General features: G+C 35.7%; 1 protein-coding gene, 1 long non-coding RNA gene and 1 pseudogene across 7 annotated transcripts in view; all 3 read right to left on the bottom strand.

Annotated features, from left to right (window-relative positions):
• Positions 1–37,068, bottom strand: part of LOC307186261 — a 572,345-nt gene extending 535,277 nt beyond the window's left edge. Inside the window, exon 1 of one of the 3 annotated variants that reach the window (XR_013828291.1) lies at positions 36,720–37,068. This is a non-coding gene — a long non-coding RNA (uncharacterized lncRNA). Of the gene's footprint in view, positions 1–11,789; positions 11,930–26,783; positions 27,102–36,719 lie in introns of those variants that run through there. The other 2 variants (XR_013828292.1, XR_013828293.1) reach the window with 2 other exon arrangements.
• A 35,471-nt stretch (positions 37,069–72,539) lies between these two features.
• LOC307186402 (protein SET-like) lies at positions 72,540–73,958 on the bottom strand (annotated as a pseudogene). Its single transcript has one exon. The product of its transcript is annotated as a protein SET-like (transcript).
• Positions 73,959–144,093: 70,135 nt separating this feature from the next.
• Positions 144,094–284,045, bottom strand: USP25 (ubiquitin specific peptidase 25). 3 transcript variants are annotated; one of them, XM_079921351.1, is made up of 26 exons: positions 283,569–284,045; positions 264,559–264,636; positions 261,044–261,188; positions 249,732–249,855; positions 239,794–239,956; positions 231,803–231,889; positions 225,470–225,607; positions 223,162–223,238; positions 206,280–206,353; positions 202,067–202,215; positions 196,620–196,747; positions 196,177–196,272; positions 194,833–194,994; positions 193,988–194,214; positions 190,905–190,975; positions 189,617–189,845; positions 187,984–188,184; positions 178,741–178,880; positions 173,593–173,706; positions 171,297–171,392; positions 160,578–160,756; positions 158,690–158,768; positions 154,055–154,134; positions 149,917–150,040; positions 146,313–146,508; positions 144,094–146,003 (listed from the first exon to the last, which is right to left on the bottom strand). In XM_079921351.1, exons 1-26 carry the CDS (start codon positions 283,611–283,613, stop codon positions 145,831–145,833), a joined length of 3,375 nt encoding a protein of 1,124 aa, XP_079777477.1. In that variant the 5' UTR covers positions 283,614–284,045; the 3' UTR covers positions 144,094–145,830. The 3 variants fall into 3 exon arrangements, with proteins under 3 accessions (XP_079777477.1, XP_079777475.1, XP_079777476.1); XM_079921349.1 differs by lacking the exons at positions 171,297–171,392; positions 173,593–173,706; XM_079921350.1 differs by lacking the exons at positions 171,297–171,392; positions 173,593–173,706; positions 225,470–225,607; ... (4 more) ...; positions 264,559–264,636; positions 283,569–284,045 and having other exon boundaries at positions 202,067–202,213; positions 206,277–206,353; positions 223,162–223,184.
• Between the last annotated feature and the right edge of the window lie 4,313 nt (positions 284,046–288,358).

Raw genomic sequence — 288,358 nt, 5'->3', positions numbered from 1 at the left:
TAAATTTGAAAAACAAAGCAGAACTGAATGAGAGTAATGTGATTACAGTTACATCAAACACTGAGGGGAAATACATCAAACTGTGCACAGTAACGTGTTTAGGGAGTAAGCTTATAGGTTTTTAATTAGCTTATATTCCTGAATTTCATTATTCTCTACACTGAGCAAGTATAGCCTCCAGGATATTGGACACAAAGTGATCACATGATAATATCCCCTCCACTATTCTTTTAGAAGGTATTTTTAAGATGATACATGGAAAGTAACATCACACTTTTGAGTTGGGGAGGAATTTTTTTGATGTCTTCCCCAAGTAAGAAGTGACCCACATGATTCAGAACACCAAATCCATCATGAGACTGAAGGAATCAGAGAGAACACAGGTGAAGACATAGTGCTTTATGGGTAGGAAGGCAGAGAAGTTCATTAAACAAGAACCACAGCATTCATTGAACATGTAAGCAAGACCTCATTGCTATTAGCTGATGCTCCAAGTTCTACTTTGAAGAAGTACACAAGTAAAGATTAAGAAACTTTTGTCATCAGTAACTAGGGACCTGAAGCCAAAGCACTCATTCAGCTCAGCTCAGATTACATGAATTAGTAGCAGAGGAAGGATCAGAGGAACAGAAAAGTAAGCCTTTAGCTACTCCAGCTAAGAGTTATAAAGCTACATAGTGAGAATGATAATAATTCTTTATATATGCTTCATAACTTGTTGAATACGAATATATATATAAATAGTATATAGAGTCCATAATCACAGTCACATTCAATAAGTTATGAACTTCAGAGAACAAAAAGTGTTCCTACCCTAGTAGAGCTGTAACTTTGCTACCATGTGCCCATTACAGTGCATTGTTGGACTCTGAGCAAGACTTTTTCTTCCCTAAACTACATGCTCTGTACATGTTTAGGATGATGGTCTTACAAGATTCCTTGTAGCATCAAACTTCTATGATTTGATGATTCTGCGTTGAATGGTGGCTCACTAAATATTGGGTCCTATAGAGACATCTCATTTACTGTTTGGCTTACTTACATTAAGTTCTAGGATATAAAGAGGTAAGCACCTCTTCCTAGGGAATTTTGTCTCATTCTGACAGGAGTTGTCAAGTGCTTTTAGGTAGTTCTAGAAACAGGTAAACATAACATTAGGCTCTAGGCCAGAATTAATTTAATTTAATCATTACATAATGCTGCCTTTGTAGTGAGTTCTCCCTCATTGATTTCCCCTTAGGTCCCTGGACCAGAAACTGACAGCTCCTACTTTGCAACTGGACAGGTATTTTTTAACAAATGGCATTGATCTTGATGCTTTGCAATTCCAGATAACTACAGTTATTGTGACAAACTAATCCATCCTAATCTTTAACCTTTCCAACAGTGTGACATAAATAGTTAAGAACATTAGAATCATACCGGTTTGTGGTATTTTGTTATGGCAACGATAGGAAGCTAATACACATAGTAAAAGTCATAATATAGTTGTGGGTTACTGAAGTGCATATATATCCTCTATCTTTCTGCCTATATTTTCTGTTTAGGTCTTTGGAATGGACTGGGCCAAATTTTGAAATCACATAGAGTAATATTTCCTCCTGAGGCAATGTATTAGAAAGGGTTGTCTATATTTTATTACCCTGAATGTATTTTATTTATGGGAAAAAACACTTAAGGAAGAAAGACAGAAAAATAATAAAACTCTTTAGAATTCAGAGAGACACAAAACAAACTAAAAATCTTCTCAGGAAATGAAAATAGCTAAGAGCAACAAGACTTAAAATATACGTCATGATGGACAAAGGAGATATTGTAAAATGAAAAAAATAAAACAAGCAAACAAGAGAAAGGAGGACACTGTTTCCATTTCTGCTTTATGTTTTGATCATATCCAGTCTTATAATAATTCATTTTTTATCAGACTTTTAAAAATAGACATATTTTATCAAATACATGAACACCTTTAGTCGTTGAACATTTTTAAAGGTTTTTACATAGTTAACTTGATAAATTACACTATTTCTAAATGAAAATTTGGCCAATTCATTTTTATGCTACTTGAAATAAAGAAGATTGAAATATTGACCTTTTCTTACTGCAACAATGTTAGTGATTGTTTTTTTATGTTCCAAGGAGGAATTTTTTGTTTGCTATGAAATTTTTTGTTTACTTAAGAAGAAAACTAATGTAATTTTTTTTTTAAAAAAAGTGTTTAGAAGAACACCAAATCTCAAGTTTATCAATTAGGTAAAGAACAAAATCTGAATAGGAAAAAAAAATAATGTTAAATAATTTATTTGGTAAATTTTAGCAATCACGCTGTCCAAGTAGTTATACAGGACTTATATGATAGAAGAGGAAAACCATATTTTGATAATACAGTAGAAATAGAACAAAAGCATTTATAGAAGTTTAAATTAAATTTCTGATCTTTCCCACAAAATATCTAATTCAAAACCCTACATATTTTAGAACACAACTATTTTTCTCATCCAAACTCCATTTTTTCATTTTACAGATTCTTCTTGCAGGCCTTAAGTCAGTATATTAGGTTCCCAAATAGCCTCTAAAATCAGTACAAGCAGCACTAGAATGCTGGATTCTATTTAGTCTTTAAAACATATTGTGCCTTCTTTCTTTTAATAGCAACCTACAAAAATTTTGATTCTTAGTTAATATGACTACATGTAAATTAAGGTATGATCATACAATTCAAGTTAACAGTTTATACTTCTTATATATTTCATAGATCACAGCATAAATACATTTTCTTTGTCATATAATCAATTCACAACTAAAAGTATATGTTGGCATTACTATTTGTAAGCCAGAGAGTATGGTTATCTTTAGTAAAAATATTCTTAAATGTTTTATCAGAAGTCAAAAATTCAACATAGCTTATAATGGAAATTTTAATTTGCAGTCTTCATTGGAATACTGAAACACTGTTTTCTATTTAATTTCTGTACAAACCAGATTTTCTTACTTTATGTATGTTTACATCAGGCACAGATGAAGGAAAGAATATGTGAAAGAGAAGGAAAAGAACAAAGGTGAGAGGAGGGTCTGATCACTGAAAATCTTTGACACCATACAAAATGCATGGGAGTTTGATTTTGTAGGCATTGGGAAGCCATTGAAGGGTTTTAAGTAGTGGACTAGCTTGATATATTTATAGTCTAGTAAACTCACTCTAGAAGCAATAAAGATGGTAGAATAAAGAAGAATGACCCTCAAATCAGGAAAAAAGTTACGCAAGGTATGAGGAAGTTTTAAACTATGATAGTGGTAAGTAAATAATATGATTACGGATCCACTCTGGGAGTTAAGAGTAAGAAGTAGACAGTCACTCTTTCCAACGTAATGGCTAATTGGAAATGCTGACATAAGAAATACAAAAGTCAGAAGTGGTGTCAGGATGAGAGGTGGAGACAGAGTTCAATTTGGCAAGACAGGACTGCCTGTGTCTGTAAGTAGCCAGCTAGAAGTGTCCTGTAATTTGAAACTTAGCAGTGTAGAAGTTGAAGATGGAAACCTAGATTTCGTGATTACAGCTGATGAAAGAAGGATGTTGGTTAGGACAGTTGTATAATTGCGAACATATCTAAAACAATAGCCTGAATAACAGAAATCCTTGGAGAGTGGAGAAAAAAAGAAAGAGAGAATCCAACAGAAGAGTCTGTGAAGAAATAGCTAGAAAGGTTAGAAGAGAAACAGGGCAGAGTAACATTTTTGAAGCCAAGGAAAAAGGAAGGGTCTAGAGGAGAAGAGTGGCCCATACCACCAAATACAGAGAGGTCAGACATGATGAGGACTTAACAGAATTCAATGAACCAATTCTCCATGTTTTAATATCATAATGGCTTCTGATACATTAAGTATCTTGACAGTTATTCAGACAGAAATATTTTTATTTCTGTTTCAAAGAATAGTAGACAGCATTTTAATCCCAATGTTAAGTCCATTTTGACTAATCATTATGTTCTTTTTCTCCAGCTTTCTGACAATCTTTAGCAGAAACAGAGGTCCTGGACACTTTTTTAGTATGCATACACAAAATAAAAACAAATATAAACAAATACGTTTGTTTATATATAAACAAAATATTTACCTTCCACTTATTAGGCATTCACAGAATATCCAAATGTGCATTATGGCCTTGCTAATCTTTCGGTTTTGCTTCACTAATTACAGATGCTTACCAGAGTGTCAGCAATGAGTGAAAGCTACAGGACAACTGTAGTGAAGCCTTCCATGGGCTTTCTGAGACTCCTGGAGGCAAACTGACATGGAAAGTAAAGTGATCATTCTTATACTGGGAATTAAAAACAGAAACCCAGCAGTAAGGGCAGGGGCAGGAAGAGAGGACATAGAGAAACAGGTCACCAAGGCCATGCTAGTCAGAGGAGAGAGGGACAGAAATGTCAGGTAGAGAAACCATTGAGGCCCAGGGTAAGCTGGAGAAGGAGCCAGAATGCCTGATCTACTCCTGAGAAGATTCCATTTCCGGGCCTTAAAAATTCGTATAAGAGTTTCACTTTTATTTTTACGTAACTTGAATGAATCTGTTCCTTGCAACCAAACCTTAAAGATAAAAGCTATCATGAAAGTTGACAGGTAGGGAAGAGAAGTGTCAGCTCAGGAAAGAGAAAGCGAACAAGTGAACAAACAAACAATAGAGGAAAGCGTTCTGGAGAAGGTAATATTCAAACTAAGCTGGTCCACCTGACAAATTGGTTGTGCCAATATGTCTGTCTTTCAGATCAGAGTTGGAGAGTCTTGAGGTCAGGCCTATGGTCTCCAATGAACAGTATGTTGCATTCATGAGCTCGATAAATATCTCTACATTGAATAGAGAATATGGAAGCATGAGAAATTGGCACAGAAATTTCACTTCAGAACACCTCAATATAAAAATAAGTAGTTTGATTATAAAGACAATTTAAGAAACTGCTAACAAAGATGTCTCCCCATATTTCTTTAGTTCTGGGATTAAAAAAACATTTTTATATAAGTGCCCCAACATCTATCTGAATGTTGCTGTAACCAACATTTTATTCCACTGAAGACCAAAGGAATAAAAATGGCCACCAAACCTTTTTAAACATGTATTTTATTAATGTTGCATTCTTGTATCCCAGATGTTAAGATCAACCCGGTAAGTGTGAAACCTTCAGTCTCACTAAACCAAATTAATTTTTGAATTCCATGTTTCTTGTAAGCTCATATGCAACTACTAAACAGATTTCAAAAGCTAAGCAAAATAACTTCCTATACAGGAATACTTATAGTGGTAATATTTCAAGTTCCTGACTGGTAGTGGTGTCACTATTGAGAGAAATGAGAATATCTCACAAAGGATTCTAAATATATTGTGTCACATTCAATGCACAGAAGTGTCTCACTCTTCCTCATGATTCCTTAGCCAACAACCTCATCCCCAGATATCATGGCATAAGGGAGAAGTGGTGTTGGCTCAATTTAGATTTGATTTATGTGCTGCACCTTCAGGAACAGACAAACCTGAATAATAAACAGCATATGTTGGACTTAACCAAGCATGTGGATTCTGTCATATTAAAAGCAAATGTTCAAGTAACAAAATTAATATTAATGTGTTTTGCAAAATCAAAGTCAGGAGCTACTTTTGGAGGAGCTGAATAATTACAGACCCTACTGTAGGGCAAATCTCATTTATTTCACATAATAAAAAAGAACTGGTGGTCTCCAGTATTGAATCCCACAGGTCTAATACTCAAAACTAAGTTTTATATTCTTCATATAGAAAGTTTCTCTGTGAGAAAAATGTTTTATAAAAATGGCAATTATAGTCTTTGACAAGAAAAATAGAATTGTATAGAAGATAACCACCACTGTTGCAAAATTCTCCCAAGTCATATTCACAGTTCTTCTGTGTTCTAGTTGCTCCACTTCAGTTTGGAATTCTCAACTGCAAAGATCATAATAAGCAGTAATAAGCCAGGAAAGAAATTCCCTTTAAGGACAAGGGACAGGGCAATTGATTTCAATTTTGCCCAAACCTTTGCACTGGAGACGCCCTTATAATTACTTAAAACTCCTACAATTTAACACTGAATGTTTAAAAATTATTCTATAGGTATCCCAGGAGGCTAGTTTTCCTGAAATCTCATATTCTGATCCCAATTTTGATTTCTGGAATCACATTTACTCATATATTCATATACTATATACATACTTTTCCATATTTACTGCCCCTCTTCTTGGGTCTGTCTTTCTGTATCTCATTCTGTCCACTATGACAAACAACAGTTACCAAGGCTCCACTCTCCCCACAGATGGAACATGGAAGTCTGTTTTACTTTGAATTACACAACTCCTTCCTACATGGGCTTACATACAACCTGCATACAACCAAGTGTTCCATTGTCAATATTTCTCTGAAATAGTCAGAAATAAATCTGTCCATTTAATATTAATGTGCACTCTTATCTTTAAAAAATCAGAATGAAGTGCCTTGGGATTCTGTTGCTTTACCTAACTGAGAGTTTTTCAAACATATCCTGTGGCTTTCCCCATTATTAAACCACACAGACAAATCCCATCTCAGTGATTCAAAGTTCTGTATATCTGACCTCATGTAAGCACGAAGGGTTAAAAAAGAGGCAAACTGAGAAAGTACTGAAAGGCTTTTCTATGTTTAGTTGTTTGCAAAGAAACAAAAAGGAGGCCACTAGCCAAAAAGACCTTGTTGCTTTTAATCATTCCATAATACTGAACGATTTTTTTTAAAATGTGATTTGCTAAAGATTTTAAAAACCTGAAACATTGTCTGCTGCTGAGGTCCGGTATCAAAAGTCATTATTGAAAATGATGCTCCCCTCGTTTCTTAAAATAAATGATTGTTTTCTCAAATATTAAAAAAAGTGCTTTCTACAAAATAACTCATAGGAATAAAGAAAAGTATGGGGAAATAAAGATAACCTATGATCCTTTCCCCAGATATAACAGTTGTTAATTTTTTTTATTTATATACTTTTATAATATGTATGTGTGCATGCATATATATCGTCAAAAGATAGACTGAGGGCATATTAAAATTTTTATTTGAGGAAAAATTGATTCGAATTGGGCAGCATCCAATCTAGCAGATAAGAAAGGAGCTCTGAGGACCTGTAAAAAATGAAAGACAGAAGTGCACGGGAACAAGGAAGTTATACCAGGCAAAAAAGCAGGTTGGTTATTGCAAAGTTCCTTTCCTTTGCAGGATGGCAGGAGTCTATCAGGCAGATGACCTAACTAGTACTGATTAAGTGATTCCTGATCACCTGGTTTAAGATTTCATTTCTAGGAGAGCCAAAACTATAGTTAAGTCTCAGTTTGGTGATGTGGGGCTTAGCATACACAACTCCGTTTGGGGCCTGTTGTATGTCTGTTACAGAAAAAGGATCATATGGTTGCATAACCAGCCTTTTACACTTGTCAACAAATATATCATGAGACTCTTTCACCACTAATAAGTGCATTTGTACACTATTCCATTGTATGCCTGTTGCACAATTTTTAAATTGGCAATTAAGACGTTTTTAATTTTTCCCTATTGAAGACAGTGTCTTAATGACTATAATTGAAAATATATCTTGGTACAAAAATCTCAAGGTTTCCTTAGGATATATTTTTAGAAATAAAGTTGCTGAGTCAAACAGCAAGTGTCTTTTAAAATCTGAATGTTTCCAGGTGCCTTCCAAACTGCAGTAAGTAGATGGATGTGCTCCCTTGCCCTATCTCTCATTAGTTTTTCATACAGGCAACAAATATTGCATGCTTCCTATGTCCTGGGACATGTACTAGGTGCAAGACAAGGATACATGGAAGGAATAAAACATGGTTCCAGCCAAGTTTTCCCAGAGTTCATAGCTTAGTAATAGGATATACACAAAATTTAAATGCAATGTTATAAATGACAGAGTTTGAGCAATATGTATAATCCTACTTAATCAAGGAGGATAAATAATATTCATTAAACATGAGTTAGGTGCTTTCACCTACTACCTCATCTTCTACTACAAACCTTATAAAAGATGGGTCTTATTATCTTCATTCTACATAGGAAAAATCTAAGACCTAGAGAATTTAAGCAACTTTTACTGGCTTAGCTGCTCTAGTCTCAGCTCCATAACCCTCTAGGTTTGTGATCCTGGACAAGTGAGGTTTTCTAAGACTCAGTTTTCTTATCTGCAACATGAGGATAAAATGAAGTTCAGGACTGTAAAGGACTGAATTAAATGTGAATTCTTGGAATGCATGTAGCACAGTGCTTAGCACATAGCAAGCGCTCGAGAAACATTATTACCCTAATATCACCACTGCCTCTACTAATATCTCTATCGAAGAGCAGCTCTGCTCATAATCCTTTCCTTAATCAAAAGATTTCTTCAATGTTCAACCTAAATCTTCTCAATGCCCTTTAGTGACATCTGGCAACATAAACTCCTTTAAGTAATTGAAGTATCTCTAAGATTGTCTTCCTGTTTATTATTTACTGATTCTTTAGTTATTTTTATGAAAACTCTGCTATCTCTTAAGGATGTAACACAATCCTGCACTAGGTTTTGAGCATCTGAAGAAGTTATTATAAATTCAGTTTCTAAAACAATTTAAAATACATTTTTTAAAATGTTTTGGCAGCGGGAGCAATTAACTCATGGCATTATCTAAGGGCAGGAAGAACAGACTGCAGGTGATTCAAGTAAGTTACAGGTGTAGAGTTTTGAGGTAAGAAAACATCTTTTAGCTACTTCAATTTTAGAATTTCTCATTTATGTAAAATACATAAAAATTCATAAGTGATATGTTCTGAGCCTCTCAAGTAATCGATTAAACCAGATCATTTTTCCATTAATTGTTCCAGAAATTGCTTATAGTCCAAGGCATAGCTGGCATTTGTTTCTCTTATTTTCATTTTCATAGTGTTTCTACACTTTTGCTTATTTTTGTTAGAAAAATTTGGTTGAGAGAGAGAAGTTTTAATTTGTCTTTATGCTTCCAATATTCATATTAATCAGTTAACTCTATTAACTGATTTGGGGTTTGGAGCATGGGTAAAATAGCCCTCAAAGTCAAACTATTTCAAGCATTTCACCAAAAACATAGAGATGTTCCTCATTAAACATGGAAAGATGCAGATAAATTATCTGCCTAAAAATGCTCAAGCAGCAATGATGAATTTAAAAAGGTTAATATTAATATCTTGAAAATTTACTATTCTAAGCATCTGCCTGCCTTACTCTTTGTCTCTTACCTAAAATTAGCTCCACGGGATATTTCTTTAGTAGGCTCACTAATTGCTGTTATCAGTTGCTTTAATTTCAAGTTTTAGGGTGAAACGGATTTGTGGAATATTTGTCCCAAATTCCAATATAATTTTGCTTTTGTTTTCAATGACTTAAAAACTGTGGATCACTAAGCTTTAATGATTACTATAGCAAAGAAATTCATTTAAATCATCTCAACAAAGAATTACTCTTAATGCAATATTATTACATTGAGAATTTGTGGGATGCCATGAAAAGGAAAGAAGCATTCTACCATACTAGGAAATATATACAAATCACTTCCAATTAATGTAATTCATGTAATAAAAAATAATATTGCTTTCATTTGTTACAAAAATCTTTATTAGCATGAATATTGGATTTATAAAGCCATTAATAAATTCAGATTTCTAAACAGCAATACAAACTTACTCCCAAAAATGAAATACTCACTTTTCTGTTTCCTGCGTGAAGTACACTTTAGAAACCCTCTCTGACCAAAAGAGAACCATATTATCTAATTGTAGTGAACATTTTTTCCCCTAGAAATGGAACATCAACCTTGCAAATGCAGTGTCAATGAATTTACTATTGCATGAGTTTGAAGGCCAGAGAGCTTCAACTGAATGGAAAAAAAGAAAGATTTATTTTCTCTAAGTGTCAATGACTTCAAAGTCAGACTCATTTCCAGTCCTCTAAGACATAAAATGCAGTACTTATGTCAAGTGAATTTTCTAGTGGGTTATTTATTTCCATCTGTCTTATATTTGTGGGCAGGTCAAGCACAAGATCTGAGCCTACTACAGAGAGATGAAAGACTACTCTAAAGAAAGAGTTGAGTTTAAACAAGAAAATAAGAGTCAACATTAGCAAATTAAACTGAAAAGCTTGGGGAATGTCTATCATACAGGCAATTTCATGTGCAAATTTTAATTTGCAAGTATGGAAATTTGACCATCTCCACTATATACAATATAGTTAGAAATGATCATTTATGTAAACAAAAATGATGTGTGTGTATTTCCTAAGTAGCACAGTTCAATTTTATCTGTTGAAATTTTCTTTGTTCCTATAAAACTAAGTTTCAGTTTCCCAACTTCTCTTTCAGTGAACTCTATCCATTTTTAGCACTCTTATTTACCTTTCCTATGAAACTTCATTTCTCATTAAACTTTATGCCAATAATTAAGCAGAAAAATAAATATTCTCGTGGTGTGGTGTGTTGGATAGAGGTTCTTGACTCATCATCACACATTAAACCTGTGCCTAATTTATGCTGGTGTTAACTGCAGATTTAAACCTGTGCCTAATTTATGCTGGTGTTAACTGCAGATTTATGTCCTTTGAACATTTTAAATAGTGAATGCTTTATTTCTCTAATGCAAACACTGTTGTTTGTTCAGATCCTTTAAAAATATCTGAGTTACTCTGATGTCTCTAGGTAAAAATAAATTAACTTAGAAAATGAGACCAGCCTAATTAAATCAGGTGTTATGTAGCTTTCTACCTGCTCATCATTATAGATAAAAACCAATATTGTTTACTGAAAAGAAAATACATACAACTTTAATCAGTCTTTTGAGATGGTTAAAATATTAAAAATGTGATGTGTTTAAAATCAGATAATTTACCTCTCATGATTTAGGAACAATTGTTAGGGCATGAGATACAGTTTTAGGGGATCAGAATTTGCAAACAGGAGCTTTCAGCTTTCTCCTAGCTTAAGCTATATCAAACAGTCTTTATTGTGAGCAGCTTTGGTTTCTTATTTAAGTGGTCTACTCCAATGTTTACTGAAAAAATCCCAGGTGAGCTTTTCCAAACAGAAAACGTTTTATAAAATTCATCTTAAAAAAAATCATTAACTCCAAATCTCACTGGCTTAGCAGAACAGTATATGTCACTTCTTACCCTAATATATATCTGACTTGGATTAACAGAGGTTTCTCCCCTGCAAGTGTTTTGAGGGACCTGGGCTGACAGAGACTTCAGTATCTGGTGATGCTGCATCTTGTGATGCTTCGGCATTGGCCACAGCAAAGGAAGAGAGAGCTTAGAAAACCCAAAGCTGCTCATAAGAGAAGTAATTCATTTCTGTTCACAGTTCACTGGCAAGCTATGGCCCCAACATAAACTTCAAGGGATATTAGGAAATTTTCAAGCAAAGGGAAAAGAGTCAACTATGGCAAAGACTAGTAATCTCATCACTTTCTATTCTCTAAATATTCAGTTCCTTCTTCTTCCCACACATAACACATACTCAGCAACTCAAATGGAGAGAGCCTGAATCTCATTCACACACACACACACACACACACACACACACACACACACACACTCGCTCTTTCTCTCTCATTCTCAATAAACAAAGGAGTGACAGGACCAGGATAATTACAATAACACACTCACTTTTAGAAAGAAGACAATCAGACATAATCAGCAGCCCGTATAAATCCTGAAGTCCTGCTGAGACACTCATGGGAGGCTCCCTACCTGCGTGTGCCTTCAGTAGCCACCCTATGGCAGTTCCTTTTTTTTCCCATTCCCTTCTTTGACTGTATCTGGAAATAAGTCTCAGGGCTGCACAGCTTCTTCAGGCTCCTTCTTGTTCACAGAAGGTTGTGAGCACAAAGGCCATTTTCAGCTTCTACAGTCAAAGGTCCCTTCAGTCCAGGCCTGTGGTTTCTTTGGCAGTACATTTCTCTCAAATACTTAAGAGGCTTCTTCTCTATTTGTTTCCAGTCAGCTCCACATGCCAGTAACCACACCCACACTTTCAAATACCTAGTTCTCAAATCTCCAGTAGCTCTTTGTTTTCTCAACCTCCTGTCTTTTTCTCTCAATTTGATAGTGGCTAACTGAAGCTTATCTGTAATAACAGGTGAGAAGACCTGATTTTTAAAACTTTCTCTGCCTTAAGTACTATAATCAACTGAAAGGTCTTGTTGAATGTTTGTTACTTAAAGCCTCTGTAAAATTCCTTTGAGTGTAGTTTGGGTCTAGAAGCAGTTGGCTTTTCCAATACTAAGGGAATCCATATTTCTAGACCCTCATTATATCTTCATTTCTGCTTGCGAACCAGCTAATTCTTTTCTGAGTTCATCTTTATTTTTGTGATACCCTGTCAAGCATAGCCAATGGCAGTTAGCATATACTGTTATGGTTCTGTTTTCTACATCTTACCTAGGAGCTAACAGTTACCTAGGCGTATGATCTGCCTTCCAAGTTCTGACATGCAAGAGTTTCACCAAATGTTTCACTGCTACATAACATTCATTTTCTTCTTTGTCTCCTCTGGGATCATTTTTCTTACTGTCCACTGCGGGTCCACAAGTACATATCAATTGTTTTATTATAGTAGAGCCCTCTTTCCTAAAGCTAATTTCTGTGTTAGTGAGTAAAGATAAGGTAAAACTGTGTGTTAATTTGTGGTAGCAAATTAACCACAGAATCTAAGTATCTTATCATAACACAGGTTAATTTCTTATTCATGTGAAATGTACACGTTTCAAGGGAACTCCTCTATATAGTCACTCAGGGAACCAGGCTATCAGTGGTGCCACTGTTTTTTAGCTGGCCATCTCAATCCATGGCTGTCAAGGTTGCCAGGTCAAAAGGAACTTACAATCACACTTAAACGTCTCAGACTTTAAGTGACATGTGTCACTTCTTCTCACAACCATAGTCCACAGTTAGACATATGACCCTGCCCTAATGACAAGACAGACTCAGGAGTCTTTAAGTGTGCTTAGGAAGGAGAGGATAACTGAATATTGTACAGACTAGTTATGTCTATCTTCCTCTACTTTTAATGTTCAGATAAACATGGAAATATAGATAAGTCACAGTAATGTTATTTGATCACTGTAATGGAGAAACATTTGTTGAAAAAAATAATTGGATCATATAAGTGTAAATAGGAAGCAGGAATTTGATCCATTTCTTCAATTTGGAAAACACCTGTTGACTAATAAGCTATACAAGAAAGCTACATGACAATATAATTAGCTCTTAATTTTTAAAAAAATGTCCCTCAGAACTAATGGTACCACATGGAAAACAAATGTTTGAATAAAGCTAAGTCACTAGCAAGAAACAGTTAAGAAGTGGGACAGGAAATACGAAGGAAAAGAGATGAATAAAAAGGAGAAAAGTAAGAGTAAAGCCACATAAAAACATCCAGCAAAGATTTAAAATGCTGTAGAACATAAGGTATTATTTTTAAAAAAGATAATAAGTAAAGAGTCCATATAAAGCATTTACTTACAGCTTCAAAGCTTTATCATAGTTAGGACATCAAGGCTGAATAGAAATAGAAGTGTTCTAAATGATTCTCAGAAATGGATATTCCTTAACATCTAGGTCAAGAATGAGAGTTACAAACATTTTGGTGAGAAAGTGATGACCAAGATAATAAATTGGTCCATCCACCATTCATGGTAAAAAGGATGGTAATAGTCCTTCTAAGTCAAAGGACACTATATTATTCATCATTCCAGCACCCCAGGCTCAGGGTGTTTGAGAGAAAGAGGGAGTAGAGATGGAAACCATCAGGGCCTGATCAAGCAAGCAAAAGACATGAAATTAAATATTTGCAAGAAAAATTTCAAACAAAAGTAAAAATTCTTACATAAATAGCTCATTCACGTCAATTCAAAAAAATTAAAAAAAATTATCCCTCGAAAACATGACTAGGGACTCATAAACTCTTTCTGTAGAGTGTCAGAGATTACATATTTTAGCTCTTGATGGCCATACAATCCTATCATAACTACTTGTCCCTACTGTTGTAGCAAGAAAAAAAAATAGACAATATGATACAGAAATCAATGGGTCTGGTTGTGTCTCAATGAAACTTTATTTACAAAAATAACTACGGGCCTGTAGCCCATAGTTTGCCAACCTCTGCTCTAGGACAAAAGGGCAAAGAACAGTAACAAAAAATTTTAAATAGCTGGTCCCAAAAAGAGTAAATAAAACAACATTCAGGGCTTCCTTGGTGGCGCAGTGGTTGAGAATCTGCCTGCCGATGCAGGGGACGCGAGTTCGTGCCCCGGTCCAGGAGGATCCCACGTGCCGCGGAGCGGCTGGGCCCGTGAGCCATGGCCGCTGGGCCTGCGCATCCAGAGCCTGTGCTCCGCAACGGGAGAGGCCACAAAAAAAAACAAAAAAAACAAAAAAAAAACATTCAACCATATTAGTAATCAAAGAAATACAAAGGGAAACAATGAAATTCTATTTTTCCCTACAACATTATGAAATAAATACCATGATACATGGCTAGAAGGGGGAAAAGCATACTGGCATAAATTTGAGAAAATTTCTTAAGATGAAATGCATACATACAAATGTCGATAGATACATACATACATACATACATACATACATAGACACACATATTTTATATATATATATATATAGAGAGAGAGAGAGGGGGGGGGGGGAGAGAGAGAGAGAGAAAGAGGAAGAGAGAGAGAGAGATGAACCATAGAATTAGAACTAGCAAGTTTTACCAAGGATGTGTGGTGTTTGGTCTGAATTTTAAAACTCTTAGTCCAAAATCTATTTATAGATGAATCAGGAATGAAACTACTTCTGGGTAGCCATAATAATGATTTACTTAACATATATGCACTTTCCTAGCCCCATTATTTACCTGAATAATAAAAAATGGGAAAAGTCATATAAGCTCTTTATTGGTTACAGAATTTCTTAATGGCAACATGAGGTCTCCTACTCAATCTCCTTTTTATCACCTTCTTTCATCCCATGGATTGAACAACTTTCTGGAGAAATCATATTAAGCAATAGCCAGAAGCATGTACTTCTAGCCATAGGACTGTCCACCTGCTATGAGGGGTCCCAATATCCCCATCTGTCTATGGGTCCAACAATTCTTGCATAAAAATATTTCCCTAGCACCACTGAACTGTAAGTATAATAATTACAAAGTTTTGTGGGTGCAACAGAAATGAAGATTTCACTAACAAGTAAAATTTGTTTCCTGTACTCTCTCAACTATTATAAAAAATGGAAACACAGATTTATGAAGTCTTCTATCTAATAAATCCATTATTTTTCTTTTTGAAATTCTCTTTTTTTCTTCTCTGACCACAAGAGTAACCATGCCTCACTGTCAAATGTTACACAGAAAAAATTTAAAAGAAACAGCCACCCATGATGCCAGTAATGAGAGATAACTACAGTAGGTATTGTGAAGTATATTCTCCCCGATTTTTATATTCATATATATTGGTGTGTTTACCAAACCAAGATTTGCTAAACTATTTTTTTAAATTTTCTCTATTTTACTTAAGACAATATAAACAATTTAAATGCACATAAATAAAAATTAGCTCATTCACTTTTAACTACATTGCATTTTACTGGAAGTATGCACCATAATTATTTATGCAATCTTCTTCTGATGGAAATTTAGGTTGCAGAATTATTTTCCCTATCATATACTCTAATGTGAACATTTCAGTACACATATTTGAGTGCACTTGCACTATTATTTCCCTTAGGAAAATTCCTAGAAATGCAATTTTTCATGTTGAAGAGTATTTAAAATTATATTTTACATTATATTAACAAATTATGCTCTAGGGGAGATTGGATCAAGATGGCAGGGTAGAAGGACATGCACTCACTCCCTCTTGCAAGAGCATCAGAATCACAACTAACTGCTGAACAATCATTGACAGGAAGACACTGGAACTCACCAAAAAAGATATTCCACATAAAAAGACAAAGGAGAAGCCACAATGAGATGGTAAGAGGGGCGCAAGAACAATAAAATCAAATCCCATAACCAGTAGGTGGGTGACTCACAAACTGGAGAACAATTATACCACAGAAGTCCACCCACTGGACTGAAGGTTCTGAGCCCCATGTCAGGCTTCCCAACCTGAAGGTCCAGCAACAGGATGGGGAGTGCCCAGAGAGAATCATTTGAAGGCTAGTGAGATTTGATTGCAGGACTTTGACAGAACTGGGGGAAACAGAGACTCCACTCCTGGAGGGCACACACAAAGTAGTGTGCGCATCAGGACCCAAGGGAAGGAGCAGTGACCCCAAGAGATTGAACCAGACCTACCTGCTAGTATTGGAGGGTCTCCTGCAGAGACAGAGGATGGCTGTGGCTCACCGTGGGGACAAGGACACTGGCAGTAGAAGTTCTGGGAAGTACTTCTTGGCATGAGCACTTCCAGAGTCTACCATTATCCCCACCAAAGAGCATGTAGCCTCCAGTGTTGGGTCACCTTAGGCCAAACAACCAACAGGGAGGGAACTCAGCCCCACCCACCAGCAGACAAGTGGATTAAAGTTTTACTGAGCTCTGCCCACCAGAGCAACACCCAGCTCTACCAACCACCAGTACCTCCCATCAGGAAGCTTGCAGAACACTCTTAGATAGCCTCATCCATGAGAGGGTGGACAGCAGAAGCAAGAAGAATTACAATCCTGCAGCCTGTGGAATGAAAACATTCACAGAAAGACAGACAAAATGAAAAGACAGAGGACTATGTACCAGATGAAGGAACAAGATAAAACCCCAGAAAAACAACTAAATGAAGTGGAGATAAGCAACCTTCCAGAAAAGAATTCAGAATAAAGATAGTGAAGATGATGCAGGACCTCGGAGAAAGAATGGAGACAAAGACGGAGATGATGCAAGAAATGTTTAACAAAGACCTAGAAGAATTAAAGAACAAACAACTAGAAGAATTAAGGAACAAACAAACAGAGATGAACAATACAATGACTGAATTGAAAAGTACACTAGAAGGAATCAATAGCAGAATAACTGAGGCAGAAGAACGGACAAGTGACCTGGAAGGCAGAATGATGGAATACACAGCCGCAGAACAGAATAAAGGAAAAAGAATGAAAAGAAGTGAAGACAGCCTAAGAGACTTCTGGGACAACATTAAATGCACCAACATTCACATTATAGGGGTCCCAGAAGGGGAAGAGAGAGAGAAAGGACCCGAGAAAATATCTGAAGAGATTATAGTTGAAAACTTCCCTAACATGGGAAGGAAATAGCTACCCAAGTCCAAGAAGTGCAAAGAGTCCCAGGCAGGATAAATCCAAGGAGAAACACACGGAGACACATAGTCATCAAATTGATAAAAATTAAAAGCAAAGAAAAGTTATTTAAAGCAACAACAAAAAATGACAAACAACATACAACGGAACTCCCATAAGGTTAACAGCTGATTTCTCAGCCGAGACTCTACAAGCCAGAAGGGAGTGGCAAGGTATATTTAAAGTGATGAAAGGGAAGATCCTACAAGCAAGATTACTCTAACCAGCAAGGATCTCATTCAGTTTCAATGGAGAAGTCAAAAGCTTTACAGAAAAGCAAAAGCTAAGAGAACTCAGCACTACCAAATCAGCTCTGCAACAAATACTAAAGGAACTTCTCTAAGTGGGAAACACAAGAGAAGAAAAGGACCTACAAAAACAAACCCCAAACAATTGAGAACATGATAATAGGAACATACATATTGATAATTACCTTAAATGTGGATGGATTAAATGCTCCAACCAAAATACACAAGTTGGCTGACTGGATACAAAAACAAGACCCATCTATATGCTGCCTACAAGAGACCCACTTCCCAGACCTGGGGACACATACAGACTGAAAGTGAGGGAATGGAAAAAGATATTCCATGCAAATGGAAATCAAAATAAAGCTGGAGTAGCAATACTCATATCAGATAAAACAAACTTTAAAATAAAGAATGTTACAAGAGACAGGTAAGAACACTACATAATGATCAAGGGATCAATTCAACAAGAAGATATAACAATTATAAATATATATGTACCCAACATAGGAGCACTTCAATACATAAGGCAAATGCTAACAGCTATAAAAGAGGACATCGACAGTAACACAAAAATAGTGGGGGACTTTAACACCTCACTTACACCAATGGACAGATCATCTAGACAGAAAATTAATAAGGAAACACAAGCTTTAAGTGACAAAATAGACCAGATAGATTTAATTGATATTTATAGGACATTCCATCCAAAAGCAGCAGATTACACTTTCTTCTCAAGGCACACAGAATATTCTCCAAGACAGATCAAATCTTGGGTGACAAAATAAGCCTTGGAAAATTTAAGAAAACTGAAATCATATCAAGCATCTTTTCCAACCACAACACTATGAGACTAGAAATCAATTACAGGAAAAAACACGTAAAAAACACAAACACATAGAGGCTAAATAATACATTACTAAATAACCAAGAGATCACTGAAGAAATCAAAGAGGAAATCAAAAAATACCTAGAGACAAACAACAATGAAAACACAATGATCCAAAACCTATGGGATGCAACAAAAGCAGTTCAAAGAGGGAAATATACAGCAATACAATCCTACCTCAAAAAACAAGAAAACTCTCAAATAAACAATCTAACCTTACACCTAAAGTAACTAGAAAAAGAAGAACAAACAAAACACAAAGTTAGTAGAAAGAAAGAAATCATAAAGATCAGAGCAGAAATAAATGAAATAGAAACAAAGAAAACAGTAGCAAAGATCAATAAAACTAAATGTTGCTCTTTGAAAAGATAAACAAAATTGATAAACCTTTAGCCAGACTCATCAAGAAAAAGAGGGAGAGGACTCAAATCAATAAAATTAGAAATAAAAAAGGGGAAGTTACAACAGACACTGCAGAAATACAAAGCACCTTAAGAGACTACTACAAGCAACTCTATGCCAATAAAATGGACAACCTGGAAGAAACAGACAAGTCCTTAGAAAGGTATAGCCTTCCAAGACTGAAGCAGGAATAAATAGAAAATATGAACAGATCAATCACAAGTAATGAAATTGAAACTATAAATAAAAATCTTCCAACAAACAAAAGTCCAAGACCAGATGGCTTCATAGGTGAATTCTATCAAACATTTAGAGAAGAACTAACACCCATCCTTCTCAAACTCTTCCAAAAAATTGCACGGGAAGGAGCACTCCCAAACTCATTCTATGAGGTCACCATCACCCTGATACCAAAACCAGACAAAGATACTACAGAAAAAGAAAATTACAGACCAATATCACTGATGAATATAGATGCAAAAATCCTCAACAAAATACTAGCAAACAGAATCCAACAGCACATTAAAAGGATCATCACCACGATCAAGTGGAATTTATTTATCCCAGGGATGCAAGGATTCTTCAATATATGCAAATCAATCAATGTGATATACCATATTAATAAACTGAGGAATAAAAACCATATGATCATCTCAACAGATGCAGAGAAAGCTTTTGACAAAATTCAACACCCATTTATGATAAAAAAAACTCTCCAGAAACTGGGCATAGAGGGAACCTACCTCAACATAATGAAGGCCATAGGTGACAAACCCAAAGCAAACATCATTCTCAATGGTGAAAAACTGAAAGCATGTCCTCTAAGATCAGGAACAAGACAAGGATGTCCACTCTCACCACTGTTATTACTCATAAGTTTTGGAAGTCCTAGCCACAGCAATCAGAGAAGAAAAAGAAAGAAAAGGAATACAAATTGGAAAAGAAGAAATAAAACTGTCATAGTTTGCAGATGACATGATACTATACATAGATAATCCGAAAGATGCCACCAGAAAACTACTAGAGCTAATCAATGAATTTGGTAAAGTTGCAGGATACAAAATGAATGCACAGAAATCTCCTGTATTCCTATACACTAACAATGAAAGACCAGAAAGATAAATTAAGGAAACAATCCTATTCACCATTACAACAAAAAGAATAAAATACCTAGGAATAAACCTACCTAAGGAGGTGAAAGACCTGTACTCAGAAAACTATAAGATACTGATGAAAGAAATCAAAGATGACAAAAACAGATGGAGAGATATACCCTATTCTTGTATTGAAGAATCAATATTGTGAAAATGACTGTACTACCCAAAGCAATCTACAGATTCAATGCAATCCCTATCAAGTTACCAGTGGCATTTTTTACACAACTAGAATAAAAAATCTTAAAATTTGTATGGAGAGACAAAAGACCCCAAATAGCCACAACAATCTTGAGGGAAAAAAATGGAGCTGGAGGAATCAGACACCCTGATTTCAGACTATACTACAAAGCTACAGTAATCAAGACAATATGGTACTGGCACAAAAACAGAAATATAGATCAGTGGAACAGGATAGAAAGCCAAGAGTTAAACTCATGTACCTATGGTCAACTAATCTATGACAAAGAAGGCAAGGATATACAGTGGAGAAAAGACAGTCTCTTCATAAGTGGTGCTGGGAAAACTGGACAGCTACATGGAAAAGAATGAAATTGGAACACTCCCTAACACCATACACAAAAATAATCTCAAAATGGATTAAAGACCTAAATGTAAGACCAGACACTATAAAACTCTTAGAGGAAAACATAGGAAGAATACTCTTTGACATAAATCACAGCAAGATCTTTTTTGACCCACCTCCTAGAGTAATGGAAATAAAAACAAAAATAAACAAATGGGACCTAATGAAACTTAAAAGCTTGTGCACAGCAAAGGAAACTATAAACAGGATAAAAAGACAACCCTCAGAATGGGAGAAAATATTTGCAAACAAATCAACAGACAAAGGATTAATCTCCAAAATATATAAACAGCTCATGCAGCTCAATATCAAAAAAACAAACAACCCAATCAGAAAATGGTCAGAAGACCTAAATAGACATTTCTCCAAAGCAGACATACAGATGGCCAAGAAGCACATGAAAAGCTGCTCAACATCACTAACTATTAGGGAAATGTAAATCAAAACTACAAAGAGATATCACCTCACACCAGTTAGAATGGGCATCATCAGAAAATCTACAAACAACAAATGCTGGAGAGGGTGTGGAGAAAAGGGAACCCTCCTGCACTGTTGGTGGGAATGTAAATTGGTACAGCCGCTATAGAGAACAGTATGGGGGTTCCTTAAAAGACTAAAAATAGAATTACCATATGACCCAGCAATCCCAGTACTGGGCATATACCCAGAGAAAACCATAATGCAAATAGACACATGCACTCCAATGTTCATTGCAGCACTACTTACAATGGCGAGGTCATGGAAGCAACCTAAATGCCCATCGCCAGACGAATTGATAAAGAAGAAGTGGTACATATATACAATGGAATATTATTCAGCCATAAAAAGGAAGGAAACTGGGTCATTTGTAGAGACGTGGATGGACCTAGAGTCTGTCATACAGAGTGAAGTAAGTCAGAAAGAGAAAAACAAATATTGTGTACTAACGCATATATGTGGAATCTAGAAAAATGGTACAGATGAACTGGTGTGCAATGCAGAAAGAGAGACACAGATGTAAAGAACAAACATATGGACACCAAGGGGGGAAGGAGGTGGTGGTGGTGGGATGAATTTGGAGATTGGGACTGACATATATACACTTATATAAAATAGATAACTAATAAGAACCTGCTGAATAAAAAATAAGATAAATAAATAAATTACCCTCTAGAAAAGTTGTAACAATTTATTCTCTCTCCCTAAGCGTGCAATATAACCATGTTTAAATAAATTATGGTATTTCCACAGACTAAAATACTATTTTGCAAAAATTAATGACATGGAAAACTAGGCATAGGACTGTATCAAGTAAAACAAGGTATAAGATAAAGCATACCATTGATATGATATATTACTATATAAATTATATATGTGGAGAGGAATATATACACATATGTACACACATATATATGGCAGAAATTGTCAAAACTGAGGGAAAGGACTAGATTAAATTTCTAAAACTTCTTAAATGCTCTTCTATATTTGTCAAATTTCCTAGAATTTCTGCATATTTTACTTGCAATCTGATAAACAATATGCTCAGAAAATACTGTAAGTCTCAAAGCCAAAGAAACAAGTCTTCAGGTCATCTAATGTTAGATGTACACTTACAAAACAGCAAACTCCTAGTGTGCTCCAATCTGGAATGTTTAAACCTAGTGGCCTGAAATACATTTGCCCAACAAAGAACTTGCTTTAACTCATGAAAATCTTCATGCCTCATAGCAAGCAGGATAAAACCTTTCTTTTCTCCACTGATAAAACAAATAAGAGCAAACTGTGAGATCCCTGAAAACAGAGAGAAAACTATCTCTTCGAACAAGCTCTAAGTCCTTGGCTGCAGGCATTTTGGAAAGCATTTTGGATGGGAACAAACCATTAATAAAGATTCAGTACTTACACTGACCTTTGAGCAATTCCAGATGTAGACATGGAGAATTTTCCACAAATAATAAAGAAGGGTCGGCTACAAGAAGTGACAGTCCGGAACAGGCTTGTAGGAGGCTAGAATTACACGGGACCCAGAAAATAGACTCAGCAGAAATGAAACAACGCAAAAGGAATCCATATTCTTGACCAAACATAACCAGAGATTTATTCTCTCATAAGAATTTTTACCAGTTCCTTAGTGTGGAGGAAATATAGGCTATATTATATTTTCTGGATATGATTATAGTTTCATCAGTCTTTATGATGCACTTACTCTCCATGTTATTACTCTATGCTAACTTTTTATACAGAGTAACTCATTTAGTGCTCACTAACCCAACTTGGTAGACTGTTATTCATATTTTACAATTAGAAAAATGAGGCCCAGAAATTTAGATAACTTGGCCAAGATCATACTTCTTGAACAGGGGTCAGCAAACTTTTTGTTAAAGGGTCAGAGAGTTAACATTATGCTTGCCAGTCACAAGGTCTCGGTCACAACTACTCAACTCTGCTGTGTAGTACAAAAGCACGCACAGACAATATTTCAAGGAGTCAATGTGGCTATGTTACACAAATGGGTGGTGGGTCCGCTGGCTGTGGTTTGCCAACCTCTGATATAGAACGTAGTAAAGCAAGATTCAAACTCAACTCTATGCCTTTAATAACTAAACTGCCATACAATAAGAGAAAATGAAATAAATGTGGTTCTCCTCCCATAACATGGGTTCACTAATTTCCAAATATTCTTTGCCTCTCTATACAGTTTTGTTCTAAAGAATCTAACCAGTTAATAGGAATTGTCACTTATTGGGATTTGGTGAGCAGAAAGATTTGGATGCCCAGAGAGCATAAACAAGGTAGGTAGCTCACCTAACAGAATGTGGATTTAACAACATTATGTTAGGATAGATGTGCAGATCTGAAATTTGGGCAGTACTCAGCCTGCTAAAATGGAAAAGAAGAAAGAAGAAGATGACTCTGGGTTCTTTTAAAATATAGTAATACTTAGTTTAACAAGTCTCTATATTTTTTTCTTAATTTCAAAATTATTATCCGTGAATTTGTCTCATAAGTACAATAATATTGGGCAATATAGCTATATCCATTTTAAGTTGTTTAAAATTCGAAGTCATGAGGAAAGATATTTTAATCACATCTAGTTTTTCCTGTGTTTATAAATTATAAAGTAGCAATGAAAATTAATCAACAGATTGAGTCAGTTGTTTGATTTTTTAGTAGTAGATCTTCACCAGAATTTGAGAGCCACATCCATGACAGAATGAGTCAAGATGACATAACATTCCTTAAATAATGGAGATGTAACAAGCTCTCTGGGCAGGAGAATGGTCAGAAAATTTATACTTCAGTCTTAATGTTACTATGGACCAGTCATACGACCTTCAGCCAATTCTGCATCTTCTTTAGAAAAATGGTAATTATATCATCTGTTACCATACCAGGGTCATTGTGAAAGTTATATGAAAAAAATTCATAAAGTTATCTTATAAATTTAAAATGCTATATTCATTAAGGTAGACATCTAAGGTTTATAATACAATCTGTTTTTACAAAGGAAAATACTTTTATGTTTTTCCTTCTTTCACAGATCTATAATCCCTTTCACCAGAAACAGAAGAGACCCAGAGTTCAGAATTTTTGCCAGCCCCTCACTGTGAAAAAACAAAGTAAAGCCGTAATTCTACTACTGTTTTATTTTTTAGGACCTTTGAAATTTTCCTTACCATTAGTAATCACCAACATTTCTAAATATTCAGTCTATTAGATTCCTACACATTTTCTTTAGAAATCTCAGTGACTAAAAACTAAACAATAATAGTACTTATTGAACCAAGTTATTTGTAAAAGGTAGCTTGCACAAATAAATCTACTAACATTTTGGTTAAATTTCTAAGAAATATCATAAGGACACTGTAATATTAGATTGTGTTATTTTTCACAAATATTTGCAGCCCATCTCTCCGGAAGGTTTATACCCTCCTACTCCACTACTATCAGCCTCGGTTGTATGACTCTTGTAACATGAGCAGAAGTGACCCATGTCACCTGCATGCTGAAATTTTAAAAGCCACTATGTCGTTTGCCAGGTTCTGTTTTCTCCTACGCTATAAGACCAGAATATTCCAGATAAGGGCTGCTCCAACATCTGGGGTCCAAATGAAGACAACATAAAACAGCACTAAGACCAACCCGTGACACCATGTAGAGTGAGTGAAAAGTAAAATTTTGTTCCTGTTGGTCACTGATACTTTAAGTCATTTGCTACCACAGGATTACCTAGGCTATCCTAAGTGACTAATTACAAGAATGCAAAAGTCCAGTTATACTCTGTATGTTGACAATTAGAATAATTAACAGAAACGTGGCAGCAACATAAAATCTCATTTATTAAGAAAGAAACAAGCATTCCAGTGCTTCCTATATGTGAACACAGTTACAACAGGATATAAAAACCAAGTTTTGTCTCACTAAACCACAAAGATGGTGTAAGGGATTCAGACTGCAATAATTTTTCAAGTTATTTATAGGATAGAAAGACATAAAACCAGAGAATCACATCCAGAAACAATACTGGCCATCATTTAGGGATTATCTATAATCCTAGAAATTAGGGCTCTCACCATCTTATTTTACAATCACTTTTTTCTTTTTCTATTTTTTAACCAAGAAAGTTCAAAATTATTTTCAAGGAAAAAAGAAATGACTCTCAAAATGCACTAGCAAAATTCAACAGATTTCCTAAATCCAAAGACTAATAATAAATATGACATTTCCTCACCTAGAAGCTGACAATATTACACAGGTCATTTCAGGATTTCTGTTTTTAATTAAAACTTAAATTGTGTCATTAGTATTTTTAAGCATAAAATCTCTAATATGCGGCTCAATACATAAAACATAAGATTTCAGGGATAACATTAGATATGCTTTGCACTTTCAAGAAATTATCAACACAGTATCAGGGATACCCTGCCCTCTACTGTCAGTATTATAATTTTGCATGTTTAACTAAATTAGTTAAATCACTTCATTTAAAATCCAAGCTTTCTCCCTCCATCAGTTTTTTTTTGGTATTTAAACATTCTGTTTCTATTCTACTAGCTGTTTTCTTAGAAAATTTAACATGTATGTTTCACTGAAATATTAAAGTTCATCCACCCTTTTATACTGCTCCTAAATAAAGGAACTCAGAATGCTCTAACGCTAACCAGTCATTTCCCAACTTATAGTCTCTTATTGTTCTGTACTAATTTCTCTCGATTTTTACCCTTATCAATTAGAAAATCTTGTAATTATTTCACATGGTAAGTTTACTTAGAGTTACACAGATATTTTCTATTTTATTTGCTCACCATTCCTCCCTGCATCTCAGACCTTCCTTTGAAATTAGTTCATCTTTAAAGCAGGTCTGCTGGTATGAAATGCTCTCCATTTCTGTCTGCAGAAATCATTGGTTTGTCCTTCTCCTTTAAAGCTTCAGTGGTATACAATTCCAGGTTAACAATTATTTTCCGTCACTATTTGAAGATAATATTCTCCTGTCTTCTACCTTCTGCTGTTGTTGTTGATACCACTCATCTCCATACTTCATTGGCCTCTGGCTCCAATTAGTTTTCCAATAAATTGTCCCAATATTCATAAACTCACAGTCTACTCAAGCTCTCATCAATGCCAATTTGTGGAGTTTTCCACAGTTTGTTGAGAAATCTCACTTTGTCATTGGCTTTCTACTTCACCTGTATTGTAGCTTCCTCAATTCCCTTTGGTTTCCCTGTGTATTTGTCATTTCTTATGGTTTTCAGAATTTTCTTACCATGTGATCTCTCAAAGTTAGTTTAAAATATATGCAGATTTAGTATATATGGTTTACGTCATCTTCATTTATGTCAATGAAGAGAAAACATATTAATGCATTACCGTTTAGTATTTCATGTCACCTTGGTATTCTGGATATGTATTGATGGTGGTCTTGTACAGTGATAGTCAAAAATTTTTAAATCACATACTTTTGTCAAAAAAATGAAGTGCTCTGCAATGTATTATAGTTATTTGCAAGTCACATGCATGTTCTCCTATCAATATTAACATTAAATAGTGAAATATATTTTTATTTTTAAACAAACAAATTTAAACAGAACATATGGAAAAGATTTTACATACATTTTGGAATGTATGTCCCACCTGGTATCATAAAGGGTCTAAGAAGCTCTAACATTGGCAGGCTTTCTGTAGTAGAGCTAGCTCTATTCTTTGGACACTGTAGATATTTTCAGAGCCTTTTAGATAATTCAAGAAATAAGTCTGGAAAAATACAACAAAGTATCATTGTTTTCAATTACTAAATATGGTACTACTCAAATAATATTATGTCCCAACAAATATACAAATGAAATAGGTGAAATTTTACCACTACTCAGAGTATCCCTCATTAATTCAACAAAATCTGTTTTCTACCTGGAAAGTGCTTGGTGCTATATTAGGTGCAAATGATAGAGCAGTGAAAAGATGGACCTGGTCTGAGGTCATAGACTGTAAAGCCTCTTACTGGAGACTAACAATTAAAAAGCCAGTACAGTAAAGTGGGATGAATGCTATGCTTGTAGAAAAGTAGGGCACACTAAATGAGTACTTAACTTCAGAAACATTTTGAAAAGACTCAGGCTCTTGTGATTTGGCTTGAGATTATACCATAGACAGAACCTTGAAAAACATGTTTTATTTCTTTGCCCTAACAATCACATTGTAACTCCTTTGCTCTTCCTGCATTATTTGAAATCCTAGGTGGCCACTAACAACAGTTCATAAAAAATTAAAACTTATTAAAAACGTTAGTGATGATTTACAAAAAAAGTTTCGTAAAGATAGTTGCAAGTCAGTACAATTTTGAAAAGGCACCTCCTGTGATGGATGAGTTTACTCAAAGTGCAGATTATTGGAGATTTGGTGAATCATACAAATATATCTGGGTTCTCTGACATCAAAACAGAGTAAAAAGACAGCAACTAAAATTATGTAGGAGATGATATATGAACCAAACATACTTTTAAAAGTGTACTGTACCAGTTTAAAATTTAATTTGGTGTAACATGATCCTGTACAAATTAAAGGAGCATCACATGATACTATGTTATCATGATTAGAGACATGAAAATAGAGGTTCTATTTTAAGTACAACAGAATAAGCATCATCTCGCAATGAAGTGAAACGACCTATTTTCTTTTTCTTTGTGTTCTCTTACTGTCTTATTCTCCCTTAAGATAGCAAGGGATAGTACATATACATACTCTTAGAGGTTATGTAGTGACAGTCCGGGTGTTCATCAAGTCAGAGTAAAACTACAGCTCACCTGCCTGGCACATAAGATTTACCCAATTGTATATAATTGAAACATTTAGACAGATTATGTAGAATAACACATTTGTATGAAATTTTGTGAATGGATATATGACTAAATGGTTGACTTGTGTTTGTAGCATTATCTTGGGGGTACTTGATCAAAGTCTATTTTGGTATATTTCAAGACATCTGAAACAACGGTTACTAGAAGGAGCCCTCAGCCAGACACAGAAGGCCCGGTTTTGATGATCCGTCTTCTACTGAGTCCATGGCTGTGGGCAAGGTCCTGAACCTCTGGGTTTTTAATCACAGTGTCCAAATCCCTAAAATGGGATCTCTGAGGCTCTTCATACTCTCACATTCTGTGTTTCTGTGTGGTTCCTGCTGATGTTTACTGGGTCTCAAGAGCACACAAAGTCCACCTTCCCAACAAAAGTTTTTGAGTACCCCCATGTAATAACGGACCATGTTCATTCATTGCCAGAACATGTCAAGGAATGTATAAGGTTGGTAGCAATTGGGAAGTGTGGACCAGGGCCAATGAGGGATGCACATATTAAAATATCAACACTCAGATTGTCTTGTGTTATTTAGTTCTCTAATTTTATTTATGCAAAATAAACATGATTTATCCCAGACTGTAAATTTTACATTGTAGGAATTATATCATACTCTTAATTCTGCTACTCAGACAGTAAGTTGTCAGTTACTTCTTGATTAATATCTAAGCCAACTTTAAAAATAACCAAGTAATTATTTGGGACATAGAGTTTTTACCTACTTTATATCAGACAAAACTCTGAAATGAATTTCTTAAATATAAAAAAAGGAGTTAAATAATACTTCTCACTTTTATTCCCATAGCAATTACTGGAAAAGAAATGTAAAGAAAAGGAAAGAGTGAAACATTTAATTCCAAAATAAGTGTGGGCAACAATCTTGCTTTATTAATACAAAACCACACCCATCATTTTCACGTTAAACATTTAGTTTTAGTAAGTTGGTACATGAATTATTGGCAAGGAAATTCTTCATGAGGAAAAAATGGCTTTTAATATAAACCTTGTGTGTAAGAATATATGAATAATGAGTTGGAAGCCACCTCGCAGAGGAGAAAGTTGCCTGGGCTTTTAGGTATGAATATAAAAAAAATCTCTCCTCATTTCACCTCTTTTCTGAGGGCCAGATTGTTCTGTGAACTGAACCCATTCCAACCTGAATATACTTAATATAAATGAACATTATAGCAAAAGTTAATAAGGCCAAATTCTGCTACCACAAAAATTTTAAAACAAATAATCACCATAAGGAAAATAGTCATAAACCCTGGCTTATGGCCCATACTTGGTTGAGTTTTTAAAATACGCTATTCAAAATCATTCCACATAATTTTATCAAGTCCTTAACACTCATTACTCCAGTGCCTTTTAACTTTTTACTGTGACTTCCAATAAAAAATATATTTTATATCATGGACAAGTATATATCTTTCTCTCTATATATGTATATGTATGTATTCTCTATATATATGTACATATATATCTTTATATATATGTATGTACACATGTTACATATAGCTTTATATATATACATAAACTTCATATATTTTTATATATTTATATGAAATTATAAAATGGAAAAAAGTTTCATAAAATAATACCTACACTTCTACATGCTATACTGTCTGGTATTTTATATTCTTTTCTATTTCCTTTTTAAAAATGCTGTTTGAGGTCTAGTTAATTGATTATACAACTCAGTACTATATCATAAACCATTGCATAATAGAAAAAAATAGAGACAAAATATTCCCTTCAAGAAAATGGAGAAAGAGCAAAAGAAGGACAAAAAGGAAATGGGGTAGAGATAGGAGAAAGAAAAGAATGGATGAACATTAAAGAGAAAAGGAGTCATAGCACTTTGGAAATGATATGGCCAAAGAGAAGAAAAGATCATTAACTAGAAAAAAGGAAAAATTATGGAAAATTGTTAGGGTTGATCTTTAGGGTTTGAAAACTTCAAGCAATCATAAATATTTTCCTCCCAGATAAATGAAAACTAACAATGTCACAGATTAACCATGACATTCATTAGATAGATGAACTATGTCCAAACTACAGACTAGATGAAAACCAAGGTGTCCTTGCAAATTTTTAAGCTGTGGCATGTTAAATTTTGTGCAACATGGAGAATATTTTATGATTCACAAATCTTGAAATAAGAATAACTATTCATTTCATTCAATAACTCTGTCAGAGGCTTTCTTTATAAATTTCCACATCCTCGACTGATGCTTAATTCATAAGATTAGCCAACAACTGTGCAAAGAGCATAGACTTCAGAGTTGGAAGACCAAGTTTTGTGTTTGAGTCTAGGTTTTACCACTCTGTAAAAAGGGTAAATGACAAAATATGTAGAAACACTTTGTATATCAGATCCCCCAAAGCAATGTAGGTAATCCTCAACCAATTATAGTACCATTATATTTTCATAATTGCTTAGAGTTAGAAGAAACTTTTTCATAGGAGAGCTCATTTGTAATATGAATCTGTTTCTCCTTTTTTTCCAACCATTCTAAGATCTTTCCATTTAATTTTCCTGCTGCAAAATAACCCAAAAGATTTCATTTTTTACTTGCCTGGTACTTTTTTAGAAATCACCTCTTTTGATTTGCAAGGATTCAGCAAATATCATCTTAAAATCTACCATAATAAAAACAAATGTTTATTATTAGATTGTCTTTGAAATTAAATAAATCAGGACGACATGCTATGTTATAGATATTTCAGATAAGTGGTCTTGCTTTTACTTCTGTTAGCCTGAGGCTTAGTTTAAAAATTCCATGTCCTAGTGCATTTTATTATCTTCATTATTAATTATTTTCTAGTTCCTTTACTTCTGTAGTTCTCAAGGCTAGTTTTAGATTTGAATCCCCTAGGGACCTTTCCAAACTATGCGATAAATCAGAAAGCCTCGTTTCTCTGTCCTGAGTTGGGGCTTAGGCATTGATTGTTTTTATGTCCCTAAGTGATTCTACTGGGCAGAAAAGATTGAGAACTACTGCTTTAGTTTTTCCCACTAATCAAAAAGCAGCTAAGAGACTCAAAATTCAGTCAAGAGATTCTAAATTGATTCAGTCAAGAGACGTAAAAATTACATCCTTAACTTCCAGTGAAAGTAAGTTACGACCATATCAAAAATATTTTAAGAGTAATTATCCTCATTCCTGCATCAGTAAATTTTCCTTTTGAATATTCAGGACAGCATAGAGACCATTATTTATCCTTTCTTAAAATACTTAAAAATAAAAACCTCTCCTAATTCCACAACCCTTTCTCACAACCACTTCATTTTTCTGTTTTTCTTGATAGCAAAACTCCTCAAAAAAGGATTTATACTGACTATTTCCAACTTCTCTTTCTCTCTGGAACTTACTCCATTTGGACTTTCTCCACTACTACCACTTGGTTTAAACTGTTTCAAAGTCACTGATAATTTGTATGATGCTAGATCAAATGGTCATTCCTCAGGCTTCATTCTACCTGATCCTTTAGCAGGTTCTGGCTGCAGTTGGCAATAGTTTGATCACTTCTCCCTTCATTACACTCTTAGTTCACTCACTTTTCTAGGGTAAAGTTTTCCCAGTGGTTATTCCTTTTCACTTCCCTTTACTGGCTTCTCCTTTCCAACCATGCCCAACAGATAGTGTGTTCAGTGCTCAACCAGTGGACCTCTTCTCTTTTCTGTGCTCATTCCCTTTCTGGTCCTCAATCAGCCTTGGAGCTTTAAATATCATCTATATATTGAGAAGCAACAAATTTAAATCTCCAGCCCTTCTCTCCTCCTCAGTGTCCTTATACTCAACTGACTACTTGACATCTCAGTTAATACCTATTAGCCATTTCAAACTTAATGTGTATGAAAAACGATTCATTATTATCCCAGACTTGCTCTGTATAGTCTTCACCATCTCATCTTCACCATCATTCTAGCTTTCAGGCCAAAAACCTGGGAATCATCTAGCATTACTCATTCTTTTATACCCCACATTCATTCTTTTATACCCCACATTCATTCTTTTAGCAAGCCCTGTTGATGCTCCCTTTACAAATGTACCCAGAATTCAACCACATCGCACCACCTCTACTGCTTCCTCCCTGATCCAGCTTACATCATCTCTCACCAGGGTCACGAAAGCAACTTTTAAATGACCCGTTTCTTCTCTTATTGTCCACAATCACATAGAAGCCAGAGGAAGGTTTTTTTTTTTTTTTGCTGTACACGGGCCTCTCACCGCTGTGGCCTCTCCTGCCGCGGAGCAACAGGCTCGGGACGCGCAGGCCCAGCGGCCATGGCTCACGGGCCCAGCTGCTCCGCGGCACGTGGGATCTTCCCGGACCGGGGCATGAACCCGTGTCCCCTGCATCGGCAGGCGGACTCTCAACCACTGCGCCACCAGGGAAGCCCCAGAGGAAGCATTTTTAAAATACATGTCATACTTTGTCTTCCCATCACTCAAAACAATTTCATATTTCATTTTACTAAAAGTAGAATTGACAGGATTTACAATTGTTTACAAGATCCTATGTGATTTAACTCCTTATGTCCTGTCTAAATTCATTTCCTGTGCTTTCCCATCACATGTGATGCTCCAGCCACACCGGCCTCCATGCTGTTCTTGAAAGCTAAAGATATAATCTCACATCATGGTCTTTGTATTGCACTCTTCTGTTGCTAGGAATGCTTTTGCAACTGTCCCTCTAATACACCCAGATCTCTTCTCTCTCAATTCCTCCAGGTCTTGCTCAATGGTCTTAACTTGGCCAGATTATTTAAAATGATAATACCTCTCTCAGTCTCTATACTCCTTTTCTGTGCAGCTGGTCCATAACAGTTATTTACTTATCTCCATCTGATGTACCGTAGGTTTAATTGTGTGACTCTCACTCCCATTAAAATGTAAATGCCATGAGGACACAAATTTTGGGTTTTGTTTTGTTTTTTTGGCTTTTCTTAAGGTTCTAATTATTTTTTTCAGCTTCATTGAGGTATAACTGACAAATTGTAAGATATTTAAAGTGTATACATGGTGATTATATATATATATATGTATACATTTTGAAAGGACTCCCTGCATCAAGTTAACAAATTCTTTACCTCACTATTTAGCTTTTATTGGTGAAAACATTTAAATTAGAGATGAAATTAGAATCTCTTAGCAAATTTCAATTGTACAATACAGTGTTATCAACTTGCCAGCTACAAACTGGCACTTGCCATCTACCTCTACAAGGATTAAATCAGGAGCTGCTGCAGCTGCTGACCTTCAACACCCCCTGAAAGGAGATCAGGGTGGAGATCAGGAATGAGGCACTCTGTGTTCTGGGAAAAACTGGCAAAAACAGGTCTTCAGATAGTTAGATATTTTCAAGAGAAGATTTTATGAGACCAATTCTTGCATCTCCTTGTATCTAGAAAAGCACTAAAATCCTTCATGGTGACATCTGCTCCTCGTAACTAGCAGTAACCTTCACAAGACTATCAGCAACTTTCTGCAAAAAATATGTGCTTGATTGCAGGTACTCCCCCTTCACCAAAATCACATATATACTGACCTTCCCCCCTACCTCTTTAGAGCAGTTTCTCAGAGCTATCTGAAATGCTGCCTTCCAGGCTATAGTCCTCATTTTGCCCCAAATAAAGCTTAACTCACAACTCTCATGTTGTGCATTTTTTTTTCAGTCAACAAACTATAGTCACCATGTTATACATTAGAACCTCTGAACTTACTCATCCTCCCATAACTGAAAGTTTGTACCCTTTTACGCACCTCCCCCTATTTCCCTCACCCCAGCCCCTGGCAACCACTTTTCTACTCTGTGTCTATGAGTTCTACTTTTTTTAAGATTCCACATATAAGATTTGTCTATCTTATCTTTTCAAAATTCCATCTTATAGTTTCATTGATCTTTTCTATTGTCTTCTTAGTCTCTATTGTTTCCATTTTGATCTTTGTTATTTCCTTCTGTCTACTAATTTTAGGCTTAGTTTATTCTTTTTCTAGTTCCTTGAGGTGTAAATTTAGGTTGTTTATTTAAGATCTTTCTTTTTCCTTTATGAAGGCATTTATCATTATAAATTTCCCTCTTAAAACTGTTTTTGCTGCATCCCATAAGTTTGGGTGTGATTGGTGTTTCCATTTTCATTTGTCTCAAGACATTTTTTGACTTCTCTTTTGATTTCTTCTTTAACCTATTGGTTGCTCAGGAGCATGTTGCTTAACCTCCATATATTTGTGAATTTTCCAGTTTTCTTCTTGTAATTGATTTATAGTTTCATACCATTGTGGTCAAAAAACATACTTGATACGATTTAAATCTTCATAAATTTATTGAGACCTATTTCGTGTCTAACATATGATCTTTCCTGGAGGATGTGCCATGTGCCTTTGAGAAGAATGTGTATTCTGCTATTGGATGAAATGTTCTATAAATGTCTGGTAAGTCCATGTGGTCTAACGTGTAGTTTAAGTCCAATGTTTCCTTATTGATTTTTGTCTAGATGATCTCTATCCATTGTTAAAAGTGGGAGTTTGAAATCCCCTACTATTGTATCACTGTCTATTTCTCCCTTCAAGTCTGTTAATATTTGCTTTATATATTTAGGTACTCCTATGTTGGGTGCATAAATATTTACTGTTATTTCCTCTTATGAATTGACCACTCTATCATATATAATAACCTTCTTTGTCTCTTGTTACAGTCTTCGGCTTAAAGCCTGTTTTGTATGACACAAGTATAGCTAACCCTTCTTTCTTTTGGTTTTTCATGGGATATCTTTTCTCATCCCTTCACTTTCAGTCTGTGTGTATCCTTAAAGCTGAAATGTTTCTCATGGGCACCCTGTCAGGGGTGAGGTTTATGGTGAGAGTGTGTCTCAGCCTCTCCTACCCATTTTGATATAGGCATTTCCAATTCACTTGATATGTAGGAGTCACTTAGCTAGTTTCTGGATGTCTTTCTCAGGTGGTTGCTCTAGGTGTAGCTGTATATTTTGTGTGTCCCTGGGAGGAGGGGAGTTTAGGAGCCTCTAGATCACCTTAGTCCAATAAACTTGCTTTGGTTTTTGTTTTCTTGACAGTGTTAATCCCAATGCCTAGAAATATGCTGGGCACATAGTTGGTATTCAACACTTATTTGTTGAATAAATCAATGAAAAGCTTCAACTTTGTACTGGATACTTCAATATTTTATTTTAAAATTTATACCTAATTTGTAGGTTAGGTAATCTATAAATCCCCTTCCAGTTCTAAAGTTTCATGACTCTAACACAAACATGTGCTCAGCCTGCTTGATGACTCCTTTCCTGATTCACTCAAACCAAGTTAGTTCATTGCCCCCTCTGCTCTTATAGCACTCTATTCTTGCTTGTAATATTAGCATTTATCATAATATTTTCCCCAAAATTAGACCAAGAATTACTCAAGAGCAAGGTATGTTTTTATCTGTTTCTTCATATGCTTGCTGTAACATACCATGGTATCTGACACTCTTAGTGTTTGGCTTTCAATATGTAAATATTTACTGATTGAGTGAGTGTGACCTGTATAAAATAATGCTTTGGGAAAGAGAGGGAAAGAGAATGCTTATCTTTTTAAACATCTAGCTGAAGGGAAAAAACTGGAGGGGAATATTTCTCTAGTGGGTCACTGAGGAGCTTTTTCAGATTTTCTGTACCCCCCAGTTTTGAAACCCAAGCATTCAAGCAGCAATTTTTTTTCTTTCCTATGATGTTTTCTTCTGGGGGCATTCAAAAGTCATCATATCCTCTCCTGGACGGTAAGTCTCATTTAAAAGGACAGAAGCATATCTAAGTCTGCCTAGATAAGTAAGAAGCAATCCTAAAGCTTTCAGAAATAGATACTGCCTGAAATCCACATTTCTAAATTTTATTACAATTTTTAAAAAAGAAACAAATGAAGAAATATCTATCACTGAACAGCATTTTAACTGCATACTCTAAATCACGATATTTAAATAAAGAGAAAGACATAATATTGTATAAGATAAATTTTAAAGAAATTTTGTTTAATCATGTCTAATCTTAAGGAAATGGTAAGAAACTGTATGTATTTAGTTTAATTGTACATCTACAACATGAATTCATACTTCACTCATTATTGTAGTACAAAATATCATCGTCTGTTACAAGAATGAGGTTTGAATATGTTTAATTGACTTTATCATTTTTCCTTTTCTAGAACTTATTTGTTATGCATACAGAATAAACTAAACTTATTTCCGGGCTTCCCTGGTGGCGCAGTGGTTGAGAGTCCACCTGCCAATGCAGGGGACACGGGTTCGTGCCCCGGTATGGGAAGATCCCACATGCCGCGGAGCGGCTGGGCCGGTGAGCCATGGCCGCTGAGCCTGCGCGTCCGGAGCCTGTGCTCCGCAACGGGAGAGGCCACAGCTGTGAGAGGCCCGCGTACCCCCCCAAAAAAAAAAAAAAAAAAAACTAAACTTATTTGCAGTATGAATTTTCTACTCTTTGAAAATGAAAGTGCCTCTCACCTTCATTGAAGCAAGACTCAGAGTTCTCTTTGGTTTATATTTGTTTTTAACTTTCCATAACCAGAAGTACTGCCTCACTCTCATTGCTCCAGATATATTCAAACATTAAAAAAGTAATAATAATGATTATAACACTGTTACCAGCAAAGTCCATTAACAATTCCCAGGGAATAAAAATAGAATCTGGGTAATAAAATAAGGTCTAACCTGTTTTTTTTCCTTGGTGCTTAGTCTAGTCTCACTTGCTCATAGGGTGCCCGTGCAGAGGCCTCACACCGGCCCTTCAGACCAGAGTTCCTGGCGTGAAACGGCTGCGGCAACACCTCAGCTTCGGACCATGTGCAGAAGCCGCACACAGAAGCACGGCAATTAAAGATGGCGGCGGCGGCGTCGGCGTAGGCGGCGGCGGACCGTGTGCAGAGGCGCTGCACCTGGCGCTGCGATCGGGAGCCTGAGCAGCGAAGCTGCACTGGCCTCGCGAGAACTCCGCTCCCTCCCCTCCTCACTGAGGGATCCCTATAACGCAGCCCCGCCCACGGCCTGAGAGCGTGTGGTCTAGAACCAGCTCCCACCTCTGTATTCTCTGAGCAGAGAATTAAGCTTTCTTTTGCTTCTTAGCGGAACTCAGTCTCCTTCTATAGGCGTGACTGACATCGGACAGGAGGACCCTTGTTTGGGACCATCTCGGGAACGTCGGTAACGATGCTAAGAATATCTAAATGTGTTCTTAAGTTAAAGGAGAATCTTATTAGAGTTTATTTGTCATTTGCACTCAGTCAAAAGTAAGTTGAGGTGAAAGTCTTTTTGCAATAGAAATTTCTCTTCACATTCAAAATAGTCATCATTACTTATGACATAGAATTTTATGTTTTTAATCACAACTGGGGAAGGATGAAATCAAATACCTTTAAAAATGTTTTCTCTAAGCTGAACAACACTATGCTTTCATTGGAGGATTTGATTATCTGTATTACTCAAATCAATATTTTCTAAATTTTCCAAAATGATGAATTGCTATCATATAATGGCTTTCCTTTAAATATGTCAATCATTTTACTAGTAAGAGCAGAGGACTCTGAGAATCACCTTGAGTTTCTAACCCAATCCCTGTCAGACACTCAAACATCCCATAATCCTTTATCAAGCAATTTCTACAATTATGTATCAAGTACTGTGCTAGGTACACAGGTTTTAAAGATCAAAGTCCTTGTTTCCTTCATAAAGGACTAACAGACGGAAAGCAAAATTAAAATAAAGTAAATGCTTACTAGAATGTGAAGTATTCTATGCAGGATGATTCAAGTTTTGTAGGGCCCGAAATTTGAGGGAATATTTTTTATTTTATTGAGGTATAGTTGATTTACAATGTTGTGTTGAATTTCTGCTGTACAGCAAAGTGATTGTTATACACACATATATATATATATATTCTTTTTCATATTCTTTTCCATTGGTTTGTTATAGGATATTATAGTTCCCTTTGCTATACAGTAGGACCTTGTTGTTTATCCATTCTATATATAATAATTTGCATCTGCTAATCCCAAACTCCCAATTCATCCCCCTCCCATATCCCCTCACCCTTGGAAACCATAAGTGTGTTCTCTATATCTGTGAGTCCACTTCTGTTTCATAGATAAGTTCATTTTGTCATATTTTAGATTCCACATATAAGTGATAGCATATGGTATTTGTCTTTCTCTTTCTGATTTACTTCACTTAGTAAAATAATCTCTAGGTCCATCCATGTTGCTGCAAATGGCATTATTTCATTCTTTTTTATGGATGAGTAGTATTCCATTGTATATATATATACTACATCTTCATCCATTCATCTGTCAATGAACATTAAGTTTGTTTCCACATCTTGGCTATTGTAAATAGTGCTGCTATGAACATAGGGGTGCAAGTATCTTTTCAAATTAGAGTTTAATCTGGATATATGCCCAGGAGTAAGATTGCTGGATCATACAGCAACTCTATTTTTAGTTTTTTGAGGAACCTGCATACTGTTTTCCATAGTGGCTGTACCAATTTACATTCTTGAGGGAACTTCTTAATGAAAAAGAATATAAACTTACAAATGTAAAATTAGGCAAGTATGTGAATATTTAGAATGAGAAAATAAATCATGAAAAAATTGCAAAATTTAAAAAGCTGAAAATACTATAAACCTCACAAGATTGGCAAATTCAGTCTTTTCTCTAGTACAATTTAATAAAGTTATTTTAGTATTGATATTTTAGAAAATTTTATCTTCACAACTTGTTATTGGTAATGTTATAAAAATGTTTAGATTGTTATCCAATTTGAGAAAACTTATCAAGTTTCTTTCATATAAATAAGATTCCAGGCATTTAGAATATTCCTGCATATTGACTATCTCACATACTCTGAGTTGACAACATTTATTAACCAGTTTGTTGCAGATATCTTCATTACTTTGATGTCATTAGGAGTTTCATGTTATCTTCATCAAAGTCAATAATCTTGTCCAAATGGCAAAAAATTTAAGTCATTTTCCACTGTGTTCATATGACTCATTTCTTCACTAATTTGATCATCTAACAATTTATAGCTATTAATTTCCTTGCCCTGGAAAAACATCTCTCTTAGCAAGGTACTATTTTAGATATGTTTTGAACATGTTTTGTTACAATTTGCTTCTCATTGTCAAAGTAATTTTGATTAATTTTCCTTCTCACCTTTCTCTTTTGCTTTTGTTTGCATATTTCATTAATTTTTATGTAAATTTTCTCCCATTTAAAAAAAATAAATGTCCCAAAGAGGAGTCTATAATTTCTTACTTGCTATATGAAAAACTTTCCGAAAGGTATTTCCTTGTTACAGCTAACATGGCTTCACCTTAGCCTTATCCTGAAAATGCTTTAGTGACTGCAATGAGTGGAACAAGACTCAAATCATAACTAACTGCGGTTGAACTATGTTTTGCTTCACAGTAAATATGCATTTATGTTACAGAAATATGGAAAGGAAAACTAACTGTGCCTGGTAAGTTGAAGGAAGGCATCACAATATACATGAATACTGGAGTTAACTCTTGCAAAGTAAGTCAGTGTTCACAAGATAGGGAAGACTGTGGGCAAGAATTTGTGCTCAAGTTCAAAGCCCCACAACACTAACCATGAACCCAAGATTCTGACCCTGAAATCACTGTCCTTCTCTTCCAGTTGGCTATCCAGTGTCCTTGTTGCCCAATTTCCACCTTTCATGTACAGTAGCAATTGTGGCTTTTGTAACTCAAGGGCAATTAAGCCATGTGACATACAAATTTCCAGATGAAAATAGAATAAAGACAACTTAAGATTTTTGGTTTGAAAATATAAAGACCAGGAAAAGGATATATGTGAAAAATATGAAACCATGAAGGGCATGCTTCTTTTCAAGTCTAGGGTGTACCAGTAAGGGACCATGTTCATGAAACTTGAAGGAGGCATTTTTGGAAAATGAAGGCACACTTTCACTCAGTGGGCTTCATCAACCTGAAAGATGGTAAGGATTAAAATTAGGAGCTTCAAGAAAGCTTAAATGACACCATGGATAAAATATCTTTATCAAGAGGAAATTATACTTCAGAGCCTCCAGTGTCTACTCTTTGTGATACAGATCAAAAAAAGGAGCTGTCATCCTCTCCACATAAGGGGTCTTATTAAAGTCAAATGCTCTGGAGTCAGGTGAGCTTTTAGGGTGACCCCTGTGATTCTGATGTTCTTAGTTTCTCAAACATCTTTAAAGTCTTTTAGAAAATAGATATCCAATAGATAATCCCAAAGATTAGAGACAAATGCATACTATCGATATGGTTTCCTTTTTCACTAATGTGATGGTTAATTTTATGTGTCAACTTGACCAGGCCATGGGGTCCCCAGATATTTAGTCAAACATTATTCTAGATGTGTCTGTGGCAGTGTTTTGGATGAGACTAACATTTGAGTCAGTAGACTGAGTAAAGCAGATTACTCTCCCCTATGTGAGTGGGCCTCATCCAAGGGGTTGAAGAACCCTTAATAGAATAAAAAGGCTGACCCTCCTGTGAGTAAGAGGGAACTCCTCCTGCTTGATGGCTTGAGCTGGAATATTGGTTTTTTTCTGCCTTCAGACTCAGACTGAAATATTGTCTCTTCTTGAGTCTTGAGTCTATCTATCAGTTCTCAGGCCTTCAGTCTTAGACTTGAACTACACCAGAGACCCTCCCAGGTCTACAGCCTTCAGACTGCAGATCTTAGGACTTCTCAGCCTCCATTATCATTCATGGGCCACTTTCATATAATAAATATCTTCATATATATATACATGAAGATAGATAGATTCCATTGGTTCTGTTTTCTTGGAGCACCTTGACTAATACAACTGATATAAATAAGATGAAGAATTCTGTATGATAACTAAGAAGAGAATGTCTAAGTTAATATTTATACATATTTAATCCAGTCTGTACATTTGGTATTTGCCATTTGAGGTATGGCATAAGGGAACAAAGACATATTTCACCTACAAACATACAGCTATGGATGTTAAAGTTGGTCCACTTTACAGATAAGGAAAATGAAACACGGTGAGATTAAATATTTTCCCAAAGATACACAGCAAAGCAGTGGCAGAACTATCAGTAGCACACCTTTTCTGAATTCTAGTCTACTGTTCTATCCGTCACTCCAGGCTTCAATTTCACATTTGATTCTTTCCACACTTCAGTGGTTTAACATGTGAAACAATCTCTGAAGCTAACTCCCACTCCGCACTTCACTTACTGTGCACTAATTCTTTCTTTAAAATGAGCATGTTCAGCTGAATAAACCAGGTCCTTGGGTTGGGCAAGGAACATACTTATGCTTTAGAAAAGGTGTGGCAGTGAAGGGCTGGGAGAGATGAGTAGAATGCCTCTGGCTCATGAGGATCAGTCAGAGAACCCTGTGTAGTCCATCCCAAGATGGGGAGAGAGTAAATATTGAGCCAGTGCCAACATACTCAACTACAAGGAGGGTTGGGGGGGCGGAATGCCGAGGTCTACAGGGAAGCATTATCCCGGTAGCCTCCTTAGACCACCTCATCTCCAGAGAAGGCTCTGGTAACCTGAACATGCCGTAAACAAAGATGACACTAAGAAGCACAAAAATTTGCTTCAAGGAACTTTCCCTGAATATTTTTTTTCCCTGAATATTTTTGTATGAGGCATTCACTGTCCATCAACTAAGTGTCTTTGGTAAACTTCACCACTATCCTTATTCAATTTTCACACCCTTGGAAGTCTCACTCAATATTTAATGATACACTGGCTTGGCAAAATAAAAGGAACTCTAGATTATTTTTGCAAAACACATCTGCTTGCTACAGAAAAAAAAAAAGTGAGGAAAGGAAAATAAGGCATTCAGATTTCCCTGGACAGCTTTTAAAGCTAGCTGAAAAAAATCATATCAAAGAATACTTTCTAATTTCTAAGCAAGGAAATAAAAGTCACTTAGAGAATGTTTATCACAACTAGCTATGTGTTTTTAGTCAAATCTATAATGATAGTTTTTTTTTATATAACTGATGTGTTCAGTATATTTTTCCCTATTATTTCAAGAAAGATTTTGATAGTTTGCATTATTGTAGATTTTTATAGTTGTTAGATGTTTTGCTCTGATTAGTTTTATGTTGGGTCCTTGATCAGAAATATGACACCTACCACCCATTACAGTTGTTCCTATGAGAAAAATCAATCTTTTTGGCAATGAAACAAGTCATGAAAATTTTCATGAACATCCTCTAGTGAAAAGCAAGAGTAGCTTGTTATATCCCTTCCCTACATTGAAAGGACCAGAGGGGGCAATATCCTAGTGTTTGCTTTGGATAAATCATTCAGATTTTATGAGTCCTTGCATAGATCCATTCCCTATGTCGGAACCAGCCACGTGTCCCTAAAGTGGTTTCATAGACCTCCGGGTGCTGCTGAGCTGCAGTGCTGCCTGTCCTTAAACAGGAAGGTCAATATCCAGGGCTACTTATATGAAGTATTTGACATATTCTATGGTCAGTAAGCTGTGAACCCTAGGATATATTCAAGAGCTAGTTATTGGTGGCCCTAACTGTGTACTTCTGATGCCTCTCTCTTTGGGGATGGATGAGGGATAAATTTAGATGGGCTCACAAATGGAAATGAGTGCTTAATCTGGATGGTGGTGAGATATCTAAGGAGAGAAGCAGTTTTATTAGGAATAAAATATTCACATATAAAGAATAAACTATTTTACATACACAAAAGTTATTTTTTAGAAGGATCTGTGGTTTAAAAGGTGTCTGTGATATCTGGATCTTTCTTTTCTGACCCACCACTTTCATAAAGTCACATAGCATAATTAAATATATCATAAAATTATAACTTAAAAATTAGACTCTAATGAAAACTTTCCTTCTTTCCCGATGCTAACTTCTATTCCTGCCCATCATACTAACCATTTAATGAAACCAGTCTATCAGTTCTTTGTCAGGAGTCATGAAATGACAGTGGACATTGATAGCTAAGCAAAATTACACATTTTGCAAAAGATGTGGGATTCCATGAAGTCCATGAAAGTGGTTTTGGAGGACTGCTTTTACTTATATGCACGGAAACAATTGAAGAAAAGACATTGACCCCAAAACAGATGACTAAGTATCAAAAGATTAAGAGAGGCTTTGGGGAAAAGTTATGATGCTACCACTTTTTTCCCAAAGATAATTCTGTTAATAACCATAAAAGTCAAACGTGGGCTTTTTTAAAGCCCACTGGTCTTCAAAAGATGTTTGAAACCTGTTGTAATTTTGTAGGAGGTGTACATGTTGAAAGAATTAAATCTTTTGAGCATTTCCCCCTATTCCTATGTTGATCCAGTTAGCCTACAACGACCTGATTTACCAAATCCCTCTCCTCTATGCAGACTCTCTGTTTTCAGTTTCTCATCTAAAAATGGAGAGGAGTCTTATGAAAATGAAATGAGAACAGAAATTTACTTTCTACCCTGGAAAGGGGTGATTTACAGTATAGAACAAGGTTGAGGGAAGATACTGGAATATCAGGGTGAAGGGTGAGGGAAAGGGGGGCACATGGTTTGAAAAACATATTCAGTATGATATTTATTTTAAATTTTACAAAGCAAACAAAAAGTACTTTGTCATATCGTAACAGTTATTAATACAAACCATAGAAAATAAAGCTTATAAAATCTTCATAAGTGGTAATATGCTACTGTGATTTAAAGAAGCTTTATTATAATTAGAAGGAAGGGAAATTTGAGAATTTTTTCTGCAATGCATGTGTGTAGAAAAAGGGAGAGAAACACTGGTCTTTGTAAACAGGCAAAAAATAATTTAAGGGTGAGAGAAAAAAAATTCCATTTGGTCATTTGAGGCTTGACCAAATCTATTTACTCTAATCTTTTCCTCTAATAAAATAACAAATGAGCTGATTTAAAGGTGGTGAATCTATTTTGACATTCTCTCCTCTCTCACCTGGATACAGACCTCCTCAGCTCCAGAACTGACACCTTTATTTGATGAACAAGGATGGCCAGGGGAAGGCAAACACACACATACCCTCTTTGCAAGCTCAATCTATGTCTAAGACACCCTAGTGTTAAAGGCAAGTCATATATTTACATTGGTCTTAACTATATTTATAAAAGCAGGGCAGAGTTCCTCCCTTGATTCTATAACTCATTCTGAGTTCTGGGAGGTTTGTATAAATGTCAGCTGTCATAATTGCTCATTTATTTGAGAGTGTATTTTAACATTTATATTGAGATCTTGGGATTCCTGATGTAGGGATATAAAATTTCCTTTTTACTAAATCTTTAGACAGGCTAGGAAATAGTACAGGATTTAAGCAACAGATTTCAAAGCTAGGACAGAACTTACAGATCATCAGTCTCTTCATTATCATAAATATGAAAACCAAGGCCCAGGAAACCAGAGTCTAAGGCTCATGTTTAGACAGTGATGCTGCAGAGTAAAAAAGGCTGCAGGATTTGGAAGCCCAGACTTCTGAATTCAAATCACTACTCTGCCTTTTATAATTATGATATATTGGGCAAATCATTTAATCCCAGAAGAAGATATTTTGATGTGACTAAAGTTAAATAATTTAACCATGAACTTCAGTTTATCCATCTATAAAATTAGGGTAATAATACCTAGCTTTCAGGGTTATTGATAGAAATACAGATAATATATAAAAATGTTTTTAAAATGTTAACTCTTATTTTTCTTTACTAGAAGAAATTCCAGAAATCCTAAATCCCAGCTCTTTGCTCTTTCTAACTAAGAGTAGGATGTCAGCATAAGCTTTAAAAATCTGATTCATTTTTTAAAAATTCCCTTAGTAAAAACCTCCTATTTCTTAAAAAAAAAAAACACAAAAAATACCCCTCCTATTTCTTGATACTCTCCTCTAACAATATCACAATTAGACATAGATTACTGTTTGACAAAGAGTGGTTCTCAACAGTAGACTCAGAACGCTCCAGGAAAAATGAGGCACATAATTCAGGTAATGCTGTATACTATTGCTCTAGACTAAAGAGAAGCAGAGTTTATTAATAAGCAAAAGGTTTCTAAAAAATCCTACAGGAAGGAAATCTATGTATACTAACTTAACCAGGTTCTTTGGCATCCTAAACAAACATCTGTTAATACTCCCACAGACTTGTGTCACCTGGACAAACTCCATTCCCCAAAATAACTTACGAAAGTGCTGCTCAGGGCTTCCCTGGTGGCGCAGTGGTTGAGAGTCCGCCTGCCGATGCAGGGGACATGGGTTCGTGCCCCGGTCCGGGAAGATCCCACATGCCACGGAGCGGCTGGGCCGGTGAGCCATGGCCGCTGAGCCTGCACATCCGGAGCCTGTGCTCCGCAACGGGAGAGGCCACAGCAGTGAGAGGCTCGCGTACTGCGGAAAAAAAAAAAAAAAAAAGTGCTGCTCAAGGCACAAGTTAACTGAAATGATATGGATTCCAAAATAATGGCTTAAATTCCTTCCGAGTGTTAAGCAAATAAAATGTCAATTCATTTCTTTTTCGTTAAAAATTTTTATACATAGAGCTGGGGAGAGTGGGGAGAAACTGCTGAATAGGTATGGAGTTTTACCTTGGGTGATAAAAGTGTTTTGAACTAGATAGATGTGGTGGTGACACAGTACTATCAATGTACTAAATGTCATTGAATTATTTACGTCAAAATGGTTCCATTTATTAGGTGAATTTCAGCCTCAATAAATTATCTTTTAAAATTTCATACGTGTATAAAAAGTTCAATTTCAAAATATCAAAACCTGACTATTTCAAGTGTTGTATGACAAACCTACAAAAAGTTTCAGAGTTAAAACATATATTACTACAAATATCGAATCATTATGTTGTACACCTGAAACTAATATAACATTATGTCAATTATACTACGATTAAAAAAAAAACCCACATATATCACCAAAACAAAGAGCAAGTTTTTTTTAATGGCCTGTAAAATTTCTGTATGTACTTGTAAAAATAAAAATCAATATTTCTTTTAAGCTCTGAAATTGCAGAAGCTGTGTAATAAAGTCAATACTAGAAGAAAAAAAAGGTATTTTTCTACAGGTAGCTAATATCTTACAGGCAGATTACAAACCATCACAAAACACATATTGACAGAGATTGACTATGGCTGCTGTAACTTAATCTCTGCATTCGTGATCTCAAACCTCCTGAGTCTCACTTCATGGTTTATGATACAGTTACATCACAACCCCTCAATAGAATTACAGCTTTGTCACTAATCTCTCCCTATCAGTTATCCTGTAAGGAAGGAAGCTGGAAGGCACCACTAGAAAGACGCAACAGCATGAATGATTGCATTCAGTCCCTTTCCACAATAATATCTGTAAGTCTGGGAGTGATAAATGGCACCCAAGTTATAAACGAGCAACAAGGTCAGTAGCACCAAGCAGCCAAGAGTTCAAAGAAAAGTCACAATTCTGATGGGTTCAAGAAAAGGCCACATACTGCTGGCATGCATCAGTAGAGATAAATCCTCAAAGATGCCTTACTGCAATTACAAAACAGAATTAGAAAAGCCTGTTATCGAAGAGCTAAGAGTTCTGTCCAGGAAATGAACAAAGAACATTGATTAGCATAAAAGTCATTCTTTTTCCAGAAGAATGATGAATTTTTATAACATTCCATGACCAGTCAAGAATTCTGGTGGAAAATATCTTCAAAATGTTAAATAATTCTTTGATACTGAAAGATGTATCACTGAACAACACTGGTTTTCTGCTTGGTTCTCTCTTTAATCTCTTAAATACATCTATAAAGAATCCAGAAGAGACATGGAGGGAAATGGCCTAACTCTCTAGAATTATTTTAGGCTGTGTCTTCATCCCTTTATCAATTTCCTTAGGTGAATTGCATAAAATAAAAATGTGATCTTTTCTTATAAACTAAAATATACAAATCTTCTAACAATATAACAAATAAAAACCACTCAGAATGTTATCATGAAAGTGGCCTGAGAAATCCCCTTGTTTGACCCTTTATGTAATAGAAACCTGAAAATGTTGAGGGTCTTTCCCGAAGTTATATCATTGGTAATAGGCAAATTGGGATTAAAACCACCAGGCTCCTGAAACTTACTCCTATCTCCTTTCTCCTTAAAAAAAGGTCCCCTCAAATAGATAGCTACTGAAGGCCCCGTAGCATCTAGTGCTCTCGTTGAAGGGACTATAGTCCTCAAGTTTTCAGGCTCTGTAGATTTGTAATAGATTTCAGTAATCTTTGCTATTGCTCATTTATTTGTTCATGAGGGTCAAGACGAATTGTACCATACTGGAGAATTTGCTAGCCATTCTGATGCAAAGCTAGAGAATACAAAAAGGGACAATCATTGAAATCTCCACTACTCCTCGGAGAAAGAAGCCTTAAAACAAAGGACTCCTGAAGATATTGAAAGAGCTTCTTTCCACTTTCACTCCACTTTCTCATAAGGAGCCTCACATTCCTCCTGTGACAGCCATGGGAATTTTCTTCCTTATTTTAAACAGCCATGTTGGAGTATAAAAAATATTGCACCATGTCTCCCATGAGTAATTAACATTAAGGTTATGATTTTCACAATGCTTTTGCCTTAAACAACAGAATATGAAATGTTAAAAAGCTGCTCATTGCATCCAATAATGGAAATGTAAGGCACATTTTGTATATGGATGTTTTTAAGATTCAAAATGATGTTACAAAATTGTAAGGTTAGGACACTAACCATTGAGAAAAAAATATGTTTTCAACAGTGGCCTAAAACTGTAAATAGTGCTCATCAGAGGACACAGGAGTTCTTATTGTCCAAATTGGTGGACAACCCAACCATGACTTACTTGTCTTTTCAGACCATTCTTATATGTAGTTACTTTGTGCATGTATAATTTTCTGGAAATACTTCAAACTAGGTATTGAAATTTTACCATAAAGCTTTATTTTCTCCATCGTGTCCCATAAATGCCTCTACAACACTTTCTAACTTATCATGAGAACACTTGACTGGCATTGTGATCAGGCCCAAAGAATTGCTGCAACCTTGCTGACTCACACGTCTTTTGAATATGTATAATAATGGTTTTGCTTCAAAAGCATCTCTCTTCTTGCTATGCTAAACTTGAAAAGCATAAGATGACTATTTCAATCAAGTACATCATTAAGAAGTCTAGACCATGAACGTGAAATTTTTTTTAATGGATAATGAAAAGAGGAGGTGATCAATAGAAAGCCACACAGCTCCAAATACATGTGAGTTATGAAGAGTTGGGCTCTGATGGGAGAGTAAGATCAATAGAAAATATAATCACTGAAGTGTTCTGTGTACTCTAGACTCTAGAAAAATTATAGTGCAGGGCAGAGCCTTCTACAGCCACTTCAAAGTGTCTAAATTCTTTCCTTGTGCTGGAATGTTCTAATTACTATGGCTAGAAAAACCAAGTTGCAGGATAATTAACCACCTCCTCCATCAGAATCGGACTGAAATAAAACAGACCTCAAATGCCCCCGGACATCTTTTGGCACCTTTTCTTTAATTTGGGTAGGTTTACTTCATGAATATGCAAAATGCAGAATTAATCATCCTCTCTTTATTCCATGAAATAAATTGCTCATGCAGATTTATCCTGTAAGCAATGCTATGTGCACTGCTTTGCTTTCCTCTTTTGCCGTGGGCTTCCAGAGAAGCTGTTTACCTCTCTTCACAGAAAGCACTTCCTTTAGTCCTTACTGAGCTAGAAAATCTGCCTTCGTTATCACGGGGGCAGATCACAAATAGAGATATAACCTGGACAATAAGCACGTTTTAACTTAATTAAGACCAGTATTGTAATTAGACCATTAAAGCACAAATATTATTGGCAATCGGCTGGAGCTGAGAGACTTTTTTTAAACCTGTGGTGGATTTTATTGTTGCTATAATGGTTTTTACCATAATGAAATTTAATGCATTACCAGGAAAAAGCCATACCCTGTGGTAGGGCGCTGCTTATATTTCGAAACACGTTAGCGTGAAGCTACAGTGAGATCTAATAATAGAAATGAACTTACCTAAAGCTGCATTGATTTTTATATCAGGTCATGTTGAGAATTTACAAAGAACATCCAGTCCATGAAACAAAAATCCTCTTGAGAATAGCATTGATTGCAAGAAGGGTAATATTAGAAAAATGGAAATCCTCTCCTCCCGGAATAGTGTACATTCGTATAATGGATTAAGTGCACGAGGTAGTTTAGAAAAGGTCATCTTTCAGATAAATGATAAATTTGATAAATTTCAGTAGATTTAATCACCCCTGAGATTTGATCAAAACAGCAATAAAGTAACAAATAACATCCATCTCACACATATAATTTGCTTATTTATTCTAACTTCTGAAATTATAAACATTATTTCTATTAGCATGATCTATTCAATAAAATTCCTCACAAAATAAATTCTTACCATTTTAATACATACCCCAATCATTGGATGGCTTCAAAGAAGATAAGAAGATTGTCTGAAAGAGAAGAAACAGAGAATTAAGGCAGTATTAAATTATATCTTTCATAAAACCAGAGACCCCTCCTAAGGTATAAGGTACTAGAGAGGGAGGTTACTGTTAGCCCACATTATTAGACTTGAAATCATCATTCAACAGTTTACATATATATTCAAAAACACTTTACTAACAGTTTTCTTCAGAGTAGTGTATTTCTTCATTTTCATCATTCAAGTTTACGTTGTTTATCCATATTCTCTATTATGTTTTTAATGTATTTTGTTTTGAAATATTAGGTTACAGTTTTCATATCTCTGAGGGCACATCTCTTGAGAATTCTCCTAATCTGTATGGAGGTTCTTATGCTCCTTACTCTCCCTTTTCCTATTTTAAATGGATATGACGTTCAACTCACCTTTTTCTATTGCTCAATTTTAAGTAAAATGAGTGTTCGGGTCTTTTTTGAAAGGAGGAATGAGCCCTGCTATCTTTTCTAACTTCATGGCTCTAGAGCTCCCTCTTTTGTTGTTTTCTCAAAGTGATTGAAATAATATAGAGTCCTGCTTTCTGAGATGGGCTTCCTTTGCTTCCCTTTCTCATTTTCACCTAGATCAAGGGAGACAAACGACCGCCTATGGACCTCTGGCTTGTTTTTGTACTGCCTTCAAGCTTAGAATGTTTTCCACATTTTTAAAACATTTAAAAGAAAAGAAAAGAAAGGAAGGAAGGAAAGAATGAAAGAAGATGATGCACAGAGACGCAGGTGCCCCAAAATAAAGCTGGCCCTTTAAAGAAAAAGTTTGCCATCCCGAGTCCTAGGTCAATATTTTCTTTTGAACTTGTCATTGTTCTGTTCAGTTAGGATTCTACTCCCAGACTTTTCTCCTGGTTCAAGCAAGACTGACCTGAAAGAGAGCTTCTATTTTTTAGCATCAAAAGTTTTTAGGGTCCAGACCTTACAGAAGTCTCCACGCACTAACCAGTAAATTTGATCCTGAGAACCCCTCCGGCTATGCCTGCTCTTTTCAGATTGCCATCCTTTCCAGCTGGCTTTCTTTCTCTGCATTTGTGGATTCACGAAGAACTGAAATTTAGGCCACTGTCTCCATCTTCCCAAAATCGAGTTATTTTTTTTAACTGAATAATGAAGAGAACCTGGAACGATTAGGAACATTTCTGCTTTCTCTTTATGAACTGGAATGTGATTTTTTTAAGGACCAAGGATGTGTTCAGTAAATGCTTATTAAATTGATTTACTGCTTCTTTCTTCCTTATCTTTAATAAAATATTCAATTATTTTTTATATATGTTAATAAAATTGATCAAATAAATAATTAAATTTCAATTTATATACCATTATACAATAAAATTAAATTCCCCTCAGAGAAAGCAGACTCTTTCTCCTGGGTTAATTCTATATCTCCCCTGATAACAAAGCCACTCTCAGAGTTGAATCTATTTTACTCTCTTTGTTTCAGATTTCTCTTTCAAGGATGTAGCACAATATGAACCTTCATAATTAAATTTATTCTATGAGAATGATGGAGTCACTTATATTGAACCTATAACTATTCAAAATGCCAAACAAAATATAAAAAGTAACTCTGAGGAAATCCTGGAGAGCGAGCAAATGCAGAAAGAAACTGGAGGGCATCTGACTCTTTCAGGAAAGAAAGGAGCTGCACCAGGTGAAATCCTTGTTTCCAAGGCTTTTCACTGAGGACACCCACCAGGGAACACCTGGGGAGGGGGATGAAGGGGGCTGACGTTCAAGCAAAGGCTCAGACTTGCTGGCTTCAAAAGTCATAGAAGGAAGTTTGGGATGCTAAATGGCTGAAAATTGAGAGGAGAAAATCAAATTAAAAAGACCACAGTGAGGGCAGTCCTCAAAACTGCATACAGTATGCAGGTTCGCAGAGCAAGTTAGAGGGAGTGCTGACTACCCAGAGAGGGAGGGAGAAGGCAGACCCCAGCTCAGAGAAGCTGTCTGGACACCTTGGGTTTGGGAGTGGGTGTGCCCCAGCTACTGTGAACTTGGACCCCATTGCAGGAGCCTTTCTCAGGATGCTCTTCTTTTCTCCGCCCAGACTTGGAGTACATTAGCAGCAGGGAATATTTGATATTGTTTTTCAGAGCTACTGAATACCTTTTAAAAACTGAATTATTGGGATTCACTTCAAGATGATGGAGGAGTGAGACATGGAGATCACCTTCCTCCCCACAAATACATAAAAAATACATCTACATGTAGAACAACTCCTAAAGAACACCTACTGAACACTCGCAGAAGAGCTCAGACTTCCCAAGAGGAAGGGCAACCTACACTCAGAGGTGGGGCCAAAACCAAAGCTGAACCCCGGGAGTTATGCGAACAAAGAAAAAAGGAAATTTCTCCCAGCAGCCTCAGGAGTAGCGATTAAATCACCACAATCAACTTGATGTACACTGCATTGTGGAATACCTGAATAGACAAGAAATCATCCCAAAATTGAGGCAGTGGACTTTGGGAGCAACTGTAGACTTGGAGTTTGCTGTCTGCAACTGTTTTGTTTCTGATTTTTATATTTATCTTAGTATAGTTTTTAGTGCTTGTTATCACTGGTAGATTTGTTTCTTGGTTTGGTTGCTCTCTTTTTTTAAAATTCTTATTTTTTTTATTTTAATAATTTTTTTTCATTTGTTCCTTTATATTTTCTTTCTTTTTTTCTCCCTTTTCTTCTTGCTGTGTGGCTGACAGGGTCTTGGTGCTCCGCCCTGGTGTCAGCTGTGAGCCTTTGAGGTGGGAGTGCCGAGTTCAGGACATTGGACCACCAGGGACCTCCCAGCTCCATGTAATATTAATAAGTGAGAGCTCTCCCAGAGATCTTTCTCTCAACATTAAGACCCAGCTCCACCCAAAGGTCAGCAAGCTCCAGTGCTGGACAACCCATGTCAAACAACTAGCAACACAGGAACACAACACAACCCATTAGCAGAGAGGCTGCCTAAAATCATACTAAGTTCACAGACACCCCAAAACATACCACTGGATGTGGCCATGTCCACCAGAAAGACAAGATCCAGCCCCACCCACAGGAAGACAGGCACCAGTCCCCTCCAACAGGAAGCCTACACAAGGCACTGAACCAACCTCACCCACTGGGGGAAGACACCAAAAACAACGGGCACTAGGAACCTGCAGCCTGCGAAAAGGAGACCCCAAACACAGTAAGTTAAATGAAATGAGAATGCAGAGAAATATACATTAGATGATGGAACAAGGTAAAAACCCACCAGACCAAATAAATGAAGAGGAAATAGTCAGTCTACCTGAAAAAGAATTCAGAGTAATGATAGTGAAGATGATCCAAAATAATAGAAATAGAATGGAGAAAATAAAAGATACGTTTAACAAGGACCAAGAAGAACTAAAAAGCAAACAAACAATGATGAACAACACAATAAATGAAATTAAAAATTCTCTAGAAGGAGCCAATAGCAGAATAACTGAGACAGAAGAATGGATAAGTGACCTGGAAGTTAAAATACTGGAAATAACTACCATGATCAGAATAAAGAAAAAAGAATGAAAAGAATTGAGGTCAGGCTCAGAGACCTCTGGGACAACATTAAACATATCAACATTCAAATTATAGGAGTCCCAGAAGAAGAAGAGAAAAAGAAAGGGTCTGAGAAAATATTTGAAGAGATTATAGTTGAAAACTTCCCTAACAAGGGAAAGGAAATAGTCAACTCCAGGAAGCACAGAGAATCCCATACAAGATAAATTGAATGAGAAACACACCAAGACACATATTAACCAAACTATCAAAAATTAAATAAAATGAAAAAATATTAAAAGCAGCAAGGGAAAAGCAACAAATAACATACAAGGGAATCCCCACAAGGTTAACAGCTGATCTTTCATTAAAAACTCTGCAAGCCAGAAGGGAATAGCAGGACATATTTAAAGTGATGAAAGTGGAAAAACCTACAACCAAGATTACTGAGCAAGGATCTCATTCAGATTCGACAGAGAAATTAAAACCTTTACAGACAAGCAAAAGCTAAGAGAATTCAGCACCACCAAGCCAGCTTTACAACAAATGCCAAAGGAACTTCTCTAGGCAGGAAACGCAAAAGAAGGAAAAGACCCGCAAAAGCAAACAGAAAACAATTTAAAAAATTATAATAGGAATGTACATATCGATAATTACATTAAAATGTAAATGGATTAAAGGCTTCAACCAAAAGACATAGATCGGCTGAATGGATACAGAAACAAGACCTGTATATATGCTGTCTACAAGAGACCCACTTCAGACCTAGGGATACATACAGACTGAAAGTGAGGGGATGGAAAAAGATATTCCATGCAAATGGAAATCAAAAGAAAGCTGGAGTAGCAATTCTCATATCAGACAAAATAGACTTTAAAAATAAAGACTATTACAAGAGATCAAGAAGGACACTACATATGATCAAGGGATCAATCCAAGAAGAAGATATAGCAATTATAAAATTTTATGCACCCAACATAGGAGCACCTCAATACATAAGGCAAATGCTAACAGCCGTAAAAGGGGAAATCGACACTAACACAATAATAGTAGGGGACTTTAACACGCCACTTTCACCAATGGACAGATATCCAAAATGAAAATAAATAAGGAAACACAAGCTTTAAATGACACATTAAACAAGATGAACTTAATTGATATTTATAGGACATTCTATACAAAAACAACAGAGTACACTTTCTTCTCAAGTGCTCGTGGAACATTCTCCAGGATACATAATATTTGGGTCACAAATCAAGCCTTGGTAAATTTAAGAAAATTGAAATCACATCAAGTATCTTTTCCAACCACAGCGCTATGAGACTAGATATCAATTACAGGAAAAAAAAAAAACGGTATAACATACAAACTCATGGAGGCTAAACATTACACTACTAAATAATCAAGAGATCACTGAAGAAATCAAAGAGGAAATCAAAAAGTACCTAGAAAGAAATGACAATGAAAACACAATGGCCCAAAACCTATGAGATGCAGCAAAAGAAGTTCTAAGCAGGAATTTTATAGCAATATAATCCTACCTCAAAACAAGAAAAATCTCAAATAAACAACCTAACCTTACACCTAAAGCAGTTAGAGAAAGAAGAACAAAAATAACTGAAAGTTAGAATAAGGAAAGAAATCAAAAAAATCAGATCTGAAATCAATGAAAAAGAAAAGAAGGAAACAATGGCAAAGATCAATAAAACTAAGCTGGTTCTTTGTGAAGATAAACAAAATTGATAAACCATTAGCCAGACTCATCAAGAAAAAAAGGGAGAAGACTCAAATCAACAGGATTAGAAATGAAAAAGGAGAAGTAACAACTGACACTGCAGAAATACAAAAGATCATGAGAGATTACTACAAGCAACATTATGCCAATAAAATGGACAACCTGGAAGAAATGGACAAATTCTTAGAAATGTACAACCTTCTGAGACTGAACCAGGAAGAAATAGAAAATATAAACAGACCAATCACAAGCACTGAAATTGAAGCTGTGATTAAAATGTACCAACAAACAAAAGCCCAGGACCAGATTGCTTCACAGGTGAATTCTATCAAACATTTAGAGAAAGAGCTAACACCTATCCTTCCCAAACTCTTCCAAAATATAGCAGACGCAGGAGCACTCCCAAACTCATTCTACAAGGCCACCATCACCCTGACACCAAAACCAGACAAAGATGTCACAAAAAAAGAAAACTACAGGCCAATATCACTGATGAACATAGATGCAAATATCCTCAACAAAATAGTAACAAACAGCATCCAACAGCACATTAAAAGGATCATACACCAGGATCAAGTGGGGTTTATCCCAGGAATGCAAGGATTCTTCAGAATATGCAGATCAATCAATGTGATACACCATATTAACAAACTGAAGGATAAAAACCATATGATAATCTCAATAGATGCAGAAAAAGCTTTTGACAAAACTCAACACCCATTTATGATAAAAAGCTCTCCAGTAAGTAGGCATAGAGGGAACCAACCTCAACATAATTAGGGCCATATATGACAAACCGACAGCCAACATCATTCTCAATGGTGAAAAACTGACACCATTTCCACTAAGATCAGGAAGAAGACAAGGTTGCCCACTCTCACCGCTATTATTCAACATAGTATTGGAAGTTTTAGCCACAGTAATCAGAGAAGAAAAAGAAATAAAAGGAATCCAAATCAGAAAAAAAGGGTAAAACTGTCACTGTTTGCAGATGATATGATACTATACATAGAGAATCCTAAAGATGCTACCAGAAAACTACTAGAGCTAATCAATGAATGTGGTAAAGTAGCAGGATAGAAAATTAATGCACAGAAATCTCTTGCATTACTATACACTAATGACAAAAAATCTGGAAAAGAAATTAAGGAAACATTCCCATTTACCATTGCGACAAAAAGAATAAAATACCTGGGAATAAATCTATCTAAGGAGACAAAAGACCTGTATGCAGAAAACTATAAGACACTGATGAAAGAAATTTAAGATGACACAAACAGATGGAGAGATATACCATTTTCTTGGATTGGAAGAATTAACATTGTGAAAATGACTCTACTACCCAAAGCAATCTACAGATTCAATGCAATCCCTATCAATCTACCACTGGCATTTTTCACAGAACTAGAACAAAAAAAATTCACAATTTGTATGGAAACACAAACGACTCCAAATAGCCAAAGCAATCTTGAGAAAAAAAAAGTGGAGCTGGAGGAATCAGACTCCTGGACTTCAGACTATACTACAAAGCTACAGTAATCAAGACAGTATGGTACTGGCACAAAAATAGAAATGTAGATCAATAGAACAGGCTAGAAAGCCTAGAGATAAACTCACTCACCTATGGTCACCTTATTTTTGATAAAGGAGGCAAGAATATACAATGGAGAAAGGATAGGCTCTTCAATAAGTGGTGCTGGGAAAACTGGACAGCTGCATGTAAAAGAATGAATTTGGGACACTCCCTAACACCATATACAAAAATAAACTCAAAATGGATTAAAGACCTAAATGTAAGGCCAGACACTATCAAACTCTTAGAGGAAAATGTAGACAGAACACTCTATGACATAAATCACAGCAAGATCCTTTTTGACCCACCTCCTAGAGAAATGGAAATAAAAACAAAAATAAGCAAATGGGACTTAATGAAATTTCCAAGCTTTTGCACAGCAAAGGAAACCATAAAGAAGACAAAAAGACAACCCTCAGAATGGGAGAAAATATTTGCAAAGGAAGCAACTGACAAAGGATTAATCTCCAAAATTTACAAGCAGCTCATGCAGCTCAATATGAAAAAAACAACTCAATTCAAAAATGGGAAGAAGACCTAAATAGACATTTCTCCAAAGTAGATATACAGATTGCCAACAAACACATGAAAGGATGCTCAACATCACTAATCATTAAAGAAATGCAAATCAAAACTACAATGAGGTATCACCTCACACCAGTCAGAATGGCCATCATCAAAAAATCTACAAACAATAAATGCTGGAGAGGGTGTGGAGAAAAGGGAACCCTGCTGCACTGTTGGTAGGAATATAAATTGATACAGCCACTATGGAGAATAGTATGGAAGCTCCTTAAAAAACTAAAAATAGAACTACCATATGACCCAGCAATCCCACTACTGGGCATATAGCCTGAGAAAACCTTAAATTAAAAAGAGTCAAGTACCACAATGTTCACTGCAGCACTATTTACAGTAGCCAGGACATGGAAGCAACCTAAGTGTTCATCAACACATGAATGGATAAAGAAGATGTGGCACATATATACAATGGAATATTAGCCATAAAAAGAAACAAAATTGAGTTATTTGTAGTGAGGTGGATGGACCTAGAGTGAAGTAAGAAAGAGAAAACCAATACTGTATGCTAACACATATATATGGAATCTAAAAAAAAAAAAAGATTCTGGCAAACCTAGGGGCAGGAGAGGAATAAAGACGTAGATGTAGAGAATGGACTTGAGGACACGGGGAGAGGGAATGGTAAGCTGGGACAAAGTGAAAGAGTAACATTGACATGTATACACTACCAAATGTAAAATAGCTAGTGGGGAAGCATCTGCATTGCACAGGGAAATCAACTCAGCGCTTTGTGACCACCTAGAGGGGTCGGATAGGGAGCATGGGAGGGAGACGAAAGAGAGAGGGGATATGGGGATATATGTATACATATATCTGATTCACTCTGTTATACAGCAGAAACTAACACAACATTGTAAAGCAATTATACTCTGATAAAGATGTTAAAAAAAAACATGAATTATTTATATCTGCCTATTTTGAAAGGCATTAGACCTATGTAGTATGTTCCTTCAAAATATCATACTTGTTTTTCCCAGTTCGAGGTCTATGGCATAAGATTAAAATCTATGTGCTAAGAAAAATTATACACAACTTGTAAATACTGTAAAAATGAACACAACATTGTAAATCAATTATACTCCAATATAAAAAAAAATTTTTTAAAGAGGTTTTTATAGTTTGACCTTTTGACATTATTCAGGAACATTGTTTAATAGGCCCACATGATTGTTTAATTATCTAGACGTATGAACCCATTTACTATTTGATTAGAGTTTAGACCCTGAAATTGATGATTTCTTTTTATTTCAGGTACATATGGTAACTACGAAGGTTTTATTGCCCTGTAGGAAATTGATCAGTTTTTACATAACCTAGCAATCTCATTCTAATGTTCTTTTATAAATGCCTGTAAATTCCTAGTTTCTCCAAATGCTCTTTTACTGGATCAGTCATTAATGGGTTTATAAATCTTTGGCATGCATTTGTTCTATATTTGTATTATTGTGTTTTTAACTTTTTGAAAATAGTGCTTTGACATAGAGATTGTGCATATCTGGTAGGTATACACATAACATTGTGTGATAATAAATGTGCTTAGTTTTGTTGTTGCTTTACAATTAAAAAAAAACACAAAACTGTGTATAACCCCCACCAAAAATCTCAGCTGATTCCTGGATGTGCCCAGGGTGGGATATGGAGAACTTCTGGTTTGCAAGCTTGGGAGATGATCTGGTGAAATCTGAAACCAGCCCCTGGACACGGAAAGGAAGGAGAGACCCAAGAAAAAGGCTCATTGGAGCTTCATATATGGAATTTTACCTAAGGAAATCCCCCAATATCTCATCCTTTATTTACTCAGTACCTTTGGTGAAGACCTATAACATGCCCTGAGGTGGGCACCACAGGAGATACAAAGTGAATGAGACACATTTTAGCTTTACAAAGAATTTACAATCTAGGCTAGACACTAGTGGTACATATAAATATACAAATAAGCAAAATAAATATAAGTAATTCAAGCACAGAATAATCAGGGAATTGTGGTGGTTCACATAAAGAAACATTTACTTCTAGGGTGATTGTCTAGAGAAAATAGTATTGTAGGCAGCTTTTGAAAATGAAAAGCATAGTCAGAGTTTTGACAGGTGAATGTGTTTCTATACGGCATTCTAGTGGATAAGGCCATATTAATTAATGTTCACGAATCTGATAAAAGAACAGGTTGCAATTTCAGACACTATTTTATGCTATCATTATTGTGCCAAGGCTTATGCAATTTGAATTTTATGTAAGTTAAAAACAATCTACTTTTAGATTCAATACCAAACAAACCTCACTACATTATTAATAGTGTCGTCCCTCGGTATTCATGGGGGATTGGTTCCAGAACCCTATGGATACCAACATCTAACCAATGCACATCCTCCTGTATATGTTAAATCATCTATAGATTACTTATAATACCTAGCATAATGTAAATGCTATGTAAATAGTTACCATCACTCAGAAAATTCAAGTTTTGCTTTTTGGAACTTTCTGGAGTTTTTTTCCCCCCAAATGTTTTTGATCTGCTGTTGGTTGGTTGAATCCAAGGATGCAGAATCCACAAATACAAAGGGCTCACTGTATTATTAAAACCAAAGAATCAGGTTTTAATCCCAGCAAGTACAAGAAATTCCTCATGATTTACTCTTTTTAGAAATAAACAAAACAAAGAAATAAAATCATACAAAGACATGAAATTATGCATGCTAAAATTTATACACCACTTCTCAAGTGAAAAGAAACTGAACTGTTATTGACCATCTTCCATATATCAGGTGTAATGGGAAAGCAATATATGTGTATCATTATTTTGTGTATATGTTTACTCTGTGCAAAGCACTGTGCTAGATTCTATAGAAGAAAACAGGTCTTCATTCTAAGGAGTTTGCACATTAATAAGGGAAACACACATGGGCTCAGGTACCATGAGTGAGATCTATGCATTTATCTGTCTAAGTCATAAATATCCCTGGCTATTCAGAAAGAGGAAACATTTTTATCGTACCTCTGTCTGGCATACAACTGTTTCTTCAGAATCTTCATTATAGTACTGCTCTGTATTACAGCACTTAGACTGTATTTTAACTGTGTACTTGACTTGCTCTTTTTTTTTTTTTTTTCCTGTCATCACCTCACATTCAGTGTGTCTAAAATAGACTTCATTTTTCCCCCAAAGTGGCTGCCTCTCATGATTTTGTTTCTGTTCCTGGTAGTAACATTCTTTGTAATGGCAGAGCCTTAATATACAGCAAGTCCCTTTAATTCAAGTCCTTACTTTCAGCCCTGATCAGACCTTGGATCATATTGGTCCTTTCTTCATATTTTTGAATCACTGACTTGCTTTTTTGACACAATAAGATATTAAGGGCAAAGACTGAGTCATCACCTCTTTTTGCCTCAGAATCTGGGAAGTCCTGGAATATTCCATTATTCAGTAAACACTTCATTAAAGGGATTAAAGTCCTGGAATATTCCATTATTCAATTAAACACTTCATTAAAGGGATTAAAGTCCTGGAATATTCCATTATTCAATAAAACACTTCATATTTTAAAAATGACTTTAAAATAAGTCATTTTTTTATTACAAAACCTTATTTAACCAAAGACTACCCTCATAACCATAGAAAGTAAGGAGTGATAGAGTAGGATGTGACATAAAATGATCTATCAATTCTTTTATTTTCTCAGCCTGACTTCTACAGTCTTCTCCCAAAGCACTTTAAGCATCTAAATTATTTTAAATATATACGCTGCAAAGGGTAACCTATAACATATTTTGTTATTATGCCAAAGTTCAATTAAACATTTGGATTCATATTTAATCTAAATTCTACTCATAGAAAAGTTCTCATCTTTTCTCCACAATAGAAATAGAAACCTATCATGTGATGGAAACTATTTAATAAAGATTTCATGTCCTCCTTAGAATTTAAAATAATAACAAAGCTTATGAGTTTTTTCCTACTTTTCTCTGCTTTTGAAAAAAAAATAGACATATTTAGAGCAATTTACAGTAACATTGAGCAGAAGGTACAGAGATTTCCTATATACCTCCTGCCCCACATACACGCAAGCCTCCCCACTATCAGAATCCTGCACCAGATGATACGTCTATTGCAGTTGATGGACCTACAGTGACACATCATTACCACACAAAGTCCATAGTTTACCTTAGGGCTTACCCTTGGTGTGGTACTTTCTATAGGTTTTAACAAAAAGGTGATGACTCATATCCACAATTATAGGATCGTATAGAATAATTTCACTGCTCAAATAATCCTTTGTGTTCTGCCTATTCATTCTCCCTCTTCCCTAACCTTTGGCAATGACTGATTTTTTTCTCTTTAATAGACATTATTTTTTAGATCAGTTTGTTTCACAGCAAAATTGAGTGAAGGTACAAAGATATTCCCTATCTATAACCCCTGGTCCCACACATGCATGTTTTAATCATTTCCACTGCACACAGAGAGGTGAATGCAGAACCAGAAGCCAGATATCCTATTTCTAAATCCTGTGTTCTTTCCACTTCACAGCAAATACATTTCTCTAAACACAGTCCCTGCTGTAACAGACTGGGCCTACAGGCCCACTCTATACAAAGTTCATTCAGGGGCGATTATGGCCCTAATTCCTTTATTAAAATTCCTCCTAAGAGGATAAAATTTACCCTTTAAATATTAACCAAATTTTAGTGACTACAAATAATTAGCATTTGATTATTTGTGAAGTCTGACCTCTCGGAAAGAGTTTTGTGTCTTCCGTCTGTGCTTTCCTTCAAAATTGCATTTCCTGTTAATAGTTTCATTAATAAATAAGGAGTCAGTCACCTAAGTCCCTCCATATGTAATAAAGGGCTTTTGGGACTAAATGGACTTAGTTTGTTTCCAGCAATAGAATTTAGTGATGACACGATCATTCTCTTCCCTCATAAAATTAGAATCTCTCAGAAAATGTTTATTAATTTAAAAAATGTGACTATATTAATAAAATGTTTTTCTATTCCCGAAGTGACATTTTCTTATAAGATTTAACATATGGAATAAAATTATATTGAAACAATTTAGCCATGTGTTGGATAACATTAAATTATTAATAATCAAAGTTAGTATTTAGAGAACTATAGTTATATAGGTAATTATAATCATTTTTATAAAGCTGATTATTAATAATAATTATTAATATTGTTATTAAAATGAATTGATGCCAATTCAGAGAATAAATAAAAATATATCAATGAACGGCATTTATATATTTATAGAGAATGTAAAGGTGTGATTGGAATCTGCTAAGGGATAAGATGTCTGAAGGAAATGTTTATCAGTACTCCTCATCAAATAACAGTCTTCCAGGAATACAGTGGCTTGCTCAGATCTCAGCCTCTAGAGAATTATAAATCTGGGGAGGAGCTTTGAACATCTTTGAGAGTAATTTTCCCTGTAAGCTGTAGATAAGACACCTTACTAGGCATCACACCTTCCAAAACAGTACATGTGACTGAGGCACATCATCACCTACAAGAGAGACTTGTAAACTCCCTCTGTATTATGAAGAGAAGGTGCTTAAAGGCCAGAACCTCTCAGCAGCATTCTGTTGGCACCATACCCAAGGCTGACACTCCCTTTCATGTGGATTGTAGAGTCCACTTTGTTGAACTAACCCCAAACTAAATGAGAAACCAGGAGTGGCAAGGGAAGATATCTGGAATTGGGGATGAATAAACCTCTTTAAATTGTAATTTTGTGTCCAGAGGTGCCTTTCTTAAACTTTGTCCTCTGAGATTACACACTGTGAAAAAGAAAATAATAATGTAGGTTTTTATCTTTAATTAGACATACTCCTTCATATATCATTAATGATGCTGATTTTTTTCAAGATGCTTATATTTGGTAAAATTGGATTCTATCTGTAGTTTTGCTCTGTTTCCATCTGAAAAAAAGCTAACAATGATAAAGGACTTTACAGGTTAAATTATGCAATGAAAGATCACATTCAAGTTACCACTGCAAATGTGAAAATGAAGATGGAACCCTCTTAAAATGTAGATAAATATTATCTATTATTTATATGACTTTTCCAATTTTTATTCAAACTATCAAGTGAAGAAATTAGTTTCATAGAAACTAACTTTTGACTTATGAGTAAGATGATACAGTAGTTCACAGTTTTATCCGTGGAGAGTAAGATTTAGAAATCAGGCCCTCCTCTGAAATACCAGAATCACAGTGATCCCAGGAGACAAGGAAGAGACAAGGGCAGCCACTGCCTGTACTTTCAGAGGGAAACCTGACTTCTCATTTTCTTTACAGAACAACTCCTGAAAGATTACAGTATGATGATTTATACCTCCTTTAATTTGAAGCTAGTGAGGTTGATTAAGTGATTGAAGCAATTACTTTTGCTAAAAAAAGTACTATGCTTGAATGCTGGTAAATGTCAAAGGACACTGAGTGACGATCATAATTTTCTGATTCTAAAAATGCAACCTGGGCTTCCCTCGTGGTACAGTGGTTAAGAATCCGCCTGCCAATGCAGGGGACACGTGTTCTAGCCCTGGTCCAAGAAGATCCCACATGCCGAGGAGTAACTAAGCCCGTGCACCACTAATACTGAGCCTGTGTGCCACAACTACTGAAGCCCACGCACCTAGAGCCTGTGCTCCGCAACAAGGGAAGCCACTGCAATGAAAAGCCCGTGCATCACAACGAAGAGTAGCCCCCACTCACCGCAAGTAGAGAAAGCCCGCATGCAGCAACGAAGACAAAATGCAGCCAAAAATAAATAAATAAGGTTAATATAAATTATTTTTTAAAAAGACAGAACTTTAAAATAAACTAATAAATAAATAAATAAATATGCAACCTAAGTAAAGTTTGCTTCAGCCTTTGCTTCAGTTAACTATCTACACTGCTCACACATCACAGTCAGACGTTCTGTCCATTAATGATGAAAAATAGGAAGTTCAACTAAGTTCAAATGAGGAATATAAACAGAAAGGAAGTTCAGGGTATGCATGTATGACAGAGTAGAGTCAGCTAAATGACTTATATTTTCTATATCTAAAAAAGGGCAATAACATTATAAAGGTTGCATAAAACTAGTAATTAAAAGTTACATTGTTTTGTGAACATGTATATAGAGAGATTTTTAAACATTTAGGGGGAAAAGTTTATCCACCAAAGAAATCTAAATAATGCTAATATTTATAGGGTCAGCTAGGAAATAATAGAATTTTTAGAGCTGGAATGTGCCCTTACTAATCAAGTCTTCTCTTGAAATTTTAATTATTCATTATATCTCATTCCTCCACTGAATGAAGTTATTTTGAGTAAAACACAAATTCTAATGTGAATAAAAATACGAATTTGAAATTGAATAGAAATAAACTCCTTTAGCACAGTGACCTAAATTTTTTTAAAAATTAAGAACTCACGAAAGCAGAATTTTAAATCACTTGCCCCAACTTTGAACTTGTTAAAATACAGACACTATACAGACCATCCCCAAATTCTGATGGATTGGCCTGTGATTTTACGACTTTACAGCGGTTCAAAAGAGATAACACATTCAGTAGAAACTGTACTTCAAATGTTGAATTTTGGTCTTTTCCCTGGGCTAGTGGTAAAAGGTACAATACTCTCATATCCATAGCTGCAACTCCCAGTCAGTCACGCAATCACAAGGGTAATGTACTTAATGTACTTAAAACCATTTAATGTACTTAAAACCATTCTGTATCCAGACAACCTCCTTTTTTTTCACTTTCAGTACAGTAGTCAATAAAGTACATGAGATATTCAACACTTTGTTATAAAATAGGCTTTGTGTTAGATGATTTTGCCCAAGTGTAGGCTAATGTAATTGTTCTGAGCATGTTTAAGGTAGACTAGGCTACGCTATGCTGTTCAGTAGGTTAGGTGTATTAAGTGCCTTTTCAACTTAATGATATTTTCATCTTATGATAGGTTTATTGGGACATAACCCCGTCATCAGTAGAGGAAGATCTGTGCTAAAAACACCCCTTTTCTGCTGTTGCTTGTCAAATTATTGTACATGTCACCATTTACTTAACAATGTGAGGGATATCAAGCAAAACGTTTAACACTCAAATTATATTGTAGCATGCCAGGGCCACCCAAATATACTGTTTATCCCTGAGTCCTGCATCATTCAATGGAATACAACCTTCTTCAGCTATGCCTACTCCATTTTATCCTATCCTGCTGTCCCACATCCATCATGTCCTATTTCTGTCTCACCCATCATCAGAGGTGCCCTCACTTACAACTGCACTTCCTTACCCTTCACTTCTGAAATCAAGTTCTCCTACATGTTTAAGCAGTTTACATAAACTCTCTCTTCTTACCCTAATTAAAACCTGGATCTCCCCCGAGTATACGATTTTCTCTATAGAATTTCTATAATTATAAAAGCTACTGTAATCCAGGTTACCTAGGGCTGTATCCTATCCCTACATAAGGAGTCTATACACACTTGGACAGGAAACAGTAAGAGGGATTGATCTTGTGATTTCTCAAACTATAGGCATATACTCATTACCACACTCACAATGTGGGTGTTTGATGATGATGATGATGATGATGATGTTAGCTGACCAGGAAGGAAAGGAGATACTTCTCCTCTGCATGTTCTTAATACCTCCTCATCCATCTCTCCTAAAGAGAATTCACATTATATCCCAAGGACAGATTAAGCTATTCTTTATGCAAAGCTATACAGAGTCCAAGAATGGGAATTTTATTAGCAAAAACAACTTGATGCAGATACCTGGGTATCGCGTACCACACATTCTCCTGGAATGCCCAATTGCATCCTGAAACAGTGACTAAATTCCTATTCCCTTTGTGTATCTTGTAAATTTCACAGCCCCCTGTCATTCATTTTCAAAGGTTTTTCTTCTCCATTAGGTGTCTGCCAGTATGCAGTGGAGATGGAGGAGTCTTGGTCTCACTGTTTGTTGGGGATATGAGGCCTTCCACTTCAGGGTGCCGCTTTCAACAAAATCTTTCGCAAATCCACCAGTGAGTTTTCCTTTTATCTCATTTGCTGAAATTTGGTCACAGGGTCTCTTTTAGGTACAATACAGCCTAAAAACCCAGTATACTGCAAAGAGGATCAGGACTCCATGTGTGGTTTAGAGCAATGATATTTTACCACATGAGAACATTTTATCACATGAAAACATTGCCATCCTCCACAAGTGGGGGGGTTCTAGTAGCAAGGAAGAAGGTAGAAATAGATACTCCATAAACCACTATGTTTCCTAGTCAGTGACTACAAATTACTCATTGTGAAAAAACTTAATGTTAAAACTCATAGAAAAGAAGAAAAAACTAGAAAGTTATATATTGTTCTTTATGGATGAATATCAGTGTTCTCACGTTTTATTTCTTCAGTGTATTATGTAATACTTTCATGAAATTTATGAAACGTGGTAAAATTTTTCTAACAGGATGAAACCCTAAGGAACAATGATAGAGTAGAAAGTTCTTATTAAACAAATGTTCATCAATTTCATCAAAGAAATTGCCAAGCCTTTGGTGACTATCTACCAAGGCCATCTATTCCATATTTGAATATGAGCAGCATATTTCTTATACTTAACCAAGTGAAAACATGGTAATGGATATATAGCTATGCATAAAATACAATGTATATATATTTTGTTGGAAGGTAGGAGGACCTCTTAGAAACAGTGATGAGATTGAATTATAAGCACTGTAAAAAATAACTCTCATTTTTTTACTCCGAAAGAATAAGAAGGGGAGGGCTTCCCTGGTGGCGCAGTGGTTGAGAGTCCGCCTGCCGATGCCGGGGACACGGGTTCATGCCCCGGTCCGGGAAGATCCCACATGCCGCGGAGCGGCTGGGCCCGTGAGTCATAGCTGCTGAGCCTGCGCGTCCGGAGCCTGTGCTCCGCAACGGGAGAGGCCACAACAGTGAGAGGCCCGCGTACGGCAAAAAAAAAAAAAAAAAAAAAAAAGAATAAGAAGGGGGAAAAAATGTGCTATTGTAAGATTAAGGTGAGTCTCACAAATGGCAGAAAGGCACTGACATTGATTTTTGATAAGGAATCGAGAGACCACAGAAATACCACCTCTCCCACATTCTCCAGAAAATCTCAGTCTGACAGCCACCAGATGAAGCAAGTATACTAAGAAATAGGAAATAGGATGTTATGCTCTCTTCACCACATCTTCAAAAAGTCATTCCATAGGAAAAAAAAATCATTATATAAAGTTACAGGAATCACATGGAAAAACAAATTAAATGAGAAACCTCATATTTTACAATCTCATCATTATGTTTATTCATTTAAATCCCTTTAACTCTCAGTTAACTCCATGATTTGATATATTCCATTTCTTTGGGAGCTATTACAGCTAATGGAAAGATAATTTTCTAGTATTAAACAATTGTACTAGAAAACAGCAAATGAATAAGTTATTATCACTATTTATAGAGTTTTTTAATATGCTAAAAATCTTTGAAAACAATAAAGGCTTCTCTGCCTAGTATTATTATTGCTGGGAGCAATTACGTAAAGCATGGGAGGCCATATTCTCTTTTTAAAGTCTCTACACAGCTCTAAAGGTGAAAAGCATGTTCACAGAGAAACTACATGAAGTTTTTTAAGGTAAGATCTTTCATTCACTTAGAGCCTTAAGTATATGGGTGATAGTAATGTATCTCACCACTCTGAATTAATCTAATCTAATCAACATATAATGACTAAAGTTGGCCATATGTTAATTAATTAAACTAAGCAACAATTTACAAATGGATGACTGAGGAATTCACCGAACAACAATGTTCTAATCAAGAGATGAGTCCTACTACCAAATTTGAGTTGAAAATAGACAATATTATTAACATAATTTTAAAGTTATGAATAAAGGAATTTCTCAAAATAGAGAAGAAAATTTTTGAAGACTTGGGTAAGAGACATTGGGCCTGACCGAGAGTTACCCCACACTCCTTAGTAGAATCTGTCCTTCAGACACAACATTAGGGGCATATATCAGCAAGACCTTGTCTACAGGGGAGAGGAGTACTCAAAGTTCTCTTGTCCAGGATAAATCACTTATTCTGACTATATACTCACTCAGAAAAATTCCAATTTTATTATTTGCCTTGAGGTGCCAATCGGTAGAGAACATTATAGCCTACAAACATCATAGCTAGTCTATATGGAAATAACATTTATCTTTTAAAAACAAACAAAAAATGGCATTCCTGTCTATGCCTTAGACTCCTGTGAATTTGGTGTAGTTTAGATAACTGACAATATGTATGTATTCTGGTCCTACGAACCAGAACATGGTGACACTATCAGAAAACTTCCAGAGGGCTGGCTGCCTTGTGCTGGCTGTACACCTCTTCCCTGCTCTTTCAAGCCCATTATCCTACACTGTCCTCTGAATATGAAAATTGTGTCACTAATCTACTCTTAATGAAAGGTATCTAGTAATAGCTCCAGAATTTGAGGTAGATTCTGCTGAATCACTGATACATAGCTTTTACCAATAGAATATAAGTGAAACTCAATTTTGGGAGTAAAGGTAAAATCTATGATTCTTCTACAGGAGAACCAAATCTATGGTTCTTCTACAGGAGAACGAATCTCTAGCTTTCTTAGTACCTACTGCCAACTCATTGGGTTACCGTCCCAGACATTATCCAGTAAGGAAGCCTCACTTGGCTGCCAGGGAAGACCTAGATTTCTGCAAAATGCTAGCAACATATCAATGAGACAATACCCCTTCTTATTCCCCCATGTATTCTTAAAATTTAATTATTGGCTTCTTCCTGTTGTTTTTCTTCTACTTTGACTATCAGCTACACTAATCATAATCATTGTTACATCGATTCGTATATGTCTTAGCAGAAATTCCAATAATCTATAGCAAAACACACAGCATTTTATGTCTGTACGATTACCTAAAAGTTTAGTTAACACTAATTAAGGCATTTGTTTTCCCTGTGCCTGGTACAGATATACAGATTCGAATACAGGTCATTAAGTAACTTACAGAGACCGTTTAGTGAATGGATAAAGGGAAGGGTTTCTGATGTTCCTGAAACTTAACTCGCATTATGGCCTGTCCATATCACAATCAAAGCAATATTTGGGATAGTGAGCCAGCTGGAGGAGAACCAGACTTGAAATATAATAAACCCAGGAGGGGAGGCCCAGGACAGGAAGCTGGAAGCAGTATGGTGTTGGCTAATGCCACACTCAATCATCTGCTAGATTAAGTTTTGGCCAGGTTAGCTAGCTGCAGAAAAAATGTGAAGCAGAAACGTGCTCATTATAGAGGAGCAAGTTGACTAAAAACAGAGTAATACTATTTTGTAATTATCACCTTTTCCTCCAGCTGTTCCACGCCCCCAGCACACACATCTAATAATGAATGGATATGTGGTATGAAAGTCTTTGGTCACAAGACAGAGTCCAGGAAATGTGGCCCAGGAAAGAGTTCTAAAAGCAGATGCTTTGAAAATCTTCACTTTGCTTCTAAGGTGTATCGATGATGTCTTCCCCAAAGGACAAATTAAGATTCTCCTCCCAAATCCAAGAATCCTACTAGTTTACCAGAGATATTCTCTTTTTTCAGACAAAAAGAAATGTTTTAAAGTAATTACAGCTAAGAGGGGGAAAAAGTTCCAAGTTCTTCTATTCTGTCTCTGCAAATGTCTGTTTGCATTTATATTTTGTCTTCTAAAACTCTTGAAAATGCATGGTAAAATAAACAACCAGGCATAAAACATTTTAAAGTCAATACAATAAAAGCTGGTTGAGAGATGCTGCCCTCCTATACCTCTAAAACACAGTAGGATATCTACCTTGTTATATAGTCAATCAAATATGTCACTGCATTTACAAGAGGAGAAAATGTATATTTCCTAGAGACAGAAGGATTTAGACTGGACATTTGTATTCATAGGGCACCATTGAAGAAGCGTTGGGCTTTTTTGGGAAAATGACTTACTTAAAGTAAGAGTCAGAAATTGGTGCTGTCTAAGGTTGCACACAGCCAGCTCTCTGTCCCTAAATTGCTGGAATTACATCTCTGCTTCCTCTGTCTTCTCATTCTGTAATTGGCCCTATAATTTAGTTTTGACCTGTTCCCTGCCTAGTACTCCATGCCTACTCTAGTAGTCTTCCACCATCTAAGGAACAAAGCCCTGTCCTGAACCCTACCCAGGGGGACCTCTGCCTACAGACAGGTCAGTTGTGCAATGATGACCACTGTCTCCTTGGCTCACAATATTCCCTGTTTTCTGATTTACTCACTACTGATGTAACTAGAAAATGATCTTTTTCTGCATTGCAAATTAGACTGCAACATTCCTCAAAAATGGAGCCCCCCAATTTATCACCCATTTCCCATCAGCATTTATATTGAGTTACTTCCTCTGTGTCAGTTCTTCACCACAGAACAGGTTTTGTGGTACCACCTAAACCTGTGCGGGCAGGTTTTTGGCTGTGTCCTGCTCTAGAAAGACAGTCAGTACTTGGCATGAATCAACCCAGAATGTGATATTGTGGTAGGCAGGATTCTAAAGATGCACCAACCCCCCAACAAGATTCTCATTTCCTGAATATTCAATCATTTATCTAGGCACTGTCAGCAGATGTAAAAAAGCTTATTACTCAGTTGACCTTCAAGCAAGAAGATTATCCTGGTTTATCAGGGTGGACTCCATATAACCCTATGAAGGAAAAGGTTAAAGGGTAAGTTTGAAAAATACATAAGAAGAGGAAGAAGAAAGATACAGCAGAAAGAGGAAGTCAGAGAAATTCTAAGCAGGAGAAGGGTTCAACTGCACATTGTTCCTGGCCCAGATGTAGGGCCCATGTGCAAGGACTGAGAAGGGTCTCTAGGAGCTATAGGCAAACCCCAGCTGACAGCTGGCAAGATAGCGGAGACCTTGGATCTATAACCACAGGAACTGGAGTCTGCCAACAACCTAAAAGATCTTAGAAGTGGATTCTTTCCCAGAAGTTCCAGATAAGATCCCAGATCACTGACATCTTGATTTCAGTTTTGTGAGACAAGACACAGAGCAAAGAAACCAATTAAGCCATCTGTAGAACTGTGAGACCATAAATTTGTATTGTTTTAATCCATTGGCTTTATGGTAATTTGTTTTGACAGCAATAGGAAACTACTTACAGATGTTCAATTCACTCATATAATTTATTTTGTGAAAAAGAAAAACAATTCTTAGGAAAAAGACACCTCTGGTTAAGGTTAACATCAATATTCTTTTTTATACACACAGTTGTGAGCTTATATTTCTTATAGTTCTCCCACGACTTTACTTGTAGAAGCGTTTTGTCACCAAACACGTCTTCATTCATTAGACATTTATTGAGTGTCTCCTCTGTCCAAAGGTCTTTGGCAGATATAAAGAATCCCTGCCTACGGTCTCATCCTTGTATGGAAGATGGGCTGACCCCTACAGGACAAAGCCTAACCAGCTCAACACAGCATACAGTGTTCAATCGTCTACCTTCTACCTATAGTTCTCTCCTTCCCCTTATGATCCAGCCAGACATGACACCAGCCTTTTTCTAAACCTCTGATTTCTTTTCATTCCTTTGAAACTTGGAATTTACAGTTCCATTACCTCAGGGTGGCTTTTCCCTCTGTCTGGAAGACTCCTCCCCCAGATAGCCAGATGTCTCTCTCACTCACCTTCTTCAAGTCTTTGCCGCATCTTATTATTTAAAATACCCCTATCCTGACCACTCTATTGAACATTGCAAACTACCATCACCTCCACAATCTGAATTGGCCTTATCCCTGCACAATTTCTATTCCATAACACTTAGCAACCTCCAACGTACTATATTATTCATTTGTTATATTCATTGGGTGTTATCTCTCTCTTTCCCTAATAAAATATAATGTCCACAAGAAAGTGACTTTTTAGCTGTCATGTTCACTGAGTTATCCCTAGCACCCAGAACACTGCCTCACTCACAATAAACAGACCCTTTATAAATAGTGATAGATCATTGAATGAATCTTTTCTTTTTTTTTCCCAGTAGTTACATAGGAAATTTATTATCCCCAAGAAGTGGTAAAAACTGAACATACAAACAGATTTTTTTTCCTTTGTGTACGCATTTAGTTTTATCGTAACAAAGCAACCTGTACACTTCTAACGCTTAAAGTGAGCATCATGTTTCCTTTCCAGCAAAACAAAAAGAAAAAATTTTAAATAAACAGGAATAAAATTACAACAGAGAATGTCAATTGCAAATAAGATCCTACAGGTTCTGCTGCTTCTCCCATCGAATGGCAGGGCTCAAGTCATCATTAGGAGAGAATTTTATTTTAAAATTGTCATCTGAAACTGCAAGGATGTCCATTAAACATCACAATTAAATATGCCAAAGGAGAAGCCATGTTGTCAAAATGCCCACTTAACCCACCCAAACATCTCAGACCCAACTTTAATGACCTTCTATAACCCCATTTTTTAAAGTTTTTTCTTTCTTTTTCTAAACAAGAGAAAGTAGACAGATACATGCTGGTAAATGCTAACTGTCCATATTCACATAGAGACACAGTGTAATCTCTGAGCCCAAAATACAGAGAAAGGAGGAAAAAGCTAGAATTCTATGCACTACTACACAGGGGCCTAGCACCCTCCAGCTTCCAGCAGACCTAAGGGAGCAGAAGGGTCTTCTTTTTTCCCACAGAGCATGGTGGTGTTGATTCCACAAAGTTTTTGTTGAGACAGGAAGGGGTAAAAAAGAGTTTGGAACAGAAAAGGATAGAGATTCTTTTCCCACTGAATTCTGCTCAAGGTATTTCCCCCCAAAATAAGTTGTGAGCCATGGTATAAAAGAGAAAAGAGACCTCAAAAACAGGGTGACCGAGCACAAGAGGAGGAGAAAAAAAAAAAAAAAAAAAGACTGTAACTTGCTCCCGGGGACTGGAGAAAATTTTAAAAAGAAGGTCAGAATCCATCAGTGTTCCATGAGTCATCTTCTCCTTCATCTTCCTCTCCTCCCTCCCCCTCAACATCATCTTCATCTTCTTCACCTTCATCCACATCCCCTTCTTTATCGATATCTTCCAATCCTTCTTCCTCTTCATCGTCATCTTCTTCTTTCCCTTCCTCATCATCCACGTCTGGAACCAAGTAGTACTGTCATGGATTTGGCCACATAGCATCTTTGATGACCTCTCGTAACTCATCTGCACCTGTATCAGGATGATCAGTAAGCCAGGTGAAGAAGCTTTCTGGTTCCTCATGCTGTCTCTTCCTGCTGGCTTTATTCTGCGTTTTGTCAGATCCTTTCTGGATTTCCATTTGATTTCAGTGGACTTCGAAGATGGATCACCACTCTCATTCAGATGAAATTCTTTGGAGAGAACTTTATCTTCGAAGTGAGGGTTTTCATCGAAATAAAAATCTATTCTGTAACCTGATTTAATATCTTCAAACTCTGTCACTTCGACTCTTGTCAAATAATGCAGCGCCTCTTCATTCTCCTCCCCAAGCAGTGCAGACACTTGTGGATGGTTAACAAATGTTGTTACCCCAAAATCTGGGCTTTGGGCGATCAGTTCTGACCTCTTCTGAAAAAATGGTTGGCGGAGTTTGTTATATTTCTGTTCTACTTTCAAAATCTCCTCACTGGTTTGTTCGTTAAGTCTGTCTGTTTCATTTTGTACTTCATCAATATGTTCAATTGCTTCTTGCTGTTCTTTTTCTTCCTTCGGCAACTTCAGAGAAGCAGGCATTTCCTCTGGCCTGGAGGCAGGAGTCAGTCGCGGTTTCTTCAGTTTCTTTGCTTGGGGTGGAAGTGAAGACTGGTTTTGGGGGCCAAAACCAGTCTGGGAGAAAAGCCAAGAATCCACCCAAGGGAAGAGGCTTGTACCAGGAGCTCTGAGAACTAAGGCTGCCCCAGGTGACAGAGGTTTAATTATCACAAACAGATTTGAGAAGTAAAGCATTTGCATCACCAGCCTTGCTTTAATATGTCTACTATAGTCTTGAAATTTTCCTGAGAAGGCAATTCTATGATCGATCTTTCTGGTTATTTCTCATTTTAAATCCTGATAGAGAAAAGCTGATCCACCTCTGACTTCCTTGCCCTTGCACGGTTCCATCAGAACCAATGCTTTTAAAAATCGAGGTCATCTGCCAGGTTTTGAGCTGTCTCCGACTCCTTTCCCACCCTTCTAAACTCTGTGATGCTGGAGCGGAGACTCTCACCGCATCTCTGCTTTGCCACCTGGCGCCTGTACAGACTCTGCCAATAGGAGGTTCCAGAGGGGAAGGGGAATGCTGAAAACCAAGAGCACATATTTTCAATAGTTATTTGTAGGGTGCACTTTGGGAGAGCCTGGTTGATGTCCACGAAAAGTGGAGAACTGACAGGTCCACAGGTCACCTTGCTAAGATCAGGAAGTGATCAGGGACTAGGACTTCACAATAGTCAAGTGTCTGGTATGCCCAACATTCTTCTAGGACTGATCCGGAAGTAAGGGAAGCATTGTTAGATAGGTTTTGGTGAAATAAAGGTCCACCTTACATATATAGGATGCTACCAAGAATGAATATCTTTCAAATTCTTGAAAGAGAACAGGATAGTTTATGATTCTCACTCACAGATTCCTTTCCCTGACTGTCCTTTTATGTTTCAATAAAGACATAAAAATTAATCCTTAATTAAATGCAATATTTATTACTTCTCTACTGCCACTCTTATTGGCTGTCAGTCTCCTTTTCGATAAACCTTTCAATCCATGATTGACATTTTTCCCCTTGTCTTTTTTTTAAAACTGTTTTAACCTCGGTATTCATATACCAGAAATGTAAGGATGAAAATTGTAAAGATTAGAGAAAACATTTTCTCTCTCATTACAAATACAAGTTGCTCCCTTTGAGGTTATTCTTTAGCATTTTATAATTGCTGAGTCATTTTTTGAAGTTGTCCTATAAGACAAAAAGTTTGCAAACAGCTACAAGCACCTATGAAGCCACATATGTCCCCCAACACATAAACCAAAGCCACAAATTGATATTTATAAAACTTCAAAAGTTTAAGAAGGTTCTTCTGGGACATGTGACTTAAAAGTACTGACACCATGAGTGACAAGGAGCCAGTGTGCTCCCTGGTAAAGAAATTCTAGCTCATGCTGGCACTGAACACGGTGCTTGAACTCACCCACCATTTAGTAGGTTACAGCATGCCAACTTTACAGAGGAAAGGTTTACGAAGGAAAAGTTTCAGTCTCTCCTTCTTTAGCCTTCTGTATCTTGCCCAAAGCAGTTTTACCAAAGCCAAAGTCTTAAGGGCTGGGCTCAATTTCCCCATTTTAAATAGGGATCACAAATAAAACTGTCAACCAGTAAGAATAAATGTAGTGAGTAAGAATAAATGTAGTGAGCTTCTTGGCCAAAGTGGTAGACTTAGTTTGGCCAGCAATGCCAGAGCAAATACATCCATGGGGCTCATTCAAACTGGACAGATGCTGACTTGGTCCCAACAACAGCAAGTGGAAAAACTCAGTCCTCAATTCACCTCATTGTGGGTTTGCCTGTTTTAAGTTATGCCTCCTGCAACCTAAATAGCAGCTATTTCAAAAATGTTTTCGTCTCCCAAATCCTAAAATGGATCTAATCACATAGTTTCATACTTAAAAACACAACAAGCAAACATGACCAATTTTCCTTTAAAACTGGAGGCATAGCAGATAAACAAAGATAATTTGAAACCCAGCATGTTTAGGTATGAGGGATGAAGAAAACGGCAATTTATTTTTTGAAAAACAATGAAAATCATTTTTTTAAAGAACTTCCAATATGCCTGAGAAATTTCAACTTTAAAGGCAATCTCCACAGTCTAAAAAATCTATATTAGATATTTCAAAGAACACTCACAGTAGAACGATTGCTATGGCTACAAAGCATCTGACATTTGCATTTCCTAAGGTAATGGTTGGCAATACTCACTATTAGAATCACATGAAGAATTTTTTTTAAAAATTCAATGACCAGGTCTGACTTTTGACCAATTAAACTAGAATATCTGGGAGCAAGGTCTAGGTGATTTTAAAATCCAGCCAGGGCTGTAAACTGAGGAGGTCTACAAACATAAGGAAAGTAATAAGAATTGTGAGAAAAATGTTTTACACACTTGCCTGATGATCCGTGTCTCCTGGAATGCTTCTTAACACCTGTTGCATGCCAATCTCTGGGGAAAAGCTTGGGAAACGTATTTTTAAACAGGAACACAATAATCTTTATCATCAGGAGCCTGGTCTCCTGGAAGGAGAAATGCGAGTAACTATATACAGGTTTTAGCAGATATCCATGGAAGGCACTTAAGAACAAAATGTTATTTAAGCGGGCCTCCAAATCACCACTTGAGCCTTTTCCAGGTAAGGTTTAAGGTCTACATTAACTGAGGCACACTCTAGAGGAAGCTCAAGTTCCCCCTAATATTCTCATCGAACCCCCAAGGAAAAGGCCACGTGAAAAAGGTCGAGAGCAAGACGACATCCTCAGACATCTGGGCTACAGTGTTGGAGGACAGGGGGAGATTTTATAGGAAGAACTGAATTGAGGCAAATCCTTCTGTGTCACCTTCTTGTCTTCACATACAGTCACTCTCTTCACATCACACAGTGTGGTCTGTTCACAATCTTTTGTTGTGTTGAGCCAGAGCCTCGAGCACCTTGGAGCAGCAGGTGCCTCCAACTCCACAAAGCCTGATGATACATGTGATTGGTATCATGTACCATTTAATAGTACACTAAAACATAGTCGTTTTAAGTATCTGTTTGCATTTTACTCTTTTACTATTTGTTTTATTATTTTTACTATTTTATTTTTAGTAGTTTGTTTTACTATTTCCCTCTTGCAACACTGGGGTATTGCAGTATTCATTTAATATCTTCTAACAGACCATAACATAAAGAGGGCAAAGGCAGGTTTTCATGCTGCACCATTGAATTTCCGATATAATTTGCCCCGTGAGACCCCATGACATCAGTGGCAATGCCCAGTGGAACAACAGGGAAGCCTGTTGGGCACAGTAATTTCTCCAACAGGTTGGTGGGATACGACGATAGTACAAGCAGGACATGGTGATACAAGGAACCATGCGGCAAGGAATGCAGAAGATCATCTTAGGAACAAAGGGAGTCACCAATAGAATATTCAGACATAACAATTTGACTAGACTTAAGGTTCTATGAAGAAAGTGAAGGCCAAAGCCAGAAAGATTGGAGAGGTTGCCATACCCACATCTCTACCCAAAGACCAAGGAGATGCAGAGATACTTAATCAAATTTTTTAAAAAGTAGGATGTAATAACATTTACACAACAATTCCAGTTGTGTTAGAGAAGTTTGGGTGCATATTTTAAAACTTTAATGACATAGAAGACAAGGTTAACAGTGTTTATCTCTGGGTAGTAGGATTATGAGTGATTTCAGGGATTTTTTTTTTTGCTTAATTTTTTTTCTAAATATTCTACAATGAATATTTTTGTGATAAGACAAAGTATTCAAGTTATAAAATATTATGATTGTTCAAAATTTATTGTATACTATATATTTGTGGTTTAAGGAAGTCAAGTTCTCAAGCCTCATCATTTATTGGTTTAACCCATTCTCATAGCAACAAGTTGCTAAAGAAATAAATATGTATATAATAGAACTCAAATTATACCTCAGTCCTACGTGGTAGAGGAATAACTGTGTTCGTGATTAAAATGCAAAAATACTGCAGTATAATTTTTGTGGTCAAATACAAATATTCTTCAATAATTATTCATTGTATTGACTAATATTATACTTTTTCACTCTAACTTTATTCTGCTACTCTAGACTGTGTCATGAGGCATCAGTACTGTCAACATCATCAACTGTGAATAAATGCAAGACTCAGGCTGTTTAGTTCTGGGACACAAATCCCAGCACTAGTTCAACTGTCCAGCATTCTCACCAACATAAGGGAGGGGGTCTCGTGAGACTAATTGTTTTAACTAAAATCAGACTTTTTAAACAGAGTAGAAAATCCATGGTTCTATTTGGTATCCCTTTAATAAAAAACAGAATTTTATAATATACTTGAGTACAATCCATCTCCGTTTATATTAAATTTAATGTATGACTTTTGATCTTAGTTAAAAACAATGTATTCAACTATTAATAAGGGTTCAAAATATCCAACTAGGAGAAGCAGAGGGCGACTGCCCCACCCACTCGAGCATGGAGAGCCTGCTGAGCTCTCAGGCCTGTCCACTGCCCTTCAAACCCCCCTCCAGGCCAAGTGGGTCCTTGGGGGCATAGGAAGGAGGCTGGGGAGATCAGAAGAGGCAGGGAGGAGGGGCCCTCCCAGACCCCAGACCGGAGGAGCGGGAGAGGAGAGGAAGGTGTTTGCACTGCTCAGTCAAGCCCAGGAAGCCTGCTGGGCTCCCAGGTGAGGTCCCTTACCCTCTGAGACCAGGGTGGGGAGCATGCCTGGTTCCTTCTGTTCCTTGAGCCTAAGTCCCACCCCCACACCCCCCAGGGCCTATTCCAGCCCTGTGGGTCCTAAGCATTGGCCCCGCTCACCACCCAAACCTTGTCCTTGCTTAGGCCTCACCCTCCACAGCCACAGCCTTCTGCCCCTTTTTCTTTTTTCTATTTTTCTTTTCTCTCCTCCTCTTTTTCACTACTGTGGTACTGATGTACCTCCTGGTTGTTGATTCACCTATATATATTTTTTACATTCTTTCTAACATATCTGTTGGTTGCCTAGTCTAATTGTATTTTTTACTTTGTTATTGTTCTTTTCTTTTTTTTGCCACCCCATGTGGGTTGTGGGATTTTGGTTCATAAGCCCAGGGTCAGGCCGAAGTTCCTGCAATGGGAGCTCCGAGTCTGAACCACTGGACAAACAGAGAACCTCAGACCCCAGAGAATATTCATCAGAGTGGGGTCTCATGGAGTCCCTCATCTCAGCTCCAAGACCCAGCTCTACCCAATAGCCTACAAACTCCAGTGTTGGAAGCCTCGGGCCAAACAACCAGTAAGACAGAAACATAATTCCACTAAAAAAAAATAAAAAGAGAGACAGCAAAAAAATATGTCACAGATGAAGGAGCAGGGTAAAAACCTACAAAACCAAATAAAGGAAGAGGAAATAGGCAATCTACCTCAAAAAGAATTCACAGCAATAATAGTAAAGATGATCCAGAACCTCAGAAATAGAAAGGAAGAATGGATTAAGAAAACACAAGAAATGTTTAACAAAGATCTAGAAGAAGTAAAGAACAAACGAACAGAGAGGAACAACACAATAACTGAAATGAAAACTACACTAGAGAGAATCAATAACAGAATAACTGAGGCAGAAGAACGAAGAAGTGAGCTGGAAGACAATATGGTGGAAATAACAGCCAAGGAGCAGAATAAAGAAAAAAGAATGAAAAGACTTGAAGACAATATCAGAGACCTCTGGGAAAACACTAAATGCACCAACATTCGAATTATAGGGGTCTCAGAAGAAGAGAAAAAGAAAGGGTCTGAGAAAATATTTGAAGAGATTATAGTTGAAAACTTCCTTAACATGGGAAACGAAGTAGTCACCAAAGTCCAGGAAGCACAGAGGGTCCCATACAGGATAAACCCTAGGAAAAACACACCAAGACACATATTACTCAAACTAACAAAAATTAAATTCAAAGAAAAAATATTAAAAGCAGCAAGGGAAAAGCAAAAAATAACATACAAAGGAATCCCCATAAGGTTACCAGCAGATTTTTCAGTGGAAACTCTGTAGGCTAGAAGGAAGTGGCAGGATATACTTAAAGTGATGAAAGAGAAAAACATACAACCAAAATTACTCTACTCAGCAAGGATATCATTCAGATTCTATGGAGAAGTCAAAAGCTTTTCAGACAAACAAAAGCTAAGAGAATTCAGCACCACCAAAGCAGCTTTACAACAAAGGCTGAAGAAACTTCTCTAAACAGAAAACACAAGAAAAGAAAAAGACCCACAAAAACAAACCCAAAACAATTAAGAAAATGGTAATAGGAACATACATATCGATAATAACCTTGAATGTAAATGGATTAAATGCCCAACCAAAGGACACAGACTGGCTGAATGGATACAAAAACAAGACCCATATATATCATGTGTGCAAGAGACCCACTTCAGACCTAGGGACACATACAGACTGAAAGTGAAGGGATGGAAAAAGATATTCCATGCAAATGGAAATCAAAAGAAAGTCAGAGTAGCAATACTCATATCAGATAAAATAGACTTTAAAATAAAGACAGTTACAAGAGAGAAGGAGGGGCACTACGTAATGATCAAAGGATCAATCCAAGAAGAAGATATAACAATTATAAATGTTTATGCACCCAACATAAGAGCACCTCAATACATAAGGAAAATGCTAACAACCATGAAAGGAGAAATCTACAGTAACACAATAATAGTAGGAGACTTTAACACGACACTTACACCAATGTCATTCTTCACAGAATTATAACAAAAAATCTTACAATTAGTATGGAAACACAAAAGACCCTGAATAGCCAAAGCAATCTTGAGAAAGAGAAGTGGAGTTGGAGGAATCAGGCTCCCCGACTTCAAACTATACCACAAAGCTACAGTAATCAAGACAGTATGGGGCTGGCATGAAAACACAAATATAGATTAATGGTACAGGATAAAATGCCCAGAGATAAACCCATGCACATATGGGCACCTAGTTTATGACTAGGTGGTAAGAACATACAATGGAGAAAAGACAGCCTCCTCAATAAGTGGTGCAGGGGAAACTGGACAGCTACAGGTAAAAGAATGAAATTAGAACACTACCTAACACCATACACAAAAATAAACTCCAGATGGATTAAAGACCTAAATGTAAGACCAGACACTATAAAATTTTAGGGAAAACATAGGGAAAACGTATGTCAAACAATTTGACATAAAACACAGCAAGACCTTTTGTGAACCACTTCCTAGAGTAACAGAAATAAAAAGAAAAATAAACAAATGGGACTTAATTAAACTTAAAAGCCTTTGCACAGCAAAGGAAACCATAAACAAGATGAAAAGACAGCCGTCAAAATGGGAGAAAATATTCGCAAATGAAACAACAGACGAAGGATTAATCTCCAAAATATACAAACAGCTCATGCAGCTCAATATCAAATAAACAAACAATCCAGTTAAAATATGGGTGGAAGACGTAAATAGACATTTCACCAAGGAAGACATCCAGATGGACAAGAGACACACGAAAAGATGCTCAACATCACTAATTATTAGAGAAATGAAAATCAAAACTACAATGAGGTATCACCTCACTCCGGTCAGAATGGCCATTATCAAAAAAGCTAGAAAAAATAAATGCTGGAAATGGTGTGGTGAAAAGGGAACCCTCCTCTACTGTTGGTGGGAATGTAAATTTATACAACCACTATGGAAAACAGTATGGAGGTTCCTTAAAAAGCTAAAAATAGTTACCATATGACCCAGTAATCTCACTACTGGGCATATACCCTGAGAAAACCATAATTCAAAAAGACACATGTACCACAATGTTCACTGCAGCACTATTTACAATAGCCAGGACATGGAACCAACATAAATGTCCATTGACAGATGAATGGATAAAGAAGATGTGGCCCATATATACAGTGGAATATTATCAGCCATAAAAAGAAACGAAATTGCTTTATTTTAGTGAGGTGGATGGACATAGAGTCTGTCATACAGAGTGAAGTAAGTCAGGAGAGAAATAAATACTGTATGCTAACGCATATATATGAATCTTAAAAAAAAATGGTACTGATGAATCTAGTTACAGGGCAGGAATAAAGAGGTAGACAGAGAATGGACTTGATGACATGGGGTGGGAGGGCAAAGCTGGGGTGAAGTGAAAGTAGCATCGACATATATAGACTACTGAATGTAAAACAGTTGGCTGGTGGGAAACAGCAGCATAGCACAGGGAGATCGGCTCGGTGCTCTGCAATGACCTAGAGGTGTGGGATAGGGAGGGTGGGAGGGAGGCTCAAGAGGAAGGGGATATGGGGACATGTGTCTGCATATGGCTGATTTGCTTTTTTGTGCAACAGAAACCAGTACGGTATTGTGAAGCAATTATACTCCAATAAAGTTCTATTTAAAATAATAATAATAAAAAAAGAAATATCCAACTATTTGTTACATGTAAGGGTTCCATACCAAAAAATGCCATATCATAAGGATTTTCTTTTTACTTCATATTTTCTCTTTGTTGAGCAAACACTGAAGTTTTTGTAGTCACTACCAAGATACATTTTAAGAGAGATGTAACAATACAGTGGTTGGATGACAGTACAGCCAGTAGAAAAAAACACCCATAACCCTCAGACCCCAGAATGGTGCACAGCAAAATGGGGAGATAAAGTTAGCATTTACCAGCATAGTATCACTAACTAATAATGACTAAATTTACAGCTCTCCTCTCTTTCTGATGAGGTACACACTGTAATGAAATGACCTCATATCAGACCTGGTAGGATGGAATTGTCTATTGATTTAAGAAAAGTAGCTGATGAAAATTTAATTTAGCTAACTTTAGTAAATAGAGAGGTATATAAAAGCATATCCAAAATGTTGTCATCTGAAACTTTAAACTTTTAATATACAGCATGCACTTAATTATTCTGGTGATTGGTGATGTCTATTTTATAGATGTGTTTCCAGAATATTGTTTTAACCTCTATAATTCTGAAAAAGAGTTTCCAGGTTGGCATTCAAGAACAACATGTTCACAATCACCCCACAACAAAGTCATCATCATCATCAACATTATTGACATCATCCTAGCTGTAACAAATAAACTATAACCAGGAGCCACCATTTTTAATCTCACCTTTACCTTAAGTCATGGCTATGGTGTCCTCCTGCCATGTAAGGTTGGCCTCTTAAGAAATAATATCCAAAATTAGATATAACTGACAGTAAAATTCAGCTAAGACTTTAAAAAATTATGTCATAAAAGTAACTTAAACTTTAAGAATATAAGAATACAATGAAAGAAACAATTTATACATTTTTTATTTTATATTGCTTATTGAAAAGAAAAATGTTATATTGAAGCCTCTTCCTCTATGACTTATTCAGTATCCTTGAACACTATCATTGCTAGTATACTATTGTAAAATGTCTTCCATTAGAAAATAAGCTACTATGGATTTGAACATATAAAAATACTAGGTAGAATAAATTTACTTGTAGTACTGAGGAAAAAATGGAATGGTGTAACTAAAGAGGAAAAAAACATATAGAGATTCACTTACACTCAGTCATAAGCAATACATAATAGGTGGAAAATCACCGTTGCCAAAAGAACTGAATGTCCTGTGGCCATAAGAAATTTTATTGAGCTGCATTTTTAAGCAAAGCCTTCAGGCAAAATATGTACCCAGGAGGCATGTTCCAATTGTGATGGATACTTGGGTAGTGACTATAATGACAGGTGTTTGGAGAAAGACTACAGTTATAATCCAAAGCATAACAGACACCTGTGAAAATTGGTCTTATTAATCCTATATGAATATACAGATCACACTTCCCACTCAAACCATGCCCATAATTACAAAAATGAGAGGATAACAGAATATATTTATTATAAGGGGCTAGAATATAGCTGTGTTGAACATTGTTTAAACATTAATAAGAATTAATCTGTGTTAAGGGAACTGATGGGCAAGAAAGAGTCAACCAAGAATATATAGATGCAGGATCAACTGAAGCATAGCAATGACTAAAACACAGAATAATGAAAGAGTTAAAAAACAGGCACCACAAAGGAACCAGTATTCTGTTGACTCAGAGATATACATGGAAAAGTAGCATCTATTCGAGAAAACAGATAAAAAGTCAGTATCTATATACATAGAGAATCCTAAAGATGCTACCAGAAAACTACTAGGGCTAATCATTAATTAGGTAAAGTAGCAGGATACAAAATTAATGCACAGAAATCTCTTGCATTCCAATACACTAATGATGAAAAATCGGAAAGTCAAATTAAGAAAACACTCCCATTTACCATTGCAACAAAAAGAATAAAATATCTAGGAATAAACCTACCTAAGGAGACAAAAGACCTGTATGCAGAAAATTGTAAGACACTGATGAAATAAATTTAAAATGCTACAAACAGATGAAGAGATATACCATGTTCTTTGATTGGAAGAATCAACATTGTGAAAATGACTATACTACCTAAAGCAAGCTACAGATTCAATGCAATAGCTATCAAACTACCAGTGGCATTTTTCACAGAACTAGAACAAAAAAAAATTCACAATTTGTATGGAAACACAAAAAACCCCGAAAAGCCAAAGCAATCTTGAGAAAGACAAATGGAGCTGGAGGAATCAGACTCCCTGACTTCAGACTATACTACAAAGCTACAGTAATCAAGACAGTATGGTACTGGCACAGAAACAGAAATATAGATCAATGGAACAGGATAGAAAGCCCAGAGATAAACCCACGCACATATGGTCACCTTATCTTTGATGAAGGAGGCAAGAATATACAGTGGAGAAAAGACAGCCTCTTCAATAAGTGGTGCTGGGAAAACTGGACAGATACATGTAAAAGAATGAAATTAGAACACTCCCTAACACCATACACAAAAATAAACTCAAAATGGATTAAAGACCTAAATGTAAGGCCAGACACTATAAAACTCTTTGAGGAAAACATAAGCAGAACACTCTATGATGTAAATCACAGCAAGATCCTTTTTGACCCACCTCTTAGAGAAATGGAAATAAAAACAAAAATAAACAAATGGGACCTAATAAAACTTAAAAGCTTTTGCACAGCAAAGGAAACCATAAACAAGACCAAAAGACAACCCTAAGAATGGGAGAAAATATTTGCAAAGGAAGCAACTGACAAAGGATTAATCTCCAAAATTTACAAGCAGCTCATGCAGCTCAATATCCAAAAAACAAACAACCCAATCCAACAATGGGCAGAAGACCTAAATAGACATTTCTCCAAAGAAGATATATACAGATTGCCAAGAAACACATGAAAGAATGCTCAACATCATTAATCATCAGAGAAATGCAAATCAAAACTACAATGAGATATCATCTCACACCAGTCAGAATGGCCATCATCAAAAAATCTACAAACAATGAATGCTGGAGAGGGTGTGGAGAAAAGGAACCCTCTTGCACTGTTGGTGGGAATGTAAATTGATAGAGCCACTATGGAGAACAGTATGGAGGTTCCTTAAAAAAATAAAAATAGAACTACGATACAACCCAGCAATCCCACTACTGGGCCTATACCCTGAGAAAACCATAATTCAAAAAGAGTCATGTGCCACAATGTTCATTGCAGCTCTATTTACAATAGCCAGGACATGGAAGCAACTTAAGTGTCCATCGACAGATGAATGGATAAAGAAGATGTGGCACATATATACAATGGAATATTACTCAGCCATAAAAAGAAACGAAACTGAGTTATTTGTAGTGAGGTGGATGGACCTCGAGTCTGTCATACAGAGTGAAGTAAGTCAGAAAGAGAAAAACAAATACCGTATGCTAACAGATATACAAGGAACAAACAAAAAAAAAGTGGTCATGAAGAACCTAGGGGCAAGACGGGAATAAAGACGCAGACCTACTAGAGAGTGGACTTGAGGACACGGGGAGGGGGAAGGGTAAGATCGGACAAAGTGAGAGAGTGGCATGGACATATATACGCTACCAAATGTAAAATAGATAGCTAGTGGGAATCAGCCACATAGCACAGGGAGATCAGCTCTGTGCTTTGTGACCACCTAGAAGGGTGGGATAGGTAGGGCAGGAGGGAGGGAGATGCAAGAGGGAAGAGATAGAGATATGGGGATATATGTATATGTATAACTGATTCACTTTGTTATAAAGCAGAAACTAACACCACTTTAAAGCAATTATACTCCAATAAAGATGTTAAAAAGAAAAAAGTCCATGTAGTATTCCCTATGTGTAGGTCTTTTCAACTTCTTAATGGTGTCATTTAAAGGTCGATTAATTTTTTCAAGTCCAAGTTACAAATTATGCTTTTGATATAATATTTAGGAAATATTTGCTTAACGTAATGTAATGAAGATTTTCTCTTGTGTTTTATTCTAGAAGTGTCATTGTTTTCCCTATTGCATTTAGGTCTATGGTCCAGCACTACTTATTGAGAAGACCAGACTTTCCTAGTTGGATTACCTTGGCACATTTGTCAAAAATCAACTGGTGGCCTTCCCTAGTGGTGCAGTGGTTGAGAATCCACCTGCTAATGCAGGGGACATAGGTTCGATTCCTGGTACAGGAAGATTCCACATGCCACGGAACAAGTAAGCCCATGCACCACAGCTACTGAGTCTGCGCTCTAGAGCCCGTGAGCCACAACCACTGAGCCCTCATGTCACAACTACTGAAGCCCGCACGCCTAGAGCCTGCGCAACAAGACAAGCCACTGCAATGAGAAGCCCGCACACCACAACAAAGAGTAGCCCCCACTCACCGCAACCAGAGAAAGCCCGCGTGCAGTGACAAAGACCCAATGCAGCAAAACAATTAATTAATTAATTAATTAATTTTAAAAATTCAATTGGCAAAGACTTAATATTGTTAAGAAGACAATACTCCAAAAATTGATATACATATTCAACACAATCTTTATCAACGTCCCAGTTGTTTTATTCTTTTTTTTGAAATTTGACAAGCGGATCATAAAATTACATATAACTGAAAGGAATCCAGAATATCCAAAACAATTCTGAGAATGGAGAACAAAGTTGGAGGAATCACACTTCCCAATTCTAATACTTACTACAAAACTGCTGCAATCAACAGTGTGGTACTGGCTTAAGGATAGACACTTAGATCAATGGAATAGAATTGAGAGCCCAGAAATAAACCCTTACATTTATGGTCCATTGATTTTCAAAAACGGTGCCAAGACATTCAATGGAGAAAAAAGAGTCTTTACAATAAATGGTTCTGAAAAATCTGGATAGCCACATGCAAAAAAAAAAAGAGAAAAAAAGGGAATTTGGAACCCTTTCTTATGCCATAAATAAAAATTAACTCAAAATGATTATAGACCTAAATGTTAGAGCTAAACAATAAAGCTCTTTGAAAAAAAATATAGAGTAAATTTTCATGACCTTGATAATGCAAAGACTTCAGAGATATGACACCAAAGCACAAGAGATGGAAGAAATATTAGATAAATTGAGCTTCATCAAAAATAAAAACAATTTCTGCTGTGAACTATATCATTAAGAGCACAAAAAGATAATCCACAAATGGGAGAAAATAATTGGAAATAATATATCTGATAAAGGAAATGGATACAAAATATGTAAAGAACTGTTACAACTCAATAATAAAAGGACAAATAACCCAAGTTTTAAAAATGGGCAAAGGGTTTGTCATATATGGCTTTTATTATGTTGAGGTAGAATCCCTCTATGCCCACTTTCTGGAGAGTTGTTATCATAAATCGGTGTTGAATTTTGTCAAAAACTTTTTCTGCATCTATTGAGATGATCATATGGTTTTTCTGCTTCAGTTTATTAATATGTTGTATCACGTTGACTGATTTGCGTATATTGAGAATCCTTGCATTCCTAGGATAAACCCCGCTAGATCATGGTGTATGAACCTTTTAATGTGCTGTTGTATTCTGTTTGCTCGTATTTTGCTGAGGATTTTTACATCTATGTTCATCAGTGATATTGGTCTGTAGTTTTCTTTTTTTGTGACATCTTTGTCTGGTTTTGGTATCAGGGTGACGGTGGTCTCACAGAATGAGTTTGGAAGTATTCCTCCCTCTGCTATATTTTGGAAGAGTTTGAGAAGGATAGGTGTTAGCTCTTCTCTAAAAGTTTGATAGAATTCTCCTGTGAATCCATCTGGCCCTGGGCTTTTGCTTGTTGGAAGTTTTTTTTTTTTTTTTTTTTTTTTTTTTTTTGTGGTACACGGGCCTCTCACTGTTGTGGCCTCTACCATTGTGGAGCACAGGCTCCAGAAGCGCAGGCTCAGCAGCCATGGCTCATGGGCCTAGCAGCTCAGCGGCATGTGGGATCTTCCCGGACCAGGGCACAAACCCGTGTCCCCTGCATCGGCAGGCGGACTCTCAACCACTGCGCCACCAGGGAAGACCTGTTGGAAGATTTTTAATCACTGTTTCAATTTCATTGCTTGTGATTGGTTTGTTCCTATTTTCTATTTCTTCCTGGATCAGTCTTGGAAGGTTGTACTTTTCTAACAATTTGTCCATTTCCTCCAGGTAGTCCATTTTATTGGCCTATAGTTGCTTGTAGTAGTCTCTCATGATCCTTTGTATTTCCGTGGCATCAGTTGTTACTTCTCCTTTTTCATTTCTAATTCTGTTGATTTGAGTCTTCTCCCCTTTTTTTTCCTGATGAGTCTGGCTACATCATTCTCAATGGTGAAAAACTGAAAGCATTTCCTCGAAGATCAGGAAGAAGACAAGAGTGCCCAACCATAGCACTATTATTCAACATACTTTTGGAAGTTTTAGCCATGGCAATCAGAGAAGAAAAAGAAATAAAAGGTATCCAAATTGGAATAGAAGTAAAACCGTCACTGTTTGGAGATGACATGATACTATACATAGAAAATCCTAAAGATATCACCAGAAAACTACTAGAGCTAATCAATGAATTTGGTAAAGTAGCAGGACACAAAATTAATGCACAGAAATCCCTTGCATTCCTATACACTAATGATGAAAAATCTGACAGTGAAATTAAGGAAACACTCCCATTTACCACTGCAACAAAAAGAATAAAATACTTAGGAATAAACCTACCTAAGGAGGCAAAAGACCTGTATGCAGAAAACTATGACACTGATGAAAGAAATCAAAGACGATACAAACAGATGGAAAGATATACCATTTTCTTGGTTTGGAATAATCAACATTGTGAAAATGACTATACTACCCAAAGCAATCTACAGATTCAATGCAATCCCTATGAAATTACCAATGACATTTTTCACAGAAATGGAACAAAAAATTTTACAATTTGTATGAAAACACAAAAGACCCCGAATAACCAAAGCAAATTTGAGAAAGAAAAATGGAGCTGGAGGAATCAGGCTCCTGGACTTTAGATTATACTACAAAGCTACAGTAATCAAGACAGTATGGTGCTGGCACAAAAAGAGAAATATAGATCAATGGAACAGGATAGAAAGCCCAGAGATAAACCCACACACATATGGTCACCTTATCTTTGATGAAGGAGGCAAGAATATACAGTGGAGAAAAGACAGCCTCTTCAATAAGTGGTGCTGGTAAAACTGGACAGCTCCATGTAAAAGAAAGAAATTAGAGCACTTCCTAACACCATACACAATAATAAACTCCAAATGGATTAAAGACCTAAATGTAAGGCCAGACACTATAAAATTCTTAGAGGAAAACATAGGGAGAACACTCTATGACACAAATCACAGCAAGTTCCTTTTTGACCCACCTCCTAGAGAAATGGAAATAAAAACAAAAATAAACAAAGGGGACCTAATGAAACTTAAAAGCTTTTGCACAGCAAAGGAAACCATGAACAAGATGAAAAGACAACCCTCAGAATGGGAGAAAATATTTGCAAACGAAGCAACTGACAGAGGGTTAATCTCCAAAATATACAAGCAGATCATGCAGCTCAATATGAAAAAAACAAACAATCTAATCGAAAATTGGGCAGAAGGCCTAAATAGACATTTCTCCAAAGAAGACATACAGATTGCCAACAAACACATGAAAAGATGCTCAACATCATTAATCATTAGAGAAAAGCATGTCAAAACCACAATGAGGTATCACCTCACACCGGTCAGAATGGCCATCATCAAAAAGCTACAAATAATAAATGCTGGAGAGGGTGTGGAGAAAAGGGAACTCTCCTGCAGTGTTGGTAGGAATGTAAATTGATACAGCCACTATAGAGAACAGTATGGAGGTTCCTTAAAAATCTAAAAATAGAACTACCATATGACCTAGCAATCCCACTACTGGGCATATACCGTAAGATAACCATAATTCAAAAAGATAAATGTACCACAATGTTCATAGCAGCACTATTTACAATAGCCAGGACATGGAAGCAACCTAAATGTCCATTGACAGATGAATGGATAAAGAAGATGTGGCACATATATACAATGGAATATTACTCAGCCATAAAAAGGAATGAAATTGAGTTATTTGTAATGAGGTGGATGGACCTAGAGTCTGTCATACAGAGTGAAGTAAGTCAGAAAGTGAAAAACAAATACTGTATGCTAATACACCTATATGGAATCTAAAAAAACGATACTGATGAGCCTAGGGGCAGGCAGGAATAAAGACACAGATGTAAAGAATGGACTTGAGGACATGCGCAGGCGGAAGGGAAAGCTGGGACGAAGTGAGAGAGTAGCATTGACATATACACTGCCAAATGTAAAATGGATGGCTAGTGGTAAGCAGCCACATAGCACAGGGAGATCAGCTCAATGCTTTGTGATGACCTAGAGGAGTGGGATAAGGAGAGTGGGAGGGAGGCTCAAGAGGGAGAGAATATGGGGATATATGTATACATATAGTTGATTCATTTTGTTATACAGCAGAAACTAAGACACCATTGTAAAGCAAAATACTCCAATAAAAATATTAAAAAAATAATAATAAAATAAAAAATAAATTTTAAGAAATAAACCAGAACAATGAATAGAAGAAAAAGAATGGGCAAAGGATCTGAAGACATTTCTTCAAAGAAGATACACAAATGACCAGTAAGCACATGAAAAGATGCTCATTAGGAACATGCAAATAAAAACCATAATGAGATATTACTTCACATCCATTAGGATAGCTGTTATGAAAAAAGACAGATAACAGGCATTGGTAAAGATGTGGAGAAATTGGCATCCTCATACATTGCTCATCAAAATGTAAAATGGTACAGCTACTTTGGAAAACTGTTTGGCAGTTCCTCAAAATATTAAACATAGAGTTACCAAGAGACCCATTAATTCCACTCCTAAGAATATATCCAAGAGAAATGAAAAGATATGTCCACACAAACAGTTGCACACCAATGTTCATAGCAGAATCATTACTGGTAACCAAAATGCAGAAACAACTCAAGTTTCCATCAAATGATGAATAGATAAATAAATACGATATATCCATACCATGGAATATTATTCTGCCAACTGATTTTTTGCAAAGATGCAAAAACAATTCAATGGAGGAGGACTTTTCAACAAACAGTTCTAGAACAATAAGACATCCAAGGTAAAATAATTCGAACCTCAAACCTGAACTTTATGTCTTGTACCAAAATTAAGTTAGAATGGCTCACAAACTTAAATGTAAAATTATAAAAATTTTGGGAAAAGAACACAGGAGAAAATCTTTAGAATCTAAGGGTAGACAAAGAATTCTAAGACATGATACCAAAAGCATGATGCATAAATATAGAAACTGATAAATTAGACCACATCAAAATTAAACACTTTTTGTGTGTTCAAACACCTTTATGAAAAGACATGCTACAGATTGAGCCCAAATATGTGCAAAACACATATCCAGCGAAGGATTAATAGCTAGGATCTATAAAGAACTCTCAAACAACAGTAATAAAACAATCCAATTAGAATATGGACAAAAGACCTGAACAGACATTTCACTGAAGAGCATATACAGACAGCAAATAAGACATAAAGATGTTCAGCGTCATTAGCAATTAGGGAAATGCAAATTCAAACCAAAATGAGATATAACTACTTACCTATCAGAATGGCTAAAATTAAAAATATTGGCAACATCAAATGCTCATGAGGATCTGGGAAACAATCACCCAGACATTGCTGGTAGGCATATAAATAATACAGCCACTCATTAAAACAATTTGGCAGTGTTCTTATGAAACGAACCATGTAACTACCATACAACTTAGAAATTGCACCTTTGGGCATTTATCTGAATGAAGTGTAGAGCACAAAGTTCAATGTGAGGAATGATGCCGAGACAGAGGCTGCTTGTTGTCAGCCCTCCCCAATCTACATTTCTTGTTTAACTTCAGTTCAGCCTGAATATTTTTATTTGAATGAGTTGGACAAAAATATAGATATGGGGGAGTGGGCAGGAAGAAAAGTGAGTTTTACTTTGGATTGTGCAGTGAATTTAATAAATGTCTGTTTTCCACAGCACTTATATTCTAATACTTTGGTAAAATATTATATAAGAAATAAGTCCGACAGAGAAAGACAAATAGTGTATTTTTCACTTACACGTGGAATCTAAAAAATAAAACAAAGGAATAAATATAACAAAACAGAAACAGCTTCACAGATACAGAGAACAAACTAGTGGTTACCAAAGGGGAGAGGTGGGGAAGAGGCAAGACAAGGGTAGGAGATTAGGAGATACAAGCGACTAGACAAAGTAAGTGAGGTATAAGGATGTAATGTACAAAACAGGGAATATGGGTAATATTTTAAAATAACTTTATATGGAGTATAATCTATAAAAATATCAAATCCCTGTTATATATCTAAAATTACTATAATATTGTAAGTCAACTATACTTCGATAAATATTACATATGGAAAAAATTAAATTGCAAAGTACCATGAATGTGTACAGAGATGTTGTTCTTTGTAAAAGCAATACTTTTTGCTTGAATTGTATTAAACATGCCTAAGTTCAAAGTTACAGGACTTCAATTGTAAAGGATACTGCACATGAGTGTTTAGTTATTGAGATTTTCTAGCATGTTAGTAAAACATAATTTTATTAAATACTACAATGGTATGGTATATTATACTCTTATCAGCAGTGATTTTATTAGGCAAACATATTTGAATTGTATTTTTCTGGAAAAGAAATCACTTGAGACAAAATTGCTGCTTTCTATATTGCCACCCAAAAGTGAGAGACCCCCCCAGTTCTAAAATCCAATAGACAAGGTTATGGGAAGTGACTCATTTTTGGTTGAGACATTTTTTTCCCTTTGATGATTCTTAGTTTATCTTTTGTCAAAGCTTCAGTTTCAGAATAACATACATTTCTTTTACAAGTCCTTGTAGTGTTCATTCTAAATAAGTCAATTCTATCAACTCATTCTGATTTTTATTGGTTTTCTAAAACAATTCCCTAACAATACAGTTTTAGAGTTGAAAGGGATTGTGGAGGAATTTTAATACACTCTCACATTGTATTTATGGAGACACCATTTTTATCAATAGTTCAGACAGTGGAAAATGGGGTAACCACTAATCACCCGCTTATCCATTAGTTAACTCCCTCACCTATGTAGCTATTTATTAATTACGTGTGATCATTTCATGGACTGTCACCACATCCTGAGTGCCCGTAAGAGACACATTAATTCACATTCTTTTCTCTCACTACACTTTGCAAACTGCTCATATGAAGCTGATGATCCTTTTATGTTTGATAAAAATCCACAAGATTTGCCCACCTTTGAACACTTGAAATAGAAGGAGTTACTTTCAAGAAGTGTGTTTTCAAAGGCAGCAGGAAGGGAAGGGCTGAGCAGCAGCCTGGTGAGCAAACGGTAAGAGTTCCACTGTCATCTCGACCCCGGTGACCCCTTCACTTCACTTCCCTCAGCTGCAATAACACAGAGAGCCGCATTACCCTTGCTTACTTGAGGACATGAAAAGGAAACCATGCAACTAAAATGAGTGAAGGTCAGAACTGGCAGTGAAGTCTTGTGGAAAAAGCCGAGTTGAGAATCAGAAGACCTGGACAGTTTTCCACTAATCGAGACTATGTGACCACAAACAACTCAACGCTTTCATTTCTTTATCACAAAATGGCCATAATCACAACAACAAAAAAGGGAATGTGCAAACTTTTTAAAAATGGAATATTTCCAAAAATACATTAAAATCCAAATAAAGGGTGCATTCATTTGATGTATTATTATTATTGCCAAATAAATAACAGAATTAGGTCTGACCTCATAATTAATTTTCTTAGGTTTGAATAGGAACCAAATAGTTTTTTAGTCTATGGCAAATGTCCTTTAGTCAAGAGTTTCAACGTTTTACCCAATAGGAAAACAATTGCCAAAAAATAAATAAAAGAGCTTCTTAAGGGACATTAATTCTTGGACATCAACCTCTAAAAACAAGGTTGTGATAATACATTGAAGTGAATCAGAACTCAGTGGATTGCATTCCATCAAATGATTTTAGAAAAAGAGAAAGTGTTTATTCAGATGTGATTGGAATTTCAAGACAGACAAACATAGAACATATTTTATGCTGTGTTTCTGGTATTTAAAGTTTGTAGTAATACATTGAAAACTGTATTAAATAAACAAGAGAAGGCTTTTAAAAGATGCCACTAAACCATGTAGCAAATATGTTTAAACCAAAAATACCTGTTAACTAATATTAGATAATTTCCTTTGTCATTTTTCAAACTCTAGATATTAAATGACTCTAGCAAATCAGCAGCTTAAAACACTTATCTTTATATGTGCTGGCAATTCCAACACTTAAAATCAGTAGGAGTTAAGAACACTATCTGAGGAAGCTTAGAAATGCAACGCAAATACTTTCAACCCATCTGCCTCTTTTCTTAATCAAAGACTACAAAATGTCATCTACCTATTGGCTATTCCTTATGAATAGTTTTTTGAATATTAATAATAAATGAGCAGAAACATTATCTTGTTTTATTCTCCTAACTACTTAAGGAGTTTTATTCTCCTAACTACATTAGGCTTCAACATTTTCAATATAGATGGTGCTCACGTTATATGGGTATGTTGAAAAAAATTATTTTCAGGAAGAATTTAAGTGATTTGAAGTCAAAGCACAGCTGAAAAGAAAGTGCCTGTTGGTTTTGCCCACACCATCTGAAGGCTGATATTGCAGCTCTCTTCTCCTTCCTGAGCCGTTTGCTCTTTCATAGAAAATAAAATTATGTAAAATTGCATGAAAAAGTTTGTATTGTGACTTTAAAAGGCAGGAGGGGACTGAAAACTGCTATGGGAAGTAGAAATGATAACAAAGAATCGAAACATAGAAATCCAGAAAAAACAATTGCCATACTTAACTCACACATCATAATATTTCCTTTACCACAGTAATTATATCAACTGAAATCATAAGCTAATTTTTGCCTAATTACACCTTATGATATAAGACACAATAATAATTGAATTTATGCTGTAGTTAAATGATTACTATTCTGTCTTACACTACATCATCCAAACTATCTGAAGCACTTATTCCCAATCAATGTTAACTATATGAAAGGAAGAAAAACCCACAGCAGGCTATTCATGCAATCTACCTCCACTGAGTGAGTTAAATGGTACTTTGGAAAGTGTTTGATACAGTACCAAAGGGTTGAATACCAAAAACAGAGCTTATATCTGTGAGATGTTTCTATCATGCCATTAAATTAATAAAGACTTTAAAATAATATTTTTAACTGAAACTTTAAAGTGCATCCATTTATGAATCTGTAGAGACAAAATCATGATTATTTCTAATCAAAATTAGCTAAAGCATCTTTTCTATTACTCACTGGTGTCAAGGAAGGAAGGAAACTAATATTTCTGGCATCTTCTACTTACAGAAATTTTCAAATGCTTTCTCCTTTAGTCCTTACAACAATCTTATGAGCCAGGTTTATTATTTTTATTTTACAAATAAGGAAACAGAGACACACAAGCAATTTTCTAAGTAAATGATAGGGTAGTGATTCAAATTCATTTAGTTCATAGAAATTTTATGGCAAATACTGAGAAAGTGTGATAAAAAATTATAAAGTGGTATTATTTTTTTCTGTATTTTTTTCAAATTTGTGAATGATTTTCATACTACATGTCAGACCATCTAATAAGGGTGAGCAAAAGATTTACAAAGCAATTAGCATATTGCAGAATCAGATCAGTGCAAGGAAGGACTAACCATTCCATATGGATAACTACCTTTTGAAATGATGTTCTAGTGATACGAGTGTAATCTAAATCTGTTTTCAACAACAGAGGCCCTTTGAGTTCTCTAGAATATTTTTAAAATTCTTTTATTTGTTGTTTTATCATATTGATAGTAACCTAAAGAAACATTAATTAATTGCTTGAGCACAAATACTGCCTTCTGGTCTTGATGCTTGTATTTCTTTATATGTAAGCTCTAGTGATATCACCTTCCTTGTACAGAATAATGAGAAAACAGAAACCAATATAATACTTAATTTATGTGATGTTTAAACTACCTGATTTTAGGACTCACTAGAAATCCACAGTAATTAAGATAGTGTTGGTGCTGAGAGTAAAAACAGATAAATAGATCAATGTAGTAGACTAGAAAGTGTACAAATAGACCTACATATATATGATGAATTGATTTTTCAAGAAAGATAACCAAGGTATTTCAATAAGAAAAAAATAGTCTTTTCAACAGACAATGCTGAAACAACTGAGTATCATTTTATGACAAACTATCATCAATGCTCACATCATACTGTCCAGAAAAATGGACTTAAAATGAATCATAGATATAAACATAAAAAGATCTCAACAAATTTAAAAGCATTTGCTCTGGGCTTCCCTGGTGGTGCAGTGGTTAAGAATCTGCCTGCCAATGCAGGGCACACAGGTTCAAGCCCTGGTCCAGAAAGATCCCACATGTCATGGAGTAACAAAGCCCGTGCACCACAACTACTGAGCCTGCGCTCTAGAGCCCATGAGCCACAACTACTGAAGCCTGCATGCTTGGAGCCCGTGCTCTGCAACAAGAGAAGCCACTGCAATGAGAAGCCTATGCACCACAACGAATAGTAGCCCCTGCTCACCGCAGCTAGAGAAAGCCTGTGCACAGCAACAAAGACCCAATGCAGCAAAAAAAAAAAAAAAAAAAAAGCATTTGCTCTTAGAAAAACACCACTATGTTTTTTCTGTTTTTTGTGGTACACGGGCTTCTCACTGTTGTGGCCTCTGCCTTTGCGGAGCACAGGGTCCGGATGCAGGCTCAGCAGCCATGGCTCACGGGCCCAGCCACTCCGCGGCATGTGGGATCTTCCCAGACCGGGGCACAAACCCATGTCCCCTGCATCAGCAGGCGGACTCTCAACCACTGTGCCACCAGGGAGGCCCAAAAAACACCACTATGAAAAGGAAAATACAAGTCACAGCCTAGGAGGAAATATCTGCAATTTACATATATAGAAAAGCACATGTATCCTGAATATATAAAGAGCTCTTACAACTCAAAAGTAAAATAAAATATTTTAAAAGGTGAGATTTTTTCATAAATACTTCATAAATAAAGATATGAGTAGCTGAATAAACACATGAAAAGATGCTAAAAATGATTAATTATCAAAGAAGTACAAATGGAAACTCCAATATCCCTACACATCCTATAAAATACAGTAAGTCCCCTACATACGAACGTTCAAGTTGTGAACTTTCAAAGATGCAAACGTGCATCTGGTTCTAGCAAGGAACCAGAACCTGTGCCATCAATGTCAGGCATGAGTGAAGTTGCAGCTTGTCCTCTGTCTCCTATTGCTGAGGATACTTCAGCTCTACCATTTCCCACCTCCTCTCCCTCCTCTGGTCAGTAACTCTTCTTGCCTGTTCACTCGATGCCAGTCCCTGTATGCCAGCTTTTGCACTGTACTACTGTACTTTTCAAGGTACTGTACTGTAAGATTAAAAACTTTTACTTTATTTTTTGTGTTTGTTTGTTTATATGTATTATTTGTGTGAAAAGTATTATAAACCTATTACAGTACAGTACTATATAGCCTATTGTGTTAGTTGGGTACCTAGGCTAACTTTGTTGGACTTACAAACAAATTGGACCTAAGAATGCATTCTCAGAACAAAACTCGTTCATATGTAGGGGACTTACTGTAGGTGAAATTTAAAAGGCAGACAATATCAAGTGTTGTCAAGGAGGTAGAACAATGGAAGTCTCAAACATTGCTGGTAAAAGTGTAAAGTTGTACAGTTTTGAACTGTTTGGCAACTTCTCATAAAGTTAAAATTCACTTACCATGTTAGTCAATAATAAACACAAAAAAACAGATGTTCAAAAAAGACTTCTAAATGAAAGTTTATAACAGTTTTATTGAAAATAATAGCTTGGGGGGGACCTTCAAGATGGCAGAGGAGTAAGATGAGGAGATCACCTTCCTTCCCACAAATACATCAAAAATACATCTACATGTGGAACAACTCTTACAAAACACCTACTGAATGCTGGCAGAAGACCACAGACTTCCCAAATGCAAGAAAACCCCCACGTACCTGGGTAGGGCAAAAGAAGAAAACAAAAAACAGAGACAAAAGAATAGGGATGGGACCTGTCCCTCTGGGAGGGATCTGTGAAGGAGGAAAAGTTTCCTCCTTTGGTGGGCATGGGGGGAGCTTCAGAGCCATGGAGGACAGCACAGCAACAGTGGTGCAGAGGGCAAAGCGGAGAGATTCCTCACAGAGGATCGGTGCGGACCAACACTCACCAGCCTGAGAGGCTTGTCTGCTTACCTGCCAGGGCAGGTCAGGTCTGGGAGCTGAGGCTTGGGCTTCGGAGATCAGACCCCAGGGAGAGGGCTGGGGTTGGCCGCGTGAAGACAGCCTGAAGGGGGCTAGTGCACCACAACTAGCCAGGAGGAAATCAGGGGAAAAGTATGGACCTGCCTAAGGGGCAAGAGACCATTGTTTTGGGGTGCAGGAGAAGAGGGGATTCCTTCCCCATGTGCCCACAGAAGACAGAGCACCGACTAAGAAAGCTCTATAGACAGGCATGAGCCGTGACTATCAGCTAGGACCCCAGAGATGGGCATGAAATGCTAATGCTGTTGCCACTGCCACCAAAAATCCTGTGTGCAAGCTCAGGTCACTACCCACACCCCCCACAGGACCCTATGCAGCACACCAGTTGTCCAGGGACAACTTCCCCAGGAGAACACATGGCATGCCTCAGGCTGTTGCAATGTCACGCCAGCCAATGCAACCGCAGGCTCAACCCACATTCCAATTATGACTACTGTACCCCTCCTTCTCCCTGGCCTGAGAAAGAAAGACAGACCTAATCAGCCGCTGCTTTAACCCGCTCCTGTCTGGGCTGGGAACAGATTCCTGAGGGTGACCTACACACAGAGGCAGGGCCAAAACCAAATCTGAACCCCAGGAGCTGTGCGAACAAAGAAGAGAAAGGGAAATTTCTCTGTGCACCCTCAGGAGCAGCGGATTAAATCCCCACAATCAACTTGATGAACCCTGTGTCTGTGGAATACCTGAACAGACAATGAATGTTCCCAAAATTAAAGCCGTGGACTTTGGGAGCAACTGTAGACTTGGGGTTTCTGTCTGTGACTGATTTGTTTTTGTTTCTGATTTTTATATTTATCTTAGTTTAGTTTTAAGTACTTATTATCTTTGGTGGATTTGTTTATTGATTTGGTTGCTCCTTTCTTTTTTTTCTTCTTATTGTTTTTGTACTCTATTTTATTTTTTCTCTTCCTTTTCTTCTGAGCTGTGTGGCCGACAGGGTCTCGGTAGTCCGCCCTGGTATCAGGCCTGAGCCTCTGTGGTGGGAGAGCCAAGTCCAGAACACTGGACCACCAGAGACCTTCTGGCCCCATGTAATGTCAATTGGTGAGAGCTCCCCCAGAGATCTCCATCTCAACACTAAGACCCAGCTACACCCAACGGCAAACAAGTTCCAGTGGTGGACACCCCATGTCAAACAACTAGCAAGACAGGAAAACAACCACACCCATTAGCAGAGAGCCTGCCTAAAATCATACTAAGTTCACAGACAGCCCAAAACACACCACTGGACACAGCCCTGCCTACCAGAATGACAAGATCCAGCCCCACCCACCAGAACATAGGCACCAGTCCCCTCCAGCAGGAAACCTACAAGAGCCACTGAAGCAACCTCACACACTGTGGGCAGACACCAAAAACAACAGGCACTAAGAACCTGCAGCTTGTGAAAAGGAGACCCCAAATACAGTAAGTTAAGCAAAATAAGAAGACAGAGAAATACACAGCAGATGAAGGAGCAAAGTGAAAACCAACCAGATGAAACAAATGAAGAGGAAATAGGCAGTCTACCTGAAAAAGAATTCAGAGTAATGATAGGAAATATGATCCAAAATCTTGGAAATAGAATGGAGAAAATACAAGAAACATTTAACAAGGACCTAGAAGAACTAAAGAGCAAACAAACAATGGTGAACAACACAATAAATTAAATTAAAAATTCTCTAGGAGGATTCAATAGCAGAATAACTGAGGCAGAAGAACGGATAAGTGACCTGCAAGTTAAAAGAGTGGAAATAACTGCCACAGAGCAGAATAAAGAGAAAAGAATGAAAAGAATTAAGGACAGTCTCAGAGACATCTGAGACAACATTAAACACACAAACATTTAAATTATAGAGGGGGGGGGGTGGGTCCCAGAAGAAGAAGAGAAAAAGAAAGGGTCTGAGACAATATTTGAAGAGATTATAGTTGAAAACTTCCCTAACATGGGAAAAGAAATTGTCAATCAACTCCAGAAAGCACAGAGACTCCTATACAGGATAAATCCAAGGAGAAACATGCCAAGACACATATTAATCAAATTATCAACAATTAAATATAATGAAAAATATTAAAAGCAGCAAGGGAAAAGCAAGAAATAACATGCAAGGGGATCTCCATAAGGTAAACAGTTGACCTTTCAGCAGAAACTCTGCAAGCCAGAAGGGAGTGGCAGGACATATTTAAAGTGATGAAAGTGAAAAACCTACCACCAAGATTACTCTACAAAGCAAGGATCTCATTCAGATTTGACTGAGAAATTAAAACGTTTAAGACAAGCAAAAGTAAAGAGAATTCAGCACCACCAAACCAGCTTTACAACAAATGCTAAAGGAACTTCTCTAGGCAGGAACACAAAAGAAGGAAAAAAACCTACAAAAACAAACCCAAAACACTTAAGAAAATGGTAATAGGAACATACATATCGATAATTTCCTTAAATGTAAATGGATTAAATGCTCCAACCAAAAGACATAGACTGGTTGAATGGAAACAGAAAGAAGACCTGTATACATGCTGTCTACAAGAGACCCACTTCAGACCTAGGGATACATACAGACTGAAAGTGAAGGGATGGAAAAAGATATTCCATGCAAATGGAAATCAAAAGAAAGCTGGAGTAGCAATTCTCATATCAGACAAAATAGACTTTAAAATAAAGACTATTACAAGAGACAAGAAGGACACTACATAATGATCAAGAGATCGATCCAAGAAGAAGATATAACAAGTGTAAATATTTATACACACAATATAGGAGCACCTCAATACATAAGGCAAATGCTAACAGCCATAAAAAGGGATATCGACACTACCACGATCATAGTAGGGGACTTTGACACCCCACTTTCACCAATGGAAAGATCATCCAAAATGAAAATAAATAAGAAAACACAAGTTTTAAATGACACATTAAACAAGATGGACTTAATTGATATTTATACAACATTCTATCCAAAACCAACAGAATACACTTTCTTCTCAAGTGGTCATGGAACATTCTCCAGGATAGATCATATCTTGGGTCACAAATCAAGCCTTGGTACATTTAAGAAAATTGAAATCATATCAAGTATCTTTTCCGACCACAATGCTATGAGACTAAATACCAATTACAAGAAAAACTCTGTAAAAAAATACAAACACATGGAGGCTAAAGAATATGCTATTAAATAACCAAGAGATCACTGAAAAAATCAAAGAGGAAATCAAAAAATACCTAGAAACAAATGACAATGAGAACACAGTGACCAAAACCTATGGGATGCAGCAAAAGAAGTTCTAAGAGCCAAGTTAGTTCTAAGAGCCAAGCAACACAATCCTATCTTAAGAAACAAGAAAAATCTCAAATAAACAACTTAACCTTACACCAAAGCGATTACAGAAAGATGAACAAACACAACCCAAAATTAGCCGAAAGAAAGAAATCATAAAGATCAGATCAGAAATCAATGAAAAAGAAATGAAGGAAAGAATAACAAAGATCAATAAAACTAAATGCTGGTTCTTTGAGAAGATAAACAAAATTGATAAACCATTAGCCAGACTCATCAAGATAAAAAGGGAGAAGACTCAAATCAACAGAATTAGAAATGAAAAAGGAGAAGTAAAAACTGACACTGTAGAATTACAAAGGATTATGAGAGATTACTACAAGCAACTATATGCCAATAAAATGGAAAATCTGGAAGAAATGGACAAATTCTTAGAAATGCACAACATTCCAAGACTGAACCAGGAAGAAATAGAAAATATGAACAAACAAATCACAAGCACTGAAATTGAAACTGTGATTAAAAATCTTCCAACAAACAAAAGCCCAGGGCCAGATGGCTTCACAGGCAAATTCTATCAAACATTTAGAGAAGAGCTAACACCTATCCTTCTCAAACTCTTCCAAAATATAGCAGAGGCAGGAACACTCCCAAACTCATTCTATGAGGCTGCCATCACCCTCTTACCAAAACCAGAGAAACATGTCACAAAAAGGGAAAACTACAGGCCAATATCACTGATGAACATAGATGTAAAAATTCTCAACAAAATACTACCAAACAGAATCCAACAGCACATTGAAAGGGTCATACACCATTGTCAAGTGCAGTTTATCCCAGGAAAACAAGGATTCTTCAATATATGCAAAGCATTCATGTGATACACCATATTAACAAACTGAGGAATAAAAACCATATGATCATATCAATAGATGCAGAAAAAGCTTTTGACAAATTCAGCACCGATTTATGATAAACACTCTCCAGAAAGTAGGCATTGAGGGAACCTACCTCAACATAATAAAGGCCATATATGACAAACCCACAGTCAACATCATTCTCAATGGTGAAAAACTGAAACCATTTCCTCTAAGACCAGGAACAAGACAAGGTTGCCCACTCTCACCACTATTATTCAACATAGTTTTGGAAGTTTTAGTCACGGCAGTCAGAGAAGAAAAAGAAATAAAAGGAATCCAAATTGGAAAAGAAGAAGTAAAATTGTCACTGTCTGCAGATGACATGATACTATACACAGAGAATCCTAAAGATGCTACCAGAAAACTACTAGAGCTAATCAATGAATTTGCTAAAGTAGCAGGACACAAAATTAATGCACAGAAATCTCTTGCATTACTATACACTAACGACAAAAAATCTGGAAGAGAAATTAAGGAAACATTCCCATTTACCATTGCAACAAAAATAATAAAATACCTGGGAATAAACCTACCTAAGGAGGTAAAAGAACTGTATGCAGAAAACTATAAGACACTGATGAAAGAAATCCAAGACAACACAAACAGAAGGACAGATATACCATGTTCTTGGATTGGAAGAATCAACATTATGAAAATGACTATACTACCCAAAGCAATCTACAGATTCAATGTAATCTCTATCAAACTACCAAAGGCATTTTTCACAGAACTAGAACAAAAAATTTCACAATTTTATGAAAACAGAAAAGACCCCGAATTATCAAAGCAATTTTGAGAATGCAAAACGGAGCTGGAAAAATCAAGCTCACTGACTTCAGACTATACTACAAAGCTACAGTAATCAAGACAGTATGGTGCAGGCACAAAAACAGAAATATAGATCAATGGAACAGGATACAAAGCACGGAGATAAAGCCATGCACGTATGGTCATCTTATCTTTGACAAAGGAGGGAAGAATAAACAACGGAGAAAAGACAGCCTCTTCAATAAGTGGTGCTGGGAAAACTAGACAGCTACATGTAAAAGCATGAAATTAGAGCACTTCCTAACACCATACACAATAATGAACTCAAAATAGATTAAAGACCTAAATGAAGGCCAGACACTATGAAACTCTTAGAGGAAAACGTAGGTAGAACACTCTATGACACAAATCACAGCAAGATCTTTTTTGACTCATCTCCTAGAGAAATGGAAATAAAAACAAAAATAAAGGGGCCTAATGAAACTTAAAATCTTTTGCACAGCAAAGGAAACCATAAACAAGATGAAAAGACGACCCTCAGAATGGGAGAAAATATTTGCAAATGAAATAACTGGCCAAGGATTAATCTCCCAAATATACAAGCAGTATATGCAGCTCAATATCAAAAAAAAAAAAAAAAAAAAAAAAAAAAAAAAAAAACACACAAACAACACAATCAAAAATGGGCAGAAGTCTTAAATAGACATTTCTCCAGAGAGGATATACTGATTGCCAACAAACACATGAAAGGATGCTCAACATCACTAATCATTAGAGAAATGTAAATCAAAACCACAATAAGTTGTCACCTCACACCTGTCAGAATGGCCATCATTAAAAAAACCTACAAACAATAAATGCTGGAGAGGGTGTGGAGAAAAGGGAACCCTCTTGCACTGTTGGTGGGAATGTAAATTGATACAGCCACTACGGAGAACAGTATGGAGGTTCCTTAAAAATCTAAAAGTAGAATTACCATATGACCCAGCAATCCCACTACTGGGCAAATACCCTGAGAAAACCATAATTCAAAAAGAGACATGTACCACAATGTTCATTGCAGCTCTATTTACAATAGCCAGGACATGGAAGCAACCTAAATGTCCATCGACAGATGAATGGATAAAGAAGATGTGGCACATATACACAATAGAATATTACTCAGCCATAAAAAGAAATGAAATTGAGGTATTCATAGTGAGGTGGATGGACCTAGAGTCTGTCATACAGAGTGAAGTAAGTCAGAAAGAGAAAAACAAATACTGTACACTAACACATATATATGGAATCTAAAAATATTTTTTTCTAATGAACCTAGGCAGGACAGAAATAGAGACGCAGACATAGAGAATGGACTTGAGGACACAGGGAGAGGGAAGGGTAAGCTGGGACAAAGTGAGAGAGTAAAATTGACACATATATACTACCAAATGTAAAATAGATAGCTAGTGGGAAGCAGCTGCATCGCACAGGGAGATCAGCTCGGTGCTTTGTGACCACCTAGACGGGTGGGATAGGGAGGGTGGGAGGGAGACGCAAGAGGGAGGGGATATCGGGTTATATGTATACGTATAGCTGATTCATTTTGTTATAAAGCAGAAAGTAACACAACATTATAAAGCGATTATACTCCAATAAAGATGTTAAAAAATATTTAAAAACAGAAAATAATAGCTTGAAAAATTCAAATGGTCATCAATTGCTGAATGGATAAACAAATAATGGTATATGCATATAACAGAATACCACTCGGAAATGAAAAGAATCAGATTACTTATATGCACAACAAAATGGATGAATCTCAAAAATACTATGTTCTCAAAAGTATCCAGATACAAAAGTATATGTACTGTTTGATTTTATTCATATGAACAGGCAAAACTAATCTAGAGTGGCAGAGAGCAGATCTGTGATTGCCGGTGATTGGAGGTGGTCAGGAGGGAATTAACTGCAAAGGGACAGAAGGGAACTTTTTTGAATAATGAAAATGTTTTATATCTTTATTGGATTGCTGTTTGCATTGGTATATGTTTCTCAAAAGTCACAAAACCATATGCTTTATATAAGTGCATTTTATTGTATGTAGATTATTCCTCAATAAAGTCTATTTAAAAAACTGAAACAGCTTTTAAAAGAAATTCAGCTACCTGAATAAATTTCCATAGTGCCTTTCAGTCCCCTCATATAGAACGTTTCATTATAATTGTTTTATCACCAGTTTTCCAGAGCCTAAATATTTTTATACCCCACCTTCAAGGCAAATCAACAATAATGGTGAGGACCTGTTGAACTCTACATACGAGCGTTTTCTTCTGCAGCTTTGGCTTAGGAAGAACAAAAAGAGGGTTTGAGGATAAAAAGCCTGAAACTCCAAAGGAAATCCGGATTATCCCACAGTCATAGGAACATATAACTACCAGAACTGGTTTTAAATCTGTCTAAAGTATCAATGACAGATATTTGGCAATGGTAACAGCAGAAGTGATTTTAAATCTGTCTACTTGTTCAGGGACAATTCACTTCAGTGTACGTACCTCTGCAACTAAGACAAAACATCACCCTACTTCTGTTTCTATTTGCAACACAAAACATGCTTCTAAGATTGACTTCAACACACTCCTTCCTCTATAACTAGCATGACCCCAAACGAAGTCTTCCTAAAGCCATAAAAACGAAATAGTGCCATTTGCAGAGATGTGGATAGACCTAGAGACTGTCATACAGAGTGAAGTAAGTCAGAAAGAGAAAAACCAATTTCATATAATATCACTTATATGTGGAATCTAGAAAAATGGTACAGATGAACTTATTTGCAAAGCAGAAATAAAGACACAGATGTAGGGAACAAACTTATGGATACCAAGGGTGGAAGCGGGGGGTGTGGGATGAATTGGGAGATTGGGATTGACATATATAAACTACTATGTATAAATAGATAACTAATGAGAACCTACTGTATAGCCCAGGGAACTCTACTCAATGATCTGTGGTGACCTAAATGGGAAGGAAATCTAAAACAGAGGGGATATATATATATATGTATAACTGATTTACTTTTCTGTACAGCAGAAACTAACACAACATTGTAAAGCAACTATGATCCAATAATTTTTTTTTAAAAAAAGACTGTCAATATGCTTTGCTCTACAAGATTAAGCTTAGTCATCAGAGCTCTCCCTTGCTTATGCTGTAATTTTGGCATTTACATTGCAGATACTGAGTAGTGGTCTTATTTTTTGGCAGTTCCTAGATCTCATTTTACAGATGGAGAAAATGTGACATGAAAAAATTAAAGGTTTTGTTTTTAATATAACTAATGATCATATAACTAATATAATCCACTGGGAACTAAATACCAGTCTACTAATAACAGGTCTGGTACTCTTTTTCTTCCAGCATTCACATAGAAACACATACACACATGCATATACATCACTGACATAAAATTCTTCAAGATAATAAATGTCATATAAATTAGTTTCATAGTCACTCAATCTTTTTTGACTTATACTTTAGGGATTTAAAGATGACTATATTCCTCCTAATATCAAGGGGATCATGGTTTACTAAAGGAGACATTCAGGTAAGAAATAATAGTAATGCAATAAATAGAAATCAAATAAACTAGACTTGTATTTTAGATTCATTGCTTACTTGCAATATAATTCTGGATAAATTACTTACCCTCTCAGAGTTTCAGTTTTTTTGTCCATAAAATGCAAACAATAAAATATACTCTGAAAGAGTACTGGGGAGTTTGAAGATTCATGAAAACAGAGTAAAAATCACGATGATTGAAACAAAAATTGTTGTCATTTTCATTTCACCAACATCATTATTCCCAATAAAATAAGTAGTTCTATGAATAGACATGAGAGAATTGTTGTCATTTTGAGAAGAAAGTGATATTGGTATGGGTTTGCAAGAAGAGGAATAAGTTCAGGGGAAAGGAACCCTGAGGTGGGAGTGGAGGTGGGAGTGGAAGCATTCCAGGCAGTAGCTAGAGCACACATAAATCTCTAGAAGTACAAGTAAGTGTAAGTAATATTTACAGGATGCATACTCTCTACTAGGCACTGTCATTAATATACCACCTCATTCCATTCTCACAGCAATCCTAAGATTTAGATACTTCAATATTGCCATTTTACAGATGAGAAGATAGGAGCAGATGTTGTAACTTGCCCAAAGTCACAAAGCTATATATTCCATAGTAGGTCTAGGAATTGAACCTGAGTAGAACATGGTAGCCTACACTCTAACCCATTACACAATAAAGAGTGTACTTTAATGTACATCACTACTTTATATAATTTTCAGGGCTATTTATGTCAGTTAAGTTTTTCAGAAGCCAATGAAGACATCTGGAAGACTAGTGTATTCAGAGAAGGTTTATCAGATCCTTAATTTCTTTTGCAATATGATTTAAATAATTAATTATGTAGAGTAGGCACAAAATGCAGTATAAAAATTAGGTGTTCACAGAATACAATTTCATTTTTCTATTACTCAGTTTATTTTCTGTCACAAGCTTCCAAATAGATCATAAAAATTTAATATCCTTTAAATATCCGTTTGTCTTATCACTGGGTTCTAAATGCTGGGTGGGTGGGAGTTGATGGGCATCTGGCTCTTGTCTTACAATCTGTATATTCTGGCATCTCCTGAGATCAGCTGAGGAATTCATAATTCATTTCCGTCCATGAATTTCTGTCGAAACAGGTCACTGCTAAGTCATCCGAAAGGTTCCTGCGGGCATGTTCTGTCTAGGCTATGTCCCATGTTCTTTTAGAGTATGTAGGATTATTCTGCTGTTCTTAATCACACAAGTCCACAGAGATTTACAGGATGAGAGGCTGCCTATGATCTCTCATTACTTCCTTGCTCCTCTTAGTTTCAGGCGATATTTATACTTATCAGGTATCAACCTGGCATAGGAGAAAAATGTTACCATAAGTTGATTAGAGATGTTTGTCCACCTAAATCCATTTTGTCTTTTTCCTGAGCCAGTATTCCATCCTCCCTTGCTGGGAGGTGTGGCCACGTAACTGGGTTTTAACCAATAGGATATGAGCAGAAATAATATGAGTCACTTGCAGCCTGGCCCCCAAGCCTTTCACACATGCTCCTTTATGTTCATTCCTCCTCTGTTGTCATGACACAGACAAGTGAATCTCTAAAGGCTGAAAAGATACAAGCTGTACAAGCTGCAAAGGACCTTGCTTCCTGAATGATAGAGCAGAGAGTTGTAATCTGAAACACCCACCAGGACTGTTATTGATCAATAAATAAACTCCTGTTTTTGTCTGGCCATTACCAGATTGTGTTTCTTACCACAGGCTGGCTTATCCTAACTAATACACAGACCCATATGATTAGATATCTTAAACAGTGGTTTCTGTTCTGTAATATTTATGTGCCTCCATGGCTGTACTTTCAGAAGGGAAAAGAGGCACCACTTTCACTCCAATCTCCCCAATTTATCTGGAGTGTCTGAATGACCCCTAGCTCATCCAAGAGAAGGGTCATCTCCCTTTTATAAAGTATGTTCTCCATCTTACTCTCCATCTTACTCTCCTCTTTGCTTCTCCATCTTACTCTCCTCTTACCCCAGCTCTAAGAATCTATTATTTCAGTGGGAGGCAGCAAGTTTTGTGTTACTCATCAATTACCCCTTTTTTAACCATGTTGAAGAGATTAAAATATCATTAATCGAGTATTTTGCAAATAAGAAGGGAAATGAATAAGTAATGTTCCAGCTGATTAATTGAGAGACATCAAAGAGTACAAAGAAAAGCAAAGGTGGGGGAATCACTGTTAATATGCCTAAATATTATGCTACAATATTTGTAATCCTCTGTCAAATGGATCACATACCCAAGAACTGCATTCTCTCTCAGGGTCTCAGTCATTAGCTTGAGCCCTAACCAGAATCTGGGGAACTGTGACACTTGAAAATGATTAATATTTTTTGATAGTGAGGAATTTGGTCAAAGCAGAAGTGTTTATTGAGTACTTACTACATATGCTGGTTACTGTTCTGCGTACTGAAATCTCTAGAAGTACAAATCCTTGTAATGAAGGACCAAGGATTTTCTCTCAAGATACAAGTACCCAACAGAGGGACCCCCCCCCCACCTTTGCCTGCTTCAAGCATGACCCATACTGAGATGGTAGAGCGAGACAGAGGCCACATCAAGGTTTTGTAATAATCCACAAATGTTTTCATGTAGTTGCTCATGTGACCCTGGAAACATCTAGGAGTGCTGATATATGAGTAAATGAGTGTAGTTCCCTTTGCATTGCTTCTAGAAAGCAGTTAGTGCCATGAGCCCCTTGAGTCCAGTTCTTGACTTGAGATACTTTTCCTTATCTCCCTACCCTCTGCAGAAAGTACTCACAGGATTTTGTGATGTAAAACTCAGAAATCTAAGAAAATTGCCAACTGCCTCAAATTCTTCTAGGGCCAGCCTCACTCCATAATCTAGAGTAAAGGAGCACATATTCAAACTTTATCCTTGACACACGCTTGGATAAACTGCAGTTTCCTGATTAAATATGCAGAGTAAATTCCAACATGGGTCCCAGGTGATATGCTGGGTGTTAAGTTTCCTAAAATAATTTTTTTTTTACCAGTTCTCAATTGTGATTCTATCTTATTCTATCTCAGTCATGAGTCAATCCATATTGTACAAGGTCTCACCCCAGCTGGCTAAACTGAGAGCAAGAAATGAAAATCAGATATGATTCTCACGTAATAAATATGGGAATTGTGACTTCAATGATGGAACACTGGAGAACTGAAGGACAGGGGATTTTTAGGTTTCTGGAGAAATTTCTTCTTCTAAAAACGACATGCATGGGTTGGGATATTTTGAGGTTACAAACTGTGGGTTAAAATAAAGTGTCAGGGCTCACAAGTCTGGTAAAACCACAAAATTCTGTCTTGAATGGAATTTCTGGTGCCAAGCTTTGCATTGCTTTCACCTGAAACCACGATGAGAGGAGTCAAGTTTTCATATGGGTAGAGAAAAGAGAAAGCAAACAAAGGACACTCACATCACCAAGCAAACAGGCAGTCACACTGGTGCCCGATCTGCCCAGCACTTAAGCAAGAATCCTGGAGAAAGGTTCACAGAGCCACTACTATTGCTTCATCCAGTTTCTCCCCAAAGATTTGGGTATTTACATCCCATCATCCTGGGGGAGGGCATAGGGGTAAATCTGCATATTTGTGGATAGTATGACCATGGTTGGGAAATACCTTTGTGGGAACATGCTGGTTACAAACAGCTGAAGTGTTTTTCACCATATTCAGTTAAATTAATCCCTGTCTCCTCTCTCCCACTTCTTTTGGTTTTTTTAGTAACTTCCTTCCATCCCACTCCCATGTAGCTCATGCCCCCTTTTTTTTTTTTTCAGTACCTTTACTATTGATCACTCAAAAAGTCATTCTTAGTTTGGAAAGACTGACGGGAGGCACATTTGCCCATTTCTGTCACTAAGTACAGCTGGATATCCTGAACACTATATATGAAACAAAAGAAGGCTCTGAATGGTGGAGACAAGAGGACAGGCTGGCTACACAGACTGGCTAAACTGTGGACCCAAGGAATGACACCACGGTGAAATACCTGGGTTTTCTTTTTATCTCATATACCTCAGACTTAGAGCCGAAGAAACCAGCAAGCAGAAAATACTAATGGGCATAGACAATTAAGCCTCAATGAAAGTCTATTTTTCTCTACCCAGAGGACTAGGAAAGAGTCGGCCTAGAAAATAACAACTCAGTTCCAAACGAATACCACAGAGAAAACTGCTGTCTCATGACCCTGCTCCTGCCTCCACTTCTGCTGGTATGGTGTCAGAGAAGGCTGAGTGAGGGCTTGGGAAGTCCATCTCCATCAAGCTGTAATGCATCCCACCCTACCCTGGTGTCAGCAGATACCACATGGGGAATCTGGATTTGTACCCCTGCACTGTGGTAATAAAGCTCCCCTCCCTCCTCTCCCCCCATGTTTCAGCAGTATCAGATGAAAACTGGCAGAGGGTCAGAACTTCTACCACTGCCACCCTATCCCTGCCCCACATATCAGTGGAGGACACCTGTGTGCAATAAGCAGCCATTCTAGCCAGGGAGGTATCCGTGAAGGTCTAGACTGAAGCCTGAATTCTCACCCCCAACCCAGAAGTAACGAGGTACCCCTCAACAACCCCCTGCCCGCACTGTGGGGTTAACAGAGGTGGGGAAACCTAGACTTCCACCATGTCCTAGCAGTAATGAAGAGATGCTCCCAATCCTTTGCCAGCTTCAGAGGAGGCCTGCTAAAATATGATTTAGATGAAATCCAGTCTCATGACATAATATTCAAAATGTCCAGGATACAATCACACATCACTCCTCATACCAAGAACCAGGAAAATCTCAACTCGAACCAGAAAAGACAATCAACAGAGCCACCACCAAGATGACACAGATGTTGACATTATCTGACAAGGAATTTAACAGAATTCTTCTTTAGCAGATTCACTGTAGTTTCTCAATGAAGTGGTCAGCCCGATTAAAATAGATGTAATGAATTATAATTCACATTTAATGAAATGTATTTGTGCAAATGGTCACTCAGCACCAACAACCATAAAGAAGTAATGACAACTTGTTATTACTGATGTAATTAATGGTGGCTTGTTAAAAAATGAGATTGGAATATAGATTAAGAGATTAAGAATCAAGATAAAAAGTACCCACATTCTATTTAATCCATGCAGATTATAATTGAAACCATTAAAACTGAGTTACGGATTGGGGTTCATTTGTCTACAAACATTTATCTCCATGTCTCCTTCACCATCCTTCCCAATCTCTACATATACATGCCACAATCACTTAGGAGTGCCTGCATACCTGATTGCTTACAAATTAGAATTACTCAAATATAGTCAAACATAATTATAAATATTATTTGAAATAATGGAAACTAGTGAAGATGTATTAGTCAAGGTTCACCAGAGAAACAGAACCAATTATATATATATATATATATATATATATATATATATATATACATCTACCTACCTATCTATAGATGTATATATCTATCTGTGTAGATATCTATATATACATCTATAGTTAGGTAGGTAGATAGTATGTCTATACTTGTATCTACATCTATATCTACCTATATCTATATATTGAGAGAGAGAGATTGATTTATTATGAAGAATTAGCTCACACCATTACAGAGGTTGAGAAGTCCCACCATCTGCCGTCTGCAAGCTGGAGACCCAGGAAAGCTGATGATGTAGTTTAGTGGGAGTCTAAAGGCCAGAGGACCAGGGGAGTCTGTGCTCTAAGTCTCAGTCTAGGGGCAGGAGAAATGGGTGTCCCAGTTCTACAGTCAGGCAGAAAGGGCAAATTCCCTTCTCAGCCCACTTTGTTCTACCCAGCAGATTGGATGATGCTTATCAACATGGGGGGCGGGGGGCAATCCGCTTTACTGAGTCCACTGATTCGAATGATGATGTCATCCAGAACCATTCTCACAGACACACCCAGAAATAACATTTAGCCAAATATCTGGTCACCCCATATTCCAGTCAAGTGGATATATATCACAAAAGGCAAGTGGCACATCAAACTTTAAATTAAATAATTAATTTCCTATTTGCTCTGAACTACTTTCCTTCCTTAAAGAGTTCTCAGTGCCTAGTTCCTTGAAAAAACAAACCCAAAATTATTTTACTGAATCTGATAAGTCTTTAAGATATCATTTCATTGCAAATACTTTCTTCTCTCTCTTTATAGTCAAATTTTATTAAGTCTTTATTTATGAGATAATGTCATGATCCAGAATCAATACAAGGCTTTTTGTAGAACTTTTTTCCCTCTGAGATAAGACTCTAAAAGTTCTCATAAACCTCTTCACTCTTAAAAGCAAGAGTTGGCAGACTCCGCTAGGATTTCAAAACTATGAGACATCTTTAATTGCATGGTCATTTGTCTTTATATGATATCTTTCACCTGGTTTTAATGTCAAGAGAAAAAAATTGAGGAGGACTAACTTTTCCATTTAAACAAATACAAATGAAAATATAAAAAGATAAAAGATAAAAAAAGATAAATTTATCATTTTCCACTTTTACTAGTTTTATCTGGAGGTTTGTGAATCTCAGGGATGGGTCCTGTTACGGGGAAAAAAAGAGATGGTATTCAATTTGAATATAAAATAAAAGAAGGATGGAAGGAAGGGAAGGAGGGAGAGAGTCCTTCTTTTATGCAACTTCTCTAACATGTGATCATATTTGTAGGGGATTTTTCCTTATTCTAAAAATCCATTTGACTGTGCTGTGAATGAGTCCTTGAAAATTCCCCAAGACACAGAAAATGGAACTTTTCACCGAGGACTCTGTAGTATTGCAGAGTTATCTGAAGTAGAGCACACTGGCTATAATTCTTTCCAAATTTGTAAACCACAAAAATGTAGGAAGCAGAAAATTACTTCCAAGCAAAATGAAACCAGTATTTATAATAATTAAGAGATGTGGAGTTTGGGGGGAATTAATTTAAGGAGGGGGAGAATCTACACTACTTAATTAGACAAAGATGCTGTTATAGAAACTTTACAAACACAGTATGTGGTAAGCAGCCCAGCCCCACTCTCTAGTATCCGAGACACCCACCTTTCAGCTCTACAGTTCAGATGGAAATATGAGATGCAAACACTTTAGCTTTACCCATGCTGTATTTTTTTTTTTTTTTTTTTTTTTTTTTTTTTGCGGTACGCGGGCCTCTCACTGTTGTGGCCTCTCCCGTTGCGGAGCACAGGCTCCGGACGCACAGGCTCAGCGGCCATGGCTCACGGGCACAGCCGCTCCGCGGCATGCGGGAACTTCCCGGACCGGGGCACGAACCCGTGTCCCCTGCATCGGCAGGCGGACTCTCAACCACTGCGCCACCAGGGAAGCCCCCCATGCTGTATTTTACTTTTTGCTTAGATTACAATTGATTGTGCATGATTGGAGAACATGTTAATGATATTTGGAAACTCTTAAACCTTTTTTTGGGGGGGTGAAGTAGAAAGGAATAGCTTTATTGCTTTGCCAGGCAAAGGGGGGTCACAGCAGGCTAATGCCCTCAAAACTGTGTATCTCAGACTTCCCTCGTGGCGCAGTGGTTAAGAATCCATCTTCCAGTTCAGGGGACACAGGTTCAATCCCTGGTCCAGGATGATCCCACATGCTGCGGAGCAACAAAGCCCGTGCGCCACAACTACTGAGCCCACACGCTGCAACTATGGAAGCCCATGTGTTCTAGGGCCTGTGAGCCGCAACTACTGAAGCCCGCACACCTAGAGCCAGTGCTTCACAACAAGGGAAGCCACTGCAATGAGAAGCCCGCACATCACAATGAAGAGTATCCCCAGCCCGCCACAACTAGAGAAAGCCCGTGCCCAGCAACGAAGACATAATGCAGCCAAATAAATAAATACAATTATAAACAAACAACCAAACAAAAAATAACAACAACAACAAAAAAAACTGTGTGTCGCAACTTGGAGGGGTTAGTGAGGAGTTTTATAGTAATGGTTCAAAGAGGGCGTCATCAGCTCGTGGACATTCTTCTGATTGGTTGATGGTGAGTCAGCATCATCGACCTTCTGGTTCCAACCAGTCTGTGGTCCACGTGCTTGTGGGCAAATCAACTTTGAGATATGGTTAATCCTTATGTTAGTAGGTAAACTCTAGAAATCTGAGCACAAAAGTTTAGCTCAACTGTATAAAACATTCTTCCTGATTTTCAGGATTTGGTCACATTTCTGTGTCCTATCCTGGGAAATAGCAAATTCTTGCTCCAATTTAGTTCTTCTCTGCTTGGTTCTGCAGCCATCCCAAAACAAACTCTAGACAATAAGGATTTAGAACATTACAAGGATAGTATGAAATGTCAGAATTTCTGGAGAAAAGCTTAGGGGGTGGGTAGCAGTTGTCTGAAGTTCTAATAATGTTCAGACCCACTTGGGAAGGAGTTAGTTTTTCTATAGATGATATCTAGAATCTGTTATTTTATAGTAAACTCCAATAGTCACAGAGCATTACAAAGAGTAAATTGTAAATTTGGCCCACCTGTTGAGCTCTGCCTTGTCACTTCAACAGTTTTTAAGAATTTTTTCTGGGGCTTCCCTGGTGGCACAGTGGTTGAGAGTCCGCCTGCCGATGCAGGGGACTCGGGTTCGTGCCCCGGTGCGGGAAGATCCCACATGCCGCGGAGCAGCTGGGCCCGTGAGCCATGGCCGCTGAGCCTGTGCGTCCGGAGCCTGTCCTCCACAACGGGAGAGGCCACAATAGTGAGAGGCCCGCGTACCGCAAAAAAAAAAAAAGAATTTTTTCTGCAAGTATTTGGAAAAATTTTATGGGAGTTAAATGACATTAGAAAGAGCAGACTCAAAACAGAAATCCTTCTGGAACAGCTTTTACATACAACTTTATAGTTTACAATGTGTTGTACATGCAACCTCAGCCGATGGCCTATTTATTCCCATCCAATTATGTTGGATGGAATACAGTTCCATGTCTTAGATGATTCATCAGTACATAAAAATCAGCTTGGCCCTAACCATGCAAACACAATCTGAGCTCAATTTTTAAGAAACCACAGATTTTCCCCTTAGGGAATAGACTGTTTGTGGGCAGTCTGTCTCTTTATAAGAAAATTATTTTCTAACGGAGCATTTTCACAGGCTAAAACTGAGAATTCCAGTATTTTCACTGCATAAGTGTACCTAGATATTTCAAAGAAATACTCCAAAAACAAAACATGAGCTATTTTCTTGTTTTTGCAGTTTAAATACCTATATGGAACCCTATGTAAAATTCTACTCAAGGACTGATTTTCCTTATCAGATTAAACCAATGGAACACCAAGTCTTGCAAAATCCCTTGCTTTCACTTAGGAAAAAAGATCAATTTCACTTACCTTGTGTCAGTTACCAAGTGATTACCTCTCATCTCCAAATCCACTCACCATTGCCCTGCTGATGATCCTGGAGCTGGACCCTGAAAACATTTCTCTTTTCTCAGAGGACAAAATGGTAAGTATTGTCAGCAGATGGCGCTAGAGAACACTACTGGAAAAGGAGGCTTTGTTTCAGTGTTTTTCTCCACTTGCTACTGTGGTGCACAGCATCCAGCAGTGCATAGGACAACAGTGTGTTCTGCTGAATGGCACCTCCACAATGGCACGTTCCTCTGGCACTTCAGAGGGCAGCTCCCCAGCAAATTCCATGAAGCAACACTCTCCTATGGACAGCTTTCCAAGCACCCAGAAGGCAGCTTCCTGGCAATTTCAGCTGGCAATATACCTCAGAGGACACCATCCAATGGGCCATGGTCATGGCCACACCCTCTCCATTGGTGGGGAAGAGTACCTCTTCCAGATTTGGTCTTTCTCTTGGTGCTCTGACTCAGCCCTAGAGATAGTGGCTTCTCCCTAGATGTGTTCTTCAATTCAATTATTTTTTAGAGTTTTTCTGTTGCTAAGTAATTGGTTATAGTTATTAATTCTTTGAATTAAACTTTCTTTGTTAAAATTGTAATGTGACTTCCATCTCCCGATTGGATCCTGAGTGACATGTACATTCAAACAGTTTTAAATAGTAACTGACGATACGAGTACAAATTTGTTTCCAAAAAATCATGGTATAATAAGATAGGAAATCTAAAACACTATCTTAAAAACATATGATCCCACAATTTTTCTTTCAGTAGACATTATATTTAAAGTATCCACTTACTGTCAACATAAATAAACCACCTAATAGAATAAATATTATCAAACCAATCTGCTTATTATTGATGCTTGAAAGGAAATTTCCTTTAGTGGAAAAGCTGCTGAAATATTTACACAGGCATGCATCAGTAAAAATGCCAAATGAAATGAGATCAACTACGTACTTTTAAAGGGAAGTTGATTTGTATACAGATCTTGATTTCTGATGGGGTTATGTCCCAATAAACCTATCGTAAGATATTCAAAATATCTTGTCAAAAATGCATTTAATACACCTAACCTACCAAACATCCTAGCTTAGCCTAGCCTGCCTTAAATGTGCTCAGAACACTTACATTAGACTACAGGTGGGCAAACTTATTTAGCACAAAGCCGAAATTGTTGAATATCTCCTGTAAGTTTTTGAAAACTGTACTAAGAGTGAAGAACAATGGTTGTATTGGGTACAGAATGGTTGTAAGCATATTAGTTGTTCACCCTCGTGATCACGTGGCTGAATGGTAGCTGCAGCTCACTGCCACTGCCCAGCATCATGAGAAAGTATCGTATCACATATCACTAGCCTTGGAAAAGATCAAAATTAAAAAATGTGAAGTTTACTTTCTATTGAATTCTTATCGCTGTGGCACCATCATAAAGTCGAAAAATAGTAAGTCGAAGCATCTAAGTTGGGGACCGTCTGTACATGTTAGATGACATAATTTATAGTACCTCTGAACTTACCTGAATGGAAGGCTACTCCCTATCACTAATGTTAGCATTTTACAGCACATGGATCAAAGAGAGAGCACGGTGATTTGCAGTCTCACCAAAATCGCACAAACTGGGAGAGTTAATTAACTCTGTGGAAGTCAGGATGATATTAGCTAAAGTAGGGTGAAAGAATACTGGAAAGTCCAAACACTTTTTTCACTACACAGACCATTGAGATCAAGTCTCTCGTTCCTTAAACACCACAGCTAACAGGTAAGTGACAGATGAAATACAATCAAACAGTGATTGTAATAGTTGAAAATCTGGTGAATTTAGTCTCCTGTGGGCTGTCTGCGTATTAAAAGAGGAGCAAGATCACTCCAAAGAACACTGAAGAGGCAGGTCTACTTTGCATGCTCCCCAAAACATTTCTCCTGGTGAACTGCTATCAAACTTTATCCCATCAAACCAAAAATATCAGAGATGATAATGTAGTATCCACAGCTAAAATGTTCTTCTTTCTCCAAGAAGGAAAATAAAGTTCTGGTGACTACTTAACCTCCTTCCCTGTCCTTAGGACCCACTCAAAAAATGTTGTTCACATGATTACGAGGAGTCCTCATCCGAGTATATCAGTTTCCTGTGGTTACTGTAAAAATTACCATGAACTTGGCAGCTTCAAACAACAGAAATTCTCTCACAGTTCTGGAGGCCAGTACAATATTAGTTTCCCTGGGCCAAAATCGAGGTGTCAGCAAGGCTGTGCTCCCTCTGGAGTCTCTAGGGGAGAATTCACTCCTTGCTTCTTCCAGCTGTGGGTGCTTGCTGGTATTCCCTTGCTGTGACCACATCACTCCAATCTCTGCATCCATCTTTACATAGCCTTCTCCTTTTCTGTTTTCTTCTCTTCTATCTATCTCAAATTTCCTTTTGCCTCCCTCTTATAAAGACACTTGCTAGTGCATCTAAAGCTCATTCACACAATCCAGGATAATCTCCAATAGCAAGATCCTTAATTTAATCACATATGCAAAGACCTTGTTTCTTTATAAGATAGCATTTGTAGCTTGAAGGGATGCTTCCAGGATTTGTGGCTTTCTCTGGGTGGCCATTATTCAGCCTAGTACGTTGAGCACCAAAGTGCTTCGACTTTTGTCTGGATGTAATAGCCAAATGACTTTGGGCTATCTTTCTTGGAGAGAAGGTAAATGTGTTCTATGCTTGGAAAGAAAAAGGTGGATTGTGAAGCAGCTGCCCTACTAGCTTCTAGACGTAGCCATGTGAATAGTGACTGTCCAATGAAAAGTGAGTGGAAGAAATTGATGTTTGTCATTCCAGGCCAATGACATTAAGAAGCTAGTGTCCCTCCATGATAGTCTCTTTTCCCTTCTTCTGGCTGGATAAGACTATGAAAAGTAAATTATCGAGACACAGGAAGGAAAAATCGGAGTCCCTCAATGATTGTGTGGAAGAAAAGTATCTGCCAATATATCTGAAACAGGATAAATACAAAGAAACATCCACATAGAAACATCGTGGTGAAAATGCAAGCATCTGACAAATAAAGAAGATCTTAAAATAGCAGAAAGAAAAGGCAAACCACCTACAAAGGCATGATAGATTGATTGATGATAGAAAGACTTTTGATAGAATTTTCAACGGTAACAAGGGAAGCCAGAAGACAGTGGGAAGACCTTAAAGTGTTGAGAGGAAATACATATCAACCAAGAATAGTGTATCCAGCCAAACTTTATTACTAAAACAAGGGTGAAATAAAGGCATTTTAGAAACCTAAACTTTTGAATGTTTATCACCTTAACTAAAGGAACCTCAGATGGACCTCCATAAGAAGAAAACCGATTATAGGATGACAGCTGGAACATAAGAAATATTGAACAAACGAAATGATTAACGGGTCTGTAAATATAAAACAACTTGTCTGTATAAGTTATTAATGACAATATATAATTTTTAAAGTTAAAAAAAGAATAAAACTTAATTTCTGGGTAGCTAGAGCATGTGAGTCGCAAGGCTGTTGTATCTGAACCAACTGTTAAATTTGAGTGTATACTCTGACTTTAGATTCTACCTCAGGTTAAAGCAAAGACCTGGCTGAGGATGTTGATTAAGAGAAATAACCAAGAAAACTACTTATTATTACAAAATACATTTATTTTCATTCAACAACCTAATTAAGCAATCAATCAATTAAGCAAACAAGCCATAACAGATGATAGAGCAGGAAGGAATGTACTAACTTATGCCTATTACTTAGCCAAAACTCTATTTCCTTTGGCTGTTATTTATTCCCAGCTGATCCTTTGTTCATAAGTATTCTCCATCCAAGCAGCACTAAGTGGTCATAGTAACCTCATGTAACTGCTGCAAGATCAGAGTACTCCAGAGAGAGGGAGAGAGTACAGTGTTGTTCTTTTCTGTTGAGTGGCAGGCTAGTCACTTTATGCTAACTAGGGACCTGGGCATATTTGATATGTCTTACATTCTATTGGTTCAAATTAACATCAACCTTATCTGTCCCTTTAGACTCAGAGTAAATAGAGTGTATACAACCGATGTTACTTGTTTACAAGTTAAGTGTTTATTAGGTATTTATTAGTATCAACTTTTCAGAACTATGGAGATTAACCAATCAGAAAGTTTCCATAAATAGTGGAATAATGTCCTATCAGAGGACTCACCTCCTAGGAAACAACTGTAAACCTTGCACTAAGGCACTGAAGAGGAAACTAAAGCAGACTTAGATGTGGCATATACCCTCAAGGGAAGGCAGTGGAGCAGTAAGCACCTATTTCTACGACTTTTAGCCTAAAGTTAATTGGAATCTTTGAGGCCACCCAGTGTGTGTGTGTGGGGGGGGCACTTGTGAAAAATCACACTGTGTTTCTGGGTTGGGGAGCCAGAAAACTGATGCCAGAAAAATACCACTGAAGTGAAGAAAGACCTTGGAAGGGAAAGAGCCAGAGAAAAAACATAAAATCCACATCTTGAACCTCAGAACAGACTCAGAATGACCTTCTTTCAAGTATCCTGCTACATAAATTCCAGACATAGCCTCTGTGTACCCTAATCTCTGTCTTCTCAACTTAGCAAAACCACCATACTCTTCTTGGTCTACTTTCTGTGAGAGAGAAGTATTTCTTAGGTCCTTCCTGGCCTAGACACATCACAACCCTTTCAGTGTGTGCAACCGTCTAGATTCAGGAATATATCAGAGCTTTAAAAAACCCTATATGGACATTTTATTCTCCAAATATTTCTTTTATGATTTTGGGCCAGCCTCTTGTTTGCCCCAACTGATATGCTACCTCAGCTACCTGCATGTTAAAAAATTGCTGCTGGTTGTATTTCACAAATGCTCTGGGTGTAGTATCTTTCCCACTGAGCAAGTTCTGAGTCAGTTTAAATACAGCAAGCCCTTTGAAGTGGACTTTTCCATGAAGCTGCCAGACAGGTGAGGTAGTAACCACTATCTGGGGATGGAGATTTTTGGAGAGTCCAAAATCCATTCTGTCCCCTTTAGTGGTTACTAAGTTGCTGGTTTGAAAGGCTATCATGGAGCTGGGGGAGGAGATGGGAAGAAGGAAAGTTAAAATGACACAGAGCTCATTCTTCTTACCAAGATTGTCGTTTTTGGAGGAGCTTCAAGATGGCGGAAGAGTGAGACACGGAGATCACCTTCCTCCCCACAGATACATCAGAAATACATCTACATGTGGAACAACTCCTACAGAACACCTACTGAACGCTGGCAGAAGACCTCAGACCTCCCAAAAGGCAAGAAAGTCCCCACGTACCTGGGTAGGGAAAAAGAAAAAAGAATAGAGACAAAAGAATAGGGACGGGACCTGCACCAATGGGAGGGAGCTGTGAAGGAGGAAAGGTTTCCACACACTAGGAATCCCCTTTGTGGGTGGAGACTCTGGGTGGCGGAGGCAGGGAGAAGCTTCGGGGCCGCGGAGGAGAGCACAGCCACAGCGGTGCGGAGGGCAAAGCGGAGAGATTCCCGCACAGAGGATGGGTGCCGACCGGCACTCACCAGCCCGAGAGGCTTGTCTGCTCACCTGCGGGGGCGGGTGGGGCTGGGAGCTGAGGCTCCGGCTTCGGTCGGAGCGCCAGGAGAGGACTGGGGTTGGCGGCGTGAACACAGCCTGAAGCGGGCAAGTGCGCCACGGCTAGCTGGGAGGGAGTCGGGGGAAAAGTCTGGCCCTGCCGAAGAGGCAAGAGACTTTTTCTTGCCTCTGTTTCCTGGTGCACGAGGAGAGGGGATTGAGAGCGCCGCTTAAAGGAGCTCCAGAGATCGGCACGAGCCGCGGCTAAAAGCATGGACCCCAGAGACGGGCATGAGACGCTAAGGCTGCTGCTGCCGCCACCAAGAAGCCTGTGTGCGAGCACAGCTCACTATCCACACCTCCCCTTCCGGAGCCTGTGTAGCCCGCCACTGCCAGGGTCCCGTGACCCAGGGACAACTTCCCCAGGAGAACGCACGAAGCACCTCAGGCTGTTGCAACGTCACGTTGGTCTCTGCCTCTGCAGGCTCACTCCGCATCCTCACCCCACCCTCCCCCCGGCCTGAGTGAGGCAGAGCCACCCAATCAGCAGCTCCTTTAACCCCGTCCTGTCTGAGCGGAGAACAGACGCCCTCTGGCGAACTACACACAGAGGCGGGGCCAAATCCAAAGCTGAACCCTGGGAGCTGTGCCAACAAAGGAGAGAAAGGGAAATTTCTCCCAGCAGCCTCAGGAGCAGCGGATTAAATCTCCACAATCAACTTGATGTACCCTGCATCTGTGGAATACCTGAATAGACAACGAATCATCCTAAATTGAGGAGGTGGACATTGGAAGCAAAGATATATTTTTTCCCCCTTTTCCTCCTTTTGTGAGTGTGTATGTGTATGCTTCTGTGTGTGATTTTGTCTGTATAGCTTTGCTTTTACCATTTGTCCTAGGGTTCGGTCCGTCCGTCTTTTTTTTTTACTTTTTAAAAATTTTTTCTTAATAATTATTTTTTTATTTTAATAACTATTTTATTTTATCTTCTTTCTTTATATTTTTTTCTCCCTTTTACTCTGAGCGCTGTGGATGAAAGGCTCTTGGAGCTCCAGCCAGGAGTCAGTGCTGTGCCTCTGAGGTGGGAGAGCCAACTTCAGGACACTGGTCCACAAGAGACCTCCCAGCTCCAAATAATATCAAACAGCGAAAATCTCCCAGGGATCTCCATCTCAACACCAGCACCCAGCTTCACTCAACGACCAGCAAGCTACAGTGCTGGACACCCTATGCCAGACAACTAGCAAGACAGGAACACAACCCCATCCATTAGCAGAGAAGCTGCCAAAAATCATAACAAGGCCACAGACACCCCAAAACACACTACCAGACGTGAACCTGCCCACCAGAAAGACAAGATCCAGCCTCATCCACCAGAACACAGGCACTAGTCCCCTCCACCAGGAAGCCTACACAACTCACTGAACCAACCTTAGCCACTGGAGACACACACCAAAACAACGGAAACTAGGAACGTGCAGCCTGCGAAAAGGATACCCAAAACACAGTAAGCTAAGCAAAATGAGAAGACAGAAAAACACACAGCAGATAAAGGAGCAAGGTAAAAACCTACCAGATGTAACAAATGAAGACGAAATAGGCAGTCTACCTGAAAAAGAATTCAGAATAATGATAGTAAAGGTGATCCAAAATCTTGGAAATAGAATAGAGAAAATACAGTAAAAGTTTCACAAGGACGTAGAAGAACTAAAGAGCAAACAAACAATGATGAACAACACAATAAATGAAATTAAAAATTCTCTAGAAGGGATCAATAGCAGAATAACTGAGGCAGAAGAACGGATAAGTGACCTGGAAGATAAAATAGTGGAAATAACTACTGCAGAGCAGAATAAAGAAAAAAGAATGAAAAGAACTGAGGACAGTCTCAGAACCTCTGGGACAACATTAAATGCACCAACATTCGAATTATAGGGATCCCAGAAGAAGAAGAGAAAAAGAAAGGGACTGAGAAAATATTTGAAGAGATTATAGTTGAAAACTTCCCTAATATGGGAAAGGAAATAGTTAATGAAGTCCAGGAAGCACAGAGAGTCCCATACAGGATAAATCCAAGGAGAAACACGCCAAGACATAGTAATGAAACTATCAAAAATTAAATACAAAGAAAACATATTAAAAGCAGCAAGGGAAAAACAACAAATAACACACAAGGGAATCCCCATAAGGTTAACAGCTGATCTTTCAGCAGAAACTCTGCAAGCCAGAAGGGAATGGCAGGACATATTTAAAGTGATGAAGGAGAAAAACCTACAACCAGATACTCTACCCAGCAAGGATCTCATTCAGATTTGACTGAGAAATTAAAACCTTTACAGACAAGCAAAAGCTAAGAGAATTCAGCACCACCAAACCAGCTTTACAATAATGCTAAAGGAACTTCTCAGGCAGGAAACACAAGAGAAGGAAAAGACCTACAATAACACACCCAAAACAATTAAGAAAATGGGAATAGGAACATACATATTGATAATTACCTTAAATGTAAATGGATTAAATGTTCCAACCAAAAGACATAGACTGGCTGAATGGATACAAAAAAAGGACCCGTATACATGCTGTCTACAAGAGACTCACTTCAGACCTAGGGACATATACAGACTGAAAGTGAAGGGATGGAAAAAGATACTCCATGCAAATGGAAATCAAAAGAAAGCTAGAGTAGCAATTCTCATATCAGACAAAATAGACTTTAAAATAAAGACTATTGCAAGAGACAAAGAAGGACACTAAATAATGATCAAGGGATCAATCCAAGAAGAAGATATAACAATTATAAATACTTATGCACCCAACATAGGAGCACCTCAATACATAGGCAAATGCTAACAGCCATAAAAGGGGAAATCGACAGTAACACAATCATAGTAGGGGACTTTAACACCCCACTTTCACCAATGGACAGATCATCCAAAATGAAAATAAATAAGGAAACACAAGCTTTAAATGATACATTAAACAAGATGGACTTAACTGATATTTATACGACATTCCATCCAAAAACAACAGAATACACATTCTTCTCAAGTGCTCATGGAACATCCTCCAAGATAGATCCTATCTTGGGTAACAAATCAAGCCTTGGTAAATTTAAGAAAACTGAAATCATATCAAGTATCTTTTCCGACCACAATGCTATGAGACTAGATATCAATTACAGGAAAAAAAAATCTGTAAAATATACAAGCACATGGAGGCTAAACAATACACTACTTAATAACTAAGAGATCACTGAAGAAATCAAAGAGGAAATCAAAAAATACCTAGGAACAAATGACAATGAAAACACAGTGACCCAAAACCTATGGGATGCCACAAAAGTAGTTCTAAGAGGGAAGTTTATAGCAATACAATCCTACCTTAAGAAACAAGAAACATCTCAAATAAACAACCTAACCTTACAACTAAAGCAGTTAGAGAAAGAAGAACAAAAAAACCCCAAAGTTAGCAGAAGGAAAGAAATCATAAAGATCAGATCAGAAATAAATGAAAAAGAAATGAAGGAAACGATAGCAAAGATCAATAAAAGTAAAAGCTGGTTCTTTGAGAAGATAAAAAAAATTGATAAACCGTTAGCCTGACTCATCAAGAAAAAAAGGGAGAAGACTCAAATCAATAGGATTAGAAATGAAAAAGAAGAAATAACAGCTGACACTGCAGAAATACAAAGGATCATGAGAGATTACTACAAGCAACATTATGCCAATAAAATGGAAAACCTGGAAGAAATGGACAAATTCTTAGAAATGCACAACTTCCGAGAGTGAACCAGGAAGAAATAGAAAATATGAACAGACCAATCAGAAGCACTGAAATTGAAACTGTGATTAAAAATCTTCCAACAAACAAAAGCCCAGGACCAGATGGCTTCACAGGCAAATTCTATCAAACATTTAGAGAAGAGCTAACACCTATCCTTCTCAAACTCTTCCAAAATATAGCAGAGGGAGGTACACTCCCAAACTCATTCTACGAAGCCACAATCACCTTGAGACCAAAACCAGACAAAGATGTCACAAAGAAAACTACAGGCCAATATCACTGATGAACATAGATGCAAAAATCCTCAACAAAATACTACCAAACAGAATCCAGCAGCACATTAAAAGGGTCATACACCACGATAAGTGGGGTTTATCCCAGGAATGCAAGGATTCTTCAATATACACAAATCAATCAACGTGTTATACCATATTAACAAATTGAAGGAGAAAATTCATATGATCATCTCAATCGATGCAGAGAAAGATTCTGACAAAATTCAACACTGATTTATGATAAAAACCCTGCAGAAAGTAGGCATAGAGGGAACTTTCCTCAACATAATAAAAGCCATATATGACAAACCCACAGCCAACATTGCCCACAATCGTGAAAAACTGAAACCATTTCCACTAAGATCAGGAAAAAGACAAGGTTACCCACTCTCATCACTATTATTCAACATAGTTTTGGAAGTTTTAGCCACAGCAATCAGAGAAGAAAAAGAAATAAAAGGAATCCAAATCGGAAAAGAAAAAGTAAAGCTGTCACTGTTTGCAGATGACATGATACTATATATAGAGACTCCTAAAGATGCTACCAGAAAACTACTAGAACTAATCAATGAATTTGGTAAAGTAGCAAGATACAAAGTTAATGCACAGAAATCTCTTGCATACCTATACATTAATGATGAAAGATCTGAAAGTCAAATTAAGAAAACACTCCCATTTACCACTGCAACAAAAAGAATGAAATATCTAGGAATAAACCTACCTAAGGAGACAAAAGACCTGTATGCAGGAAATTATAAGACACTGATGAAAGAAATTAAAGATGATACAAATAGATGTAGAGATATACCATGTTCTTGGATTGGAAGAATCAACATTGTGAAACATTGTGAAAATGACTCTACTACTCATAGCAATCTACAGATTCAATGCAATCCCTATCAAACTACCACTGGCATTTTTCATAGAACTAGTACAAAAAATTTCACAGTTTGTATTGAAACGCAAAAGACCCCGAGTAGCCAAAGTAATCTTGAGAAAGAAAAACGCAGCCAGAGGAATCAGGCTCCCTGACTTCAGACCATACTACAAAGCTGCAGTAATCAAGACAGTATGGTACTGGCACAAAAACAGAAAGATAGATCAATGGAACAGGATAGAAAGCCCAGAGATAAACCCACGCACATATGGTCACCTTATCTTTGATAAAGGAGGCAAGAATATACAGTGGAGAAAAGACAGCCTCTTCAATAAGTGGTGCTGGGAAAACTGGACAGCTACATGTAAAAGTATGAAATTAGAACACTTCTTAACACCATACACAAAAATAAACTCAAAATGGATTAAAGACCTAAATGTAAGGCCAGAAACTATCAATCTCTTAGAGGAAAACATCTGCAGAACACTATGACATAAATCACAGCAAGATCCTTTTTGACCCACCTCCTAGAGAAATGGAAATAAAAACAAAAATAAACAAATGGGACCTAATGAAACTTCAAAGCTTTTGTGCAGCAAAGGAAACCATAAACAAGACGAAAAGACAACCCTCAGAATGGGAGAAAATATTTGCAAAGGAAGCAACTGACAAAGGATTAATCTGCAAAATTTACAAGCAGCTCATGCAACTCAATATCAAAAAACAAACAACCCAATCCAAAAATGGGCAGAAGGTCTAAATAGACATAAGGCCTAAATAGACATTTCTCCAAGGAAAATATACAGATTGCCAACAAACACATGAAAGAATGCTCAACATCATTAATCATTAGAGAAATGCAAATCAAAACTACAATGAGATATCATCTCACACCAGTCAGAATGGCCATCATCAAAAAGTCTACAAACAATAAATGCTGGAGAGGGTGTGGAGAAAAGGGACCCCTCTTGCACTGTTGGTGGGAATGTAAATTGATACAGCCACTATGGAGAACAGTATGGAGGTTCCTTAAAAATCTAAAAAGAGAACTACCATATGACCCAGCAATCCCACTACTGGGCGTATCCCCTGAGAAAACCATAATTCAAAAAGAGACATGTACCACAATGTTCATTGCAGCTCTATTTACAATAGCCAGGACATGGAAACAACCTAAATGTCCATCGACAGATGAATGGATAAAGAAGATGTGGCACATATATACAATGGAATATTACTCAGCCATAAAAAGAAACTAAATTGAGTTATTTGCACTTAGGTGATTGGACCTAGAGTCTGTCATATAGAGTGAAGTAAGTCAGAAAGAGAAAGACAAATACTGTATGCTAACACATATTTATAGAATCTAAGGAAGAAAGAAAATAAAAGGTCATGAAGAACCTAGGGGCAAGATGGGAATAAAGTCACAGGCCTACTAGAGAATGGACTTGAGGATATGAGGAGTGGGAAGGGTAAGCTGTGACAAGGTGAGAGAGTGGAATGGACATATATACACTACCAAACGTAAAATAGATAGCTAGTGGGAAGCAGCCACATAGCACAGGGAGATCAGCCCGGTGCTTTGTGACCACCTAGAGGGGTGGGATGGGAGGGTGGGAGGGAGGGAGATGCAAGAGGGAAGAGATATGAGAACATATGTATATGTATAACTGATTCAATTTGTTATAAAGCAGAAACTAACACACCATTGTAAAGCAATTATACTCCAATAAAGATGTTAAAAAAAAAAAGGTTTTTGTTTTTCATGAATAACACTCTTCAGATTGTCACAATCCTTTGAAAATTTTCCAGAGTTCTGAAATAAAGTGGCTTTGATAATTTTTCTAATGTTCTCATAGTTTTATAGAGGAATATATTTTCAGAGGTCCTTACTCCACCATTATACATTTTCCTTCTTCCATATATATACTTTTTCTTTTGCTATTCATTCTTTCTTACCTCTCTTACAGCCATTTGAAATTTTCTATTTTAAATTCCTTGAGCTCCTTTAAATTCCTTGAGTAAATTCTATTTATGACACTTATTTTAAAGTCCTTGTATGATCATTCTGTGATCTGAATCTTCCATATATTTTTTCCTAATGACTTTTTGCTTGTCATTTAAATTCAGATTCATGTCTTCTCTAGTTTTTGTTGTATATGTTTGCTTCATCTTATTTGATTTGCTTGAGTACAGATTATATATAAAGTTCAAAGGGATCATATCAGGTTCTGGATGATATATATATTTACCTACAGAGGATTTACTTTTATTTCTGTCAGGCAGCTCAGTTAAGGGTGCTAGCAGCTCCAATTGACATTAATTTTATCAGTCACTGAAATGAGCCAAATCTGGGCTTTAGTCCCTCTGAGGGCCTTTTTCTGTTTGCTTTTGTTCTTTAGTGTCTTTAGTGTGTAACCATTCTAGGCGCTGGGTTTTTCTTTTCTTTTTTTTCAATTATTTATTTATTTATTTATGACTGTGTTGGGTCTTCGTTTCTGTGCGAGGGCTTTCTCTAATTGCGGCAAATGGGGGCCACTCTTCATCGCGGTGCGCAGTCCTCTCATTATTGCGGCCTCTCTTGTTGTGGAGCACGGGCTCCAGACGCGCAGGCTCAGTAGTTGTGGCTCACGGGCCTAGTTGCTCCGCGGCATGTGGGATCTTCCCAGACCAGGGTTCGAACCCGTGTCCCCTGCATTGGCAGGCAGATTCTCAACCACTGCGCCACCAGGGAAGCCCTAGGCGCTGGGTTTTTCTTATATATGGGTCCTGAACTCCAATCCCTGCTGCCCCGTGAGTCAGCCTAAGTGCTTCTCAGCCTCCCCACCTCTGAGCTGCCTCGTTAGGAACCGGTAAATATATTGAAGAGAAAAGAAGCATCTGATGCTGGGCTTGTCTATATCTGCTCTCATTCTTTTCTGGATTCAAGTGTGCACAAATCCTCAATCTTCATTACTTAGTTAGTTCTCCAGTGCCTTCACATAGATATATGTACTTTATTTTGTGCAGCTTTTTTTTTTTTTTTTAAACAGGGAAGATTTCTCTGAAGCCATTGATTGTACCATTCTCAGAAATAAAAGCTCCGCTCAAAAGTTTAGTTCTTGACCGTAGGTTTCTGAATCTATTTGTTTTTTTTTTTTTTCCCAAGAAAGAGTCACTTACCAGGATGAATGGAATTCAAAGAGAATGTTGGCCTCCTCATGCTGCTAGAGACCACCTTAATTAGAATCAGACCTACTGACCTCTGTGTAGTGCTCAGATTTGCATTCTATGAAGTTTCTCTTTCATTTTTAAGCAAAGGAGAGATTTGAGAGGATTTGTACCAAAGGAAGAAACCAAAAGGATCATACCAACATTGGCTGGTATATTAGTTTGCTAAGGCTGCCATAACAAAATATCACAGATTGAGTGGCTTAAAAAATAGAAATTTATTTTCTCACAATTCTGGAGGCTGTAAGTTCAAGATCAGCGTGCTGACAGGATTGGCTTCCTCTGAGGCCCTTCTCCTTGGCTTGTAGATGGCTATCTTCTCCCTGTGTCTTCACATGGTCTTCTACCTTTACATGTCCATGTACAGACTTCTTATGAAGTCACCCATCGTATTGAATGAGGGTCCACCTCATTTTAACTTAATTACTTTTCTAAAGACACTATCTACAAATACAGTAACATTTTAAGGTACTAGGTTTTAAGATTTCAACATACAAAATTTAAGGGAACACAGTTCAGCCCATAACACCTGGGGTGATGGATCTTGCCTCTCAAGGAGAAATTTCATTATTTCTATACTTTAGAGGCCATTACAATTTAGATTCAGACCGAGAGAACCCTTACAGAGCCTTCAGGAAATGGCTCTTCATACCAATACACTCAGTGATAAAGTAAAGACACAACTTGCCCCGGGAACGTCAATGGATTCTTATTAAGTCCCTGAAATGGTCATACTTTCTGCTCTTTCAACATTTCCTTGAATGTAACGAGATTCTCAGTATTTTTCAAAAACTCTCTTTTTTAACTTAAAATTATCTTATTTTAATATCTTAATTTTCAGAAAACAATAGAAAGTTAAAAATGCTTTAACTTCTTTAGCAGACTCTAAAAAGTAAGTGAAATAATTATAACTTTTTCAAAAGAATTTACATTATTCCATCAAACACTAACCCCATGGAGAGCATACATCTTCAGATTCCTGACTACTGAAGCGTCACAAGTATGAAATTATCAAAGTAATAGAGCCCACAATGTAGACACCATATCTCTAGGATGTAGGAAAATTTCAAGGAGAATTGTTTATGTGTAGATAGTAGCACATTTATTTAATAAACACAAACATCTACTATACAGTTTTGCATAGTTCAAAAAGGGCATTGTGGTGGTTATGAAAATCAAAACCAAAAACAAAACGACCCATTAATCCATTGGCCTGATCCTCCAAGGGTATATAATCTGAGGAGACCCTAAAAACACGGATTGTTACATAGCTGTTGAGAGTCATCCTCACACAGAGGTCATACTACCCTCCAAGTTATAATTATCTCACTGCATATATTGCATGGCCAAAGCAAATGTAAGGATTACTGAAATGTAAGGTAGGAAGATTAAGAGTACATTGAATTCAACTAGAAATAGCTAGATTTCCACAAAGTCAATCATTTATGATATCGATAATTCAAAAGAGTATCTAAAAGTAGACAACATTTTGAGGGCAAAATAAAGCTTATAATGGTTATAATGACAGGTCCTGCATTCCTGTTTGACTTCCAGGACGAAAACAGTTTCTTTCTTCATATGTCTAAGACAAAAGAGTAAAAAAAGATCCTGGGAAACTTGGGGTAGGACATTTTAACCATCTCATTCTTTTGACTGATTATGTAATATTGTATAGCTATAGAGAATAAAAGAATAAAAAGCCATTACTTAGTACATACTTTCTTGTAAAAATGAGAATTAAAGAATCATCATAAAGAATTAAGGTGCTTATCATAGTGTCATCTTAGAGGAAAAAGTAAAGAAGCTTTTAAAATGAAAGTACATATGTTTAAGCAAGTATACTAGCATTTTCTTCTTTTTCTACTTTATTAAAAAGAAAAAAAAACTATTCTCTAAATACAGTATTATGACACCACCTACTGGGAATTTAGAAGACAACAATCAAGTTATTTCAGTGTAACCATCCTGTCATCAAGCATTTTTTAAATTATCAATTCAGCCGTGTTGTTAAATTCTTGAAGCCAATCCAACATGCTTTCTGTCTCCACCACTCCACTGAAAAGACCCTTGTCAAAATCACCTACTCTTCTGTCCTCATTTTACCCAGAAACACTTATCATAGGTGACCATTTCCTACTTTTAGAAAAGTTCTTCTGTCTTGGAGTAAGAGACACCAGATCTTCCTACTTCATTAGAGAGTCTCTATTTCCTTAGCTGGTTTTCCCTCCAACGTAACACATTTTAATGCTCCTCAGAACTCAGTCCTGAGCCCTCCTCTCTTCTCTCTACATCATCTTATCACATAACATGAATTCCCTTGACTAGCTGCATCTCAGACGTGATGATTCTCAACTTTATGTCTCTAGAGGATAATCCTCTACCAAGCTCCAGACTTAGAACTCCAATGGCAAACTTGCATAGAAACAGAAAATTAAAACTTACTAAATGCTATGAAATTGGAAGCAAGTCCAGAGGCCTCCCACGTGTCTCTTTCCAATCACACATTTATCCTCCCTCCTGGAGTAACTATTATCTGGACTTACATGGTAATCCTTTCTTGTCTTTTAATATTTTTTTCAGTTTTGCCATTCATTAATGCATTCCTATATATTTTTATTTTACCTAGGGTTTTTAATGTTAAATAAATGGAATTTTACTGTATATGCTTTTGTCTTCTTTTAGTCAGCCATATCTTTATAAGATTCGCCCATGTTGATATATGCAGCTGTCACCTTCTCCTTTTTATTGCTGTACAGTATTCCATTACATGAACATACTACAATTTGTCAGTTTATCGTTGATGGATATTTGGGTTGTTTCTAGTTTTTGCTAGTATAAACAATGCTTCCAAGAACATTTTTGTATGTGTAAACTGATATACATGTACCTATCTTTAGGAAAAATACTTAGGAATTACTGAATAATGTACTCATAACTTCAGATGTTTTAAAATAATGCTAAACACTTTTCCAAAGAGGTTGCATTAATTTACACACCAACCAGTATAATTTAGGTGTTCCTATTGCTACATACACATCCCCACCAATATTTGTTTGTTTTTTGCCAATCTTGTGGGTGTTTGGTGGTATCTCATTGTGATTTTAATTCCCATTTTCCTGATTATTTATGAGGTTGAACACTTTTCTGGTTATCAGTCATTTGGATTTTTTTTTTTTTTTTGGTAAAGCCTCTATTCAAGTTCAGGTTTTTATTGGATTCTCAGGCATTTTTGTATTATATATACATATAATTCTTTTTCTTTGTGGCTATGTTTTTCTTCTATGTCTTCATCATAGCCTGAACTATGGTAGCCTGAACTGTGTCAACAATGAAAGTTGTAAGTCCCTTTCTAGAATCTCCTTCCTGTATGGTTGCTAGTTAGCATTGGCCAAAAGAATTGCAAGACTGGGAAAGTAGAAGTGAATGAGCCTTGTTTTCTGAAGGTCATTAGTTAGATGTGGTGACTGACAAATGCAGAGGTGCCAGTAGGTCCTAGCTTGAACCTGATCTCCTCCACTCCACACCCAGCTTTCTTTGGCTGCCTACTCTGTTGACCAACAGTTGCCCCAGGCCCATCATCATTGCAGAGTTGGTAGCTATACAGAGCATACCTTCTCATAGATCTAGGAGCCTTCTCTTCAGAGTCCCACTTCAGCAGCTGGGCATGCTTGGCTCCCCAGGTTTACTGGTCAGTGATACCTCCTCTGATTTGCCAACTTCTCTCCTAGAATGTCACTTCCCAGATGCTGCCATAATTGTGTAAGTTTTAATTATTATAAGTATCTTATCTCACAACTCATAGTAGCTCTGCTTCCCTCATTTAACCTCATAAATGTAGATACTGGTATCAGAAGTGGTTCCAGGGTAACTGAATCTTGAGTACATTAATCTATCATGTTTATCTCCAATCCAATTAGATTAAAATGAATTAACGTTGCCTATCATAAAGGCGATGCTGGTAGGCCGTGAATTGCAGTGGCAAAACCGTGACTTAAATTATCACATGAAGTCACTTGTAGAAGGAAAGACTTGGAGTGACTAAGTAGCTGCTGCCATTTTTTGTGAAAATTTGTTGTATTAACAGATTGATTGGTTACATCAAAGTGCACTGAAGAATTTGAAGAAAGAAAATGATGAGCTCAGGGGGTTAAATAATTCTCATCTCAAAGTCTGAGTAAAGGACAAGAAAACTGCAACTATCTTAAATGAAACCCTTGTCTCCTATAGCCACAAGGTCTTTTCTAAAACCATACCCAAAGTTGAATTCTGTGCAAGGCTGAATTAAAAAGCAAATTGAGTTCACAGCATTATAGAGGATCTCTTATGTTAAAGTCAGGTCATTGATTGGGAAAGAGTGGGACCCTGAAAATTGGAACAGGGACACAAGGGAAGTTTCCAGTGAAGCTGAGGATCTTAAACCCCAAAGTTCTGTTGAACCTTGTCAATAAGAGCAGCCTTCTTCCCCTGTATTGAGTTTGGATTTCCCTTGCCTGAAAAACTTGTAATGGCCTCACCTGAGGTGGCTGTCTAGCAGGGACCTGCTGATCCTCTTCAATATTCACACCACCTCTCATTGTTTGTAGGCCTATATTCAGATTCAAATTCTAGCAGGCCCCAGGGTTAAACTTAAAGTGTGATCCAAGAGGAGACACTATGTACATTAAAAAAATGCAAAATTCTGCCAATTTATTTTGAGAGGAACCTGAGGACAATGTGTGAGAATGGATGTTTGATAAGAGTGAGGGAATATACATCGAATACAATGCTAAATTGATTGATATGAAAGCACTAAGCAGAGAACTTGGATTCAATTTTTGGCTTCAATGGCTAGCAGCAGCTCTAAGTTTTCTTGGTTGGGTGACTGAAATTGGACTCGAATATGGCCAAAACTGAACAAAGTTGAGATGCCAGAACTTCCTTGGTACACTGCATATGGAATTGCCCAAGTTTACAGAAACTGCAATGCTGAAGTAGATTATGTATCCCTGCTGTGTCCACTGGAGAGGCCAGAAGATACTCCCTTCATCAAATCCTTGGGAAATATACTGGTGACGTGATCACCAGCATTCTTTAAAAGAGCTCTTGTAGCTATTCTCTGTGCACTAGAAATGACAATGGGAAGTGCTGCCCTCAAACTTGTGAGAATTCAATGGGAATAATACGATCCCAGAGAGGTAAGGGGTCATGTAGCATCACTGAACTAGTAGAGACAAGGTAGATATGGTTACTTTAATGGCAGCACAGCCAAAAATAACTGGGAGTCTTGATTTTTGGCAACGTCTAATTGTCATGGTGTCCTAGGACTAAAATAGATAGGTAGACTATTAAAGAAGAAAAGCTTATAAATCTGTTGAATAGAAATTTCACTTGAATCAGCAAATGAAGAGTCGTGGCCCCTCAACCAATTCCAAGACAAGCCAGTTTGCAGCCGCAGAGCCACTTGAATGAAGAGGAGACTCAGTCTCCTCGAGAAAGTCCTCAGTTATTAAGGTGACTGTGCACTGGGGAAAAGGATATAATCAAGCATTTCAGGTATGATGGACATAATTCCTGGGGCTGCAGGAATGTCATTATGGTACACCAGCAAGAGCAGGAGTTCATGCAGGTCAGATATTAAGAGTTTTGGGTTAGGTCTATCTCAACTAGGTTCTATTCCCAGCATTTTCTCCAGGATGATGTCTGCCCTTCTGAAGCAATTTTGATTTTGAGCATTTTTTATTTCCTTGAGGATTAGACTGCCTCAGACCCCTCCGATATTTTTGTCCACATCCTTTTGTACTCAACCACAAACTGAAGCCAGTGGAGTCTTCTCCCTGTTTTGCTTATCGTTCTCAGAACTATTTGCAGAAGATTCCGATTGAGGTCTTCTCACTTTGTGGTATGTATTGGCAATTTCTGTTTTCTGAGGGTCTTAGGACATACAGAATTTCCTGGGTTTTTTTTTGTTGTTGTTGTTTGCTTGCTTTTTACTGATAACTCCTCACATCTGCTAAACCTGTCAGTCTTGCCAAAATATTGTAGTTGCGTGTAGTTTGGCTCCATCCTCTTGTATTTTGTAGCTTATAAGAATTCCTGTCACTTCATTTTGTTGAAAAATCCTATGTTTTTCTTTGACTATCCTTTTCTTAATGAAAAAAGGATCTGGGAACATTTTAGAAAGTATGTTATCATGATTATCTCACCCAAGCCGTAAGTCCATTCTTTATTTTTCTTACTGCACTGCCATCTTGCAAATTGCTAATATCCTCTCACTACATTGCCTTGTCTTTTCACTCTCTTCAGGGAATCTTTTGATGGACAGAATTCTTAATTTCATGTGGTTAAATTTATCAAAAATTTCCTTCATGTTTAATTCTTTTTCTGTGTTAAGAAATCCTTTGTTATTCCAAGATCTTAAAGACACTCCCCATATACTATCTTCTAAAAGATTTATAGACTTCTGTGATTTAGCCATCATGGAACAGTTTAAAAAATATGAAGCAACTCTTTTCAGTGTTTGGAAAATGGACACGCAAGGTTGCAATACTCGAGGGCAGTGTAGAACACCAGATAAGCTTTCTTCCTGGAGACATTTTCAAAATATGGGGTATGGGAAATGCAAACCAAGCAAAGAGCAGGTGTCTTATTCGGTGAAATTTCCAGGACTATGGAAGGCACACTGAAGTTTGAAACTGTTAGATGATTTTTATTTTTCTAAGAAATTACATGACTACTTTGAAAAATGATTCCTATCTATCTTTAAAATAATTGTCCTTGCTAGTCCAAATTTTAAGCTAATTCTATGTGTCATGTGGAAGTGTGAGAACAGCGTAATTTTCATAATTAATATAAGGGATGTAGCAGTTATAATCAGCACTTAATTTCCTTTCAAGCCTCAGGTTTGTGATTTAAGCACAACAAACTCCAAAAGAAAAAGAAGGCAGAAAATTTAACTATTTTTCACTTAAAATATATTATTTTGGTTAACATGTTATGCTGATATTTTTATCATTTTAAATATTATATTGTTTTACTCAATTTCTAAAGTGGTAAAATATCAATAGATATAACCTGCTCAAACAAAAGCTCTTTTAGGTCCTCAAAAATTTTTGTGTGAGGAGGTTCTGAGACCAAAAAGTTGGAGACCTGCTGTTCTCTACCACTAATATTCAATTAGAATTCAATTCATAAACACCACAAAAACATTAAAACACATTAAGATACTTAAAGAAAAATTAAAAAAAAAACTCTTCTGAAAGACATGAATCTAATGAAAGGATAGACAATATTGTTTTTGGATAGGAAGACTCATCATTGTAAAGGCTCAATGATTTCTCTATATGCCAATCTATGTAAGCCAATGTAAGTACAATCAAAATGCCAGTAGGATTTTTATTTGAAAGAAGATTGAATAATTCTAAGTTTATGTGTAAAAGAGTACAGAAAATTATGGAAAAAAATGAGTATTAAGTGCATCTCTGTTGGGTAGTAACAACATATTAGCTACTAGGAAAATGTGTATTAGTTATAAAACAAATATTTTAAATCAATGTTAAAACAAGTCATTAAATTAGTAATGGTAGCTGAATAGACAAAAACATTAAGTGGAACTGAAGAGAGTGTTCATAAATTTCAAATATAAAAATTTATTACCTAGTGCAGATTACATTTTAGATCAGTAAGGAAAAATAGTATTTTATAGACAACTAGATAATCTTGGAAAAATTTCGTGAATTTTTACCTCACCCTTTAATATAATTTCCAACTGCACTAAAGACTGACATAAAAAACAAAATCATAAAAATATCAGAAGAAAATATGGGTATTTTTATAATCTTGAACAGGGAAAATCCTTTCTAAACATGGTATCAAAGGTGAAAATTATAAAGCAGGTCAACAGATTTGATTACATAAAAATAAAGTCATAAGACACTAATATTATAAGCAAGCTTAAAGTAAATGACAGAAGGTAAAAATCTGCAGTGTGTGTAGTAGTAAAGAACTAATGATTCCTAATGTGAGCTATTGCAAATTTATAGACGTGAACACCCAACAGAAAAAGTGCAAAGGTCATAAGCAAGTACAAGCGGCCATTAACATATTGAAACATATTCACTCTCATTAAAAATTTTAAAAATACAATAAATTTTCGGCTGTCCCTGAAAAATATTAAAGACTGTTAATATTCTATGTTGTTGAACCTGTGAAGAAACACTCTCTCATGCACTAGTGGTGGCAGTATAAACAGGAAGTTTGGTAAAGTTTGACAATTTAGCTCAAAATTTTATATCTGTATACTCCGTAACTCAGACAGAAGTTATACATCTACAAATTTAGCAGAAAGACAAAAGAGATAAAAGTAGTACACAAAGAGACATAAGTAGCAGCCTACATTGTATATCCATGAATAAATATTGTACATCTTCCTTATAATCAAGTGCTGTAGAGCAGTGGGATATATATACACACTTCCTTGGAAATATGTCTACATCTATTATATTTCATTTAGATATAGTTGTATGTGTGCACGTATATGTGCACACGCACAGAAAGATGTCCAGGGGGATCAACGCAAAAATGCTAAGTGTCTAACTCTGGGTAGATAGATGAATTTGGGGGGATTATTACTTTTGTCTAATCACTGTTTGTTTTATAAACATACTACCTGGCAGATACTGTGGCATATGGCACACAAGCAAAACGTGTGAATGGGTATGAATTCATATTATATATACATCCTTCCACTGCTGACTTTAAAAATAAAGCATTAAATAGCATCATTAAAAAGTTTCATTTGATAAAAAAAGAGCAACAGGATTTCAATCAGAACTAGTGCATTTACTCTTGAGGTCCCAGAGATACTCCATAGATACATTTCTGAATATTTAGTGTTTTAGTGATTAACATATTTGGATAAAAATGAAATCTTGGAGCGGAAACTATTGTGTAGGTTCTATACCTATTGTCTCTCAGCTCCAGTTCCATCCACCCTTTTATCCCCTGCTCTGTGATGCTGAGGCTGGGACTCTGCAAAGTGCATTTTCCTGACCTCTTCTCTGCACTCCATTTAGGTTCTGTCAATATGAAGTACTAAAGTTGGAAAGTAGAAAGAGGAAAACAAGACTTACTTCTTTGTCTTTGCTTGCCAATCCTACCGGTGACCTAATAATTTCAATTGATTCTTCAACTGGAACTTAGAGCTTCAACTTTAGAACTTCTAGAGCTATCTTCATTGCATCCCTCAGAAGTAGCAAGAGCACTTAGGTGGTGAACCTTCTCAGAGGTTTGAGCACCAACTCCATGGGGACCCTTTTTTTGGAGCTCCAAGGTTCTGGTAACTCCAACTTTTCCTTTTGTTTCCCTACCCCTAGGAATAGTAGCTGCATCCTGCAGTTAGGCCCTCTGGGTTACTCTCTAATGCCTCTACCACATCTCCTCTGTAGAAATACCTTGTGTGGGCGCTCCTGACTGGATATATGATGGTAGAGATGCTCTCTGAAGAGCAGATGTAGTAAAGTGGTTAATGGCAGGATCAAGATAAGGAGATGTAAATGCTGATGGCCAATTTGCTCAGGTTAGCACTTTGGAGGGTGTTTGAATGTTCCAGGGGTGTTAATAGAGGAAGATGTCCATATCAGCAAGGGTCTGAGGTAGCTCTGTCCAATGAAACTTTCTGCAATAATAGAAATGTTCTAAAATGTATTGTCCGATACGGCAGCCAACAGTCACATGTGGCTACTGAGAATCTGAAATATGGCTAGGATGACTAATATTTGGTTTAAGTTTAAATAGCCACAGGTGACTAGTGGCTATCATACTAGACCACGCAGGTCTAAGGTGATTGGAGGACCAGACAACCTGCAAGACTGCACCTTTATTAAATTGCCAGATATTTTAACAGGTACTAGGGTTACAAAACCAGGAGGTACTATTTCCCTCTAAAGGAGTTCAGTCCAGCAACGGAAGACAGATATGCAAAACCTCATCGAAAGATTATTCTGCCAACAGTATATAAGATGGATTAAAGGGGCAAGGGCAAAGATAGGCCACTCAAGGCCAAATCCAATTGTCCAAATTAAAAGATGAGAAACCTCATCAACAGTAGTAAAGGGATGCATGAGCAAGGTATTAAAACTCTGACCTGTCAACACCTAGTAATCAATGGGAAATAAATGCGAAATTGAGAATAATTCCTTATTTCTGAATCATTATATCATTCACCAAAAGAATGTAAGAGAATCAGGTTTGGGAAGAAGTAGTGAATTCAGTTTTGGATATACAGAGTTTAAAGTGCCTGTGAAGCATCCAAGTCTCTATGTTGAACAGATAATTGGACATACGTACAGATCTAAAATGCACAAGGGAGGTTTGGTTAGGAACACAAACTTGTGAATCATAAGTATGTAGGCAGCAGAGGAAGACAAACTAGCAGACACGACCATCCAGGAAGGGTGAAGAGCTAGAAGAGGGTCAAGTACAGACCTTGCCAACACTGATATTTAAGGAGTAGAAAGAAAAGAAAACAAAGAATGCAGATAGGAATGAGAGTAGTCCAAAGCAGCTCGTCTCAGGAAGGCAGAGATTCTGAAAATCATGAGCAGAAGCCAATAGTGACAAACTATAAAATGGCTGATGATTACTGAACACTTACATTGTTGCAGACATTTTCTAAGAGTTTTTTTAAATACAGAAACACATTTAATCTTTTAAAAAAATGATATAAGGCAGTTTTTACTGTAATCCTATTTTATAGATGAAGAAATGTAGGCACAGAAGAGTTAAAGAGTGCACTCAAGATCAACACGACAGTGAGGAGCTGAGCCAAGATCTGGACACAGGCAGTGTGGTTCTAGAGCCTGCACTCTTACCACTCAGAAGAGAGAAAGAAGTCCAGCAAGTTAAGGACTGAAGAACATTTGAGTGCAGCTTCAGCTGGAGCGCAGATTAAAATGCGCATGCAGTATGGCTGAGGGGGGCATCAGCAAATTTATACCCCCTGCCTTTTCACGTGACATACAATAATGCAAAAAGCACATTTCTCCACCCTACTAGTCAGGCTCAATTAGTCTCTGAGGGGAGGGCCAGAGGTAATCCTTAGAAAAATTAAAGTTGGACAAGCACCTACCAAATGTTCTCAAAATAGTTCTCACTTTAAAAGGCTTTTAAGAATCCACATGATAGATAGGACCTAGACACTTTTTATAAAGAAAGCTCACCCTTTTGATGCACACCTAAGGTTAAGGATATTAATCTAGTTCCAGATTATTGAAAAAGAACCATTTGCTAAAGGACAAACTGATATTGTACAGGCTTTGGGCTAATACAAAGCAAAACAGTGAGCTACTTTTGTAGTAGAGCAAATATGTCTCCCAAATAATGAACGTATTTTTTAACTAAGTTTATAAATTCATTTTATACTGAATTTGATTTTATTTGTATCATCCTCATAACACTGGGTTATCAAAAATGTCTATCCCTTGTCACATCCTGGTTAATAATTAACTGTAAATTTACAAGTGTGGAGGTGAAAAGTTGAAGGGGTTCATATCCAAGCTCCCCAACTTTCTTGGTAAAGGTGAGATCATCCTATTTTACTGGAGCTGCACTGAATAGGAGGTTGAGAATGGTAGTGAAGGTGTGAAAGAACTTTGCATGGAGTAAGGAAGGATATTTGAAATTCTGGTGTGTATGTCTGTGTGCATTCAATTGCGTATGTAGTTCTCTCAATCATGACTCATTTACTTTTATTAGTAGTATTATAGTACTTATTATTTGATTATTGTAAGTCACCTCTATCAAATGGCTAATTAGAAAAAGAAGGAATTGGAGGCTAGAAAGTACAGGAGGGGGTAGGGGAAAGCATATGTAAAATAGATTGTTTTTTCATTTTTTAAAAGCAACGACCCTCTCCCTTTCCACCCTCCAACCCCCTGCAAAAAAAACCCACCAATGCTTATATGTACGCACCGCATAACATTATCCAAACATGGAAAAATATGTGTCCACAATGGTTAACACCAGTGCCTCCAGTACTAGCTGGGGAATAGGGATATAAAGTAGGTAAGAATAAAAACACCAGCAAAACAGAAACAGACCTATGGTATAATGTTAAGTGAAACTAATAAAATAAACATGAACAAGGGCAAGTCAACATGAATTATTTCATTCATTCAGCAAAAATTTGTTCAATGAAAACATACTGAAATGATTAGGTGGATGCACTGTGAGCAATTTCTAACTTGGTTTGCTATAACTTTGACATGGTTTTTAGAATAAAGTGAGAGTAAAAGAAAAGCAGATGAAAGAATAGAACTACAGATATTTGCACAGTGATCTTGTAACAACAATACTTTTGTGTCTGCAAAGGAGGTATATAAACTGGGCCATCACATACTGTGGACTGAATTGTTGTCTCCCACCCCCAAATTCATTTGTTGAAGCCCTTACCCCCAAATGTGACTGTATTTGGAGACAGGACCTTTAAAGAGATAATTAAGATTAAATGAGGTCATAAGGGTGGGGCCCTAATCCAGTATGACTGGTGTCCTTATAAGAAGAGGAGAGGAAGAGACATCAGAGATGCACACATGCACAGAGAAAAGGTCATGTGAGGACAAAGTGAGAAGGCTACTTTCTGCAAGCCAAAGAGAGAGGCCTCAGGAGAAACTAAACCTGCCAACATCTTGATCTTGGACTTCCAGCCTCTAGAACTGTGAGAAAATAAACTTATGTTTTTAAAGCCGTCCAGTCTGTGGTATTTATTATGGCAGTCCTAGCAGCAAAATACACATGCTTTGGATGAGGTTATCACTGGCACAACAAATAATATTTAATCTGCTTAACAATGTAAAGTAAATTTAAAAAAAATGATTACACAACTGTATCCCTACTTACTCTTCCCAAGTATGCTGTGTGATTGTACTTCAGAGGGAGGACAATAGGACTCAGAAGCCAAAGTCAACAATTCTGAATCATAAAACAAAGACACTGAACTTCTGGAGAATTAGATATAGGAGGAGAGAATCCACCTTAGTCTCAATAAATCTAAAACTAAGAAAAATAATTTTTAGTCACTTCTTTGAAATTGCCAGTGAGGGAAATAATGAAAAGTTTCCAAGAAATGGGGGTTCAAAAGTAAACAGAATTTAAACATCAATTTAAGGTGCATAAAATGCTACTGACAGTTTTATTTAGTGCTGTAGTTCTCAACCTTCAGCAGATATCAGAATCTTCTGAAGGACTTGTTGAAACTTGTTAACTCTTCAAGTTTTAACATGTGTTAGTCAGTAGTTCTGATATGGGGCTCAAGAATTTTCAGTTCTAACATGTCCCCAGATGATGCTGAAAAGCTGCTTGTCTGGAGACCACACTTTGAGAACTACTTATTTAATGTATTTAGTGTATTGTATTTTAACGAATCTGCAAAGTATTATGGGATCTCACAGGTTCACTCATGGCTACAGTCTCCTTATACAAGATGTTTGTAACAAGTTCCTAAAAATCTTCTCTATCTATTTGAATTCTACCCTAAATTATTTCAAAATGTAATTGTGGGGGAGTGGGAAGGGAGTACTATAGTAATCAAAATGAGAGTCATTAAATCAAAGTGAAATCTGCCATGGACAACAGTTCTATGAGGTTTCAATTGTTAAATTACTAGCCATAAGTTATATTTAATCCAGTAAATAATGTTAAGAAAATTTCACTAACCTAAATCTTAAGAGTAGATTAGAAGCTGATATAAAAACAAGTTGTTTCCCTAGGTCTTGAAAAAGGTCCCTTTTTTAAATAAGAACTTCAGATTCATAACTAGGAATGAATAAACTGGCTTTTAAGTACAGAGTAAATATGATAATAATACTTACCTGGATGTGCCTTGTAAAAGGAGTAATTTCCATATGGTGTTTAGCAGTTTGTGTCTCAGTGGTCAATTATACACATAAACACAAACAACTTTACCATTATGGTAGAATATCATAAAATACTGAAGATACTTTATAAATGCTTTGATGATACATATGAAGTTTCCAAACTTGCAATAGGACTTGAAAACCGATGCAGAGCACTAGTTCTGCTCAGTAGAGAACTTGAAATCTAAACCAAAACACATTCTGATGGCTATAATATGCAAAATCTAACTTTACAACAGAAATAGTACCAATTCTTTGTCATTAATACCTTAGCAGTATATTGATACCTTTAAAAGGAGTATTATATAACAGTTTAATATTTTCTTGTTCCTCTTCCACCCAGCATCTTTTATGAGAGGCACTTATGAAGAGCACTAGCTTTGGCGACGCTATAAGAAACATACACATAGTATAATGATATATTTTACTACACTAACAAAGTATCACTTATAAAGAATTTTTATAAATTCAAAAATAGGTTGTTGGTAACAATGATTACCTTTAAAGCATTGAATTTCATTCACAATATTACTTCATTAATCTTAAACAGCAGTTCCATCTACAAAATGTTCTACAGCTTTTTCCTTTTTGAAAAGGAGGTAAATAAATGCAGGTAAGATACTCATAACTTCTAGTTCAACAATATCAACTTCATTTCACAGCACTGATTAGTAGAGAACATTTTCAAATAAAGTAGTATACAATTTACAAAAATAGAATGATTATATAATGCAAACACTGTCCTCCATTATGAAGAATATGTGTGTGTATACATGTGTGTATGTATGTATATATACATATACATACTTTTTATAAGTTTCACTATTAAATAGCCCTTATTCAAGTACTTTTTTTCTGGTATCTCTTGAAATAATCACCTTGCTATATTATATGTAAATACATAAAAAAATAAAAGGTTAATCTAAGAAAAGGTTAAAAGTTTCAGTGTGGTTGACTTAAATATCAGCCGCTCACTTCAGTGAAAACCTGATTTGAATTCAAAACAGGTTTAGGTGCCATACTAAGTTTAACAACTTAGTCAAAAATACAGATATAGTTAAGTGTCAAGTACTCAGTAAATTTCTAATGTGCTAACATTAGAGCAAAATTAAAAGTGTGTATTAATCTATTTATCACCCAATCTTAAACAATCCCCAGACAAAATTCATTTATATAACTAAAAAAATACACTAATATATAATATACCTGCTTACAAACACATAGGTAGCCATAAATAAAACTTTATTCTTTAATTTCATTTACAAGCTACCAAATATTATGTATTGTACACAGTGCTGAACACTTAAATGGCTGTAGTCATGGAGGATCCAGACTGAATGGAAAGCTGTAGATAAAGAAAAGATAAAAGCAAAGTAATACTGTAAAGACAAGTGGCAAAAGCATGGTTTTGCCATAATAAAATCAACTGGATTTGTAATTATACATCAGTTCTGGTTAAAACAAAGTCTGAGCGCCATGCGATTCTCAGCTTTGTTTGCAGTCTGGCTAAAGTCTGTAGAGTCCTTTCGTCTTCTGCGGTGATTAAAATAAAAAGTTAAAAACTATAGCAGCAACAAGCAAACCCTGTAACAGGAAGGCAAGGGTTAAGAACTAAAATAAAGTTTATACAGTGTGTTTAGGGAAAGTATGTGCAGTTTATCTTCCATCAGCAGGAGTCCGACTGAGGGACAACATGATTCGGGCAAATCGCTCACAGAGTTCATGCGTGGAGTACGGAGGTAACTTCGGCGGCTCATGGAAACCTTTAATCTCCGTAGAACAATCAAGCAGTTTTGGCAGAAAATCTGTCAGCTTCTCTTGGAGGTTTGCTGCAAATATAAACAATTAGATGTAACTAAAGATCGACAGGGAGAGAAATTATCTTCAACAAGATTTATTAATTTGGAGTGGTCAGTTGATGTTTCATTTCAAAACATGTAAAATCATTACCATTTGGGGGGAAGAAGTAAAACATAAATGGCAACAGTAGTGTGCACAGCTTAGTTTGTAAATAAGAAAAAAAACTGATGCGAATATAAACATGTTACAGAATATAAAAAATGATAATAACTAACATCTAATTCTAACTGCTTTTAATCCCAACACCCCAGGTGTCCACCTGCATTGTTTAAACTTACATTCCATTTCTTGTCCAAGATAGGAACACCATCGATTTCTCATATCTTCCACAGCAAGTATATCTTTCTCTTCCATTTCATCCACCAATAACAAGGGCAAAAATGGGACAATAAACTCATTCATGATAATCAGACCATTGTTTACTTCTCGATCCTCTCCAGATTCAAACAGTTCTGCAGCCTGCTCATTTAATTTCTTAACGCAATGAAAAAAAGAACAAGTTTGTTTCCTTTTTTAATTAAATAAAAATGTAAGTGTTAATACTGAAGGCAACATAACAAGCATGTTCGCAGACAGTATTAGAACAAATGGAAGTCACAAAATGCAACCTCAACCTATTGAGCAAGAAAAGTCTCTTAGAAAAGGCTATGCATATAACAACAGAAACAAAAGCAAAAAAGAAGTGGGAGAAATAATGTTGCCATGTTTTTAAAGCTTAAGTTCAGTTTATTTTACTTTGATCATCACTATAGGGACCATTTTAAAATTTGTTCTCCAGAGGTGAATTTCCCCCAATTCTAAAATTTGACAAGCACTCAAAGTAATTTTAAAAAGGAAGAAATTTTTGAAAAACTCATCATCTTTTCCATAAATGTCAACTCAACAGAGACTGTTATACTTCTTGATACAAAAATATAAAGGTAATCCATTAGTTCATTTACTCCTTCAAAAAATTCTTACTCAGTACATGCCATGTGCCAGAAACTGTTCTAGATGCAGGGGTACCCAAGTGATTAATACAGAAAACTCTCATGGAGCTTACAATCCCTTACAATACAGGGATCAGTAAACTTTTTCTGTAAAGGACAAGATAGGAAATATCTTAGGCTTCGAGGGCTATATCGTTTTCGTTGCAATGACTGATCTCTGCCGTTGCTGTACAAAGGCAGCCATATGTAAATGAATGAGCACGCCTATGTTTCAATAAAACTTTATTTATAAAAACAAGTGGTAGGCTGGAGCACAGGCCAAGTGTGCTGACATCTAATTGAGTAGAAGAGAGAAATCCATGTGATAAGAAACAGAGACATAGGAGACAGATAAAAAGGTACAGGTATAATAAGACGTTTATGTCTGAAGTCTTACGTTTACAGAATGATAAATATGATTTTTAAATAGTTTTAAGCTGAACTTCAAATACAAAAATTTTATTATTTCTTACAGTTATGTTATGTCATTCTTGTGCAATTTATCTTGATTTTGTAGAGAGGCTTATGCTGAAAGTCCAATTCAGCCACTAAGCAAATTATTTAACCTTCAGCAAACAAGTACCTTCCTAGCTTCAGCGTCTTTATATGAAAAATGAGATACTATTACCTTCCTTACACAGTGGTTAAGACGATTAAATGAGGTAAGCCTTTAAGTATCTAGTGTAATTTTTATAATTTGCTTTCAAAGACATGTAATTATTCTGAAATTCGATGTTAAGTTCACTAAATCAAAACATATCCTAGAAACAACTCAAACATAGTATGTCCAAAGCCAACCTTATTCATTCTCTTAAGAGTCCCGAAAGCCAAAGACAGAACTAGTAAGTCAGGCAGCCTTAATGCTTCTATTTCCTTCTTCCCACTCATCTAATAGTTACCAAGTCCTTGATTTCATTTCCTTTACCATCTTATATACCCTCTCTTTCATATTCATCGTACTTCTGCCTTAGTTGAGGCTCTCGCCCTCTCTTCCCTGTCTATCTCCTCTAGCGTTCTTCATTTCAATCTTTACTCCTTTCCAGTTCATCTTCTAGTATACGACTGCCAGAATGATTTTCCAAAACCTGATCAAGCCAAACTTACACCAACTTTACAATGGTACCAATGCATTAGAATGGTGCATAAGCTTCTTCACAGTCTAACAACAAATCCTGTTGGCTTCATCACTTCCACCTAACCCTGTTCCTCATAACTTAGCCACAATGGATTTATCTTCATTTTCTGTTGTATACTTCCCATGCCTTTTCATATGATATTCCTTTGTCTGGAATGTTTTTCTCTCTTCTCTACAAGGCTTTAAACTCTTATTTATCCATCAAGATCCAGATCAGTGTTTATCTTATCTCTTAAGCTTCTCCCCAACAATTCCAGGTATATTATTTTGCATATTTCTCATAATAATACTTATTCTGAAATATAAAAATTATCTGTGTACATCACTCACCAGATTGAATTCTCTTAGGATAAATAATAGGTCTTATTTATCTTTGCATCCCTCAGAATCTGACACCCAGTAAATACTCAATGTAAAAAAAAAGAAAAACCTTAAAGGAACACTAAAATAATCCTCCTGAGGTTTTATTTAAATCCCTATGTGAAACAACAAAGTGTGGCTGGTTTACTAACCTAAAATGATAAAAGAAACACATTCTACCATTTTATAAATGTCTTAAAATAACCATCAAGTTTTTTTGGTTGTATTTATGTTTAAAACAGTTTTACCAAAATATTTCAATATCCCAACACTGTAACGTTTTTACATTAAAAATTGCTTTAACTCATTCAATGCAAAATTTTATATAATTATATAAAACTGTACTTTTTTAAACTGAAATATATATAATTCAGGTCTTCCTTCTCAGGGGTTGATTAAAAACCTTTTGAAACTGACCAAATTAAGAATACCATCCTTAATGGATACAAACCATCAACAATTAAAGTCTTAAAATACACTCAAATGCAGCAAAATCAGCTAAGAGAAAAATAACAAGATCACAAGCCTCTAATATTCACATTCAAAAATTCCGAAAACATACCGCAGACTACAATTAACATATACTATGTAGTTCTACTGAAAGAAAACATTTCACCAGTACACCTACTTAAAGTTTTTTAAAGTACACATAAACCAAGTAACCTATATAGATTCAAAAATCATACTCTTGAATACCTTTATATATTTTATAGAAAAAAACTGCAACTTAGAAGTTCACAATCTATAGTCATGTTAATAGCTAAATAAAATCTAATCAGAAAAAAGTATAATGATGGAATTTGTAATTTTATACATAACGGTTAGCTGACTCAAGAAACATTAACAAAGTACTCCAGATATCTAGAGAGTAAACTGGTGGGGGAAAAAAAAAACTTGCTAAAAAGATTTCTTAAAGTTTATAACAACAATAATATTTCAGCACATAGATAGTAAAAATATTTGAGGAAAAAAATTCCATTGACTAGGTGAAAAAAAACGATATTATACTACAATGAATCCTTTAACATTATGTACACCAAATATACTATTTATAAAAACTCAGAAAAATCTATTCTTTTTCTGGAATAATAATGATGATAATTCATCATTTAGGCCCTCTTCTGTCATCAAAAGAGGGAATGGCAGAATGAGAAGAAATCTAAATATAAAAATGTAATTATTCTGACCTCATTTTAAGAACATTTCTGGTTCATCATCTGTAAAACTTAAGATCCTTAAAGAAGAAGGGATGAAGAATTGAGTGTATTTTCCCACCTCAAGGGAATAGACCCAGATTATAGACATCATCATGACACCCCATCAGAATTAATAGTCAATCACTTATATATGAGTCTGGATAACTGCCCCAATGTAAGACAAAATGATAAAGTAAACACATACTATGTACATTCAACTTACTAGTAAACATTCTCTTCTATAATGTGATATCAATTCTTCATCATGTCCTCTGTATGGGCCTTTGGACAAGAGTTCTTTGTTATTCTGATAAGCACAGATAAGGAACAGCAAGGAATCTATATAACTTAAAAAAAAAAAAAGTACAGCATTACTATTTTATCTTTGTAAAAAAAGGTCAATTACAATTTTAAAGCATTTTAAGTATACATTTAAATTTTGATTATCCAGAACAACATTAAAATAAAAAGTATCATCTGATGATACACTGTATGCCTGAAGGCATCTTTTGAGTAACAGCCACATCTGAAACCAGCAGATAGTTGTCTTAAAAGTAAAACAAACAAAAAACAGAACTAGGAATTAAGAAAAAACTGAGAAAAAGGCCATAATTGATGAATTCAGAGTTCCTTCTGTCTTCCTTGGTATTTATTTCCATTTAGACTCAAAATTAACACTGATGTGAAAGTCAACGATCTGCTTTTTTTTTTTTTTTTTTTTTCCGCTACACGGGCCTCTCACTGTTGTTGTGGCCTCTCCCATTGCGGAGCACAGGCTCCAGACGCGCAGGCCCAGCGGCCATGGCTCACGGGCCCAGCCGCTCCGCGGCATGTGGGATCTTCCTGGACTGGGGCACGAACCCGCGTCCCCTGCATCAGCAGGCGGACTCTCAGCCACTGTGCCACCAGGGAAGTCCAACGATCTACTTTTTAAACAACATAATGTCATTTTTGTTTGAGGGAAGGATCAGATTACTTTGTTCCTTTATAACGAACAGCACTCGATTCATTCAGTGACTCTTTTTTAGTCAGGTTTTTTTCTATGTGAGGGCACAGTTCTACTCATTGAGAAAAATGTAAGAGGGGAGAATATCCAAGGGAGATGGGTGAAGTAGAAGGGAAAAAATGCTTCTAAATCTGGGAAATCTAGTGGGATACAAACAGACAAAAGAAAACACTAACATAAAAGGCAGGCAGGGTTAGGCCTTTGTTTTATAGTTAATATTAATATGTTATTTATATAAGTCTAGACCTTAAGAAGTTCAAACTAGGGGCTTCCCTGGTGGCGCAGTGGTTGAGAGTCCGCCTGCTGATGCAGGGGACACGGGTTCGTGCCCCGGTCTGGGAAGATCCCACATGCCGCAGAGCCTGCGCGTCCGGAGCCTGTGCTCCGCAACGGGAGAGGCCACAACAGTGAGAGGCCCACGTACAGCAAAAAAAAAAAAAACAAAAAGAAGTTCAAACTAGGTTTTAAAAAGGGAATATGGGAAAAATGTTTGAGCACTATATTTGTCTCTAAAACGATTATTCTTCTCCTAACATGCTGTAGGAAAAAATATATACAGCTATATATTTGTATAACTGAAATATGAAAGATATTTTAAGATATTTCCTATGTGTCAGATTTTCCAATCATAACGTATCTTCTCACAAATTCAGAAAAATGCAACATCCTAAAAAGTGAAATACTGTACAGAAACAATGTTTACTGCCAATCAGTGTTACTGTTTATTAATTTCAGGTGCTCAGAAACAAGTCTATAGTCCAAATGTTAAATGTAGAATTATGTGGAAATTAATGTACACATTCATAACAAATCAAATTACACACCTGAAACTACTTCATAAAAAATAAGTTCTTTTAAGTTATGTTTTGGAAACAGCTTTTCCCAGGAATTTGTTTTTGAGAAAACTTAGGGTATGAAATCTTATTTTGAAATAATATGGGTATAGTCTCAGCTAAAGCTTTTTTTGTTTAAAGAGTGATAATAATATTAAATGTTGTTTTACGTCACTAAGTTGAATTAGTTTGCTGGCACATCTACCTTCCCTTTTATAGCTATTAAGTTTCCTGTTGAAAGGTCTCCCCTGAATGACATCCATATCTGGCTTTCTAGACCTGAGTCATCGCTCTGAGAATAGCTCTGAAACTATGAACATGTTCCAATTTTCTAGTGAAGTACACAAAACGTTCTACATTTTATCAACGTTTAAAGTGCTTACACTTCAAGTAATCAGAATAAAATTCAGCAGTCCAGTTACCAAATTCTTATTTAAGATAAAATAAGACTATATAGCCTGATAGATTCTCTTTATCTTCCAGTTTTACTGCTGTAAAATTATGGTTCCTAAAAACATGATTTCATTTCATTACTCAGAGAAGTAATAATGACCCATCAATAAATAATTCAATTTATGGCTTTCAGGTGCTAAGTTTTCATTAAAAACAAGTTTGACAAAACCTTTTGGCAATGTTTTATACACTGCTAGTAACGGTTACCGCTATATTTAAAGTGGTAAAATTAACATTTCTTTTTACAATATTCCATAAGTATTATTTGTCACCACTACTAATTTTCTAGCTGACCTTTCACATTTGCTATGCTAAGAATATTCACTTTACCAACAAGAACATATTTAAGAATAAGCAAATTATGAAATTTAAACATAATTCCAAGTTATACTTAAAGTCCTTTAACAAATGTTAACTCAGAAAAGCTAATGTAGAAGCTATGCAGAGAGCAAGAAAATGACAGGTTCATCTTGTTAATTCTTATTGTGATAATGAATACATTTTGTCCTTTTCTGATTTCATTAAATTATACAAGAATACAGAGGTCTCTATTTCAATTTTTCTCTCCCTAGTCAGTCGTGTGACCTTGACAAAGTTATTGCAGCACTGTGGAGCCCAGTTTCTTTACCTATAAAATGGAAATACCTTTTAGATACTCTGTTCAATTGTAAGACCATATTAATATTTTTCTCAGAAAACTTAATCTCCAAAATCCTAAAGCTAATTAGAATATCCCTATTAAATAAAACTTTGACCAAAATATTAATAAAATAGAGCTACTGATCAAAACAGTTTTCTATTTCAGTAACCAAAGTAAATTATCTTAAAAGTACACAATCACTAGGACTTTAATAATTTGTATCCAAGTATTAACATTACTTTTTACTTTTGTGTGATAACTTTTAAGATTTTGATAAGTGTAAGAATGATGGCATTGTGTACTGTCCAACGAACAGAGCCGCACTGTCCAACAGAACTTCCTGCAATAATGGAAGTGGTGTATCTGTGCTGGCCAAAACAGTAGCCACTAGTCACGCGTAACTACTGAACATTCAAAATGTGGCTAGTATGATTGAGAAACCGAATTCTTAGCTTTAAAAATTTTAATTAATTTATATTTAAATTTTTGCATGTGGCTGGTGGCCACCATGTTGGACAGCATAGCTCTAGAAGTAATGTTGCATGTTGGCATTTAAAAAAAACAACATTATTACCTCAAGTGGAGGTTTCTTATACTTTACACAATAAAAAAGAAAAGGAAAAAAAAGAAAGAAATCAATATCCCTTTTACTTGGCGGCAGTATTACAGTGTATTTTAAATATAGCACATAAAAAAATCCTTAGTCAAGTAAATTAATGTTAAAGGATACGAATTGAGAAATACGTGTATAATAAGTAAATACACATTAATGAATAATCTATAATGGTCAATAAATCAATATGTATCCTTTTCTTCTCGGTAACAATGATTGCAATTTAAAAAGCAGAAATTCCTTTAAAACCATCTGTAATTTGTATGAGAAGTAATCTAAAATATTTACAGTCGCAGTATTTAGAAGACAAGTGATTAGTTTTCTACAGCTATATTTTTTATAGTACCTCGAAGTTCAGAGAAAGAGACAGATTAGAAACACTATCTCTAATTTGAAGTCAAGATTAAACTCAGAAAGAACAGGAAAAAGGCTAGTGACTGGAAGGTAGATGTTGAAGAATACAAAGAATTCCATTTGCTGGGCTACCAGCTTCTTCGGTCCCCAGCAAACTTCTAGGCTTCAGTCTAATCCTATTCCATTCTAAGTTTCAATTGCAGTGTTTGAGAGCTGATAAAAACAATGACAATAATGCCAGCTTTACAGATTTAGCTTAAAATGGAAAATATATTGTATGTGGGGTATATGGGAACTCTTTGTATTAATTTTGCAATTTCTCTGTAAATCTAAGACTGTTCTAAAATAAAACATTTATTGAAAATATACACTGTGAAAAAAACCTTTTCTATAGATGAGGTCACATCTGAATAGAATACAAAAATTAAGCTCTCCTTTTCATGTGTGTACATCTTGCCTTACCTTTCTCTTTGAAAATTTTCTAGCCCAATTATGAGATACATGGTTGTTTCCCTGAATTTTCTATAATCCTGATGCCATTCCTGTAGGTGAAAGAAAATAGTAAAAGTATATAGATATTAAAACTACAATGAAAACTGCTTATAAATACACTGTTTTGATAACTGTTTGAATTAACAGAAGCAAAGAGTTCATAATTAAAGATAAACTAGACCTAAATCAAGACTTTACTGTCTTACATACAAAACTATTTATCGGTATAATAATAAATGTAAAAATTATTAGACATTGATGAGAAATTAAACAATGACTCACTAGAAGAAAACAGAAATACAAAGGCAAGATAATCAGTCAGGTAGGTCATCTCTCTCTCTCAAAAATTCTTCATTGTAAAATTTTATTATTAAGATATCATTATAGAATATTTGGGGTGCATGTATCTTTTCAAATTAGTGTTTTCATTTTTTCCAGACATATACAGAGGAGTGAATTGCTGGATTATACTGATGGTTCTATTTTCATTTTTTTGAGGAACCTCCATACTGTTACCCATGGGGAGAGGGAAAGGAGGAGTGCGATAGGGGTACAGGATTACAAAATACAAACTACTATGTATAAAATAGATAAGCAGCAAGGATATATTGTATAGCATAGGGAATTATAGCTATTATCTTGTAATAACTTTTAATGGAGTATAATCTGTAAACATACTGAACCTATGCTGTACACCTGAAACTAATATAACGTAAAGCAAATACACTTAAATTTAAAAAGTATTATTATAGATCTACATCACATTGAAGGTAGAAGGTAAATGAAACTAACTCCTCTAACAGGAAGCAAAGCTTGAAGACTGTTATTTGAAGCACAGTTTTAAGGAACTGAAAGAAAAAAAAAATGTTACATCATAATAAAATTATTTAACCTTTTAATTTTCCCAAATTTGTGTTAAATTTTAAATGTGGTTGCTGAATACTCTTTTCAGCTGAGCTATGGTGAAAAAAGATAGATGCATTTCACATTTCAACAGCCTCTCCCTCCAAAACAACTCACAATTATTGGGCATGTAATGTGACTAAATGATTCAGAACTTACAACTTATAACTCTAGAAAATGACTTAAAAAAATAAAATCAAGATTTTTTTCCTAACTTACTTAATAAAAATTGATTCAAGGAAAATCATAACTAAAATTCAATATAGGACTAACCTAAAGGAGATAGTGATGATAGAAGTGTGAAAGCTTTTATATACATATTATTATAAGTAAATGAAAATAAGAAACATACAGGCCAGTTATTGACCAGCTACATTCTACTTGAATATGAATCATTTTAATTTTTAATTTTAAAAGGCATAATTTCCACACTATAAGTAATAACAAATAAAGGTAAAATTGTCTTGCAAGCATAAAGTTAACTTTTCTGGGGGAAGTATTCAAATTGCCACTCTATTGTCATTAGAATCACCTTAGAAGTTGTTAAGTAGGTAAACTTTTTCTTTAAAGGGTTAGACAATAAATGTTTCAGGCTTTGCAGGCCATGCAGTCTCTGTTGCAGTTACTCATCTCTGCGGTTGTAGTGTGAAAGTGCTGATACGCAATACCTAAACAAATGGCTTGTGTTCCAATAAAACTTTACTTAAAAAAGCAGGTGGTGAGCTGGATTTGGTCTGTGGGCAAGGTCTGCTGATGCGTGACTTAGAGCAAGACAAAGATATGTGGGATATACAGAATCCAAAAACATGTCATGTAAATACCTATAAGATTTAGTGGCTCTGCAGTTAGAAAAAATATGAGAAGTTTTCATAATAAAAATATGCTGAAGCCAATCTGATGAAGCATGCTTGTAGAGAGACTGTAGAATCAAATCACAAATAAAAAATCAAGTCCCGGGGCTCCCCTGGTGGCACAGTGGTTGAGGGTCTGCCTGCCGATGCAGGGGACGCGGGTTCGTGCCCCGGTCCGGGAGGATACCGCATGCCGCGGAGCGGCTGGGCCCCTGGGCCGTGGCCGCCGGGCCTGCGCGTCCGGAGCCTGTGCTCCGCGGCGGGAGGGGCCGCAGCGGTGAGAGGTCCGCATACCGCAAAGAAAAAAAAAAAAATCAAGTCCCATGTTACTTGAATCTTGGAGACAAGGGTAGAGTTAGCAACCAATTTGCCTGCCATCTCTGGCATGTATTGTGTGTCCATTTATTTGTGGCTGTGTTCCTAGATTTTCTATTCTGCTTTATTGCTCGAATTTACCTATTCTTATGCTAATATTATTATAAAGCATAAAGGTTAAGATAATTTGTATTGATTTCAAGTAAAAAAGCCTTCCTACCTCGTTCTTCTTCAAGAATGTCAGGACTAGAGTGAGATCTTTGCATTTCCATAAAAATTTTGAATCAGCTTATTAAAGCTCCATAAAACAACTTGCTAGAAGTCTTACAGAAACTGCACAGTATCACTAAACCATTTTGGGGAAAACTGACATCTTTATAATACAAAGTTTCCCAAACACGATACGATACATATATCCATTTGTTTAGGTCTTCTTTATAACGTCTCCTAAAGTCATGCACAATTTTTGCTAAATTTGCTTCTAGGTACTCCACAGTTTGGGTACTACTAAAAATGCTGTTATTCTTTAGAATTTCTATCTGATTATTTGTTACTGGTATAAAGGAATAAAACTGATATTTGACATAAGACTTGTATGTTACAGAGCTCTCTTATTATCTTTATTTATCTCCAGTAAATTTATCTGTAGATTTTGTATTTTCTAGGTATAAAATCTGCAAATAATGAAAACTTTGTTTCTTCTTTTGCAATCTCTTACTTTTTGCTTTATTTTTTGTTGCCTTACTGTCCTTGAATTACCAGTACAATGCTGAATAGAAGTGGTAATGGCATACATGCCTGTCTTTTACTTGATCACAAAAGGAAAGCTTTCAATGTTCAGATTTCTTTATATTTGTTTTTGTTTTTCAAGACACTCTTTAGTAGATTAAAGTAGCTACCTTGTTTCTCCAAAGAAGATATACAGATTGCCAAGAAACACATGAAAGGATGTTTAACATCACTAATCCTTAGAGAAATGCAAATCAAAACTACAATGAGATATCACCTCACACCAGTCAGAACGGCCATCATCAAAAAATCTACAAACAATAAATGCTGGAGAGGGTGTGGAGAAAAGGGAACCCTCTTGCACTGCTGGTGGGAATGTAAATTGATACAGTCACTATGGAGAACAGTATGGAGGTTCCTTAAAAAACTAAAAATAGTACTATCATATGACCCAGCAATCCCACTACTGGGCATATACCCTGAGAAAACCGTAATTCAAAAAGAGTCATGTACCACAATGGTCATTGCAGCTCTATTTACAATAGCCAGGACATGGAAGCAACTTAAGTATCTATCGACAGATGAATGGATAAAGAAGATGTGGCACATATATACCATGGAATATTACTCAGCCATAAAAGAAACGAAACTGTTATTCGTAGTGAGGTGGATGGACCTAGAATCTGTCATACAGAGTGAAATAAGTCAGAAAGAGAAAAACAAATACTGTATGCTAATACATCTATATGGAATCTAAAAAAAAAAAGGTTCTGAAGAACCTAGGGGCAGGACAGGAATAAAGATGCAGACGTAGAGAATGGACTTGAGGACATGGGGAGGGGGAAGGGTAAGCTGGGACGAAGTGAGAGAGTGGCATGGACATATATACACTACCAAATGTAAAACAGATAGCTAGTGGGAAGCAGCTGCATAGCACAGGGAGATCAGCTCGGTGCTTTGTGTCCACCTAGTGGGGTGGGATATGGAGGGTGGGAGGGAAACACAAGAGGAAGGAGATATGGGGATATATGTATACATATAGCTGATTCACTTTGTGAATAGCAGAAACTAACACAACATTGTAAAGCAATTATACTCTAATAAAAATATTAAAAAAATACAACACAAAACAAAAAATAAGTGGAGAAAAATAAACGACGATTATATTATAAAAATAATAACTGTTTTCTGTATCCTTCCTTGTATCTGTTAATGTAGTGAATTACACTAATTGTTTAAGGGAATATAAAGTAATTAAGTTTGTAAATGAGAGCAGTCATTAATCAAAGGCACTCATGAAAGCAAGTTAAAATTTACCAAATTTATAAGTTTTTGAAAAGACAATGTATAAAGTTAAATTTAAAAGCTTGAAAAAATACTAGGTGTTTGAATTGGTAACTTAAAAAAATATTAGTTTTAAAGCCAAACTTAACACAAAGAGAATATTTTGCACAAAAATTACCACAGGCATGATACGACTACTCATGTGTGTGCTCGAGATCTCTCACACAACACTGTCCAATAATGACAAATATATATGGCATACAATGATTAAAACGAATTTCTAACTTCCCCCCAAAATATCTGATGAAGCAAAGAAAAAATATAGCATGGCTTCACTGTAGTACAGTATTTAAGAACATAGGTTCTGTTAACAAAGTTGTGACGTGAAGCTATGAGAACTTTAGGCAAGTTACTTCAACACTCTATGTCAAATTTTCTCACGTGCTTAGCTGTACTGAAATGAAAGATTACTGAATTAAACAATTCCTCAATCTACAGTTCAACCTCTCAAAAGGCACATTACCTCATACTCCTCCAAGTTTACTTCTTCAGGTTTTATCATTTCAATTTTGGCTTGAGCAACTTTCATTATGTTGTGACACCTTCAAATAAAGAAATGTATTTCTAAATCAAAAGCAAACTCCATAAAGACTGAACAACATGTGTTATACAAAACTAGACTACCCAACACATATGAAAATGAAATCCACTATCACTGAGTAATATTTTTTTGAGGAAACAACTTTCAAATACTTAAGCGAAAAACGTGTTTTTTGGACAATACCAGATAGTTACAAAATATATAAAGAAGACAGAAGCAATAATTCTAATTCAAATTTACCATGTTATATTTATTGATACATATGGCTTTTAAATTATATTCTATTAATAAAGATGGAATATGTAAAAAAAATTAAAAATTTATAATGTATTATTAAGTAAGCTCCAGAGACATGAAATCTTATTTTCCTCCAAATGGTATTATTCATAAATAGTAAAAAGGAATCCAAAATGTGCCTATCATTTCAGGTAGGAATGGAAACATTTCAATAGATTTTATGATCAGAACCATTGCTAAAGAAATCCGCCCAAAATATATTTCGTTATCACACACATTTTACTCTGGATTTCAAGCACAAGAGAAATCAGATTTCTTAAAACAAACTATTTTTAGTTGCCAGGGCAAATAACTGCAAAAGACTGAAAAATCAACGTGAGTACTGCATAAGTATCCTCCCCAAATTCAATAGCATATACTCATTGGAACATAGTATACTGACAGTCCAGATAATGAGGGTTATAGCTTCTGAGCTCTTCACAGTTATATGTAACAAAATAAGTGATGCCAACCTTACTACTAATAAAAAATATTAATAGCCAATACTCACTGAGCATTTACTGTCTACCAGATAATGCTCAAAACCATTCACCTGTATTATTTCACTTAATCCTAAATTTCACAGCAGACACATGGTGAGGCAGAAATTAAACCTGGATGCTTTGTTTTCCCTCATACTCTTCTCTACTCACATATTTTTAATTCACTATTTTTGAGACATTCATGAAAGGATAATCATTTACTTCAGAATTTAAATGTGTTTACAATGAACTCCAAGATAGTATAAATGTTTCTGTATTCTAAAATAACTTTTCAGTACTTTGGATCTTTACCTAAGGCCTAAATTGTTTTAAATAGTATTCATTCTAATTAGATTAAATTTAAATTTTTAACATTAGTAAATAGTTTTATAGGAGTTTCTAAGAGAAAACAGTTTTTGGTAAACCAAAATTAATTTAACCATTCTAAGCCTTCTCTTTATGTCAGGAGATGTTTAATTACTTTATTTGTACATATAATTACTTTTCTCCAGTGGTTCTCACACAAGGGTGATTTTGCTCCCTCAGGGGATATCTGGCAGTATTTGGAGACCGTATGGGTTGTCACCAGTTGGAGAGTACTACTGGCATTTAGTGGGTAGAGGCCAGGAACATTACTAAATATCCTACAAATTACAGGACAGCCCCCTCAAAAACAAAAAATTATTTGGCCCCAAATATCCATAGTGGAGAGGTTGAGAAATTCAAATATTAAGTCCCCAAAGGGCAGTGATAATTATATTATACTCTTCTGTGTATCTTTACATTGCCTAGCTCAGTACCTTAGTTCACAATTAAAATGTACTAAAGCGATCTAAATTATTTTTACTTCAAACTTTTAAAGGTCATGATTATAAATCTCAAATAAATTACAAAGCAATTGTTCACATTAAGTGAAGTCAAATTTTGTACTGCATTTATTGAAATATGTCTGTGTATGTGTAAAATAAACATTCAAAAATTGCACTGGGAACTATAAAAAAGACAAGGACAATTTGAGCATACGAATAAGATATTAAACATTTTCAAATTACCTTTCATCAAAACTCAAATTTCTATCTCCAAATTGTTCTAGCAATGTTTTCTCAATGATTTTCTTTGGAGCCTGATTCTGGATAAAGTAGACTACTACATGATGTAATCGATAGTCTGTTTCTGGTGGGGTATCTTCTTGGGCCAATTTAACCAACCTTGAATATTCCAACTTAATTGCCTAGAAAATACAAGACAATGTCAATCTTGGTTAATTATAATAATTAAAATCTTTCAATATTATAACTTAATTATCCTTACAGTGAAATATGCTTTTTTCCTTTTAAAATATTACAAATAAGGAGGTAGTACATCTAAGAATATTGTCCCATGTTCCATAGTTTAAATACATCTAAGCTTACCATGTGAGTAACTTCATAAAGCTTATCAGAGCCTGGTCAAAGTCTATTCAGAGGCATAAGACAGAGATACTAGGTATATCACCTAACCTACGCTCAGTTTGATGTACCCCTCTAATGTTTCAAATTCTAGGGCTGAACTGCAGTTCCCTAGAATACCCATATCTGAAAGAAAATGGCTGGCTCTTAAATGCATAACATCACCACAATTAACTTCAATTGCAGAGCTGACAAATAAGGGATGAAAAGCAAGTTTTTTATTTACCATAAAATAAATTTTTCATTGTTTCAAAAATATTTGAATTTTATCAGTGTAATGATAATTAATGCATAATATCACTATTACTACCTTGATACGTGAGCTTACTTTTTCTTTACAAACACCTTAGAATTCATATTATAATGGGAAACAATAAATACTAATGCATGTTCCCACACATAAGCAAATGATTTGAAAAATATCTGCTCATAAAGAAATATGTGTACAGTTATATATAAAATACTACTATAAATAAGAAGCCCATATAGTTAAACATAACACTTTAAAAATATTCATTTATATTAGACACATCTAAATTCTAACTCTGCTAACCATAAAACATTTGGGGCTATATGCAAAATATATTTTACAAAAAGTCCATTCTACTGGAAAGGGTTTTTCTCTTTTCTTTTAAATGCATGCCTTTCTTAAGCAATTCTTGGCCATCCAGAAACTACCACCTATTGGGCTGTATTTTATAGAATTGAGAAAACGTAACTGAAAAACAGTAAATGAAATATTCTAGTTATATATTCTTAGGGGAGCTAATAAGTCCTTTCTATTAATATATAGCTTAGCATTATAAATAGAGTAAGATAATTACTCTATGGCTAAAATAAATTATTCCAATTTTATTTTCAATATACATGTCATTCTAAAGTGTTACTGCTGTGGTTAAAAACAGCCATGAAAATTAACTATATTTAGTCATGTAAGACTATCATGGCTCACTTTACTGCATGTTTTGCTTATAAACTCTTTAATCTTCCCAATTTGAGATTAAAAATTTTTCCAATTTGAAAAAAAGGCACATGATCATTTAATAACTGAACTATACGGAATTTGAGAATAAGTGTAAAAGAAAAACAATAAATAACTGTTCTTCCTTATTATGGCCCTTAGACAATGATTGTCATAGGCTATTAGAAGGTTTTTGGATATTTAAATATTTCAGATGTCATCCTTTTGGCCGAAATTAGTATGACCAGAATAAAATAAATTTGTCTCTTAAATAATATTATAGGTTTAGGCATAAGGAATTACAACACTAAATGATTATCCATTCCCCCCCGCCACCTTCAAAACACAGGCTGTGACTTTTTTTATAAATAGTAAATAGATTTCTATTAGAGCTAGAATATACATCGCCTTTAACTCTACGATTATGTTTATCTCTTGATTTTTCTCTATTTAAGATTCTCCCAATTTTAATGAGTAAATGCCAAAGTTATAATCTATAGGTGTTTTATTAAACCAGTAGAGGTAGAAAGGTACTTCTAAATATCTAGGAGCAATTTTTCAACCACAAAATACCACATTTTATCAGCATAAATTAATTTATCAACTATTTTTTTTTTTTTATGAACTTCCTTCACAAGAAGTTTTCTGACTTCTACAGTATACTGCAACCATACATATTCCTTCAGATTTTCAACAAGGTGTTCCACACTGGTATATTTAGGAGAGCTGTACACAATCTACCGTTAACATTTAACATGGTCCTACTAATCAGGCTCAGTGTTAACCTATTTAGCTTTATTTCCTGTTACTCTTCTACCCAGATCAGGGTCGACTCCCCACAAATGCACACGTCTTTGCTCCTTAAGTTCTCTACATGCATGATGTCCTTGATCATTCCCCATCTAGCCACACATGACTCATTCAATGAGACTAGTTAAAGTCTCTCTTTTTTGAAATCTTCTTCCAAACGATTTCTACTTAGACTTTTTTCTACTTTTCTAAATCATACGATAAAACATATTCTAAATTTATAACTTCTTACAGACTATTTTGATGTAAGTATATGTATACACTAGAAAATGTCAAAAATACAAACATACAGTAAACTCTGGAGGCAGTAAGATCTAAGGGAAAATCAGCTGGAGTAAAATTCAGAAAGCTAGGTATATCATTTTATTTTTAAAATTGTTTATTTTAAAAACTGATAGTGTACTACGAGATGAAGAAAAACTACTTCAAATTCCAGAGGGTCAGAATCATATAGGTTATATTCTTTGAGCACAATGTAATATAAATAGGAATTAAAAATAAAGATAATTCCCAAACTAAACACTTAGGAATTTTAAAATACTGTTCTAAATTATTCTTGGACCAAAGGAATCAAAATTATATTAATACTGGGAATATGAGATCTCAAAACCTAAAGGACACAGCCAGATTGGTAAAGGAAAATTCCAGCTTAAGCAATACAGAATAGCATTTACTTCAAGAAGCTAGAAAAAGAAAATAAACCAAAATAAAGTAGAAGAAATAAAATAATGTGGCAATTAGATAAAGACCACCAAAGGCTTTTTCTTTCCAAAAAGCTGAATGGAAGACCAAAAAATGGAGAAATCAACACCAGAAATAAGGAAGGTGATAATACCAAAAATACAGGAAAAAGTTTTAAAATCTATAAAATAATAATACATAACTTTATACCAATAAACTATAACATCTTCATTAAACAGATGATCATCTAGGAAACTCTAAGTTATCAGAATTACTTTAAGAGGCAGAAAAACTGAAGAGATGCAGAAAAAATATAGATAACTGAAAAGGCTGCCTAAGATCTATGCCCAATAAAGAAATTAGGCCCATTCTGTTTCAGAGCTGTGCTGTCATGTCAGATCTTCAAAGACAAGATGATTCCTGTATCTAAACTGCTCTGAACCTGAAAAAGGGGAAAGCCTCCTTAATGATTATATAAAACTAGTATAATCTGATATCAAAAATTGACAAATATTTTTTAAAAAAAGGAAGTATAGATCAATTTTGTCAGTAAACATAGATGCCAAGACCCACATCTTAGGGGAGCTTGTGTACATAAAAACTACCTTGTGTACATAAAGAATATATAGGAACAGATAGTGTTTACAATGATTAAAAAAAAAGACAGATGAATGCTAAGATCCTTACTTTGCAAGGATTAAGGAGAAATCTGTTCAGCATCTCAAATAGATGCATTAAAAAATTATCTAAATTCCAATACCAGCCAGTTTAAAAGACAACTCTTAACTGTAAATTTAAGAAAGTGCTTTTAAATTTATGAGAGGATCTGTAAAAAACCAATACTACACATTCTATTTAATAATAAAACACTAGAAACATTCACATTACACTCAGGAACTAAACAAAGGAGTTTACTACCATTATTTTGTTATTTATATTCTGAAAAGGCTGGTCAACATAATAAAACCAGAAATAAGAAATAAGTATAATGGAAATTATCCCAATAATGAGATAGTTATTGGGAGGCAGTTTACTGAAATAATCAAAAGAATCAACCAAAAAATTATTAGAAAATACAAAGGGTTCAATAAAATAATTGGATACAATATAAATACATAAAAGTAATTAGTTTTTCCACTACCTACCCTACCAATAATTTGGTATTAAAAGTGAGGATAAACTCAATTCACAGAAATAATTTTTATATATCTAAGATTAGATTAAAAAGGAAGGTATAAGACCATTATGAAGTAAAATTATAAAACCTTACTTAAGGACATAGAGAGGACCAAAAAACTGAAGATTCATATCATGTTCCTTTCTGAGAAGACTAAAAATACTGAAAAATATAATTATCCACCTCACTGTAACTTAATATAATGCAAGTACAATCAAATTCTGAAAGGATTTAAGGAGACAAGTTGCAGTTGGTTAAAAATTATCAAAAAAGAAAAAATGAAACTTGCCAAACTTTCCATTTATAAAAGAAAAAAAATTAAGAGGTGTTTCTACTACAAAATATATTACAAATAAATGGTCCATAATGTAAATAAGTGTAATGTTCAAAAACAGAAAAATGATCAATGGAACAGAGAGACCCAAAGAGATCCATTTATAAATGGGATTTAATATACAATACAGTATTTTAAGTCAGTGTGCAAAGAATGCATTAGTCAAAGTGTTATTAGTCATGATATGTTTGGACTTTTTGGATATTTCTCTATTTGGAGAAAACTGAAATCTCATATCTGGGAATCAAACAATAAAAATCATTAAAGTAACAATTAAAGATTTGCATAATTTTAGAAGTGATCATATAGTCTCAAATCCATTAAGGAAATATTGCTATATTTTATAAGATTAAAAACGTTATGTACAGTTAAGACACCAAAAACAAATTTAAAGATAAATGACAAACCACAAAATACAATTTTCAAATTATAGATGAATCAAAATTCTTAGCAGATCAGATGCTCATTTAAGTTAAAAAAAAGAAAAAAACAAAAAAAGTGTGCAAGAAATGGACAGGCAGTTAACATAAGAAATACCAACTGCCAAAAAATTTATAGAAAGATACTTAGCCTAACTAAAGATCAAAGATACATAAAATAATGGGATTACCCTTTTTATATCATTTTGTCAGCTAAGCATCAATGACAGTACATTGGAAATTCTACTACGCTATGTTCACATGAGTTTTCAAATGATATATGTACAAGAATGTTCACAAAAATACTGGAAATGACCTAAACCAGCAACAAAAATGGTAATGATGAATTTAATAAAAGTTACCATTTGTGAGTGTTCTTTATGTGACACTGACACTTTATGTGATAGACACTGTCCAATGATGTCTACATGGATTATCTCATTTAATTCTCAAGATAACTTTTCGTTTATAAATAAAAAACAATGGCCATGATAATGTCAGTAAATTGCCTAATATCACACAATTATTAAGTGATAAAGCTAGAATTTAAACCCAGGCATCTGAACATAGAGCCTTTGCTAGTAACAGCTCGCCTGGGACAGAACTTTCTAACCTAGGCCATGAATAAGCTGTAAGAATTCTGAGATACTAATCCCATCAGCCTTTATGGTGGCCAGATCCATCACTAGATCCATCCATGTTTGTCATAACAAGGAAAAAACTGGAATGCCCTGCTCTAAAAAAATGTTTAAATAAATTTTGGTAAGCTCAACAGGAAATAAAATGTACTTATGAAAAACAATAAATCTACAAATCACGACATGAATAATCATCCACCACATTACATGAAAAAAAAAACTAGAAAAAGAAAAGATAGAGCATACTTCTATTTTTATTTAAATTATAATGTATGGATGAGTACTGAATATCAGTCTCATTTATCTACCTAAGAGCATATACAAGAAATAATCAACAGAAGCTAACTGTGGAGTGAAAATTAAAAAGTGAGAGAGAAATGTTTTCATTCTATGTTTTGGTATATGTATATTTTATTAGTTTAAACATCGCTTTCTCTAAGAAGCCCTCTAGATAACAGCTCTGTTTTTCCATTATAAGGTCTCTTTCCACAAACTGCTCCTTTAACATACTAATTATGACTCTAATTAGTGTTTGCTTCCCCCTAGAAAATAAGCTTCATTAAGGCAGGAACTCAGTCCATCATTTCCCCAGCTATATTCATTGGATTTAGTACAGTACCTTGATATAAGCAGGTAATACCTTTTGAATATGCCCATCAACAGAATGGAAAAAAAATAGTGTAGTCATACAACAGAATACCATAAGAGAATGAACAAATTCTAACTATATCCAATAATATATATGAAGCTCCAAACATGTTCCTCAGTAAAAGCAGCCAGACACAAAAGTACCTATAGTAAAAGATTCTAGGTATATAAAGTTCAACAAGAAAACTTACATTGTTAGAAGTTCAGATAACATCTACTTTTGGATAGGGGGAAAGTGTAGTTCATAGAAAGAAGAAACAAAGGTAATTTCTGGAATACTATAATGTTCTGTTTCTTGGCCTGGTTGATAGTTACATGAATATGTGCACTCTGTGATAATTCACAGAGCTGTAAACTCAAGAACTGTGTTCTTTTCAGCATGTTTTACATCTTAATAAAAATATTTTTATAATTACTGAATAAACAGAGGGGTAATGATAATAGGCATTTTTAAAGTAAAAAACAAACTAATAAAGTTACGTCAACTGGGAACAATTGTTATGAAGCAATGAAATAACCAGTAAGGAAAAAAAGTTTCATAATATAGAAGTGTTACTGCTTCATTAAAATCCTAAGGGCACTTTAATAGGTACAGACAAAAAAAAAAAAAAAAAAGTACAAAAAAGAAATTTTAATGTCTTTGAAAGTAAATGAAAAAAATTATACTAATCCCATGATTATAATTATGATGTGACCCTCCCACTCCCACCCCTGTACATATACATACAGGCAACTAGTACTTTGAGAATATTATTCCTTTTTTTCCTTCTGGCTTTTATTTTTTGCTCATCACAGTAGCCTTGTACTGACTTTCCCTGGATTTTGTTTTTACATGACAGAAACTTCTGCCTTTAAGCCACTATGATTTGGGGACTTTCTGTTAACAGTGAAAACTAATCTTAATAAATAGAGTCACAACTTGGGAAAAGGACTTAGGTAAATGTCTTTTCTCATTTGTTTTTCCAGATCTGCCTGCCTATTAACTCTTTAATATTCTGTGTACAGGGGCAGACTCCCATGTGGGAGGGCCTGTGGTTGAAATAGGAACTGTGACTGACTGGGTTGGTAACCCTTCCTAATTTAAAAGTTAGTTCTTAGCAAATCCACTTACCCAGCTAGATGTAAGTTTCATTTCCCAACTTATCTTTTTATCAGTAACAAAGAGAACATTTTCATCACATGGTTTTACTACTAGCAAACATACATAACATTTTAAAAATTGTTCTGATAATAATGCATAAGGAAATCCATATACAGAAGTACTTAAACATGCAGAGTTGAAAAACTTCTCACAGCCAAAAAGCTAATATAAAATAAACCCAACGAAGTTTTTTTGGGTAATGTGACAGGATAGAAGAAAAAAAAAACAAAACTCTTTCCCTCAACTTTTAATAAACTAAGCATTAAAAAGGAAGAAAATTAAAACTATATTATATCTGATTTAGGGAACATAGGAAGACAAAAGGAATCATATGTTAGATTCTGTGCTATGTATATATTTTGTAATTTAAATACTGAACGTCGATAATGATTAGAGTCAACTGCCAAGAACATATGGAACAATCAAAAGGTCAACTGCTGTAAAAGGAACCAAAAGTCTGTCAAAAGACCTATAACCAAAAAAGGGGCTAAGCTCATATGGTTTTACGAGTGAGTTCTAGTTTACTCTTATGGAACAGTTAACTCCTATGTAAACTACACTAGAGTTAAAGAAAAACAGGAGAGCTCAAATCCATTTACTAAATGAATTTAGTAAATGAACTTAATAAGCATGACATCAAACCTGAGGAAGACAGCCCCCAAATAAAAACTTACAGCAATTTTTTTATTAATGTAGAATGCAGAAAGCCCAAATAAAATGCTACTGAGTTAAATGTAAATAGGGTATTTTTAAATTCATGAAATAAAAATTTATTAAGAAAAGTGTTTTAAGAAAATATTCCAGAAAATTTATAATACCTTAGGTTGAAGACTTTTTGTATAGCAGTGAAACTCCAGAATCCAGAAAGGAGAAGAAAGACAGTATAGATATCACAGTATTTTTAAAACTTCTTTATGGAAAAAGGTACCATAAACTAAATTCAAACAGAAATGGCAGACTGGGAAAAAATATAGGACGTACATCCACAGAGAGAGTAATATGTACATCTATACCACAGAATACTAAATGCAGGTGGTGTAGATAATGTGGTAGATATATTGTCTTAACTTTAAGAATACCCACAATATATTTCTGAGTGATATAAGTTACAAAATAATATGAAGAGTAAAAGTTAAAAAATTTCTCTATATATGCATGTTTTTAAAAACAAAGGGAAAAAACCAGAAAGGTTATACAAATGTTAGAAGTGGTTACAACAGGGCAGAAGCAGATTGTTGTTATCAGTTTTACTTAAGACACCTCTACATTACTGAATGATTGCATTTGTACACGTTATTTTTGTTATTTATATGACAAATTTCCTCAAATTTTATATTATCAGCTAGAACTTTCCAAATGCTAATCATTTACCTATACCAAAAGTATACATTAATTATAAACTGATAATGTTCACCTACGTATTCCTTAATTACAGATAGATGAAAATATACACAAATATAAACTTCAGAGATTTTGTGCTGCTTCAAAATCAGAGGGTATATTTAAAAAGACAAATATATGAGATATAGAAAATACACGAAGGATAAGATGCAAAGGGCATCCCCAAAGTGATGATGAAAGGAGATCTCAAGACATCAGTTATATACCAGGAATAAAGGAAAACCAATGCAAACTGGAGCAGGTCATAAAGCTCCAGAATAGAATTCCACAAGAAAATAAAGCTGACAAAGAACAGAGCAAAAAACTAAGCAAATAAAAAACAAAACAACCAATTCCAAGGAAAACGAAAGATGAGGGAAAAGAAGTAAAAGTAATAATATGCATGACTTACTTCAACCCTGAGTAGCACACAAGAAATAATAATACAAGCTGAGAATTCTGAATTAATCAAATGACAAGATTCTTATACACATATTGCGTGTGTGTGTGTGTATGTTGATGGAGGGATGAAAACTGTATGTGCTGGTGCGTGTATATGGGGCAGGAGAATAAAGAGGGCTCATCATTCACGTCCCATGGTAGGGAATTCAACAGGAAATGTGTAAACTAAGAATCACAAAATCACAAGCACTCTACATAAAGATATAGAATTAATGCCAAAAGGATTTGATGAAATAACTGAAAGCTGTTACCAGAGCTGGGGGTGGGAGGGATACGATGTGACTACTGTTGTTTGTAGTATGTATAATTAGTTGGCTCTTTAAAATATATGCAGGTATTAATTTAATAAAAGTTAAGTTTCCAGTTCAACTGGAAAATAGATAAAGATACCCAACTTGACAAAGATGACAATGGTACTATCAAGGACAGATAACTCTTCCATAAGAAACAAGAAAACTTTTGAACACACATATTTAGTGTTTTCTAAGAAAAGAAATGTAGACTGCCTGGGAATAAGGATTAATTTTTAAACATAAAAGTTGTTTTTCTTTTCTTTCTTTCTTTTTTTTTGATAAGAGTAGTTTTCAACCTCTCTCATGGGATCTTAACAGAGTGAACAACTCATCTTGGGACCAGCCTGCCAGAACTTCAACAGTTTAGCACCTAAGTCCTATATCCCAGGAAACCCCTCAGTCCCAGGCATACCAGGATGATTGGTCACTCTAATTCTAACCAGTTCAAAAGTGTTTATTGATATAAGGCTACTAGTCACAAGGCCTTTGTTTATACTATATACCATAAGAAACACTGAAAATAAGCAGTTTCTTAAAGACTGCAGTGAATGGTGGTATAGAACATTAAGGGAAAATTTTAGATTTTAAATGTCAAGAAAGGGAACATGTAGCTTTGTTGAAGTGAACTATACCTCAATAAAGCTGTTTTTTTTTTTTTTTAAATAACAAACACTAAAAGGGGCCTGGTGGGGGGGGTAAAGTAATGAATTGGCTTTGGTTAACCTAAAGAAAGTGACAAACAAAACACAGTGTTTTCATCTTTCAAATATATAAGAACAAATAATAATGTAATCAAAACATTAGATCTGGTATTAGAGGGAATAAAGATTTAGTCATGGAATAATGCATCAGCTTGATGGCCTCAAGTCTTGAAATGACAAGGATATTAAAATTAATTATGGAAAAAACAAGAAATATAAGATAATAAATGAATGAATCATTTCAGAAACAACTAAATGAAGAAATCAATTTAGTATGAAATGATAATAAAAGTAAAGAAAAATATTATAATTTTGACTAACAATATTACCAGAGGAGAAAATAAACTATTACCAGAAGTATTTACTCAGTTCCTATTTTTGCCCATCAATACCCTTTATTTGCTTCAAATACAATAAATTTCTGCTAACAAATCAGAGGTGTACTATTAGGATAGCTCAGGTAAATTGCTTTGTTTTTGTTTAATTATCTGACTTTAAAAAGAATAATCAGTCTTAGATTCATGCATAAAAGAAACCCCTAGAACATTATGTGGCCATGATTAGCCATGGATAGGAAGAGAGAAGGTATACAGGAAAACAAATTTAATTCAAGGAAATAAAACGTTTTAAGAAGTTTATTTTAAAAATAAATAAATAAAATGAAAACGTTCATTGTACCTTAAAGAACCCTGCTTCAGGGCCACACCTGTCATATACATTCCGGGATTTACCTATCGCCATGATAATACCTTGCATGTTCGGTGTCATCATGATCTGCCACAAGGGATTTAAAGTAAGAACTTTTGAATGGTTATCATAAAAAAAAAAAATCAAAAAACCAAAATAATTCCTTTACATGCAAGTTAAAAGTCCTTTGTTTTTACATGCATGTTAAAAGTCCTTTGTTTTTCACTATTTATAAATCAAACGTTGCACTTTTTTGTAGCAAATGTGATCTGATATGCATATAAGTATCTCGAAATCTTCCATACAGGGCCACAGTTAGCTGACATCGTGCCTTTGTGCGAAGTGCAAAAAGGCATACTGTCTGAACTGAAGAATTTTTTTAAAAGGCACCCCCTTCTTGACAGACAATTTAGAAAAATGTGCCGCTCTCTAAGAGAACCATTTAGAAAAAGCAACACTTTTTTTTATTAAAAAAGATGCCTCTTCTTTAAGGGTCGGGGAACTGAGCATTAGCTCAATTCCAACTCCACTTCTGCCGGTTGGCCCGGCACCCCTGCCTGCACAACCATACAGTCTAAATATCTAAGCAGCAGCCCTGTACCCATATGACTTCTTTTTAAAAGTTACAAGGCACATGCACTGTTAAACTACCACTCCAACGAATTAAAAAAAAAAAAAAAAAAACACAAAACACAAAAAAAACTCTGCCAAGAGCATAAGCACTTGCACAAAAGGTAGTGTTAAATGATTAATCACAATTCTACTTTTTTAAATGCCAGAAGGCTCACCCTAAAACAAGCACTAAGATGCTTGATCAACAAATTAACATTTTTACTAAAAACATGCCAGTTTCCATAATCTGCAAGCACCAACATGGTAACAGTTAAACAGAAAAACGTACTGCTATTAAGTACTAAATATTTAAATATTTCTTTGTCTTCATAATAGTTTATTATGTACTATGCCATTTGGTATAATGGACTTGGGCAACTGTGGACTTTCGTATCTGCTGGGGACAGGGAGGGTACTGGAACCAATCCACCGCGGATACCAAGGGATGACTGTATTCTTAAATGTTTGTATTTTAAAATATCTGCAAAGTGAAACAACTCAAGACACTAAGAAGCTATCATATTAGAGCAATAAAGAGACTGCATCCATTACCTCTGATTCACTGAACCTATTACTCATAGTATTTATTTTGGAGTACACACTGACAGTTGCAATATACCTAACATTAACTGCTTCAGAAAATCCTTCTGGCCAGTTCCTGACTCACAAACCTGCTTCTTATTCTCTTTACGGCCCATGCTTTCTTACAGTAGCACAGTAATAGTAATGTCTTTATGACACGTCTGATTTTGCTGATTAACTCATATAAGAGTTTAATCATAACCTTGAATTAAGTCTGAAAAAAACATTACTTGGAAAAAACTATTCAATATACATTCAATTCTCATCCATGCCAGTAAAAACTAACAAATGATAGAATCCAGGGTCTGTCTTTTCTGTTGTTACTATTCAGAAACAGCTTTACTGGCCCCCTCTCAAATACAGAAAAGATCAAAACTGAATAGTGTAAAGAAAAACGTGGTAAAGGGGAAAAAATATCGATGGGATCAGGACAACAGCAATTTTCATCTGGATTCCCAAGAACCATATCATGGGGAACAAAAATGCCTCCATACTGTTAGAAAACTAAGCACATGAGAATTAACAGTGGGGCAGTAAGAAGAGATAAGATGGAGGTGCCCAGTGTATACAACACTGGTAGGCATTCGACTATGTTGATGAATCATTCAATTCAGTCACACAGAGGGTGCAGAAGAAAAAAGAACAAAACAGTTATCTATACACTAATCTGTATCTAATCTATATCTAATCAGATTGTAGGATCTTCTGGTAGGAAATAGTGGCAAAGTATTATAATCCATAATTCAAGGAAAGTAGGAAAGGAAAATATTTTTAAGTGCTCAAAATTTCTGCTATTTAAACAAACCTTATCAAAACCTATCAACCCTAGAGTAAACAAATCCTATGTCTGCACAAAAGAATTAACTCTAGCAACATAAAATTATTCTTTTGACAAATCCATAAGCTTTCTACTTAAATGTTCATTTGAAATTCGAAGTACTGTCAGCAATTGGTAAGGTAATTTCAGACTGTGGGTGGCAAAGCTGTATGTTATGCAGCAACAGACAATGTAAGGGTGCAGGCATGCCCAAAGTGCTTGCATTAAATAGCAAAAAACAAGTGGAAACAGTGCAGAGGGCTATAATAAAGGTACCTCGTCATCATAACCCCCCTCCTTTGACTCAATCATAAATTTCCCTACATGAGGAATCGCCACCTCTACAACTTGCTGGTTAGAAGGTGGTTGGCTTGTGGTATTTTCAGGTTTCTGCAGAAGAAAATCATTAGTGTGAACATTAGAAAGGAGCACAATGGAAGCATTCAGTTTAAGTGCATAACTCTTGATCCTTTTAAAAATACCTGCATTTTTTTTAGCATGAAATGAAAACATCTAAAACTGAACACTAAAGCAAATGCATTAAGCAGGTAATAATACAAGATTTCCAGCTTTCACTTTGCATCTCAAACACTAAATTAAATTTTAATTTTTTTTTCCCACAAAGCATCTTCAAATTCTTAAAAATAGTTAATACTGAAGTTGTATTTCCTACTGCTGTCTCTACAGGTGAAAGTTTTATTTACTTTTTTATTTTTTAATATTATTTTTTTTCCTGTACGCGGGCCTCTCACTTTTGTGGCCTCTCCCGTTGTGGAGCACAGGCTCCGGACGCGCAGCTCAGCGGCCATGGCTCACGGGCCCAGCCGCTCCGCGGCATGTGGGATCTTCCCGGACCGGGACATGAACCCGTGTCCCCTGCATTGGCAGGTGGACTCTCAACCACTGCGCCACCAGGGAAGCCCTTATTTACTTTTTAAAATTCTAATAACTCCACAAAGCCTTTCTAGAGATCTCCATCAAAATAAGATATGACCTCCTCTGAATCCAGGAGAGTCTGTAAGTTTTCTTTCTTATGATTTTACCTTTCTATCCTTTCTAATAATCGATTGTATAGCTACTTAATATCCACACTCTACTGTGTTTAAACCCACTCGGTCGCAGCCTATGCGACCTAGTACAATATATTTACATCATGAGTGTCCAGTGAATTCTTGTTTTGGGGAAAGCTGCTAGAAAGTGATATCCATTTTTAAAAACTCAGATTCTTCTTCTTTTCTTTGTTAACAAATTCTAAGAATTTCACTAACCCAAACTAATGGAGTGGAAGCCAGTGTGAAATCCAGAAAGTCCACTCAAAGACACTAATATGGGGCTTCCCTGGTGGCGCAGTGGTTGAGAGTCCGCCCGCCGATGCAGGGCACACGGGTTCATGCCCTGGTCTGGGAAGATCCCACATGCCACGGAGCGGCTGGGCCTGTGAGCCATGGCCTCTGAGCCTGCGTGTCTGGAGCCTGTGCTCCTCAACGGGAGGGGCCACAACAGTGAGAGGCCTGCGTACCGCAAAAAAAAGACACTAATATGGTTCATTCAAAACACTGTTCAGATTTCACAAGGATCTTACTTTACTGAATGGATTTATAACTAGCATATTCACTATTCACCTACAAACAAATTTCAGAAGTACTTAAGGTGCCTGAAAGCAGCTTGCTTAAGTAATTTCAAATTGCACCATAAAAATTTCCCTAAGCAAAGATGAACTTTACTTTTGACATCAAATAAACAGAAAATTTTAATAAAAACAGAATGGTTTTACTGCAGTTTAAAATACAGGTAAATTTTAGTGATGTGAAGATTTTCTGAATATTCCGAAGTACATATGCAGAAGAAGTTTAACTGAACAATAAAACAAGAATAATGGCCAAGACCGGCATTGCTTCCTTTAAAAGAAATGTTATTTTTAACCATAACATTTTCAGAAAAGCTTTCCTCGTTCTGCTTGAGTCCTCAATTTTTCAAGAGGAACCAACCAACCTGCATGGTTGTCATGATCTTGAGAGCTAATATTCAGCTAACCCAAAACCTGACACATTAATTGTTGTTCTATAAATGATAGGTATTACAAATATTATACTATTATGCTTCTTGAAATTGCTTATACCGGAATAATCCTAACCCAATATTACTACTTACAGAGATAAGCTTGGTCTATGACATTTAATTAAGGATTTTTAATCCTTCCAGCATTTGAGAGAGGAAGAATTGTCCTACGTCTCCATTCACAAGAGTGAAATATAAGCAGGTAAACTAAGAAATTTGTCTTAACTTTTGGTGAAAAATTTCTCATAAGCAAACCAACCCAAAACAATACTATATTAAGAAGAAAAAATACAAATTTAAGGCAAGTAGCAACCAGAAAATGTATTCCTTAGAATACTTATCCTTAAAAAATGATATGTTTCCTTTGAAAAATAACTGCACTTAGGAAAAATAAATGTTCTATAATCCTTTCCAGTTGCCACAGAAGAGTTTCAACAGCAATAACACTAATTAATTATTTGGGTGAAAGTTGAAAAAGGGAAGAAATTTTGGGCGTATGTAGTTATTTTGTGTCCATCAAGTTTAGATATCCTAAAGTACCATAAAAATTTTTCATATAAAGAATTTTAGGGTTCACTGAAGTACATTTATCTTTTCCTTTTACTGTCAGGTCCCATATGAACACCTTAACAAAGGCTGAACTTGAAAGAGATTAAAGATAAGTTCCTCAGTTAATAAGTTGTAAAAATAATTAGAACACAAAGATTTTTATTAATTGCCTGAATCTATTAAATACATGATTTTTTAAAAAAGTGGTCCCATAAAAGGGTGATTAGAAAGCTATATATCTTCAACCCCTTTGGCTCCCTTAATATGCTCATACCATTTTAACCTACTAACTTATGGGGAATCTAGTCTAAAGAAATAACCAGAAATATGGAAAAAGTTTCATATTTAACAGCCTATTTATAATAATGTAAAAGTAGAAATCAATATATAAGGGGGAATGAGTAAGTAAGTAAGAATTTAATCACTTAATGGAATACTATTCAACCATTAAATGTTTTTTAGTTTGTAACATGGGGAAACGGTTATGTTCAGTGATTAAAAGAAGAAAAGTTAAGATATAAAATTTTATATACAGTAGTAACTCAATTACAAAAATAAATCCCAAATCTGTATATAAGAATGAAAGAAAACATACCAACTTATTAAGTGATTAACTTTGGGTAGTGGAAATATACATGATTCTTTCTTAGAGTCTACTTTTTTGAATTTTTAAATTTTCTAAAATATTTCACTTAAAATGAAAGACATTCTTCTAAAAAGCAAGCTGTCTAAACATCTGGAGAGTATCTCTCTATGGTTTCTGTGATTCTAAGCTTTCCAGGAAATTCTTCTTCTACTAAGGTTGGAACTTTATTGTGTATTTGTAAAATACACAATAGGATTTAAGTAGGATTTAAGTAACAGAAGGAAATAAAGAGAGACTTAGGGCCTACACTACATGCTAGGCACTTAAAAAAATGATCTTAATTCATCCGACAATCACCTCCATTCTATATAAAAGAAAACTAAGGTTTAGAAAAATTAAGCAACTTATTCAAGTTTGCATAGCTAGCAAGAAGTAAAATTAATATTCAAAAACCCAGGACTATTTAATCCCCAAATCTAAAGACTCTGAAATTTAGTTTCTAATGCATACCTTTAAATGAGAAAACCCAGTAGGTGGTTACCATGATCCTAAGCAACTGACCATGAGACCAGGAACCACTGGTCAGACAGTCATGATTAATATATTCTCAGATATGCTGCAGAATTTATACAGACAATGTGGCCAACTATTGGTGCTACTCCAGAAGATATGCCAGATAGAAAAATATTTATGCTAGCTATCATATTCCCTCAATGCCATCTTTTTTCAAGTAAAGGTGAAGCAGCAGATTGCTAGCATATAAGATGATATCCATATGAATAAACTAATCAATCAAAATGTAAGTGCTGATTTCTACAAATTTAAATTACACGATTAGCCGAACTAAAAAAAAAAAAAAAAATCATGATTCTACATTAAGCTAATTAATGCTTCCAGCTTTCTGATACCAGTTAAAAGAATGATACTTATTAACCATAATGTAGGCTCTAACAAATAAAAATCTTAATTAGCAAAAGCCCTGGCAAATTATTTTTTTTATATCAGGCAAAAATGTTTCTCCCTTGTTACCTACTCCTGTGTTTTTTCTCCCTCCCTAGGGTTTCTTCTACCATCCCCCAAGAAGTAGAAATCCCAGATCTATTAAAAGAAGCATTTTTCAGGAAGTGCTTTAGAGTTAGCAGTTCCTCATCTCAAGTTTTTTAGTCTCCATTTCGAATTGCAAAATTCGAAATGATCAAAAAAAAATCTATATTAATACGTTTTTTAATGGTAAGATGATATATAATCAAACTTTTTCAAAAAGGAAATTAAATTAAAAAATAATTTCTGATTACTTTGTTCATCAAAACATAATTAACAGAATACCCTATTAATTGAACATTTTGGTTAATCAAGATCTTATCATATTAAAGACATCACTGTAATTAGCAGGCTATTGTTGAGATTAAGTTCACTCAGTGGAAAATTACGTGTTGAAAAATTACATGCCCTGTTCGCTTTAGCACTCTAGGAGTGGAATCTTCAAATCCTAAAATTAGCTATCACGAAACTTGTATTAGAGTTGCTTGTGCTCACTAATAAAATAAAAAATAAATGACTATAGCAACTGAATAGTTTTGTAGTATGAAACTCTTGAAACAACATCTCTCAGAATATCATATTCATTGAAACGTAATGCAATACCAATGTGCTCAACTTACTGTTATAAAAAGACACACTTGAATACCTGAAAATTAACAATAAAGGAGGCTTATAATGACAATTTTATACAGGACACGAAATATGCATAAAGTGTTTTATAATATCATATTTATTCTACTAATAATACTCTAACCTAGACTATCTAGTATTTTGTTAAACACAGTCCATGAAACAATGAAATTTATACCTTATATTACCAACTATTCCAATGTAGTAAGACTAAAGATGGGAGGAGGGGTTGAAAGAAAAGAAAAATAATGCTAAATTTTGTACTTCTCTTTTTTAAGTTCCAAATCAAATGACTAGTTTAGTCTATGATTATAATTTTTCATAATTCTCTAACAGGAAGATAGAAACTTTTTTTTTAAAAAGAAGCATTTTAAAAATTACAGCTGAGGAAATTACAGCCTGGCAGTTAGGTGACACCTACAATCATTCATCATGTTCAAGCGAAGCCTTCCTTTGGCCTGGTCTCTCCTGACTCCCAGACAGGTCATTCTCCTTATATTGCTAGGAAACCTCGTGAACATTGATGGGTATGTTCAGAGAGCTAAAAGAAAAATTCTTACCGACTGTAAAACTGTTTCAGGACTTTTATCTTCATGCTCATGTGATGCCTTGGTAATTATTCGAATAGTTTCTTCTTTCAAGTGCTTTGAGAAATCACTTCTTGATGGCTGCTCTAGATATTCTGGTTCTCCTGCTTGTGCTTCATGAGAAAAGAATCAATTGTATATCTAATATAAATCAGTGAGTCTATACTAAGATATATCTGTAATTTGTTTCTCATTTGAAGTTATACAATAATTAATTTTACTTTACTTACTCAATTTAAAGTAATACATGCTTCAGTATACAGCACTTCCCCCAGGATTTACCAAAAGAAAGAATCAGATCTCAGAGTAGTCAAATAATTACTGAAGAAAGCACTCATTATAGTTTATGCTAAGAAATTCATAGTAAATTTCTTTGTCATGATAAGTATCAAAGTCTAACTTTGGAAAATCATGAGCATTCTACCAAAAAAAAAAAGAAAAAAAAAAGAGGTAGGGGGGGTAGTTTGTACAACAATCCTGGTCTGAGTTTCTGTAGAGAGCACAGTAGCTGTTTTTCTGGACACAGTATCCTTTTTCATACTTACCTAACAAAATCCTAACCCTGAACGAACCCAACCTTCTATCTTTTCTGAACCTGTTCCTGGTAGCTGAGTGTTGTCAGAGAAAAACAATTAAAACTTGCCAAACTGGTACCAATATAAATTCAAGACTTCAAATACTACTTCCGTGAAGAACTCCTAAAGTTATATCTATTGCCTATGTTCTGAGTTCGAAACCCACAGATGCAACAATGTACTCTGAATGTCCACTGGGTATTTAACAGACTACCCCAAAATCCTTATACGACCTACAAGGCGTTATATAAATGGGTCTCTGCCTATCTCTCCAACATCGCCAGGTGTCCTTTGCCCTTTACTCAAAAAGGAACACATACCAGACTTTTTTCAGCTTATCTAATACATCAGAGAAGAGGTTTACCTTCCAACTTTTGTATCTTTCCTCATGTTCTTCCCTTTGCCTGTGTGTTCACCAATTCTCATCCCCCCCCACCATCTAATAACTTCTATATATGCTTTTGTTTGAATATCACTTCCTTATGGAAGTATTCCTGATAACCCCATTTCTAAAGCAGGGTTGCTCCTCCTCAACACTACTGACATTTTGGTTCAGATGATTCTTTGGTGTGGAGGACTGTCCTGTGTACCCAGGCATCCACCCACTAGATGCCAGTTGTACTGTCTCCGCAGGTGTGACAACCAGAAATGTCTCCAGTATTGTCAAATGCCGTCTGAGGGACAAAATCACTCTCAGGTGAGAATAACTGCTCTAGAGTAAACGTATACTTTCTTTTTAATAGCACTTACCACACAATTATAACTTCATTATTTTTGTTAAGTATTTGTTTCAAGCCCATATCCCCTGCTAGACTGTAAGAATCCAAAGAGCAGTGATGCTATCTCCCTTTTGTATTGCTATTTCTTCAATACCTAGCATATAATAAGCACACAATAACTTAATGGAACAAATGAATTAATAAGCTAATGAATGGATAAAAAGAAATAAGAAAGTACACTAAAATATTCTACAGCGTTACTGGGATAGGATAAGTCCTTGCTCAATCAACTGGTGGGACACGACAGGATTACTGTCAACCTTTCCAATATTTTACTAATTTAAAACTTTTCTCAAAGTGAAATATTATTCAAAAAGAAATAATGTAATTTCAACATAGATGCACGAGCATTCATTTATCCAATGAATTCTAATTAAGTGTCTAACTATGTGCCTGGCTCTAGGCTAGGCACTGGGACTCTGAGTGTGAACAAAGCAGCCAGTCCCTACCCCCATGGAATTTATAGTCAACTATGGAGAAAGTTACTAACCAAAGAATCACGCATATGAATTGTGACAATATCATAATAATACATTATAGGAATAAAATGGGGCAAGGGTAATTTAGGTTATGGGATATGAGATAAACTGACTTTTTAGCTGAAGTTATATGGATTAGGTTTGAAAATGGAAGAATGAACAGCCCATGAAATGAACATAAGCTCAGTCCAAAAGGCATCTAGTGTGGCTGGACTATAGTAAAACAAGAGGGGAGAGGTGGCAAGAGATGATGCAGATAGGGACAAAACGGAGGCCTTTGAGTCACAGAAGTTTTGAAGGGCAAAGCAAGTGAATAAACATTTTAAATACAATGGCAACATGTCAAGTTTAAAGAACATTAATCTGACCACACTGCAAAGAACAGATTAGAGAGGAAAGTAAAACTGGAAGTCAATGAAAGTACTAAAAGGTATTACAGCAATACGAGCAAGAAACGACTATTCTTTTGGATAACAGAGACAGCAAGAAAGAGAGAATTGGTTAGATTCAAGATGCATTTTAGACATAAAGGTTTGGAGACTGATGTGAAGATGACTTAAATTTTGGGTATGAGTGATTAGGATAATGGGAGTGAAATACACTATGACAAGGAAAACTAAAGGAAGAAATGCTTACAATGTGTGTGATAGGTAAAGAAGTTTAAAAAAGTTAAATGTCTTCATTTCTGTATTTCCTGACTTTGGACTGCAATGTTCTTTCAGTGTCCCTGTATGATAGACAAGGTTAAGAAAATCTTAACCACTACAACTCCAGCTTAGCAAGTCTTCTGCTTCTGGAAGCTTTCGTAAGTGAATTAAGTCAGCTGCTCTAGGGATTAACAGAGAGAGACTTCTTGTTGATAAAGCTTTCATTACTTGTGTTTTCCCTCTTTGTCTCTTCTCACTGTAATAGATAAAACATCAGTAGTTGATAATAGGATGTGAGCGTAATGCAATGAGGGCCAAGAAATCCATCTGGTGTGACACTGGTCTAAGCCAGGGAAACCTGGACAATGTATGTAAATTAAGTCCTTAAGAGAAAACGTAATTTTATCTGATCGACACAGTCAAATACACCTTAGGTCCCCAGCGTCAAGGTTTCCTTCCACATAGGGATTTGAGTCCAGAAACCTTATGTGAATGATTCTGCCTAAATGTCATATAAAACTATTTCCTCTAGAATTTTCCCTGTGTAAATATCTTCCAGGGAACTTATTTGAGTGGTACTGTAATCACAGTAGGTAAACCTATAAGGATTCGGTTCTGGGAGTTTGGAAACAAAAACCCAAACTTCATTCCCAACATGTTTGTTGAGCATATGCCATTTTTAGTACCGAGCTAGGTATTAACAATGGTTTAAAAAAAAAAAAAAAAAAGACAGAAAATTTACTCACTTTAAGGAACTCTCAACAAAATCAGATAAATGTATACTCCATTACAACACGAAGTACTGAATGCAATAACAGACTTATGCACAACGTCCTACAGAAGCATTGTGGACCTAATACACACACTTGGAATGATGCTGCATGCTAAGAAAGGAGGAATGTCAACTGAGCTGAGTCTTGAAGGATTTGTAGAGAAAATTATATTGATGAGAAACAAGATGATTCCAGGCAGAAGGAATAGCATATGCAAAGGCACTGTAAGGACAGATAAAAGATTAATAAAATCCTTGCTATTAATGAGCCTTTACACTGGTAATCAAGATGAAATATAACATAAATTTGGTAGTGAGAATAGATTGGGACTAGAATAGAGGAAAAAAGGTAATAATTGCTACAGGGGTAATTAGAGGGATTCATAAAGATTTGGGGATATGAGGAAAGTCTTAAAATGGATAAAATTTCAAGAATAGTGAGGATAAGAGGACATTTTCCAAATGAAGGATACTTCATGAGCAAAGCCTTAATGACAGGAAAATAACCTACAAGCAAGAATAATGGGGAATACCCTGGCTTAGATGAAACATAGAATAGTAGTCTTGAAAGAATTACAAGGGAGTCAGATTATAATAGAGGGTCTTCATAAAAAAGGAAAGAGGTTTTAGCTTCATTTTGTCAAACCAGAAGAGTAAAAAACATGTTCACTAGAACAAATAACCAAAGGAGGAAAATAAAAGGCGCTTTCCACTACCTAGACATAAGCACTATTAATATTTTTAGTATTATATATTCCAGATTTTACCTACCCAAATTTTTTAAACAAAAAGTTATTCTGAATATACTGTTTTTAACTTAATATAGCAAACATTATTCCTGTCGATACAATTTTTACTGGTTATACCGTGTTCTTCTGTATAAAGGGCTCATACAACTAATATTTTACCATACATTTAGGCAATTTCCATTTCTTTGTTAAAAACAACATTAGGACAAAACATCTGGCTCTTTTATGCTTTTTGCATGCACAATAGTTTTTGTTCATCCTGTAACCCTATAGAAGTCTCACGCAACAGTTTTTGTTCATCCTGTATCCCTACAGAAGTCTCATCCCTGCTAGCCTATATAAATGGTAAGAGCTCAATAAACAGAGACCACGCTGTTTCCTTTATGCACTAACTGGCATTTTATGTACTAACTGGTCCCACAGTTATTAAAGTGTTATTGTTCAGGCTTCAGCTTGAAATACAGCTGGTGATTACTTATGTGACATTTGTTACTCTTAATTCCTGGGAAGTTTTCTTTAGTTACCTACCTGCAGCTACAAACTCCTAAACACACTCATTTCACCGTGAATGACCAGTTCTCTGTAGAGGTATAAAATGTCCCTGTACCCGGAGTATCTTTCTAATCATTTATTTAGTTTATGGATGCTTCACTGAGATTTTTGGATGGCTATCCTCCACATAATATATTTTCCAGCCATGTTCTATGTTGATAATAGAACTTATTCATTCACCTATTTGGCTGTTATATAAAATCCAACATTCTGAGAGTACTCAGAACTTGCTCCTTTAGTCCACCTTCATGTTGAAGTAAGGGGTTGGGAGGACCTTGGGGGTGTTCTATGCCTGTTTCCTGGTTGTGGCCTTTAGCATTTTAAGAGTCAACTTGACAAGCAATTGACTTTCTGTTAAAGCCTAAGGATCTGCTCTCTAATCAACTATTTAAAAAAAGAACAACAACTCATATCTTTCAGAAGTATTTTATACCTTAACTTACTAATGAGTCATACTTATTACATGCACATTTAGAACAATATTTAAAGAGTACTGCATCAAAGAATAGCAGTCCATTTTTCTTACAGAAATGTATTTAAAATCAATGATTCCCCAACAGCAGCCTATAAAGAGCCATGCTAAGCTGGCTGCATAGAATCATCACAGAAACAATTTTAAGACTTCAGATTCCTAGGTGGCACCACAAACAGAATTCTCAGCAATGTGGGGAGTACAGGCTTAGGAACCAAAGTTAAACCTAAAAATTATCCAGGATAGAGCTATATCTGCACAACATACTTTTAGCCTTCTTCCCTAATGTATAGTTATTTTGGCTATCCTTTTTTTTTTTTTACATATACATCTTTACTGGAGTATAACTGCTTTACAATGTTGTGTTAGTTTCTGCTGTACAACAAAGTGAATCAGCTATACGCATACATATTATCCCCATATCCCCTCCCTCTTAAGCCTCCCTCCCAATCCCACGCCTCTAGGTGGTCACAAAGCACCAAGCTGATCTCCCAGTGCTATGCAGCAGCTTCCCTCTAGCTATCTATTTTACACTCCTTTTTAAGTGTAATTTTACATTCCTTTTTAAACGGTTGCATTCCCATACACTGAGGATCACCCCTAGGAGACTCATTATTGCAATTTCCATAGGGAATGAAATCAAATCAGAAAATATTCAAGGGGCATCAACCATTTGTCATTTATTATGCTAGATTCTGGAGATTTAAATAAGAACATCACCTGGTCCCTGTTTTAAAGGAACTTGAAAATATTGAGGATATTGTTCATTCTACCAGGTCTGACTCTCAGGAACCAGCTGTACTTTCCTGGAATATCAGCTTATTTTTGTCAAAAATGAGGTCATTTTTTGGTTTCAGCTCCTTTCTTTCTGTTTTTAAAATCTGAGTATGTTATATATATTGTAAGGACTTCAAATAGTTTTTGAGTAAGATATGGGTAACACAAGCAAAACAGGCAAAGCTCTCTCTCCTTCAGAATAATTTGTTTTATACATACAGCCTAGAGCCATGCTGCTTAACCACAGGTACACCTCAGAATTATCTGAACATCTTTTTATATTCTGGACCCTTCCTCCACTGATTCTGAGCCCAGTAAATCTTAGGTGGTATGTCCTGTTTATACTCAGAAAAAGTCCCCCAGGTAATTCTGATGTATCGATATATACCGTGGTAAAGAACCGTTGGCTAAATCTCTAAACATAAGTGTTAAGGTAAGTTTTCTTTTGCACTAGGCAGGTTAGGGAGGTAGTGTGAGATGGACTAAAGAATACTTTTCTATCATTTATTATTTAGTTTCAGTAAGACAATGAATTGTGTGGGAGAAGTGATGCCTATGGATTTCTTCGTCACCTGTTAAAGAAGAGGAACAAATACTCATTTAATTAATACTATATAAATTAATATTCTTATTTGGAATATCACCCTTAAGAAATTGGATTTTAATGGTTCTTAGGTTACAGCTTTACTGAAAAGATTTGCAGGGAGAGAAAAAAAATCACTGATGGATTTTATAAACAGGATTTCCTTGTATTACTTCCACTAGTCACTCATAATCCTAGTGCACACCTGAGAGATTTAAACACAGGTTCTCTTTGATAGTCTGAAAGTATTATACCAAATTAAACAAATTACTTTGAAAACTGTGAGGAGAAACAGGAAAAAGATGGCATAGGCATTAAAGTAAAATTTCTCTACTTATGATAGGATGTTAAGTGATTCCAATGAACACTATAATAGATTCCCTTATTCAACTGTGGTATGTTAAATTCCCCTGTAACAGAAGATGGATTTCTTAATATGATATGTAAGACAATACAGTAATAGAAACCAATCTTTTAAACAATAATCTCACCCCCAAATTTATAGATTTAGAACATTCTATTTCTACTAACTCAAAATGCATATTTCTAGCAATCCTATACAGGACACAATGTTTTCTACTGAGGCAGTATTGTCACTGCTTTCTAAAAACCCAGTCTGGAAGATAACTATCATAGTAATTACATATGAATTGACCTTTCCATCTCTTTATTTTTTAGTTATTCTGGCTCCTTTCAGAAATACATCTGTACTTCTCTTCAATTTTTTTTTTTTAAAATACTAAAGAGGGACATGAACATATATGCCCAATACCTACTGCTGAATTTTTTAAAACTTACGAAACACCATATAAAGTGTACAATAGGAAGTATTGACCAGGATAAAAAGGGTGTGGAGCATACACACATGTGGCCTTTTCATAGCGAGGGAATATAAGATGACAAATGTAAATAATGGGGAAAAGTTGGCTAGTCCTGTCAGACAGGAATATTAGTGGGGAATATGTATTAGTCTGATTTAGTAAAAATAAAATGTGTCAAGTCTGTAAATTTAGATAGTCTTGTGAGAAACAGAAAAGATGGAAAAGAGACTGTATAGAATTTAATATTTTGATGTTACAAAATATAACTGAGCCAGGAATAATAGGGTTGGAGCTTAACCAATGACTGGAGCACTCACCTTCATCTGAGTGCTTAGGTGCCACTATCACGCCAATTGTGCAGCCCTGTCCTCCCACTAATAAGATAAGAAGAGCCATGTGCAACTGGAGCACTTAAAAGTTAAGCAAAGAATAACAGAGTAGCTCCATCTTGGGGCAAGTTCTAGGGAGTAATTTGGAAAGGATATGTACAGAAGACAAGGGATGAAATCACAAAGAGATGGAACTGACTCAAAAATGAAAGGAACTGTAACATAGTTACTACACTGTGATTTGAACTCAGAAACCTCTTGATATCTACTGAGCTATTTTACTTCCTACTAATATGGACAAAGTTACTATAATGAAACTGCACTGTTGTGAAACTATAGAGTTTCACCTGTTCTACACAGTGGCCCTTGATGTACAGGAAGAAAGTACAGTCCTCGTCTGGTAGAGCTCACCAGAGACTACAATGGTGGTATTCAGATATACTGTACTGCATTTCTGTAACAATATGTTGGTATCTTTGTTGGTATAATACCATTATCTTGGTCTTTTAAAAATTCTGAATCGATGTCACCTAAAATCAAGATCAAGGACTCAACTATTCAATTTATATTAGAACAAGTTCCAAGTCTGGAAAGATCTGTGCATGCCTACATCAGTCACCATACCATATTGTGGTATTACAAATCTCTCACTGAAAGAATAATTCCTTCTAAAGTTCAGATGATAATGCTGAAAACTACCTAGGTAAAGCTGCATGGGAATCTGTCTATAAAAGATGAAATTAAACAAACACCTAAAATGCTTTCTTCAAAAATAAAAACAAAACACACAGATCTTACCAAAAAAGGGTGATTCAAAATGATCCACTCAGAGTTATTTAAAAAAAAAAAAAGAGAAAGAGACAAATGGGGTTAAGGAAAATATCTGTTTAATTTATCTCTTCTCATTTCCCCAACCACTAAACAGAAAGAGGACCTTTCCTACAGTACAAAATGTCATCCTAAAATATTTTGACAACTTAGTGATGAAATTAATCTTAAAAAAAATCATTAGACATTGTATTTTCAGCTTTGCTAGAAGATACTTTTGTACAGTGTTATTCTTAATATTTTATTGATTTTATCACCTAATAATTGTAGAATGTTTAACATTTATATTTTTATATACTTATCTTCTCATTTGTTTTACAGATCTATACAGATTTTTGCTTGGAATATATTAAATATTTAGTTCCTGCTAATTTTGTTTTTAACTTTAAGAATTCTGAAAAAAAAATCAAATAAATACTCTATATGAATTAATACTATCTACCAGTAGTGTTATTTTGCTCAAATATGAAATTATTAGAGTTCATTCCTTTGATAGCTTTAGTGAATTGGCTTGGGTTACCTGCGGTTTCACAGTTTTTCTAAGCATCTTGCCAAAAAAAGTCAATCAAAGTAGGCAGAATAGGTAGAGGGAGAGTTAGCAGAATCATCTCATTTAACTTGAAAATGATATATATGTACATACAGTGTTATCTGGCAAAGGAGTAAACTAAATTGTTGCCTTTTATTATCTCAGTGATGGAATTTCAGATGATTTTTACTGGAGTCTTCATATTTTAGGATAACTAAAGTTTTATGTTGTTTTTGCTTTTTCAATGAGCATATCTTATTTTTATAATAAAATATCAATAATAAACATGATATTGATAATAAAATGCAATAAAAGCGGACTAACCTGTTGTCACAGAAGACTCTGACTCTCTCAATTTCTGAGATGCTAAAAGTTTTTCCTGCAAAGCTTTCTGGGCAAGCTGTGCATCCCATTCTTCTAGTTCTTTCTCAAATCGCTGGTTGTCTTCCTCAACAAAATCTCTTAAGTCTGGTGGTAGTGTTTCTATTCCAACAAGGGCCTGCCCAGTTTCTTTATTAAACTCCTCTGCAAATCATATTTCAAAAACTATTATAAAATTAAGGATTAAAGGAAAAATGCAAAGCTCAAAATAGAAGGTGTTTCAAATGTATTTAAAGTACAAATTATTACCACTTGGCGAATCAATATTACCTATATATTAAAAGAAAACCCAAACAAATGCTCAGAAAAACAATGATGCAAATATTTGATAATCCATTATAGGTAATGTTCTCAGCTTTTACTTTTAGGCTGAAGAGTAAAAAAATGGAACAAGACATAAGGCCAAAATTGTTTGCTACTTTTCAAACACTGACATAGTGCTACTTTTTCTATTATAAAATACCAGACGTTTGATTATTCACGAAGTAAAACCACAAAATGAGAAGAAATAACTCATAACCTCGAAAGCTCAAAATAGAACTAAAATTCTTTTTCATCTGAAGCAGTTAAGTATAGCAATATACTTATATGAAATTTGAAAACTAATCAATCAATATAGCAAGATTTCTTTCAACATCACATAAGTAGTACTTAAAAGCGTTACTCAACCTCTACCACACACACACAAAATAAATTTTAGCTTTCAGTCATAAATGAACTGCCTAACTAGTTTTGCTAAATGGTTAAATAAAAAAGGAAAGTTTATTTTTATCAGTCTCAACAAACCTTTATTAAGTGCTTTTTATATGCAAAGCCTATATTAGAATATGAGAAATAAAAAGATTAAGACACAGTATGAAATGCTCCCTGGCTTTGAGCAGACCAGAGTGAAGTGCGAAAGACAAGTCAACATACAATTCCAACACACAATAAGTGCCCAATAGAGGTATGCTATGAGAACACAAGGAGGGATACTTTGTGGCAGGTCAAGGAAAACCTGGCAGAGCAGATGACATCTGAATTGAATCCTGAGAGATGAGAAAGAATTAGGCAAAAGAAGAAAGAAATAAGATCATTACTGGCAAAAAATAAAAACAGAAAACATAAGAACATATAGATATAAATGTGTGAAATGATTTGGTGTGAGCCAAAGAAGTTCAAATATTAGTGAAGTACATAAAGTTTGAAATGGACAATGGTTATAAATGAAGCTGGAGAGACAATTAGAGGCCAGAAAATGGAGGCTTTTTATGTCAGGTTAAGGAGCTTGAATATGAGTCAATGTGTGACATAGTCATTAAAGGGATTTTAACAAGGAGAAAAAAGTCCGATTTACATTTTATAATAGTTACTAAATAGTTAACTTTGAATACAAAATATATTCCAGTTTTCAGCCCTGGTCACATTACTTTTCAATTCCAGTTTTCTCACCTACAATAACCCAGCAGCATTTCCTAATCATATTCATCACACTCTTTAGTAAACTACACTTAACTAATCACACCAGAGACCAGAGTCACATAAAAGGGTTACTTATTTAAAAATATATACCACCCTATATATTTCATATTCTTACCTTGTATTAAGAATTGTGGCTTATCATTTATGTACATTAAACAGTATGCACTGGCATTTCTATAACCACCAAAAGAGTCCCTCACTAGCTCTTCCCATGATGATTTTGTTACAGCAATATCATTGTACTTCATCCACCTGTTTTCCCGATGATCAAAAATGTATGCCCAGTAGTGCCCGGCATTAGCTTGGCCTTCATGAACTAAAACAGCATGTAAGCGATAAGGAACCTAAATATGAAAAAGAAGAGTTAAACTGTAGTTATGTAGTCTATTACACCACATCCCATGAAATCCACAAACCATCTGACTGAAGGATCCCATAGGAGCATATGTTTTTTAACAAGAGTAAATTGGCTGGAATTAAAGTTTTGAAAAAATTAAACTATGAAATAAAAGAAGGCAGGGGGCGGAGAGGATAAGCAAACTAAAGACATGTAAAACAGACAGGTATGTAAATAAGATGATTTTCAAAACTTTGTAAGTATATTTGTTGATCTATTTATTTCTTTTGAATAAAGAACTTATGATGAACATTTTTATATACAGCACATTTGTTTAAATCTTCACAGTTATAAATTGATGGATGAGTTCAGCAAAATGGCTTATATAATAAGCCATTATATGAGCCTCAGAAGTTAAAATGTAACTGAGCCCTTTACCTTCTCCCATAATCTTTTATTTAGTTAGTTGTTTGTTTATTTATTTATTTTTGGCTGCGCGGGGTCTTTGTTGCTGCACGCGGGCTTTCTCTAGTTGTGGTGAGTGGGGGACTACTCTTCATGGTGGTGCGCGGGCTTCTCTTGTTGCAGAGCACGGGTTCTAGGTGCGCGGGCTTCAGTAGTTGTGGCTCACGAACTCTAGAGCGCAGGCTCAGCAGTTGTGGCGCATGGGCTTAGTTGCTCCACAGCATGTAGGATCTTCCCGGCCCAGGGCTTGAACCCGTGTCCCCTGCATTGGCAGGTGGATTCATAACCACTGCGCCACCAGGGAAGCCCCACTCCCATAATCTTAATATCGTTAAACAACCATGTAATTTTCCCATAGAATTTTTTTTTAAATGCTAAGCCCTTTTAGAAATTTTTGATAAATTTTATTATAAAAGAATAAAAAGGTAGGCTAATAAATACAGTATGAGAATACAACTGAATGAGGAAAATATTAATATAAAAATCTTAAAGTTCAACAATTTTATAACAAAAAGTATGAGAATTATGATAAATAACATAAAGATAAATTAAAATATGTAAATAATTTTGATAATGCTTACTAGCTCAAAATTCAACTTACTTGTATCATAGATTTGTCAGAGTACATTAGTTCAATTGTTCGATGGATTCTAGATATGCTTTCCTGCAAATCTAAGGATAGAAGATGCCATTTAGTGATTAACATCAAGTATGTTTCTACTGAGACTTATAAGGTAGGGAATAAGGGTTTTCCTACCAATATGTTAGAGGAATAAGAAAAAGTTTCTAAAACTGTTCTCAAACTTACTATTCAGAATTTGTATAAAATGAAATTTAGTTCTTTATAAAAGATATAGCACAAAGGAAAAATGAAAACAAATATGGTTTATTTTAAAAATGTGCAGAGCCAATAAAGCTGAACTTTGTTCAAATTTATAAAGGAAGTTTCCAATGAAAATTAAAACTAACCCCCCCTACATATTTGTATAAAACAGGAAAAACTTTATTTTTTTCCTGTAGTTTATTCTTTTATTGCCCTAAATCAAGAATAAAGTTCTTTATCTTGATGAAGTTCCCCCTGTGTCAAAATATGTAACTTTGGAGCCAGAGGAAATTAGGGCACATAAGTTGAAAAGGGGAGCTATAACCTATACGAAAACCTTTAGAGTGAAATAAAATAACTTCACCACACATCACACACACACACATACATATATGTATATGTACAGAAGTAAATGAATAAAAATCCACTTTAATCACCAACTGAAATAAAGTTATGAGACTCCCATTACTCATTATTTCTACTTCCAGTAGAAATCTATCCTACAAAATTATTTAGAGGTAGGGATGTTTCACAGTTATATTGCCTATAATTGTTTTTTAAAAAGTGGAGACAACCTAAATATTTGTCAATAGGGAAATGGTTAAATTATAGTATAACCACACTATACTATGAAGCTGTTAAACAGAAGCTGTTAAAAGCTGTTAAATCAGGAAAAAAACACCAAAGACTACAAAAGAAAATTAGGAACTTTAGACTAGGGAAAGGCCTTTTACAGCTTGCGAGAAAATCCAGTAACCATAAATGAAAAGACTCCCTCCCCCAATTTAAGAAAATCTATTATTATAGAAAGAAAACAAAAGCTAACATAAAGAAAATCAAATGACAAACTGGAAAAATATTATCTGCAGCATACACTACAGGCAACAGGTTAACACCCATAACATTAAAGTTTCTATTAAGCAGTAAGAGAAAGACAAATAGTTCAATATAAAAAATGGGCAAAGGTCACCAATTTAGAGAAAAATAGAATTTCACTCATAATTAATGAAATGCAAATCAAGACACTGAAATACCATTTTCATTTCAACTATCAGACTACCACAAATTAAAAAGTGCCCAGAGCTAGGGAGAGTACTGGGAAACAGGTTCTCTCACACAAAATTATTGGGAATGTAAACTGCCTCATTGTTTTGGAAGGGAAATTTTTAAATAGTCAAAATGTTAAGTATATACACTTTGGATCAGAAATGGCATTTTTAATATACTCAACTCACAAAGTATGCAATATGTATGCGGAAGGCCAGCTTTATTGGTAGTTAGTAACAACATAGAAATTGAATAAATTATATCATATTCATATACTGGAATACTACGTAATAGTTTAAAAAATAATGCTAACAGCAAATATCATCAGGGATAAAAGAGAGAAAACAAATATTCCAAGGAAAATCTTTAATACCTGATGCATAGTATTATAGGTCCAAAACCTTATGACATGTCTCTCAAGTTCCTCTAACTTAAAATGGCCAGAAGTGGACTCATCATATTCCTACTTCCTCCCCCAAGGTGAGGGCCTGCTCCCCACCAGTTTGCTCATTTCCAAAGTGCATTCCATCTATGTAGTTATACATATCACTATGAACAACTAAGGGAATCATCCCTGATCCTCCCCCCCCTTCCCTCTTGTCAATGACCCACATCAAAGAATATACCAAATTCATTTCTTTCCTCCCTCAATGCTACGACCTTGGTGTCAAAAGTTCTTAGCTTTCAGCCTTCTGAATGTAATCTTATGAAAACAAACACAATCTGCCAAGTCCACTAGAAAATTATCCAACACCTAGCACAGTATTCAGGAAAAACTATGTGCTTAATTAATGTTTACTAATGATTTCAAATACAAAAAATTTCCTTATATATGAAAAATACTAAGGAAAATCTTTAGTTACTAATGCTGTTAGTTACCACCACACCCTATTTACTCCCTATTAAATACAGACTGCTCTTTATTTCCATATTGTCTATAAAGCATCTAGTTGGGCATTTAAAATCTAACAAGTGATATTGTTTAGTACAAGTCCAACCTTTTGGTATAAAAAGAGTAACTCCTAGATGTTTTTTCATAGATCAATAAAATTAGGATAAAATTAGGGAGCAATAATAGGTTATTATATTTTGACATGCAAGAAAAATTATGATAAAACTACCATAAAATATTAATATCACTTCATTTTAAGAAAAAGGAGATTTTAACAACAGTAAAGTAGGATAAAAGTAAAGGAGATAACTTCAGAATAAAGGAGAGTTCCTTCTAAGCATGGACAGATGGCAACTTAACACTAACACACACACACACACCACAGAGCACTGTCCTTATTTTTTTGATTTTACTACATCCAGTTAAAACTCGTTATAGACTGGCACTGAGCTAACAGATCATATTTGGAAACCTACTAGAGAAGACTGAATATTAAAATTCACATTTCTAATTCTTCAACCTAAAGAAAATATTGTATCATTTGAACTCACTGCACAAACATCAAGGGAGGTACATAACTGATTAAGTACAAAATCTGATGCTGTATGATGTTTCACCAATGGAGTACCTGTGAATACCAGTTTGATATAAATTTAGAGCACTAAACCAGAAAATCAGACCATCTGTTAGGTCATTAATTAGCTAAGTAATACAGGGAAAATCTTTTGGTCTCTCTAAACCTGATATTAAGATCATAAAAAAGGAAGCCAAACTAGTTTATCTTATAGAAAACACTTTGTAGGGGAAAAAAACCTTTATTAATATTTACACATGAAACCCATAATCCATAGGTGACTTCCCTTCTCAATTCTAACATTAATCATGTCCATCTGAGGTAGAGTAGCTATGAGAAACTTCTTACCTCTGGTGTCATTTTCTATTTCTGTCCTCCAGCGATGTAAACAGCTTTCTAGCACAGACAGTTCCTCTTCTGTTATGTGCCTTGGTGCTGGATGCATGGGCAAATCTGGAGGTATCCGAGACTGAGTGAATGGTTTGTGTATTACTGATCTCGACGAAATGGCAACTATTGATGCGGGTGATGTGCTTGGCAGTTCTGAAGAAGGAGCTCCCTGCTGGTCTGTTGTGCTGTATTTTTAAAGTACAGAATATTCATTATTAAACTTTTGAAGTTGAAGCTCTGGACAATGATTATGTGACAAACAAACAGCATTAAATTGGCTTATAATTTCAAAAAGAAAAAGTTTTCTTAAAAAAACCCCCAGAAATATGTGGATTAATCTAATAACCTAATGAGATTCTTAATATATGGAACTACATTACTATAAAATTGGGGCTTTATAGTAGAAATGGCTTAATCATATTTATTTATACAAAGCTTACATATACCAGAATTATAAAACCTTCCCTTGCTAATACTTAGCAGCTCACATTACAGAAAATTTTCTAATTTAACAGTAGTATTTTCATGGATGAAAGGTTGATACATATAACATACAACCTGAAGTATAATTCTGAATGGAAAAAAGTATGATGAAAATTTCAATCCACAACCATAAAATCCATTGAAACAATGAAATAAGAAAGCCCCCAGAAGCATACAACCTTCTAAGTGAATGTCATCTTTTTAGAGTTCACTAAAATAAATCACAACATGCATTTTATAAAACCGTCTTTAAAGGCATCAATTATGTTATTACGTAATACAGTAACACAGCTGTCTCTTCTATCAAGAAAACTTTTTACCTTGGTAATGTCTGTGATGGTACAGAACCACTAGATGGGGAACTAGCATCAATATCATCAACAGGAGAAGTGCAAACAGGTTTACTTGAGGCAAATTCCAACGCATACTGCAGAACATCCACCAAGGGGAATCGTTTGGGACCCGAACCATAGCTTAAATACCTGTTAACCATAAAATGTATGAATGCTTTCATTTGTGTATAAAGCACATTTGGTTTTTTTTCCAATAATTGTTATAAAACATAATAAAAACACTTCAATAAATATTCCTCAACAATGAAATTAATTTTGCTTTCAAATGAAGATGGTAAAACTAAATATACACTCAAGAAATAAATTAAATGTTCTCCAAAGGAACACAAAACCAAAGCCGATTAAGACTGAATGTGTGTATACACTGTTATAAATTTTAGATGCTGCTCTAAGATGTAACCCAACAGTAAAATGAAAACTGACATTTCCATCTCCTGAGACTTTTATTTTTAGATCTGTTATCTGGTCTCAAGATGGTGACTAACATTTTCCTCCCACCGTTTATGTCTGACTATTTTTCAATATGATTACTGATACCTTTTAAGAATTAAAACTATTGAAAAATAACATATTATTTTGTATAAAAAGTTTTAGGCTATTAACTTTCAAATTAATACTAAAACAAGGGAATACAGATTAGATCAGAAGTTGCAAACTGGGATCTTTCAGACCACATTTCAGCCTGTAGACTTTTGTCTCAACTACAGAATATTTCATACTCTAGATTCTGGCTTCTTCTGGAAACAATGCGAAGCTACAGACAATAGGAAGATGATGTTCACGCGTGGCACCGCCTACTAGTGCAGATAGCAGCCATCCTCTCTCCACAGGGATGTGCTCTCTGACTCCCTTTGCCCACCAGCTCACGCTTGACTTGTTTCCCTTCTTTATAAAGCCTCCATGAGCCTCTCGTAGGCATCTGAGTTTATATCTTCTGTGTTAAGGAGAAACACTCAGTTACCGTTAGTTTTAAGGGAAATCTCAAGAGTAATATTTAGTCTCAGACAAGAAGAAATCTCAATCATAGACTAGTTTAACTTTACATCTATTTTTAGTACCATGCGTATTACCTCTTTATGGTAGGAATATTTAATTTTAAACAATAAAATCATCTTCTAATGCCAACTATGAATTATTTTAGTCTCTAACGAAACTCAAGCCTAAACTATTCAAGAAAAATATCAATCCAGAATGATTATTTACTCCTAGAATCACAAATCATTCAAAGCAAATTTTAAATTAAAGCTCTAGACAGTCACTAAAAATATGACTTCCTATAGTTAGCTCATAATTTCACTGAAGTTTCAATACCTTTCAAGTCTCTGTTGTAATACTGTGAGGTAATCTTTTAGTCTCTTGATCTCTTCCCTCTTAATTCTTGTTATTTCTCTGTTTCTATGCATGTATCTTATAGGAAAAGGAAATACAGCAATTATCAGTATTTGCAAATACAGAAGTAGACACAATATTAAGTGTAGCCATCATCACAGAAGATCAACTCATCCAAAATTTTATAATAAAACATCATACAGACAATACAAATTAGTAGTTTTCCTTATAACATTATTCCCAGTAACTATCCTTTTCTAAATAAAAAGGGAACTCCATTTTCCTTGACAAATAGTATTAGATACGTTACGCAAAAAGTAAAAATTATTTTAAGGAAATTAAGCAAAATTTTCTCTAAGCACAATAAGTCTTCACTGGATACTGAACTGTTTCAAAACTAAGTCATGCTGTATACCAAACCATACCTGTCCAGATATAAAACTTGAGGAAATTCCAATTTGTTGTGAATTTTTTCTGGTCTTCCCAATGCCTGATTAAATTCAAATCTTGACAATTCAAACGTTAACACAGGTGGTAGTTCAGTAAACCAATGCTGAAAGAAAACAGTAACAAAACCCCTTAATATCACCTTTTTGTTTTCTCCATTGCAATTTTAGGCACAGGATGTTAGTTAGCAGTGGCATTTTTATATGCATCATAATAATGCTAACATGACAAATAACTGATTGGGTATGCAATTTAGTTAAAACTCAACTTCCTCCTAAAAGTTTTTCACACCTTTTGAAAATTCCAATGGGGTAACACACAACCAGGAAAGAGAAAAATCTTCTAATGACTCTCCTTCTTCAATGATTAATTCTTTACATTAGAGTTTCTAACCCAAAGAGAAAGACACTGAATAAAAGCATGGCTTAGTATCTCAAGTTTTCTGGCTTCTTCAATATTATGTCACAATTACTACCAGGAATGGCACATATACTTAATACAATCAACCACATGGTCAAACACCTGTGACAAAGTAACATGTAAGAGGTAGTACACTAAAGAAAAAAAATATTTTATAGCATAAATGATCACAATTCTCATGCTAAAACTAGAAACTGATACTTTCCTGTTTTAAATTTAATGTTCCCACTGGAATTTTGACAAATTTGAGAAAAAGATTTATCACTAGGAAACACAGTTTATACTGATGATAACTACATTTAATATTTTAAAAAATGACTAGTGCTTAAAGAATTGAATGCCTCACTGCTATGAGGCACTTCCTCCACACACTTTGGCAACTGTTCAGTTAAGCGTGAAATGCAACAAAACTTCAAAATTATTTCAATAAACAGATTCAAGCTTTACATAAACCTTATTTATTTAAAGAGAAAGAAAAAGGAAAAAACTTGTGAATTAACAAATACAGAAGTATAAATTAATGTAACAAGTATTTCTGAAGTGCTTATTTTAAGCCATGCAATGTACTTCTGTAAAAAGAAACTTGCATACTATATTGTGTATGGTATTTTCAAGTGCCACAAAATGTCACCACATAAATGTCAATAAGTTAAGAGTATGCTAATTTAAATTCAAACATTCAAGAAAAAGAAAAGCAGAAACTGCACATGTGGCAAACTGAATATGATCTTGAAAGTTGCTACTTTTCTGTAAATAAAATCAATAAAAATAAATGGTTATTAAAAACTATTTCTCCCTCCCAAAATGCTAATGATTACCTGAATTGAGATTTCCTGAGTTGGATTTGGTTTACCTTTTACTAAAAGTTGAAGTTTAAGGAATTTGCTTTATGGATATTACCTGAAACTGACTAGGGAAAGTTATGGAAGATCTAATATTAGAAACATCTCTTAAGTTTTAAAATTTCTTGAGCAAAGTTTGCTTATTTGCTTTGTTCTCCCATGGCACTGGAAAGAATTTTTTTTAGTTAAGCTTTAATCCACACCTAAAATTACTATTAAGAATTAAAATATACCCCACACATATCACAAGGAAAACGTCTGATGCCTTAGGATGATATTCTCTATTCCATTTTATAATACTCAAACAAGTAGATTTCAAGTACTATTACCTTCATTTTTTTGCAATGCTTTAAATGTTACTATTTAAAATTAAATCTAAGTATTAACTTTAAATAGTTAACATACTTTAATTCACGGGAACCTACAATGGCCAGCAGAAATGAAATGACCCAAATTGGTGGTATGCTTCTCTGTAAACCATAAATAGTCCAGGAAATAGGTTCCATATCATATGAAAGAATGTTCATAATATATTATGTAATATGTCTCTGTATGGATCTGTTTCCTCCAACAGCAGGGACAGTTTTTTCCTACTACAGGAGTGGAAGGATTTCACTTTTTCATTATCATGCTGATCAGGACGAGAGATAGCCACACCATTCCCTAAATTCATTTACAAAAATACTATGGGTATGTCTAGCTCTGTGATTTTTAGATCATAAGTACAGCAGTACATAAGTAGAATTTCAAATAATATAAACCAATGAGACTTTTTTCTTTCAAAATATTTTTCCATTCAGTAAAACTCTATACTTTATCCCTAATCTAACCAGTATGCCACGCTGTGAGACATAGGTCATTAAAGGTAAAAATGATGCTTATATTCTCCATATCTCAAAACACATATCATTATGATTACTATTATTATTACTACATTATAAAATGAACTGACAGGGGTAATAGATTTCTGCAGTTAATGAAAAAAGAACTTAGATAATCAGCAATGGCAACAGCAGTACTCCTGAATTTACTGTAAATATAAATCTGACCTGTTAAAATATTTTCTAGAGAGAATGTGGCCATTTTTATGAGTAAATAGCTGATTTTTCTATTAATATGTTTTAACTACCTTGCTTTTGGAAGATTACATGAATATGGGGGGTGGCGGGGGAGGAACAAGAAAAAACAGACCTATCATTGCAAATTCCCCACAGAACACCAAACAAAGCTAGGATATAAACTAAGCACGAGAAGAGAAAACTTGCAATTCCAATTCAAAAATTAGTTTCAGTCATTTAATTGCCTTCACTCCTTTGCCCTATATATTTCCTATATAATATCTCCATATATCTAATATAGTACACATAGGTATTATTTCTATAACTTAGTTTTTTAATTAAAGCTCTGTAAAATTTCTCTCAGCACTTTGATTATAACTTGGTACAACTTTGTGAAGGGAAATTTGGCAGTACTTACATTTTTAAATGAGTATGCCCTGTGACCTAAAGATTCCACTTCTAACTATCCTTCATTCCTAAGTGCTCAAGGGTATTTACAGGAAGACATTCTTTGAAATAATTCTTTGTCCAACTACTGTCTCACAGAAGAATTACAACAATTTAATTTTATAAATACGGGCTACAGTGATACTATGCAGGTTCTAAATAGAATGATGTAAAGCTATATACTGACATGGAAGGATGCTCACAATATACTGCTAAGTAAAAAAATGCAAGTTTCAGGACAGTATGAACAGACAAATACAATATTTATATGTGCATAGCAATCGTCTAAAAGGATGTACATCATACTATTAGTAGTGAATACCCACACCAGAAGTGAGGTGTTTACTCTTTGAAATTCTTTCTCTCCAACAGGCAATCAAAAAATAGCTCCAGGTTTCTTGGAGAGTATAACTCATTTACAATTGGCACACCATTTAATTAAAATTTATGATTTAGAAAAATATCTTACATATAATCATTTTTAATTTATTCAGTTGCCTCTTGGTAGTCATTACAGAAATGTAAACTCTTACAGCCCACTGGATGTTTTAACATAAGCAATTCTGGAGACTAGAGATCTTCCTATATTAGTTGGCCCCAGCTATTTCAGAAAAAAAAAAAAAAAAACAGATGTTTTCTGTATCAAAGTAAAATCAATAATTTTTATTAAATAATAGTGTAAGAGATAAAAGGTATTAACATCGGGGATTATGCCAATTTTGTTTAGAAACAAGCCTAAAATGCTACTCATTGGTCTTTATAGAGAAACAAAATAGCTTTCCTGAAGCACATAATAAGACTATAATTTAAGGGTGCTACTAAACACTTTTAACATATTCTGCTCTAGTCGGTGAGAGTCACTTAAACCAGGCTGAATTATTATTGAAACTACTGTGTTCAGCAAATCTAGGCAACTGGTACTAGGAATCACAGGTAATCAAATTTGCTATTATTGAGACTGCTTAGAAACTGAATTCAGAGATGACAACAAACCACTGTGTATCTTAGGTTAGATGGGAAAACCTAGGCAGAAATTATATATTGTGGTATAGGGCATTCAGAGTATGAAGCCAAAGACAGAGGACAAACTAGATTTTTTAAAAAATAAATAATGACAATCAGAGTCAATGTAAGAAAAACATTTTTAAAAGCTAGGAATATGTGAGAAAGATTATTTACCAATTATTAAATTATTTACCAATAAACCATAGTGTGTTTCATTTATAAGCTACTTTGACAATGTGAGGAAAATGCCATCCCTTTTTTCCCTGCCCAAACCCATCATTCTTTTGTTTAATAGGAAACAGATTGCACTTCATGGGGCTCTGCAAACCTGTTCCATTTTGGGATCCTTGGAAAGTCCCAATCTTTACAGATTTGTTTCCCAATCAATAAAATAAATATGCTTAATTTAAGTATTCTTAATTAAAGGTCTATATCAGAGTCATCTGTGGAGCTCTGGTGGCCATATACCATACCCCTACCCTAGATTCTGATTCGATAGCTTTGAAGTGAGGTGTAGATATCTGTTGAGAATCACTGAAATAGATGCTCTATGATGTAGAGAGAAAAACTTTTCAAATATTTTCTCTCTCTCAAAAAAACAGCCAAAACATAGTAAATATTATTTATTTCCTTTTTTGTTTGAGTGAGGGAAGAAAAGGAAATGAGGATGGTGATAGAATTATCTTTTTAAAAAAGCATACAACTCAAATAAAAGCAATTTATTCTGAAAAATACAAGAACCTAGTCCCTTTTTAGATAAACAGAGATGCCATCACTTAATATTTATTAAGTACCTATTCAGAATAAAGACCTTGGCAACTTTTTTAATATGACTGAGACATTTCATTCAGTCAGTCAATATGTATTATGTAATTTTATCTGCAGTCACCACACTGCCCTACGGATACAGTAGTGAATGGCACAGATGAAGACCCCCACCCTCATGCACGGAGTTTACATCTAGACAGCTATCAGCAATTGCTTAATGATGACTGATTTTGGCGCACATAATCTGTCCTTTATCTTTTACTCTATTATTCTAGAAGAATATATGGATGGAAGGATATACAGATGGAGCTAGAGAGATGAATTGAGAGATGGAGATAGGTTATTAGACAGAGACCAGTGGAGACAGATAAATAGGTTTGTAATATATTTTTTTAATTCTTTCTTTCTTGAGAAAGCAAGTTTTTTCATCTGCGCTTCAGGCAATCACACAGTAATTTTACAAGAAAAGGAGTGTGGTGTTGCCTACTTGGGTGTGGACATATTCCAACAATATTTGAGGTAAGTAACATATGTCTATATAAAATTCCACTCTAACATCAGTGTTTTTCTTCCTTACTTCCAGGACTAGCATGCTGTAATGGCCAGCACCATGACTGAAAAGTCTTAAAAGACTGAACAGTGTCCTAAAGGAGGATTTTAACATCAAATTTTGAGAAAAATTTTAAATGAAAATTTAACTTAGATTATAGAGTATATTGACTCTGCAGGTTTCCCAAATATGCATAAATTATCATAATTAAATCCAAATACATTTTCTGAGTATTCTCTCAATTATTAGTAGCTATATCCTTAGAGCTTTAAATTGCACTTCACAACATTTTAAGAAAGACCTGAAGGAAAGGGGAATAAAGATGCTAAACTCACCTCTTGGCCGGACTTTCCTGAATTTTCCGAATGTAAAGACTCAATTTCTCCTTCAATCATGGCAGCTTCTAGGCACTCATGTAGATCTTTGAATCCATTGACCTGAAGTGGGTACTGACCAAACATTTCAGTATTTTCAAATTTTTTACCTATAAGAGGGGGGAAATTAATATTCCTCAATATGGCCTTTTAGCTACTAAAAGTAAATAGATGTATATAGTAATTATCTCCTGAACCTGAAAACTATAACTGTTTATGCTCCAGACAGTAGTAGTTGGTATAATTTTCCTATTGGTTTGTACCTGTACATATGTATATTCACATCCAGCTATGCTATAGATATTACACACCCCTATGTGTGTATGTAATTATATACATGCATATGTAAGTACATATTATGTATATATGTATATAAACATACATATTTTTATATATATATATATATATATATATATATGTTTATTCTTTAAAAAAGTACCTTCTAAGGGTAAGAGAGTGTGCTAACATTGAGAATATATATAGCAGTGCACAAAAGAGATATGGTCTCTGAGCCGAGGAAACTCCTATCTTCTTCTGGAAAAAGACATTATACACATTAATTGTACATATAATTATGAACAAACAATTGTTTATAATTACAGATATTATAAAAGGGGTGGTGAGACAGAGTGCTGTGAGAGGTATAAAAACGGGGAACAAACCTAGTCTTTAGGGCTGGAGGGTGAAGCAGGGAAAACTTCCATAGCAAAATGACATTTATGCTGAGACTGTAAAGGTGAATGGGAGTTGGCCAGGCCAGAACGTCGGGGAGCCAGAGTATTCTTGGCCAAGCAACAGCACACGCAAAGACTTTCAGGCTGCAAAGAACTTGGCATGTTTTAACGAATTAAGGGAAGGAAAGTATAGCTTAAGGGAGCAAGACGGAGATGACAATGAAGAGTTAGGTGAGGGATCAAAATCAAATTCTTAACGAAGTCTAGTAGCCCTTGTTGAGAATTTTTTTCCAGTATATTCTGAATATAATGGAAAGTTACTGAATAATTAAATCTAGGAATAAGAGGCTCAGATTTATATCTCTGAAACATCCTTATGGTTTCTGTGTTAAGTGAGTGATAGACTGTCAGGAGACTATTATAGAATCTATCTAAAAATAAAGGTAGCATTGAATAGGGTGTTAGTAAAAGTGTATAAAAACAGATGAAATGACATACACACATTTATAAATATACACAAAAGGGAGCACCGATAGGACTTGACTGAATGGCTCATAGGCAGGATGGGGAACAGAAGAGAAAGCAAGGTATCAAGAATGATACTCAGATTTTTAGCATGAACAACTGAATTGATTTTTATGTACTGAAAGGGGCACCAGTGAAGGAAGAGTAGAGGATTTTTTTTTTTTTTTTACTTTTGTTTTAAGGCAGCAGGGAAAATCATTGGTTTCGAATGGCCCATAAGATTTCAAGTTGAAAAGAGGTGGACATACATAAGTCTGTAACTAAGACTGGTGTGAAGCTATAAATTGGAGAACTGCTAGCTTATTGATAGCAGGAAATCAAGGAAGTGAATGAGACTGCCCAAGGAATTATCTGACAGGAAGAGGAAGAGGACCTAAGCTGATTCCCAAGGATCTCCTACCTTTAGATACAGGAAGAACTATAAATATAACTCATAAGAAGTACCCACAGAGGCATGAGAAAGCCAAGATAATATGGTGTGATAGAAGCCAGAGAAGTGTTTTTAAGGAAAGAGTGGGGAAAAGGGGGAGAAGGAGAGAGTGGAGTCAACAGCATTAATAGTTGATAAGAATTCAATAAGAACTGAGAGGGATTCGATGGACTAACACACATGTAAGAAATCAATAACCTTAAAAAGCCCCTTTGAGAAGAGGTCTGGGGACAGAAAATGAAAGTGGGACAGGTAGAATAATTGGAGAGATAGCAGGTGAAAACAAACTCCTCACTTTAAAGGAGCTTATTTCTGAATAAGACTGACTGAAAAAGAGCATGTGAAGGGAGATTTTTTTTTTAATTTTAAAGATGTGAAACACCAGAGCATGTCTAAATATTGACGAGAAAGACACAGTGAAAGGAAGAAGCTAAAGATACAGAAAAAAAGCGAGATAATGGACAGCATAAGGCCTGAGTGAAAACATGAAAGGATGAGATTCTGAGCACATGTAATGAATAGCCATTGATATTAGACTAAATAATTCCTCTATTACCTGGAGGGACAAATAAAAGAATGTGGTAGAGGTTGGAATGGATCCAAGTTGGGAAGCCTGAAGCTCATATATATGAGGAACTCACTTTTAAGAACTATGATAAAAAAGTTATAAGTAAAAAATTAGATTCAGAGCCTTAGCGAGGACCCATAGTTAGGCTTCATTAACTTCATGGTAAATCCATGAAATCTGAGTTAAGATCTTTCTCAGAAAATGAAGACACAAAGAAATTAGATTAGAGGTAGAAAAACTGGAAATAGTTATTGCAGAAAATGGGAAAGAAGACAGTGATTAAACAAAACAAAGATGACTGCCAGGTAGGATTACAGGCTTGGGACGAGTAAAGCTTAGAGTCACTACAACTTTATGATCCATTACAGTTAGCTCATTTGCGTGACTTTCTCCTAGCAATGGTCAGCTTCTCAGTACATGCAGAGAGAAGAGGAATAATAGTTCCATGAGGGTCAGAGACTAGCCAGAGAGGTGGTGCCAGAAGGGAATGAGGGGAAGAGTTTTAGAAATGTATAAGGATGATCATAATGGACAAGGAAGGAAGTAAAGCAAAGACTGAGAAGAACAGAATGGAGGGGTCAATGGCCTAGAAATTCTAGAAGAGTTGAAGAAGTTTTGCAATAGAGTACTTTAGTAAACAAACTGAAAATCACCCCTAATTGAGAGTCACTAGTCTAAAAAAAGGCATTAAGAAGAATATATGTAAAAATAATAAAGTGTTCTAAAATAAATTGTTAACAAAGCAAACACATAGTTCACTTGGAAATGTATTAAAAGCACATTTATGCAGCACAGTAGCCTTTAAACAACTCACCAAAACCAAGTACAAAGACTTCACTGACTGAGAAATTTTAATAATCACTTTTAAGAATCCAGATAATATAGGTAGAAGTGCTCATGAGAAGTATTACAAATAGTGCCCAGTCACAACCTGATTAGAGCTCCTCTTCTGCTATATACAGTGTTCTACTTCAGATAAAAACTGGTATGATAGTGTGGACATCCCAAATTGGAATACAATGCACTATATAAAATATTCCACTATTTATATAATGAATATTTAGCATTTGAGGCAAACAAAATGTACTAACACCTCAATATAACCTTTAGGATGTCTGATTAAATCCTGAGTTAGTGTCTCCCTTTTTCCAAATCTCAAATATAAAAGTACATTCAAACAAAACTTCATGGGACTCCATCACTTAAGATCCTGAAGAAAAATTAATTTCCCAAATTTTATACTCTGGGTGATTTGGGTGAACTTTCAAAAGTTGATGTATAGGGTCATTTGGGAATAACAATTTTTCAAAAATGTATGCTTTGGGACTTAGTAATATTATTACTTGAAGTATATATTATGAGTCAGTTCCCTGCCCTTGTTAGGAAAACCAAAGAGTAACTGGTGAGGCCTGGATTTTACATAACAGGAATAGTATCACTCAACTGATTTTTCAGTAGACAGAGTACAACTCTTTCTTGAAAACTATATTCTGAAGAATTTTATAATCACCCCCAAAATGGAAACCCTGCAATACCCTGACTATGCTAAATTGCTAAGTACAGCTTTCAACATGCATAGACTTGAAACTCTCAAAAACAGTGACCATCATACATCATACCAAGCCCAGTATTAAACTCCAATATTATTTTTAAAAGATCCACCAATTGCCCCATTAATCCCTGTATCCTAACAATTCACAGTATCACAGAACCTGTCCCAGGCAAAGAACATCAGGACAACATTAACTAAGTACCAAGTAGCATATGACAATATACTCTGTACTTTCCTTTACAGGCACTCAATTCTTTGCTTTTTATATAAATGATTAGCAGTAGCAATGCAGCAGAAACTACTAGACAGAGAAAGTCAAATTAAAATTAAAAACCATTCCACAAATAAAGTCACTATCATGACAAAGGAGCTAAAAGCTAATAATATCTCAATTGTAATAAAAAAGTAAACATGTGTAACTATACCTTCAAGCACTCCCACGGCTAGGAATCTTCCATAGAACAACTCTACCATGGGGTTCTTTGGCTTCTCTTCATCCCTAAAAATCACATTAAAAATATAAATGTGGTTATAATTCTTAATTTTTAGAACTGTAAATAATAGAGAAAACATTAAAAGAACAATAATATATGCCAAGACAATAACATTTATGTGGTTATCATGTGTTTGGCGCTGCGACTTAGTGTTGGGCCAAGGTACTTAAATTTATTTTCCGTTTCTTCACCTGTCAACTGAGGATAGTAATAGTAATGGAACTCACAAGGTTGTTGTAAGGGTTAAAATGAATTACTATGTGGGACCTCTTATAAGAAGACCTAAGTAGAGTCTGTATTCAGGAAGTGCCTGATCCTTCCATTATCATTTCGACCTTGAACTTTTAGTCTGTACAATACATGCTTATCTGGACTTGCTGGGAAGGAGGGAAAGCCACTTTTAATCAAAATAAATTTCTATAAAATTTCAATAAGTCATTTCCCACATTTACCCAGAAGAATGAACAATAGCCATCAGCAGTGAAGGAGAAAAACACCAGCTTCAACCCAGGTAGCTAAAGAGAAACTCCATAAAGTTTCATGTTGCTGGTAAAATTAGTCATCTGTGAATTTTCCAAATTCTTTAACATATAAATTTGTTGTTTTTCTTTTTTGCTTGAAGCAAATAGAAACTGACAATTTTAAACTTTTTTTTAACGCTTTGTACCGTGTGGTCTAAAAACACAAAGTTTATTTTGGCCTTGCTATATAAAAGTATGTTGTGTCCACAACTGCAGAGAGACTTTTTCTTCATAAATTTTGTGTTTAAATTAGTAAAACTGATTTATTTTAAAAAAGAGAGAAGGACACTATCTGTCTCTTGATATATGTGTTACATTCACCCTCATTTAAACCATAAAATAATTGGTGGGAAGTACTTCACTTAATCTCTGGAACAATCCTATGAGGTAGTGTGGTGGTCATCAGTGCTATTCAAAGAGATTTCTGTCCCTCTACTTTTAGGTACATAGTAAGAAGCACTTTCCCATTTACTTTTTATTGAAATTTGAAAAAAATCTGAACTGTGATAAAATACACACAATATAAAATTTACCATCTTAACCATTTTTAAGTTTACAGTTTGGCAGTGTTAAGTATATTCACACTGTTGTACAACCAACTTCCAGAACTATTTTTCATCTTGAGAAACTGATTAAACAACTCCACATTCCTCCCTCCCACCAGGCCCTGGCAACCACCATCCTAACTTTCTGTTCCTTTGAGTTTGACAACTATTGACACATCATATAAGTGACATACAGTGTTTGTCTTTTTGTGACTGGCTAATTTCACTTAGCATCATGTCTTCAAGGTTCATCCATGTTGTAGGATGTATCAGAGTTTCCTTACTTGTTAAGGATATTCCATTGTATGTGTATAACACATTTGTATTTCCATTCATCCATGGACACATCAGTTGCTTTCACCCTGCTATCAATTCTTTTGGATATAAATTCAGCAGTAGAATTGCTGGATCATGTGGTTAATTCTTGTTTTTTTCATCTTTATAGATACAATTGACCAACAAAACTGTAAGGTATTTAAAGTACAATGTGAAGATCTGACATATGTATACACTGTGAAAGGATTCCCTCCATCAAATAATTATATTAGTATTAATTTTTTGAGGAACCACCATGTTTTCCACAGCAGCTGCACCGTTTTACATTCCCATCAACAGTGCACAAAAGTTTCAGTTTTTTCACATCTTCATCAACACATGTTATTTTCTGTTTTGTTTTGGTTTTGGTTTGGTGAGGGTTTTTTTGGTTTTTGTTTTTTGATAGCAGCCATCCTAATGGGTATGAGGTGTTCCCATTAACTTTGAAGTTAAGTAAACCACATGACTTGCTCTGCACAACAAAATGTGAGTGGAAGTAATGTGTGCCATTTCTGGGCTGTAACTTTGAGAGCCAATATACTTTCCACTGATGTGGTGATCCCAGAATCCTGTGATGAGATGAAGCCTCTGTCAGTGTAAGGCCCTGTCAATGGATGTGCAGAGCCCGTTGCTCACACTCATTGGGCATAGCTAAGGCTATGACATAAACCTCTGAAGTTTGGGGGATGTTGCCACAGGATTATCTAGCCCACCCTAAATGGCAGCAGGTGGCACTCTTACCTCTATTGCACTGGTAATAAAACTGTAGACTACGCTAAGTCACTTGCCCAAATTCACACAACTAGTAAGTGCTCAAACTGAAAAGCAAACTCAAGTCTGCCTCTAAAACCTATGAATCCTCCCACTATGCATACTTAATCTCTGGGCATTTTAACTGTATGAAAACAGTTTATTTCACACCTTATTTTTTACACTGTGACTTGAGACTGATATGGGGGAGAGGAAGAATCCAAAGATTGTCTCTCTTAATGTAAATGTCTATGAATCTTTAGACATAAATATTAGTATATCCATTTCCACAGGTCATATTTCCATGTAGAAAAGCAACATTCCTGGTTTCTCTCCTTACTGTCACATACATACTGCATAGAAAGAGCAGTGACATACCAGGTTGGTGACTTTGGCCGAAGAAACTGGGTAAGAGCTGCTCGACTAATTCTGAATTCTCTTTCCAAATCTTCGTATCTGAATTTTGGTCTGCTCTCCACTGACTTGTGGTATGCACACTGACCTTCCCTAAGGAGTCAGACAGACCAATCTTCTAGAAATTGTTTACCCTGTCCTTCTTTGCAACCTCTCAGAGGTCCTACTCTTTACTGTGCATTTAAGCTTTGAACATCAGGGACTAACACTGTGGTTATCAACAGAAATGTAAGGAACCCAAGTGAAGAGCAATTTAAAAGACGTGAGACTTCTATTGATATAACAAAAATGATATACCCACCACCTGCATGAAGAAAAGCTAGATTGACACAAATAGCAAAGGGCAAAAGAAATCACTAAAGAAAACCTGTATCAGGGACACTTTAGCCTTGGGAATTAGGTCAACACAGAAAGAGTTCAGAGATCTAGGGCAACTGATAGAGTAACCTACTCAGTGCTTCCCAATCTTTTTAATGTCACTGGCACACAGATAATATATGCAGAGAACTCTGGAATAAAACCACATGTTTTCTCATGATCACAGAAACAGGATCAATACCTCCACATACCTATAATCTGGCTTACCATGGCACAACAACTGGAAAGCTCTGTTCTAGATAGGCAGAGCATAGTGGTTCAAAAAGTTTTAGCTTGGGGCTTCCCTGGTGGCGCAGTGGTTGAGAGTCCGCCTGCCGATGCAGGGGACATGGGTTCGTGCCCCGGTCCGGGAGGATCCCACATGCCGCGGAGCGGCCAGGCCCGTGAGCCATGGCCGCTGAGCATGTGCGTCCGGGGCCTGTGCTCCGCGGCGGGAGAGGCCACAACGGTGAGAGGCCCACGTACCGCAAAAAAAAAAAAAAATTTTAGCTCCATAAACAGTAAAGAAAAAACAAAACTACTGAGAAATGAATGAGGAGAAGGACATATTTCAAATAAGACAATTTTAGATGAAATGGGAAAGTTCTAGCTTCTTTTAAAACAGTTTTAGGAAACGGGGAGAGAACTTGTTAGTTACTAGATCAGAAAAGTTGACACTGGGACCCAAAGAAATTTTTCAAAAGTAAATGAGTAATAAGGAAAGATCTCCAAAATCAGAAAAGAATGATCCTTTCAGAAATAACCAGGATTCAGGCAACAGTCAAGTGGCAGTCTTCTAAGGCTAGAGATAAAAAGTAATCAGGGAGTTGTGTTGCAGATAGGTTACTATATGAGCTGCTTATAGAAAATCTGGATAGATTTGAGGAGGAACTAGGGATTTCAGGGTAAAACATTCAAAGAATTACTGAGAGAACTTCAAAGAGACTCAGTAATCATTGATGAGGATATAGATATTGTTCACATTCTGAGGAAACAAGCTCAATAAATTTTGGGGGTTGGAACTCTAAGGAAAAGTACAAGGAACGTGAGTTTTACCAAAGAGGAGCCAGCGTGGACAATCATAGATCAAGTCCACACATGGGCTGTCTGCTGGTCTGACAGGACAGAACCCTGGTGGAATTCTGCAACACAAAAGAGGTGAAGGTGGACAATGCATGTTTGAACAATAAATTACTTGGGCATACTCCTAACTCATATTTCACTAGCTCTCATTATGAGGGCCCTATCAAGAAAATACAGAGGAACATGTTAGACAAAAACAAATTTATAGGTCAGAATACAAAGTCAAAAGAAGAAAAAGAGAAGATACTCGTCCACCAAACACAGATGGTCCTGAATGAGGTAGAAGCTAAGAAGCAGGTTAAACTATTAAAAATTCAGCCAAGCCTTCCTTAAAGAAGAATGAAAAAAACGTCTATGTAACTGAACCTTAAAGGGCTATCCCGCCCAGAAAAAAAAAAGTAGCAGAAAGAAATAGAGTCAAGTCCTAGAACTTTCAAAAGCTGAGGAAAGAGCATATCATAGAGATGATGATCTTCACTGGATGCTGGAACTCAGGTTTCAGAAGCATCAACAGCAGAGTCAGTTCAGCAATCTGATAGGGAGATTTACAAATGAAGCTAACATGAAGAGAAGAAAGAAACTACCTAGAAAGCATGTTTTACAGGCCTAAACAATCCCATACCAATGCAATGGCAACAACCACTGGGCACAGAAATATGTTATTAGAAAGAGCTTACATTCAATGCAGCACTGAGGGCCAGAAAACTGAAGCTCGTTAAGAAAAATGTAACTTAAGAGTTTTGGTGGACAGAAAAGAAGGGCACCTGACCAGAGCTGTTAGCATCATAAACTTCTAAACATGTCAAGAAGGAAGCGGCTTTGTTCAATGCCACATTCTCAAGACAGTTTCCAACAGTAGAATTTTTTCCCTCAGATACTGTAGATTTAGCACCATAATCTCGAGAGATTTCTTCCAACGTAAGTTTATAAGTAGTTGTCTAAGACCAACTGGCCCTTAATGACAGGCATCTTGGCAGAACTAAAACCATGATGACTGCCTCCATTTATGACATTATCCAGATTTTCTGCTACAGTCTTTAGCAACAATAACTTGAGTCTGGATTGTACTAAGATCTAGGAATATTATAGCTGGACTGAAAGTTAAAGGGCTGAAGTTGTGTTTTGTTTCAAAATTTCAAAAGTAAGAGATCAATGTTAATCATGTGTCCTAATAATCCTTCAAAATCTAAAATTAGAGTATATGAAATTCAACATTTGAAGGACTGAAAGAACTACACACATACAAGTGAAAGAGAATACAGGCTTCACCTGAAGAACCTCAACTCAATTCAGGCACAGAATTCAACTCAATTCAGGCCTGTAGTGTAAAGGCTGAACAAACTCAGAAAGTCAAAAATGATTTCTTTTTTGTTAGACTGCAACGAAAGGGCAAAAGAATCTGACTTTCAAGTACAATTTGTTTGGATTTTTCCTTAAAAGATCAAGTAGATATAATTTGGAAACTTATTTTTCCCCTGAGAATTTGAGAACAAATGAGGAGGGCTATATAAAATTTTAGAAGCATCTCCTAGTTGCTAACAATATATAATTAGAATATTTTTACTTTAATTCAATCTCATTGCAGACTACGTTATTATGCCTTTTTTGGACAATAAGCCTGGCCATAATTTTAAAATAGAAAAAGAAAAGATACATCTAACTAAGAAACTAAAAGACCTGTACTCAGAAAACTAGGAAACTGATGAAAGAAACTGCAGACATAAACAAATGGAAATATATATGGTGCTCATGGATTGAAAGAATTAGTATTGTTAAAATGATCATACTACCCAAAGCAATCTACAGATTCAATGTATCTCTATAAAAATACCAAAGGCAGTTTTCACAACACTAGAACAAATAATTCTAAAATTTGTATGGAAACACAAAAGACCCTGAATACACAAAACAATCTTGAGAAAAAAGAGCAAAACCAAAAGTATCAAGCTGCCCCTAGTAACCCAGCTGGAACCGGTCTGAGGTGGCGCAGGGCCTGTGAGTTTGGTTTTAAGTGCCTGGTGGGAAAGCACATGTAAGTGCAACTCCTTTCTCGGAATGAGAAAATTATTGCTCAGAAAGGCACAACTTGTCTAAGTTTACACAGCTAGTTGGCAGATTGGCTAGGACTTGGTTTTCGTCATCAAAGTCAGTGCTCTTTAAGCTATCTAGGAGCAGACAAGATGGCCGAGTAGAAGGACCTGAGCTAGCCGTCTCTCACACAAACACCAAAATCACAACTACCTGCTGAACAACCATTGACAAAAAATGACTGAAACCAACCAAAAAAGGATACTCTAGTTCCAAAGACAAGGAAGAAGCCACAATGAGAAGGTAGGAGGGGCGTATTCGTGATCAAATCCCATACATGCTGGGTGGGGAACCCACAAACTAGAAAATAATTATACTGCAGAGGTTCTCCCACAGGAAAGAGAGTTCTGAGCCCCACATCAGGCTACCCAGTCTGGGCATCTGGCATTAGGAGGAGGAGCCCCCAGAGCATTTGCTTTGAAGGCCAGCAGGGCTTGATCACAGGAACTCCACAGGACTAGGGGAAACAGAAATGCCACTCTTGGAGGGTGAACACAAGGTCTTGTGCACACCGGGACCCAGGGGAAAAAGCAGTGACTTCACAGGAGCCTGGGACGGACCTACCTGCTGGTCTTGGAAGGTCTCCGGGAGAGGCAGGGGGCGGCTCTGGCTCACTGCAGGAACAAGGACACTGGTGGCAGAGGTACTGGTGAGTACTACTCATTGGCGTGAGCTGTCCTGGAGGCCACCATTTTGATGCAAAGACCTGGTCCCACCCAAGAGCCCTTAGGCTCCAGTGCTGGGATGCCGCAGGCCAAACAACCAACAGGGTAGGAACACAGTCCCACCCATCAGCAGACAGGCTGCTTTAAGTTTTCCTGAGCCCACAGCTGCTTCTGAACACACTGCTTGACAGAGCCCTGCTCACCATAGAGACAAGACCCAGCTCCACCTACCAGTGGACAGGTATCAGTCCCTCCCACCTGGAAGCCTGCACAAGCCTCTTAGACCAGCCTCACCTACCAGGGGTCAGACACCAGAAGCAAGAGGAACTACAATCCTGCAGCCTGTGACACTGCAAATACAAAGTTAGATAAAATGAGACAGCAGAGGAACATGTTCCAGATGAGGTAACAAGATAAAACCCCAGAAGAACAACTAAGTGAAGTGCAGACAGGCAATCTAACTGAAAAAGAATTCAGAGTAATAGTAAAGATGATCCAAGATCTTGGAAAAAGAATGGAGGCACAGACCAAGAAGATATAGGGAATGTTTAACAAGGAGCTAGAAGATTTAAAGAACAAACAGAGTTCAACAATACAGTATCTGCAATGAAAAACACACTAGAATAAATCAATAGCAGAATAAATGAGGCAGAAGGATGGATAAGTGAACTGGAAGACAGAATGGTGAAAATCACTGCTGTGGAACAGAATAATGAAAAAAGAATAAAAGAAATGAGGACAGTTTAAGAGATCTCTGGGACAACATTAAATGCACGAACATTCATATTATAGAGGTCCCATAAGGAGAGGAAAGGGCCTGAGAAAACATTTGAAAAGATAATAGCTGAAAACTTACCTAACATGGGAAAGGAAACAGTCACCCAAGTCCAGGAAGCACAGATAATGCCATACAGGATAAACCCAAGGAGGAACACACCAAGACACATTAATCAAATTGACAAAAGTTAAAGACAAAGAGAAAATAGTAAAAGTATCAAGGGAAAAGCAACAAATAACATACAAGGGAATCCCTATAAGGTTATCAGTTGATTTTTTAGCAGAAACTCTGCAGGCCAGAATGGACTAACACATATATCTAAAGTGATGAAGGGAAAAAAACCTACAAGTATATTCTTATACTCTACCCAGCAAAGCTCTCGTTCAGATTCAAAAGAGAAATCAAAAGCTTTACAGACCAGCAAAAGCTAAGAGAATTCAGCAACACCAAACCTACTTTACAACAAATGCTAAAGGGATTTCTCTAGGCAGAAAAGAAAAGGCCACAACTAGAAACAAGAAAATTACAAATGGGAAAGCTCACCAGTAAAGGCAGGAAAATATACATACATAAATATGGTATCAAAACCAGCAACTGTGAGAAGAGGTGAGTACAAATATAGAATACTGGAAATGCATTTGAAATTAAGAGACCAGAAACTTAAAACAATCTTGTATATACATATGGACTGCTATATCAAAACTTCACGGTAACCACAAACCAAAAATCTATAATAGATACACACACAAAAACGAAAAAGCAATATAAACACAACACTAAAGACAGTCATCAAATCACAAGAGAAGAGAAAAATATAGGAAGGGAAGAAAAAAGACCTGCAAAAACAAACCCAAAACAATTAACAAAATGGTAGTAAGTATGTATCAGTAATGATCTTAAACATAAATGGATTAAATGCTCCAACCAAAAGCAAAAACAAGAACCTTATGTATGCTGTCTGCAAGAGACCCATTTCAGATCTAGGGACACATACAGACTGAAAGTGAGGGGATGGACAAAGGTATTTCATACAAATGGAAATCAAAAGAAAGCTGGAGTCGCAAAATTCATATCAGACAAAATAGACTTTAAAATAAAGACTGTTACAAGAGACAAAGAAGGACATTACATAATAATCAAGGGAAAAATACAAGAAGAGAAAACAATTGTAAATACATATGCATCCAACATAGGAGCACCTCAACATAGAAGGCAAATGTTAACAGCCATAAAAGGAGAAATCAACAGTAAAACAATAAGAGTGGAGAACATTAACAGCCCACTTACATCAATAGACAGATCATCCAGACAGAAAGTCAATAAGGAAGCACAGGCCTTAAATGACACACTAAATCACATAGACTTAATTGATATTTATAGAGCATTCCATCTGAAAGTAGCAGAACACACAATCTTTTCAAGTGAACATGGAACACACTCCAGCACAGATCACATCATGAGCCATAAAGCAAGCCTCTATAAATTTGAGACTGAAATCGTATCAAGCATCTTTTCCGACCACGACACTATGAGATCGGACAACAGATACGAGAAAAAACTAAAAAAACACCAACACGTGGAGGCTAAACCATATGCTACTAAATAACCAATGGATCACTGAAGAAGTCAAAGAGGAAATCAAAAAATACCTAGAGGTGAATGAAAATGAAAACATGATGATCTGAAACCTACAGTACACAGCAAAAGCAGTTCTAAGAGTGAAGTTTATAGCAATACAATCTTACCTCAGTAAAAAAGAAACATCCCAATTAAACAACCTAACCTTACACCTAAAGCAACTAGAGAAAGAACAACAAACAAAACTCAAAGCTAGCAGAAGGAAAGAAATCATAAAGATTAGAACAGAAATAAATTAAATAGAGATGGAAAAAACAATAAAAAAAGATCAATGAAACTAAAACCTAGCTCTTGGAAAAGACAAACAAAATTGATAACCTTTAGCCAGACTCATGAAGAAAAAGAGGGTCATGGCTCTAATCAATAAAATTAGAAAAAAAAAAAAGGAGAAGTTACAACTGACACCACAGAAATAAAAAGGAGCATAGAAGACTACTATAAGCAATTATATACCAATAAAATGGACAACTTAGAAGAAATGGACAAATTCTTAGAAAGGTACAATCTCACAAAACTGAACCAGGAAGAAATAGGAAATAGGAACAGACCAATCACAAGCACTAAAATTGAAACTGTGACATAAAAGCTTCCAACAAACAAAAGCCCAGGACCAGATGGCTTCACAGGTGAATTCTATCAACCATTTAGTGACTAGTTAACAAGTATCCTTCTGAAACTATTTCAAAAATTGCAGAGGAGGAACACTCCAAACTCATTCTATGAGGCCACCATGACCCTGATAGTAATACCAAAGATACCACAAAAAAAGAAAATTAAAGGCCGATATCACTAATGAACATGATGTAAAAATGAATGATGTAAAAATCCTCAACAAACTACTAGCAAACTGAATCCAAAAACGCATTAAAAGGATTATACACCTTGATCAAGTGGGATTTATCCCAGAGATGCAAGAACTTTTCAATCTCTGTAAATCAATCAGTGTGATACACCACATTAACAAACTGAAGATTAAAAACCATACGATCATCTCAATAGATGCAGAAAAAACTTTTATCAAAATTCAACACCCATTTATGATAAACACTCTCCAGAAAGTGGGCATAGAGGGAACCTACCTCAACATAATAAAGGCCATGTATGACAAAACCCACAGCTAACATCATACTCAATGGTGAAAAACTGAAAGCATTTCCTTTAAGATCAGGAATAAGACTAGGATGTCCACTCTAGCCACTTTTATTCTGCATAGTTTTGGAAGCCCTAGCCATGGTAATCAGAGAAGAAAAAGAAATAAAAGGAATCCAAATTGGAATAGAAGTAAAACTGTCACTGTTTGCAGATGACATGATACTATACACAGAAGATCCTAAAGATGGTACCAGAAAACTACTAGAGCTCATCAATGAATCTGGTAAAGTTGCAGGATTCAAAATTAATACACAAAAATCTGCTGCATTTTTATAAACTAATAACAAAAGATCTGAAAGAGAAATTAAGGAAACAATCCCATTTGCCATCGCATCAAAAAGAATAAATTACCTAGGAATAAACCTACCTAAGGAGGCAAAAGACCTGAACTCTGAAAACTATAAGCTGCTGATGAAAGAAATCGAAGATGAATGATACAAATAGATGGAAAGATATATCATGTTCTTGGATTGGAAGAATCAACAATGTCAAAATGACTATACTACCCAAGGTAATCTACAGATTCAATGTAATCCCTACCAAATTACAAATGGCATTTTTTGCCGATCTAGAACAAAAAAATCTTAAAACTTGTATGGAAACAAAAGACCCCAAATACCGAAAGCAATTTTGAGAAAGAAAAACTGAGCTGGAGGAATCAGCCTCCCTGACTTTAGCTACAGTAATGAAAACAGTATGGTAATGGCACAAAGAGTGACTTGCAGATACACGGAACAGGATAGAAAGCCCAGAAATAAAACCATGCACCTACAGTCAATTAATCTATGACAAAGGAGGCAAGAATATACAATGGAGAAAAAACAGTCTCCTCAATAAGTGGTGCTGGGAAAACTGCACAGCTATATATAAAAGAATGAAATTAGAGCATTTGCTAACACCATACAGAAAAATAAACTCAAAATGGATTAAAGACCTAAATGTAAGACCAGATACTATAAAACTCTTAGAGGGAAACATAAGCAGAACACCCTTTGACATAAATCACAGCAATATTTTTTGGATCCATTTCCTAGAGTAATGAAAGTTAAAAACAAAAATAAACAAATGGAACCTAATTAAATTTAAAAGCCTTTGAATAGCAAAGGAAACCATAAACAAAATGACAAGACAACCAACAGAATGGAAAAAAATATTTGTAAAAGATGCAACCAACCAGAGATTAATCTCCAAAATACAGAGACAGCTCATGCAGCTCACTATCAAAATTAATAATAATAACCCCATCAAAAAAATGGGCAGATCTAAATAGACATTTCTCCAAAGACAACATACAGATGACCAACACACACAAGAAAAGATGCTCAACATTGCTAATTATTAGAGAAATGTAAGTCAAAACTACAATGAGGTATCACCTCACACTGGTCAGAATGGCCATCATCAAACAGTCTACAAACAACAAATGCTGGAGAGGGCATGAAGAAGAGGGAACCCTCCTATGTTGTTGGTGGGAATATAAAGTGGTACAGACACTATGGAGAACAGTATGAAGGTTCCTTAAAAAACTAAAAATAGAGCTATCATATGATCCAGCAACCCTACTCCTGGGCATATATCCGGAGAAAACCATACTTCAAAAAGATACATGCGCCCCAGTGTTCAATGCAGCACTATTTACAATAGCCAAGACATGGAAGCAACCTAAATATCCACTGACAGATGAATGGATAAAGAACATGTGGTACATATATACAATGGAGTACTACTACTCAGCCATAAAAAATACTGAAATAATGCCATCTGCAACAACATGGATGGAGTAGAGATTATCATACTAAGTGAAGTAAGTCAGACAAAGACAAGTATCATACAGTATCACTTATATGTAGAATCTAAAAAAATGATACAAATGAACTTTAAAAAACAGAAACAGGCTCACAGAAATAGGTAACAAACTTATGGCTATCAAAGGGGAAAGGTGGAGGGAAAGGGATAAATTAGGAGGTTGTGATTAACATATACACACTACTATACATATAATAGATAATCAACAAGGACCTACTGTATAGCCCAGGGAACTCTAACCAATACTCTGTAATAACCTATATGGGAAAAGAATCTGAAAAAGAATAGATATATGTAAAAAAATTGTTAGCTAAAACCAAGGGTATGATGCTTCCTCATTTCAAACTATACAACTACAAAGCTATGGAAATCAAGAGTATAGTACCAGCACAAAAACAGACAGGCAGATAAATAGAACAGAACAGAGAGCCCAGAAATAAGCCCACACTTATATGCTCAATTAATGTATAACAAAGGAGGCAAGAATATACAATAGGGAAAAGAAAGCCTCTTCAGTAAATGGTGTTGGGAAAACTGGACAGCTACATGCAAAAGAATTAAATCAAACCACTTTCCTACATCATATACGAAAATAAACTTAAAATGTATTAATGACTACCTGAAACCATGAAACTCTTAGAAGAAAACATAGGCAGTAGGCTTTTTGGCTTCAATCTTAGCAACAATTTTTTGGATATGTCTCCTCAGACAAAGGAAACAAAAGCAAAAATAAACAAAAGGGACTACATCAAACTAAAAAGCTTCTGCAGAGTAAAGGAAAGTATTATCAAAATGAAAAGGCAACCTATTAAATGGGAGAAGATATCTGCAAATGATATGTCTGATAAGGGGTTAATATACAAAATATACAAAGAACTCATATAATTCAATATATATAAATTAAAAAAATCCTAATTAAGAAAATGGGCATAGGAGCTGAATAGAGACTTTTCTCAGAAGACATACAGATGGCCAACAGGCACATGAAAAGATGCTCAACATCACTAATCATCAGGGAAATGCAAATCAAAACCACAATGATATATCACCTCACACCTGTCAGAATGGCTATTATCAAAAAGACAACAAAGCAACACCCAGCTCTACCCACCACCAGTCCCTCCCAGCAGGAAGCTTGCAACAGCCTCTTAGATAGCCTCAGCCACCAGAGGGCAGACAGCAGAAGCAAGAAGAATTACAATCTTCCAGCCTGTGGAACGAAAACCACATTCACAGAAACACAGACAAAATGAAAAGGCAGAGGACTATGTACCAGATGAAGGAACAAGATAAAACCTCAGAAAAACAACTAAATGAAGTGGAGATAGGCAACCTTCCAGAAAAAGAATAGAGAATAATGATAGTGAAGATGATCCAGGACCTCAGAAAAAGAATGGAGGCAAAGATTGAGAAGATGCAAGAAATGTTTAACAAAGACCTAGAAGAATTAAAGAACAAACAAACAGAGATGAAGAACACAATGACTGAAATGAAAAATACACTAGAAGGAATCAATAGCAGAACAACTGAGGCAGAAGAACGGATAAGTGACGTGGAAACAGAATGGTGGAATTCACTGCCGCGGAACAGAATAAAGAAGAAGGAATGAAAAGAAATGAAGACAGCCTAAGAGACCTCTGGGACAACATTAAATGCAACAACATTCGCATTATAGGGGTCCCAGAAGGAGAAAAGACCTAGAAAGGACCCGAGAAAATATCTGAAGAGATTATAGTTGAAAACTTCCCTAACATGGGAAAGGAAATAGCCACCCAAGTCCAGGAAGCACAGAGAGTCCCAGGCAGGATAAACACAAGGAGAAACACACTGAGACACATAGTAATCAAATTGACAAAAATTAAAGACGAAGTAAAGTTATTAAAAGCAACTAGGAAAAAACGACAAATAACATAAAAGGGAACTCCCATAAGGTTAACAGCTCATTTCTCAGCAGAAGCTCTACAAGCCAGAAGGGAGTGGCAGGACATATTTAAAGTGATGAAAGGGAAGAACCTACAACCAAGATTAGTCTACCCAGCAACGATCTCATTCAGATTCAATGGAGAAATCAAAAGCTTTACCGACAAGCAAAAGCTAAGAGAATTCAGCACCACCAAACCACCTCTACAACAAATGCTAAAGGAACTTCTCTAAGTGGGAAACACAAGAAAAGAACCTACAAAAACAAACCCGAAACAATTAAGAAAATGGTAATAGGAACATACATATCGATAATTACCTTAAATGGAAATGGATTAAATGCTCCAACCAAAAGACTCAGGCTTGCTGAATGGATACAAAAACAAGACCCATCTATATGCTGTCTACAAAAGACCCACTTTAGACCTAGGGACACATACAGACTGAAAGTGAGGGGATGGAAAAAGATATTCCATGCAAATGGAAATCAAAAGAAAGCTGGAGTAGCAATACTTATATCAGATAAAATAGACTTTAAAATAAAGAATGTTACAAGAGACAAGGAAGGACATTACATAATGATCAAGGGATCGATCCAAGAAGAACGTATAACAATTAATAAATATATATGCACCCAACATAGGAGCACCTCAATACATAAGGCAAATGCTAAGAACTATAAAAGAGGAAATCGACAGTAACACAATAATAGTGGGGGACTTTAACACGTCACTTACACCAATGGACAGATCATCCAGACAGAAAATTAATAAGGAAACACAAGCTTAAATGACACAATAGACCAGATAGATTTAATTGATATTATAGGACATTCCATCTGAAAACAGCAGATTAGATTTTCTTCTCAAGTGCACACGGAACATTCTCCAGGATAGATCACATGCTGGGTCACAAATCAAGCCTCAGTAAATTTAAGAAAATTGAAATCATATCAAGCATCTTTTCTGACCACAACACTATGAGATTAGAAATAAACTACAGGGAAAAAAATGTAAAAACACAAACATATGGAGGATAAACAAACAAGAAAGACAGCAAACAACAAGCGTTGGTGAAAATGTGGAGAAAAGGGAACCCTCATGCATTCTTGGTGGTAATGTAAATTGGTGCAGTCACTATGCCAAACAGTATGGAGGCTGTCAAAAAGTTAAAAACAGAACTACCATATATGATCCAGCAATTCCACTTCTGGATACTTATCCAAAGAAAACAAAAACACTAATTCAAAAAGATATATGCACCGTTAAGTTCACTGCAGCATTATTCACAATAGCTAAGATACAGATGCAATCTAAGTGCCCACTGATAGATAAATGCATAAAGATGTGTGTGTCTGTGTGTGTGTATGTGAGTGTGTATATACTCATTCCATGTAATATTATTCAGCCATAAAAAAAGAATGAAACCTTGCCATTTGTGACAACATGGATAGACCTAGAGGGTATTATGCTAAGTGAAATAAGTCAGACAGAGGAAGACAAATATTGTATCATTTCACTCACATATGGAATCTAAAAAACAAATGAACAAATATAAAACAGAACAGAGTCATAGATACAGAGAACAAACAGATGGTTGCCAGTAGGAAAGCGGATGGTGGCGGGGGATGAGTGAAGTAGGTGAGGGAAATTAAGAGGTAGAAACTTCTAGTTACAAAATAAGTGAGTCACAGGGATGTACAGCATGGGGAATATAGTCAATAATAATCAAATATCTTTGTATGATAAAGGTGGTCAAAAGGTAAAAACTTCCAGTCATAAGATAAATAAGTACTGAAATGATTAACACAATTAACACTGCTGTATGTTATATGTGAAATTTGTAAGAATAAATTCTAAGAGTTCTCATCATAAGGAATAAATATTTTTTTCTTATATTTTGTATCTATATGAGATGATGGATGTTCACTAAACTTATTGTGGTAATCATTTTATGATGTATGTAAGTCAAATAATTATGCTGTATACTTCAAACTTACACAGTGCTGTTATGTCAATTATATCTCAATAAAACTGGAAGAAGAACAAATAAGAACAAAAATAGATAAAAAGAGAAGGAAAGAATTTTCAGCCTTGGATTTTTGCCTGTATTCTAGGTGTTAATTTACATAATGCATCTTGTAGAATCATATCAGAACCTGCGGTGGCAAATCCTAAATGGTCCACCAATGTTTCAGGAAGATGCACAAAGGAACCAATGTTTGGTGTTAGGAGAGTGGCCTCAGAAGAGTGGGAGTAGGACCACCCTGAAAGTGTGTGAACTTCTTCCCTTAAGGAGGTCTGCCCATATATTTTAAATGACCAGAGTCTTAGTGGTTCAACCAAATGGGCACAAAATAAAAAGCCCCAGGGAATGTTAAGAAGAAACTTTACATGGAAGGAATCATGAATGTCCTCACGATTCCATGTAAAAAGATTTCATCAGAATTATTACTCCTGGCATGTTTCCCTACCACTGACCCATCTTCTTCATGGAATATGACTTCATGGAATAAGAACTGATGTGGGGTTAGCTTTTTCAGAGATCACTTCTTAGATATCTCTCACTAGATTGACCTTATATTGGACATCTAAAGCTACCCAACATTTGCGGCCATAAATTCCAAAGAGTTTGTCAAAAATACAGATAACATTTGGGTTTCCACACACTTATCTCAGATTCTTATTTCTCTGTTGACACTGAATACATAAGAAAAAAAAAATGAGTGTTATTTATCGATCTCCTAATTTATCTCCATCACTAAATTTCACAATAACTTACGTCTCCTCTTCAGCTTTCATTTGGAAGGCATCTTCTAACCAATCTAATAATTTGTGTGTAAACTCACTCACGTCTTGCTGTGGGGGGAAAAAAAAAGTCTTGTTGATATTCGAGCCTACCAATGAAAACACTAAATACTGCAACATAAAACTTACAGCCAGTCTTTTCAAATGTATAATTAACTGACTCCTCACAATGGTATCATCTGAAATGTTTCACATCAAATGCAAGAAATATTTATAACTTAACCAGAGCATAAAATCATTATTTGAGAAAAACAAGCATTATATTCATAATCATGTAACTGGGTTTCACCTTAGGAGGGAAAAAAATATGTGTGTGTGTGTGTGTGTGTGTGTATATAAATTCAAACTTATCAATGAGATTTTTAAAAAGAGTTATTACCTCCCCACAAAGAGCTCTCTAATGAATCTTTATAAAATTAAGGACCCACATTACCAAAGAGTTCTTCATTATATAAAGATTTATTACTGGTTTCTGTCTTAGAAGGAATATGTGTTTTTAAACAATTCATATTTTCAATTCAACTGTTAATGCACAGCTTTTTAAGCCATATCCGATTTTACTAAGGTATCTGTTAATTTGGATAGGTTGAGCCTAATTAATCACTGACTCCTCAACTATCAAGTCTACCACCTCATGAACTTCGAACTGATTCTCCAATCAGAACCAGCACAACCTTCACCTTTTGCCATCCCTTCGGTCCTAGATCACCTGACATAGATAAACAGGAATAAGCAGTGGCAGTTGTACTTGTCAACTACCATAAAATTCTTTCAACACTCCAACCTGGAGCATAGCAAACAGGTTTGTATAGAACCTGCATGGGGAGTAGAGTGGGCTGGGGTGGGCTGGGGGGATAAAGCAACCCTACTATGACTTCCCAAAGACAGATAAATAAGTGTAAGCAATTTGCCTTTATCAAAATAGTCCCAAATATAAAACAAACTTACTATTATACATTTTCACAGCTAGAAGTTTTTTGAAAAGCATCTGGGCCAACCTATTTACCTTTAAAATGTTGAAACTAAGGTCTAGGAAGCTTAAATAAATTGCTCCAAAGCCATATAAAGACAACTAAACTTATTAACATATAAAGACAACTTCCTTAACAGGAAGGATTCTCCTTGAGAGCCACCGGAGGGAGCACGGCCCTGCCAACACCTTTATTTTGAACTTCTGGCTTCTAGAACTATAAGAGAATCATTTTCTATTGTCTTGAAATCACTTGGATTGTGGTAATTTGTTACAGCTGTCCTAGCACACTAATATAAGACTTTAAAATGACTTTCCATACTTTTCTATAACATTACTTACCCTGCAAGGTTATATCTGACAAGAAACAAAAAGGTTTTCTACTTATCCAATACTCTTTAGAAGAAATTGTTAGGGGGGAGAAAAACAACAAATATAAGCAAATTCTGATGTGACCACCCTTTTTGTTCATTTATCTTTGCCATAAAAAGTGAATTTTAAAAAAAAAGCACAGGGAAGGCAGTGGCAAAATCAGACATCTTTCAGCTCTCCACACATCCACGTAACAGATATATATCCAAGTACTACAACACCTACACTGCAAACGTAGCATATTTTTAAAATATCAAGTATCGTCTTTATTTTTTGCCCATTATGTCACTGTCATCTTTTCCAACACTGTTGCTATTATTCTCTGTTACTTTCTTTCCTTCTCTTCCACTTTCCTTCTTTAATTTCTCTGACTTCTCACATTATATGTGAAAATGTTGGTTTGTTTACAGACATTTTCTATTTTTATAGGAAAATTCCCAATATTCTTTCTAAAAAATTGATAAAAAGCAACCAAACAGCACTACATAAAGATTGGGAAATAAAAGAGCAATAAAAGAAAAATAAAATAACAAAGTTAATGTCATTCAGAAACCTTTTCTGAGTAATTACGGAAAACTACTTTCTGCCAGCAAAAAGAGGCATATCAAAAGCGTGTATACTATACTGACACTGGGTTATCACACCTTGGTGAAGATTTTTAATTAAAAATTTGTGAACATTCTGAATTTTACCTACTGCTTTCATTTAGTAATTTTAATTATAATATAAATTACAGCTTCATTTATCATATACTTTCAAGATTATCACTACTTCTTAATTTAAAAGTAAATCTTCCAAATAAACAATGTTTTAAGTGGCTCCAGCTTATTTGTATAAAGATAAATGACAACATCTTTGTCATTTATCTTTGAAAAAAATGCTTAAGAAAAGATCAGATTAAATAAAAAAGTTAATAAACTAGTAAGCACAACAAAGCTACCTGCTGGGAGTCATTTGATTTGAAAGCATCCTTAAGAATTTCAACTGCTCTTGATGGATCAACATATTTCCTTTTAGTACCAACAAGAAGTGCAAATAGATACCGAAGCTCACGCATAAAAGGCAAATTCCGATGCTCCTATTGAAAAAAAAGAAAAAATCCTTAAGTGAAGATTAAAATCTTTACTGGTAAAGAGATACTCATTTTAAAATTAACCAAAAATTTGACTAATATAGATGAGGGATGAATCTAGCACTCCTATTATCATAAAAAAAGAAGAGTGATCTTGTCATCTAGGAGACTGAAAGAAGGAGTCAAACATGGAAAGAGCAGAGGACCTAGACTAAGATCACAATTTTAGAATAAATGCCACATATTCACAGTAAATCATGTCATTACCCAGCCAAGAATATCCTCATTTAAGTTTGTTTATTACAATCCTTTCCATTCAGCAAAGCCCAGCTGCTGCTGAGGACAGCAATAACAAGAGCCAATATTCAATGAGTGCTAACCACATGCCAGGCACTACTTAAGTACTTTATGCTCAATAAACCCATTTAAGCAAAAATCCCCCTCCTCCATGAAGCCTTCCCAGGCCCCTCCAAGTCAATGATCTCTTCAAACTCCACATCTACTGAAATTAATGTTTTTCATTCAGTAATGAATCACTACTGCCACTGTTATGTGAAAATCCTAATTATCAGACACATTAGTCTAATAAGTAATTAGACTAGATCCTAATATTAGACTAATGTATCATCACTCTAGTGTTCCTTTGAAAACTCACTATTGTTTTTCTTCTTCCATAAGGAACAAAAACAACCCAATATTATCAATCACAAACAATTTATTTTAAAATAAGAAGAAAACTTTTTATAAGAATGTAATTCACATGTCTTAGTGAAATACATTATGGTAACAAATCAGACAGGCAGTTCTTACTATGGTTAGCTCCTGAAATAACAATTTTAACAGATAAAGCTTACATATACTATTTAAATATTAGAAAAATTTTCCAAGTTTGCATAGTTTTGTAGCAGTGTGTCTGTGTGTGTACAGTTGTTACCCAGAATAATATAATCAATTAATAAAGAAACAGTTGCTCCCACAATACATTAAAGAGCAGTCCTAAGAAATAGGTGTAAAGGAATAAAATTGATTCCAAATATTTATTTGATCTAAAAACTACATACTCATTACAGCAATCAGAAAGTACATAAAGTCTAACATAAAAACGCTAAGTTATAGAAAACATGGATTTTATTTAAGCATAACAAATTCCATCATTGATGATAAAGATGAAATGCAAAAGTTTTAAATGAGATAAAAAATTAATCCATGATTTTTCTGTGGTACTTACTATTCCCCAACAAGTGCCCTATATAAATAGGTTTCAAGAGTGTAAATGTTAAAAATTTTAATCCATAAAATAATTTTCAGAAATCTCCTTGATTTCTTGTGATCAATTTCTTCATTTATCACTGTACCTAAGGCAAGGCAGTTTTTTGAGACATTCCTTGCCAAGTGACAAGAATGAAATAAATGACTTTTGAAATCAAGTGAAATTCTGCTGAGATGCACATGTGAAAAGTTAAATACTTTAATAAAACACTTTTTGCTCTCAGCCAATTCCTGTGGCTAGAACATCTTGAATTTCAAAAGGCAAAATGAGTGGTTGCTGTTAAGACTAGCCACTGCATAAATTATGAAAATACCACCACATCTAGAAATTATTCAAACACAATTCTTTATCTTTTTTAAAACAGATTTATCAAGATATAACTGATGTACAATATACTGTACATTAGAAAGTGTACAATTTTACAAGCTTCACATATGTATACATCCATGAATGTATCACCACAATCAATAACATACCTGTCCATCACCCCAAAACTTTCTTCATCCCTCACTCCCCTCCCTAATCATTCCCAGGTGACCATGGTTACTTTACACTTTCTAGAAATTTATATAAATCATATCATATTCTATGTACTCATTTTAGTCAATGGTTTCCTGCAATCGGCATAATTATTTTGAACTTCATCCATATGTTTATGTACATTAATAATTAATTCCACTTTATTGCTGAGTGGGATTCCATTGTGCGGACAGACCACAACTTATTTATCCATTAACCTGTTCCAGCTGCAGTGGATATTATTGGATGTGGCTCTGTGTGGACATATGGTTTCATTCCTCTTGAGTAAAGAACTGAAGGGAAATGGCAAGGCTGTATGGTAGATGTTTTTAAGAAACAAACAAACTGTTTTCCAAAGGCATTAAACTACTTTGTATTCTCACTGGCAGTGTAATGAGAGTTCTAGGTCCACATTCTAAAACACCTGGATATGGGCTATATTTTTTAACTTTAGTTCTTCTAGTGGCACCCCTCATTTTAATTTGCATTTGGCCTAATGACTAGTAACATTAAGCATCATTTCATGTAGTTATTTACAATCTGTGTATCTTCTTTGGTGTTGTAATCTGTTAAGATATTTTTCCCAATATAGTAATAAGTTACTTGTCTTACTATTGAGATGTAAAAGTTCTGTACATATTTTAGATACAATTCCTTTGTGTGATATATGTTTTGCTAATATTTTCTCCCAATCTGTGGCTTGCCTTTTCATTTTGTATGAATTTTTCAAAGACAAGCTTTTCATTTTGATGAAAATATCAATTTTTTTCTTGTATGATTTGTGCCTGTTTATTGTCCTTCTTAAGAAATCTTCTCTTAATCCAGAACCCTAAAATTTTCTATGTTTTCCTCAAGAATTTTTATAGTTTTATTTCTTTGTTTTAGGTCTATAGTTAGTTCATTGTGATTTTTTTTTTCATAAATAGTGTCCTGTAAAGGTTGGAAAGTATTTTTCTGTCTAAGACATCATTGGTTTAAAAGATTTTCCTTTGACCATTTAATTGTTTTGGCAACTCTGATTAAAACCAATTACCCCTATATGTGTTGTTCTATTTCTGGACTCTCTATTCTGTTCTACTGATCTATATGACTATCTTTTCACCAATAACACAGTGTCTTGATCATTAGCCAAAAAATTAATTCCTCCAACACTGCCTTTCTCTCTTTAAACTGCTATGGCTATTCCACATCCCTTGATTTTGCATATAGATTTTACAATCAATTTGTCAATTCCTATGAAAATGCCTGCTGGGATTATAACTGGATTGCACTGATTCTATAGATTAAAGTGGGAACAACTGATATCTTAAAAAAATTGAATCCCCTGATCCATGAACATAGTATATCTCTTTATTTCTTTAATTTCTCTCAGCAATGTTTTGTAGTTTTCCATATCTTTGGCTACTTGATCTCTAATATTCCATATTTTATGCTGTCTTACATAAGTACTTTTTAATTTAAATTCCCAATTGTGTGTTGCTAGTATTAAGAAATACAGTTGATTTTTGTATGTTTGCCTTGTATCATGTAATGCTGCTGAATGAACTCACTTCTTGATTCTAGCATCTTTTTTTTTTTAGTTGAGTACTTAGGATTTTCTAAATAGACAGTCATATAAATGAAAAGACAGCTTTGTTTCTTCCTTTCCAATCTGCATGCTTATTTCTTTTTCTTACCTTACAGCACTGGTTAAGAACTCCACTCTAATGTTTAATAGAAAAGTGGTGAGGGACATCTTGTTTGTTCCTGATCTTTGAGGAAAAGGGTTCAGTCTTATACCAGAAAGTATTATAATTAGTTGTAAGTTTCTCATAAATGAGTTTTATCAGGATAAAAAAGTTTTTTACTCTTCCTAGTTTCTGTGAGATTTTGCCATAAATATATATTAGCTTTCTTCAAATCCTTTTTCTTCATCTACTGAGATAGTCATACGGCTCTTATTGTCTAATATGTTAATATGATGAATTATACTGAGTTTTGAACACTAAACCAATCTTTCAGTCCTGGATAAACTCCACCTGCCAATGAGGTATTATTATCCTTTATATGTACTACAGCATTCAACTTGCCAAAAATCTGACAATTTTTTCTTCTATTATTCATGAGGAATATTGGTCTGTTTTCTTTTCTTGAAATATGTTTTTCTACTTTTGGTTTCAGCGTAATGCTGGTCTCATAGAGTAAATTTGGAAGTTTTATCTCTTTTTCAATTTTCTGGGAAAACATGTAGAGAATTGCTATTATTTCTTCATTCAATGTTTGGTATAACTCACCAATAAATCTTGCTGCTATTGATTTTTTTTTTTTTTTGATGGGTAGGTTCTTAACTAAAAATTCTAATATAATATACTCAGGTTATCTATCTTTTCATCGGTTTCAATAGCTGTTAGCTTTTTAAATATTTGCCTGTTGTGTATAATATTCCACTATTCTCTTACTGTCTACAGAATATGCAGTGATGTGCCCCTCTTTCATTCTTTATTTTGGTAATTTGTTTCTTCTCTCTTTTTTCTTACTCAGTCTACTTAGAAGGTTATCAATTTTACCAACTTTCTTAAGAAGCAGCTTGTGGTTCCATTAATTTTTCTCTACTGTTTTCCTGATGTCTAATTCATTGATTTACGTACTTGTCTTAATTATTTCCTTTCTTCTGCTTTCAAATTAACAAGCTTTTCCCCCCTAATTTCTTGATGCAATCTGATGCCATTAATTTGAAACAATTCTTATTTTCTAATAAGGCATTTAGTTCATGTATTTTCCACTAACCACTGTTTTAGCTAAATCCCTCTAATTTTGATACATCATGTTTTACTTTTTATTCAGTTCAGAATACCCTGAAATTTCTTCTTCGACTTGTTCTTTGTTCCTGGGATTATTTAGAGGTGTAAATAATTTCCAAGTACTAGGGGGATTATCTAGATATCTTTCAAATTGCAAGTAATAATTCTAAATAATCATGTGAATTATAAATATACTTCAACCAAGACATCAGAACAACAAACTAACCAAATTGTGACAGAGGGAGGCAACAGTCCAAAAAGTTTCATGTAAAAACTGTAATGACTTAAAGGTGTCTGCTTAATTTCTCTGGAAGTATGAGTAGTTGGTCAGGTGATCTTGCTTCCCTTTTGAAAATGGCTTATCAGTCTGACACTCTATGGCCAAAGATTACGGCCTGAAAAGCTGGTTATAAATCAAATTATATTCCCACTAGCTAGCATTATAAATGTTTCACGTGTTTGCAGGAAAAGCAGTTTTCAAAATTAGATACTAAAAGGAAAACATAATTTAATAATGTATTATTACTATTAACAATAGGTCACACAAAGTTCAACACTTTACTGAAACCTATAACTTCTTTGTCTTTGCAACCAGTCCCCTTTAGGGCTACAGTTTCTTTATGACAAGATCACTGAAGTCTTACACTCAAGGATATCAACTCCATAATTAATTTTTTTCATTAAGTATGAATTTCTGCGTGCAAATCAGTCCTATCTTTTGAAAAGCTAATACGAACAGTACAATAACTAGCAATAGCTGACACCTAGTACTTACTATGTACCAGGTACTTCTAAGTCCTTTATGTGTTTTATCTCATTTAATTCTCACAGCAACTCTATAAAATAACTGCTGTTATTATTTATGCTTTTCAGATAAGGAAAATGAGCAGTAACTAGACCAAGCAGGTCCACAGCCAGAACCCAGGAAATATGGTCCTAATGCCTGTGCTCTCTGTAACATTATATTGCCTAACAATATTAGAAGTTACAGATTCGCACTGCAAAGACAACAAGTGCAAAACTAACCTTTTAAAGAGCTCAGCTACAGAAATAACTGATAAATTTTTGATTTCCACACAATTTTTCAGGAGGCAACTGAGTAAAGGCCTTGAATTGTAAATGGTAACCTATAAAATTTACTGAAATTTGACATCCAAAAAAAAGAAGAAAAAAGAAATTACTAAAGTGAAACAAAAAAATTGGCCTATTACTGACACACAGGTGAAGAAAAATTCATAATTACAATATACTAACCAAGAATAGGAAGTTACTGTTGTAGCTGAGATTAATAGGTTCACATTCAAATTTGACACTATTTCAGATTTGATTTGGCAAATTTCCCAAAAGCAAGCACAGATAAAAGAATATGAAGACCATATATACTCTGCTTAAAAATTTTTCATAGGGCTTCCCTGGTGGTGCAGTGGTTGAGAGTCTGCCTGCCAATGCAGGGGACACGGGTTCGTGCCCTGGTCTGGGAAGATCCCACATGCCGCAGAGCGACTAGGCCCGTGAGCCGTGGCCGCTGAGCCTGAGCGTCCGGAGCCTGTGTTCCACAACGGGAGAGGCCACAACAGTGAGAGGCCCGCGTACCACAAAAAAAAAAAATTATGAAAATTTTCATAATTTTACCTTTTGGTTTCGGGGTAAATCTTGAACATGTGATGGAGGCTTGTAATTCAGAACTAGTCTTCTAAATTCCAATAGATTGAATAATGACTGAAAAAGAACAACAATTTAAGATAACCGAAGGGAAAATTCTATTAACAGAACTATAAAAATATGACTGGCCTGAAAGATTTATTTTATATACAGAATATTTCCCACTAGCACAAGAAGGCCTATTTTCTCCCTGAGAAAAAGTCACATTTCTTTTATTTTGACATATTATTCTTGATCATTAACAATATTTATGGTACTGCAAAGGAGAAAATTATACGTGGACAACTCAAAAAAACATAATATATATTATTAAAAGTTTCCTTTCTTTATGTTACTATGTGCCTAAGCAGTTTCCTCAAAATAAAATCTACACAAATGCAAAGTTGAGAACTTTTTAGACATGTTATGTTCAGTATGAGTTTTCTAGAGGTATCAATTCTACAAAAATACAGTACAAATAAATTTATGGGCCAGATGCTAGGTGATAGAGACACAAAGAAACTACGTATTATCGCTAATGGTCAAGGAGACACACAACCTAGAAAGGAGACAGATATTTAATTATAACAATAGCAGTGTTACTCAAAAATACAGTAATATTGATCACGTAGAGCATAATGAAAGCATGTGAAAGATGCTCATGAAAAAGCTTCCTGCAGCTATGTTTTTAAGCTATAGCTTGTAACCCATTAATGTCATCATGATAAACATTAATTTTAAAAACTGAAATAAAATATAATGGAAAATATCAGAACATGTCATAAACAGTCAATTCACCAGAGTATCATTTGTAAAATTTTCATTGGTGATATTTTTACATACGTATGTATGTGTAAAGTGTTTTACAATGTAAAACGTATTCCTTTCTGTGAGTCACAGTTTATAAAGTTTGAAAATCATTGCACTGGAGGTTATAATGTATTAAATCTTAGTAAAAGATGGGTTAGCCAACTTGCTAGAAAATAAAAATAGCACCACATATCCATAAGAAAACAAGATTTTGTTTAGTACTGGGTGTTGGGAAAACTGGTCCACTATATATAAATAGTCATATATAGATATAGATGTGGATTAAAGACGTAAATATGAAAGGTAAAACCATAAAACTGATAATTGTGATCTGAAGTATTTTTTAATTAAACAATATGAACATATTCGTTTATTTATTCATTCATTTAACAAATATTTATGGAGCACCTACTACATGCCAGACACAAGGAAGACAGGCAGCAGAGAATAAAATATATCAAGTCTCTGCCCTTGTATTATCTTGTTATTGCAAGTTAAAACAATGAGAGCAGATGTTATAAGTCAGAAATAATAAGTACAATAACAGACCAAAATCAGAAACTTAAGGAAGCAGCATTTAAAAGCCAGAGGAAAAAGAGCTATAAGAAAGACAAAATAAAAATAGTAAAGGAAATGTGGAGTATGAGATCACAGAAGAAAAAGGAGTAGAAAAGTTTTCAAACATAGTTGTGTATCAGAATAACTGCAGAGCTTTAAAAATTCCTATGTCAGGAACCTCTCAACAAAGATATAAAGTACCATAGAAGATTCTGGAGTACATCCAAGAATCACTGGCAAATTTCATGAAGGACAAAATTAGCAAAGGTTGAAGGTTGCCACATTCTAGTAAGGTAAGGGCAAGAAAATAATCTTTAGACTTGTCAATTGGGAAGTCACCTTTCCAGTAGAATGGTAGAATGGCAGAATAGCAGCAATGAGTCCTGAAGAAATGGGATAAAAGTAAGGGGGACAAAGTACAGACTGTTCTTAAAAGGAATTTAAATAGGAAAGAGAATATTGACAAATCTGGAGAATCTCAATCCCACTTCTATGCTCTGAGCTCCCACTGGAAAACTTTTTTCTTCTTCCTGAACACCCTTTAGAATTTCCTTTGGTGTGGGTCTCCTGGTAACAAAGTATTTCAGCTTCTGCTAAACTGAAAATTGTGGGGGCTTTTTTCATTTTTTAAAGATTTTTGCTAGTTATAGAATTCTAGACAGCCAGTTAATTTTTCCCAGAACTTTAAAGATAGCACTTCTGTTGAGAAGTCAACCATTAGTCTTATTTTTGCTCCTTCATAGAGGCGATACACCTTTTCTATCTGGCTACTTTTACTATTTTCTCTGTCTAGAGTGTTTCTCTCTTTTACTATGATGTGCCTTAGTGTAGTATTCTTTACGTTCATACTACCTGGTTCCTATTGCTTCCCTAATCTGTGGCTTCATCTCTTTCATCAAGCTTGGAATATTCTTTGTCATCTCTTCAAATATTGTTTTTATCCTATTTCCCTTTTAGTTTCCCTCTGGAACCAAAAATAAATTGTGTTAATACAATTTACACCATGTCCAAAATATCTCTTATATGCTCTCATCTGTATCTCATGGCTTTAGTGTGAAAATGTTCCACAAACTGTCCAGTTGACTAATTCTCTCTTCAGTGTGTCTGTAGCCTGCTAAACTCTTCCACTGATATCTTAACTTCATTTATCATATTTTTCAGTTCTAAATTTTCTATTTTAGAAATATTTTGTTTTGAACAAAATATTCTATTTTGTTCTTTTTATAGTTTTTAGTTTTCTATCAAAATTCTCAATCATGCTTCTAATTCCTTGAGCATAGTAATAGTTACATAACAAATAATTCGATTTTTAGTTTTCCCTGTAGGTATATTTCTAATTATCCATTATTTTCTCTTAATTTTTGGACATGTCTTATTTTCTGATATAACTAATTATGACTGATTTGAGTGCTAGACACTGTATGTAAAAAACTGGAGAAAAGGGGCTTCCCTGGTGGCGCAGTAGTTGAGAGTGCACCTGCTGATGCAGGGGACGCGAGTTCATGTCCCGGTCCGGGAAGACCCCACATGCAGCGGAGTGGCTGCGCCTGTGAGCCGTGGCCGCTGAGCCTGCGCGTCCGGAGCATGTGCTCCGCAGCAGGAGAGGCCACAACAGTGAGAGGCCCGCATACCGCAAAAGGAGAAAATTCTAAGTTCGAGATGATAGTATCTTCTAACAGAATTTACATTTCCTTCTGGCAGGCAGCAAAACTGGGACTACTTTCAAGCCTAGATCATCTTAATCCAATCAATTCTGAGAAAATCTCAAGCTGGGATTCACAAATTATAAAGCCTGGCCTATTTTTCAGTTCTCAGTTAATTCTAGGGTGTAGCCCTTTAGAATTTAACTGAAAATCTGAGGTGTTTCCTAGGGCTCCAAGCCTGTGTGAAACTTTGCTTAGCTCCCCAGCCAATCAGTAGTCACTCCTGAAATTGCCTCAAAGATAAAATCAGCCCAAAATGTGAAGCTTACTCTCTGAAATTCTTGTTCTCTCAAAGTGTAGCCTCAAAATTCCTCACTGCTTTAGGGTTTATGATGCCTTCAAAAAGCTGATTTCATTTTTCTTTTGTTTTGTTTTGGACTCCAGCAAAATATGAGCGGGTAGATGTCCGAAAACAATATGTTACTACCCGAAGTAGAATTTGTGACCGTGGATTATCACAACAAATCACAGAAATTTATCTTAAGTACCAATCTATACCATAAACCAGGCATAGTACTATTAGTCAACACATGCCTTCAAAGGGGTGGGAAAGAGTAATTGTCACTACTGCCTAAATTGTGTTTGTGAGTCATACACATTGAAAACAAGTATCCTTTCATTCAGTCCAAAGCTAATGTGTCAATTTTGAAATTTGTTAAAGTAGAGTTTCGTTAAACTCTTGCTAATTTCAGAGAGCTAATGGAAGATGAGAGTTTAAATACATAATTTGTGGAAAACAAAAAGAGTGATGACAAGAGAGCAAAGGGAGACATAAACTGTCTATAATGAAAAATACTAAGGAAGAGCAACATAAATTCTCCTTGGTGGATTTTTAAAAAAATGAAACGGTATCAGATAAGTTTCAATGTGAGATAGAAACAGACTGGCAGGATTAAAAACTGAAAGTCTGTATACAGAGCAATTAAAGCCCTATGTCCTTCCCAGACTGAGAAGCATCAGACAAGTACTCTCTCTCTCTTCCTGTGGAATACAGGAAAATTCAAACTTTGAATATAATTTAACTGACTCAGGTTCATAAAAATCAGTCATGGTATATTTCAGGGTAGGATGAGATTCAGGGCTACAAATAGGGTTAAGTAAAAGCCTGCCAATTGACCCCCAACTGTCCCTTCCCCAATTCCCTTTCTCTAGACCTGCTTTTGGAAAGTTAGCAACCATGCTTAAACCACAAAAAAATCAGGATCCAGTCTGGATTTGAGGCACAGAAATCTCATGTTGTAAAGGATTCCCCTCACCAAAAAAAAAAAAGAAAAGAAAAGAGTTAACATGTTTGAGATGTTTGAGTATATGAAACACACTATGGATAATACCTCAAAAGAGAGGTTGAAGCAGCTGGAAATTTTTAAGGATAAATAAGTATACAGAAAACAGAAAGAAGAAAAGGTGGCAACTGACAACTCCATGAAAACAAAGAATTACAGAGGGGTAGTCTTAGTAAACCACTATAATGTCTACAAAGTCAAAGAAAATGTAAACACTGACTACTGACTATTTTTAACTGGTGATATAACTATGTTGGGAGATGAAAGGAAAGGCAATTCTAGGTAGGTGAAATGAAAAGAGCTAAATCCTCATCTATCTCTGCAGAAAGGCATGTCATTTAGAAAAACAAAGATAGCTAGAGAAACAGAATTGGTTGTAGATGCCTTTAAGAAGCAGGACTATGCTTCTCAGGCAGGGTGGTTTGGAGCAGAGGGCTATTATTTTTCACAAGGCTTTTATTGCTATGGGATTTTTGGTTTTCTCTTTGAACTATGTACTCATGTTCTTTGATGAAAATTAGAGACAAAAGCAAGTGCTATGAAAAACACGTTAAATGATATCCTGAAATGTTTTGAAAACTTGCAGCACCTTTTCAATACCATACTTTTAATACATTAGAGTGGTAGAAGCATCTTAAGTCTTCAATTCCACCATAAGTAATATATGCTCCTTTACCGTTCATTCATTTACTAACTCAGTAATTACTTAAAGGGTTCCTCCAACGTGTCAGACACTCTACTATACACTGGTACAGAACAGTAACCTAGATGATGTGCTCTCTGCCCTCAGGATGCGTGTATTTTAGTCAACTTAGAGTTTCATAATTTATGCATAAGGTGACCATATACTTTACCATCCAACCCATAACCCTTCTGAGTATGAAAAAGGGCTTCAAGACTAATTAATAGGTGCTGATAGACCTACAATGTGAGTAAACTGGGACTGTACCAGGCAAACTGAGAAGTATGAGCACCTTACTTCTGAGCATCTCAGAGGCATCCAAATGGGAATGGTGCTAAGGTTTATCGTGAGAATCCATGAATTACTTGAACTTAACACCCCAAACCAGAGAAAGAGGAGAACATATTCCTATAAGTAACTGCCTAATTCACTGACACCCTAGTGGAAAAAGCAGCCCCAATTAGTACTTTCTACATAAAAGTTCCTTTTGAACAGGATGAAAATAGTCCTGACTAGATAACTGGTTGATACCCAATCTAAAGACAGTCAGGCTAATATTATTAGCATCCAAAAGATTATGTAAGCCATTCTCTGTACAACCTTCTCCTTGCTTACAGTCTCTTTCTGATATTCTGTTCCCCTTTTCTTCCAAAATACTTAGGTCTCAGTACCTAAAGGAACAAATATAACAAAGCTGTGCCTTCTGTAGCCTATACTCATTACCTACTCTGAAGTTAGAGATTTATAATCCCAGTAAACTACTATAATTGGTAGAAATACTTACAAAGAGAAGAATTCCCTGTTGTTTCATACTAGTCTTGCCAACTAAGTATAATAAATTCCATCCCTGAGAAAAGTTTGTAATTGAAACTTCACAGTACATTTATGTCACAGCCTGAACAAGTTCCACCTTGCTTTGGAAAATACAATTTAAAAACTTCCAGCACTAATACAGATTTCCTACCCAAATTTTCTTTCATAAGTGAAAAGTTCCATTTATGATGATAAACTGTTATATTTCAGATGTCTGTGAAATTAAGCAAATGTCAAGAAATGAAAAAATAAAATATTTCAATTACTAGAAATGAAAAGTAAAATGGGTTAAGAGACTTTAAAATTACATTCAAAAACAAAATGAAGTTATCTCCAGATAAATTTTTCTTCCCACCCACAATTTTCTGAACTCTGAAGCTTAATGTTTTTCCACATCCCCAAGTCAGTATCTTATTACTTTATTATAATCCAAATTTTTCAAGGTTAGCGGTTACTTCTCCTAGGTGTTTATTCTAACTAAACTATTGATTCTTTAGAAGCACTTTCTTACTTCTTATAGTTTTCTAAGAGGAACAGCTAATCAATGAGCCTCATTTACTGGCTGTAATAGTGTAAAGGTAGCATCTACTTGTCCAAATACAGGCTGCAAAGCATACTCATAAACACTCAGATCAGAGCCTTAAAACTGTGCTTCATATTTTAAAATGATGACTAAATTATGAAATTTAGATTGAACAATGAAATGCAAAAAAGCCCTTACTAACAGTGCAAGTAAAGCAAGATAGCCTATTAAGAAGATCTAAGAGATTAAGATAGCAAATAAAGTTTGAGATATTGTTGGCATGTAAGTGAACAATTAATGCATACTCAAGGCCAAGAACAAAAGTATCATCACAAATTTATGCTAATCCAGGTATTCCTTAACATTTTAATAGGCTAGAAAACAAATAACGTACCATATTATTAACTAGCGTATACCACAGTTTATTAAAAAGTGAGGCATAAATCCAGAAAACCAAAGGAAATCAAATTATATAATATTATTTGTCAGAAAGGCAGAAAAGAGTTGGAAATTATAACACGGAAGTAGAAAAAAAGTTAAAACTACTGGTTAATCGCCATGAGAACACAATTAATAACCTTGTAGAAATGAACTTAATAACCTGTGAGTTGCATTAATATCATATGAAAGTTTACACAGTATACAGTTTTGGAAAAGTACAAAATGAAGAGATATTTTGAATGTAAAAGAATGTAAATTAGAATACATCTAATGATTTAAAAAGTACTCATCAGAAATAATAAATAAGCTACAATTCAGCTGTATTAGGAAAATAAGCACAAATATTAATTTTCCTAAATGGCAATTAAAATTAAGAGCATGTTATTCATAGATTGTTTTATTTAAGGAGACTTTAATTTAACGTTTTACAATTTGACATTTAACATTATCAATGTCTGAGAATGGTAAAGATTTATGTCAAAAGTCATATCACATAAAAGTTTAAAAAAAAAAAAGAAAATTAGTCCAAACTGAGAAGATGATGGATATCTATGCATACAAACATTTTTCATTTTAGAATAAGGAGCTCAAGAAACATTTCATTAAGGCCTTTCCAAGTTAGAAAGAAAATATGTTATTCTTTATTTATCAACATTTATTCTTTACGTCATTCTCACATATGTATTGAGAATTATTTGTCAATCTGTTCCCTCCTCAAATAAAATGCTCTCTTACATAAAAATAGTATTTAAATGACTATAATTCTTGAATGATATTTTCCATTATATATAAATAATTCTGATTTGACTCACAAAAAAAAAACAGTTTTGGTTTCATACCTTGATTACATCCTTCCCTAAATTTTCAGGGATTTATATACAAAAATATTTTCTTTCCACTCTGACAATTCCCAACAAATGGGAAGGAGGAAAAATTAATTCTGAATGAGGCATTAGGTAGTGTTCTATCATTAAAACTCCATACTGGGAGTGAGGAACAAAGTGGGGTGCGGAATACTGCAATCCCCAAACTAGGTTAGTAGACAGAAAGGCATACTAAAACCTGATCTGCAGTTATATATAAAGTATACAGCTTAAAAGAAACACAACCCCAACCCACTTTCCATTGCTGTCAGGCCCACCAAATAAGATCTGCATAAAGACTCTTACCTGAATAACAGCACTAAACCAGCAAGTATTGCCAACATTCTTTAGTCCAACAGGAGCTTTGTCCTGCCTTTTTCTATCATAAGGGTTTCGAGAATCTCTCCAAACTTCAGTAGGTGTCCTCTTCAAACATGCTTTATTTTCTGCTATGCTGGCTTCAAGAACTCTAAAACAATGGGAAGAAGATGATGGGGGAAAAAAGTACAGTATTAATTTAGTGCTGTACCCTAGAAAATAGCATACTATAAACTAAGGATTTTAATAGATTAAGCTCTAGACAATCCATCTGGGGAAGTAATATTTAAAACTAAATTTACTCAAGCGGAGGCTAGTTTTAAGAACATAGCCGTGGCAATGCCAACACATCAAGAGGCATGCAGCCTATTTTTCTCAGAAAAAGGAAATTTCAAACACAAAAAGACAGCATTATGTAATAGGAAATATATTAAATTATATTTCAACAAATTAGAGGCTTAGTACCAGGGATACAGTACCTAGGTAAGTTTTCTGAAAAGTCACTGTATTGAAATACATATTTACAATATAACATAATGACTATTTTTATAAGAATTACTTTGAATCAAGAAAACTAAAAATTGAAAAAAACTGTACTTTTATTCCTCTGACCATTAATTTCCTTTTCTATTATAAAAAGGGTAAAGTAAATTCTAGGGTTCCTTTCAGTTTTAGAGATCCATGATTCTACAAGAGCTAAATAAAGGGAGAGAATATTTATGTGTTCACTTCTTTACCCAAAAGTTTGCCTAGGGAGAAATCTACTGAAATAAATATCTACATATCAGAATAATAAAAGATTAAACTCTTCAAAATAAATGCACTTACACAATATCTAAAAATATATCTAAAATACCTAAACATGGCTAAGAGTAATGCTACTTTGCTTAATGGTGTTCTTCTTGCTCTTAAACATGTAACAACATGCTGGAAAACCCTAATCCTCACATATAAACTAACCATGCATTTTTGCCTGCTCAAGACATGTGTTACTTACTATTCTAAATAAGCATAAATAATAGCTAAATATCTTAACGCATTCTGTATTCATTACAAAACCTCAGCAAGAATAAGTTTTTTCAACGTTTTTGGCTTCTTGAGAAGATCTCATTCATGCTACACTATTTTTCTCCTAAAGATTTTGCTCTATCAGATTAATGTCAAAATAATATAGCTATCTTCCTTAATTATGCAGAAAAAGTAAATTATTCTTTTGTCTCTAACCTTACAACATGACCTTAGATACAATGTATTAGATTCCAAACTAGTATTACTTAAAATAACTTATATGAATGTAGGATAGAGTCTTCTTTGGGAATCAGTAAAACCACATACTGAAAAAAAGAAAGCAGAAAACAACATGATAGGGACTTCCCTGGTGGCACAGTGGTTAAGAATCCGCCTGCCAATGCAGGGGACACGGGTTCAAGCCCTAGTCTGGGAAGATCCCACATGCCACGGAGCAACTAAGCCCGCAAGCCACAACTACTGAGCCCGTGTGCCACAACTACTGAAGCTCACACGCCTAGAGCCCGTGCTCCACAACAAGAGAAACCAACCACAACGAGAAGCCCGCACACCGCAACGAAGGTCCCTGCTCGCCACAACTAGAGAAAGCCTGTGTGTAGCAACAAACACCCGACGCAGCCATAAATTAATTAATTAATTAAAAAATAAAACAACATGATACATTACAATGTAAAGATCAAAGTAAACTCACATATTTAAAAATAAACAGTATACACTTTTAAGAGTGGTCCAACATTAGCAGCAGTACTCTGCCTAAATATCAACTCTCCATGCAACCTCAGCCCATACAAGCTTTTTCTCTTAAACTATTGACCACTAAAAAGTAGTAGAACTCCTTGGAAGGTATTTATTAGATGAATTGGGGCATAAGAAAGTCAGCATTTATCTAGAACATCCCACTCTTATCAGAAATAAGTTTTAAAGAACATAAGGGGGAGGTAAGTCAAAGAGCCAACCTGAGAGAATTCCTACTGTTCAAGTTGTACAATTCAACATAATGTAATACAAGAATGAGAATAATCAACTGGAAAAATTAAATTTGTACAAGGCGACTACTTCAAAAGAGAAAAGTTAACACATGGTATACAAAAGGTAAATACAACACCAAAGTCTATTTTATATAACAAGGTATATTTAATTATTTATTGACTTTTATAAATGGGAATGTTTTCATTTGAAAAGTTTGCTCCTTTTGTAACATATGTATATCCAGAAGTATAAATAAAGGAACCTTATTCCTCATTGGTAATTAGAAATGAATGAACTAAAAAACAAGCAATGGGTTCTGGGTGAAGTAGCAACAATAACACAAACAGGAAAGAAGAATTAGCACCAGCGGTCATATATAAGGGACAGAAGAGGCATAAAGCAGTTGATTAGCACCAGTGGGCATGTACAATAACCATTAAAAAAGAGGATTCTACAGTATATTCCAAAAGCATAAACTGATCAAAAGTGAAGGAGAACAAGGAGAACTACACTCATTCCTAAATCTTCTAGGTGGATGACCCTCTACCATTACATATTTTTAAACTTCTAATTATAATAAAATACTAATTAGAAATAACCCTTTTCAATGCCAACACACCAGATCATTTGTATCATAATGACCAGGAAACGGGTCACACAGACAACAGTCATGGAAAACTTGAGAAGACCTGATTTCTATAAAATGTACTGTCTACAAAAATTAAAGTCTAAAAATAAGTCACATGTACACCAATAAAGAGGTTAAAAAAATAAATATTAAAAATTGAAAAAATAAGTCACATGAAGTTAATAACAAAATGAAACTCAGCCTCAAGACCATATTGAGTAAAACTAGGTCTCCTGTTCCCCACAAGTGTCAACAACCCATCCCAAATCTACAATCTAGACTCCCCTGAGATAATGACATTCTTCTAATTCCAGATCTAGTTAAGATTATTAAAAACTAAAAACCAGAAAGTATTTTTTTAATGGTTCGATACAGTCAGTTCAGGCACCCTCCTCTTCAGCCCCCTCCCACCAGGAAAATACATCTGATTTTCACGTTGTATGAAAACATTAATGTGATAAGATAATATAAGCTTTTTAGTTCCCTTGCCTACTTTTGGGAGAATGTATGGCCTCAAATGTACTTTCTAGGACCAAGCAGCTTACCTGCACTTTTTGTTACAAGAGGAGGGAAAGAAAGTCAAGGATATAAACTGAAGATACCATCTCTCCAGCATTCCCATAAAACTTTTTACAGAGGTAAAATTACATACAAACTGTAATAACTGAGTAGAGCTTAAGACATACATGTTCACTGTTTCTCAAAGTGACCTAAAGATATAAAAATTTTTGAAGTATCCATTTCTAAACCACATTTATTTTTGGTGGGTGGGTATACATACTTAAATGTATATAATTAAATATTCATATAACTCAATTCAGTCATATGGTAGAGATCATCATTCATTATAATAAAAGCATGAGTTTTAAAGAAGTAGATTTATTATAATATTCCTTAAACATATGGTAATATGGTAGAATTATGGTACTAAAAATAGTAGATTAAAGAATGCCATGACTTTGTGATCTTCACTTAGAGCTTATAACACATTTAGTTTTTTAATCACCAAGGACTTACAACATGCTCCAGTTAGGTTTCCTCCTACCACTTCCTCCTGGATCCTAAAAGACTTTATAAATACATTTATTACACTGCACAAAATTATTAATCAACTAGTCTCTCCCACCAGCAACCAGAGGATAGAAACATGGATTTGTTTCATCCCTAGAGCGTACATGATTTTAAAAAAACAAAAACAAAAAACAGGGGCTAGGGCTTCCCTGGTGGCGCAGTGGTTGAGAGTCCGCCTGCTGATGCAGGGGACACGGGTTCGTGCCCCGGTCCGGGAAGATCCCACATGCCACAGAGCAGCTGGGCCCATGAGCCATGGCCGCTGAGCCTGCGCGTCCGGAGCCTGTGCTCCGCAATGGGAGAGGCCACAACAGTGAGAGGCCCGCGTACCACAAAAAAAAACAAAAAGCCCAACCTCTAGCCCAAATATGAGCCCTCCATTCCCAAGCCCTTGTCCTTTGCTATAGTCCAGTCCTGGCATATTAATATAAGCGTCATATAAAGGCAAGTCCTCATAAGGGTTCCTTCCCTGGCCTCACAAAACAAAGTAAAGCCAATGACTCTACCCAGGCTTTAAAGTGTAAAGTATGCCAATAGCTACATTTCAGATATTAAGGCTGCAAGTAGAGAGAGAGAATAAAAAAATAACACTGCAAATCTCAGAGCTCAGAAATAGCTTAGAACAAAATGTAGCATACTGAAAAAGGCAAGCCCAAAAGCCACAAATACCAACCCCAACTACAATCACCTTATCTTCTCAACACTAGTCATGACCATGGCATTCAACAATATAAAAAGATGACAAAATGTTTTGCTGTCTCTTTTCCTTCTACACACTATATTGAATGAATCTTCAAAGCACTTACTTACAGTAAGTGTTCATGTTCCTAGTAGAATTTTATCGTACTGATTTTGAGGGCTTTTTTTTTTGCTTGTTTTCTTTTGTATTGTTATTTAAACTGCATTATAGAAAATATTCCACTTTGGATCATCTAAGTCTATTCCAAGCAAGCAACATACTCACTGGAAAACATGCATATCATTTAAGCTATACAGATCAACCAAAAAGAAAAGAAAAAAGAAGGTGGAAGGAAAGAAGGAAGAAGAGGAAGGAAGGGAGGGAGGGAGGAAGGGAGGGAGGGAGGAAGGGAGGGAGGGACGAAGGGAGGGAGGGACGAAGGGAGGGACGAAAGGAGTATTCATCTTCTACAGTTCCTTTAAAAAAAATCTATTGGTATTTTGATTGTGATCACACTAAACCCGTAAGTTAATTTAAGGAGAACTAACCAGTTTTACAATATTCAGTCTTCCAATTTGTGAAACAGAATACATTTCCAATTATTTCCATATTTATTAATATGTCTCAGTGTTATTTAATAATTTTCTTCTTAGAAGTTCTTGCACACTTATTAGATTTATTCCTGGTCTTTAATAGTTTTATGTGTTATAAATGGTAGCTTTTAAAATTTTCTCCTTATCATTCTTTCTTATACATAAAAACATAACCTTTTTTATATTGATTATCAACCAACAGGGCTAAATACATCTTTTCTTGGTAAGAGTATTTTATTGAGGTGATTTACATATAATAAGAAACACAAACCTTAAATGTATAGTTCAGTGAAATTTTTACCAATGAATACCACCCTGCATGTAACCACCACCCAGACAAAGATATAGAAAATTTCTGTTATTCCCCAAAATTCTGTCATGCCCTTTCCCAATCAATAGTGTCTCTCTAATTCTCAGATAATCACCAATCTGACTTCTACCACAATAAACTAGTTCTGCTTGTCCTTAAACATCACATAAATGGAATCACACAGCAGTTACTCTTTTGTGTCAAGTTTCTTTCACTCAACATGTTACTTTGTGGATTCCTCCACATTTTTTAAATTACCAGGAAAATGTTTTCCATTACATTGCTTAGTATTCCACTGTGTGAATATACAACCACTGTTAACTATTCTGCTCTTACAGATATTTGGTTGTTTACAGTTTTTAGTTATTATCAATAAAGGCACTATGTGCTTCTTTCTCAAGGGTCTATACCTAGAAGTGGAAACGTGGACTATGCTAAGTCCTAGCATAATATATGTTGAAATACACTAGAAATTCCCAGTTTTCCAAAGTGGCTGTACCATTATACATTCTTACGAACAATATATGACACTTCCAATTGCTCTACATGCTTGCCAACATTTGATATTGTCAGTCTTTTTCATTTTAGCCATTGTGTTGGATATATAGTGGTGGCTGTTCTCCAATGAGGTGACTCAACAAACTTGTACCACAAAGATTACCACCACTGCTATAATCTATCATCATACCCAACATGGCAACTTGTCCACTTTTAACTGGTCGAACTTATTATTTTCATGTGTCTAACTGCTATGTAAATTTGTGTCATTTGTCACTTTCACTGGTACTATTTTTAGGATAATTCTACCTTTTTCCTCTGAGTAATTTTAAGATTTTCCCAGTCTTATGTATTCTGGAGTGTCACTATAATGAATTTATGTGTGGGTTTCTTTTCATTTTTCTGATTGGGATTTGTTGGCTCATGAAATTACAAGTTACCTCTTCGCTTCTAAAAAATTCTGTGATTATCACTTTAAATTTTGCCTCTGACTCCCTCCCTCCTCTTCTTCTGTAACACCAATTAATGTATGTTAGACCTACTCATTTTATTCTCCGTGTCATTCAACCTTTCTTCATATTATTTAACTTTTTAGCTATCTGTTACACACTGGATAATTTCTTCTCATATAGCTTACAGTCTACTAATACATTCTTCAGCTATTTCTAATCTGCTATTAAACCTGTGTTCTGTTTTTTCTTTTCCTTTTTTTTAATTTAGTAATTCTTATTTTCATTTCTAGAAGATATTTTCACAGTACTTTTTCAAGTAGAGATTTATTGAATCATTAAAGTGACACAAATTTTAGCTGTACAACCATGGTATAACTTCTCAGGAGCAAATCTCATCCCCTCCAACAACACTCCTCATAGCTAAGGCAACTGTCTTTGTAGTATTATAGGGGTTTCAGAGGGGGGGATAGTTCTGATTTACCCTTATTTGTGAATATGTCATCCATTGACATAACTTTACAAGGGGAATGATTTCTTATTAAAACTTCCCACCTAATATAGACAATGGCCTTTAACTTCTTTTTCCCACATTCAACAAGGATATCAAAACTGAAATTCAAATTTATACACACAAGCAAATGTCATCATGTCAAAAAGTGACTTTCAGCATTCCGAACTTACTTCTTTGGGTTCCACCTTTCACTTAGATTTAGTCTGATTATAGCCCTTACTATCTTAACAATTCTATAATACTTTCAAGAGATCTTAAAATATTTTACATCCAACAGAAACAACACATTCTGGTTGTTTCCACTAGAATATCTGTTTTAGTCTACCATGTTTCCTGAAACTGTTGAAGGTGTGGTCTTTGTAACAATTTTAACTAGAACCTAGCCCTACCTTCTACCCAACTTATTCAAAGTCATCTCATGAGGCAAGCCATTTTCACAACAAATATGCTAGACACAAACTAGCCACAATGCAGTTTATTAACAAATTTCTACTATCCATACTCTACTTGTTCCCTGTCTGTGCAGTGATAACTAAGATAATTATAATAAATGCATCCAATCCTGACATTAAGAAGTAATTATATTAAGAAGTACACTTGTAAAATGTTCAACTTAAGAAATTTTACCATGAAATTTATGGGTGCCTGAACACAAGATTGTAAGATGTAAAAAGGTTTTATCTCATCTAGGTGTGCACAATAGCGCAGTATTCCAAAAGTGTGAATTCATATTAAAGTATGTATACTGAAATATAACCATAGTCAAATGATTCTAGGATTTTACTTGGCAAGATTTTGTCATCTGAACTTACTAGGTAATGAACAAATAAATTTACTTTTAAGCATAATATATAAATGTTTTCCTTAAAAAATTCACCATTTTCCCTTTTGAATTTAGAGTCTAAGCCTTAATAAAACTCACTGCAATGTTATATTTGTCAAATGCTTAACTAGAATTCTCATATTCCCTTATTTCTAATACAATATGATTTATAAATGTGCTTATTTACTGAATGTTGCAGTTAACTTTTTTGTTAACTATATATTATAAGATCTATGCATATCAGGGAAAAAATTACATTTTGCAACAGTAAATTATTTTTTTTTTACTTCTGAGTATAATTTTACATAAAATTTTGTTATACTACACTATAGCAATTCTCTGCAATGCTATCTACAATAAAAATACTTGCAAAGTATTTACTATTTTAAGAGTATACTAAAATTAAAAGATCAAGGGAAAAAAAAGTGCATTAACTTAAAGAGTTTTTTTTTTCCATTTGGACAAAAATCAGTATCTTAAAGAATATATAACATATATTGTATGTAATAGAGATTAGGAATAATCTAAATTTCTTAACTTTTATTTATTTATTTATTTATACTGATTATCTAATTATGTTATTTTAATTAGAAAACACAGGATACAAAACTACTGACACTACTTGGTATATAACCCTCCAGACTTTTTTCTATTTATGTACTAATATAAATTAATATATATAACAATATATATACATTTAAAAATATTTGTATCATAGTATATATTCTATTTTATAATCTCTTTTTCACATACTAGATTATCATTCCCCTTAAATATGAATTCCAACTGATGTATTTCATGTTTAAAATATTTCTCATAAAGCTTAAGTATTTTCAAATTTTATAATTATTCAAGACAAATATTTCATTCCAATTCATTTTTATAAGACAAAATCTAACTTTATAATTTCTCCAAATCCTTCAAAAAATAAGCCTAAATAAAATGTCTAAAAATAGCACATGTACTTTTGGTTTTCATTTAAAATTACTGGTATTAAATGATATTAGCCACAACTAAAGAGGATAATGAATTTTAATTAAGGCTTGCCATCTTGATATCTTATTATACAAAGCAGTTTCCAAAGTAACAAAGACATTAAAAAGTATTACTACAAAAAATTATGTGCCTTTGCTAAACATAGCATTTTGAGGCATCTCCTACGGTAATCTCAGATTACTCAGAAAGAAATGTACTATTAATATTGTGCCAAGGGAAATTATCTAAGAAAGCTGGTACATTCTGCTACCAAACAACTCTGTTAACAGGGGAAAAGAACATTGGAGTCATAAGACCCATCTTAGCTGTGTATCTTTGGAAAATCATTTAACCTCTTAAAAGACAAATTTCTTCTTCAGTAAGATAAACTTACCATTGGCTCCAAAGAGTTGTTTAGAAGATTATGTTTAGTTATAATTTAAAGTTTTATTTTTTAAATCAAACTTATTTAATCCTTTGGTGGATCAAATTTTTTCAAACTAAAAAGTTTTGGTAATTAAATCAAAAGATGCATTCCAGGGCTTCCCTGGTGGCGCAGTGGTTGAGAGTCCACCTGCCGATGCAGGGGACGCAGATTCGTGCCCCGGTCTGCGAAGATCCCACATGCCGCGGAGCGGCTGGGCCCGTGAGCCATGGCCGCTGAGCTTGCGCGTCCAGAGCCTGTGCTCCGCAACGGGAGAGGCCACAACAGTGAGAGGCCCGCGTACCGCAAAAAAAAAAAAAAAAAAAGATGCATTCCATCACACATCTTGGAATCTTGCTTATTTCTTAAAAAAAAAAAACAAAAAACCTATAAATATACTATCATATTATAGATCAGAAGTTGGCAAAGTATGGCCCATGGGCCAAATCCAGCTGGCCCTCTGTTTTTGTAAATCGAGATTTACTGGAACACAGCCACCCTCATTAAATTATGCATTATCGATGGCTGCTTTTACACTACAACACTTGAGTTGAGCAACTGCAACAGAAACCAGATGGCTGACAAAGCCTAAAATATTTACCACTGGCACGTTACAGAAAAAAGTTTGTTGACCCTGGCCATAAATGACTATAAATTGAATTGGACAATGTATCCAAAAGGAATTAGGGGAAGAAAGAAAAAAATCAAAGAAATATTAAAATATATACCTAAATTTAATGCCCCACAATGCCGCTCCAAAATCCTAAAAACAATCTAAGTTTCAAATGCAGTTGAATCTAGAATAAGAAAATCTGAGTTACATAAAATATAAAAACAATACTAAGTTTATTAATAGTTTATTTAGAATTGCAAAGTATATCTTTGTGCCTCTTCAAATTAAAGTCAATTATTATTTCTATTATAAATAGTATTTATATCTACTTTATACAAATTATATTTTTACCTGCTAATGGCTTGCTCCTCATCAGTTATTCCAGTCTCCCTGAATGCCCTGTTTGATTCCGCCAAACTCAAGGCAATTGCTCTCTGAAGATCATCTTTATCATCTCCAGTGAGATCAATCACATCTGAAAAGCAAAACTATCTTTCTCAAAATTAAAAGTCAAACAAAATGAAAGGTAATTCTTATAATGGAGATTTTATACCCAATATACCCTTTCCAATCAAAGTCAGCACCAACTTAATTCTGTATAAGAGCCTCTCTGAAGAGAATGCAAACTTTTTAAATTGGTTATACGTTGAAATTGAATGTTCTTCTCTATAAAATATACCTAAAGCAATTAAGAGTATAAATATTTTTCATTACAGAGGAATCTCAATATTTACTATGAAGTCTCTGATTAAAAGCTAATAAGCAGAAAGACTGCTAAAAACAGGTTCTTTAACAACAAAAACTGAAGCCAACATAATTAAACATTTATATTTATGCTTTCTGAAGTCAACCCAAATACACACACATTCCAGTCGGCTATACTACCTAGACATTTATTAAAGTATAATAATTAAATGAGCTCTCAAAAACTATGTTTCAGAAACTAATTGACCATATATATCTATGTTTATATATACTTTTAAAGTCTGGATGAATGTATGAAGCTGTTAACAGTGGTTAATTTCGATGAGGAGGGTTATGGGGAGAAGGAAGTATAAGGATCTTTCACTTTCTATTTAATGTTCTATGCATTCCTTTTAATTAAAAAAAAGGTTTTCATTTCACAAAAAAGAAAAATATGCAAGTAAATGACAGGTTTTCTTTTGTTAGAATAAAATAAAGTAGTCTAGATGCTGTAAGTGTTCTTCTTCCAAAGAATAAAGTCTACAACTATTACCACATTCAAAAAAACTGATTTTTAATCCAATTTCCCAATATACATCGATTTATTTCCTTACCTCAAAAGATGTCAATTATACTCCTATTATCATTTAAACAATGATAGATCATAACATGTTACTAAGTAGGATATTACAAAATAATGGGATGAGAAAGAGAAAGAAGTATAGCTGTTACTACCTTATCTTTGCATAGTTGGGATTATGCTGGTTGGTATCCTGGACAAGTTTTATAATCACTTTGTTTATTTGTATTCGAGACATGTTAAAATTAATTTTTTTCTTTGTAATCTTAGAATAAGAGAGAAACAAACAAAAGGGTTGGGGATGGGAGATAAAGTGTCTTCATTTTACCATCTGGCTACAGGGTTATATATAACTACTAGAAAAAAAATATTTTGCACTTAATAAAAAATAAAGTATATTGATAGTTTCAAAAGTCTACTTCTATTGTTATATACACTTTTTTCTCCAAACAGCAGCTTATGAGAATATTAAAAATAACAGTTGGCCACGGAAGATTTTTTTAATGTTCTTAGAGAGTATAACAAAACCTCACAAAAATGTAGTAAGTAAGGTCCAAAAAACTCAGTCAAGTAAAATGTGGAACAGAGTTATAGAGCAAGTGAAATGATGGAGCATGCATACGTACGTCAGCAGGCCAAAGGTTTCCTAATTCTGGTTTACAAATTCCGAGTCCACCAAACCACAGCTGTAGATGGATATCACCGGGTGTAGTCATTCAGTCCAGCTGAAATATTGATAAAGAAGCTAGGACTGGAGAGGCATGAAGTGGCCTCATAAAAATGAGAACTATCATGATCATTAAATAATGACTAGAACTTGGGTGAGTAAAGAGAGAATAATGGAAGTAAAGAAAATAACCTGAAAATCACAAAGAAGCAGAAAAACAGGTTTTGGGGACATGATCAATTAGCCCTCAGACTCCAATCTCTCATCCTCCTTGTGTGCCTTCTACAACTACAGAAGCTGAAAAGATTAAAACAAACAAGCTTATTTTCCTGATTCACCTGCAGTTATGCTTCTGGATAAAATTTAGGTTCCACCAATCGGATGCATCAGCATAAGATTTGGAAGGCAGACTTGAGGGGGGAAGCCACTATCCTGCTGCTTTTGGCTGTTTTTCTCCAGCATGACTGAAGAAATGTGGGCTGTTCCACAGTAGCAATCCAGTATCCAATTTACAGCTTCAGGTATGTCAAGAGATAGAGTAGAAGTGGTAACCAGACTCTGCACTCCAATGCCCAGGCACAGCTCAGTGGCAGTTACCTAATCCTGGCTGCTTGTTCCCTGGGCAGCAGCTATAGAGCTATGTACGCTCTTGAACCCTGTAGTCCCAAAGGCAGTCTCCTGATTCACTATCTTCCTGACTGTGGCAGACGGAATGGTTTCCCTGGCTGGCCAGTCCTGCAAGAATCCAGGAGTCATTTCAGAAAGCTGAGCTAGAGATCCTTCCTCCATTGCTTCCACTGATTTTTTTAAGAACCTAGTTCCCTGTATTAAATTTCTTCTTTGGAACTATCTAGAGTGTTTACTGTTTCATGACTGACAAGTAAACCAAACTGGCTAGAGCAGAACTCACCTAGAAATGGCAACAAGTTATACTTAGAACTTTTCATAATTTAGCAATCGTAACTCAAGCAACACAAAAGCAAAAAACTAGGCAAGATGCTTTTAACCCTATTTCATAAATGAGATAATGAAGTTGCAAGAAATGAAGTCTAATAGTATAAGAATAAAGAATGGTACACAGGCTTCAACTTTAAGTCTTCAAATGATTAAGTCCAGTGGTCTTTCCTCTACACTAGCAGTATCCAAGTGTAATCCATGGATCCTTGGGATCCCCAATGACCCTATGAAGGAAGGCGTTCCTTAAATAAAAAATACTCTCATAATAATAATAAGATGTTATTTGCCTTTCCTACTGGGGTCACATTTGCAGTGATTATGCAAAACAACAATGCATAAAACCACAGCATCTTAGCACAAATCAAGGCAGTAGCATCAAGTTAATTATATTACAACTATGCACACCCATTATTCAAAATAAAAAAAGCCAGTCTCTTAAATTCTTGATAAAATGAGGAAACTAATTTTATTAAATCTCAAACATTGTTTTACATGTTCTTTTAATTCTATGTGACAAAACAGAAAGTATGCATAGTACTTCTGCTGTATATCCAAAGTATGCTGTTGGTAAAGAAAAACACTAGAACACTGCTTGAGTTGCAAGCTGAACTGATTTTTTTTTCATGGAGCACTATTTTTACTTGAAAGAACAACTGACAAACTACAAACTATGATTATTCAGACATCAGTATTTGGCAGACATTTTCTGAAAAATAAAGTGAGCCTGTCACTTGAAGAACAAATGAAGAGTATTTGTTGCCAATGATTACCATGGAATTTTCAAGCAAAAACGGAAACTTCAGAAAACTTGTTTCTACCACTATGAGCTTGACATCTTCCCAATACTTAAAAGGCTTTTCTGGTGAAATCGAGTGATATTAACAATTTCTATTTGTTTTATAATGTAGACTTTCTTCCAACATTTGGAAGGAAACCTTTTCCAAATTACCAATGCGCTGTGTTATTAAATCATGCATGGATAAACAATTCATTCAAAGAGCAAGATAAGACACTAGGAGAACCTTTTGTTCTAATATTTGGTCTCTGACACAGTTCCTGACATAAAGTTCCTATATCACTTGGCATTTCCTAGCTTGACAGGAACATATTTTGCTCTAAGGAGCTGACTCTGGGGGGTTCCTAAATAGCTTCAGGATGGGCCACTGGTCATCAGAAAGACTAAGCCATGATGAGAAGCTTGGAACTTTGAGCCCTACCTCCCATCCTCCAGGGAGACATAAGGACTGGAGGTTAAGTTAATAATCGATCAGGCCTACCTGATGAAACCTCCATAAAAATCCCTAAAATACAAGGTTTGGGGAGCTTCCAGGTTGGTGAACATATCCACATGTTAGGAGGGTGGTGCACCCCAACTCCACATAACAGAAACTCCTGGCTTGGGACCCTTCCAGACCTTGTTCTATATACCTCTCCATCTGGCTGTACATACTTTATCATAGCCTTTATTATATAATAAACCAGTAAAAGTAAGTGTTTCCCTGAGTTATGAGCCATTATAGCAAATGATCAAACTTGAGGGGGTCTTGAGAACCCCAATTTGTTGTAGCCAAGTCAGACAGAATGTGGGTAACCTGGGGCCCCACTACTTGTGACTGGTGTCTAAGGTAGGGGCAATCTTATGGGACTGAGCATTTAGCCTGTGGGGTCTGATGCTAACTCCAGGTAGAGGGTATCAGAATTGTAGAACACCCAGCTGGTGTTGGAGAATTGGTCGCGTGAGGGGGAAAAAAACTCACATATCTGGTGTCAGAAGTATTATAAGTATGAGCAGAGGAAGAAACAAGCAATTATAGTCTTTAGTGCTAGAAAGGTTAGCTGACCACAGACTATCAGTTCTTAACTGAAAAGCTGGGACTTGTTCCTTTAAGTGATGGAGAAGGTTTATTTATTATTTGTAGTTTCACTATAATTACAATAATTTTCTCCATGATGTTCCCATTACCTCATAAAGCTTCTTTCTGTAGGTCATTTTAGAACAATACAGAAATCTTGAATTACTATAATCTACTCACATTGGTATGTGAGTACGATTTTAAGAACAGATATTAAGAAAATAAAACTTTATTTTAATAGAATGGTTAATCCTAAATTTATTTTTCTGGAGTTTACTAGAATGATTTCTGTAAAATATGTAATAAACTATCAATTTCACAATGAAAAATAGCCCTCTATGATTTTCTTATGTGTTTATTCAAAAAGGAACAGAGAATAAGCTTAGCAGTAAACAATTTCTAACTGGCAAAAGTCAACTATAAAAACTTAGCCTTTGTAAAAATTCCATCCAAATACCAAAGTACTATGAATATTTTTCTGTCAATGCCAAGGGAGGACCTTGGTAAAACACCAAACTTTGTTTGAACCAATCCTCCCTCCAGTATTAGTATTAGCATTAGTGTGAACAGAATTCAAGGGCACAAGTGTGTTAGTGTCAGCTGAATAACACTGTAGAAAATCACGTTACAAAAGCCTATGAACAGTAATCTACAACATTTCAAGATTGACCAAAATAAAACATTTTTTCCTGTAAAGTCAGAAATATATATACCAAAACATAACATCCACCCCAATAAATCTTCCACTCTCCAAAAACTTACACACCAACTACCAAACATTTCTCTGCTAACTCCAAAACAGAAAGTCATCAACTTAACAATAAATTAGACTTCAAATGTATGAATTGTTTATCACTCATTTTTTCTCATGAAAATGGTATATAAAATGACATGAGGCTTCCAAGTTAGTTCACAAGAGCCAATTTAGCCCATAATCAATTGAATATATGCAAAGATTTTTATTTTAGAAAAAAATAGTTCTTTCATTATTTTCCTTACCTACATAAAGCTAAACCTAGGGGAAACACTTTTTTATTTTTAATAAGCCAAGCTTATATTTACCACCAGCAAAGATTTCTAGGCAGGGGAGTGATATGAGTAGAAATAACTGTTTTGGGAGTTAGAGGAGTTAAAAGTGCTGAACAAGAGTTTGAGAAGAGTTGTAATAAGAGTAGGTACCAGAGCAGAAAAAATCTTCTGGCCCACCAAAAGGACAGGGATACCCTTAAGAGAAAAAAGCAAATATGAAGAAAGCGATGGTCAGCCGACTGGAAATGAGAAAAATACCATTCTCACTCTCACTCTGCTTCAGCCACGGTTGTTGTCCTCACCATTCACCTCCTGAGCCAAAAACATACTCCTACCTCAAGACCCCAGCCTGGGACACACCTCCCTAAGACATCCTTGAGGTTCACCCCTTCACTTCCTCAGGTCTCTGTATAAATGAGACATTTCCCAACCAACCTTCCATCTAAAATAGCATACCCCATGTCTGAACTACAACCTCATCCCTGCCGGCCTCTGTCCCTCTACCCTGCTCTATTGTTCTTCATGAACTTATTATTATCTGACAATATTTATTTATTGTTTACTGTCTGTCTTCCCCCTATGTAAACGGAGACACTTTTTGATTTTTTAAGGGCCTAAAAGCCTGACACATATTAGGCAATCAATAAATATTTGTTAAGCAAATAAAGGTTAATATCTAGACTATGGAATAGAAATAAAAATTAATGAGTCATCTCCACAGTGGCACTAGTTAGAATACTTGAGAATATATACCTTATCCAAAATTTTTTCTAGTAAAAGGACAAGTAGCATAATAAAGTATCATGTTAAAAGGATATTTAAAATCAAGAAGACAAAAGCAATGTAAATTTTGTTGCTCATCCCACTCTCCCATTCTCCCCTGCCGTCACTCAGTTCTCTTAAGATGTTCCTACTTTTCCAATCCTCTCATTGCTAAACTCATTCTCCAAAACAGTGACGTCCAATAGAACTTCCTGTGATGATGGAAATGTACTATTATCCGTACTGTCCAATAAGGTAGCCACTAGTCACATGTGACTACTATTGACCATTTTAAATGTATCTATGGCAATGGAAAAAACTGAGTTTCAGTATTACTTAATTTTGTGTTTAAAGTTAAGTCTCCACATGTAACTACTGGCAACTGTATTGAACAGCTCAGCTCTAAATGGTCTTGCTCTGTTTTTAATAATAGCTGCTAAATTTATAATGGCAGCATTACTAAGTAAGGAGAGTAATAATAAAGGAGCCATTCTTGATTTTTGTCATCTGTTTTACTGTGTTTTCCAACTTGGAAAAAATTAAAAGTTAACATTCTATATTAGTCAACAAAAAGTGCAAAGGCCCATGGCTATCATTCTGTCCTAAAGTTAAAGAAAATTCATAAAGTTATACAAGTAACTCTACAGTGTATGTCTAATATAGAATGTAAGTCTAATTGCATCCAATCAGTTACAAGTAATTTTCATACCATTGTAGCATCTCATTTTTAAGCTTAATATTGACTTTTGGTGAATCATCAAAATAGTTTTATGCATTAGAAATCTCTACAGAAAGAGATTTAACTTCCATTTCACTAATTTTTTTTTTCTATCTGCAGATGCTTGTTTAACAAATTTGGTGAATGGGAAAAATATCAGTATTCAACGAATAAAATCCTAAACTGCTTAACATAAGTGATTTGCCCTCAGCAGGGGTGAGAGCACTAGACTGGGATCTATTTATCATTTGTGCTTTAAATCACTTTTAGGCTAGCCAAGCAATATAACCAAGATTAGAGTTCTAGGACAGAACTTCAACATTTTTCTCCCTTTCTATGCAATCTTTACCAAATAATTCAAGTTCTTTTGGAGGATAAAAAAAAAAAAAATACAGTGTGTCTTAAAAAAAATACAGTGATTCTAAATTTGTGAAGAGTCTACCACTTAACACTCACTCCAATGTGTTATACTAGTTTCTCTAAAACTTAAGCCAATATGCAGCATTACTTTCTGTGTTAAAATTACCTACCCAAATCCCTCTTATCTTTTGATCCATACTTTGCTCAATTGTAGCACATCTCGTTCTGGCGGGTATATACCATTTTTTTCCCGTTTTAAAAAAGTTAAAAAGAATTTAATGATCATGAAAGAAAGAATATTACTATTTGATTTCAAATTGGGCAAAAGCCTTATATGGTCATGTCTATGACAGAGTTTGCCATGACACAAAGACTTCACACAATCTCTTCTCTGATTATTAAATACACCTATGATATCTCTATATCTTGCATTGTTTCCTAGTTCCCTTTGCATTTTTAACTTCAAAACTCCTAACACAGTAATTTTATTTCTCATTTAAGCGAAAGGTAGGAGGCACTCATTTGACAATTCACAATATCCAATCTAGACAGGAGATGTAAGTAATTTAAAAAGGTGCCTCAAATTTTTGCTAACAGTACTACAAAATGGTTTGGGTCTTTTCCCAGAACTCAACAGAGTGTTATATTACAGTATCGAATGTTACCAAAGCAATACTTCTTAATTCCTTACTATGCAGAGTACAAGCTTTCCTTGAAATGTTTCCTTTTTCTCTCAAAAATGAAAGGTAAAAATACACTGAGAAGGCCAACAATTGAAAATGTAATTACTCCTTCAATATTAAAGTTCACAAATATGTGTTCTCCTAATCAAGTGACATAATTTGCTTTCTCTTCTGATATACTTGGGTATATGAAAATTTCCCAGCAACCCCAAAAGTAGCTTCTATGGGATATTAGTTTGAAAGCTGAATTTTTCTAGTCATCAAAAAAACATGTATTTTTAGATATTCTAAAAGAAACCTTCAGTTATAAGCTATATTCTAGCTTATAACAATAAAGAACCATTATATATTTAGCATTAGAGACTTTTATCTCAAAATATAGATGTTTTGTCAGCAGTACAACCAACAGATGACACACTTAAAGTTAGCAAAGCTTTGTTTATGCTTTAGCCTGGTTGTAACAGACTTTATACTTAAAAAAAAAAAAAAAAGAAGAAATTGAAAAAATAAAAACCCTTACCATATTTGCAAGAATTAAGTTCGACTATGGTCAACTTTCAAGTAACAATGCATTTCACATAAAATTGAGAAAATGCTCAAAAAGGGTTTTTATATCTAGAACAATCCCTTGAAAACTTCCTCACACTCTGATCACTCTAATACTCCACACTCCTTCAGCACTTACAGAGTTTTCCCCAAGAGGCCTGCGTTTGAATATATATATTCATTTATAATTATTTCCTATCCTTCCCACGTTTTACCACTCCATCCAAGAATTAAAAATACACAGAGATTTCATTTCTACTCAGCAATTACAGCATAGTAATTTAAAGAATCTGCTGAATGCATGACATCTACTTACTTTCTCAGTTTTAAACCTTGTAACACTTGGTATTATACAAGTGTCATAACACTTGTAGTATTATTATGACACTACTAAATTTAAATGCTGAACAAAGACTATCTCCTAAAGGCAGCTGTACTTCTTAGAACTTTATGAAAGATGGTACAAATCTGTTAAATAGAAAATAACTATTGTCACCTCATCAGCTATATTTTTCTGTTTAATGCTAATACTATTATAATACAATCACCCCACTATATTTCCACAAGTTTTTTTCTCAATAATCTCAAACCAACTTTATGAACGCACTATCCAAATTATTCAATTATTAAATATGAATTAGCATCCTGGTTAGAAGGACAGCTCATTTTATCAATAAAGAAACCACAACAACGAGCAATTTGCTCAATAAGATAATCAGTAAGATGAAACCAGAAACTCCATCTCTCTACCATTTCTTTCAAGCGGAATATGAAAGTACTTAGTGCATATTTTCCGAGAGCTACACACATACACACAAAAATTTTTTTTCAATTATCAACAAATGGGACACATGCTTTCTGAAATCAGGCTGCTTCCTCCCTAAGAGCACCTATTCAAATCTCTCTTTTTGTCCATAACATTTTCACTGTTCCTTGTCAAAGTCTTGAACAGGTGTTAACATGTGACTTAAACAATATTTTCTAATTTTCACACATCATCTTTAATGACAGTCTTATAATCCTAATTCTCCCCTGCATATCTATATATGCTATCCCACGTCTCAAAGTCTACCATCTATATTGAGTTCACAGCTATCATTCTAAAATCTTTCCATCCTTTCAACTAGAACGCTGAACCATGTTTACTCAGTTTTGTCTCCTTCATTTTAACCAGCTGTCTTCAATCAAAATCTTTCTTTTTTTTCCTTTTTCTACCTAATTTCATTTTCCTCCCAAGTCTCAGAACCTTGAAAGATATGTTATTCTCACATACTAATTCCTCCTCTATTTATACCACTTCTCTTTTTTCCAACTTCTTATAACAAGCTTCTCAACCCTGTTCAAGAGAACTTTCATTGGTTTCAAAACAGCTTTTTTACACATATTATCAAAAACAACTCAACAAACACTTTTTGAGAAACAATAACATCCTATTATAATGGTGGGACTACCAATGGTCTCTTTTAAGTTTAGTTTAGTTTGGTAAGCAAGAAAGGCACAGCAAATAATTTCAAAATAGCACAGTACTCGTTAAGACAGAAGTATGCTCTGGGTGTCAGAAAAGCCCTTGGTTCACTCTAGGGGCTAGAGGAAACATTCTGGAGCCAGCAGCTCTTAAGCTAAGTCTTATAACATCAGAAGAAATTAGGCTAGGGATAAAGGCTGGAGGAGATTCCAGACAGAAGGAACAACAAGTATAAAGACAGAAGAAATTAAATAGCACTGGGTGAATGAGAACTTCCAATCTATTCTGCATTATCACAGTGTAAAGTGAGAGGAGGAAAACAGTAGAAAATGAAGGTAGAGATGTAGATAGGGGCCAAACCACACTTTGTCTTGAACTTGGACACAGCAACTGAGTCTGTCTTACATACATAAAACTTCTCCCATCACCTATTACATGTGTGAGATAGGAGTATCCTAGCTTTGGCTGACATAAGACCATTTTTGGAGCAAAAACACTAAGATTACCTTGAAATTTTGAAATTAAAATATTTTATCAATGAACATTAAACAGCATTTAATGTCAATCAATAGCTATAAACATCTATGTGAATGGGATCTTCCTGGTTGTTTCCTAACTTTGAGAAAGTCTATAAAACAAAATCAAAAATTCTCTTTAAGTACAAGTTAGTAATCGAACTTCTCAAATCCAGAATGCACAGAAATACCTACATTTTATATAATGCAGTTATTACATAATGAGATAGAGATAAATGAACATATTTTTCAAAACTCAACTATATAAGCATAAATTATTCACATTATAAAGAAAAATTAGAGTCCCGTGTAAAATTTTCCATATGTATGTATGTGTATATGTGTATTTATTTATTTTGTTATGTTGTAGTAAGCCTTTTTCCAAGATCTTTATTCTGGAGAGAGGTTGGAGTTAAGGGAAGGAAAATTCTGTTAAACAGTAAATCTATCAGTAATTAGAAACAATACTTTATCTTCAAAAATAATACTAAGATCTCTACCAACACTTAACATCAATAAAACAAATGACTGTGCCCCATTTAAAATTCCAGAAACTTTTGTTTCTTTAATGAGTAAGACCTTTAGATGTTCCATATTTCAAAACAATGAATACAATATGAAATGTTTTATAAAAGGATATACAACTTAAATATAATCTTTTACTCCTAAACTGAAAACAAAGATAGCAGCTAAAAAAAACATATGCGCCTTTCCACTACACCAAAAAGAACCAAAGCTGAAGTTGTTCCTTTTTTGTTCTTCACCTCTGTTTAAACAAAACACAGCTCCAAGAAAAATTTTTCATTACATTCTAATTAAAATATTAAGAAAGAAGTATACTTACTCGTATCTGCTTGGCTTCCCACACTGATGTATCTATCATTGCCAGGTAGTGCTGTTTGGTAGTAAGTTGTCTCCTCCTGCTGAGGGGTCTTGGCATTCTTCGCAGTAAGGAAAGCCACTGCTAGTTCCAAGTTTCCGTTACTATCCTTCAAATATCAAGAACGGAACATCAAATATTTTGGAATAACTCTATACATTCTCATATGATTATGTAATCTTCTCCATAACAACTAATACTAATAGTAAAAATCATTTTCAGATTTAAAATTATTCTATGTGATTCTTAATTTTACAGTATAAATTCACTGTAAACAAAGTAGACTATATAAATAGTAATTCCTTTTTCTATTAATTAAAACTACTAATGTAATGTAAAAATTAATTCTATAACTAATTATCCAATCATAACTTACACTCCTAAACAAATGAACAAACTAAAAAATGTTTTCTGGAACTGACCACACAAAAGGGTGAAAAATAAATATTTAAAATAGTACTTCAGCAAACAAGGACAATAAAAGATATTCCCTTTAGTATGTATGCTGAATGCCTACCTAGAGGCAAACTAACAAGCAAATACCAAAGACTCATAAGAAGAAAACAGCAAAATGGTCTGAAGCTTGATAGAGAGACACACAGAACTCCTAGAAATACTCAATACTATCAAGATGAAAATCCTACCCAAATTAAATATATAAATTGTATGTAGTTCTCATCAAAAGTATACCTGGACACTTTGTTATAAAGCAGAAACTAACACATCATTGTAAAGCAATTATACTCCAATAAAGATGTTAAAAAAAAAAAAAAAGAATACCTGGACAAAATTATTCTAAAGTTAATTTAGAAGAAAACAGATGCTAAAAAACTAAGAATTTTTGAAATAGCAAAATGAGAAGAGACTTGCCCACTTATCTCTATATGCTCTCCACAGTTAATGATAAATATAACACTAGCTCTATGACAGCTAAGTGAAACCACATTATGAAATCCAGATATTAGTAATGAAGTTATCTTTGTAACAGAAGGCCATAACCCATAATACTACGTAGGGCTTTAGAAGTTTAGCATACACACGAAGCATAATAGGAAGCCAGTGGAGGGTTTTGGACAGAAATGACATGGTATGACTTACAATTTAAAAGGATTACTCTGGCTGTATGCTGGGAATAGACTATAGGAGAGAATGGGTACAAGCAGAGAGTCCAGCATTATTTGCTATCATATTAAACGTGGGGAAGGATAAAAGGAGAAAGAACAGGATGATTCCAAGATTTGAGACCTGAGCAACTGGAAGAATGAAGTCTCCAACCCATCCTAACTCCAATTCTAGCAGCCTTTGAGGACAGAAAAAATTAGGAGTGCAGTCTGAAAAGCACCACTGTTTTAAACTTTGTTATCTGTCACAACCATTATAAGATACTTAAATGAATCATACAAAATATGGGTTTAGCATAGTCTATAGTTAGATAAGTAAACTAGTCGTAAAATAACTGTAATAACAATGGCTAACATTTATTGAACACTGACTATGTGCCAAGAAATGTGCTAAGGGCTTTCTATATACTCTCTCATACAATAATAATAAACTGAATGCAGCAGGGATCTACACTCACTTTGGAGGTATAAATAAATTCTCAAAATAAAAAACAGTAAAAGTGCTAAAATCGATCAATGACATTGTGGCTCCCAAAAGTAGACTCCTTGTCAGTATATTGCTGAGAGAGTCAACTCATTATTAAACATCTTACAAATTTATATTGAGCAACAATTAAGGTTTAAGTACACTGTTTTCCTCCCCAGATACTGATAACTGAAACAAAAGTTTAAAAAAAAAAAAACAAAAACCATGGTCACACAACCTACCTCAAAGGAAATGTGGACAATAATTTAATTCTTTACATTTACTTAATTTAGCATATACTACGTGTTTCCCAAGTTAAAATAAATAAGTAAGTGAATTCCCCAAATTTGCCCTGACAAAGTAATGGGTGTAGCCCCACACTCAGTGATAACAGAACGGGAAAGGCAATTTCTGAAAAAAGACATGGAATGATTTAATCATATTTAGCAGAATAAAGAAAGGACTGGCAATCATCTAAATGTCATAATCATAAAAATTGAGGCACAACACTTTTGCTTCCTCTCCAAATACTTACAGTGGCTTCATAACCATGCATTAAAATGCTCCTAACCGTACTGTTTCATTGTTTTCCTGATTGGGGAAAACAGTTGAAGCAAAGCTTCCAGTAAGGGCTTCCCTGGTGGCACAGTGGTTGAGAGTCCGCCTGCCGATGCAGGGGACACAGGTTCGTGCCCCGGTCCGGGAAGATCCCACATGCCGCAGAGCGGCTGGGCCTGTGAGCCATGGCCGTTGAGCCTGCGTGTCCGCCGCAACAGGAAAGGCCACAACAGTGAGAGGCCCGCGTACCGCAGAAGAAAAAGCTTCCAGTGAAAGGAGAAATTATGTGTGGCACTGGGATCAGGCTGCTTGGTTTCTATTCCAAGCTCCTCCACATACTATGTGATCTTCAGCAAGTCACTTTAACTTCTCTGTTTCCTTATCTTTTAAAAAGGGGATAAAAATAATGTCTACGTCATAGTTATTAGGAGGATGAGTTAGCCACATAAAGTACTTAGAATAGCACTGTAAGTGCTTAATAAGTGCTAGTTATTATCACTACAGTTATGATTACAATCATCCAAAAGATAAATTATTTCTAGAAACAAATGAAGAACTTTTGGCACAAAATCAAAAATGATATAATTAATGTTGTCTCTCAGAGCAACCTGCAAAGGACTGAAGCTATGTGTATGCCTATAGTAGCAAAAATGTTGTACTGCTGTTAGCCTTTGGCAGCAATCTATAAATAAACTTAAAATGCAGTTCTAGTTCTTGAACATCTTTCATTCACTCGCTCTCTTTCAATGTGCATATCCATGTGATTTGACTCATCTGGGTGCCACTGTGTGGAAATGAGCATAACTTTGTAAAATATAACAAAACTCAGGCCCTTCATTTGGTGCATAATAGAACAGTTTGATGTTGAATGTTCTTAAGGTGCAATTAATTGAATATTAGCCAATTTATATTTCTCCTTCTTGGAAGAAAAAAATGTTAACTTCTGATACTCTATTAATTTTCTCCCACCTCCTCTTCCTCCTCCGCCTCTACCCCACCCTACCCCACACCCCCAATTAAACTCTAAAATCATGTCTCTTGAGTAAAACCAGCCATTAGCACTTGGATTCACTTCCCACCTTTTTGAATGAAAAGTGTTTCACATGGAGAGGTCTTCTTTCACTCCAAGGTATCTTGGAACATTAGGCTGCTAAAAGCTAACATGCTTGAAGTTGCACTATGTTATGTTAAGTAAGGTTCTTAACTTTATAAAAGTTCTTTCCTATATCTCTACTACCACCCATGGTATAATTTAAAAACTCAAGTTTCAAATATGGTAGGCAGTGGAGATGAGGGTGTACTAGAAACTGTATGTCGCGAAACAGAGGCCATACCTTCAAGGCTTGCTGTAGTATCTGGGCATCATTAATCCCAGTAATTTCTCTCAGCTGGTTCAAAAACGTCTGCTGGTGCTAGAGGAAGGGAAAAACCAAAAGTGTTATCTATGAAATCTGAAAATATACAAGGACAAGAAAATAAATGACCTTTGGGAAAAAAACAGAAAACACAAAATAAACTAGAGTGAAAAACAAAAAAACAATAGAACTTGACAAAGACTGAATAAATTTCATTCTTTTAGGAAGAATGAACCATACTGTGGTAGCCCTCATTCCATTCTCATGTTTCTAAAAGCCCATTCTTCACTGCCTAATTTATGCCTCCCAGCAAGAAAAGAAGTGATCTGCCTGATGGCTAAACTTAACTAAGGAAAACAGGTATTCATTGGGCTACTTTAACTAGGGGATGAGACAACAGAATGAAATCCAGGCAGCCCTACTAATCGCTCCCTCTACCTTAAGTCAACCGGCATTGAGGCACCTAGGACGTTTGGAAAAAACATGCCTTTGGTAGGCCAAGCACTAGGTGGATATATTACACCACGAGGATTCTACCCTATTCAAGGAAAAAAAAGGATCATCTCATTTTCCAATCTGTCATAAAAGATCCGAAGTAAAACTGATCACTTGCCCCCATTTGCTTTAAATCTGTTTATACTCTATTGATCTATATAATCGACTATACTCTACTGGAGAGAAAAAGAGGTAGGATAAGATTCTACTACCAAAACCGTTCCCTAAACTTCCCTAATTAAGAACCATGCTCCTCCCTACATCTCTGCATTTCTTTTTCTTTTTTTTTTTTTTTTTGCAGTATGCGGGCCGCTCACTGTTGTGGACTCTCCCGTTGCGGAGCACGGGCTCCGGACGCGCAGGCTCAGTGGCCATGGCTCACGGACCTAGCCGCTCCGCGGTATGTGGGGTCTCCGGACCGGGGCACGAACCCGTGTCCCCTGCATCGGCAGGCGGACTCTCAACCACTGCGCCAGCAGGGAAGCCCCATCTCTGCATTTCTTAAAACAAGTTCCCCAAAACTGTAAGATGGCACCATGAAATAAGGAAAGCTCAATGGATATGACATGGAAAACAAGTCACCACTAGAATAAAATGATCTGCTGAAATCTTTTGTCTTCGCACTAAACATTCGTAGGTGACACTCACTAAATGTCACTCAGTGTTTCCTCCTCTAGCATCCTGTCCAAGTTCTAGGTAGGATAAAGGGCAAAGGACAAAGGGTGTCTGCTAAATGACTCTGTGTTCTTTAATAGGCCTTATCTAGTGACTTCCACTTAAGGCCTCACTGAGCAGAACAAAGTCACGTCATGTGGCCACTCATACTTGCAAAGGAGGTTGGGAAATGTATTTTTCAGCTAGGCAAAAAGCTTTTCTGCAAATCTGTTGCTAAGGAAAAAGAAAAGAATGTACTGAACAGGCATTGGCAGTATCTGCCATGCCATCAATGAATTTTAATTTCCATAAACATCTTATTAAAAGCTGAGATAACTGAGACTAAAAATAAATTACATAATAAAGTATATAAACAAAGGTCATATAAAATGCCAAAAAGAATCAAAATAGTTGAATAAAAGAACTGAACTGCCAAATTCACAGTGCTGAAACATGAGAAAAATAAAATTCTCTTTAGACCTGTCAACTTTTCTACTTTCATTTTAAAAATTACTATTAGCTAGCAACGGAACCACGACTAACTTACACAATACGCAACATTACAAATTAAAGATATATTCAAATTTTATAGAAATTCTCCTTATCTAATTGCAATGTCTTATTTTAGTGAACATAAAATATTTCAAAGATTTTACAAGCTTGTTTGTAATCACCCCTACCAGCACTCCAAACTCCATTCTTTACACAGAATATAATTTTCCTCAACTGCAATTATTCAATCGTGTATCAGGAAAAGACTGTTGAATACCCCAAAGAAATCAGTCATGTGTACAAATGATGCTCGCTATTATTTATAATGCTGGAAAAATGGAAACAATGCAAATGTCCTTCCACTAAGGAAGAGGTTCTAAACTGTAATGTGCAAAAGAATACCTTGATAAATTTGTCAATAAAGAAGATTCCCAGGCGCCACACCCAGAAATTGTGATTCCAGGGCCATCTGGATCTGCTAGGGGATCTGTTAGGGGATCTGCAATTTTAGGAAGCATCTCAAATGATTTTGATATAAATGAACCTAGAAGCACAGTTTGATTTAAGCAAACAACTGTATATTTTTAAATAGCAAATATATAATCTATATAGCAGTTAATCTTTACAAAATCATATTAAGCTAAAGTGGTAAAATACAAAATTTTGTGTGTATATGTTAATAAGTACAAGGTAAAATGTAAAAAAGAATGTAAAACCCAGAAAAGTTTACAGAGCCTGCATTGCATTAGACTCCCAATTCTTCTCCCATCTCTGTACCCACACCCTTTGCCACTTCTCACCTCCTCTCACTAGAAACACGATATATTTCCTTGTTGTACTGATGATAGGCTTGGCCATGTGACAAGCTTTCATCAATGGCATATTAGCAAACAGTATGCAAGCAGACATGAAAGGTGCTTGCATGGTTGGGCTTCCCCTATTGAACTTCTGCAACTTCCTCAAGAAGAACATAAGCTGGGTAGCCCACTTGTTGCCCCAGAAGAATGGGGCATGTGAGAAGAGCCACCCCAACCAACCAATCTGAACACGATGACAATATTTTGGTATGCCACTAACTTTTGCTGTGGTCTGTTACACGGATAGTTGACTGCTAGAGAGTATTATAAGAATACTGAGTATTTTATGAAGAGAAGCAATGTCTAAAACTTTTTTTAATTAATTTATCTATCTATCTCTCTCTCTATCTATCTATCTATCTTTGGCTGTGTTGGGTCCTCTTTGCTGCGTGCAGGCTTTCTCTAGTTGCAGCGAGCGGGGGCTACTCTTCATTGTGTTGTGTGGGCTCCTCATTGTGGTGGCTTCTCTTGTTGTGGAGCATGGGCTGTAGGCACATGGGCTTCAGTAGTCGTAGCACAAGGGCTCAGCAGTTGAGGCTCATGGGCTCTAGAGCTCAGGCTCAGTAGTTGTGGTGCACGGGCTTAGTTGCTCTGTGGCATGTGGGATCTTCCCGGACCAGGGCTCAAACCCATGTCCCCTGCATTGGCAGGCAGATTCTTAACCACTGCGCCGCCAGGGAAGTCCTAAGACTTTGTTTTCACTTAGTATTTTGTTCATCTTTCACAATAATGTCAGCTAAATATCCTAATAAAATAATTCAGGTGCATGGCTCTTCATCTCATGAATTTTGACTGAAAAATGAAACAATAAAGAGAAAAGGATGAGGGTGGGGAAGAAGGCAGAGTGGGAAGGAGAAAAAGTAAATGTATTTTCTTAACTAAGTTAGCAAGAAACAGGACTGAGATCGAAAGAGGCGAGCTATGAGAAAAATTCTAAGTTTATGGTAGAGAAGCCACCTCATTTGTCAAGTTTTCCCCTTTGTTATTGGCATCTTCCAGCTGTGCTTTTCCTATCTTTGAAAATGTGCACCTTCATTTCCTACAATTATATGTTTTTGTTGCTATTATTTCTGTTGTGATTAAGACCCTGGTCTTCTTTCAAGGTCTGCACCTTCTTATTCACCAAACTTCTGGTCTGATATACCCTGATCCTCAACTAAAAACGTCCTGCATATGGTTCTCTCCTCCTTGACTAGCGATTTTGGATCCAAGGTGGATCTAACCCACTATCATTTCTAGAATTCCTTTTCTGAGCTCTGAGGTCTTCCTTGTGTGGATTTCTTATCTACTAAAGTATAAGGAGGTGGGTGCAACATGTTCACACTGCTGGACCAAGAAGACCAAGACACAATGTTCAAAGAGATTCAATGGCTTGCAAACACTACAAAAATCAATAAGCAAACAAACCAAGACTATCTACAGGCCTTCAGATTCCTTCCTCGATGTAATCTTTACTGAGTGATGACATCCTTAAGTACCTACTACGTGCAAAATCCAGTACTATGCACTTCAGGGAGAAGAAGGCATCAGTAATTTCAATATAAAGTAAGGATCAGAGTGTTTCACAGAAATTCCGTCTCCCCACCCCACCCCCTGCCGTTCATCCTACGTAATGCTGGGTCTGTTTTAAATCTGTTTAAGTAAGACTACAGCATATTTAACATTGGTGTAACTTCTTGAGAATGCAAAAAATGATCACTGGCTTAAGCCAAAACAGAAGACAAGCATTTATTATGCTCCTGCTGTATGCCAGACTGTTTTAAGTGCTTCCGGTGTATAATATCATTTAATACACGTGCACGTGCACACACATAAACCCTCTAGAAAGTTACTCTCATTTTATAACTAATAGAATATTTAAGAGACTAATGAGTACAGAGACAGAAATGACTGACTAATTTTTCAACTTCCACAGCCCATGTCTCTTCCACATTTTCTCTATGGTATCTGATTTTGCAGATTAAAGATTCAGTGAAAATTGAAAACTCAGCCCAAAAATCCATTACTATGCTGACATAAAATACTTAGATAATGGTACAAGAAAACTGGAGTAATGATGACCACAAGGCAGGAAAGCTTTCTGTGTTAAGGGGTGAGTGACTCTTAAGTCAGTCCTTGGTTCCTTTGACTGAATTTCTAAATATAAACAAAACTTGGTTTAGTGCAAAAGAAAGAAAGACAAAGGTTTTCATCTTCAGGGGAAAATACAGTAACTCTTAGAATAACCTCTAAAAAAACCTCAAAATCTCTTAAGAAAAGAAGAAAAAAACCCAATTTGATAGAAAATCCCAAAGTATTCATAAGCTTCAGAATCACATGCCCTAAACTTCAGAATCAGCATTGCTAGGCACCAAATGGTAAACATTTCAAAGTTGCCTATCAATGAAAGGATTAACTATACTACTGCCTTTAAGGTACATAACCATACATATATCTATTTTTACAAATACCTTCTGCATATACCTAATTAACACTGAACTGCCTTACTTCATGTTATCTCTTACCATAACAAAAAGTTCCCTAACTTCATTGACAGATAATTTCAAGTACATAATATATCCTTCAAGTACATCTTTGTAAGACCCAAACCTGCCTCTAACCAGATATATAAGAAAAAAAAAAAACTTCATTTCATTAGTCTTTTTTATTTTTATTCGTAATTTTAAGGAGGACAACATGATGACCTTTCATTTCCCTTCATATGTAATAATCTATGACCTCTCTGAGGAATTTTCCTACAGTACAACCCTTCTCATGACTTAAAGGGCCCTTTGCATGCCCCAGCTATCTCTAGCTTCACCCTGCACTACTTTCCCCTTCTTCCTCTTCCCTCTTTCATTAGGGTCTACAAAATACTATTCAACTTCCTAATTCAAAGGTCTAACCTTTCTGTTAAGGTTAGAGGTTCCCCTGACACTTACCACAGATTGTAATAACATACTATGTTAATCACCAGACTCTAAATCGAAGAGAGCACAAGACTTTCTATTTCGCTCATCACTGTGTTCCCGATAACTAACTAGTACAGTGTCTGGCACACAGTAGGAACTCAATAAATATTGACTGAATAAATGAATATAGCAGAGTTTGCAGAGGTGAACTGGAGTAAGTCAGATCACAGGGCTTGAACTCATCCACAGGAAGGAGGTACAAACTAATTACTGGAGATGGGAACAAGAAGCATGCGTAAATCACGCCACTTAGCAAATTTTCTACACTTTCCTACATTGCACCTAGAAGTTCACAGAACACTTTATAACCTAGTTCTGGTCCTGTCAATCCTGCCTGAAGGGGAGTGTACAGTACAATATTGTTCAAATTCCCAACTGCAAATAATTTACATATTAATCTCAAGAATAGTTGGGGTATCCTGTATTTTCTACTGCCAGAGAGCTAAGGTTTATCTCAATCTTGCTGGGTTAACAGCACTTTATTTTTTATTTATTCAAATAAATTAATCACATACCTCTATGGATGTATAAATCTAAAAGTATGCTTTTTTATTATTCACTATTTACATTTAGCCTTAGAAATGCTAGAAATTCTGAATTTAAAGTCTTTTCCCACCTTTTTATTGAATCCAGAGCTACAATCTTAAGCATTATGTAATCCCCCCAAAAAAATAAGAAGTGAAGAAATGAGATACTTTGTTCGCCCTCAATAAATGTTTGTTTCCATCCTTCCTCACCTAAGAGTTCATACCCTTACCTTCCACTCCAGCCCTTCAACCAATCTAACATCTGCATGATGTCCATGCCCCTAATAGAATCTCCCATCCCTATTAACTGGCAGATATAAGACATGCATCAGAAGTAGAAACTCTAAACACAATTTTCCCCAAATATACTGTTACACAGCGCTATAAGCTAAGTTCACACAAAATTAAATACATATCTTGGCCAAATAAGAACCTAATATCATGAAACATGGTTTCTATGGCAATATGCATTTAGAGTTCCAAAAACTCAACTTGCAAAATCTTTTGGAACTGTGTTTTTAAATTAGAATGCCTACATTATGGAATATGTGGGTAAACAAAACTTCTGTGAATCAAATCATATCCTTGAACTGCAACGTTTTCAGTTTAAATAAAGTATATATTTAACTTGTTTTTGATGCTAATGATCTGGCTGATTCCTAATATACCTCTCTAAGATATATAAAATCTTTGTGTCCAATTAAATCTTTATGTGTCTCTTGGTTTCTGTAAATTTTCATAATTAACTTTCAGTCCAAAAATAAAATCCCTTATACTAATAAGTATGCTTTACGTAGAACTTTCAGACTAGAATACTACATAATTCCTAGCAGCTATACGTGTCACAAACAATTCCTTAAAGCAAATACAGTATTTGGTCACACTAATTACATTCATAATACATCCTACTGACTATTACGAACTCCATTCTTCTAGATATAATGTTAGGTTTAATAAAGCTTTCTTGCCCGGACCCATAAAAGAGCCATTTGCAGAAGCCTTCAGCCTCCAGCACCTCAACAAACTTGTCTTCCATCCAGTGGGCTTCAATCACAACCTCTCCAGTAAGAACTGAATCTCATACTTGGGGCTTAGTAAGACCTCTCCCAAATGTATTCCTTCCTTTATTCTTTAGAGTTCTCTCTGCACTTTAGTAGCCAATCATCTATTACTAGTTCAAATTACTGTGTAGTTTCTGTGTCCTAACTGGACTCTTACTCATACAACTTCCTTAAAAGCAATTTTTGTATTCTAATACTACGTTAATGATGCAATTCTGTACTTTTAAGAGAGTAAGTCTCAAAAACAATAGGAAGAGGAAAATTAACCATATATGGCAAGTGCTATCCAAGAACCACCGCTTACTGAGCACTTATTAAAAGTGTGTAAGGCACCAGAGATTTCATTATGTGGGCATGATCAATTAAATCACTGGCCATTGGTGACTGAGCTCAATCTCTAGTCCCTCTCCCCTCCTTGAACTGGAGAGTGGGCTGAAAGTTCTAACTCGCTAATCATAGTGGTTGGTTTTTCTGAGGCACAGCTCCCATTCTGAAACTATCTAGTCCCCCAACCAGGAGTTATCTCATTAGCATACAAAGACAGTAAATTTCTGTGGCAGAAACCGGGAGAAAAGACTAAACATTTACTTTTTATTTTACCACGCGTAGCCTCGTACAGCTACTTGCAGATAACAGAAGGCACCAAATTGTTTGGTTTCTTTGTCCTTGCTCATGGACTTGTCTTCGTTTAGAATGCTACCTTCAATCTCCCCATACATCTTCAACATTACCTCCTCTATGAGGCCTTTCCTGTTCTTAGAGCCTCTCCTTGGTCCTACCAATATATCCTGTATATACTTCACTTAACTTCTAATATAATGTATGCATTTCTGGCTCCCACCCACCAAACTATAAGTTTTTTTATAGTGTATTATTTATTTCTCTATCTGCTTAAGACAAAGAATAAATGAATGGATGGACATGATAATGAGAGTCGACTGGGTATCTAAGCAGAAATGTACAACAGGAACTGAAAACCTGAAACAAGAGTTTATGTGAGGGTGAAAATTTTATTTTGAAAATACAAACTTGGTAGTAATGAACATATATGACTGAGAAACTACATAATCTCTCAAAGCTTGCAAAGAAGAAAGCAGAAAATCAAAGACTAAACCTTCAAAAACTCCTACAGTTAAGTAGACACATAGTATATGGTATTAACAGCCAAATTTTACCATGCTGTATTGCCCAAATGTAAATAGTTTAAATATATGTACTGAAAGTACACAGCAAAAGCTGACAAGCTTACAAAAATCTTGCCCATAGCTAGGCCTACTTGCTACTGTCTTCTTACCCATCAATTCTCAACTTCTCTGTGTTTGTAGTACTTGTTCAAATATTAAATATTTTTGGCAGCATACTTGAAAAGGTTTAAAACTTTCACCACAACAAAATTCAACAACTCCTAAAGGAAGTGGTAATAATTACAACACAATTATTATTCCAGTACAACAATACTGTTGCATCGTATCTGCAAAAGGAGTTATCACACTGCACAGTAGTATCTCACCCTCTTGATTATCCAGGCACTAAGACATGCTCACAGGCAAAATATTGACAAGTTCCAATACATAATATTTATATGGCACTAACTTAAAAGTAAGCTATAATTGTTACCTCTTATTCACAGCAAGTGTATTCCACTCTACACTAAATCACAAAACCTGTTCAGTTCAACATTCTGCTTAAGAGATACTAGAATAATTACAATACATTTACTAAGCTATAGCAAAAAAAAAAGTTTTAAACTATGATCATTCTTGGTGGCACATCTCTGAAGATTTGACAACAAAAAGGCTGAGAACACTACTCTTAAGACAAAGGCTATCAAATAAGTACCAGGGTCACAGATGGAATGTGGATGACAGCAGCAATAAAATCTATTCCGAATGTTTAATAAAGATATTTTACAAGAATATCCTGATATACATACATTACTTTCCTTGGCTGAAGCTGCAACTGCCAAGTTAGCTTCTGTAAAACACTACCATCTGTCAAATTAAGCTAACCTTGTTATTCTGTTTTTTTAATTTTGGTTACAACTGAGTTAACAGTTGGTTTTTGGTTTCAGTGCATAAAAGCTACACAATAGAACATAATAAATGTATATCTATTTTATATTTATGCAAGCTTCAGTAAAAATATAATAAAAATACTTTAGTTCAAGAAAGAGTTCCAGAAACCTCCTTTCCTGTCTTCCTTTAAAACAGTCCTAACTCAAGGATAAAAAAATACTGCCATCAAGTGGAGTATTAATGGGAAGGAGAAACTTTTCAATAAAGCTGCTGGTTCTCCAGATGAGAAAAATCAACTCGGACACCTACTTAGACATGCAAAATTCAAATCCAATTGGAATAAGACTTAAATACCAAAAGCAAAACAAGAAAAAGATTATACGGCAATAAAAGAGAGTATCTTTATGAAACAGGTATGAAAGATCAAAATAAAGGAAACTAATTACATATAAGACTAAATCAAAATGGACTCCTATTCATGAAAGAACAACATAAAGGGAGTAAAAAGACATACTGATAAACGGAAAAAGATATTTGCAGAATATGTAAGTTGGGGAAAAAAAAGTAGTATATAAACTATAAAGAACTCCTTCAAATCAAAAAAGGTAAAACAATCACCCCCCCCAAGAAAAAAAAACAGAAACAAATGTGAATTTCGCAGGGAAAAAAAGCCTCAATGGTCCATAAACATATAAAAAGATAACCAATTAGGTTATCAACACCAGAATGGTTAAGTTTGTGTAACCATAAGTATAAATAACCACCACATATGCTCATATGCTTCCTTCTCTATCCCACCAAAGCATCACATGCTCAGATACCCTGGGTGCCCTCCCTCTGATGCCACAAGCAAAAATGGAAATATCATCAGTTCTATTAGTTCTGCAGCTTATTACCAACTTGAAGTCCCGGCGCCACTGTGGAAGCCCGGAAGTCAGTTCTGAGAATATGTATGGTACAACTAGAACAGGCACAAAGAGTGCCCATGACCCCAGGAGGCCTGTGCAGAGAGCTCCTTCTTCCCTCCAAACGCTGGAAATTTTAGACCTGAGGCAGTGGACTGCTGCTAATTTCCTTTCAACCCACTTCCTTGGCCCTGTCCTGACCCAAAGCCTTTCTCTAAGGTCTCATGGGAAGACATTAGGGGCCCTCTTTCTGACACACCAAGACCAGCTCAGAGGCCTCAGTGGAGGATACAGCAAGCCCCACACCTCCAGCCCAAGCTTGCATGTATTCTGGCTCAAATTATGATGCATAAACTTTTATATATGCAGGTGTATGGTTGGTTCTCACATTAGTGCAAGCACAGCATCAGATCCCGGCCACTAATGGTTCTTCATTCCTGGTCCCTCTCTCTATACTCCTCCCCCACATCTTTCCTCTTCACTAAGGACCTAGCTCTCAGCTCTGCAGCCAAACCTGTCCTCAAAGTTAGTGCCACTCACCCCAACAGAGCCACTTCCAGGCTGAACACCACCAACAAAAACCCAACAAATAATAAGTTTCTAGTTCAAAACAAGCTATTCTTCTGTCTCATTCTCACATGGACCAAAAACCGTAAGAAAAGTCTTTCTCTGCTCAATTGTTTACCTGTCCACAGTTCATCCCACCCCATCATTGGTCCCCCAAGTTCTTTCCAAACTTCCAAGCTAACTACAATGTGAAAGTACTTTTGTACCCTGTGGGGAAAAATACACATCATAAAGATTATTCTTGTGTGTGCTATTAATTATTAAAGTGATTAATGTTAGTCTGAGGCATGAAGAAGAAAAGGCTTTTCATTCCTCAGTAGTGAGCATTCTTTATGAGGTATTACTTTAAAAAATATAAAATGAAGGAAAAATTGTGCAATTTCATTTTGTTTTGTAAGCATATCAGTACATGCTCCTAAGTGTTTTACCTCTAGGAACATCTTTAACTTTTTTGCCATTTTCAGACTTGGAAAAATAAGTAGCTTTTGCTATTGCTGATCCTGTGAGAATGTAAAACTGAATAATAAATGAGAAACAATACTTAAAAGTCATCCAAAAATAGCCAATAAGCACATGAAAAGATGTCCAAAACCATTAGTCATTAGGGAAATACACATTGACACCACTACATACTCATTAAAATGGCTAAAATATAAAAATTGACAATACCAAGTGTTAACAAAGATATAGACCAACTGGAACTCTCATACATTGCTGATGGGAAGGTACAATGGTATAACCATTTTGAATAAACATTTAGCCATATCTTACAACAATTCCACTCCTATGTATTTGTCCAAGAGAAATACTTTAGAAGTATATCAGGTAACAAAGTAACGAACTGTCCTTTAAAAACAGCAATAAAGAAGGATGTGAGGCAGTTAACAGAGATACCATAAAACATTACTAAAACTGGATGGAGAAATCATGGGGAAAATAAGGGAGGAGGATTAAAATGAAGTCATCGATAAGTTTTTCCACAGACAAAAGGCAGGCTGGGACTTCCTTGGTGGTGCAGTGGTTAAGAATCTGCCTGCCAATGCATGGGACACGGGTTCAAGCCCTGGTCCAGGAAGGTCCCACATGCCACACAGCAACTAAGCCCGTGCACCACAACTACTGAGCCTGTGCTCTAGAGCCCACGAGCCACAACTATTGAGCTCACATGCTGCAACTACTGAAGCCCACACACATAGAGCCTGTGCTCCGCAACAGGAGAAGCCACTCCAATGAGAAGCCTGCGCACCACAACGAAGAGTAGCCCCACTCACCACAACTAGAGAAAGCCCGCGCAGCAACAAAGAGCCAATGCAGCCAATAAATTAATTAATTAATTAATTTTTTTACAAAGGCAGGCTAAGGACATGGCGGTGGGGTGGGGGGCAAGGACCATAGGGTCCTGCTCTGTTTCACTATGACAAGATCAGGGTGTAGCAAGAAAACTCTGGATAGCTGTTTATAAAGGTCTCCTAGGGTGACATTAGCTTAGAAATTATTACATTTAAGGGTGTGATCTTATACTATCAGTGTCCCAGAATAGACTGGCATGTTTTAGTTCACAAGAGTAAAATACAAGAAAGAAAATAAACCAAACCATTTGTTCATTTGTTAGGGGGTGAAGCCGAAAAAATAAATAAATTTAAAAAAAAATAAATAAAAGCAGCAATAAAACAAAAACATCCACTATCATCACTTCTAAACAACATTTATCATATGTCTTACCTAGTATAAGAAAAAATGAAATTATAGGCATAGAAATTGCAAATAAATAAAACTGTCATGATTTATTTATGATATCTTTTATGTAGACATTCCAAAATTATCTATGGAAGTATTAGAATAAAGTTTAGCAAGGTGGCTAAATATAAGATCACTATCCAAAAGCTAGCTGCATTCATACACACCAGTAACAAATAACAAACATTTTAAAGCACCACATATTATTGTTATCAGAAAGTATCAACTACATAGGACAAACAATGTGTAAGAATTCTACTGTTAAAATTATAAACTAAAAAAAAAAAAAAAAAAAAAATTAAAGAAGACCTAAATAAAAAGAAGTATACCCTGTTCATGGATAGAAAGACTCAATCATAAAGATGTTAATGATCCCAAATTGGTATATAGATTCAATAAAATTACTAAAAAACTCAAACAGGGTTTTTCAGAGAACTTGGTAAAATTATGCTAAACTTTCTAAGGAAGATAAAGTACCATAATACTTCGGAAGAAGAGGGGCAAACTTATTTTTTCAGTACTAGAGATTACTATGAAGCCAAAGCAACAAAGACAGGACGGTATTCACAAAACAAATGACGGAACAAAACAGCAGAGGGTGAAAAAAAGCATTTTCCATAAAGCTTTTATATATGACAGAGATGGTCTGTCAGTTCAGTGGGGGAGAGCATTAACTTTTCAATAAGGTAAGATTAACAACAACAAAAAATCATATACAAAATAAAAATTAAATTGGATCCCTACCTCACACCAGGTACAAAATATTAAGTACAGACAGAATAAGATCTAGATGTTACAAACATAACTTTAAAATTCTTACTACTATATAGATGAATTTCATTTATATATCAAGGTGAAAAAAGTTTCCAAAGTTAAAACAACTAAAATTAAAAACATATACCTTCAGGAATTCAGAGCGGCAATAAAAAGGAACTCAAGGGGAAAATGAAAACAGGATTCAAGCTGATTACAATCTCAAATGAAAATGGAGGGATGCGATGAGGGGACTATACGGTTAGATATAGGTTCCTTTCAAAGTTCTCACTTGTGTTTTAAGTAGTGCTTTCAATGTGTGCTTATCATTAAAGATTAATATGCTATTTCATAAGTAAGTAAAAACATTTGCATAGAGAGCTGATCATGATCCAACGTTTATGATTCATTCAATTCTGTGTACTTCAGAACCAACTAGTGTATACATTATTAAAACAAATCCACAAAAAAATATCTCACCACCTGTGGAGGGAGTAAATGCAGAATTGGCATTACAAAAATAATAATGTAGACAAAGTTAAAAGTTATCCTAGCACATAGAGCAAAAAGGGAAAGAAATTATAAAATGAAATTTGAAGCAAGGTAGAGAGATAAATGGTATCTAATATTCAAATAATGTAGTTTCAGAAGGAGAAAGAAAAAAGGAATAGAGTAGAAGTAATAATTCTTAAATCTATATCTCTTTCCTGAGAAGAACACTAAAGTTTTCAGATCAAAAATCCTCGCCAGGATGGTTAAAAATACACACACACACACACACACACACACACACACACACACACACACGTGTGTGAAATTTCTGCACTCTAAAACCAAAGAAGAAATCTTATAAGCTTATACAGAGGGTTAACAACTTATCTACCAAAAAAAATCAAACGGTATTAAACTACACAGAAAAACATAGTTAAAATTAAACACCTAAACACCTATTTTTAAAAACTTATTAGCTACTAACATGTAACACAATTAAGTAATATTTTTGATGAAAGGTATATTGTAAAAAATTTTAAATATCATCATTTAAATTAGAATTCCATATTATCCCAACAAAATCAAGAATGCTATAAGTAAAAATATGCTAAACAGTCTTATCTTATTGAGGGCACAGGGAAGGAGAGAAAACTATTAATTATTTATAGAAAAAACATGCTTAAATATATTCGTTTAGAATTAAAAGAGCAGAAAAGGCTCTTTAAATAAATCAAAGTCAGAGGGCAATAAAAGGATTAAATTTGTTATCACTATATATGGAAATGATGAAATCTTACTAAAAGACCAGCAAAAACACAAGTTTGGATTAGATCCATTAGAAATACAAAGATAATTTGATGAAATTACATTAAAAGTAGAGGTGTCAGTATCTCTCAGAATTTAAGACATAAAGAAAAAAACATGAAATATTCAAATGACACTATAAGTGTTCATTTAATATATAAATATAGAACTCTATAACTCTCAAAAAAATACATATCCTTTTCATATGATCATTAAAACCTCATGTACAGGGCTTCCCTGGTGGTGCAGTGGTTGAGAGTCCGCCTGCCGATGCAGGGAACACGGGTTTGTGCCCCGGTCCGGGAAGATCCCACATGCCGCGGAGCGGCTGGGCCCGTGAGCCATGGCCGCTGAGCCTGCGCGTCCGGAGCCTGTGCCCCGCAACGGGAGAGGCCACAACAGTGAGAGGCCCGCGTACCGCAAAAAAAAAACAAAACAAAAGACATGTGATAAAGAGTCAACATCTAAATCTGATTTCAAAGCATTTTAAAAACGTGTAACTGTAAGGACATTTCATATTACAATGAAACAATACATAACAGAAACTAGTATTAACCCTAGTAGTATTCTGTAATCTTAGCTAAAACAATGAAACAGTTTATGAGTAAAGAGGTGTAAAGATTGGCAAAGAGGAGGTCAAATGATAATTATTTGCAAATGATATGGCCTGCATACAAAGAATATTGAAGAATATCAACAGAATAGTAGAACTAATGAAAATTCATTAAGGCAGCTGGATACAATGTTAGAATAACAAATCAAAATTAGGTGAGAAAAGAAAGGAGTAAAAAGGGAATAAGCAGCTGGATCCCTTTCTCTCTGCAAACCAAGTCTTATGCTAATACCAAGATAACCAACTATTTCATACTAAAGAATATCCATTTTATATAATGTTTAGAGTGATTTATATAATGTTAACTGTCCCTTGAAATGTTGTATTATATTTTTATAACTTTAGATAATACCTAAATTAGAAAATACCACATTATTTTAACTAAGAAATTTACCCTGAATTCAGCTTGTATTGTTTTGCAAGTTTTGTTTTAACTCTTAATTTGGTTAATCTGTGACATCCTTCCCACCTAACCCCCAGTATAACTAAGTGAAAGTTGACTGTTGATCCATAAGATTCCTTCTGCCTCCATCCTCTACTATTTCTTTTTTATCCTCCCTGTCTGGAATAAATGTATGCTTTGCTACACTAAACACTCAGATCTTAAAAAGTTGCTCATGTCTAATCATACTAACTTTAAGGCTTTAAAAGAAGATTCAGAGGCATTTAATGACTTGCCCAAGGTCATAGAAAGGTGATTTAGATCAACCCACATCCTAGTCTTTTCACTACACCACCTTTATTCTAACAGTTGTCCACAGTTTCGAGCTTTCATCGTTTCTCAATAATGTTAAATCGTGAGATTCAGTTAGGGAACTAAAATAACCCCTGCCCTTGCATTCCTTTTAAAAAACACTCACTCATTCATCAAATATTTACTGAAACCTACTAAGTGCACGGAGTTGTTCTAAGCCCTAGGGTGAAATGAAATAGGCAAAATACCTTCCCTTATGAACCGTATGTTTTATTTAACTCAGGAGGATACATTTAATGAAAATAGTATCCAGCTCACTTAACTCTACAAATTAATTTGGTCCCTGAGAGGAAGGCTACTATATTGCTGCCCTAAAGAATACTTATTTGGTAGTGTATATATGTCAATGCTACTCAGCAGCATAGCACAGGAAGATCAGCTTGGTGCTTTGCCACCACCTAGAGGGGTGGGATAGGGAGGGTGGGAGGGAGGCTCAAGAGAGGATATGGGGATATATGTATGCATACGGCTGATTCACTTTGTTCTACAACAGAAACTAACACAGCATTGTGAAGCAATTATACTCCAATAAAGATGTATTTTTTTTAAAAATCCTTATTTGGGACCTGAATCTATGAATCAAATTTCTGAGATGCAAGGATCCTACACTTCGGTAAATATCAAGCACAAAGGCCGAATACACGTGTTCAAGAACAAAATTATGACAGATTTTAACTGTAGCTAATCTGCTGCCAACTCCACTTCACCTGTATCATCTTAAACCTCAAAAAACAGCTCTCTGCAGTTACAATTAATCTCATAACTCCCTGCCATGGCTAAACTTGAGCAATCAAGCAAAGAACACATCAGAGGAAAAGACAGCCCTTGCCTTATGTTACCCTGTGACAAGCTACTCTGTAGGTGACAAAAGACATATGAGTGTTGTGCTTTTTTTTTTTTTAATCATACATCCTTCTGGAAGAAAAAAAAATCTTGAAAAATAGAAAACTGTTCCAACTACCAAAATATGGCTCTTTATATAAAGCTAATATTATACATGAGCATACAACACACAATTTTTTAAAGGACAGCAGAAAACAGGCTAAGATTTTGGTTATGCAATATGCACTAGGCAATTCTCGTTTTACTAATAATTCATAAAGTTTCTAATTTAAAAGCAAAGAGTTTCACTTTTGTTTCTTCTAAAGTAGTTCATTTCCTAGTTACTAGCTTGAAGTCTACTTCCTAGTTACTAGCACAGTGGATTTAAATTGTCAATTCATTTTAAGTGGATGGTTTAAGGTATTTGAACCTATACGAATATTTTTAAATAGTTCTGAGTAACAAAGTAATAGTATATTGATATAGAAAGCAAACACATTACATGTTTCTTTTAAAAATAATACATAAACACCATGATGGAAGTATAAAAATAAATGCAATTGTATTGCTCTAAAAAAATGTCCACAGTATCAATGAGATGATCTGACAGACACACACTAAAAACAGCATCATAATGGTAATATTTTAGACTAACAGCTACTCCCTTTGTTTAAAGAGGGGACTCAGTAAACTAGGAAACTGGACTTGGTGGCCAGGACCACTTTCAGTAATTTGATTCTTGATTCACAATTTTATGCATAAACCTCTGAATTGGGCAGATCTGCATTACCTAATTTTATGCTAAAGAAGTACTTTAGTCCAAAATCAATTTAAAAAACTCACAAATTTCTTGCCAATGTTCAAATTTAAGAGATGTGAAAAATAGTTATATTTCCCACTTTGTAACACATAGCCTTTAATATTCAACTTTGGACAGAACTATAAACAGAAGCGACACCAAACCTATTAAATATTGCTTAGTATACATATGACCACAAGATTCTCCTCTAAGTGTTAAGACTTTGTCATACTCAACATCAAAAACTAAAGTTTAAGGTATTCCAAACAGAATGGAGGGGATTAGGAGATAAACTGTTCTAAACTCCCATTATTAAATCTAGAATTATTTCACTGTAAATAAACTGCAGTCTGCAATAGTCTTCTAAATTAACCAGTACAGCACACAAGAGTTCCAAAGACAAGTTTCCCAAAGCGCCTAAACTAACAATGCACTATCCTTGCTTTCCAAAATTCTTGAGCATCTTCAATTACCTCAAGTACTATAATAAAATTCTAAAAATAATCTCAAAGCAAAAACTTAGCAAGCTGCGTGTATACACATAGTCAGCAGGACAGCAGCCCTTATTCTAAAATCAAGCACAGGTAGGATATAACAATGCCAAAACTACAACAGGGTGGGGCATTCACTACTCTCCCAGAAAAATCAAATATACTTTTGGTAGCTGCTCTCTGTAAACGCTGGTTACCCCCATAATTCCAAGACGAGTAAAGCAATGTTTTCCTTTTGCCCAAAATGCTTTTCACACCAATGATCACCCCCCCCCCAAAAAATTAAGTCATAGCCAACTACTTTTCAGGATATGGTGCAAGCCGTGATAGTGCACTTGAGATTCTGAAAGCAAAATCTAGAAAAAAAGTAGCATCTCTCATTACTTAACGTAAAAGATCTGAAACTTCACGCAGATTTTTTTCTTAAGTGAGTGACCATTCGAATGTGTGACTAAGGCAAGAGTAAAGGGTGAACGATGGAACAAGGTCAAACTTAGGGGACAAAGGATTCCTGGAATAAACACGGCCAGAAAGGTTTCCTTAAGGGACAGTTTCTATATTCAAAAAAGAAAAAAAAGAAAAGAAAAAGAAACGGAAGGAAGGAAGGAAGGGAGGAAGGAAAGGAACGAAGGGAAGGAAGGGAGGGAAGGGAGGGAGGGAGGAAGAAAGGAAAAGGAACCAGCCAAATCCTCTACTTTTACACCGAGTCTACCTGGTTAATGTACCTGTCCCGCCAGGCCGACTATTCAATTCTGGTGGAGACCCTTTTGCAAAATAGCAGGCCTGGAATGTTTCTACCTTGGAAATAAAAACTGGGTTCAGAAGGGATGACAACTGGCTATTCCTTTTTTATAAAAGGGGAGGAAGATAAAGTTTAATTAAGAAGCCATATAGAGGAGTGTAGGAATGTGAGGTCGCGCTCAACCAAATACCCGGCACCGTCTGTTACAGGAAAACAATCGGCAAGAAGGAAGTGGACTGAAACACGCTAACTACACCCCGCTTTCCACACGCAGCCCGGAACTGGGCGCGACGCCCCCAAAGCGCGTAGGGGCGGGGGGCAGCAAGGGGGAAGCCCAGGGCAGCGGAGGCCCGGGCGGCAGCGGGGGAGGCCGGGGAGGTCCCGGCCGAGGCGGGTGAGGGCGGCATGTCAGAAGGAGGAGCGGGGCCGGGCCGCACCGGCTCGCGGCTTCGCCTCACCTTCTGCGCCGCGCTCTGCTGCAGCACGTTCTGCTCCACGGTCATGGCCCCCGCAGCGCCGGCGGCGACACCGGCGGCGGCGTCCGGCTCCTCGAGCCTCCGCCGGCCCTGACTGCCACGCTCCGCCGAGCTCCAGGGAGCGGCGCGGACGGCCGGGGAGGACAGCGCCCCCGCCAGCCAGGCGCGAAGGCGATGGCGGCCGGCGTGCGCGGGCACCGCGGGCTGGCGGCGAGGCGCAGACAGCAAGGGCCACGGCGGCGGCCCCACGACTCCGCGCGGCCCGCCTCAGCACGGATCGTCGGCCGCGGCCCGGGCCATGAGCGGGGCGGCGGACACTCGGCGCGGTAGGGCGCGAGCAAGTCCGGACGCGTCACTCACGCGCTCCTTCGCTGGCGGCTCGCGGGCCACTGCGGGGAAGGGAGAAGGGACAGAGGGAGCGGCCGGAATGGCGCTGTCCTCCTCCTCCCGCCGCGACTCCTCCTCCCCTCCCCTCCCCTCCCCCAACAGTCGTCACCGCCCCCGCCCGGCGGCTCCTCCCGCGCCGAGCCCCGCCCTCCGGCCGCCCTAACCCTACATTATGACCCGCGGGGCGGTGGGGCGGGGCGGAGCCGCCCCGGAGCCCCACCCCCCGCACCCGCGCTCCCGGGGGTGGAGCGAGGGAGCGCCACGTGGGCCGGGCCTCGGAGCCGCCCCTGCGGCAGGTTGCGCGACGCCTGCCCTTGGCTCCGCGATGCTCCAAGCCGAGGCGGGAGGGCAGCGTTTCTCTCTGTGCCCAGAATTTGTTAGATCGCTGGCTTTCCGAACTCCTCCAAGACAAAACATTTCTCTCCAGGCCACATAACGTCCCAAAACCGCTTTGGGTCCCGAATCCCAGCTCCTTTCTATGTCTCTGGCCTTTCTAGGAATTTCACAAGCAGTATACTCGCCCGAAGGGAAAAGTCAAGTGTGGTTTAAGCAAAAGGCTGTCAGAAGCCCTTATGCTGGAATGTACTTTATTCCTTAACTAATCATTACGTAAATGAATATTGATATTCTCTGTCTACTTCTTTCATTCAAACGTGTGCCAGTCACTGCTAGGCTCTGGAGAAATAAGGTATATTTTCCAAAGGTTTGATATAAATGAAATACGGTCTATACAACAGACAATATTACAAAAGTATCACTGCTTAGATGGTATACATCACCTAATATCCCAGTTGCCAAACAATTACCTGTTAACCACCCTGCTTGGAATACTTGACTATATGTGGCATTGTAAGGAAAACCTAATATTGAGAAAGCAATCTGTAGCCTCAAAAATATCTTAAGTTTCAGGAGCTAATCTGGGGATAGGAAGCAGATAGGGACGTGAGGGTGATGGTGTGGCGGGAGAGGGGGAATAATCAGTGCGTATTGTCACAAATACAATGCACACATATGCAAATCTGGATACAGTTTTTAATCTGATGGCAAGAAAAGCAAGTTTGGTACGTGATCATTGAAATATCAGGTTTTATTTAATAATCATGGATTACAGTAACTCCTAAGGTTTTGTAATCAATCTGTGCACTTTACAAACTGTCTTTGCTCTGCACCCTTAGATGTCTTCAATCGCTTTTGGGGTCTTTCTCTTGAGTCTTCATGTTTATTTGCTCATTTGATTTTGACAGATTACAAATTTTATTTTACATCTTTAACAGAAGAATTTGAAAGGTTGTGAAGTGGTTGGAAACCCAGAATTTTAAGGAATAATGCAACAGTTCTGATAGAATGCACACATTTTTTATAACACTGAGACCCAAAGAGGGTGACTTGTCAACAAAAGCTTACTACAGCCCATTTTTCCTCATTTATAGATGAAAATTCTTTCCACATATCAACTCCAAGTTTGTCTGTGTTACAGATTTTTTTTTAAATCTATCCAGTTCATGACATTTGAATTTAAGAAAGTTAAATTTAACATAAAAATCTGGTACTGTGGTTTTATTAGGATATTGCCAGATACTAGTTTAGTTTCTAGAATTTGGCAATAAATGTTCCTCTGAGTTAGATTTTATTTTTTAATTTTTAGTTTTTTAAACATCTTTATTGGAGTATAATTGCTTTACAATGGTGTGTTAGTTTCTGCTTTATAACAAAGTGAATCAGCTATACATATACATATAACCCCATATTTCTTCCCTCTCGCATCTCCCTCCCTCCCACCCTCCCTATCCCACCCCTGAGTTAGATTTTAGTTCCACAGAAAATTATCTTACCAGTGCTTACTATACTATTACCAAATAAAACTCTTTATAGGGTAGTTTGTACCCTAATCACTTTTGATGGTTTCCTATTTAATTTTCTTTAAATCTTAATTGTGGTTTTGTAGAACTTTAAGAAGTAAATTTCATGTTTCCTTATAGGTATTCTTTTTTTCCAGAAAGCATACAATCGGAATGAATAGAGGTTAAAAGTGTGAGAATTTGAGATAAATTTGCACATAAGACGCATTGCCAGATATCCTAAATCATTGTTAAAATGTGCCCCAGTATCAGTTTTGCTGTTCATGCGTCAGCCTTAATATGGATGGTTGCTGGAATTATATATCCCCATTATATTATTTAATAATTCCTAAATTATTGCATTGCTCTGGATTGTTGACACTTAGGTAAGCAAGTAAGGTGATAAATTTCATATAAAATTTAATGTTTAGTTCTTTAAATTTATTTTTATTGAAGTATAGTTGATTTACAAGGTTGTGTTACTTTCTGCTGTACAGCAAAGTGACTCAGTTATGCACATATATACATTCTTTTTTAAACTCTTTTCTGTTATGGCTTATCCCAGGATATTGAATATAGTTCCCTGTGCTATACAGTAGGACCTTGTTGCTTAATCATTCTATATGTAATCGTTTGCATCTACTAACCCCAAACTCCCAATCCATCCCTCCCCCAACCCTGCTCCCCCTTGGCAACCACAAGTCTGTTCTCTATGTCTGTCTGTTTCTGTTTCATAGATAGGTTCATTTGTGCCATATTTTAGATTCCACATATAAGTGATATCATATGGTGTTTGTCTTTCTCTTTCTGACTTACTTCACTTAGTATGATAATCTCTAGTTGCATCCATGTTGCTGCAAATGGCATTATTTCATTCTTTCTTATGCCTGAGTAGTACTCCATTGTATATACGTACCACATTTTCTTTATCCATTCATCTGTCGATGGATATTTAGGTTGTTTAAATGTTTAGATTTTAACACAAAGTCTGTTTTTCTATTGTGGATCAAAATGATGTTTCTAACAATATTTAATATTATATCTTATATATGAACCAAGGACATTGGTATTATTCTATCCTGACCCTTTATTTCTTTTCATTTAGAAAGGGTGGTATTATTCTATCCTGACTCTTTATTTCTTTTCATTTAGAAAGGGTTTGAAAATCTGTTACTGGACACCCAAAGTCTAATATGTTGCCAAAGCACATCTGTAAGATATGAACAAGTGAGAAACATTCAGTTCACAGGGTAGATTTGAACAATTGCCACAGCAGAAAAGTGTTTTTTAAATCTACTTTGAAGAGGATTGGAATTATTTTTCTTCTTAAGGTGTATTGACATTCTGGGACAATTTTGTTTCCACCAATAAGGGAACCATAAGCAATCATTCAAAGAGGAGGTTTCTATGATGTCACAATAGCACCACTCAGCAATAGAGTGTTCAGATTGGAACCTGTAAGAGTACTTCCTGACTAATACATGCACAATAAAATGCATATTGAATTAAATGGACAGCCATGAAGGAGAGAAAAACAAGTGTATTTACACTTTTACAGTGTGTGTCTAACTCTAACTTCTCATTCCAATCTGACAGCTTTGTGGTCCTGGCAGCCATATTGTTTTATAAATATATCACTATTAGGATCTCCAGCCATCAATAATGCCTCCCACACTGAGAGTCTCCAGATGTTGCTTCTTTGGTCAGCATATTAGTTTGCTAGGGCAGCCATGACAAAATACCATGGACTGAGTAGCTTAAACAACAGAAATTTATTTTCTCACAGTTCTGGAGGCTAGAAGTCAAAGATCAAGGTACCAGCAGGGTTGGTTTCTCCTGCTGCCTCTTTCCTGGGCTTGCAGATGCTGCCTCTGCATATTTGGTTGACGCTCTGTATACACACGCCCCTGGTGTCTCTTTCTCTTTTTATAAGGACCAATCATATTGGATTAGGGCCCCACTCTAACAGCCTCATTTTAACTTAATCCCTCCTTAAAGATCTTATCTCCAAATATGGTTATATTCTGAGGTACTAGGGGTTGGGACAAACTATGAACTTTAAGGGAACAAAATTCAGCTCATAGCAGTTATATTTAGCCTACTTTACTTATAATCCTATACTTCATGCCTATGTGACGTCAAATATCCTGTTTTCCTGCCCCATCCCATAACCTCTTAGATTGTCAAGGGATGCATTAACACATTAAAAGATAGTATCTCCACATTTTCTGCCAATATTGACACTTCCAATTAGAATAGTTTTGAAAAACTGAAAACAGATTCTAGTTGAATGTGAACTATATCTTTGCAAGGTCTACTTTGAAAGCAAGATCTACGTGGAGAAAAAGCTATACTTCATCAACTGAGAGACAGTACAATAAAGTGGAGATTTCTTGCATGAATCACTTGTTCTTCTTACCTTGAACATGCTCAAAGCCATACTCTGACACTGAAAATGGTTTAGAATCCCAGACCCTTTCTCATTTCTTACCTCTCTTCCCCTGCTATAGTGGTAGGCAAACATTCCCTGAAATTATCCTATGACAT

Source organism: Stenella coeruleoalba (assembly GCF_951394435.1).
Source record: "Stenella coeruleoalba genome assembly, chromosome: 5".
Taxonomy (NCBI): domain Eukaryota; kingdom Metazoa; phylum Chordata; class Mammalia; order Artiodactyla; family Delphinidae; genus Stenella; species Stenella coeruleoalba.
The sequence above is the reverse complement of the archived record's forward strand: the minus strand, read 5'-3'. Positions and strand labels throughout refer to the sequence as shown.

Excerpts from the sequence above, each read along its gene's own strand:
- USP25 (XM_079921351.1), bottom strand. The coding sequence starts at position 283,613 with ATGACCGTGGAGCAGAACGTGCTGCAGCAGAGCGCGGCGCAGAAG. Across the intron at positions 231,890-239,793 it reads GGTTTAGTGCTGTTATTCAG|TCATTATTCAATCTATTGGA; the intron begins GTAAGAGTCTTT and ends GTTCTTTTTCAG. Across the intron at positions 188,185-189,616 it reads GCCACAATTCTTAATACAAG|AGGAGTTTAATAAAGAAACT; the intron begins GTAAGAATATGA and ends TATGATTTGCAG.